At 31.0% G+C, this 221,765-nt stretch overlaps 3 protein-coding genes across 9 annotated transcripts; 1 reads left to right on the top strand and 2 right to left on the bottom strand.

Moving 5' to 3' along the window:
- Positions 1-3,539: 3,539 nt before the first annotated feature.
- LOC142319027 (putative fatty acyl-CoA reductase CG5065) lies at positions 3,540-53,318 on the bottom strand. Its single transcript, XM_075355842.1, has 10 exons — positions 53,182-53,318; positions 44,997-45,225; positions 40,102-40,209; positions 31,064-31,204; positions 25,832-25,983; positions 22,893-23,002; positions 21,069-21,267; positions 17,566-17,808; positions 5,024-5,284; positions 3,540-4,077 (listed from the first exon to the last, which is right to left on the bottom strand). Exons 2-10 carry the CDS (start codon positions 45,186-45,188, stop codon positions 3,969-3,971), a joined length of 1,515 nt encoding a protein of 504 aa, XP_075211957.1. The 5' UTR covers positions 45,189-45,225; positions 53,182-53,318; the 3' UTR covers positions 3,540-3,968.
- On the top strand, positions 44,466-145,486 carry LOC142319028 (galactose mutarotase). Of its 7 annotated transcripts, none has more exons than XM_075355844.1 (9): positions 44,466-44,584; positions 68,128-68,224; positions 119,708-119,900; positions 126,662-126,819; positions 128,938-129,147; positions 130,576-130,663; positions 134,548-134,692; positions 140,210-140,384; positions 143,908-144,995. In XM_075355844.1, exons 3-9 carry the CDS (start codon positions 119,708-119,710, stop codon positions 143,980-143,982), a joined length of 1,044 nt encoding a protein of 347 aa, XP_075211959.1. In that variant the 5' UTR covers positions 44,466-44,584; positions 68,128-68,224; the 3' UTR covers positions 143,983-144,995. The 7 variants fall into 7 exon arrangements, 6 of the variants coding, with proteins under 6 accessions (XP_075211959.1, XP_075211963.1, XP_075211961.1 ...); XR_012755093.1 differs by lacking the exons at positions 44,466-44,584; positions 68,128-68,224 and adding exons at positions 115,682-115,840; positions 145,104-145,486 and having other exon boundaries at positions 143,908-144,104; XM_075355848.1 differs by lacking the exon at positions 68,128-68,224 and having other exon boundaries at positions 44,480-44,584.
- LOC142319917 (uncharacterized) lies at positions 69,819-89,363 on the bottom strand. Its single transcript, XM_075357591.1, has 3 exons — positions 86,415-89,363; positions 80,195-80,304; positions 69,819-71,479 (listed from the first exon to the last, which is right to left on the bottom strand). Exons 1-3 carry the CDS (start codon positions 89,116-89,118, stop codon positions 71,318-71,320), a joined length of 2,976 nt encoding a protein of 991 aa, XP_075213706.1. The 5' UTR covers positions 89,119-89,363; the 3' UTR covers positions 69,819-71,317.
- Positions 145,487-221,765: the final 76,279 nt, after the last annotated feature.

Below are 221,765 nucleotides of genomic sequence, written 5' to 3'. Positions count from 1 at the left end.
GGGTGGAATATATTGAAGAGTTATACGGAGGAAATGAATTAGAAAGTGGTGTTATAGAGGAAGAAGAGGAAGTTGAGGAGGATGAAATGGGAGAAACAATACTGAGATCTGAATTTAAGAGAGCATTAAAAGATTTAAATGGCAGAAAGGCTCCTTGAATAGACGGAATACCTGTAGAATTAGTGCGCAGTGCAGGTGAGGAAGCGATTGATAGATTATACAAACTGGTGTGTAATATTTATGCAAAAGGGAAATTTTCGTTAGACTTCAAAAAAAGTGTTATACTAATGATACCAAAGAAAGCAGGGGCAGATTAATGTGAAGAATACAGAACAATTAGTTTAACTAGTCATGCATCAAAAATTTTAACTAGAATTCTATACAGAAGAAATGAGAGGAGAGTGGAAGAAGTGTTAGGAGAAGACCAATTTGGTTTCAGGAAAAGTATAGGGACAAGGGAAGCAATTTTAGGCCTCAGATTAACAGTAGAAGGAAGATTAAAGAAAAATAAACCAACATGCTTGGCGTATATAGACCTAGAAAAGGCATTCGATAACGTAGACTGGAATAAAATGTTCAGCATTTTAAAAATTTTGTTATTTGGGAGGTAGAATTACTAAAGATGGATGAAGCAGGAGCGAGATAAAATGTCGAATAGCACAAGCTAAACGAGCTTTCAGTAAGAAATATAATTTGTTTACATCAAAAATTAATTAAATGTCAGGAAAAGATTTGAAAGTGTATGTTTGAGTGTGTCGCTTTATATGGAAGTGAAACTTGGATGATCGGAGTATTTGAGAAGAAAAGATTAGAAGCTTTTGAAATGTGGTGCTATAGGAGAATGTTAAAAATCAGATGGGTGGATAAAGTGACAAATGAAGAGGTATTGCGGCAAATAGATGAAGAAAGAAGCATTTGGAAAAATATAGTTAAAAGAAGAGACAGTCTTATAGGCCACATACTAAGGCATCCTGGAATAGTCGCTTTAATATTGGAAGGACAGGTAGAAGGGAAAAATTGTGTAGGCAGGCCACGTTTGGAATATGTAAAACAAATTGTTAGGGATGTAGGATGTAGAGGGTAAATGAAACGACTAGCACTAGATAGGGAATCTTGGAGAGCTGCATCAAACCAGTCAAATGACTGAAGACAAAAAAAAAAGAAGAAACTAATTCATTCATATATATCTACAATACAAAAAATAACTGGAGTATTGTGCATCCACTGTCAGAGTTGTATGTATTCATAATTATTCATAATGACATACGGTATAATCATTGATGATGTAGAAGTCACTTGCTGATGAAGTAAATTTTAAATGTCTTCAAATCTTGATTATGAATCACTATTTTTAAATTGATAAAACAGTAATAAGAACCTTAGCGATAAAAACTATTCATACCTGAGACTTCATGCACGATATATTATTTCAGAGATGTCCATAGTGTTTTGTATAGCAGAAAGGTTAGTGGTTTGCTCTTATACAAAAGCCTGTACATATCGTTTCTGCAAAAGATGATATAAATTATAAACTAGTAATGAGATGGAAACTGACTGGGTTTGTTCATGAGGCATCCATCCAGAATTTATCCATTCCAAATTGGAACCCACCGCTCGTTTCTCAACATTTTTCTACAACACATTTTGTTTTGTTCATATACTCGGCCATTTCTGCTATTATCTTTTCATCGGTGTACAGCTAGATATACTAAAAATATATTTTTAATTTCTTTCTAATTCCTGAACTTATGTTACTTGACATAACAATCTACAAATCCTTTAAATGACAGTGTCAGTGGCCACTGTTTAAATGACAGATGAATCTAAATTTATAACCCTATTCGATATACTTTCTATTTGACACTTTAATATAACCCAAACAACAATAAAAGGTTACATAAAAAATATAGTTCATCGATGCTTTATTGTACATTAAAGTGCGGTTCATTTCTCAACGGTTACATTTAAATTCTTATAAGAAGGCAGTTCTGGTTGAACTGTTGTCATTAGAAATCCCAGAAAATTTTTTTATAAATAATGGGGAAAACCTATTTTTCTCATTTAAATTACTCTCATAATACATTTTTGTGTACCTTCCATGGCAATAGTGGAATATCAGTTTAAATTAGAATTTTTGTGACAACAAAAATAATTTTGCCAATGTTATTTCCGATCGAAATATTCAGGGTCTTAAAAATAAAATTAAGGCATTGAAGTATTTCTCTTATTACTAGCTGACTTCATATAGTAACAGTCTTAGATCTGAAAAATTTGAAACTTGCAGAAAATTTATTATCATAGAACTAGATAGAAATCGGGAGTTAATTTTTGTTTAAAAAAAACAAAATTTGTTCTAAAATAACTTTCTTTTTTTATACAGTTAAATAAATATTAATATGTATTCACTGAAGAAATTAATTTTTCATTTTATGCACGTCCTAGTTTAAGTATTACGCTATTACAAAGTGAAAATACAAAAAAAAAAACATTAAGTCAATTTGTCAACTTGAATTCATAAGTCAATAAAGTAGCATTAGAGTCATGCTACAGTCAAACGTTAGGAATAGCAATCACTTGTGATATCCTGCAATATCTTATCTAACTAACTCTAAAATATACCAATAGATGAAGCACTAATATCTTCAGGCATTATGTTTGAAAGATTAACTACTCTTATAGAGAAGAAATACTACTTTATAGTTGTATAAAATCTCCCCTTAGTAAGCTTAAATGTATAACCATAAGTCTGATTTTCAAATATTTTTATAGTGGAAATGAAACTGAATAGTGCCCATTTAAAATTCTGAAAGTTTCATAGAGATCTTTACGATGTTGTTATGCCAATGTAGTTAGATCCAGGGAACGAAAGTAATCCTCATACGACATATGTTTGTTTCAAAGCAGGAATAAGTTTTGTTACATGCCTTTGAACGTTTTTCAAGCGGTCAATATTTCTCAAAAAACAAGGATTCCAGACCGCAGCAATGAATTCCAATTTGGAATGGATAAAACTAGTGAATAGTCTGTTAAATAAATTCTTCATCATTGGTTGAAAAGCCTTTGAGATCAGGCACAAAAGTTGGTTAGCTTGCTTAAGTTGGCATATGTAATATGACCATTTTAGGTCAACAGAAACAATAACACAAGATCTTCAGCCAGTCTGTCAAAGGCTAGAACCTTGCCATACAAATAGTAACCATGAGGATGATATTTTCAAACACTAGTAAAACTAAAAAACCACAACTTTTTTCCATTTTGATGCAAGAATTAGTAAATCTGAAGGAAAATGAGAATAAGTGTTTTACATAGAAATTATCATATTATTATTATTATTATTATTATTATTATTATTATTATTATTATTATTATTATTATTATTATTATACAATAATAATTAAAGCAATACAACATTTATTTTGTACAGTAACATAACATTATCACAAAAGTTTTTGTTAAAGTTATTATTATAATTAGTTTTACAGTATTATGTAATCGTAATTCAACTCCAAGATAATATACTATATAACTGTGATACTATATATACTGCTTATATATATGCTATATGTACTATGATTGCTATATATACTGCTTTCTTTTAAAAATTAAATCAATTTTTTAGTAATTATTTACAATTAACATGATTGTTTTAAGAATGTGACTTAAATATGTAAAGTATTATATACATGAAATTTTGAACATGTAAAGATAGTCAGAAAAGTTTTAGAATCATTTGTTTCTTTCTTTAAAGAAAATCACTATATTGTATTTTATTTAATTTTCAGTAATATAAAAATTGCTATGTTAACAATAAAAAAAGGCTTTACACTTTTTTGATGACAGTTACGATGAAATTTAATGAAAATAAAAGTCTCAAAGACCACAAATAACTAAAACAACTATTTAAATTTTGACTTAAAATGAAATAAAACATCACACAAATCAGCCCTCTGCAATATGAGCTAAAACTACTAAATATTTTGACTAGAGTACTGCAATATCATAATTGAAATGTTATATAAACTCCATATCAGAAGACAATAAATTATGATGCGAACAAAGACATCTGCCCAGTAAAGTCTGAAATCAAAAAACATTTACATATTTTAATGCAGATAGTTTTTGAGTATGGAATACATGTAATAAGTAATTTTATATTGAAATATTATTAATTTATGAAATTAAAAATTCAATAATTTAAAAAACAATGTATCATTTCAAACATAAGCATTTATATTAATTAAATTTTATTGTATAATGTGTCTATATATTTATATTTAAAATAATGAGCCTCACCATAATATATATAAAATACAATAATTTAAAAATATCAATGATAGTGAGTTATTCACCCGGAGTAAGATATTATATTTATTACATTTAAGTGCTGTATATGTGAATAAAATATGAAAATATATGAGCCATATAATTTCAAAATTGGAATAAACTTTTTTATAAAAAATGCTTCCATTTTTGTAGAATTTCCTGATGCTTACAAAGAGAAATGATAAAAAAATGAATGAGAAAATTGGATCTTGATTCATTGTTTAAATTAGTAATATTTTTAAAAATTGCCTTCTCCCAATTTTTTCTGGTAAAATTCATGATACGAAATGTAAATTACAACTGGTTTAATGTAAATTTGTACACATATATTTTACTTGTAAATCTAATAAAAATAAGATTATCTTATAAGATACCAAGAAAAAATTATGAATTTTCACCTTAGCTAACTCACAAAGACTGTAAATTAAAGATAAATCTTATTTATAATTTCTAAGAAGCTTATGTAGATAATACATAGTTCCTTTCCCTTACTGCTTATGGAATGTGGTAATTTCTGTAAAGAAATTTTATACTCGTTTTGACCCATTAGGGAATTAGTTTATAAAATCTTCTACTTAGTACGTGTTTATATCAAAAGAAAAAGTTTCCTATCTAGTTTAAATCTTTAGCTCTTAAAGCTACAGAGTATATGTATTCATTAATCATTAAAACTTTGACAAATGCAATTATAATTATGTACTTGTTCAGTCGTGATGTGTTCTTATGTAGGTTTTCTTCACCGTCATTGAAGAAAAACTTTTGCAAACCAAGGTGTGCTATTGCTATAATCCTTTTTATAGTCATGTCTTCTGGAGGATGCATGAAGAAAATTTTTTGGTCCTCTTTATTCATAGATTTCCAAAGCGATGAAAGATTTGTATTTCCAAATACAAAAGATTTTGAAGTAAATAGTTGTAGAGCATAAGATGCATTATAAATCTTCCTACTTAATTTTACAAGTCTGAAACAAATTTATTTAGATGACAATTCATAGCTCCAAAAAGAAAATTAAAAAGTAAATAGTAAAAGTAATAAAGTAAGTTAATAGTAAGTATTAAAAGTAAAAGAAAATTAGTGTTGAATATACTACTATCTTTTGCCTGTAATATTCTGTACTAATTTTGAATGCTTAGAAGAAGAACTTTGTACTTACTGAACCAGCCTGACAAAAAATAACATTTTTTAAAAACTAAATAAAAAAATTTGTCACTTCTACACACATAGAACTTTCTTCAACACATAGAAATATGCATCCAGAAGATCTCTCAGAACTATTAATTGCATTACCATTTACTTAAAAAGCGAGTGATAATAAAAATGTTTAATGATATTTAGCTTTATTCATGAACCTGTGGTAATATGAAAACTTAATTTTCCTCTGTTAAAAAAAAGGCTTCTGAATAATACTGTTCTCTTGCATTATAGTGTAAACCATTATAACTTCACATAACACCAGATACTTGTTTGGATTCAAGACTGGAAAAATCTACAATTAAATATAATCTAGAAATATTAACAATCTTCAACTTTTACAACATGCAAAAATCAAAATATCACAAGACATCAGATTACACTGAAACTTAAGTCATAATTCTTCATAATGAATCACAACTATCAGTTAATTATTATTTTATTATAAAGTACACAAATAAACATTTTATTCAGATCATTAGATAATTATAAACTAATGACGTAGTAGTCATGATTTAAGAGCTCAAGTGGACCTTGACCCTGCTTTGTCAACAGATCAAGTCCGTAGGATTCTTTTATCTAGAAGTAATGTAATGGTTTTATTGTTTAAGGATTATTTTTAAGAAAGACCATTTGCACTCTTTCTGATTGAGCAACATGCACTTCAACATAAGTAAACATCCTGCTAAATGTAGGATATTTAATTCATAAAATTTTGCTCTGAACATTTTTAAAATCCACAAAAATATTCAAGAAAAAATAATCTAATAAATATGGTAGTTATATAAAGATAAGTCAAAAGGTAAAGGACATCTTTTCCTCCCAATCAACCACATATCTTTGAATACTGATTGTTCTACAACAAATTATATCCTCACACAATCTCCTTACTGGAAGTATTATTTTGAGTGTTAGCTGTTTTCGCTTGTTAACGTAGTTGTATCAATAAGAAGAGGATTTCAGAGTGTAAACAAGATTTAGGAATGGATGGATACAACTCTTCAAAACAGCAGATTTCTACTGCTGGACTACCCACCGTACAGTCCTGACCTGGCTCCAAGCATTATCATTTTTTTTGGCTTACTGAAAGAAGAGCTGTGAGCAAATAAGTTTCATTCTAATGAAGAAGTCATGGAAGTTGTGCATGTGCAAGTCATGCAATTGACCATACACCATACCAAAAGGTTTTTTCAAGATTATTAAATGATGAACTAAGTGCACAGAAGTAGAGGAAGATTATGTTGAAAAATAAATATATTTCATTGATGTAAACACGAGTTGAAGTTTTTAACTGTAGATATAATTGTTTTCTTTTAAATTTCACTTTACTTTTTGACACCCTTTCCATAGTTCTAAGATAATACACCAGAAGAAATGTTCCAGAGAATGAGATCAAAACTGATCCACGAACTTGCAAATTTTAAGTTTTATTTAAGACAGCCAAACTTATAAAATACTTTTCCTTTCTTCTCTTTTAAATTTTTAATTTAGGAATTCCAATAAAGAATTTAAGTGTGGCTACACTTAAATTAAATAGGCTACATAAATACATATAACTATATATATATATATATATATATATATATTATTATTATTATTATTATTATTATTATGCTTTTACGGCCAACATGGGACCACTTAAGTCAATTTTAGTTGGATCTTTTCTGAGAAAAGCGTGTTATTTTACTCTTCCGAGCTGCCCAGTATTTCTTCATCCGTTCAGATCTTGCTTTCTTTTCTTCATCCGTAAACACCCTCTTCGTTGTATTTTGTCGTTTGTCTGTCTTTTGTTTAAATCTAATGCTTTTATCTTTTAGCTTTGTAATTTTTCCAGTTTTATTCTGTAGGTTAGTCAGGGAAATTCCCAATTCTTTCATATCTTCTCTAATTTCTTTGATCCATCCTACTTCTAGCTTTTGGAACCAGAGCTTTTCAATGATATTTCTTGACAGTCTTGTTTCCGGTGTCCTTATGAGATGACCAAAGAAAGAGATTCTTTTTTTCCGCATAGTATCAGTAACAGGCTCTATTTCTCGATACACCACCTCATTTGGCACAATCCACCATTGGCCTTCTTTTTGGTGTTTTTTATTGATACACGTTCTGACAATTCTCCTCTCTATTTTCAGAATTTTTTCAATTCGGTTTTTCTGAGTGATTTTGAAAAGGGTCTCGCTTCCGTAAGTGACTTCTGGCTGTACTACAGTTTTATAATGTTTAAGTTTTGTTTTAGCAGAAAGGCATTTTTTGTTATATGTTGACCAAGTTAATTTTTGGGATTTAATCATTTTATTTGTCCTGTTTTGCCATGTCACTTTTTCATTTAAATTATAAGTTATTATTTCCCCTAGATATTTAAATTGTTTTACTATTTTAATTTTCTGATTGTTTACCGTAATGTGCTCTATTAACAGAGGATCTATGGCCATTAGTTCAGTTTTTTCGAAAGAGATATGAAGCCCTATCTTTTGTGCTAGGTTTTGAACGCTCATGATTTGTGTTTTGGCTTCTTGAATATTATTTGCTAAAAGAGCGAGGTCATCTGCAAATCCTAGGCAATTTAGTGTGATGGAGTTTTTCTTAGTACCCATTTTTATATTTTTGGGATTTATTTCATACCATTTTCTCATGACAAATTCGAGGGCGCAGTTAAAAAGGAGTGGTGAGAGGCCGTCTCCTTGCCTCAACCCAGTTTTTATGTAGAAGGGTTGAGAGAGTTCAGCTCTGAATTTCACCCTGGACTGGGTTAAAGTTAATTTTGTCATGTTTACGAGTTTAGGGTGAAGGCCCAGGTTTCTCAGAATATTCAGCATGGATGGTCGGTGTATACAATCATAGGCCCTTTTAAAGTCGACGAAGGTGATTATTAGTTGTTTTTTCCGTCTTTTATATAAGTCCATCATAAGTTTTAGGGATATTATTTGCTCCGGGCAACCTCTCCATGGCCTAAATCCCCCTTGGTATTCCCCAAGTTCCAGTTCAAGTTGGTCTTTGCATATATATATATATATATATAAATAATTATATATGAAGTAATGGAGATTTGCAGGTTGAAGCACCCACTTTAATGAATTGAATTAATGAACAATGAGCCTCTATCAATGTGTGAGCTGGGTTTGAACTGAATGATTGGAATCAATCAAGTGAATAAAATTACAAAAATAATAGAATTAAATTTACATTAAATAAAATGAAATTAAATGAGTTTAATAAACTTCTATTTAATAGTAATGGAATTTCCATGGGGACTGCCTGTGAGAGTAGAGTAATGAGGTGATGTGAGCACCTCGTGTGAGACTAGACCAATCATTACCATCAATTGGTAATAAACAGGGTGTCCCTAGGGCACAGTTTTGAAAGATGCAATTGGGTGCTCTTATAATATCACTGCAAACAATCATCTGATTTTTAAAATTCAAACAAGTTTTTTGTTAGTAGGTTGATAACCTTTGTAAGCATCAGGTATAATCTTGATCTAACTGATCATGGTTATTCGGAATGTTATATCTTTGCGCCCAATCTTATGATTTTCACAATTCAAATGGGCTATTTGTTACAAGGCTGCCCAAAAAGGAGTGTAATTTATTTAGGATGTATGTATGTGTGTATATGTTTGTTTCACTAAAGCAGCTCAATGGCTGAACTATTTATATGTATGACCCTGCATTGGAATTTCTATGTTACCAAGAGTTATAGAGTATATATAAATGTATTATATATATATATATATATTTATATATATATATATATATATATATAGAGTGGAACTTATATAGGGAAGTGTATATATATACATATATACTGAAGTGTATATATATATATATATATACACTTCCTTTACTTCGTACAGGGAAATAAAAAGAGCAATGTTTGTCAGCAATGTGTTATTTCGTAATCGTGATTTTAATTTTTAATATTTACCTCTTGATTAATAATAGTAATATAATATCAGATTAGGTATGTGTTTTAGACTATTTGTAAATTCAGGCATTTTGATTCATGTCTGAAATTAGTCTGTAATTCAAAAGCAAGGTTGATTTGTTTCTGGATGTAATTTAACTTGAATTTTTTTTTTTTTGTCTTCAGTCATTTGACTGGTTTGATGCAGCTCTCAAAGATTCCCTATCTAGTGCTAGTCGTTTCATTTCAGTATACCCTCTACATCCTACATCCCTAACAATTTGTTTTACATATTCCAAACGTGGCCAGCCTACACAATTTTTCCCTTCTACCTGTCCTTCCAATATTAAAGCGACTATTCCAGGATGCCTTAGTATGTGGCCTATAAGTCTGTCTCTTCTTTTAATTATATTTTTCCAAATGCTTCTTTCTTCATCTATTTGCCGCAATACCTCTTCATTTGTCACTTTATCCACCCATCTGATTTTAACATTCTCCTATAGCACCACATTTCAAAAGCTTCTAATCTTTTCTTCTCAGATACTCCGATCATCCAAGTTTCACTTCCATATAAAGCGACACACTCAAACATACACTTTCAAATCTTTTCCTGACATTTAAATTAATTTTTGATGTAAACAAATTATATTTCTTACTGAAAGCTCGTTTAGCTTGTGCTATTCGACATTTTATATCGCTCCTGCTTCGTCCATCTTTAGAAATTCTACCTCCCAAATAACAAAATTCTTCTACCTCCATAATCTTTTTTTCCTATTTTCACATTCAGTGGTCCATCTTTGTTATTTTCATGTGTTAGTTCTTGTGTAGGACTTCATCTATGCCGTTCATTGTTTCTTCTAAATCCTTTTTACTCTCGGCTAGAATTACTATATCATCAGCAAATCGTAGCATCTTTATCTTTTCACCTTGTACTGTTACTCCGAATCTAAGTTGTTCTTCAAAATCATTAACTGCTAGTTCGATGTAAAGATTAAAAAGTAACGGAGATAGGGAACATCCTTGTTGGACTCCCTTTCTTATTACGGCTTCTTTCTTATGTTCTTCAATTGTTACTGTTGCTGTTTGGTTCCTGTACATGTTAGCAATTGTTCTTCTATCTCTGTATTTGAATCCTAATTTTTTTAAAATGCTGAACATTTTATTCCAGTCTACGTTATCGAATGCCTTTTCTAGGTATATAAACGCCAAGTATGTTGGTTTGTTTTTCTTTAATCTTCTTTCTACTATTAATCTGAGGCCTAAAATTGCTTCCCTTGTCCCTATACTTTTCCTGAAACCAAATTGGTCTTCTCCTAACACTTCTTCCACTCTCCTCTCAATTCTTCTGTATAGAATTCTAGTTAAAATTTTTGATGCATGACTAGTTAAACTAATTGTTCTGTATTCTTCACATTAATCTGCCCCTGCTTTCTTTGGTATCATTAGTATAACACTTTTTTTGAAGTCTAACGAAAATTTCCCTTTTGCATAAATATTACACACCAGTTTGTATAATCTATCAATTGCTTCCTCACCTGCACTGCGCACTAATTCTACAGGTATTCCGTCTATTCCAGGAGTCTTTCTGCCATTTAAATCTTTTATGCTCTCTTAAATTCAAATCTCAGTATTGTTTCTCCCATTTCATCCTCCTCAACTTCCTCTTCTTCCTCTATAACACCACTTTCTAATTCATTTCCTCCGTATAACTCTTCAATATATTCCACCCATCTATCGACTTTACCTTTCGTATTATATATTGGTGTACCATCTTTGTTTAACACATTATTAGATTTTAATTTATGTACCCCAAAATTTTCCTTAACTTTCCTGTATGCTCTGTCTATTTTACCAATGTTCATTTCTCTTTCCACTTCTGAACACTTTTCTTTAATCCACTCTTCTTTCGCCAGTTTGCACTTCCTGTTTATAGCATTTCTTAATTGCCGATAGTTCCTTTTACTTTCTTCATCACTAGCTTTCTTATATTTTCTACGTTCATCCATCAGCTGCAATATATTGTCTGAAACCCAAGGTTTTCTACCAGTTCTCTTTATTCCGCCTAAGTTTGCTTCTGCTGATTTAAGAATTTCCTTTTTAACATTCTCCCATTCTTCTTCTACATTTTCTACCTTATCTTTTTTACTCAGACCTCTTGCGATGTCCTCCTCAAAAATATTCTTTACCTCCTCTTCCTCAAGCTTCTCTAAATTCCACCGATTCATTAACTTGAATATATTCATAAATTTGTATAAAATAATATTTCCACTCAGGGGCATACACAAAGGGAGTTACTGGGTTTGAACCTCCTCTTGAAGGTTTAAGTACTTTTTTAATATTAGGCCTACATAAAATAAACATACTATAAATTTACACAAATATATTTGAGTATCTTTTTAAAAATCCATTGTATTCTCTTCTCTAATTTTTCAGTGTCAGAGTAACAAAATCTATCGACAAAAGAACCAGTCCGCCACCCTTCCTTCTTCAATAATTTAATCCCCGCACACAGAGCTGAGGCACATACACTGCATCACTCAAACGTGCAACACAGTAGCCATCATTCAGCATTCTGAGAGGCAGCAGTGCTCTTACTGGTGCAATGGGTGTCAAAGCATATACCCCTCCTCATCTACTGTAAGAAAGGAAAGAACATCAAAGCCATGCCACTTATTAAGAAGATATGATAATAATACCGACCTTGTAATAAAATAAGGCTGACACCATATAAATTTACTTGTGAAATATATTGTCAGGACAGTTCTATACTAGCAGCAGAGCTTATATGAAATATTGTACATTGTTGAATGGTATTGTTAGTCTGAGTTTAGATTTTGTTGTGAAACGTTTGTTTAACGTTTTGAGCATTTCGCAGTTCATATTTTTAAATAGAAACTTCACATTATCATTCCATGTTCTTTAATATGTCTAAGCGACCTCAAAATTCAATTTTACAATTTTTTAACAAATTGTCAGGTGCTGGTAGTGATTCTTGAAATGTTAGTGAAAATTTCACATTGCCAAATATTTCTTCACTGCTGCAACATGACAATCTTGTTGCAAACGTTCTTCCTGAAAATAATTTCATACCCTCCTGTAAAAAATCAGCTGGTATTGAATGTACATCAACATCACTCAATAATGTTGACATGCCTGCTGAATCATTTAGAAATAAGTGTATTGTTCTGGTTTTGGAAGATTCAACATCTTCAAGTTCCATCTAACTAGACGCTTATGATATTGGTGTTTATGTAGGAAAAGACTTGTCTAATGAAAAAAAAAAACTGGATGTCTTGAATAACATCTGGGAACCAAATAGGCTTGTTTTTCCAACAAAACGAAAGAGAAATCTGCAATTTCAGTTTAAATGGATTTACCACTGGAAGTGGCTTGCATATTCCAAATTTAAGGGAAGCAGTTTTTTGTAAATTTTGCTCCAAGAAATGGTGTTGGATCTGGCAAGCAACCCTTAGGTCAACTTTGTAGTTTGACAACTGGAAGGATGCCGTCAAGCGATTTTCAGAGCATGAGAAGTATCTTTATCACGAAGAAAGTTTGGAGGTAGCCGGTACTTTGACTGAAATTTCATTTGGGAAGAAAAAGTCTATAGATGTGCTAACAGATACAGCAACAACTCAAAAGAAACTGGAGAACAGGAAAAAACTTATTCCTATTATTGGGAGTATTTTGTTTTGCGGGAAACAATGTATCACTCTGCGAGGCCACATGGATTCGGGACAAATAGAGGTCGAGGTCGACCAAGAACCAGAAGAAAATGATGGCAGTTTCAGGGTACTTCTTCGCTTTTGAAGTAAGACTGATACTTTATTAAAAAATATGTTGACGTGTAGTTTTGGAAATGCGCAGTATACCAGCTTAGATTACAGAATGAAATAATTGAAGTGTGCAACGACCTGATTGTTCGAAATCTCGTGAAAGAATTTAATGTCTCCAGTTGCTTCTCTGTTCTCCCCAATGAGACGTCAGACATATCAAGCTTAGAACAATTATCATTGTGTATTCATTATGTCAATAGAGAAAATTTCACTGTGAAAGAAAATTTTTACAATTCGTACCATTATATGATGTGACTGGAAAAGAAATCGCAACAACGATATTGGACAAGTTGCAATCATTAAATATAAACAAATAAGATTTGTGGTCAAGGGTATGATGGAGCTATGTCCATGTCAGGAAAAGTAAACAGAATCCAGGCACATGTAAAGGAAATAATTCCGTCAGCTTTATATGTTCACTCCTGAGCACACAGCCTCAATTTAGCTGTAGCCAGTACTTGTGAAGTAACTGCCATTAGAAACTGTACGAGTACCATATCGAGTCTGTACAAATTTCTTAATACCCCTAAAAGGCAACATGTTTTAAAATCAGCGATAAGTGAAATGAAAACTAAAACTTCACATCGTGAAAACTCATTCAACTTGCGGAACACATTGGTTGGAAAGGTATAATTCTGTGGTTGCGGTGGTGGAATTGTATGACCCTATTATTGCACCCTTCAAAGCATATCAGAATGGAATGACAAAGACTCGTCCTCACAAGCAAATTCACTTTTATGTGCTTTGGCTGACTGTCAATTTGTGGTATCGCTGTTTTGTATTCAGAGACTGTTTTCTTTTAGTCTTCCATTGTGTAAATTCCTGCAGAATTCAACTATTGATCTTGTGGAAGCAGTAAACCTTGCTGAAGAAGATATTAACAGTGAAATGAAATGTATACGCAAAAATGTTGATGAAAAATTTTCTAAAATTTTCATTTGTGCTTCTAAAGTCTTCAATAGGTTGTGGTCCTCCATTCAAATCCCTCACATGGCAGCATGAGCAAAAAATCATGTAAACTTGGACTTATCATCAGTAAAGCCAGAACTTTACTTCCATGTCTCTACTTTTATCCCAACTAGATTTGTGTTTCTTGAAATACAAGGAAATATTGAAAGGCTTTCAGTCCTTTTATCTAAGAACCCAGACCTTCTGCCCTTGCTGTCTCAAGTTTATGCTTTTACTTTGCTCACAGAATTCTATGCCAGTGATATAAGAAGCGGTTGTCAGGAAGACCTGAATAATGGATTAAAATTATGGCACAGAAAAATTGCATATCTTGAGAAGGGGGACAAACTGAAAGTGGCCATAGATGGGTTAACTATGTGCAATCCCAACATAATGCCAAATATATTCATTTTGTTAGAAATACTAGCTGCACTCCCAGTGTCCACATGTACAAATGAACGATGTTTCTCAACATTACGCTGTCTAAAAACATATTTGCGTAATTCTACTGGAAATACAAGTTTGAATGGATTAGCACTCCTCAACATGTATAGAAACTACATTCCAACTGCAGAAGATGTGTTAAGTGAACTAATGAAAAAGAAACGTTGTTTGGAGATTGTATTGTGAATGCTGAAATTTCCGAATGTAGTAACATAATATACCGTGGGTTATGTAAATTATAAATACTATACTAATTTAACTACCAGCAATCTTCTTAAACAATGATTTTTCAAAACAATAATACACTATAGTAGAGTGCTGGTTTGAACGTTTGAGACAACTTCAATTCTTTATTCAAATTCCTTCATAGAATGTGGATTCATCAGTGCCAGATTCATTCTTCTACCTTGATGATTTCCATATTGACATGTGTTTAATTAAATTTATTTCATTATATTTGATTGCTTCCATGGATATTATATGTTATGTAAATTGTCTTACCTATCGTATACAAATAACCATTAACTAAAATATATGATTATTGTGTAGCGTAAGTGGAATAATGACATGTGGCACTGGCACAAGAATTTTTATTATACAAAATGAAGTAGGTGTTAAAAGTTATTAAAAAATTATATCCTAAGGCTGTGAAAAAAATACGTTATAGAAGATTTTATTAGGATATTTATGAATGTGTTATATTCGAACATTGTAAAATAAATATATCGTAACATGATATAATAATAATGATAATAATAATAAAATAAAACACAAAATTGAAAACACCAATGTCGTAAACAAGTTTAATAGTGACCCCCTTAACAAAATTCTGTGTATGCCACTGATTCCACTTACCACCAGTTTTTAATGTAAGTATCCGAGAGCTTCCAGAGTCACTTCTCCATCATCAGAGATTATTTGATGTTATTAATTTAATATTCATGAATACTTTTTTTGTGTATAATTAAATTGAAGTTAAAATTCTTACGTTCGTAATAGTCGATCGTCAATTAATAAAATAAGTTATATGTTAGTAAAAATGTAATGTCATGTCCATAAGATGTTTATGACTATTATCATCCATTACGACTATTATAGATGATAGTCGTAAACATCTTATGGACATGAAATTACATTTCTTATGAATGCAACAATTTTAACTTCAGTTTAATTATACATAAAAAATTATATACACAATTATTAAATTAATAACTTCAAATAATCCCTGATGATGGAGGAGTGACTCCAAAAGCGCTCGAATACTTACATTAATAATTATTGGTAAGTGGAAATATTGAATGAAGATGACAACTAACCTGCACTACCTACGTTGAATGCATATGCCACTCAAATTAGTGAATATATATTTCATGCTAGGAAACAGATGTCACTACGAATATTTTATAACATTATTCTAGAAGGGAATTTAATTCTCAAACATGTTAATAAATAACAAATAATCAGCAAAAATCAATGACCAGAAGTCTTGTGACACCTAAAACCTGCTTTGTGAACTACAACAAATATACATAAAAATATTTGACTGGAAAATATTTGAAACTATGGAATTATTACATTAGCAGTATTTAAACAATAGCAGTCATAGAATCTACATAACTGTAACATAAGCTGGATTAATTACTTATTAAAAATATTCAGTTATAAATATAATGAATGGGAAACAAAAAATACAAAATTAAACATCCATGTATTATGTATTACATTAATAATAACTACAGGATACTTATGTTTACATTTAAGAATAATCCAAAGTTAGTCAAAAAAATCAAACATGAACAACACAAAATTACGTGACATAAACAAGAACAAGGTACAGCATTAACAAGAAATTTTGCATTCATTAATGCAATTATCATTGGCTCAAAGTACAGTTGAAGTTGATAACATATATTAAACTGATCTATTTGCATATCAGAATAGTTAAAAGGTTTCTTAAGTACGCATTAGCAAAACATTATTTTTTAAATAATGTACTTTTGCCTTTCTTTTTAATTAACATTTTACAGTGTAACATGAAGTTGAGAAACTGCTGAAATCTAGTAACCTAGTTTTTATTACAACTTCAGGTATTTATTTATATGTAATCATATTTTATTGAGAAAGATGAGATCTGGCTTGTGTAGCACATTTTTAGAGCTGAGACCAACTGCACAGCCATTTGGCATAGTGGCATCTCTGTTTACAAGGCATTTGCCTTCATGAATTTACAAACTACCTACACTAGCTGCCAAAATTGACATTAATTTGAAAAGGAGTATAGAAGTCTCAAGCAAGACAACCCACCGGGTTGGTCTAGTGGTGAACACGTCTTCCCAAATCAGCTGATTTGGAAGTCGAGAGTTCGAGTGTTCAAGTCCTAATAAAGGAAGTTACTTTTAAATGTATTTGAATACTAGATAATGAATACTGGTGTTCTTTGGTGGTTGAGTTTCAATTAACCACACATCTCAGGAATGGTCGAACTAAAACTGTACAAGACTACACTTCATTTACACTCATACATATCATCTTCTGAAGTAATACCTGAATGGTAATTCCCGGAGAATAAACAGGAAAAAAGAAGAGAGAAGTCTCAAGCAAGACAATCAATGAGTATACATTAGAGCCCAAGACAGGAAGGTATCAAAATGTATACCTCATTTATTCCAGCGAAAAATATCTCTTTTTATTTAATTATTGGTAAGAGCAATCTTCATTAATAAGATTAATGAAGGGTTTGAAAAATTAAACAAAACAATATTTACATCAAACAATAGATCAAATAATACAAATCAAAAATTCTAACTTTGAAGATTAAATAACAAAAGGAGATCTTAAAAACTGAACTAGCCATTCAAAGTACCTAATTCAAAAACATTACCTAATAAGTACTTAACTTTTAAATATTAATGATTTTACATACATGGGATCAGATCCATTTATGTACAGAAAAGTGTCTACTATAATAGATGGTAAAAGTTGAAATAAGTAGAATGAAAGTGTGTACAGTGCAGAACTTGAAATTAGTTGAATCCTCGGATACCATAAAACATCTTTATGTGGATATTTTTTCGCTACGAACATACCATAAATTTTTACATCATGGAAGGTTGCTTTCCTGATATTTCCATATGCACAGTTAAACACGGTCAGTTCTTTATTTGTTCTGAAAGCACAAAAAGTTAAAAAAATAATCAATAATTTTTTAATTTGTCATTTTTATTCCAAATTAATTAAACTAAAGTGTGAACTAAACATCTTTTGTCTTTTTTTTAAGCACAATATAATTTAATTTATTTCCTCTGTAAATTTTTTTCCTTTCTATTTTAAGATGATTGAATAATTAGTTGCTTTTTATACAACTGCACATATAACTCTCAAATGAGGTTGAACCTTTCTACTAAAGTTGAAAGTTTCTATTTATCCACAAGAAACTAAATTTGAATGCCTTGCAATTCAATAACCCTAGTTTAAAATTGATAGTGATAGTAATTACAGGTCTTTTTCTAGTTCTTTTGAAACCTTTCTACATAAACTATTGGGAACTCTTTTTAAAATTTTGAATAATTTAATGTCATAATGTGCAATTTTATTATTAACTTTCTAGATAATTATAGCCTTGTGACGAATGAAATATTAAAAAAGTTTGAGTTAGTTTAAAATACTTAGTAGCTATGGTATCAGAGAAGCTGCTAACAATTGGTTAATTCTTATCTTACCAACTGTAACCAGGATGTTAAAATTTCATCTTTTGATAAGAATATATATGCAAAATATAGGTCCTCACTTCAACTAATAGAATGAGGAGTGCCATAAGCAAGTCTCCTTTTTGTTATTGAGTTTTAATAATCTGCCTCAAAATTTTGATCTACTGATTGTTAGCTTTTTTGCAGATGACATAGCTGTATATATATCTGAAAATAATTATTTAAAAGGATTTGAAAATTCTATTTCTACAGTTCAAGAAATTACTTATTGAATGGATTATAAACATCTAACTTTAAATACGGATTAAACTGTTGCAGTGTTTTCAGGTAGACATAATATTGTTATTCATATGGAGAGAATTACCATCAGTGATAATGATAATATTTCTGTTGTCCATAAAGCAGAATTCTGAATGTTATATTAGGTGACAAGTCTTCTTGGAATAATTAAACTGATTCTGTTTACAATAAAATCAATTGTTCTTTTTTGCTTTGAAGGACCTTAATAAAACATAAAACTTGTTATAATTATTTATACTCCCATCTGAAGTATTATAGCATCTCATAGGACTCTCTCAGAAGGTCATGTATTTGTTTTCAAGATGTAAAAATGGATTATCAGATCATCTTTTGGTGTTCATAAGTATGAATCATTTAAACAAATATTTAGAAAATTAAAATTTTAACCTAATCTTGTTTTTATGAATGAGCAATAATTGAAAACAAAATTGTCACTTATTCTTGTAATTCAAATATAATATCTATTTCTATCAAACCAGACAACAGAACCTTTTTTTGAATAACTCAATATGATAAATCAGCTTAAGAGAAAGGGTCTTATTTTGCTTTTGTTGCCATTTTTAATAAATTACTGATTAAAAGATCTCCCCACCAATATATTTGAAGTAAAATATTTTTACAGAAACAATATTACTCTGTTGATGAATTTGAAATAATACTTATTAAAAAATGTTAAAAACCGTACATTTTATGCATCTCCAAACAGCATGTACATAAATATGTGTTCAAGTAATTTTCATTAATTCCTTCTGAACTATGAATTATTTTTAAATTATTTTTCATATTTAGCATCTTAATGCATTTACTTTAATTGTGTTTATATTTTAAGTAATTAATGTGGACTTAAATAAATTTATTTTTTATGTTATGATTAACTGTGAATTCTGTGATGCTATTTGATCAAACTTTTATTATGATTTCCCTTGATTCACCCAGGAATTGCTGAGGTTCCTTTTTATATCCTTAGAGCATATCTTTCTTTTTCTGATGTAATCTGTATAACATAAAATTATATACCAATCAGAATAAAAAGATCCATTTATTTAAAAACATTAAAAAAAAATCATCTAGTATAGTCAATAGTTCACACTTATAGATAATATTTTATTTAAAGAACAGTACAAAACCAATGACAAACCTAGAAATAGAAAGTATGTAACATTGATCAACAGCATGCAAATTAACATATAAACATACTGTGTATGCAATAACATGTTACATGTTATAAACTTGTTCATGTGGGAACATGTTACCTTATCACAGTGTAAAACCAAGATTTCCACACACTTAAATACAACAAATTAGAAAAAAAACAACATATTGCTAAACTACATGGTAAAGAAGTTTAGTAACCTGTTTTTTGGTAGTCATCATTACTACTGTACTACTGGTTACTGAGAGGTAAGAATGATCTTCATAATTAGCCTCTACAATGTCTTCTAGAAGACAGTTTCATACAATTTTATAGTTTGTTTTAAATAATCTTCAGTATTTACTATATTATTTTGTATAGAGGTGGTATAGAGATAGTATCTACCACAGTGATAACTGAAGTAGGCAGTACTGATGGACAGATGTTAGTCACAATAAATTTAATTCATAGTCTAACAACATTTTAGAAAATAATTCATAATTATTTTTTTATAATATGAAGTTAATTTTTAATTATCATCTTAATTCTAGTTATACAACTTCATATTCATGAATCAAAAGGTTTTTAAATATTTTTTTTCACATCAGTAAATCAGTTTTATAAATCAGAAAAATTATTACCTACCCTTATTGGTTGTACCAGCACATGCCATTTTTTAGTAATTTATTTAACAAAAAAAAAAAAAAAAGATAGGGACACTTCTCAATTCGACAATGAGTATAAGTATGTATTTTTTTATGCACATGAAGTTTTACTTTTTACTAAATTCACAAATTTCAACTATTCTTTATTTATTTCACAAAGGAAGTTCCTCTGGTAATTCCTCATGTTACTTCCAAATAACTTAAGTGGAAGATGATATTTGAAACAAAAACATCACATAGTCTACTACAGCCTAAAACTGCTCAGTCTATTCAGACAATTCAATGATAATTTTTATTTGTGTGCCATTAACATTGCTTAGTACATCTTTGTAAGATAATGCAAAATCACTCTGATATTTGAAGTGTTTTTTGTATAAAAAATTGATTGGAAAACTTACATTAACATGCCCTAAATATAAAAAGTAGATTTACAAATGACTTTAAAACATTTTTTGACTTTATATTCAGTATAATATATGTGTTAAAGACAAAATAAAACAAAGCACAGTCTCATATTCCAGTCAGTTTCATGTTTGATGCCACCTTTACCAGAGTTCAATATAATTAATACTATCATTAAAATAGAGTAAAACAAAAAGAAAAGTATCACACTATTACTTACTTCTCCTTTAAAATTGATTTATGCCATGCTGCTGCAATAAGACTATTGATCACATAATCTACAGCAACATAATCTAATGAGCATGATTCTTTAGCTAAAAAAACTCTAAGTACTCCTTTGGATATCCCAGCGATGATACTTAAAAGTCCATTAAGGTTATCTACCCAGCCAGACATAGGCTCATGAATGGAATTTATAACTGAAATCAAAAATTTGATTTTCAAGCACTATTAATTAATGTATAATAAAAAATAATACAGCTATAAACATTACTGAGTATAATGGATATGAACACTGGTGTTAATATTCTTCAGTGTTGAAGTTCATCAAAGTCACTGTGTAATGGCCAGTGGCCCAGAAACTGGACCAGGACTAACTGCCGAACTGTAATTAAATTTACAGTATGTTGTGAAGCAGTAATTTTGAATAACAAGAGAACTAGAGAGTACATCATATGTTCTTTATAAACATATTACATAACATAATTTTTTGGTGTCAAGTGTAATTAAGGTTTTTCAAACCATATTTTATAAATATTAGATGAGACAGACTAATATTATTCCCATGTCCATGTTCCAAGAATATGGAAAGCAAGTAAGATATTGGCAGAACAAGACTGGCTGGCTATTTTTATGTATAATGGGATTGTCTATATTTACTTAAAACTCTAATATAACTAGGCACCTGAATGACTGTTTTACCAATGTTTCTGATAAAATCTTAGGATGGTTTAGACAGAAATTTACTAGATATTTCAATTTTTAGATGAAAATGAAGCTTTAAAAGAAATCATGATCAGGATGACCAGAAAATGATAATTTTTGTAATGAGGTCATTTTCATAAAAGAAGTTGGATAAAAAATAAATATTGAAAGTAGATCTTTAAATGATGCATTTTCAAAATTTTATATATTTAATAAATTCAAGAATTTAATTTTATTTCTAAAATTATAAACTGTAATTAATAAAATAATTATAATATTAAAAAAAACTTTGTAACTGGTATATGCAACTCATATTACCAGTGATATATTTCATTGGATGAATATGTAGAACGGGATGAATGGAAACAGTTTTGAACATTTCAAGTTGTAAAACACCAATAGTTTTTGAGATATAACATTGAAATTTGTTTTTAATAAGTGTCTTGCACTTTTTGATATACCTGTAATTTAAAAAATATAATTCCATAGATTTTTATTGTCTTTTAATGCTCATTTTACATATATTCATCCCACAAAGTGGGTAAATAGAAATAACCACATAATTCATGTTTTTTTTTCTTTTTCTCAATTTGTGGAGTTGTTAGAAACAGTTATTAATGTCTGAGTAGAATATCAGACACAAGAGTGGCAATTGATCAAAAACTTAAGCAAAAAGAAATGAAAAAGATCTTAAAAAAGTACAAAATTATCATAAAAATCATATAAATTTCTAGTAGAAATAAAAATAGTGTGAATAGAAACACGGGCATTACAATCAATTACACATTAAATCATTGTTAAAATGTTAAATTCCAGTCAATAGATGTTAAATAAAAAATTGCAGATACTTAAAAAATCTGGGGCAATGGAGATAAAATAGAAACCACTCAATAAAACATTATTAATAAAATATTAATTTAAAAAGATAGATTAAAAAACTACAAAAAAATAAAATCAATAAAATATCAATAAAAATTTAGAAAATTAAAAACCTCGCAAATTAGATAAGTAGAAATCAAAATTCATTTTCATGTTTATCTAATCTTAATTAATCCATTTCTCATACTTTGTTTAACTGACACCAAATATTTTATATATATTACATTTTTTTTTGACTGACCAACAGATGGACGAACAATGACAACTGGAAGTTCCTTGCAATTGTCCAAAATAATTTGCTCTGCTAAACTTTTTGTGAATGTATAAGTATTTGGATGTTTTCCAAGAATTCTGAAACAAAATTGTGCTTATGAAAATTTGCAGTGGTATTATTAAACTAATTTTATGTAAGTTAGACGACCAATATGCACATTTATTGTAATATAAACTTATCAGTAAAACTGAATAAATTATGTTTACTTCACAGAAAAAGACATTTATTTCTAATACAGGTAGAGTATCTGGTATTTTACTTATTATAACGTGCAAAATCAAACACCACCTTGACACAGACACTCAATGCAATAATTAGTTGTTTTTACTTTCTTCTATATTCTAGCTATATTCCTACTACTGCTACTGTTGCTGCTGCTTCCTCCAGTTCAGTTAGATACATTTATACATTAAAAGCTTCCAGTGATGAGTGAGGATGGTCCTTCAGAACCCTGAACCAATTGTTTCAATCTGATAAGCAAACAAACTCCAGCTACCTTTTCCTTCCCTTTTGCTGCCAAAACACTCTAGGCCCCTTATCTCCCTTTGATTTGCAAACACTGAATCATTTTATTATTTGAATCATTCTTTTTTTAAGATGTGTTCTGCTTTCAGAGGAAAGTAAAAAATTCAAAAGTGTTAAATTGTCCCACGCCTCCTTTAATATGAAAATGAAGGACTTCAAGATTAACACCAAACAACATAAACATTAATAATATATTGAATGATTTACTTTTAACATGCAAGGATATTTTCTTCTATATAGCCTTTTGGAATTAATTTGGAGAAATTTCTTTTGTGGAATTGAATGATTACATAACACTCAAAATTTGAATTATAAAAAACTCATAATTACATTAGCCTAGTATTGATAGATCTTGCAGATCCATGACCTGTGACTAAAGCCTTCTCCACCTCACCATATTTTGTGCCCCTTCCATCACATGATCTCTGTGTAGGTCTTCCTCTTCCTCGTTTCTTCTCTTCTTTATACCTTATCACCCCTAAAATTATCCTGTCCTCCTCCACTCTGCATAACCTGCCCATCTTGCCTTATTCATCCTCATCACTCTAATAATTTCATCAGAATTTTGCATTTCATCCAACTCCTTATTTCTCCTCATCCACTTCCCCTGTTATCTGATCCTTCACAGATCCAAAAATTCTTCTTACCAATCTATTCTCAAATACTATTAGTTTATTTTCCTGTTTTTTAGTAAATGCTCACACTTCACATCTGTAAGTAACAATCAGACATTACACTCTCCAGTATATTCTCAATTTAAAGGTTCTAGAAACTACCTTTGATCTCAACACCACCTTTAATGCATACATAGCTCTTTTCTCCTTGCTTAATTGCTCCCTTATTTCTTGCTCACCTCCATTCATATCATTGATGGTCACTCCAAGATAATTAATTTCATTTATCCCTTTGTATTGTTTCTGACCAAACATAATCATTTTCTCTCCAATTCCTCTTCCACCCGTGACCACCATGTACACCTATCTTGTGCTTATTTACCTTCAGACCCACTGCTTTTACATTTTCCTCAATAGGTACATCTCCTCCTCCAACTCAATTTTGTTTTCACCATTCATCAGCATATGCCAACAAATCTCCTTTGCATAATAGAATAATTATAATAAGTAATATAAGTAATAAGTAATATATACATAAAAGATATATTATTCATTTATATATTTAAGGATTTTCCCAATATTTTTTTTTTTTAAATCAGTTCTGTTAACAATAGTATTCTACTGAAGAACAAGCTACTAATTAGCTCCAAAAGGTACTATGGAAGTAAAGGTTCCAATATTTTGAAGTGAATCATTTATTATGATTAGTTCTCAAAATTTCAATGATTTTTAAATATTGTCGTGTGTTCATGGCTCGACCAGGATGTTGAGTGACTAACAAAGTTAAAATTTCAAATAAATACAATTTATTACTCTGCTGTTTACAATAGAACTATTCTACACATTATTAATGAATTTAATTCTGTCACTTTCATTGCTGTCTACCTTTAACACACTGAATAACTTCCTGCATTTAACCACTGTCCAGTTTGGAATGCTTGTGATGTACTCTTCCCTTGTTGTTACCAAACGCTTACTGATAACGCCATCACACAATCACCTCAAACATGGCCTTGCAGAAATACTCATTGTTATCATGACTATGCTGAACATGGCCCTGCAGAACTATTTGCTTCATTACTCCATTCCTGTTGATACTGGCAGTATTTATATCCCCTGGCCTGCAGAACCAGTACCCGCCTCATTCCTTAATTGTTGAAGTGTAATAATTTCATCATCTGCTACCATGTTCTTACATTTTGCCAAAAATTTCTATTCCGGTCCGGTAACCCTTCTTGTTGTACAACAGCTGTTGGAGGTGCCATTGTCTGTACTAAAAGAAACAGATTGTTAACCAGACCTGTCAGCCTGAGAAAAGGATCCCTTTTAGTTCCTTCTAAATTCCTTTCATTATTATTTTCTCATACTTTCTTCTTAATTGGAAGGAATCCATTACTATGGTCCGTTATACTGGCCCTCTTACAATATTAAGATTAATCATCTATTTTACCTTAAAAAAAAGTAATACTTAACAAATTTATCTACATGATGCATGTATAAAACTGATACATTTATGTTTAAATTATTTTTTAGACTATATATTACTTAAGATACAACCTTCACTTAATAAAACTGTATTTATTAATATTAATATTTGCTAATCATGTGACAACACCAAAAGTAGTTTTACCAAAACATAATATTTTCAGTAAACAATTATTAATTATATTTAATTAATTAAATATAATGAATAAGTTTTTTTTTAATTTTATTTTATTTTAATTATACCAATAATATGAAATAATACAGTATCATTTTAATACTTACTTAGATGTGAGTAGAGCTAGGTGATCTGGGTTCTCAGTCTCACATAAGTGAATTAATGTTTTGTAACTTTGAGTTGGTGGATAAATTTTTTCTTCAATTATAGGGACATCAAGATGTGAATTAGAATATGTTGTTGACACATAAAGAAAACACTGCAATGAGTTTTTAATAAATTTTCTGTTATAAATTATTATAGTTTATTAAAGATGTAATAAAATAAAATTAGTTGCTAATATTACCAAAAAATATAGCTAATTATATATTTGCAAGTTAATAATTCTTAAGAATTTAACTGTTAGTAAATAAGCCTTAACTTTATTATAAATTTATTATATAAACTCTATTTTTTTATTCATTTAAACTTTCCAATAAATGCCGACCTACACAGTAAAAGTTATTGGTACTTACGTATTAGCCACCGACCAAAAAGTTGCAAACTTTTGGGTTATTATTAATATCACCCGATACAACCATTTATATTTATTTGCTGTCATGCTTATTAGTCAAGGTTAGCGAGCGTAGGTTAAGTTTGGTTAAATTATATTTATAATTTATATCTATAATTAAAAGCAATAATGCTTATATTTATATATGTAAAATATGTTAACGGTCCTGCAACATTGAAGTATTTTTAAAGTTTTGGGATCATTATGGTTATGTCGAAAGGCTAATACATAAGTACCAAGTTATCTTACTCCTAATTTTTTGTGATAAGAAATAAATCTTCTACCATATGAAGAGTACTAAGCTTGAGTGAGATTTGACACACATACTGTATATAATATAAGGTACCTACTTCTTTGCTGGTAACGTAGGAATAATTTATTAACAGACCAACTTAAAGATTAAATAATTAAATAAAAACTAATTTGTAAATGAATAATTGTTAATAAAAAAATAAAGCTTAAATCAATCACTAGTTATGAAGGTTATTAGTTATTAGTTTTGTTATGAAGGTTTTCAACAATAAGAGTCCTTAAGAAATAATAAATGAAACCCATTTTTTTTACCTTAATAAAATAAAAGTATTGGTTTTTAAATTATTTGTTCAAAATGATTCCCATTTTCCTGAAAACAATAATAAAGTCTTTGTTGAAATTCACATCTTACTTTTATTAAAGTTTCTTTAGTTACATCCCTATATGTTCTTACAATTTTATTTTTCAACTCTTGTATGTTAGCATGAATTTCTTTATAAGTTATTGATTTTAAATGATTCCACGAAAAAAAGTCCAGTGGTTTATGATCAACAGATCTTGCTGGCCACTCAACTGTTTCTTTTCTACCTATCCAATGCCCAGGAAACATTCAGTTCAACCATTGTTAAACTGGAAAACTGGAAGTGAACAACGAGCAGGTGCTCCATCTTGGTAAAAGTGAAACATGTTTTCATTAAGTAACATGTTTCCATTGTCATCTGACTGATTTTGTAAGGCATGGACCATTAGTGGGTAAATAACTACATTCAGCAACTGCAAAACTGAAAATACTTTTCACCTGTCAAATTCCCATTGATAAATACTGGATCACGCATTTACTTTTTCAGGATGCTGTGTGTTTTCAACATTGAAAACATGAGTATTTACATCACTCCAGTATCGACCAGTTATGTTTATTAACAAAAACTATATAAAGAGAGTGAATTTATCAGAAAAACAAATATTTTTTGTAAACATTGGATTGACATTTATTAACTGAATCATTTCTTTACAGAATTCAATCCTTCTGTCCAGCATCATCCTAATTCAGTTCTTGAAGGAGTTGAATTTTATATGGAAAATATTTATTCAATTTTAATGTAGTGAAAACAAAAAAATAAGAAACCCCAGTTTCACAGGATATTTTACAAATTGAGCTCTAAGGATTTGCTATTACATTTCCCAAGATTTCAACCAAACTTAATTTGTCTAATATCTTTTGCCCGGTACGTTTCTTATTCATGACAGATCCTATTTCTTTAGCGAGAACTGACGAAGACCGTGAATGAAGACCCTTGGGGGCTGGGTTACATTACAAGATAGTAAGCGACTGGGGATCTCGCGGTCACCATCTCCACTAGATGAGGCTAAAGCGGAGCACGTCGTTAAGACGTTGTTCTTGACCCATTTGGTTCGTGCCGAGCGGAACTTTGGTGACTTGGCTGACTCTCCGTTCTTCTCTATGGAAGAGCTGGAGGGAGACCAACATTCGCTGAAAGTCAGAAAAACTCCAGGACCTCCCCGGCATACCGGGCGAGGTCCTCAAGCTGGTGGGACGCTGCAAGCCTCGTCTGCTTCTAGACATGTTCAAGGCATTTCTGGGGGCTGGAGCCTTCAGCATCAGATGGAAGACCGAGCGTCTTGTGCTGATCCTCAAGGGAAAAGGAGACCCGGAATCGTCGTCCTCCTACCGCTCATTGTGTATGCTTGACACAGCTGAGAAGGTATTGGAGAAGCTCTTAATAGAGAGAGACTGGTTGCGGCGATTGTTCAGACAGGTAGCTTGTCGCCCAACCATTACGGTTTCCGACAGGGTCGATCGACCCTAGATGGAGTTAAAGAGCTTGTTGAGACAGTGCAGTAACCAGTACCAGAGTACTGCAATCTTTTTTCACGCCGTGTGGTCCTTCTCGTTACGTTGGACGTGAAAAACGTGTTCAACTCTGCACGGTGGAGCGATATGATTCGAGCTCTGAAGCATTCGATCCACGTGCCTCGATACCTCCTCAGAATGGTAGATGCATACCTGAGGAACCGCGGTTTCATCTATGACGATCTAGGTCCCGACTTTTAGAACTCTGTCTATAACGGTTTGCTGAGACTGGGAATGCCGGAAGAGTCGAGCTTGGCTGGGTATACTGACGATGTTGCGCTAACCGCGTCCTGTATTCCGTCCTGTTATATGGAGCGGAAGTGTGATCCCAGAAATTTAAGAAGACTCGGAAGCGGTTTGCCCAAGTGCAATGCACTGCTGTCTTCCGAGTCGCTTCCGCGTATCGGACGGTTTCCGAGCCTGCCGTTCTGGTGGTCGCCGACATTATGCCTGTTTTTTTGGCAAGGGAGCACCAGTGAGCCTACAGGAGGCGACGGGCAGGCGAAGACCGGGAGATAATCGCAGGGGAGGAATGGACTCGCACGTTCCTCACCTGGCAAGAGACCAGGGAGTGCGAGACCAAAGGGCAGTGGACCGCAAGGTTTATCTCTTTGGTAAGATCGTGGACAGAGCGGTGGCATGGAGAGGTGGAGTACTGCGTGACCCATTTTTTAACGGGTTACGAGTACTTCCGTGCTTATCTCCATGCTGCAGGGAAACCGTCCTCCGACTTCCTCTATTACCTCGGTATAAGGGACGACGCTGAGCATACTTTTTCAAATGTGCTCGGTGGGCGAGAGATCGAGGGACACTAGAACCGTATCTAAGAGCACTGAGCCCCTACAACGTGGTTGCGATGATGCTCCTTGACCTGAACAGCTGGGAGAGTTGTCAGCATTCTCAGGGCCAAGGAGAATGATCTGGATAGTCCTGAATCAGGTGAAAAGTAAATAGCAACCTTCTTATGCTAGGATAGCAGGACTCTGTCTGAAGTAATGTGTAAAATTGTTCCAGGCTGAGTCCAGGTAGAAAGAAGGGTGGTTTTAGCCAGTAGTCTAGTGATGGCGATTTGATAAGACCACCAGTAGTGGGATCCCAGCACTCCATGCATAAATTCATTTCCACCTCCATCTTAAAAACCAAAATTATTATTATTATTAACATATTGTTTCTGATTAAAGAATTCTGCATCATAATTACTTGTATTTTTATTTTTAGTTTTTATTAAATTATAGATTTTGGTTTCATGAGTCTTTTTTATGTTATATTTATGTTTTTTTATTTTAATTTCAATTAAATTTCATATGTAATAAAAAATGAGTAGCCCTAATAAACAGTTCACTTTTAATGTTGGTTAATTATTTTCTGTAAAAAATAATAATCATTTTTTTATTTTTTGGCTAACCATTACTATACAAGTAGATGGGATTCAATTAACAGTTTCTAGATTGTTAAATTTTTTAGAATGGGGGTAGGTTTGAAAATTGAAGTTTGAAGATTATGAAATATTCACACATTTGTCTTTCTGCCTGTTAGCAAGGAACTTAACTGCAAAATTTCATGAACATCAGAAACATTTAGATTAACTGCACTATGGAATAAGGTCGAGTTAAAACACAATCTCACTTCAATGGTTCAACAGTTAGATAATAGTATTTCTGTTGCTTTATAGTAGTAAGCTTCATGTCAGTGTTTTTTAAATTACAATTTTACTCTTTTGCTTGTTTTTTATTCTACACATTACATGAGAGATTTTATACTATGATTACATTTATTTTGTGGAATAAATAATTGACAAATTTATAAACTGTCCAAGAATACTAAAACAAGTGTGGATTTGTTCTAATGAACGAATAGTTTTATTGAATTTTACATTACAAAGAACTTATGACAATGATATGTAACTATGGTCTGAGTAAAAATATTAGTAAATTAATAGGCACAACTGGATCATATCTGTCACAGAGTAAGTATTATATGATAAAAATGACAGCTAAATTTTTTTATTTAAAAATATTATTGCTTAATTAAAGTTTAATTCAGGTAAATAAAAACAGCAACTGTCATTCATATATTATACTAAATATATAATCAAAAATTATTTTGTCATTATTTTAGTCTAAAATTTATGATTAAGAAAAAACTGTACAAAATTTGCACAGGAAACAAAAGTAGTTGAAAATTATAGATAAGTGTTTGCATCACTAGTTTACTCATATATCAAAATTTAAACATTAATAAATTAGTTTCATTAATGAAATCTGAAGTACTGGAACAATATTTAGATGCTTATAATTAATGAGCAAAGAAGTAAGGAGAAATAGAAGATTGAAAAATGATGATTCAACAAAAAGTTGAAAAACAATGTTTCAAAAAACTTTTGATAAAGGAGGTTAATTCTACATAAAATATTTTTATAGAAGTATTTTTCTAATATAGCACTCCTTTAAAAATTGACTTTATCTCTGCTTAGAACTCGGTATAAGGTAACATAGTTGCAGTTTTGAACCTCTGTGTAAATTATTTTTATACATTTTGTCGCTTTTTTAGTGACTTAATAATGCATTAAGTCCCTTAAACTTAGTTATTTAGTGACATATTGAATTGTTAAGTTTGCATCAGTTTTTTAAATATTTAAATATATTAAATATTTTTATTTACCAAAAGATTTTTTATATTTTTAGCTAACTTTATCATCTCCCATGTCCCTCTGGTGTTAAGAAATACAGCAAACGTCAAGGGGTCATTAAACCTTACTGAGGCAGCTGAATGAAATACTAACTCTACTTCTTCTTCAAGAATCTATTAAAAAAAGGAAAAAACACATATATAAAATAAAAACATACCTAATCAATGGCATTGTATGTTAAAACAAAATGTTGTCATAAAATCAGCAATCTTATAAACAAAAAGTAGGTTCAGTAGCTTCCTTCAGAACATAATTTAGACTATCATTTAATAACATCAGTGGGTAATGTAATAGGTAATATCAAACAGCCTTTGATGAAAAGTCCAGAGGTAAATCTTCACAACCAATTTTTTTTTATAGTTCTATCAACAATTAAAGTCATTAGCGATTCATCAATATCTGTATGAATATAGCAGTAAACCATGTAGTCTTGAACAGACACAGGCTGACCAATTCTGAGATATTCAGTTAATTGAAACCCAACTACCAAAGAACACTATTATCCACGATCTAATACTCAAATCTGAATAAAAGCAACTACTTTTACTAGGATTTGAACCTTAGAACTCTCTAAGATTCAGAATCAACTGATTTATGATGACCAGTTTTATCATTAGACCGGTTTAGTGGGTTAATCAGATTTTTAAATTCACTTACAATGAGCAAGTATAAAGAGTTGTCTGCTTCAAAGTAAAATGTGGTTTCTGAATCTCTGAGAGTCATAACACTTCAAAATATTTCAATAACACAATTTTTTTAATTATATCATACTATTCTATATAACTTACTGTACTGCTCAGTGAATATTTATTAATTATTCTAACATTTATTAATTAATATTTATAATCTATTCTAATAAAATTAAATTTTTCACAAAATAATTTATGTGCATAGTTTCTAATTGTAAAATCTGTGTTTTTTAGAATGGCTGATCATTAAAGATACAGAATTACCTCTTAGGCACCTTCTATTGAAAACTAACTGGATTTCTAGATTGAAGACAAACTTCAAAATTTAATCACAACACTTTTTAAAAAAAATTAACTTTAAAATAATAAAGATTAGAGTAGTATTGCCCCCAATTTTGAAACAGAAAATTTCATGAAAAATCACTATATCACTCTGCATTCCTCAGAATTTCAAAAAGAATTTAAAAAGTGTAATTGGGTAACTCCATCACAAACAGATGAAATGCCTAAGGTCAACTAAAAACAGAACTTCACACTAAGAACTGCAATATTCACATTAATGGTATGGGTATAAGCAAACAGGAAGTTAAGGGATTTCCTGGAATATACTGTAATCTAGCTTAATCTCCATATTAAAGTATACGTGTAAGCATATCAAGTATGTACTAAAATAAATACGAGTATAAATATAGAAAAAATTAAGAATTATGATCTTGTACTCTTTTTAAAATAAACCTGACTTTTTTTCCAAAAGTAAAGTAAATATCAAACTTTAACAAAGAATACCAGGAAATAACATTCAGGAATTTTCTTGATTTAATCAAATTCAAAACATTGGTGATTTAATATTTTATTCCATTTCAATAAAGTTCAGGTTTTCAAGGTGAAAATTTTGTTTCAAACAGGAACACCCTTCCAGAAAGAAAGGGCTGGTTACATCCTTCATTGATGGATGATGGCATCTACCATACATAAATTATTGAGATTCATATTGCTAAGGCATACAGCTCCATCTTTTCCTTATGATAGCTTTATGTCATTTTGTTTAAATAAGTACATGATTTGGATTCTTGATGATATGACAACTAACATTATGAAAGTTTTATATTAGTATATTTAAAAGAGGCTTAACATATTGTTATTCTATACACTTCTGTATAAATCAAGAATGAGTTAGTGTGCTGCTTCATAGATAACACTGGTTAACATGATTTTTGTCTCATGAGTACCAACAGGTGTACTTAATACAGTTTTTTATACTGTTTTCAAATATGTATTCAGAATTTCTCCATCACCCACAGCTTTTTTCTTATTTTAATTTTTTTAAATATTTAAAAACATTTTTTCGTCCATTTGTCCACTGTCAAGTAAAAGCTCCTAGAGCATTGTAAATATGATGGAACCAAATAAGCCAACTCAAAGGGTAGTGTTGCTACTGTTATGCAGGTTCAGACATGTATAGACATGTACAAACATGATCTAGTGTAGCATACATTCATCAGAATGATGCCAGTTGTGAGATAATAGTGAACCAGTAAATATGTCATTATGAGCGCTTTGTATGTCTGAATTATTGTATGTTACATATTTACAACTTTATTTCTTTTAATTAGTCGTTAGTTACAAAATGCCTAGAGTTTGTTTAAATCATCCTAACAATTTTTGTTATGTATGTGGTGAAGTGATACTCAAGTCCCAAAGGCAAACCTTACTCCATTAGTAAAAAATTGTTATGAACTGTATTTCGGGTGTAAAGTCAGGGACCAAACAAGGGCCTGGGCCTCACATATCTGTTGTTTTATCGTGTTCTAGGCTTCTCACTGCATGGAAAAATGGCACATGCCACATGCAATTTGCTATCCCTATGATTTGGAGGGAACCCAAAGATCATGCTTCTGACTATTGTTTCTGCTTAACAAACATTAAAAGGACTACATCAAAATCACAACATACAGTGGTGTATCCTAACTTGCAATCTGCAATGAAACCAGTTTCACACTGTGAAGAATTGTCCATACCAAAGCCTCCAGAACGTGGGACATTAGATGAAGAGAGCTCAGAGTCTGATGGAAGTAAGGAAGAAAAAGAAATAGATTCTGATACAACTTTTAAACAAATCAGTTCGTTCATCTGAGCCTCATTTTCTGACTCAAGCAAATCTTAACGATCTCATACGAGATTTAAATTTGTCCAAAAAACAGTCTGAAATGCTTGCTTCCTGGTTAAAAGGATGGAATCTTCATTAAGGAATACAAAGATATGTACTTATCATAATTGTCTTTCTGAATTTAAAGACTATTTTTCTGAAGAAAATGGCTTAGTGTTTTGTAATCACATTTCTTCTTTTATGGAGACACTTTGTAATGAAGATAACCCAATAGAATAGGGCTTGTTCACTGATTCCTCTAAAGTTAGTTTAAAAGCTGTTCTTCTGCATAATGGCAATAAATTCCTAACCTGTGGCTAACTCTGCTAATATGAAAGAAACATATGAAAACTTTAAATTTATAATGGAAAAGCTTCAATATGCAGTGTATGAATGGAATATTTATGATGATTTGAAGGTAAATGCAGTTATTCGGTCTGCAGCTTGGTTACACAAAGTACTGTTGTTTCTTGTGTGAATCAGATAGTAGGGACAGAAAATACCATTTCGTTAGAAATGAATGGCCTAAACGCGAATCACTCATTCCTGAACAGAGAAATATAAAAGATAACCCATTGTGTAATCCTAAAAATGTGTATCTACTTCTGTAGGATTAATGAAGAATTTTGTAAAGACCATGGACAATACTGTTGGTTTCATGTATTTAAAACAGAAGTTTCCTAAAATTAGTGATACATAAATTAAAGAAGGAATATTTGTGGGTCCACAAATATGATCATTAATGAATGATGAAAAGTTTGAGGAACTATTGAATCCACTGGAGAAAGCAGCTTGGCAGGCATTCAATAATGTTATACAGAGTTTTTTGGGAATAAAAATGTTATAAAAATTTTGACCATAATATGTTCTTAAAAGCACACTTCCTGCAGCCGCACCTAGATTTCTTCCCAGAAAATCTTGGTGCAGTGAGCAATGAGCACAGGGAACACTTTCATCGGTTGATTTCAGCTATGGAAAAGCGGTATCAAGGTAAATGGAATCCTAATATGCATGCTGACTGATACTGGTCCATCAAGAGGGATGCCACAGCCGAAATATAGCAGAAAATCGTCATTTCTTACTTTCTAGGTGAGTCAAATGTTTGAATATTGTGTTAAGAATGCAGGAAGTATAAAAATGTTTTAAATTATAAATGCCTGTCTCTCAGAAACCTTGTGTGATGGGGGATAAACGATAACATATTTGAATTGAGGAGAAAAAATACTATCAGAATTATATATTTTTATCCCTGAGACAAAAAAAATTCTTTTTTGTTCCCCAGTGTAATTAAAGGAACTTTTTGCTCCAACATTTGCTTAAATAAGTGTTTCTCAACCTGGAAGTCGCGGTGATATGAAAGGGGGATCGCAAAATTAGCCTACAACTTCACACGTAAAAAATAATGAAATCATTTTATGAGAAAAATTTATTTTTTATTAACATTTTACATACATTTACACATGTAAAGAAAATAAATTAATGTTATGGGTGCATTTGTTTTTCATTTAAAAGTTTCTCCATATGTGGATTGTTAGGAACGCAAAAGCAAATTGTTTTCAAGTGATAAAAGACGAATTCTATATTTAGTTTGAGCGCAACTGTAGAGGATAAACCACAGGTAAGACGTGGGGAAAGGGACTAATATTTTTAATGCTTCTGTGGCTAAGTTTCATATTCGCTTCGACGAGCAAGCCAAAACCTATTTAAATTTTTAGATGTGAATTGTAATCGTAACGTTTTATCGGCAGACATTTCGATGAGCCGGTCGTTAACATTAACTAGTAACTTAGCAGCTGCAATAACGTTTTTACTAAATGGTTTCAGTAAAAATCTCTTCAAGAAATCATTTATCTTTCGGGTAACACTCCGCCGACTGAATTTTTAGCTCACACAAATGCATCTTCATGCTATCCTCACTCTGGTGAATAATAGTCCTCTTCATCCAAGTTTTTCTCAACATAATCGGAAGTGAATGAAACATATCAAAAGTTTTGCTTTGAAGGCAAATAATCCAGATATCAAGCTTCTTAATGAAAGCATGAACTTTGTCTATCATTAATAAAATGTTTTTATCATGTCCTTGTAATTAAAATTCAAATCGTCTAAATGCTAAAATAAATCAGCTGAATAACAGCAACATTTACTAATTATTCTATAAAAAACATTGAGAATGGCGTTTGTTTATCCTAGAAAAATATCATTAATTCATCTCGCGATTCCAATAATCGGGTTTAACACTTTCCCTCGCGATAACTTCTGTATGGAAAAAGATACTTTTTTCTTTTTGCCCATTTCATCGCATAATTTAGCATACAGCCTATTCTTTAATGGTCATCTTCTAATAAAATTAACCATTTTTACAACTTTACAAAGAATCTTTTTGAGATTTTCCGGCATATTTTTTGTGGCGAGTGCATGTCTGTGAAGGAAACAGTGAGTCCATTCCGCCTTTGGTATAAGACGATCTTTTAATTTTTTTCAGAAATCCACTACTCAATCCTGTCATCGCCTTTGTACAATCAGTACATACTGCAATAAATTTGTCCAGTCTATGTTACAGATTTTAATAGTTTCATAAAAAAACATCAAAAAGACATATTCTGTTCCATGACCAGTTATTGATTTGCAAACCAACATATTCTCTTTGATTGATCTGTCCCTTTTTCTTTTTCCTGTTTAGCCTCCGGGAATTACCGTTCAGGTATTACTTCAGAGGATGAATGAGGATGATATGTATGAGTGTAAATGAACTGTAGTCTTGTACAGTGTCAGTTCGACCATTCCTGAGATGTGGTTAATTGAAACTCAAACACCAAACTCAAACTCAAACACCGGTATCCACGATCTAGTATTCTTATCCGTATAAAAATAGTTGCTTTTACTACGACTAGAACGCTGCAACTCTCGACTTTGAAATCAGCTGATTTGGGAAGACGCGTTCATCACTAGACCAACCCGGAGGGTTGATTGATCTGTTCCTATCGCATTCATATTTCACAAAACATATGAACTGAGAAATGTTTTGTCACATCTGTTGATTCATCAATTTGTGTATTAAAAAATTCACTTGAACTCACTTGCTGAATTATTTTATCGTGAACAACGGCAGCCATGTCATTGATTCGTCTTGATACTATGTCTTTAGAAAGCCGAATTTTTTTCAATTTTTTCTCCTGTTAAAACACTGACCAAATCAATTGCAGCAGGCAATATGAGATTTTCTGCAATTGCATGGGATTTATCTTAGCTATTCTTAATGTAACCAGATTAGATACTTCAACTGTAATTTTATCAATATGATTTGATTTACAGACAGAAGCTTGTTGATTTCTCAAAGTATGTAATTTTCTTTCAAAAAACTGTTTGGGTTTGCTTTCATGATTCCGATGTTTAGTTAGTTGAATTAATTTTGATGGCTTCATGCTTTCATTGGAGATGACTTGAAAGCAAACAACGCATTGTGGCTTTCCATCCAGTGGGGTAAAACCATATAAATAACTGTCATGTACAGTCTTGTGTTTTTACCAATCGATTCATTGGATTTAGTTGGCTTACTTCGTTTTCACAAATTCATCCACAGCAACAAATTATGCAAGTAGACCAAATTACTAGGAGCATGTACACATCGATCTGGAACCTGTAAATTGCTCATGTTTGTACACTTCATACATGCATGTTCATCACTATTAAATACACAGCTAAATAGTTTTAACTAGGTTTCATTGGATTGGGGTTGGGGGAGTTGTGAAATATTCATTATATATTTTTTTTATTTTTTGGAGTCATGGAGCTAAAAAGGTTGAGAATCATTGGGCTAGATGAATCAAGGGAAACTGAACAGGGCAGTATCAAAAATTACAATTAATTATTAAAATATAGAAGAGATTTTAGTATATAATAACATTAAAAAATAACAAAATGTGTAAATGTCAAATCAAACATGTGAAGGTATAAAATAAATAATACAAATTCAAAAAAACAAATTTTTAAACTGTTTTTTTCTATTCCAAACGTGTACATTGCAATTTATTCAACTTTTGTCAATAAGCAATCCTGTGGCCCAATGAGATGAGAATGATAAATATGACATGTAAAGGAGGTCTCTTGTACAGATTCAGGCTGACCATTCCTGAGATATGTGGTTAATTGAACCACAACCATCAAAATACACTAGTATCCATTGTTTGTATTCAAGTCCATATAAAAGTAATTTACCTTTTGTTCTATTTGAATTTCATAACCTTCAACTTCGAAAATCAGGTGTTTGCAATGATGATTTTTATCACTAGACAAACTTAGTGGGTTTATTAAACGTTAAAGAAAATTATCTGAACATAAATTATTTGTGTACAAAAGACCAGGATGTGAAAAGCAATGGGAGTTTTATTTTTATTAGTAACATTTTAAAATATACTAAGCAAATAAATTTTGTGTAAAAGAGTATGTTTCAGTTTTTCTTTAAATAAACCGATGATAAATTATTTTAAATGTTTCCATAATTTATGTCAGCAGAAGTGTAATAAGGCCTTTTCTGATATGCTGAAATATATTGTGCTTATTGTAAAAACAGTTCTGATGTCTGGTTTGATAAGGTTGACAAAGGATTTATGTTTTTTTAGAAATAAGTGACCGTAAATGTCATGTTTATTTTTATTTTTATCAATACATGTTTATTTTTATTAATATCCAGACAATGATCTGAGAGCCCATCTTTTTATCTTAAAAACTCATCATGACTTTTGAAGGAGTCCTGAGTTAATAATATGGAATACTAGTAGATGCAATATATATTTTATACAGATAACCAGCTTAGTATTTTATTAAGGTGATTTAAAGCACAACAGTATGACTTGATTTTGTTGTAGATGAAATCAATATGATCATCTTACAAGGCAATGAGAAAATTTGTACAACTAAGAGGATAGTAATGAATAAGTTGAGATTTTGAAACAGATCATTGATAAATAATAAAATAAGCAAAGGATTGAGGATATTTCCAAAGGCGTCCTCCTCATTACATCATAGAATGCGAATCTACATTTCCCATAAGTGTACTCACGAAAAGATGAAATTTTAGCAGCCTATTTTTGGTACCATTTTAAGCAGTTCCTCTGTGTAACCAGCTTTTCAGAGCAGCTCATACAAAGATTATCTTGAAGAAGTAACTTCAAAAAACTTTATAAAGTAGTCTTGTTTTTACGTAAATGTCGTTTTATAAACTGTGTAATTCCTGTATCATCCAATTGTTGTACTGGTAGTAGTGAAATTTTTGTCACATTTTATTTATTTTTTATTCTTTTATCAAAATAAAATAAAAAATAAAACATAAAATTTATCAAAACATTGCAACAATTACTAAACAATTTTAATTTATAGTTTTTGATTACAAAGTAATCTAATAATAAAATAAATTAAATCATTCACTAATAATAGTTGTATGTTAAATCATGACATAAATAGATTATGTATTTCGGCATTTGAAGTTAAGATCAGTATTACTGTAAGATATCCTCTTTGAATTAAATCTCTTTAACCAAACAGTTTTAAATAAGGCAATTCATTTTTAATGATAAACTGATCAAATATATTTTAGTAGAACAATTTTTAAACTTCCATAATTACTCTTTTAGTATTATCCATCTTCAGTGATCAGTAAAGCTGATTTCTTCTCAGGTATAAGTTGATGATACTGGTGGTATAATTTTTTTAGTTAGGAAAGAAATTATGTATTTAGGATGCTGTCAGAAACTATTAACATACTTTCAGATCTTAACGATTTGAATTAAAATTGATTTTTATGTTTAATGTAAATTGCTTTTTTTTTAAATTTAATATTTTAAGAACTGCAAATGGGTACCATCAAATTGAACTCACTGTTCCAAATTTTAGTGACTAAAAGGAACCAGTTCCTTGAACTTGACTTAATAGATCATTGACATTTTACTTACTTCACACCCTTCAGTTTTCAGAATCATTCTCCTTGAGAGACTAGATGTTGCAGAACTATCTGTTTTTAAGGATAAAGTTTACAGTCTTATACAGAACTAAGAGTAAATTTAAAAAAATGTTTATTTAAATAAATTTGGTTAGATGGTTATTAAAAATTATCAATTTTATATAATTTTCATCACTATCATGGAAAAAATATAAAATGTTAGATACTAAATAATTTTACCTTCCTGTCAGATTCTGAGAGCCCTATACCCTTTGTCATTAAATCCCCATTTATAACTGTAACTTTATTCAGTGTGTCAGGACATTCTTCTTTAACTCTGCTAAATATCTGAAAAGAATAATAAATAAATTTTTTTTAGGAATATACTTGTTAATTAAATTATATAAATTTTTACTTTTAGTAGTGCAAAAATAAAAATTCTTGAAAAATGATTAAACTTCTATGACTAATTATTTACTTTTGCACCTCTCACAGTTATGGCATAATTACTTTTTTAGCTCCATGAGAAGCTATATAAAACTTAACAAGGTACAATATTAAAAAAAAAAAAGTAATTAAGGAATCGAGGGGCATCGCTAGCACCTCCTCTGGCGAGTATGACAATTTGACAGAGAGACAACAACATTACCTCTATAAACTTTAAAAAAGGATTTTTTGACATCTTCCATTCTTTCATATTTATTTATTTTTAAGAATGATTTTGGATATATGATTGTTTAAGAATCCTGAATGAAAATTTAATCTTATGGGCAAAATAGTTTTTTGATTAGCATTCTTGTTTTTTTAACAGAACACATCAAAGTTCCACAGTAACTAAACATATTCAGACTTCAGACTTGTGAGTGGTCTGATCGATCAGCTAATCATATAATATATAAATTACACATGGCAGAGAAAAAAAAAGAAAAAGTTTATACCTTTCAACCGCTAATATAACATAAACAGGCAAATATAGGTGTTAGCTGTATTTATAGCTATATTAATAGCTGTATTTGCATAGAATTTATGAAATAAAATGTCCATACAACATCATATGGTATTCAGCCATGTTTCTGAGGTCAACTATGTTTTACCTCAAACTAAACATGATATAAACTGTATAAAGTTGAAGATGGAATTGTCCATAGAGTTCCATGTAGAATTAATAAAAATGTCTTATATTGAAATAAAAAAGAAACTTTAATGTAATTTGCACACAAAAGTTTGTATTTTGTTAAAGTATTTGAACATAAGTGTGATTTTGTTTTCATTGTACATTTTAATATCATTGAAATAAATTTTACACTAGTGAATAAGATGCAAATTTGATTAATAATGGAAAGATACAATTCACTGAAATAAAATTCTGATGAATTATTCAAAATATAGAATGGTTTTTTATTTATTTAAGTGTCCAGTTTATATATTTTTATTTCATTAACTAAAAAGTTTCAAAAAAGTTTCCTACAATTTTCAAGTAAGGAATTTACTGGAAGGTTATAATCTTATTTCCTTCATTATTTATCTAACATCCCAATCATGTCTTACATTTATTTGTCTTATGATAACTTTGTTTATAAAACTTAAGTTTTGTTGACATTAAAAATAATTTTTTTTTATGAAAACAAAAACAGATGATACCATTTTATAAATCATGTGATAAGAGATAAGGTATTTTAAGATATTTTAACATATTATATTTTAAGATATTAACATTGAGATCAAATACAACAGCAAACAAATTAAACTACCTGAGAAGGTAACAGACAGGTCAGTCATGATGACCAGAAATTATTCAATATCATAGGTTAATATCATTTAAATTTTTATCATTTTCTCATCATTGCTCATTGTATAATTCAGTCTATAAATATCATCATATTTGTTTTGTTATTATATCTATAATTAGACTTAAAACCGTTATCAATTACAGGAAATTAACATTGCAGGAAGAAGCTATTACATTAACTTTACAAAATAAACCACAAATTAGGGTGATAATATCAACGTTTATTTACCTTAACCACAATAACAGACAAATCAAAAATTTTTTGTAAAGGATATAAACCTTTTAATGATAATTTTGTGGTTTGCTGTGTTCAATAAACTGTAGTAACAACAAAAGAGGTCATTAGATTTCTTATTACTAACTTATAATATTTATTGGATAATATTCTTAATTAAGAATGCAATTTATAAATTCTTCATTGGTGGAGTAATTTCTATCAACAATCATTGTATAGTTAAAATCAAAATTTAATTCATAATTAACAGCAGTTTTTACTGTGATTATACTTTTAATTATTGCTATTACTGTGCATTAAATCTAAAATGTTGACTCAAGTTTTATAGAAGTTTCATCTGAATTCTTTAGTGTTTTTTATTCAGATTTTGTTTATTTTTTCAGTCAAATTTATTTTTTGTTCTACCACATAATCCTTTGTTTTATTTAAGTTATTAGTAGTATATTTGCAACAACTAAATAAAAAATTTCTAATTAAAAATATAATAGGTTAATATCTTTTAATTAATAAGTCTCTATAAAAGTATGCTGATACAACTGCAAATTATAGTTTGTGATTATGAAAAAGGTACTCTTCCTTTCAAATAATAATTTTTACATCCTTATATTTTTTATTAGTAAATAGAGATGAGGCATTTTTTTGCTTGGGCTACCCACTTTGATTGCGACTGAATGATCAAAAGTAATTACATGAACTAATTATTTAACAATAATTTTTATTATGTGTAATAACTTATCATTTCTTGGTATGTGTATAAACAATCTCTGAATGCAAATACAATCTGCTTATTCATGGCTGTTAGCGACACAAAAAAATTATTCCACATCAAGGACGGATTAGTAAAACTATTCCTACTTTTCATCAAGATCAGTATTCCTCTCATTTCCATTTCATAAAAAAATTATTGGAAACAAATAGAGGTGTACACACACATTCAATTTGGTATGAACATTTAATAGGGGTATTCCATTCTAGTTCAACAAATTTTCAAAAGTGTTATTGCATTACTATTTTTGATTTTGATGGTATTTGGTGTATGACAACTACCTACCTTGTAGTGGCCAAAAAATATTTTTTTTATATTTTTAAACAAAATTTTTCTTCAGTAATAGACTATTTTTTAACTTGCCAACATGTAAAAAACAGCCATTTTCATCACTTTTTCCATGAGCTGTAGGATTCTTATTTTACATTGCACAGATGGTCAAAAAGGGCTTTTTAGGAAGAATAAAGATGGAACTTCATCTTAGTGTACTCAGAATTCACTCTGTTGCATAACCAAATCTTGTAATGTTTACTAAAATTACATTTACAAATTGTTTTTTTTTTTTTCAAATTTTGGGCCTAATGAAGGACGTAAGGTAACAGGCTTGTTTTTTACCTTTCAACTCTTAGATGTAGTACTTATAAAAAAAGAAATTGGACTGTTATCGAGTGTCCATTAAAAAAAATGGCCACCAAATAGTAAGATTTTGAAAATGTCTCATTTTTGGGGCCCAAAAACCACATGTGGGACAGGTGAAAAAAATCTGAAATGTTTACAGCAGTAAGTACTTTTTATGTACTTTAAAACCATATAAAATTTATTTTGTAACTCAAAGGTGTTGACAAGTAATGAAGCCATCAAAACTGCTACAAATACCATTCCTTCTAACCATGAACAATGTATCCAACAAATTTACAGCATGTATTTTTTCAGATAATAATGTAGGCCTACTATACAAAATATTTTGGTATGTCTATAATGAGATAGCTTACATTATAGATAGTTTGTTATTTAATGTATATAACTCATACACACAAACTCATGTTTAAACACGAAAGTGAATAGACATGCATGGACATGAATGTTTGTGTAATCCTGAATGTAAACATTATAAAAGGCTCAGTTACTGTTTTGATTTCAATGTGATGTCTTGTATTGTTGCTAGTGTTAATACTGTGGTTATGTAATGTACCCCTCAAACTATTGAATGTGATGAAGAATATAATGAAAGAACTGTAAAAGCCATCATTGGAAGGCTTGTTACTAGGGAAGCAGTTCAAACATTTTTGAGGGGCTATTTCATGTTATTATTCAGGTACTCTAAGGGATTAAGAAAAGAAAAATTCTTTTATATAGAAATATTTTTTTATATACATTCTTTGTATATATTAATAATTCTTATAAAACATTAATATTAATAATTATGTATTATTAATGTAAATTGCAGTAAATATTTTCAGTGTTCCTGATACAATGTTGATTAATACAAAGGTGATATTGTATGCTTGATATATTAATTAATTATGCTGTAGTACATAAAATGGTAAGAAACCATCCAGGGGACTGTGTTGCGTTCTAATAAACAACCGCGGTCTCGGTCAACAAAGCTGAATAAAAATGTCGTCATCTTTCGTACAAAACATGCAAATCATATTATATAACAATAAAAATTACTATATTTTATGTTTTTAAATTTTCCTCAAAAACACTGCTTTTATTTATTCATTAATTAATAATTTTGTAATGTAAACACCCATTGCTCCAGGCTATAAATAAACTCGCCGCAAAAAAATCATCTGACTTCTGGTAACTGACCGGTAGTAAATGTCGATCAAAGGAACATGTAATCAGTTGCCGTTTAAAAATGAAATGTTTTATAAATAACTTATAGAACATTTTGTTTCGGTAAGAGTTAATGTTGTCAGCACTTTAGGTACGCTTTATTTATAAGAATATTACTGTTAAATTATTATTTTTTTGCACATGAAGAATGTTTTAGTTTCATAAGTCTGCTTGGGAAAAGTTTTATAAAAATAAAATTTGCTTCTCAAACTGACCGAGCAGGTTATGTTGATTATTTTTTTAAATTGCATTTTGAAGTTAAGTGTTAATCACTACGTTTTAAAATGTTTGGAAATTGTTTTATACAAAAATAAATGTTTCTTCCGAAGATATTTTAGTATTAACTTTTAAGTTATAATTTTAGTAGGCTCCAGATATTGTAACTTAGTGTTTAGGTTACATTACGATTACTAGTAATTTCACATTATCTTTTAAGTAATTTATATTTAGATTGGCTTATGAAATATATTTTTTAATTAGCTTTCTGTAAAAAATTTACTTACGGTCTGTTGTGTAATGAATTCCCATCTTTCTGCAGCTGTTTTTCTATTTTTACTTCGTATTATTAGGTAAATATGAGACAGCAAAGGACAACAACGCAGTAGTTTTTCAACAAGAACTTTACCAATAAATCCAGTAGCACCTGTAATCAGTACTTTCTTACCTGCGAATAGTTCTGTTATAGTCTGTGTCATTTTAATCGGTGTTAACAACTCTTTTGTATGAAGACATCTGTTAAAAAAATTACTAAAGTTTAATTTTGTGAAATTTTAATTTTATGCCCAGCTTATATTTGCTGGTGTGTTGGGAGTTAATTGTTGGTTAATATTATCCTGCTAGTTTTTTTTTTACCTTACAACACAAATCCAGTAAAAGGTAATAGTATTACAATCAAAATTATTTGTATCTCAAGCGTGAGAAAAGAGTAGTTGATCATTGAGCTACTAAATTCCAAATAAGTCTCTCAAAGTATTTGGAAGATTATGTCTTAAAATAAATGTTTGAGGGTTAGTGTATCGAAGCACATGCAGGTTAAATGGCTGATATCCACTGTTAATACTCACTGTCTACTCACTGTCTACTCAGCTAAGCTGCATTTTTGAAACTTTTTGACCTGATAATTGTTTCTTACCAATTTATACTACTTTATTTATTAAAATTGCAAAACAAGAACAACATAAACTGTGACTCTGACAGTTTTAATATACTACTGGTTGAAATTAGTTAACCATTGAATCAGCACAATAGAGTGGTGGTGGATGATGTAGCTTGTATAATGATTTGTTTAGGCTTCCAGATGATTTAAAAGGCTTTTGACACCAACTTATTGTTCACCATGACATCAAATATGATAGGTAAACAGGTATTTGTTATTTAGTGGCGATAGGCAGCTTTATATAAAGATTTCATGCTGAATATCAGATTTCATTGACATTTATAACTTGGAATAGAAGTCAAAAGTCGACTTGAGTTTTAGATATATATTTCTGATCTTCCAGGCAGTTCCTGACTATTTTCGTAACATTATTCAAAATGAATTGGTTTTAAAAGAGCTTAAGTGTAACGAAAAGAAGTTTGCAGTATTTTTATAATCCTATTGTTCTGACAATCCCCTAGATCTTTACCAGAATTTGTCCAAACCAGATTAGCATCTCCATAATATGATCTATGTTTTATAAAGTTATTTCTGATCTTATCGTCTACTTTTGTTCTTTTGATCATGTGTCTTAATTTTACCACCTAAATAACAATATTCTGCAACTTCTGATGTATTAATTGCGCTTTGTATTTTTCTAAATTATTATTTTTTTGTTGCAATTTTAATAAAAATAATAATAGGTATAAATGTCATAACCATAATAGTTGTTTGCAACCTGAAGTAATTATTCTAAAGAATAAAAAGGATCACACGCCATACTTAAAACTGAGAAATGAAATGTTTTTCTATCACCATCTTCAGTAAGTTAAAACTCATTACATATCAGGATGTCAAGTCCATTAAAATGCAGTTGATGTTTACTAAGTGACACCTTCCCTGTGTTTATCACAGTTTAATGAACATCATTACTCTTAGAGAAAGTTATTCTAATGGTGCCTTGTATTCCTTACTTACTGGTACTTCATGTTAGTCAAACCATTAAGAAAGACAGAGTAATACGAAAACAATAACATATGTATTGTGAATGAACGATACACATGTTGTATTGTGGATTTACTTTTGGTGACCATAATTTCTTCATTAAATATCTGAACGAGTCATATCAAAATCTACGTGGTGGTGGGATGGTCTACTTGCCATTCTCCTCATTTGCAGGTATTAATTCCATTAAAAAAAAAAAAAATAATAATTACCAACTTTAGAACTTTTAAACTAGTTTAAAGTTTAAAATTAATGAATCTTAGTGACTCAAAATGAAATCATAATATCTAGTGTTTTTCACTAGGCAAGTTCAATGACTGAAAAACAGGCATCAATTCCCTCAAAAACTTTAAATCACAGTAAATTAACTTATCCATACATTTTAGAACTCTTTATGAATAAATTATAGGACTTTATTAAAGTAGATTATTATTTATACTGCTACTTCTTGATAAAAATTAAAGACACAACCCTAAAATTCAGGACTGTTCCAAAGAATTTCAGTTGTGATTATTATGTACACTTCTAACTCAGGAAGGTAAAAAAATAGTAAATAATTATTACATTTCTCTGTCAAAGTATTTATTTGATTAACCTTTTTCTTATCTCATTTATACTTATTTTTTTCTTATGTATTTTCAACTGAAGTTGTTTCGGAGTAAACATTATTTATATTTGGTCATTCTTCTTAATCATGTCTGATTTCCATCTAAAGAATGACAAAAAAGTGTAATATCTATATTTTCTGTCATTGTATTTGTTATTTTATTGTGAAATTTTCCTTAAATCATTTTTTACTTTTATTATATGCCTTTAATTTTTATTATTTGGAAAATTATATTTAAAAAAAGAAACATTTTGTATATACAGCTTGAAAAGCAATGGGAACAGACAACATCTTTCTCGCGTTCATTGTATATTGAAGGTTGCCTTTTTTACCCATATTGTGACTGTGATTGCAATCTCAAGTTGAATGAAACAATAGTTACTAATACTTAGAAAAAAAATCTGCCTTTGTCAAACTAGTATTTGCATTAGAATTGTATTTGCATAACAACAACACAGTACTTTTCTTTTGGGAACTGGCTTAATTATGATTCTGTTGCCATTTTTAATAAATTATCCGAGTACTTACAAGTTCTCCCCACCAATTTATTTAAAATAAAATACCTTTTTTTTATGTAAGCAACATTACTATTTCAGTAAGTTCTTAAATAATACTAATTAAAAAAAAATAATAAAAAAACCTAAATTTTCTGCATATCCGTTTAACTGTGTTCTTATATCTGCTAAAATAGTGTTGATTTACATCTTTAGATTTGCAGTTTATTTTTGTACATTTAGTATCATCATATGTGTGCTTTTAATATTATTTCACATATTTTTATTTTAAAGTATTAGTACAATTTTTTTAATTTATAAATAATTATGAAGTTGTTACGCTGCTCTGATCAAGGTTTTACCACGGTTTTCACTTTGCTGGACATTTCTTTTTTTATCCGTGGAGTATCATATCTACCTGTTCCTAATGTATAATGTATTATTATGTACTGATCAGAATAAAAAAAATTATTTATTTCAACTACTTGATTTGGTAGGTTGTAAATAATTCTTGTTTAATATTTAAACCAGTTTTCCATAAAATTGTGAGTATATTTTATTCTATTCCCCATTATTAGATGATTTATTGAGATGTACAAATGCTAGAACAGCCTCCTTTATACCCAGGCTGGCTTTGATATTGAATGCCCTTCATCCTTATGTTTACTTTATAAACATCCTAGTATTTTATATAGAAAGTATTGACTGATAGTGGTTGTTTTACATTTACCTACCTCAATGTATTTCAGTGCATAGCAATGGTACAATGGTTTTTTTTTTAGTACTTCATTTTCTGTATGTTATTAATGTGTACGCACATCTATTTGGTTCTGCTCTTGCTAAATAAGGTAGTAATTCTGGGGTTGTATATCGTATCCTCTTACTGATTTATTAATGAGTATAGTTTTTAGAGCTCTATTAAATTTTGGTAAGATTGAGTGAGATATTATAAATTGTTTTTCCTCCTTCAAAACGTCATTAGACAATTTTATTAAACAAACTTTTGCTCTGAAGTATGACTGAAGATATCATTACTGATATAAATGTTGCTAAATGTAATTTCTTTTCGGCTTTTTTTATTTTGCATGTTTATCCAAAATCTCCAAATATTTCTTGTTATTAGCGGTTACCTAACTTCTGACTTATGTAATGCCTGCTCGGTTGCAAAAATTATTTCATCCTTTCCAAGAATCTGTTCATCTTTTTATGATATCATCTGGTATTAAATTCATTTTTAGGTCTTTTCATATAATTTTTAATTATATGAAGTTTAATTAAACTGAAATTTCAATCGTTAGAACCATTGTGGTCAGCTGTAAAGCATCTTGTTTGCTCAGCTCCTTAAATGGTTAACCTTAACATGGTTCCCATAGACAGGAAATGTGAACAGTCAGGAAAAATTGCAAACAATTTCAGAGAATTGCATTTTTGTTACCGAATTAAGATTATGTTATTAGTAAGTATTTTTTAAGTAATTCCAAATTATATTTGATATACTTTCCTGGCATTGGGAAGTGGCGACCCCATGGCCCAGCACATTGCAACTATGTGCATCAAGCAGCCATTAGCATGCCCTGTTCTTACATTCCTAATTATTAATTTATATTAAAGGAGGAATATTTCAAATTGTAGTTAATTTTTTCACCGGTGAATTTTAACAGAAAGTTACCATTGAAAAATTTAAAGGTGGTTAAGTGTTTTCTTGGATTTTTTCCGAAACCGCCATGAATTTTTTGTATTTTAGGTAATTAATTGCTTTTAAATGGCATCTAAAATGACTTTTTAATCACCAGTGCTTAGATCCAGAACTTACATCCAGAATTAAGTCGGTTGAGAAGAACTAGACATGTGTATCATGCTTTGCCTGGATCTTCCATTCAGAGTAACAGGATTTTCGCAGCAAATGATACACTTGAATCCTTGACTTCATTTACGCAAAATGACAACAAAATTATTTCTTATTGTTATAAAGATAATGTTTCTAAGATTGAGATTAATGGAGATGATGTTTCTAAGATGGAGATAATTTCTAAGATGTAGGTTCTCAATGTTGTACAAAATAAGTTATCCTTAAGTTCACGTGAAGATATTGTGCAACTTTTAAAATTATGTTTCCTGATAATTTTACTGAGTCAAAATTCCAGCTTGGAGCTACTAAATAATGCCCTTGTCATTAATTATGGCCGTGCACCATATTTTGCTGGCATTCTACAAATATGTTAGAATAATAATGACAAAATATTTTTCAAGTAAATATTAATAAAGTATGTTTTCTGTACAAAATGTCTATTTTTCTTATCTGTATTATTTTTAGTCACACTGATTTTAGTTTCCCTTTAAGTTGTGATCATATATTCTTTATTAAATTTAAATCTGTGTTTCTTAGCATTTTTATGCAGACCAAGTTATTAAATATTGCTTTTTAATTGCTTTGCAAAATAATGTAGGTTAGTTTTTGTGAAAAACTTTTAGCAATCTTAGGTGCGAGCCAATTATTTAAAAAATCGCGCTTTAGTTAGTTTTTATTTCTTATATGTGTTACTTTTAGTTACCATGATGTTCATTTTTATGCAAAAAACTTATTAGTGTTGTTTTTTTTTGTACTTTGCGGTGCAGTTTACTGAAACAACTTATCACAAAAAAATAGCTTAATCTTAAATGTATATTGTAAAAAAAATCATTAAAAAATAAACTTTAAAAATGAATATAATAAAAAAAGCGAGTTGGGCAGTTATGGGGATGTTAGAGGCTGCAAAGAAATAAATTATGTATATATTGTGCAGGTTAAACGGCAATAGAATAAAATTATGAGAGTCATTTTTACTCGGTTGTTGAGGAAAAAGGAATCTTAAAATTTTGTGGGAATCCTGTTGAAGGCTGTGATCTGATGATCAGACTAGGCCTTTTGATCAAATCTCCAAAGACGACAAAATTAATCGTTGTTAAGTAGTTCAAAGATTATAAGGCTCACGGTACAACCGTTTAAAAAGTTTAACCCGTCTTTTAACTTTTAGATTGCTTGTGAAATATTTCAGATCGCAGTCAAATATTTTGGACAAAATGTTATTCAGAAGTACTTATAATAATGATTTTTACGCTGTTATTTTAAATTATACGTTATAACTGGAAACGTATAGCAAAGTAATGAAACTTATAATCGCTGGGATAATAGGATAATACGAGGTGTGTGAGAAAAGTAATGAGGCTGACGTTTTACTTACCAAAGTTTTTATTTTTTTTCGAACAACAACGTTATCCCCTTCAAAGTAGTTCTCTTAGGCAGCTTCACACCGGCGGAGTCGTTCCCACCTGGTAGCAGCGCTGGAAGGCTTCAACTGGTAGGGCTTTGTGACCCGTCGGTCACAGTCTTTTGAATGTTCTCCAGAGTTCCAAAATGACGTCTTTTTAAGACGCCTTTCAATTTCGGGAAAAGGAAAAAGTCACAAGGACTCAAATCAGGTGAATAGGAGGGTTGAGGAACCGTAGGAATGCGTTTTGAGGTCATTCCCTGATGGAAATGGCCGTGTGACACGGGGCATTGTCATGATGAAGCATCCACTTGTCTGCGATGTCTGGTCTCACGCGAATCACTCTTTTCCTGAGCCTTTCAAGGACACCTTTGTAAAACTCTCGGTTGACAGTTTGTCTGGGAGGGTCAAATTCTTTATGCACGATAGCCCTTCTGTCAGTAAAGCAAATCAGCACGGTTTGGATCTTTGATTTGCTCATTCGACATTTCTTCGGTCGAGGAGATGACGGAAAGTGCCATTCTTCGCTTTGTTTCAGGATCGTACTCGAATATCCAGGATTCATCACCTGTGATCACACCTGTTTTGCACACGTTTCTTCGATTGTCCTTCTGTTCCGTTGTGAGGTTTTCGGCACCAATTTTGCATGTCCAAATCGTCTGTCAAAATTTGATGTACGGTGAAAGCGTTTAAATTTAACCGTTCACTCATCATCCTTATTGTTAAACGACGGTCTGATCTCACAAGAACCCTCAGACGCTCAACGTTTTCGTCAGATTTTGAAGTTCTCCCTGAGCGAGGTTGATCTTCAACGTGTTCTCGGCCTTCCAAAAATGATTTTTGCCGGCGGAAAACTTGTGCTCTTGGTAAGTAATGTTCCCCGTAGGCTTGTTTCAACTTTTCAAAGGTCACACTCGCGGATTCTCCAAGTTTAACACAAAACTTGATCGCACAACGTCCCTCTAAATTCCGATGCTCCATTTTTGTAACACAACAAAAACACAAATTCACTGATGGCGCTGTCGAAAATAACGTGTTGGCTGAACTGAGTTGAACTCGTTCTGAGCATGTGGAAGGGATGAACAAACCGGTCTAGCACAGACCGCCGGCAGACACAGCGTTGCCAGATCGCTCGCAGTGTTACCAATCTCATTACTTTTACTCACACACCTCGTATGTTATAAATTTGTTTTATAACATTTTGGAATTAGATTTTTTTAAAAACTTTAAACTATACAAAATAGTAATCTCAAAATCTAAAACTTTACGTTTTGATGAATATGTTGGATAATTTAATCGCATAATTACTCTGTTTGTTGAAATTATGTTATTCTTTTTTTTAAGTTCGATATAATATATTTTGATTATTCAAACACGTTTAATTGTGAAAGGTAATTTATACGAACAAATAGTTTAAACCTAATTGCATTTGGTTTTTTGCGATCGTGTTTATAAAACGGTCCTTTTTAAATAGAAAACATAACAAAACAGAAAGGTTTTTCACGTCCCAGAGATGTCTGTTTTAGAAAGGTTTACTGTATACGGAAATGCGCTTCCTGAAAATCATTTCAGATCTATTACGTAACTTAATATTTGATAGCGTCGGTGACTGTTATTAAGGTAATGTTGTATTATTCTAGGTTACCCTAAACATTCTAAAGTAACAGAATCTCGGTGTGGTTTTTATTACTACAAGTTCAATATTAAAATATATTTTATTATTAGCTGTACACATCTTGTTTTATACAACTATATAATTTATGTTTTAAAATTATAATTAACTATTCTTTTGAAAGATTTGTACACAAAATTTTAAATCCCTTTATAAAATGTCTAATTAGCACAGGTGAGACGATTTTTCAAAATCTTGTTATTTTTGTTAGGTTCTGTATTTATTATTCTACAGTAAAAAGATATCGGGGTAGGATTTCAGTTGATGCTGAAGTCCTACCCCGAGTTGTATTTATCATTATAAAAATTAAATAGTGATATTTAGAAACAGTTTTACATGTAGGTCACATGAATTATTTACTAAATTTTTTTAACGTTAAAGAAATTCATTAATTAATACCGTTTTCTGTTTCTCACTTTTTTAAGTTATCGATAAATTAAAATCTTTAGTATAATGCCCTATCAGCAATTTAAAAAAAAAATGCTTATCTTTTTTGGTTATATAATATTTTAGAAAAAAGAATTTACCTGTTTCTTGGCTACAAAGTGAAGAAAAGTTATTTTGTTGTTGCCTTCACTAAGAAACTGATTGTTTAATCAGATAATTAAAAAAAAAAGAAGCCGAAAGTGTGAGTATTTCTTTTACGACTAACTTTGTTAACCCTATCTATTTTGCATTATCATATTGTATCACGAATAACCTTAATTGTATGTTAATAAGTAACCTCTTCATTTTTTAGTAACAAATAATAGAATATTAAAAACTGTTGCCCGCATTGACTTTACATTAATAATAAAGATAAATTAATGTTTTACAGAATGAAAGTTTTTCTATTTTAAAAAGTTTTTTTTTTTTATTGCACTCAAATAAAGGATTACACAGAGATCAATCTCGTGTTAAATCCCTAGTATAAAATTAATTACAAACTATGAGTAATATATTTAAAAAATTTACATTTTTGTATCTGTTGACCGAAATAAAATTATATATATAATAGTGCTGGCATCCCCCGTGCTATTTGGATATTTGCTTTTCCGTCACGGTCAGGGGATATTTAGCCGGTCATGGCTCGCTTCGCTCGCTCTTCCCGAGTAGCCTGGGGGCTCTGTTCCCTGGAACCTCCTGCGTTCATTAAACTCATGGTTGTAAACATAATAATGATAAATAAAAATTAAAGCCTGTTCAATTTATAAAAAAGCATCGGTCCATTGTAATTTCTTCAGTGCAACAATTTGGTAAGTACAGAACCCGAAACTTTCAGCGAACTAAAGAATGCGGGTTTCAAAATAGTCTGTTTCCATCTTAAAAATGTTAGCTTCTGTTATAGCCTGTTAGTCCTTCGAACGGGTAAATATGTACGTCGGCTGGTTCTTGGCGTTACCCGACAAAGAACAGTAGGAGGTAACCGTGCTTTGTTTCTCATTCTTTTAAAATTTTTTAGTCAAGTAACCGGAGACAGGTGCAGCCAGTCGTATTGGACGTACATGGCAGTGGCTGTGTCGGTTGAGCCGCCGCGCTGTACATCGTTGCACTCTTGAAAAATCGAAATTCAAAAAACCCGAAGATGGTTTTTAGATATTTATCTGAAGCGTATTTACATACCCCAATGCAGTGAATATCTTGTTTAATATAGCGGAAATGGGGAAAATTTGCAATAGCTGTTCAATTTTTTTACCTTTCTTCACCCCTTTCTAGATCGAATTTCGAATAATTTAGAGATTTGTTTTTTGATATTTACATGCAAATTATACACACAAAGAATCATAGTTATATCTTTCTTCATTTGTTACCGAGAAATTGAAAAAAATAGCCGGGTTTCAAAATTCAACTGAAGTTGTAGTAAGCTTATTTTGATAAATCGATATGCACACCCTTTTCATTCTCTTAGAGATGAGTGAAAAAAATCCTTTCTCTGCGGTAGTTTAATATCTTGGGGGAGCATCTCTGTAGGGTTTCAAGTTATCAGCACTCCTTTTTTATTAAATTTCTTTGGGTTAACTAGAATAATTTTTTCTTCCTTTTCCTAAAGATTATATTTGAAATTGCGTTAACTTTTAATTTCGTAATACTTTCAGACAGTCGAGATCAGTTAGGGGCAAGTCACCGAGGTCTTTCCATTTACATATTTCTGATATTTACGTATAAGAAAGAACTGCATTTAAAGATTCTATCAAATCCCATCTTTTTATCCAAAAAAAAAGAAAGAACTGGCATTAAAAAAGCCCATGTTGTGTATTAATAGCCGACTTCGGCCCCGCTGGACATTAATAACGATTCGATTTTTTACTTAGTTTTTTCTTTCGTCAAAGTTAGTTATGAACCTATAAATATGTTTTATTAATTGATTTATATAAAAGTAAATTTACGAGGACGAAAATTAAAGCTTAAAAAATTTTCTCAGGGTTCTGTACGCATTTTCTGATAATTTTATAGAAAGATATTCCCATTGTAGATCAGAACTAGTTGCATATCGCCGATTACTTCGAATGAAATTCAAGATTCTGCTTGATGTGTGACATCGCAACGCAGTTTCTGATGAATACTAAAACCGTGGTAGTTTTGCAGCGAGCGCCTAGTGACAGAGTTCGCGGGTCTGTCGGTTTGTGCTTTCATTACAAACATGACTTCCAGCATATCGACTTGTCGAGAAGGTCGATCGCAGTGTGTTCTGGAATAATAAAGATTTAGCAACATACTCGTATGTAATGAATAATCTTGTTTGTGCGTCTGACATTTTTGATTTTGAAAGTAATGTAAATTATTCTTGTAATTTCACAGATTTCCTCGATTCGAGGTTTGTGAAAAATAACGGAAGCGGATTTTTACGCCTTAATAATACATTTACGACATCTCTAATCTCAATTTCCAATTTTACCAGTTCATTTTTTATTTTTTTTCTACATGTGTAGTGTAAACCACGGGTAACAAACCTATTGGCTTTTGTTTTCGGATGTTTGAAACATAATAAAGCAAACATTTGATGATTTAAAAAACTGCACAACGTTTTCTATTTAGATAATTCATCAGGATGAACTGTTTGTCAACAGATGTTTACATATGTTTCTTTGCTTTTTGGAGTTTCGTAAAAACGTTTTAACATTTCTTCGTAATATTTTATGTTAAGTGAAAAAGGAGGTTTTTAGGCGATTACCGGTCATCCCCGTAGTGTTTAAAAAAGGATAATAAAAGCTCTACGTAGAAGCTGTTCAGTTTACTTTGATAAAAAAAAGAGATAAGTAAATTCTACTAATCTTTATTAGTAGAATTTACTTATCTAGGACGCCGCTATGGTTCTCAGAGACTGTTTACGGCAGGAAGTATTGATGCAAACCTATTTCTTACTTCCGATGCATTCTCTTTCATAATTATTTTTTCCTTTTACCACTTTCTGTTCGTTATCTCATTTCCTTTTCATTAAATCATTTGTAGTCGACGTTATATTGTATTATGATGAAAAAATTGTTACAGTGGGAAAAAGCAAATTGAAAATTCAATTACGAGGATAAAAAAAGAAATAATGAATATATATATATATATATATATATATATATATATATATATATATATATATATATATATATTTGAGCGCGCGCGCTTGTGTGTTGTAGAAAAATATTTGATTTTATTGTTGAATTATAGATTATTTCTCTTATATATTTACAAAGATAATAATTTTTAAAATTTATTCATACTATGTTTGTACTTTTAACCAAAGGTTTTTATTTACAAAGCTTTAGCTAATCTGTTTCTGTTGTTTTGAATAGTTTTAGAAAGTAAATTCTACTCCCTCTACCCACCCATCCCCATAGGCTAGTTGTGTCTAGCCTATAGGGATGGGTGGGTAGAGGGAGTAGAAGTTTTAATCGACGACAGTTCGGCTGTATTCATATAATAGCGAGTCATTTTATTATTTCCACAAGTAGCGGATGTCCATGTTAATTTCTTTTAGTGTTGAGTTGAAATGTAGCAGAAATAACAAAGATGGACTACTGCATGTGAAAATAGGAGGAGAAAAGATTATGGAGGTAGAAGAATTTTGTTATTTGGGAAGTAGAATTACTAAAGATGGACGGAGCGATATAAAATGCTGAATAGCACAGGCGAAACGAGCCTTTAGTCAGAAATATAATTTTTTTACATCAAAAATGACTTTAAATATCAGGAAAAGATTTTTGAAAGTATATGTTTGGAATGTCGCTTTATATGTTAGTGAAACTTGGACGATCAGAGTATCTGAGAAGAAAAGATTAGAAGCTTTTGAAAGGTGGTGATATAAGAAAATGTTAAAAATCAGATGGATGGATGGATAAAGTGACAAATGAGAGGTGTTACGGCAAATTGATGAAGAAAGAAGCATTTGGAAAAATATAGTTAAAAGAAGAGACAGACTTATAGGCCACATACTAAGGCATCCTGGAATAGTCGCTTTAATATTGGAAGGACAGGTAGAAGGAGAAAATTGTGTAGGCAGGCCAAGTTTGGAATATGTAAAACAAATTGTTAGGGATGTAGGATGTAGGGGGTATACCGAAATGAAACGACTAGCACTAGATAGGGAATCTTTGAGAGCTGCATTAAACCAGTCAAATGACTGAAGACAAAAAATATATATATATATATTTTACAAATATATATATAATATATATATAAAATATATATGTAAAATATATATTTGTAAAAAAAGAAGTGTTGAGTGTTGATAATCTAAATTGTTTATTTTCTATTTGTTTATGAAGTATTTCATGTTACAGTATCTATTTTATGGCAGGAAAATATTCTACAAGGAAAATTCAGGCTTGCATGCACTCGCAAATGCACACATAAAATATTTAAATATATCAAGTATATGTACCTTTGTTATTATTACTATTTGAAGTACAGCCAGTAAAAGTTTAATGATTATTTTATTTATTATGTTTTATATATATATATAATGCAATTATAGTGTAATTATATTATACTATAAATAATATATAGGATGCACAAATAAGAATAACAGGGATTTAAAGCTGTTTAGTATCTCGTAATTTTGATTTATAGTAATGAATCTGAAATAAAATGTAAGAGTAACTTTTCCCTAATGTGTTAAATGTGAGCACCTCTTGGTTGGTACATATTCAACCGATAGGAGAGCTCGTCCCATACTTTAGCCAGCGTGTCTGGAGTAATGGAACCGATAGCCACTTTAATCCTGTGACTCAAATCTGGTAGATCGGTAGGTAGTGGAGGTTTATACAAAAGATCTTCTATAAAACACCACGGGGAAAAATCACATGGGGTGACTTTGGAAACTACCACAAACAAGCTCTGTCATCGGGTCCGTGCCGACCGATACAGCAGTTGTGAAAAATATTGGTCCTTCTTGCAGTCAAGGAAAGAGCCGTGTACGCAGCCTATCAAAATAAGTAAATTCTGTTATGATAGCTTCAGTGAAATATAAAGGGCCATAAATTTGCCACCAGTATAATGTAGAGAAAATATTCAACTTAGGGGAGTCCCTTTCTCATTGTAAGAATACATGAGGGTTATCTGACTCCCAGATTTAGAAAATGTAAGAGTTAACTTTCCCAATATGATGAAATGTGTTGATCAACATTTCTGCACAACACTATAAAGAAATTGTTTGTGTTGCAACATTTTGATTGTGAAGTCACCACGCATAGCTTAGTCTGTAATCTTCAAAGCCTGTAAGGGTGTAAACTATATTGACGTGTATTGGTGTAATATTTTCTCTACATTATACTGGTGGCAAATTTATGGCCCTTTATGTTTCACTGAAGCTATCATAACAGGATTTACTTATTTTGATGTGCTGTGTACAAGACTCTTTCCTCGACTGCAAGAAGGACAAAAGAATTATTTGGCAACAAGATAATGGTAGGATGGATAATGGTAGGATGGCTGGCCTTCCTACCAGATTTTTTAGGACTAGATAGGAAGGACTTCCTTATATGTTCAACATTCTCTTCAGACACTCTTAGTCTTCCAAGTACTCTTCCCTTTACGCAGACATCTGGTCGTTTCAAACATTGACGAATGTTATGTCACTTGGAAGATCATATTAAACATTCTACTCAGCGAAAATTGAGTTGTAACTACATATTCATACTTAGCATACTGCAAAATACAGAAGGCTTTCCATTCAGGAGTTGTTATCTTGACACTGTCAAACAGAAAAATAGGTCAATCTATGGCCATGCGCGTGACTAGAACTTACTTTTTTGGTATTTGATCTTTGATTCTAGCTTTAAATCAGGACTTTTCACATTATAACAAATTAAAACCCCAATATTCTTTTTCATACACCTGGTATGTATATATATATATATATATATATATATATATATACCAGTATATGTATGTATATAACATATGTATGTTTTAGCAGATGATGCTAGCTTGTTGAAACTCATATTTTAAATAGTACATAATAAGAAATGGGTGTCTTTTAAAGATGTATCTTGTTAAGACAAGAATCATTCTTAATATTTAATGTTAACATGTGCACTTATTAGATTCTTAATATTTAATGTAGTGTACAATTTTTAATATTTTATGTTAACATGTGTTCTTATTAGACCCAACGTTTATAATGTTTAGAACTCAGTGTTGTCATAGACCACAATCAGTGTTCTGCTTTGGCTTATTATACATTTGTACAAGGCACAATGTGTTACGTGTAACTCGGCGTAATACTTCGCCATGCAAAAATAATCCTACGCTTTCGTTAATGATATTAATAAATTAGAAACAGATCTAGCAATCTATTTATCTTTTGATGATCTTCTAAATAACTGTTACTAACTTGATAACCAGAATTTTCTTACTGCTTTTACCATGCGTTTAAATATCTATTCATTGTTTTTTCCAATTAATGCTGCTTTCAGAGTCTCAAAAATTATTTTATTTTATTTTTTTACATGTTATAGCGCTCTTAATTCATGGAACTGTTATTTTTCTTAATTCATAGGACTGTTATTTTTAAATATAGATGTAATGGATCTTCTACTATTTTACTTGACTCTTCCAAGGAAATAGTGGAACGATTATTTTTTTATTACTGAAAAAAAATAGCACCTTACCATTTCTGGTGTGATCTATATGATGCGTAGATGTCTTGAATACCCTAATAACATTATTACATCAACGATAGAACAATTTGAATATTAATTATAAAAAAACTTACAACGCCATTACAGTTAATATATCTAATGGGCTAAGTTTGTAAAATTAATATCAAGTGTAAAATTTGAGATTTGTACTAAACAATGGATTTCTACATAGACACATTGGAGGGCATAAATTATTGGCAAAAATTAGTGGTGGCACTCCACCATGTTGCTATGTCATACAAAAATGCCTCACTTATTTTTTTATTTATTTTGTCTTCTATTATTTGTCTATCCATTCAGAGTACAGCAAACATGGACTTGTTTTGTTTTTTCATCTTGTAATACTATTGCTGATTGTTTTCAATATTTCAACATAACATGTTCTAATCCGCTATTAAAGTATTGAGGTAATCTGTTTGGAATTGTTGAAAGTTTTGAGGACAAATTATCTCTAAAAAACGGCTCTGAATTAAACAAATAACATAAACTCTGTCCTTCAAAATAAAATCAACCAGATCTTACACTTAAATATTGTCCACTATCTTTGAAATGATACAGCTAACAAATTCTTTAATTTATTCAATAATTTGTGATGGCACAAGAATCATTTCAGTGAATGAACAAGTAAGCATTTGTGGTTATTCATTTAATACTAACCTAAACCTTCAGGAAGGCTTTATGGAATAAAATAACATAAATTAAATATTTTAGTTTCATAATTTCACCCCCCCCCCCATAATTAGATATTGGCGACACACATGAATATAAAAAAATTACGTTTTGATTCTTATAAATTATTTAACTTTCATATAATCATTAGGTCTTATCGAAACTTTAATTGTTGTTTTTTACACTTCAGAAAAAGTTATTTATTGTTAAAACACTGGATGAACTTGGCATGTGGTTTCCATGTGAGAAAATGATGATCGCTAATTCTCACCACTAATTTCAGTTGTTTTCACCCCTTTTGCAGAATTAAGCTGTTTAGTTGCTATACAGAACTACTAATTAAACTTCCAGTGATAGTTTGAGGCATTCAAACTTATTGTGATGTTCTATGTTATATAATTATTGAGATGATCTAATTCACTTAAATATAATTCTACTTTGATTTGAAGTAAAATTATATTTAATTGATTACATTACAACCATTAAACAGGAGACCAATAATAGTGCTCTCCAAAAAGTTCGGTTTATCCTGTTTCTTCTTTCCTGTTTTTATTGTTGATAATGAAAAATGTGTATACAAATGGATTGTGAACAAATACTTTACAAAGCTCTGTTTGTTGGAAGTATGCTTCTGGGAAAGTATGATTAAGGTCAATTTGATATAAGCTATATTTGCTGTTACAAATCAGATTTATTCTGTGGTTTGGAATATCTATGCGGCTATTGTAATCAGAATTTATCATAATTTTTTTTAAATTATACTGATTAAAATAAACAAACCACATTTGTGATAATTGATGTTTTTAGTTACATGATGACATGTTTAGTTTTTAAAAAAATTAAGTTTATCATGTTCATTCATTAATCTCATTGCATAAATAAAATAATTAAACACTTTTTGCATTACATTTGTGTTTAACTGCTTATTACTTATATTACAGCATCTTAGATGAAACTGTCATCATAAAGATTTTATTTCATTCCTCAGTCCTGAGATAAATAGCATTTTTGTTACTTATTTTATGTTTTATTAACCCTTAATTTACTTTTTAAAAAGTAAATTTTTAATAAAATGTTTTTATTAAAAAAATGTTTTTCTAAAATCGTTTTTTTATAAAATTTTTGTAAATATATATATATATATATATATATATATATAATAATTTGATCCAGATGTATTTTAATTTTTTTAGGCTTCATGTATGTAACACTTTATTAGAATGTCACCAACTAGATGCAGATTCTGCAACGTAGGAGTTATTTATGGTAAACAAAAGCGCATAATTTACAAACATTGTGAATTTTATTTTCATTTCCATTGCTGTAATGTTGCTGAGGAGGACCTTGATTTTTTAGTTGTGAATGGCACATTGCAATTTAAGTGCAACCCATGCACCAGAAAAGTAAATAATCATGATGGTACACCAGTCAGTCCTATGCCTAGATGTACAAGAACTAATGCCAACCAGGTTACTAAAAATAAAAAAAGAGAACCAGGCAAACCTGGTAACTGGCCGTTCCTTTTTAATCATCACTCCCCTTTTTACTGGAGGCTTAAAACTGATACTGCTAAGTCATGAGTAAAAAAAGATTCTTTGAACTTTGCTCATGAAAGAAGGTGGTCTGAAAGACGATTACACAGCCGATGGCATTGCAATCTGAATAAAAATCTCTTTTCAGAAGGTGTTAGTTTGTGGACGAAGACTGAAACATTTTTGTCTTCCACTTCCTTGTATCATCAAGTGATTTTGGAATTTTTGAAGATTAATAATGAGGTGGTTGATGTGTTCATGATAGTTGATTTATAGTACAAATATAAGCATAATGTGTCAGAATGTTTGGGGCATAAAGGCAAAGGGAGACAAATTCTTTATATGTTACTGCTGCTCTTGAAACAGTCTTCTACGAGGATTCTTTAACTTCAGAGTGTTTTCGTAACAGCTGGGGGTTGTATATAGGGCTGATAGAAATTCAGATGAGTCTGGCAAAAGATCTGGAGGTGGCTCTTTAATAGCTGTTAGTAACCAGCTACAGAGGATTGACTTGAAGTATGCTGCTGAATGTGTTTGGGTTGAAATTAGAATGGAAGACCGGATTAGTCTTGTTGCTTGGTAATCAATATTTTAGTCCGATACCAAACCTAAAACTATGATCAATTATTTTACAGCATTGGCAGTAAGTTGAAAATGAATTGCCTGTTACTTACTTACTATTGATTGATAATTTTAGTGGCTGGAGTTAATTAGGCTGACCACTACTTAGAACAGCAAAGCTCACTTTTATTCAAGGTAGAAAGCCTCTGTGGTTTTTAATTTTATGGATCATTTATGCCTAAATAGATTTAGTAGTTTCATCTTGAGAGTAGTAGTTTCATTTTGGATTTTGTTCTATCAAATATTCGTGTGGTTGACAGTGAAACTGACCATCTCTTTGTCCCTGGTCATGATAACATGATCCCTTTGTTATATTTGTTGCTGTTAACAAGGTTATCATGTCACCTCTGTGATTCAACCGTGGGGCTGTACATTGTTGTTAAGGAGACTGATTGGAGTGTTGTCTATGCCCCTTTAAGTGCAGGTGAGGTGGCTTGCATTTTTAATGGAAGTTTGCCTTTCTCCTTCTCGATACATACCTTAAAAATGATGACAAAGAGTAAATATCTTTACTGGTTTTCTCCTGAGCTAATTAGATGCTTTAAGCAAAAAATTTAAAAAATCGGGATTGCCTACTCAGTATGAGAGGTTTTTGGAGCTAAGAAGAAAAGCTAAGTTGCTTCTCCACAGAGATAAGATTAGGAGGGCAATTAGTATTGAGGATGAAGTGTTGGCTAAGCCATTGAACATTTTCAAATATGTAAAATCCTTGAACAGTTCCAACAGCGTACAACCTACTACTTTAGGAAGTATTGTTGTTATGGACACTGAAGACTTCTGTGAGGAATTTGTTAAATATTTCCAGTCTGTCTATCACCCATTCAGTTCTGCAGTAGGTAATAATGATGTATTGCATAATACTATGTACTGGTAAAACAGGCATTTCTTTTGTCATAAAAGGTGACTTCGTCAAATCTATTGCTGCGCTTAGGCTGTGTTCTACAGCTGACATTTAATGGAATCCATTCATTTACATTGAAAGGAACTGCAGAGATCATTTCACCTTACTGTTTTCACATATAATCTCGGTTTAAAATCTTGTATTTTCCCAGATTGTTGGAAAACTAGTATCACCAATTCTGAAAAAAGCGACTTACATGATAAAAAATTACAGACCAATCTGTATGTTGAATTAGGTTGCGAAGGTCTCTGAGAAAATTGTTTACATGAATCTGAGATACTACATGATGAAGATACTACACAATGCTATTGATCCATGCCAGCATGGTTTAGACTTTAAATCAAAGCATACAATGCCTGTTTCTTCTACTTCTACTGCTACTGCTACTCAAAATCTCAGTCATTCTAATTATTTTCTATGGCTTGACCAACTACACACCATTTGTCGTAAGTCTTCAGAAGGCTGCTTTATATCAACTGGCAGTGTAGTATTTAAAATATTTGTTAAAATATATCAAAGTATATTAAATTTATTTCTTATTTTAAGAAAGCATTTGACAGTGCCTCACAACACACTATTGAATAAGTTGGCCATGTATGGAATTACTGATCCTATGCTAATATTACATTTCTACGTAACCAATAGGTCTTTACAAGTTAAGATCGCAGGAAAAGTTTCTAAATGATATGTGGCATCATCTGTGTTCCGTAAGGCTTACATTTTGCGCCATTGTAATTTGAATGTTTTTGTTAATGATGTCAGGAAAGGTATTCAGTCCAGCACCTTGCAGTTTGCTGACAAATAAGTTTTGCTCAAATGTTTTGCAAAATAAGTGACTATGGTGATTTTGTTTCGCTACAAATAAATATAGACAAGATACATGGTCGGTGTTCTGCAAATCTTATGCCATTAAATTTAGATAAGACCGAGTTAATGTTTTCATGAAAAACCACGGTAGTTAACTATGAATATAAAGTCTCTAATAAAAGCAAACGTCACAAAGAAGTAGTATATGTGACTTGGGTGTATATTTTGTAAGAAGTTACTTTTTACAAGTCACATTGACAAGATTGTTGCCAGATCAAAAAGACAACTTGGATTATTGCTTTGGGTTGGTTGCTACTTCCAATCGCTAAACACTATCTTATGCTTATATTTCACCATTATTCAACTGATGCTCGAGTAAGCATTGATCGATATAAGATATATATATATACACTTACACACACACACACACACACACACACACACACACACACACACACACACACACACACACACACATATATGTAAAACAAGACATAAGATAACGTGACATTAACAAGATATAAATATATACAACATGCACATATCCACTTGTACAGCATTGTGCCCAATTTTTTTTTTATAGTGGGCAAGTGAATGAATATATTTCCACATAGACAGTGGGATCAGAGCTATTATTCGAAATTAAAAAAATTCTTTAAAAAAGTTGTAGAACATTTGTGGACTTTTTAACTTTTATCTTTATTATTATTATTTTTTTAATTTTAAAATGGTTGAAAAAATGCTCAAAAATATTTTTTTTGAGTGATAGAATTAGATTATTAATATTTCAGTTGGATTATTTTAAATTTCATAATCCTAAAGGGTTAGAACTGAACGAGACATAAGTTACTTCTTAGAAACAAGTCATTTTCAAGAATATCAAACATACCGTGACGTTCTTAAGAGATACCGTGGATCCAAAATCCAGAAAGTATGAAGCGAAATACTTTCTTTTCATCTCCTTTGTTGAACCTAATGTGATTTCGCATAATAGTACATAATCTTTCATAAAACTTCTGAAAAGTTACTATTATTCAACTCTACAATTGACACCTTCATTCCCACCTCTAACAGACTGAGATATGTTAATTAACATATTCCATTCTGTTGTGAAAGTGTGTTGTGTACATACTTTACAGTCGGTAAGGGACTATTTTAAGTTAAAATTTAAAAAAATAATAGCTTATATTTTATCAGGATTATAAAAGCTTGGAATTTAATAACTTTTACGAGTACAGTTGTTTTATAGATAATTAATTTTGAGCTTCATGAAAATGTTGTAGTATCTTTGTCACTTATTCGTGATTCACCAATTTTTGTAATATATATATATTTTGTAATATATGTGTATATTCACCTTTCCTTGCATATATATTAGATGAAATTGACTACTACTCGTGCATAACATTAATATGCACACACATACACACACACAGATCTAATACAAAATTTTGCCCTGTCTTTTTTCTTATTTATGGATTCATATGATCTCATTTAGAAATGATAAAAAAAAACACAGGGCACCCAAAATTACCCATTACAGTTCTTCCCTTATTCTGTTCTATATTAGCTGAAAAAATAAGAATTCAGGATTTTATAATTAAATAATAACTTGAAATTGGTGTAAGAAAAAGGAATTATCTAATATTATTTGTACGTATATTAATTTATTGCTTTTAATAAATATGGCAGAAGGACACACACAATAATTGTTTGTTGTTTATGGTACAGTATTTTTGCATATCAAGTTTTAATTTAAACATTAAAGTTGCTGATAATTATTAATTAATTTTAAGTTAAAAAATATTTTGTTTTAACTATATATATAATATAATATGCATAAAACTATATTATTTATAAATATTTATCTATATATACACAAACACGTAAATTCTTCTAATAGCACAAGAATTGTATAACATTACAAACACTTCACAAGAACTAATAATGTTATCACTGAAATAGGTGGTATTATAACATTACAAGTGCTTCACTGTTTACATAAGAAATTTTTTTTGCAGTTATACTGTTTTATAATTTTGTATGGAACTAATCGATATATAATTTTAATGACTGTTCTTTATCTTACTCTAACAGACAATTTTTGTGATTACATTTACTGAATTCTTTCCTAGGCGATAAAAATTGCATTATTTATTACAGTCACTTTATGATACTTAAAAAAATTTAGTTTGTTTATTTTATAATGAGATAACACAATACTTAATGATTCTTAATCGTATTCTGGAAAACAAGTAGGTACACTTAAAGTACTTTTGAAAACTACTTGAAAAAAGTATTTGAAGTACTTTTTTTTTATATTTTTTCTTTATTGTTTTCAATATATATATATATATATATATAAATAAACAATATGCAGAATTTACATTATTTGACATTATTGAATTTACTTACTTTTGACAGACAACCTTAGAGAAAACAAAATAACCTTTTAATGAATATTTAACTTTTTCTTAGGCTTTAATTTATTTTATAAACAACATTGTTATATATATGTGTCGCAAAACAAAACTTAATAATTTATTACGCAAGTAATAAATTATTAAGTTTATGTATATTTCCGTGAAAATTGCATATTTTTATTTTTATTGTTGTTTAATGCATCGTTCATAAATATTCATCGACGTATTTAACAAATAATTGTTATTTGTTGCACTACTAACTTTTAAAATCTGTTTATGAACTTTAAGAATTTACCATATTGCTTAGCATTGTCGTGGTTTATGCAAAAAGAGTTGTGGTTTCTCTGCGATGACCGTTTTAAAAAGTTTTTACCTAGAAATGTTTTTCGTTTTAAAGTCTTAACTTTTATTTGATCGTTATGTACGTGTATTTAACCGTACAGTTTTGTCTTCAACTGCGTAATATAATTTTATATTTAAATAAAGAACGCAGATTTTATTAACGAGTTATAAATACAACTAGAGTTGAATTATTTTGTTGAACTGTTTGTCCAGCAGTTGTCCTTGCACTATTAACGGACAGATTTTTGTTTATTAGAATATTAGCTTTTTTTATGTTTACGATAACGGATTTATTACGTTCTACTATTATTTGAGGTACAAACAAATAACAAATATAACCGTTTTTAAAATTAATAAATTTCTTTTTGACTCTTGAAGTAATTAAGGTTACTGGACACCATAATTGCTATAAATTTTGAAAATTCATAGCGCTATAAAAATTCACGGTTTTGCTTATTTGTAAAACAATTGTATTAATATAACTATAGTAATACTTAATTCTATTTCTACTAACTGCAAAACGTATAGCTAAATATTAGCTACTTTTTTATAATAAAAAACAATTGTTTTCTCGACGATACTAATTATAATGTAATAATAATTGTTATTATAAGTTAACTACCGTAAATATTTTTTTAATAATTACTTATATCTAGATAAGAATATATACAGAAAAAAATACTGTGAGGGAAATGGCGTTGTAACTCTATGGTGTTAACTTATAAATAATAGTATTTAAATTTCTAATTTATTCTAATATTAAATATAACTTATAATGTACTTAGCTTCTAAACGTGAAGATTGAATGTTTACTTTTGCTATTAATTAAAACTACGTTTATTTATTTGGCTTTTTTTAGACTATTGTGTTTACAGTCGAGTCGGTCAAGAAATAAATTTCATTTCTGTGTAATTATGAAGCAAAATATCGCTTATAATTGACACAGTCCTTTAAATGTTTTAATATTTTTAATTTTGAAAGGCTATCGATAAAATTATTTATCTATTATTAGTATTTCATCAGCTGTTTTCGCATAATGATTATTTTGTAATTTTTATTTTTACAGGTTCAACGGGCCATTAAAGGACAAATATTCACTCGCCGTTTCCGTTTCCTTTAACCGGCAAATTTCACTACACAGCATTCTATCTAACCGGAACGTTGTAAGAAACGTATACATTTCATATTAGTCAATATAATATAAATTTATCGACCGTGCAAATAGTTACGGGAATGCAAAGTCTATCGATTATCGATCAGGGTTTAATTATTAAGAGGTAATTGTGAGACTGAACGTTCTCAACCTTAATCTTTTTCAAATTGAAGTACGTTGAAAATATGTTATATAATTAATAAAAATACAAGTTTCAAAAGTCGGAACGGTGAAATTACCTCATTATTCTTCCTCAGAATCTGTAATGGCAGTAGCGTTGTTAACCCCCTACTGAAATCCAATTTGCGTATATAAAAATAAAATCACCTATACGAATAACTTAGTGTATATAATTTTTATTTTTAACGTTAATTAGACGAAGATAGCGAGGTTATGTTCGATTAGATTACGTTGATTCCGTGTAATGACGTATCGCGCACTATATCAATATAACCTAACCAAACATAACCTACGCCCGCTATCTTCGTCTAATTAACGTTAAATATACAAATTATATATATACGTCCGTAGACAGCTTCATTGTATCCTGACTATATGATGGAGCTGATAACAACGCTACTGACATTACAGATTCTGAGTCAGAATGCCAAGGTAATTTCATTGTTCCGACGTTTGAAACTTGTATTTTTATTAATTATGTAACATATTTTTCAACTTACTTCAATTTGAAAAAGATTAAGGTTGAGGACGTTCAGGCTCTCAGTTGCCTATTAAGATTTTACTGAATATTGTGATCGGTTTTTTATATACGGAATATTGTACACTGTGTACAATAGTTTTCATATTTTAGGCTTTGTCTTTTGAAAACGCTTTGGTGGCGTCGAGTTAAATTACGTGCAGAGTAAGAAAAAATAACCGTAGCAGAATAACTTTGTGATTGTTATATCGATTTATTTGAAACTACCGACCTTTTAATTGACAAATCAAATCAAATTTGATAAGTAAAAATTAATATCGTATTGTAATGCGTTTTCACTCGCTCCTGTATTTGAAAATTGAAAAACAATCTGCGGTGACTTTCTGTCGGCGTGATGGTTGCGTGAAAAATTTTTATATTTATTAAAGTCGTTTGGGTTTGTTGTTTAAAACGCGGATAGTTTTAAATACTTTTCACCGGTCTCTGTCGAAGATAAAAATGACTTTGCACTAAAATTAGTGTAATTTTAAAAGCAGCGTTACGGTTATAAGCATCAGGTACGACCGAATTGAAAAAAATTAACCGACCCGATGATTTTCTAATATGAACGACTTCATATATTGTCGTTTTGAAAGTACTCGAAACGGTAAGTAAAATATAAATAAAAAAAAATGATTTAAAAACTACGAAATACATGTAATTTGTTTAAAGCTAATCCCGAATAAATAAGAAATAATCTCTAAATTATGTACTTAGTATTAAGCTTTAATAACTTACTTCATAACCTATAAAAATTGAAAATTAATTTACGGTATCGTATATGATAGTCTAGACATTACAGTATAACACTTTTACAAACTAGCAATATATAAATTCCTTACACTAATACAATATAATAAATAGAGTAATAATTATTTATTGCCGGTTGAAAAATGTAAAAGAACCACCTCGAGCAACGTAATAGTTTTATTTTTAAATCTTATTCTTTTTAAATCGCGCTACTTTAAATGATTTCAGTTTTAGGGCTTTGAAATTAATTTATATCTTTATCAGTCGTTTTCATTTGTATTGTATAAATAATTAATTTCAAATAATTTCTTTGTTTTCTTATTATTTAAACTTTTCTTACTTAAAACTACAGATGTCGCTTCTCTAATACGCTATAATATTTCACACCGCATTCCATCTTTTCGATTGTCATCGAGTAGGATATTTTCCCAATTGAAGTCCTCCAGAATTTCTTTCATCTTAGCTCAGAAAAATTGAGAAGATTTCAAATAGATTCAGTTTTTTTATGTTTACGATGAAATTTGCTAATTAATTTTGACGATATAATAGAATCATGTTATAAAATTATGTTTTGCTTTCTTTAATAGTGCCGTAACTCTGTTACGGGTCACTTACGGGACCTTTGATGCGGATAAAAAAAATATTAGTGTATTTTCATAGGAAAATAAAAAGGACCGCCTTCCTCACAAAAGGAAATCAATTTATCTGGTAATTTTTATTTGTTTTCGAAATTAAAATCTTGTATACGAGCGTGTTATTTGTTCGAGTTCACGTTTGATTAATATAATCGGAATATTCTTGTGTTTGTATATTTTACAGATGTCGGCTTAAATTTCAAGAATGCCGAAGCCGATCTATGAGGAAGGTTTTTTTTTGTGTAAATGCGGGTAGAACAGCCGACACAGTAAAGTACACGACTAATGAACTATCTATCTACCGTGTCGTTCGCTACATTAATACGCGTTTAACTGAACATTATAGCAATACGTGTGACAACATTGTTTGCCCGTAAGACTCGTGATTTTTTCTAAGCTTTGCAGTGTGGGATACTAAAAAGAACAGAATCGTGATTAGAAATAATCGGCTAATCAGTGTATTTACTGTAAACGATTGACGTAAAATAATATCGTCTTGGTGTTGGTTTTTATAACTTTGCTCTGTACACAAAATATTCTATAAAGAAATACTTTTCTTTCTCTCTTTTTTTTTTTTTTTTAAAAAATGCCGTGCTTAAACAAACCTCTGACGCCCATTAAATTCTTCTTTTGTTGAATAAGTGCTAACAAGTAATTTTATTTATATATTTTTTTAAATGTTTAATTTTCTATATAAGTTCAGTAAAAACCGACGTTTGCTTAGGAATAGCTTCTAATTTTCAGTCTATGATGGTAATATATATGTGTGAGTTTTTTTGCTAGATCGTTAATTTACCTTATAAGCTGAAAGCTTGTGCGCGGGAATATTTTTTTAACATATGCTAGGATTTGAACCGCAAAATTTCCTGATGAAAGACAAATATTCTATCGCTCTGCTACAGGTCCCCTTTTTATCGTAGGCTTTAAAAAAAATTACATTGAACGAGGTGGTTCTGTACTTTCATAGTTTTAATACTTAATCAGAAGATAATGAAGTATAAGTTAATTTATTTCTTATAACTCAAGTTGAACCTTCTTTCTTCAGCTCAAACGCAACTCTTCTTATTTGTTCGATATCTCCATCTTCTAAATAATCACTTGCTTTTAATAATTCTGGAAAGAATCGGAAATAACCTTTGTTATCTTGATATCGTCTGAGCCGGTTGTTTTTACCATCAGGTATCTGAAAAAAAATTTTATTTTTTTTAAAATTATTTTTTCATCTTAAATTTAATGTAAAATGCAGCATTGAATAATGAGTAAAATATCTGAAATGTAGGTGTCTGTTCTATTTATCATCATTATTTCTAATTATTGTTAAGTTTTACATCTAAAACAAATTATTCTATATTTATTTTTCATTTATTCCTGAGTAATTCAGGAGAAGATTGATGTGTGTGTACGTGTTTTAGGTACATTTCATAAGAAAGTTACCTATTGTAACGGGTACCGTGATTCGACTTCCGGAAAATTTCGACATATCTTCGCGTTTTACATCCCCCAGACCCCAAAACCACCGTCATTTTAAAAGTTTATATACATATTTCACTTTCTTATGGACACGATAACTGCCATAATTTTGCGTCAATCACTTTCAAATTGATACGTAAAATATAACCACCAAAAATCTCGATCGAGTTCATTAGTGGACAAAATTGGGAGTGGAAATGGGACGTCTTTTTCGAAAAAAACAACAAAATATCGTTGAAACTTTCTTATTAAGTAAAATATCGAATTCGTTTAAAGTTCCTATTGTTATTTGAATAAGAGCCTAAAACTTATGTAAGTAAAGTTTTTTAATATCACCAACCGTTGGCCCAGGGAGTGGAAAAATGGGGGTTTCGATCGAAGTCAAAAAATCATACCTTCCTTAATAGGCACAGTATCGAATTGGTTTATAGTGGCCATTAGTCCTCTAAACATTACTTTTGTCTGAAACAATTTTTGATATGACCGATCCTTACGGCAAGGGATGATCAAAATGTTGCTGGAATTGTAAGGTGGGGCTTGTAGTATGCTAAACATGTGAAACTTTTTTCACATGCAACCATTGTCGTATCGAGTAAATTTGAAGTTTTAAAAAAGAAAAAACATTTTGAAGAATGTCGGATTTGATCGCCGGTTTTTGTTCGCATCTGGGCGTTATATTAAGTCCTTTTCTATATAAGGAATCTTTTGTACAAATGTTAACATTTTTTTCCCTACAAGAGTACAATAAAAGAAGAAAAATGTTTTCTGGAAATCTGCGCTAATAATTTTTTTATCGAAGTCTGTAGAACAACTGTTAAACTTAATACATCGAATTTAAAAATAATGTTTGATCAGCTGTTACTCTTGAAATTTTATTTATTTTCATATATTTAAAAAAAATATTATGTATGCCTTTGAGAAAAAAAGTTTGCAATAAAGGTCAAAATTGTATATTTATTCGTCGCTTTTTTTGAGCGATTTTCATTTGTAAAAAAAAATTCATTCATGTTTATATATTACAACGTTTTTAATTCATATGTGGTGAAAGTTTGTACTCGTTTCGTCAGGCTGTTTGTTAAAATGAATAAAGATGTTAAATTTCTATTTATATTCGTTTCCTGTTTTATTTTTGTTCTTTTGTTGATTTTCTGTATAACATTTGTTTTAAACAAAATTCTCTGTCGGAAATAAATAAATTTTGAAAACTGTTGTAATCTATAAGAAAGATTGCAAACTATTGCACGACTCCCAGCTATGCCAGTCATTTAATGATTACCAAAATAATAAGATTTAAGCATCAAAATTCCCAAATTTAAAGTAAATATCTTTTTGATTTTAGGGGAGTTCCTTACACTGCGGGAGAAATTTAGGAAAAATTATTTATAAAGGAGTGATCCCTAACAATAAAATAAAAAATTTAAAAGAGAATTGTTAAACATTTTGAAAAATAAAATATAACTTTATGAAAGTTATGAAAAAAATTGCTTCTCATTTTGGATACGGAAAATAATATAGATGCCAAAGCTATTCTAATTTAAATAACCCTTTTAGTGATGAAGAAAAATACGAAAAGAAATATTTTCTAATAATAAAAATTAAACAGTTTAGAGCCAAAAAAAATAAAATATATATATATATATATATATATATATATATATATCCTGTAGAGACTCTTGGGAGGGCCAGAGACCAGGCCACCCGGGAACTTAGAGGTCAAGGGGAAAATTGGCCACTCACAAGCGGCGAATCAATGTGGCGAGAGCCGCGAGCCGTGTGGGAGTTCCTAGATGCGGTTGCTTTGTTCAGCTGGCATCCGTAGTTTACGTAAGGGAAAGATTCTTACCGCATTGCTGTGAGAAGCCAACCCTGAGTATGGCTGACCACCAGCCAACTATTATCGCTCCAAGCGCTATAAAATGGTGGATAGGTACTTGATGGCATTCAGCTACCTAGGCGTGGCAGCGAATTGCTGCTTAGTCGAAATAAATTTTGTTATGGGTGTCATATATATTTCAAGTAGTTGGCGGGGTGCGCCTACCCATTTTAGTAAATATATGACAAGAGAGCGGTTGGGATACGTAAGCCGGTGGTGTATGTCACCGCGCTTGGTCCGCTCACGCTGTTAGGCAAGCTCTAGGAGCTATTTAGGACACTGGTCGCTAAACTGTTTCTAGGCTCAGTAGCCTCGAATGAGGCTACTGAGTAGACCGAATGACGTGGTGACGGAAGAAATGCTAAGCAAACCAAAATCATGTAGAGATGTGGAATAAATTTCAAGAAAGGTTTTATAAAAATATTCGTGTATAGGTTAAGCTTAACATATTTGTTTGTAAAATTTTCTCTAGATCTAACGCTCCCTTCGATAGAGGTTAAGGTAAGAGTAAAAGAATTTTGAAAAAACTTTTCTGCATTATTGGTCCAGGGTCTGTATTAAAAAAAAAAAAATGGTAACATTTCATGATAACTGTATATATGAAGTATAAAATTTCAAAACAATTTTGAAAAGTATTTAAACCGAAGGGACATAAAGCAAAAAAACAAATAACATTTATATTTCAATTTTAACGGTTGATTTTTTGAAAAAAAAAATTAGTTATATTTGTAGGTAACAAATTTTCTTTAATTACGTTTTCTCTAAGATGCCTCTGAAAAAAATCGAAATTGTTTTTTTCGCGATATCCTCCCACCTCCTTAACGAATTTTGAAAAAAGACTAATACGATCAACGCCCCATAAAATAAGTATTTGAGGCAAATGTGAATCGATACGTACATTTGATTGTTTTTTTTTTGTGGTCACTCGCAGAGCGACCGGTGCAACCTTAAAGCAATATCTCGATCGCTCCGGAGTGTCGTGGCAGCAGTTGCCCCCCCCCCCCCAGAGGCTCCCATCGGGGTCTCCCCTGGATTATAGGAACAGCCAAACTTGCGCTTCTGGATAGCCGAGATGCCTCTCTTCAGGAGACCCTCTTTCTTTTTCCTGTTTAGCCTCCGATAATTACCGTTCAGATAATACTTCAGAGGATAAGTGAAGATGATATGAGTGTAAATGACGTGTAGTCTTGTACAGTCTCTGTTCGACAGTTCCTGATATGTGTGGTTAATTGAAACCCAACCACCAAAGAACACCGGTATCCACGATCTAGTATTCAAATCCGTGTAAAAATAACTGTCTTTACTAGGACTTGGACGCTGGAACTCTCGACTTCCAAATCAGCTGATTTGAGAAGACGCGTTCACCATTAGACCAACCCGGTGGGTTCTCCCCAGGAGAGGTCCTTCCCGGCCCTAACCTATAAGGTTTCTGATATGTATTTCGCATGCTCTTCCCCTCAACACGACCACTCATACCATCAGGGTTCTCCGTGTCATCATCGGAAGCACCCCGACTTCCCCGCTCTTGTGTGCGGGGTGTCTTAGGCAAGGAGGCTGCCTACCTGGCTTTAGATGTCGCCACGTTTCGTCCCGACTTTCTTCATTTTTTGAAGTCATACTCATTTGTTTCTTTGGTTTAGATGAACTAGTTGGATTCTAAATTGTAAAAATTTGGAAAAATAACCCGGTACTCCATTATTGATATGATACTGTACTTTTCCCTTTAATGCAGCTGTTCGCCGGGAAAATAAAAAATATTGTAAAAATTATTATAAATAAAAATAAGAATTTTATTGTTATTTTTTGTTTTATTCGACTTTTGTTGAAATAATCGTGTTAGATTATATACTGTTGTTTTTTTAATCTTTTACCGTTAAATAAATTTGAGATTGTATAAGATAATAAATATATTTGAATTTTACTGCAATTAAGGTATGCTTTAATGATAGTATCACTTGAAATGTGTTTTTTTTCTTATGAAAATGTGACGATTGTTATGTTCTTATCTAAAATTGTGTATCACGAATTGAACCATAATCATCTGTTTCAGTCGATTCACCTATATTCTTTTCATAATAAAAAAGAATCGGTTCTGTTATCTTGACTTTCTAAAATCTTGAGCTTTTAACGCCATTTACATATCATACGTCATCATCAAATAAATTATTATATACCTTACGTAAAAATACAACAGTTTTTTATAATCTTAAGAAATTATCGTGCGAAATTCTTTTTACCTATTTTTACATTTTATATATTATTTAAGCTAATTTTCCTGACTTTTTGTGCAGTTTCATGTTGACGTTTATTTTTTTATATCTTTGTTTTTTCTGTGTTAGATTCCTAACTCGGTCGTAAAAATATCTCACAGTAATCTAATACGTATATATGCATACAAGTTTCATTTAAAACTTCCATCGTTTAAATTCTCGAACAAGCAGACACTTCTATAATAGATGTTTTTGCTGTAAGTAATTATACTCGTAAGTTTTGTTTCAAGTTTCTGAAAAAACCCATTACGTATAGTATATTACGGTACTAATATTTTTTTAACTTGATAGTTGCAATTCGTTCAGATTTCACTGTAAAATGAATCGCTGATTTTTCAGTTCGAAGGTAAAACGTTCTTTCAACTAACTTATATTTTTAAACAAAAATTTTCCTTACATCGATCTTTTGTGCGCTTCATTACATTTACCCCTACGTTAAATAATAAATTTGCTTGAGGTGGTTTCTCATTATTATCTCAAAAATTGAAGGAACGATTTTACTGAAATAAAGTGCATTCCTTTTGAGTAACTACAAAAAATTTAATTCCATTCAAGATACTATTTTTGTTCTTTTTTCAAAGACATTACATTTCTTTTGAAATCGACTGAAAACGGAGATATAAAGCTGTATCATTTCTCAGGTTTTACTTACCTTAGAGTTTTACTTCCTTGTACGAATTGAAGAAGTATTGTGATCCCGAGAAATTTCGGTTCTCAGATTCACCGGAAATATCCATTTTGATCATCCCTGAATCCATATTGACTAGATTCGGCGTGACGTCTGTACGTACCTTGTATAACTCAAAAAACGATTAGCCGTAGAATGTTGAAATTTTGAATTTAGGACTGTTGTAATATCTAGTTGTGCATCTCCCCTTTTGATTGCAATCGATTGGACCAAAAACATCCAAAATAGCCTTTTCTTAATATGCAGTAATAAGCCCTCATTGAGAGCTTTTCAACGATTATTTTTTTATCATTTTTTTTTCTTCAGTCATGGTTTGATGCAGCTCTCCAAGATTCCCTATATAGTGCTAGTCGTTTCATTTCGGTGTACCCCCTACATCCTACATCCCTAATAATTTGTTTTACATACTCCAAACGTTGTCTGCCTTTCTTTTTCCTGTTTAGCCTCCGGTAACTACCGTTTAGATAATTCTTCAGAGGATGAATGAGGATGATATGTATGTAAATGAAGTGTAGTCTTGTACATTGTCTGCCTGGACAATTTTTTCCTTCTACCTGACCCTCCAATATTAAGCGACTGTTCCAGGATGCCTTAATATGTGGCCTATAAATCTGTCTCTTCTTTTAACTAGATTTTTCCAAACGCTTCTTTCTTCATCGATTTGCCACAATACCTCTCATTTGTCACTTTATCCATCCATCTGATTTTTAACATTCTCCTATAGCACCACATCTCAAAAGCTTCTAATCTTTTCTTCTCAGGTACCCCAATCGTCCAAGTTTCACTTCCATATAAAGCGACAACTATTTTCATGTTGCATAGCATGATTCTCTACAAGAAAATACCTAAATATGATTTTTAATATGTAACTTTAATACCTTAATTTGTTTAAAATTAAATTAAAATATTTTCTTTCATATTAATGGTATCAAGTTGTTAAGTTTTTAAATAATACCACAAATTACATATCCGAAGAACTTTTTGCTCACTTTAAATATATATCAATCATTTAATATTTAATAACTTTTAAGTTATTTTATTGTTTATTACTTTATCTTTGCATAGTTACACTATTATTATTTCATAAAATAATGATTAATATATCTGTTAAAGTTGATTATAATCATTTTTTTCTTATTTTCATAATATTACATAATGCTGCTCTGATCAAGGTTTTTAAATTGTTTGCTTTAATTCTTTCTGGAAAACACTGGATCATATCCTTTTTGTTATCCATGAAATAGCAAACCTGATAATCCTGACAAGATCTATATTATGTGTATATATAAAATATAATGATAAAAAGCTTTTTATTTATTTTTATTATTTCTTTATAATAATCTCTTTTTCAGTTCATATATCATAATCGTTTCTTTTAAAGTTTAAGTACACTTCGTATTTTCTAGTGGATTATTTGTTTTTTTTGTGAGATATACTAAGCCAGTTATTTAATGTTTGCTTCATCTTTAATAAAGTAAAGTGTGTAATTCTGAATAAGTTATGAAATTTAACAAAACTTTCCATTACTTTATTTACAAGGATTGTGAGTACTTTATTTACAATTACAGTGAGTCCCCAAGATTGATCAGTTGCAGTAAATAAATCATTACATTATTATTTAAATGGTAATACAACTATTGATCACTTCATTCATAATGACAGAACTACTAAAATAAAAATTATATGAATGACAGAAGCACTAATTCTGATTCTTGAAAAAGTTATAGTAAAAAACCCAAAATATACTAAAGAAGGTTTTTTTAGAGTGATAAGAACTTTGAATTGAAATAAAACACATAAAAAAGTAAGTTTGAAGCCAATTTTGTTTATTTGAAAGATAACTTTCTGACATTTAATTTTTGAAAATAATTTCAGGCATATGTCACCACGCCTAGATTTGAGGAACCGAATTCGATCAGTCCAATTTTGAACCATCTTATCAAGTAATTGGGAATGTATTTCATTAATAACACAAGTTATGTTGGCTTGCGCTTTGGAAGCATTGCTCCCAAAGCATAAATTGCTTCCACTTTGGAAGCAATTGTGCCTTATCAATTGTTGTTGGTTTATCAGCATAAACCGGAGAATTTACATATCCCTAAAGAAAATAATCCAGTGGCGTCAGGTCATATGATCTTGGAGACCGATTCACTGGACCATTTCATGAAATAATTTTGTCGCTAAATTGTTCTTTCAGTAAATCTATTGTTTCGGTAGCAGTATGAGGTGTGGCATCATCTTGTTGAAACCAAAACTGTTACAGTTAGATGTCATGCAAATTTGGAAACAAATAATCACTAATCATTGATCTGTAATCACCATTAACAGCAACACGTGATCCAGCCTCATTTTTAAAGAAATAAGGACCGACGATGACTCCAGCATGTAACCCACACCTCGCATTACGCGAGAATCAACCGACCGATTTTTTTCAAATTTGTAGGATACATTCGTCTTTGCCACGCAAGGTTTTAATCATAGAGCGAGGGTCTAGCTCCCTGGAATATTAAGATATTAAAAATATTCATTATTTCTTCAGAAATTGTGAATTAAAGATATTCATTTCCTTTTACTTCATTATTATAGTTCTGTCATCACGACAAAGAAATAAGATATGAATTTTTCGTCGTCAAAGGTTACCGTAGTTACTATTATTCTATCTTTTTAATTTAGTTTCTTTTTCAGGTTTCTATAAAGCCGGAATACTTTAATTATTTATTTATTAGTACTATTCTCACAACCATGTGGGTAACGAACACTGAGGAGGTCCAGGGGGCGGAGCCCTCTGCGTAGACGGGAACGACGACCGAAGCGAGTTTGGCGGGTTTCCAGGACGCCGGTCCCCCTGGCAATACGGAATGGTAAGCGTAGCGAGCTCTGCGGCTTTGGGGTAGGCCCCGTGGCTTCGGGAGACCCTGAGTCGACTCCGGGGTTCCTCTGGACCAACCCGGGTCCCAAGGATCTGGGTTCCGGCTAGTAAAGCATAAAATATATTTAATTATAAACGGATTGAGAGACTATATATCAATTTTTAACGCCTATATTAATTTATTAAAGATTCGGATGGATTATACAACATTGCAAAAAAAGATCAGACCGCTAATTTTGCCTGTTAATAATGATTTTATTATACCTTCGTTTTACCGAATTTCATTCTATTAGAAAATTTCCTTTGCTATAACTCGAAAACAAAAAGTTTCCGGACTCGTGTTTATACGAACGTTTCTTTTTTTTTTTGTTATTTAATTCACCTCTAAAGTTCAGCAGTTGCCTTTTGGAACGCTTTTTGTAAAATAGAAAACCGACAACGGAAGATGCAGTAAATAGTTCAGGTAGCCTGTATTATATTTAGAGTTACGTACATAAATGCATGACGACAGAAAGAGATGGACATTAAATCGGTGAAGTAAAATTGCAGAAATTTATTTATTTACTTCTTTGTCCTATATACGGAGCTGCTAGATAGTTGCTTTTTAAGTAAAATTAAAAACGTAAGGTTTTATTTTGGGAGGTAGCCGGTCTTTTTTTTATCGGATTTGGATGATACGTATATAATGTTCGGTTACTACTTAGTATAAATTGAATACAAATACAAACCAGTTTGATTCCAAATCTGCTGTTGTCGTCTATCGGGTTAATATTTTCCATCGAGTCTTTTAAGGTTGGTTTCGAAACCGTCGGTACCGCTTTATTCGCTACTTTAATATCTGTAACATATATAAAAAAAAATTAAGAAAAAAAGTAATGTACGCTTTCAACATTCCATGATGTTAGCGATAACCGATGATAGATTATCACTACCTTTAGAAAACGAAGGATTTTATTATAAAATATTAATATATTTATCATCTTATGTTGATATTTTTTATAACATATTTTCTTGTCGTTACTCGAACTGAATTTTGGCCTTTTGATACGAGTGAAAGCCTTTTCACTTCGCTATCAATTCTGCAAATATACAAATACATGGGTGTTTTCTTTCGCAGAACATCGTACGTGTTGTTCGTTTTTCTGTTGGCAAATATTAATATTTATAATTAATCAGAATTATAGGGAGAAATGATGTTACAATCATTTGAGAAATGATGTTATGTAATATCAGTATTTATTTCTTTAAGTATTCTGATAAGAACGGACCCAAACGGCCGATTTATATTTTGTAGTTTATACTTGCGATGATAGTGTGAACAGTCGAAAGCTCTCGATAGTTTTCTTTATTATATGTTTTGATAAGAGATCAGTGGCGGCTCTTAGCTAAAATTTGTGGTGGTACTGCCCCAGAATTATTTTTTTTGGGCCTTTTCAAGACCACGGTTAAAGTTTTCTGTAAAATGAAAGAACCGACACGAATGAATGAAATAGAACAGCTGGAAGCAGAATAATAATCTAATTCTACACTTTATTACATTCAAGAATGTGGTACACGGTTTTTAAGCACATCGATTTAACCGAATAAATAGTAAAATGTCAACACAGATAATATTTTTTAGTATTATTAGATAATAACTTAATAAAATGTCCGCTTAAAATACTATAGTCCAATGGTGCTTAATTTAAATTTCTATGTAAATAGAAACACAAACATAATTTTTACTCATTACCTTCTCTTTCGATCTTCCAGCGTGTTTTTTGGCAGATTTGGCAATCAAAGAACCCTTGCTTTCCGCCATCTTCTGATCGCTAGTGGAAAAACAACTAAACCGTTTTCATATTCCTTCCACCGACTAAACTAGAAAAGGGAACGAACAAGGAACGTTCCATACACTCGCGGAGTAAAAAAAAAAATACCTTCCACTAGCACACCAGCGTCGGCACTGCGGGAACGACAGTGCTCTCTATCTCCCTCGCAGCCTCACGTGCAGTTTCCTATTTGCGCAAGCGCACAACAGCCAAACACCACGCCGATGGAACTGTGAAGCGCACAGTTCCGTACAAAGATTTCTGTATCTTTTTCATAAACTGAAGGATGGCTACTGACATTAAACTTAAGGATTGTTTATTGTACAAGTATAGAGAAAGAATTAAAGAAAAAAGAACTCATTATATTAAATGTTATCGATAATATCAAGTGGAAATAGGGGGTGCTGCAGGCCACATTGCCTGTACGCGAGCCGCTACTGTAAAAGATGGTTTTTAATAGTTGTAAATTAATTATACCAAGCGATTGCAGCTATGTTTGCTGTAAGCAAAAGTATTATTATAACCAATCCAGGTAAATCTGATCCGATCGTTTCATCATCTAAAAATGATTAGTACCAAATAAATTTGAAATCTTCATTATAATTTTTTTTTTTTACAAATCGTACATTATTTTTTAATTAAGAAAATTTTTATTGGATTTTATATTATATTCTGGTAACGATTCTTTCAAACAGGGATGAGAACTACTTCCTTAAATTCAATTAAAAATTTTATTCGTAGGCTGTTTGATAGATGTAAGGTTCACGCGTCTTTATTTCTTGTGATAAGTTTTATCTACTTGATCTATGGAAGAGGCCCTTTGTACAGTTTTATTTTGGGATCTTGTAGACCGTATTGTAACAATAAAGAATAAATAAAAAATAAATTGATCTTTATGGGAGGAACGTTGTGAGTGAATTTCTTATTTTTTTACCACAATAACTCGCTCTTGGACTATGTAGGTGGTTCATGGTACGATACCTTTCAGTCGAATTTTGAAGCACTTCCGCTTATCCATTCTCTCTGAAATTTTGCATACAGGTTTGTTCCTGATTGCAACACATTTTAAGTCGCTAGATACCCCTAAGTTGTTCAGTAAAACGATGCCCCTTGATCTTGTGCAACCTTATTTACATGCTTATTCTCTTAGTGAAATAATTATCCATGGTGGTGATATTCAATTTAGTCAATTGAACGAAAGTATTTTTTCTACGGCTGAGACAAAAATTAAAATTTCATGTAACCGTTACATTCAATATTTATATCTGATGATTCATGATACTTATGACCTAGTAAATAAAAGTCATTACTCCTCTTCGATCATAAGTGAGAAGTGGGCGCGTTTTACATTTTCCCCGCGTAGATTACAAACTAAGATCAAAATCTCCTTAAAATTGCAAAAAAAAAAAAAAACATGAAAAAGGTTCAAAAAACAAAAAAGTAATATTGCTGCCGACATAATCTGAACACCGACCGCATACACGGTGAAAAAAAAATTGCCCGCAACTTTTGTTAAATGGCTGTTGATTAATGGCTGTTGAAAATCCGGAATTTTCTTTATTGAGTGACATTACTGACTGGTTTATGTATGCATGAGAGCATACGATGCATAAATGCGTAAGCGATTTCAATATGTGAGATTAGAGACCTAAGATTTGTGATGTTTGAAGTCTATATGAGTATATACAGTAATATTTTAAGATATATGAACTTTTAAAGCTCCCTATACTCTTGACTGCGGTATTGGAAATTGGAGGCATGAAAACTTCGAAAGGTCGCTGAAACCTGTTCGCCAGTGCAGCTGTAAAGTATCAACTTATGAAGACTCGTAGAAAATAAAAAATGTGTAAAAAATGTTTATAAACTACTCTTATATTAACTGCACTAAAAAGTAGAAAAAAAATCTAAAAAAAATTTCATACGCCATTCTTAAATTAAACGCACTAAAAGGTAAAAAAATAATTTTAGGACGGTATCTCAGAATGATTTGACAACAAGATTTGATGATGTATGTAAGATTTGTGAAAGAATAAGAGTGAGGCGCTGCTACACCCCACTATTTAGGCCATTCATCACGCATATGAAAAAGTTGGCAAAAACATGAAATTTTTAATTTGAGGCTATAACTTTCACTTAATCTTACGTGTACCATCAAAGCTTGTTGTCAAATTACTTTTTTTGCGTTTAATTTAAGAGTGGTATTTTAACAAATTTTTTTACGTATTTTTTATTTACCGTTACACTAAGAGTTGCGGTAGACAGTCTGAATCGAGACTCGAGTAGTTGATATTTTTAAACTAAATTTACGCTTCCTATTGGGATCGTTTAAAATCGCAGTTATTATTTCTGCTTGTTTTTCTTTTATTATCGATTCATATTCTAAAATCTCTGCTCCGATGTTACCGAGTATCAAATGCGCAGAGTCGCATGTTTCACGGATAAGATTTCTTTACAAGTAAGGTTTAACTAATTTAAAATATGATGTGATATTTTATAACTGTAATTTTATCGTATTTGCAATTTATTTTTCGATTGTTTTGTTTTCTCTGACCGTTTTCGAGCTATTGCCGGGTCTGAGTGTGCATGTTTAAAAGCGAATTCGATTACCGCTACCGGGTTGCCAGGTCTAACGTAGCCTCAGGGTAGGTGTAAACGTACCGGTAATTATTTAGTCTTGAACAGACTCGTGTAGATCGCTCCTGATGTATGTGTTTAATTGAAATCTAACCGCCAAAGAACACAGGTATCCGCAGTCTAGTATTCAAATCCATAAAAAAGAGACTGCTTTTACGAGAATTCAAAGTTTAGAAATCGTATTTGTCAATTAATGTTGTTTATCATTTCTTTGCTAACTTTTAAATTTTATTTATTTCTTTTTTATATATTTTTCCGTAGAATATACCGATGATGATTTTTTAACAATTAAAATGGTTACCGTCTCCTTGGAGATGTACGACGTTGGAGTGAAAGACCGCATGGGTCGCTGGTCTACTGCCTAACGTAGAGCTGGCGGGCCAGGGCGGCTTTGAGCCTACCTCCACAAGTTCGGCATTGAGAGCGCGGATGCCTGTCTTGTGCGCGGAGATGAGGAAACCGCACACCATGTATTCTTCTAGTATCCACGATATGCGGACGCTCGAGCAGAATTATTAATCAATCTCAGCCGAGAAAACGTGTTCCAACCTGAGGAACCGCAAGACATCTTGGCGAGTACGGAGGATTCGTGGAGAGCCGTAGGAAGATTTGGAAGGGTAGTGATGGAAGATCTCAGGGCATGGGAAGAGACTCGTGCAACAGGGAGACGCCGGAGGGTGCGGGTTGGACAGGTCTGCGGATGAGTGCCTTGGGGGTCTCCGCAAGCGTGCGGGGGTCGCCTTGGTGCAGTGAGGCCGCGGACACTGCGCTCCCCTGTGTCTGACGGTACTGTACTGCTTCCCCTTCCGTAGCATGCCTGATGGCGGTTGAGGTAAATTGTTTTGTGTGGAAGTGTTTATGGGTTGGTGCGTGTAGTTGATTGTGGTCAGTGTGTTTGTGATAGTAAGTGTGCTTGCAGTGTGTGCCAGTTGTGCGCATTGTGAGTTGGTGCGATGCGATGTTCTGAATGGGGTGCTGTGTTTGTTATGATGCGTGTGTGTGCAGCGAGTGCGTGTGCGTGGTAGTAAGTGTGCATGATGTCTGTACCAGTCGTGTTAGTACGTGTGTTCTTGAGTTTGTTGTCCTGATATTGGTGCTGCGTTTAATCTAATGCGTGCGTGACCGTTGGTGTTCTTTTGATGACTGAATGAAAGCGAGGGCGTTACTCCCCCTTCCTGAAGTAATGCTTTATTAGCGGTTTTCATGAATGGGCGGTTTGCCAGGGGTGGAGGTTTAGTCGGTAGTGCGCAGGTATACATACGCACTTAATAACATCTTGCGGAACCTGTTAGCGAGCTCGACACTTCTTCGGCGCCCGAAAAATAGGGTTCCTTCACTTCTTACTTCGTAAACGTAATCAAAGGATTGGCTGATCAGAATGAGGATTTATTTTATTTGGTTATAACACTCTGTATGTAATGAATCTGACATGAATGACCTTTAAAAGGTAATTAGCCTTTTATATTTGTTTGTTTAACGTTCTTGTAAAGTTTAATTTATAAATTTCATATCGTTTAAGTCATATTATATGTTTTTAAAAATTTATCTTAGTTTTTAAAATTTTGTGATTTCAAAAATGTTGAAGAACTTCATTGTTTAAGTGAAATAAAGTAATAAATTTTAGCTATTGAATATATTTAGTTTTAAGGAACAATCATGTTTATTTCTCGGTTCATTAAATAAACTGTTTAAAATTTATATGAAAACTCTTATCTTTGAATTCTTCGTCCTCGGTCTAAAATTACTGAGTAAAGGAAATTATTTTCCAGAAAACGAGGATTGTGTCCCGTTAAAATTAAAAATAATAATGAGTGTTGGATGAATTTAGAAAGCGGTATTTTGAAACGATGAAGGAAAAGAATTTTCATAGATAGCTGAAGGAAATATTGGAAATTTTGCTCGTCTTTAACATTTAATTTTTCTCATGTCAAAGTTTGAAGTTACTGAGATTTTTAACATTTAACAACTTGATAAACAATTCTTTTTTTTTTCACCGTCCTTCTATAATTAACCTTTTCTTTTTTCTGTTTAGCTTCGGGTAAATACCGTTCAGATAATACTTAAGAGGATGAATCAGGATGATCTGTACGAGTGTAAATGAAGTGTAGTCTTGTACATTCTCAGTTCGACCGTTCCTGAGATGTGTGGTTAATTGAAACCCAACCGTCAAAGAACACCGGTATCCACGATCTAGTATTCAAATCCGTATAAAAATAACTGACTTTACTAGGACTTGAACGCTGGAAATCTCCGACTTTCAAATCAGCTGATTTGAGAAGACGCGTTCACCACTAGACCAACCCGGTGGGTTTATAATTAACCTTATCCATCTTTTACTTAACTTTTAATTCGGCTTAAAATCCTTTGTATAAATTAATCGTTTTGGTAAAATCTATACTTGTACGAGTATTTTATTTTAAGATTTTTCTTACTAAGCTAAATTATAACCGGATTATTACTAGTAATTTTTTGACTCTAAATGAAAATAATTACTGGGTATTACCTAATGATTTTGTAGAAGTGTAATTCCTCGTATTATTATTTTGAGAGCGCGGTTCCTTTTGTGCAGGTAAAGATTCGTGTAGGTAACGGGTAGTTCGTTTCGCCGTTTCAACGGAATAGGAACGGTCAACCCTGGTAGAGGTGATCGATGTCGGAACGTGTTCGTAAAATGTTAAAGGTGTGGTGACCTCTGAAGCAACCGGTTGAGGTGTAACGACGTAGACCTTTTCCTTAGTAAGAGGGGAAATGGATACTTGGAGCTGTTCCCACGCTTTTGATGTGGGTTGTGTTACTTCTACGCTTGCTGAGTCTGTAGATGTCGACGGTTTAGTTGTCGATGAAACGGTGGTCGTTTCAAGATCTGTCAGTGAAACTTCATTGACTGAATCCGCTGTGGTTCTTGGAGCGGATGTGACGCTAGGCTTGAGTTTGGTATCCAAAAGAGACCAACTTTCATAAACCTCAGATTCTTGTTCGTCGCTCGCTTTCGTGTGAACGTGAGAGGAAGTTCTCACCGGATGATTTTGACTTCCAGAAGTTTCGTAGTCGCCTAGATCACTCGTGATATTGTTGTTATTGCTATTGAAATTATTGTTACTCTTGTCGCGGTGACCGTTACTGTTGTTATCGTCGAATGCAGACGGAGTAGTAAAATATTCAACCGGGATATTCTTTGACGGAGAAAGATGCCCAAGAGTCGTAAGTGTGTGGAAATTTTCTGGTGGAGAGTTTGTTTTGTACCCTTCTGCTGTCCAATTATCAATATTTTTCTGAAGTCGTTGTAAATCCACGCTGTCCTCCTCGCCTCTTAGAAGAGCTTTCAAATTTGCCGCTAATACGTGGTGTACATCTCCGGGATGAACCACCGCTCGAATACTGTTCTGATTATTTCCCTCCTCAAAATTTAGAAGTTGAGAAACGAGTTCTGGAGTTACCCCTTCTTCTGGACTCGGAAGTTTGTAACTTTCTAATTGTTCAGAAGCCGTTGAGCTGAAAGGAATAGATTCTCCTAGATGGAGACCCGTTGGTATCGAATACGTTATATTATTCTGATGACCGTTTCCTATAGATTCCATCGGCACTTTTCTTGCTTGAGGGGGTACTGGTGTCCAACCTGGATTATCGATAGCGGTATTTTGTATGTGCTTTGTTGTGTACGGGACGATTATTTGATGAACGTGCTTGGGTTTCTTCGCCGATTGAGTGGACACAATATTTGGTCGTTGAGAGGGGAATCTCGGTTGATTTGTCGGCACATAGGAATACGTTAAAGGCACTGATGTTGTCTGTCCAGACCAATTATTAGAAGGTGTACCTTTTAGCGGCGGTGGATTTAAGTATATCATACTGGAAGGTACACCGCCTCGAATGAAAGTATTAGATTGCTGATCGAGAGACGATGTGTTAAATTCTCTATAAAATTGTTGTGGGGGATCAGGTAGCGGTGGCATAAATTGCGATATCGTCGAATAGTAGGACGGTTTCGAAGTGCTTGTGTACGGTTGTTTTGTCGTAGGAAAAGTGGAAACCGGTAATGAACTGCTGTATAAAGTGCTTTTTATCGGCTCCGAAATAGTAGTAGCAGCAGTAGTTGTCGACGATGCTCTTTCATTTTCCGGTAGCTTGTTCTGCAACGAACTTGCGGAGAGGATGTTATCAGACGGAAGCTTTGAAGAAGTTTCGACCTTTAATCCGTGGTTTACAAAAAGAGCATGTCCGCTGTGCTGAAGAAAACCGGGTCCGTTCTGCCCTGGGAACTGTAGATTAATATATTTTGGTAAATCTGCGACATCTACGATCGGAGCTTGTACGACTTGCAGCGGATATTCTACTGAAGACAGATATTCTGCGAGCGGTACACTTTTCATGACTTCGACCCCTTCGTGATTGTTCGTTACCGCCTGTAAATGAGATCCGGTTTCTTGGTGTTGTGCTTGAGCAGGCACCGAGTCGTTCGGAATAAGTTCTTCAGCACTGCATTTTCCGCAGTGTTGTTCTTCTTCTTCTTTCACGATACCGTGACCGTTTGATGGGGCTGGAGGTTGTAGGTAAGAACTTAAAGAACTGGTGTCAGCGAACTGTTGATATTGAAACAAAGGCGGTAACGGGCCTTGACTCATCGATGGAAACGGTATAGGTGTATGCACCAAAAGCGGTTGTACCTTTTGTTGAACAATAGACGACGGCGCAGAATGCTGGATGTTCGGAGGATAGTCGAGAGATCCCGTGTTAGAATAAGATAACGGGATTTTACCCAGATCAGAAGGAATACCGTACGATTGTGAAGGTTTGTGTACCGGAGGAGGAGGATTGTATTGAGGTTGATGGTGAGGAGGTTGAGACGGGGACGGTGGTGGTGGTTTTCCTCCGAAATCAGAACCGAACGATTGAATCGGTTTGTTATGATCGACCGGTGCTCCGTATACCGGTTTTGGATAATGTTTATTTCCGTTAGACGGTACTCCATATACCGACTGTGGAGAATTGTTATTTCCGCCGACAGGTGCTCCGTATTGTAAACTTACAGCCGGTATAGTGAGGGAAAATTGGTCACCGTTACTTGAAAGAATAGCCGGGACTGCAGGAAGAGCTCGAGGTACAGGCACCCACGGAAATTTATTGCAGGGATTACAGTTTTCTTCGGAGCGACCTCCGGTATGTCTGGAGTATTTGTTTTGGGTAGCGGGTGCTACCCAAAACGCCATCAGGTTTGTCGAACTGCCTTTTGGAACCGTTTCTTGTTTTCCTTGTTGCTGTTGGTGCTTATTTTGGGAATATTTCGATTCCGGGCCGTTTACTTTGTCGTCTGATGTCCAAAACCATCTCGCTATTCTCTGTGCAAAGGACACGTCGTGTGGAGTCTTCTGGTAAATGCCAGAAATTTTGTGCGGAGCTTGTAAATGATCCGGTAATGAATGCAGAGACGTCACACCGTCTACGGTGAAATATGTGAGCCATGTTCCTACCGCGAAGAACAGTACCTGCAACATAAGAAAATTATTTTTGTTATTTTAGGTTTGTGTAAAAAGGGGAAAAATACAAGTTACTCTGATATTTTTAAGTTTTGGATAATAATCTACAAAATTATTTTAACAAAGTAGAAAAATTATATTTCTTAAAATCTCTGATGATAAATTTACATTTACTCTACTGAAACCGTTTATTTTGCATCATATTTTATTATTTTTTATTGAAGTATAATCTCCACCAAACAGTCTTTTCCAAAATTCCTTTTAGTCCGGAAAATTAATCCAATATTAAAAACAACAAAAGATAACTATTAAAAACACAACTGCTGAAAAAAACTTTGCTGACAAACATTTTGTTTTGATTAGATTCCATCGTTATTTTGTGTTATACTATCAAATACACCGTTTGAATTTTGAAAACTGGACGATTATTTGCAGAGATGTTAAAGAGCATCCATTGAATCTTCCAAAACAGCACCCTAGAGACATCCCGTTTGTTACCAGTTGATGGTGATGATTGGTTTAACCTTACACGAGGTGCTTGCATCACCTCACCACTCTAGCCTCACACACAGTTAGTCCCCACAGGAAGCCCATTATTATTAAACAGAAATTATTTAGTAGTGTTTTATTTTATTTAATGTATAATAATTTTATTATTTTTGTAATAGTATTCAGTTTATTGATTCGATTCATTCACTTCAAGCCCAGTTCACTCAGTGATAGAGGTTCACAATGCATTAATTAATGTGCTTCAACTGGCAAATCTCCATTACTAAATATATTTTTATAAATATACATACACATATATGTATATATATAGGGCCTATGATACTCTCCGAAACATAAGAATTCCAACGCAGAGTCATTGATCTAAATCAGTTCTATCATTGAGCTGTTATTGTGGAACATTCATACATACACCCTAAAAACATTGCACTCCTTTTTGAGCAGTTGTGTAAATAAAAAAAAAAAAACAATTTTGTTTTAAACAACAATGTCAGTTAGTCATGAACAGTCGGACAGTTCGGTCATGTTGTGGAGAGAAAGCTTGTGCTATTATCTGAGTTTAAAATTTAACATTTACTTTAGTGATTATAAATAGAAATTTTATATTTGTAAATATGTGTTGCAGTGTATGTGCTAAATCTCTTAGAAGCCAGCTACCTCAAATTGTCTGCAGTGATTATTCTTCAATATATCATGCCTCATGTGTTAATATGAGCAAAGAGGATATTAAGTTTTTAAAAGAGGGAAACAAAACCTGGAGATGTGAAAAATGCTCGAAGAAAAAAAGGTTAAGTATGTTGCAAAATATGGAGGATAAAAACATTACACTGAAAGATACATTTAATTTAATTAAGGGTTTTAAAAGTGAAGTAAAAGAAATGGAGAGAAATTTGGGCGGTTCAATTGAATTTTGTCACGAACAAATAGGCACAATTATTCAGCAGTTAGATGATCAGGAAGCACAACTGAGAGAAAGTAACAAGAAGATTGAAGAGCTTACTACTGCAGTGTTGCCACTTAAAAAGAAAAATCTGGAGCTTGAGATTAAATGTGAAGATTTGGAGCCGTAGTCCAGAAGGAATGATATTGAAATATATGGAATACTGTAATCTAAAGGTGAAAATTTGTATTCAATTATTGAAGAGGTGGGTAGGGCTCTTCATTTTCCTATTGAGAATAATATGATTGATGTTTGTCATCGGGTGCAATGAAGAAATACTTCAGGAAGAGCACCTATTCTTGTGAGATTTGTTAGAGTTTCTGATAAGGATGAATCGATGAAGAAAAGAAAGATCAAGAGAAACCTTTCCACGGATCATAAGGATAGGCAGGATGACATTCTGGTATACATAAATGAGAGTCTTGGTATTGGAAGAAGAAGAGTTTTTGGTGCTGCCAAGGCTATAAAAAAATAACAAGTTTTACAAATATCTCAGGATAAAAGATGGAAAAGTACTGATTAGGAAAGACAAAGGAAACCCTGTAATAGTACTTAAGTCATTACAAGATGTTGAATTATTTAGTGAGGAGGGGAGTCATGTTGCATTTTTGTTCATATATTTTTCTGTCGGATGAGTTTGCGTTTTACAATGACTGTAAGTAGTGATAAACATTTTTATTTAATTCATCAAAATATTAGTAGTACAAGGAAAAATTTTGATTTATATGTAGAAGATTTAAGTAGAATGATAAGTATGCCTAAAATTATTCTATTGACAGAGGTTTGGGCGTACAATTATGAAATATGTAAATATAAGATTGAGGATTATTTTTCTTTTTATAATGTAATAATAACTGTAGAGCAAGTAGATTTTTTTTTACACTTAATCTTTCTGATTGTGTTTGTACGGCAACTACTCTTTTTCATGGCTCTAATAAATATAAAGGTTTTTGAAACCTTGGATAAATGTTAGTTTAGTTAGAAGAATAGAAAAAGGAATATTCTTTATAGGGAGGTAAGGAATGAACCTGGGAATAATAGGTTACTCCAGTTTATTAAATACACTAAATCTTTAGGTGACCAGTTGAAAACGTATAAACAGACATATTTTAATGAAATGCTAGATAGTTGTTCTAAGTCCCAGTGGAATGTAGTTATTAAGCTTATTAATAATAGTAATACAGATAAATGTAATGATATAGGGGATATAATATCTGAGGAGAGGAGTATTGTAAGTGATAATTTTTTGAAAGCCCATTGTTTTAATAATTTTCTAGAAATACCATACAAAATTAAAGCGGAGCTAGACAACATTAATAATTCTTGTGGAAGTGACTTTAGTACATTTTTTAAGGAGGAGTCTCCTAAGAATTCTATGTTTTTTATCCGACTGATGCCAACGAATTACTTGATGTCATAAGATCCATGAAAAATAATAAAACGGCTGGAATAGATGGGTTGACAGTAAATACAATAAAAAATGTGGCGGATATAATGACATCCTTTGGTCTATATATTTAATTTAAGTATGGAATAAGCAGTATTCCCTTCTCAAATGAAGAAAGCTATAGTAGTGCCTATTTTTAAAAGTAATGATAGGAAAATTTTAGGTAACTATTATCCCTATTGCGTTGTTGCCAGTCCTTTCAAAATTATTGAAGAAACTTATTAAAAAACGGTTAGTAAACTATTTAGAAAATATGCATTTTTTAGTGGGAATCAGTTTTGGTTTAGAAAGGGGAAAAGAACTGAAAATCCATTATTGATCTTTATATAAAAATTGATTACTAATAAAAACGATGGCTGCAGGACAGCAGGTTTATTGCTGGTTTTTAAAAAGGCATTTAATGTAGTTGAATGGGAAAGTTATTAGAAAAGCTTTGGGCGGTTGGAATTAGAGGCATGTGCAATAACTGGTTTAAGTCTTATTTGAGTAGTAAATACCAACAAGTTAAGAGTCAATAATGTACTTAGTAAAGGGGGCGAGATAATTTGTGGGGTTCCCCAAGGATCTGTATTTGGGTCGGTGTTTTTTCTAGTATATATTAATGAGTTATGTCGAGGCTCCTTTCGAGGGCACATGACCACCTTTGCAGATGATAAAGCACTTTGTTACGTGTCATCCTCTCAATCCGGAATTAAAAATGACTTGGAGGCTGACCTAAGGGTCATAAGATGGAGGCTTGTGATGAATGGAATTTCAGTAAATGTAAATAAGACAAATTACATGAACAACAATTTACAAAGTATGACAGAAAATGTTGGAAGAATTAAATATCACTCGTCGGGAAGTAAGGTGAATACTGGTTGTTCATGTGTGGACATTTCACATGCTACATCTTTGAAATACTTGGGCATTACTTTGGACAGTAGACTATCCTGGAATGTTCATATTACTAATCTCAAAAAGCAATTACGTGTTTGTATAAATAAATTCTATTATTTAAAAAAAATATTGCCGAGTTAGAGTTCTGAAATCACCGTATTATGCTTTTGTAGTGTCAAGGTTAAAAGTATGTGGTGATATGTTGCGGGTGAAGCTTACTACAGTGTATTTAGATCTGTTTATATTGCCCAGAAGCATGTAGTATGTATAATATTGGGTAAAAGTAGACGACATGAATCCTTCCATTATTCAGAGGCCTTAAGATCTTGCCACTGCGTCATATGTATTTCTGTAGAATACTAATAACGTATTATGAAGGCTGTAATCAGGATAGCATCCTTGGTACTATGGTTACGAGGCCTTTGCGGCAAGCGGATAGAGTAGTTCCTCCTAGGCCAAACATTGAGTTTTTATTCATACTTTGGCCCAAAAATATTTAATCATGTACCAAGGGAATTTAAATCCATAGAAGACTCTAAAAGGTTTTCGCTTTCAATTTATGGTTGGCTGTTGTCAATTGAAGATGTAGAGAATTTTTTTAATTGGTTGGCCTGTGATTCTGGGTGGAATCAATGACTCTAAAAGTTTCATATTTTTATTTATTTTTGTTATCATTATTTTCCTTTATTTTATCTAGGATTAATTTCATTTTCAATTTTATCACTGTATTCTTGTATTGTATTTATGGTTCTGAGTTGAAATTTTAGTACTACAAGACTTGTAACGTGTAATTAATTTTGAAATCCAACTTGGAAATCCACACTTATTCAATAAATGATTAGTTTATTATTCTACTCACTGAAAAATATTGGGTGGTAACCTCCAATACAGTTACTACTATAGGGGGTATCTAGTTCCACAAGATTATGTAATAATTGTTTATTTTTATTATTTTATATTGTTTGGTTGTATGTCTACTAAGCTTATGTATTAAGAATTTATAGCTGTAAATAATTTTATTTTCATTTGTAATCAGTTTATTTTGTGGAATAGAGATTATTATTATTAATTATAAAAATTAAATATAAGAAAGGGATTATTAGTTAATATTTAGCAGTGATAAGATGAAACAACACCAACAAATAAGAGCAAGAATAAAGATCATGATTACGTAATCGAACATACTGCCCGTCAAAAAATCAAATAGTTTTAAGTAATTGCGAAAAATTTCGGTTTTCAGATTTGAAAGGAAATATCCATTTTGATCATTCCTGAATCCATTTTGACTAGTTTCGGCGTGACCTCTGTACGTACCTATGTATGTACGTATCTCGCATAACTCGAAAACGATTAGTTGTAGAATGTTGAAATTTTGGACGTAGGACTGTTTTAACATCTACTTGTGCAGCTTCCCTTTTGATTACAATCAATTGGACCAAAAGTCTTCAAAAAAGCCCACAATTGGATATTTGGACGTTTTCTCAACTGCAGTAATAAGCCCTCATTGAGAGCTTTTCAACTATATATCATAAGTGGTACTTATTTTCATTGGTTCCAGAGTTATAGCCAGATAAAAGTTAAATTAATGAAATATTTGGATCTTACAAGGGGAAGACACATCGGTTTGAAAAAGACTTCATTTCCTTTTTTTTCAAATATATTGATTGATTTATTAATCAATATATTAACTAATAAATCAACATAAAATTAATTTCTGATTGTTAAAAAGGTTTTACAATAAATAATAATTCAACAAAAAAAAAGAAAAATGTAATAAAAAATATATGTAATTTAATAGGCGTAGAAGTAAGTCATTTGGTGTCCACATCAGATTTTTTCGTAAATGTTTATAAACAATAAATAACAACAGTAATAATAATTATAAAATAAATTAATAAATTTTACTACCGTAATTCATTCATTCAATATCATAGCAGATTTTAACCCTTAGAGCCAACGACATATCGTACATGAGTGCTTGTGCTAAAAGTCTCACCCGTACGATATATCGGTATGTAGTTTTTTTGTTCATATATTTCTTTACGTTACTGCTAGAGATCGCTCATGTTATCTTTTCTTAAAGCTTACAATTCGTAGATATCGATAGTGTAGGTTGTTTTCATTTTACGATACGTATTTTAGAGAATAATCGATTTCAAAATTCCGATAATCTCTGATGTAAACAGAAGTTTGTTCCGTGCATTCATGGTTATGTTTTGGTTACTCCGTGCGTTATAAGGGATTTTTTATAGGTATTATAATATTATTTTATGAAATTAGCGTTTCAATTATAGTGTTAGTTGTAGTTTTAGTTAGTGTGATTCGTAAAATATTCAGATTTATTATATTTTGGATTTATTAATTTAGTTCGGTGTTTTTTTTCCTACAATGTCCGGGCCTTCTTTCTTTCTTTACTGTTTAGCCTCTGGTAACTACCGTTTAGATAATTCTTCAGAGGGTGAATGAGGATGATGTGTATGAGTGTAAATGAAGTGTAGTATTGTACATTCTCAGTTCGACCATTCCTGAGATGTGTGGTTAATTGAAACCCAACCACCAAAGAACACCGGTATCCACGTCTAGAATTCAAATCCGTGTAAAAATAACTGGCTTTACTAGGACTTGAACGCTAAAACTCTCGACTTTCAAATCAGCTGATTTGGGAAGACGCGTTCACCACTAGACCAACCCAGTGGGATTTACAATGTCTGCGCCTAGTAGACGTCTTACCGATGCATAAAATTAATAACTTTAATAACATATGCCTAATCCAGGTTTCACACCTATAATTTATTTTTATTTATTATTTACACTTAATTTATTTGAACTGATGGTGAAAGAAACCAATAGATCAGCCAATCAATATTTAAATGCAAATAGAGATAGGCTGTCTGAACCATACCGAAAATGGAAAAATATTACAATTTCAGAAATGAAAGGTTTTATTGCTTGCATACTGAATATGGGGATAATTAGAAAGATTAGAGTTACTGGAGTAACTATAATTAAAATTAGAGTTACTGGAGTACAGTATCGTCACAGGCAACCCCTTGGTTTGGTAAAATGTTTTCAGCGCACCATTTTAGAATTATTTTAAAATTTCAAAGCATAAATTACAAAAAAATGGTAACACATAAATTTCCATAACTCTGTAAATAATATGAGTTTGTAAGTGAAATTTTTTTTATTTTGTTCACAAATAATTTTAGTTTTTATAAACAGAGATAGATTAGATATAAATAGCAAGGATTTTTTTCAAATAAAGAACATTTTCAGTATTTTTTTTTTAAATGAAAAAAGTTGAATTTTATTTTTTAAATAATTAATCAAGGGTGTAACACCATTTTGGATCGCAACACCACAATCTACATAGTTATTGAGTAATTACAATTTTTTTCATAATTTTATCGTGTATATTGTTATTTCTGTGGCATTTCTACCAAACATCTACTTTTTCTGAAAAACGTGCTTGAGGCTTTTAACTAGTACTTACAAAATAGGCTTGAGGCCGTAAGGGCTAAAATATAACTACTTTCGACACAAATAAATCTATACTGAAAATACTGTCGATTATTAATTTAGAATCGTATATATGATTTTTTTTTGGCCTTTTAGTTACAATTAAACATACAAATGTACATATTTATATAGTCTATGACAGTAACGTAAGGAATCCAACGCGGGGTCATACATCTAAATCGATTCGGCCGTTGAGCTGCTAGGGTGGAACAAACATACATACATAAATGCATACACCCTAAAAGCATTACACTTATTTTTGGATAGTCGTGTAATAATAAATAAGTCGATTTAAAACAGTGGTTACATCGTTTTAAATCCATGGGTTGTTTTTTTTTCTAGAACGCATAAAATTTCGTAAAAATAATAATTTTTATTAAAATCAGTCATAAAAATATTTCTTCTTTTTATTAAAATTTAGTTTTTAATGTTTCTTAATATTAAATTATCAATAAATAAATAAATTAACAAGCTTATAAAATCAATAATTATTTTAATCATAAATCACGTAAGATTAAAAAGAAATAAAAATTATAATACAGTGGTTCAAATGAGAGTAAAACATGATAATATTGAGAACGTGTTAAAGGCAAGGTTAAGATCAAAGGTGAATAACTTGGTTTGTGAAGGTTAACGTTTTCCTCCTTAAAACGATCTGTGTTGAAGCGTGACTTGATCGTACTATTTATTCATCATTTTCTCTCTGTTTACTACTTTCGTTTTTCTGTCGATGAATACCATTCAAGGATAACTCCACCGTTTGTAAAATTCTGCAGTTTACTACATTTTAATAGAAAGCTCAGATAACTTTAGTTCAATCCAGATTATTAGTTAGAATAACATTTTTAATAATAAAAAAAATAGTTAACGAATTTTTCTTCGATATGTGAAATTTTTAGTCCTTAGTTTGATACTTTAACGTCATTAGTGTACGTAAAAAATATCTGATGTGGACACCACATGACTTCCTTCTACGCCTATTGAATTACATACAAACGTTTTTAAAAGTCCATAAAATTTTATTTCAGTAATAACTGCAAATATTTTTTCTATTTTTTTTATGAATTATTAATCGTAAAAATGTTTTTTACAATCGGAAGTTAATAATTGTTAATAAATCAATATATTTAAATTAAGAAAAGGAGATTAAGATCAATAAAGATCAAAGATCAATAAATCTTATCCAATATTTATTGATAAAACAATAAATCTTGTAAAAATTCGAACCGATGTGCCTTCCCCTAAGATCCAAATATTTCATTAATTAAAATTTTATTTGGCTATAACTCTGAAACCAATGAAAATAAGTACCACTTATGATATATCGTTGAAAAGCTCTCTATGAAGGCTTATTACTGCAGTTGAGAAAACGTCCAAAATCCAATTGTGGGCTTTTTTGAACACTTTTGGTTCAGTCGCAATCAAAAAAGGAGGTGCACAACTAGATGCTAAAAGAGTCCTAAATTCAAAATTTCAACATTCTACGGCTTATCGTTTTTGAGTTATGCGAGATACTTACGTATGTATGTACAGTCGTCACGCCGAAACTAGTCAAAATGGATTTAGGAATGGTAAAAAATGGATATTTACCTTGAAATCTGAGATTTAAAATTTTTCACGATCACAATACTTCTATTACTTCGTTCAAGGAATTGGTTAACTGGCACTTCTCCCGCCACAACCCCATTCGGTCGCCCTAGAGCATATGACCAAATGTCCATGCCAAAAACTGCAACTGTGCCTCAAAAACAGTTTAGCGACCAATAATCTAATAGCTCCAAGTGAGCTTACCTAACAGCGTGAGCGGACTAAGCGAGTAAAACTAAACCGCAACACCCCGTTGTTATTATATTAAAAACACAGTAATTTCCCGTCACTCCTCGGTCGCTGAATGTCAGCTGGTATCTGTCCACCATTTAAAGCGCTTGGAACTTTATCTGGCTGGTGACCAGCCATTTTCTCTGGATTAGCTTCCCATAGCAGCACGGTAAGAGTCATTATACTTTACCTTTAACTAATCTAGCGATGTCGGTTGAACAACGCAACCTCATCGAGGAACTCCCACACGGTCCGGCAATGTGGCTCTCGTCACATTGACTCGCCGTTTATGAGCGGCCAATTTTGCCCTTGACCTCTCTATGTTCCAGGGTGGTCCGGTCTCTGCCACCCCAAGGGCAGGGACGTCAAACATCATATGCTCATTTTACTGGACCTCCCCGCAGACGCACAGCTCATCAGCTGTCAGGTGGAACCGAAACAAATATTGGTTTAAATTTATATGGTTGGAGAGCGGGCTCCCGTTGCCCTTAAAATCGGAGAGGCATACCTTCCCCCCAGATCCTGTATAAATCTATAAAAGGACCTTCGTACAAGGAAGTAAAAATTATAAAACTAAAATTGTGTGGAGTATAGCTTTTGTTTGAGGACAAATACATAGGAAAAGAATGTACGCCTTTTAACATGCAGGTTTGCAGGAGAATGTTGAACGGGTTTTAACAGTAGGTAAATTACAGGAATATTTTATCATTTATCGCAAGACAGATTGAAGAGGGTAGACATTTGCGACAGAATCTTGTAAAAACAGGAAATAATTACGACGGCTACATATCAAAACATTCAAGGTTTAGTTAGTTTTGTAACGGAGATATAGGTCAAGGAAGACAGAAGCCGGGTAACTGAAGATGAAACATCAAACCAGTCGTAAGACCGATGGGTAAAAAAATATTTTAGAGAAATTTCTGTACCCCTTAACTGATTTTTAAAATAAATGTCACGTTCAATACCTTTGAGGTAATACCAAATTTATTTTAGACATTTTTTGCCAAACTTCCTGAATCGTAAAGGGGAAGAGAACGTACACAACGATTTTTTTTTGCTTTTTACTCGTAACGATTCTTCCCGCTTTTTATAAACACTTTTGTATAATATTCTAATCCTTGTAATCATGTGATCGGTGCTGCTAATTAATACGAGGGTAAGTCAATTATTATCCGCAATGTAGTTATAAATTTTATTGCAATACAAATAGGCAACATACATGTACATCATTTTTCGACATAGTCCCCTTGCATTTCTACGCATTTGGTCCATCGTTGCACAAGCTTCCTGATGCTCTCATAAAAGAAGGTTTTCGGTTGAGCTGTGAGCTAGGAATGCACCGGTTCTTTCACAGTTTCGTTCGAGGTAAATCGACGGCCCCTTAATGCCTCTTTGAGTGGACCAAACAAGTGGTAGTCAGAAGGGGCAAAATCAGGACTATACGGAGGATGAGCCGGTACTTCAAAGTTGAGTTTCTGGAGCGTTTCGACAGTGAGGGCAGCAGTATGTAGACGGGAATTGTACAACAACACGACACCTTTCGACAGTAGTCCTCGGCGTTTGCTTCGAATTGCAGGCTTCAGCTTGGCAGTAAACATCTCGCTGTAACGCAAACTGTTTATTGTCGTACCCCTTTCCTCATAATGTTCCAGTACCGGGCCTTGTGAGCCCCAAAAAAACCTTAAGCATCAGTTTTCCTGCGGACGGTTGGGTTTTAAACGTTTTTTTGTAGGGCGAATTTGGATGTTTCCATTCCATACTCTGCCGTTTACTCTCCGGCTCGTAACGATGGATACATGTTTCGTCACCGGTAATGATTCTGTCTAAGAAGATGTTCCATTCGTTACCATAGCGATCCAAATGTCTTTGGCAGATGTCCAAGCGCGATTGTTTATGCGACTGTGTGAGTTGTTTTGGGACCTATCTTGCACAGACTTTATGAAGCCCAAGTCTGTTGTGGATGATTTCGTAGGCAGAACCGTGACTGATTTGTAGACGATGTGCCGCTTCATCGATAGTTACTCGTTTGTCTAAGAAAACCATGTCACGTGCGCGCTCATTTGTGATGGTAAACGGTCGTCCGGCTCCTTCGTCGTGCGTAACAGTTGTGCGACCGTTTTTGAATTTTTCAATCCGTTCGTAGACACTCCGTTGCGGCAACACACTGTTCCCGAACTATACCGAAAGTCTTCGATGAATTTCGGCCCCTGATACACCTTCCGACCTCAAAAACGGAGCGCTGAACGTTGCTCTTCTTTGGTGCAAACAGAAAGCGGAGCAGCCACGGTTAACGGCAGGGCAACGATAATGGAACTAACCTAGCAGCATCAAACCTTCACAGACATAACAATTAAACCACGCATGCGTCATCTACGCAACACGATAGTACTACCAACATAAAAATATAACTAAATTGCGGATAATAATTAACTTGCCCTCGTAAATATATTCATATTTCCGAGTTAATTTATATTGTCTAATGATAAATTTGCCTACGGAATTACATCTGGATTTTTTTGTGTAAAACTCTTATCATTATCGCAAAGGCATATTGAGTTTTTATTTTTATTATTGACTAACGTCTAAATTGAATATCCGGGGTTTATCCGTTTATGTGACCGTTTGCAAAATGTACGGCGAGTTAAATCTTTGGATGAACAAAATATTTGTAACAAAAATGATAAATATTTTTTGGGAATCTATTATTTATAAATTTGTTGATATCTAATTATTCGTAATATTACCGAATAAAACGGTATATTTTTCTTTTATAAAATTTCAGTTAAGTAAAAATTAATTGAAACGGGAGAAAATTGTTTTCTAATTTTATTTACTGTTAGGAAACTCGAAGAAATAATATTTAGCTTTAGAATGAACCAGAATAATATTAGCTGCGAGGTGAAAAAGTTGAAGATTTGGACGAAAATAGTTTTTTCGTCAAATCTTTCAAAGTCTGTAGTTTGTAGTAAAAATTAGCAGTGGGGAGTATTTTCTTTCCTTAGGTCAATTGAAACAATTTGTTGTATTTTTACGTTAATTTGATATTTCAAACGCAAATTTATTGTTCCGTTTGTTAAATCGATGGAATGTTTATGATTATTTAATCTATTTTGATTTATGAATAGATCCTAACTTGGATTTATGATTTTGTGTAATACTAACTTATGTCATCTATAAATTTCTACAAAAAGGGAAACATTTATAATAAAATAAATTTATGTTAAACATTTTTTTTTCTCGTACTTTAAGTGAATATAATATAAAATAAGCAGTTTATTTTAGGATCAGTCTTTTGCTGCGGTTGTTATATAGTAGTCTAACTATTTTAAAACTAAAATTTGACCATATATATATATATATTTACACACACACACACACACACACACATACACATATACATCGCTTTCCTAATTAACTTCAAAAGCTGTACTAAATTTGATTCTTATAAGATGTAGACGTACTCTTCGCCTAATGGGCCGATTTGATGATTTTTATTTTATTTTGTAGAGGAATTATTTTTAAGTCTTATCTACATAGACTATGAAAAATGTTTTAAATAGAAAATTAGGACACTCTTTACATGGAAAGGGCAGGGTTGTGTGACCTTTTAAATTGCATAGAAAAACATTTTAATATAGAAAATATTGGACTACGGCGATTCTAACCAAATTGATGACTACCATTAATATTTTTCACGTATAGTTTCAAAAGTGGTCTACAGTACAACTCCAAGTAAAAGAATAAACTTAATGTCTTCCCATACTGGAAAATATATATTTTTGATGTAGGGCGTTTGAAAAATTTTATTTTATTGTTTAGCCTTTATTTACAAGGCATTATGGACCATTTTTTAAAAACCTGTGAAAAACATTAAAATAGCCGCGGTTTTTGTTAGGGTTGTTGCTCGAAGTTTTTTTTTACATTGTTTTTGTCAGTGCCCTTTAAAATGATGTGTCACAATCCTAACCGTTTTATTTAAAATGTTCGAATTGTCTCTCCCCTCCAATTTGTGGTCACATCACATGCCTAAAAAATAATTCGTTTCGAGAAAGGAGCATTTGTTAAATTTCATTTTTGTATTTTTAACCTTTGAAAAGCTAAAAGAAAAAGGTTGTGTATATATATATATATACGTCTCATGTTCTGAGAAGTATTCTTCGAACTTTAGGTACTGATTTAGGACACCAATAACGAGCAAAAAATTATTTCTCAGGAACGGATAAATCTACTTTAATTAAATTTGGCAAATTTAACACTAGTGTCTTTTTCTACAAAATAAAAAATTTTGAAAACCTCACCTTCAAAGATTTTAAAATGGCTGCCATCTTAAACTTTTAATCTTCAATATTTTTGTAATTATTTGTTTATCAAATTTTTACTTATTAAATTTATTTTTTAACAGTACGCTTGCGCACCGTAATACGAGCTGATAATTTTTTGCCGGTTTTTTTTTCCTCCACCTGATATAATAAAAATTATCAATAAATAATAATAGTAGATTAATAAAAATTATCAATCATCAAAATTAATTGGCGGTGCGCAAGCGTATTGCTGGGTTAATTGTCTAACCCACCGGGTGGTGTACTGGTGAACGCGTCTTCCCAAATCAGCTGATTTGGAAGTCGAGTGTTCCAGCGTTCAAGTCCTTGTAAAGTCAGTTATTTTTATACGGATTTGAATACTAGATCGTGGATACCGAACTGAGACTGTACAGGACTACACTTCATTTACATTCATACATATCATCCTCATTCATCCTCTGAAGTAAAATACCTGAACGGTAATTCCTGGAGACTAAACAGGAAAAAAAAGAAAAGGTTAATTGTTTGTAATAACTCGATTGTTTCTCAACGGATTTTTACAAATGAGGTGTCATTTTGTTCAAAATAAAGTGCTTAACAAATTTCGTTATTACAAAGATATTTAAGATACAAAAATTAAGATGGCTGCCATTTTAAAATTTTTGATGGTGACGTTTTCAAATTTTTTTATTTTGTAGAAAAAGACACTAGTCTTACATTTTCCAAATTTAATTAAAGTAGGTTTACCCGTTTTTGAGAAATAATTTTTTCCTCGTTTTGGTGTCCTGAATACCTTCTTCTTTTCCAGTACCTTCTTCTTTTTTTTCCTGTTTAGCCTCCGGTAACTACCGTTTAGATAATTCTTCAGAGGATGATTGAGGATGATATATATGTATGAGTGTAAATGAAGTGTAGTCTTGTACATTCTCGGTTCGACCACTACTGAGATGTGTGGTTAATTGAAACCCAACCACCAAAGAACACCGGTATCCACGATCCGTGTAAAAATAACTGGCTTTACTAGGACTTGAACGCTGTAACTCTCGACTTCCAAATCAGCTGATTTGGGAAGACGCGTTAACTACTAGACCAACCCGGTGGGTTCCTGAATCAGTACCTGAAGTTGGGGAATACGTCCCGGATCGGTCTGTGTATATATATATATATATATATATATATATATATATATGTTACTCGCGTAAAGATCAATTTTCGCGGGTCGCCGCCATATTGGACAACGATATTAAAATAATAAAACAAACTTTCTGAAGAAGTCTATAATATTGAAATTCAATTTTTCTCAAACCAGCAAAATTTTGTTAGATGTGAAATAGTAGTCGTTCCCTTTAATTATATTGTCAAACTAATTTGTTTTTATGTATATTTTGATAATACAAATTTGTGTTTTATAGACGATGATATTAAATCTATTAAACGAGTTTTAGGTTATTTATTTATGATTTGTATAGTAGTGAGATTGGTGACATACAAACTGTGGTAAACATTATGGGAGTTACGAGAAAGCTACGTTACGTTATCGGGAGGAAATGAAAAACGTGTCTATATATATATATATCATGTTCTTTATATAAAAACGTAAAGTTTCGACTTTCTTCAAGTGTAATATTAAGGATTAGGAAATTGTTGGTAATCATTTATTTTTAATTTGGGCCCGAATTTTAAAAAAATCTTTTTTAAAAATATTAATATTAACTATTTATGCAGTTTAGTTTTATTTTATTAAATTTATTCTATTAATCATACTGACTGAATTAATTCATCTTTTCTAATAATATCTTTACAACTCTTTTTTGAACACATTATTATTATTATTATTATTATTATTATTATTATTATTATTATTATTATTATTATTATTATTATTATTATAACTACTGAAAAATGCAGTATTTTTCTAGTTTTAGTGAGAAAGCTGTAAAAAAAGCGTAATAATTGAAATTTGTATTTTTTTGTTTGTGTCTTTGTGTTTATGTATTTATTTTTTATTTTTTTTTTGTGAGTTAATTTATAAATATTCTTTGTTGGTTTTAAAATTTTACGCCGACTGTGTTACTTGAGGAGTGGTGGAAAAAATGTATTATTATACTTTGTGTTGCTACACTTTCCCGTTTCGTTACAATTATGTATGTGATACGGTCGTTTTGATAAATTACCAATTTCAACCGTGTTTGATCTCCACATATTACGATATATTCATTTTCGTTTGTACTCTTACTCTCACTGCTTACTTTCTTTAGCCGTAAGGTGTTGTTACTGTTTGTCTTGTTTAATGACGCTTTTGAAACTAGTGCTGTAAATTTATTTAACGTTTTTTGAAAGAAACAAAGTACTTTAAAACTATATTGGATCATTGCTAAAGAAATTAAATAATTGTTTCAGAAATTGGATTAAAATCACGTGCCGTTTCTTGTGTTAGATCTAATCTATATTTCGGTTTTAGTACTACAAAATGATTTTAGGTTTCCGCGCGAACTCACCGGATTGGTCTAGTGGTGAACGCGTCTTCTCAAATCAGCTGATTTGGCAAGTCGAGAGTTCCAGCGTTCAAGTCCTAGTAAAGTCAATTGTTTTTACACGGATTTGAATAATACATCGCGGATACCGGTGTTCTTTGGTGGTTGGGTTTCAATTAACCACACATCTCAGGAATGGTCGAACTGAGACTATACAAGACGACACTTCATTTACACGCATACGTATCATCCTCTGAACTATTATTCGAACGATAATTACCAGAAGCTAAACAGGAAAAAGAAAGAAACGGCTTACCGCGCGAGGATTTAAATTTGCAATAACGTTTATTAAAATTGTCTTTTAACGAAGAATTAAATTGTCATTCAATCTATTTAACGTGAAATTTTTCATTAACTCGCTTATCAATCGATATGTGTACTTAAGTGTTTTACACATTGAGATTCCTTCTTTCATGTCGTTTTAATATTATATTGTGTGTAATATTTTATGCGTTCAGATATTACGGCATTTAATTTAATGAGGGCTTTCCCAGTAATATTGAAAATCGAATGAACAAACTGAAAATTAAAATCTTACCTTACTAAAGGGCATTTGTGTCTGTGTCTCTGTCTGTCCCCCTTAGCTCAGATAACAGGCATCGAATATATCGTTCACTAGTGGAGAATCCCGATTCGTTAGTACGTGTCTTGTGGTGATCAGGTTTATAGTTGTTATATTATATATTTATTAATTGTACTTGTTATTATTTATATTTGTAATATGATCTACTTATTTCTTTAATCGACATACATGCGAAATGTATAAATAATATATTTTTTATTTATGCGATTGTTTTTCTTCATAAAATAATGAACTATAACCAAAAAATAATTACTCAAACTAACAACTGGAAAACTGTTTATCCTGACCGGCCTTCATCATCCTTTTTTTTGATGTCATTTAATTTTAATATTCATTATTCGTCGAATATTCATTTTAATTAAAAAATAGGAAAGGCTTTTTTATTATTAACATTAATGTTTTAATTCGCCTTATAAATTCATGTTTTCTGTTATTTAATATTGCATTTTTATCAATTTTAAATATATTTTTAAAGTTCTACTTGGAACCCGTTACAGAGTATTCTGACTGAATTACGTATAGATTTTTTAAGGAAATTGTTATTCTAATATCGCTAAATATCATCTTTTCATTAAGAAGTAATAATGTTTTTTTTTTGATATTTTGTTTTGAAGTTATTTTGGTTTTAGAAAGCGCGATGTTGGTAACACCCTAAAACTTATTTCCTACTGAAGGGTGCTTACTTGAATGATGATGAACCCGATGGTCCTCTTTAGAGCCGGTATTTTAAATGTAATAAAAGAGTTACTCAAGGTTTTTTGTTTGTATGTTTATTAATAAATTTCGTTGTGTTTTTGTTTGTCTGTTTGAGTTTTTATATTTATAAATAGATTTAAGTTATACTATATAATATAATTTTGTAACTTATTCTTTATCCTTAGTTTTCCTTTTTTCTCTGAATTGTTGAGAACGAAGTAGAGAGATAAGTAATTCGGCGAAGTAGTTGATACTCCGTTTGTAGTGGGCACGAGAAAAATTTCCGCCTTTGAAAATTTGCCGCCGTAGGCTATAGCCTAGCTAGCCTATTTAGAATAACCCAACGGGTTGGTCTAGTGGTGAACGCGTATTCCCAAATCGGCTGATTTGGAAGTTGAGAGTTCCAGCGTTCAAGTCCTAGTAAAGCCAGATATTTTTACACGGATTTGAATACTAGATCGTGGATACCGGTGTTCTTTGGTGGTTGGGTTTCAATTAACCACACATCTCAGAAATGGTCCAACTGAGAATGTACAAGACTACACTTCATTTACACTCATACATATCATCCTCATTCATCCTCTGAAGAATTATCTTAACGGTACTTACCGGAGGCTAAAACAGGAAAAAAGAAGCCTATTTAGAATGCCGCCACAAAGTGGACTGTTAAACAGAACTTCAGAAGCTATTACGAACTTTATACCGAAGAAATTAAGGAAAATACCCAACAAAAAGCATTAAAATGATAAAAGTTCAAGGTGAATGAAATTTTCCTCTTACTGAAATTATACTAATTATTCTGTTAGTAGTAGATCTGGCTCGTTTTTTACTTAATTGCATCTGATTGAGCTTTCATCGAAATTGAATGATCAAAGTGAAAATTAAAATAAATTACTGTCTGGAATAATCGATTGCAAAATTAATTTAGATAGTTGCAAACATAATCTTTCAGTGTTTTATACTCTGTTTTCAAGGATAACGGACCATCATTGACCGATAACTGTTCTTATTTTTTAAGTAGCGATGTTAGTGGTTTTATATATATATATATATATATATATATATAAATATGCAATAAGTTTACAACTAGTCAGTATTATGTAAAAATATTGTACGAACATTTTCAAACCGTACTGCTTACTATGAAACGCCTTAATAAAAGTCTAAGCTTACTAAATACCATTAAAATATCTAAATATCTATTATTCCTACATGTATTCCCATCTAGAATATAACGTTACCTCTTGGGGCTGTCCCAAAATTTAGAACGAGTATTTAAGGTAAAAAAAAATGGGCTGTCAGACCATTATTTGGTGGGGTCCACAATTATGAATCGTGTAGCCCGATATTTAGAAAATTAAGTTTTAACTTATCCTCCCGTTTAAATCTACGAAGACACAATCTTTGCTAAAAAGAATCTTGGTGTGTTCTTAAAAAATTCTAATACCCACCTCTATCAAACTGACAACGGAAATTTTCTCGTGTAAATGCATCGGCTTACGAGGAAGACCCTTATGCATTCGTTGTCGAACCGGTTAAAAAATTTTTTCCACCAAATTATTTAACGTACAGTTAAAGGATTATTTTTTACAAAAAATTTTAATTACTCTCAGTTTTTAAATAATACTAATTAATAACATTAGAAAAAACATTTTTTTTTGCGTCCCATTCAGCGTTTAGATAAATATATGATCAAATGACACATTTATTATACCTTCTGATTTTTTAATTATTCTGTACAATTACTATCTTCATATACAGAATGTCACACGAAGAAACTTTCAGGACATCTTCTACTGGTGAAAATAATGAAAAAAGTTCATATAAACATAGGTTCGGAAACGCTTTGTTTTTCAACGAAAGATTTCGCCTGGATTTCAGCTCTTCTAATAAAAAGAAGCTCTATTGTAATTTTTGGAACCCAGATTAAGGAGTAAAATTGCTGGTTTCTTATGTAGTTTGAGCTGAGAAATAGGATAAAACAGATCCCAGAACTGTAACTCCTCTAGTTTTTAAGATATCCGGCTTATTTAAGAAAATTCGGTATCGAAAAACAAGTTTTTGTAGCTTTATTAAGTGACTAACAAATGCGGAAGCTTTAGAAAAAACTTCCAGATAATTTAATTTTGAGAAAAGTAATGTAAGTAGAGCCAATAAAAAGTAAATAAAAACTTTTTAAATTCGATTTTTTATTGAAGCAAAACAAACGAAAAATAGACAGAAAATATTATTCTTTTTTTATCTAATAAATACTATTGTTAATACATCGAAACAAATAAATAAAGTACATGAAATGATAAACTCAGTTACAGAATAATAAGTCTCAGTTACAGTAATTGTCCGAAATTTCCTCCTTCACAAAATACGCAGCACTCGGCCTGACGTAAAATATACCCGTATCATCTCAGGATCGTTTCATGTAAATTCAATAGCATTCGTATTTTAATGAATAACTCTTCTTTTTTTGAGGATTTTGAGGATAACTTTAGTCAACCCAGGTTCGTCTTTTTTTCTTTTTTTTCTTTTTGATTGCTTCGCAATACTTCTTCATTCTGTCAGATCTTGCTTTTTTGAGTTGTTCTGAACAAACCCTTGTTGTTGTTTTCTTTTCTTTAATCGTAAATCTGGAGTTTGCTTCTTTTAGTATTTTTATATTTCGGTTTTGTTACGTAAATCTTCTATTGTGATTTCTAGTTCTTGGATATCTTGTTTAATTTCGGTTATCCAGGTCGGTGTTTTGGACATTTTCCAGTATATCTCTACCGGTTTGCTGACGAGCCTGTTCGGTTCTGTTCGTATTACGTGTCCAAAGAAGGAGATTCTTTTCTTTGTAAAGTAGTCTAGAGCTGGTTCTATGTCTTTATGTACCTCTTGGTTTGGTACGAGTCTCCATTCTCCCCCATCAGTAAGTCGTCTTTTATTTATGCATGTTCTTTGAATTCTTCTTTCTATTCTTTGCCTCTCTGCTGAGTAGGAAATGTTGGATTTTAGTTTGAAGAGTGTTTCGCTTCCATATGATATTATAGGTCTGATTACAGTTTTTTAATGACTGAGTTTGGTATCTATTGAAATGCATCTTTTGTTATGTGTTGTTTTGGTGGCATTTTTGCATAATTGAGCTTTTGTGATCTTTCTTTCCAGCTTATTTTTTCTTTGAGGTCATGTGTGATATTTTCTCCGAAGTTTTAACCGTTCAACTAGCTCGATTTTATGTCCGTTTATGTTTACGTGTTTCTATACCAGGGGATTTATGGCCATTATTCTAGTCTTTTCATATGATATTGTTAGGCCTATTTTTCCTGCTTGTTATTCCGTTGAAGTTACTTGGATTGTAGCTTCTGCGATGTTATCGGTTAGAAACGGTAGGTCATCTGCAAATCCTAGACGATTTACTTTGATATGGTTTACATATTTTCTTGCTTCAATTGTTAAGTGTGGTGGGTTATTTTTGTACCACTGTCTCATTACATGTTCTAGGGCGCAGTTGAAAAGTAGTGAGTAACTCTTCTTTAGCATTAACTTTTTGTCGGTGTACTATCGGTTTTCATGTGGCCCCAAATGAAGAAATAGTGGCGTTAAATCAGGTGTGATCGTGGTGGCTAATCGTTTGGTCGACCGCGTCCAATCCAGTTTAAGAAATTAGCGTTCAAGTGATTCCTAGCTACTAAAGAAAAATGTGGCGTTGCATTGTGGTGGAAAATCATTTGTAATCTAGTTTTTAAAGGTACATCCTCCAACGAGCCGGCAAACTATTTTTCAACAAATGAACGTATGCATCTTCCTTAAGGTTTTTATTGGAAACAAATGATCCCAGAATTTTTTTCATAAATAATACCACGCGAAACATTAATGTAAAATATGTGTTGGAAACTAGTTTCCACAGTACCGTGTGGATTGTCTTCGCACCAAAACTAATAATTTTTATAACTGAAGGTTCCGTTTCTCATAAAGTGGCTTCATCAGTAGATAATATTGAATTTATTCCTTATCAGCGTCATCTAGAAGCCGATGATACAAGTTTAACTGTTCGGGGCAATCTGTTGGTGTAAATGTTGAACCTTCTGCAGGCGGAACGGATAAAGATTTTCTTTCCGTAGGATGCGCTACATTTTGTTTTTTGACAAACCAGTGCGGTATGAAATTTGCCGTGTACTAGTGCCTGAGCTACGCTCAATATGTTGAATTACACGATGTTCATCATTAACCAGATGATTTACTTGGCGTTCAACAGAAAACGAACCCGTTGGGAATGACCTTCTTTCATTCGTAAATGTTGATACACCGAAGAGTGTTTATTAGCTATAGAAAGAATAATACGATTTTCTGTCTATTTTTCGTCTGTTTTGCTTCCATAAGAAAACAATTTTTTATTTACTTTTTATTGGTTGTATTTACATTAATTTTTTCAGAATTGAGTTCTCTACAAGTTTTGTTACTAAATTTTCCGCATTTATTAGCATTAAACAAAGTTATGATACTACAAACCTAAAAAACTGAATATTTTGTTTTACACGTCGGATATCTTAAAAACTACTGAAATTACAGTTCTGGGACTTGTTTTATCCTATTTCCAGCTCAAATTACATAAGAAACCATCAACTTTACTCCTTATTTTGGATCCCAAAATTTACAGTAGGGCTTCCTTTTTATTAGAAGAATTGAAATCCGGGGGAAATCTTTCGTTAGCCGTAACTCGAAAACAAAGCGTTTCCCAAACCTTTGTTTATATGAACATTTTTTATTATTTTCACCAGTAAAACATGTCCTTAAAGTTTCTCCTTTTCTTTGTGGGACACTCTATGAATATAAAATTATTCTGTCGTTTTATATATGTATTTTAAATAGTGTGGTTAAACTCGACATTTCAAAATCAGTTGATTTTCAAAATCAATCGAGGGTTCTAAGATTGAAGTCCTTGTAAAGTCAGTTTGCATTTACATGGATTTGAATGTTAAACTGTGGATACCGGTATTCTTTGGCGGTCGGGTTTCAATTAACAACATGTCTCAGGAGTGGTCGACTTGAATCTGTTCAAGACTACACGTTTACTGGTACATTTACATTTCAGCTACGTCAGCCTGGTAAGCCGGTAGCGGTAATCTCGTTTGGGTAGACACACACACACACACACACACACACACACACACACACACACACACACACACACACACACACACACACACATCCACACACACACATACATCCAGACCCGGCAGTAGCTGAAAACTGGTTGGAAAAAACAAAAAAACGTTACGAATTATTTCACGTAATATTTTGAAATATAATTGTTTTGTAATTTATGTATTTTGTAACGCTTCTTTGATAAAGTTTTTATCACGGTTTTCTTTGATTCTTCCAGGCAAATGCTAGAGTGGTACTATTTTTACGTCCTTGTACGAAGTAAGGCAAGTGTTGATTGCGAAAAATTTCAGTTTTCAGATTTCAACGGAAATATCTATTTTTACCACCCCTGAATCCATTTTGACTAGTTTCGGCATGACGTCTGTACGTGCGTATGTATGTAAGAATGTACGCACTTATGTATCTCGCATAACTCAAAAACGAGCCTAGGATGTTGAAATTTTGTATTTAGGACTGTTGTAACATCTAGTTGTGCACCTCCGCTTTTCATTGCAATCAAATGGACAAAAAGTGCCCAAAAAATCCCACAATTAGATTTTGGACTTTCTCATAACTGCGGTAATAAGCCCTCATTGAGAGTTTATCAACAATATATGATAAGTGGAACTTATTTTCAGTGGTTCCAGAGTTATAGCGAATTAAGATTTTAATAAATGAAATATTTGGATCTTAGAGGAAGGCACATCGGTTCGAATCAGACTTCATCTCCTTTTATTATTTCAAATATATTGATTTATTAATAATTATTAACCTCTCATTGTAAACAAATTTTTACGATGAATAATAATTAAATTATAACAAAAAAAAAAAAAATGAAATCGTCAGAAGTTTATATCGAAATAAAATTTTATCTACTTTTCATCTTAAAAAAAATGTGTATTATGTAATTTAATAGGCGTACAAGTTAGTATTTCATTCTATTCCTGAGCTATATCAGCCTATATAGAGCTGACGGTTGAAGCTTCTCTGTTAAAATATCTGATTGTAATTTATTATTCTCGTGTTGTAAGAAACTTTTCTGAAAAGTGTCATTAAAATTTGAATAAGCGTTTGACCGTAACCGCGTTATAAAATTACAAATAGACGAGAAATGCAAAAAGTTCGAATTAAAATAGAACCTCGCTTCGCTCAGCCAGTAACTTATAAAGTTTCAGATAATTTTACATCGCTAAAATTAACTTAAATTTAAAATGTACTTTACAAGAAGTCGAATCTTAAAAATCATCTGATTTTGTGATGTCGATTTTAACCACTAAAGTATGAAATTTAGAAATGCTAACTATAAAAAACTACATTATAGTCGCAATAAAATTTAAAGTGTAATAATCACGTGTTTTCTAATGCGGAAACTAATTTCAGTTTACTTTGTTTCGATTAACGTCGCTGTTTTCCGTAACTAAAAAGGACGTTAAACGAGGACTTAATGAAAAAAGAATAAACCGCTTTATGATTATCGAACGACTTCCTTAATGATGGTAATTATTACTTAATCGATGGAAAAGGAAATTAAATAATGCCGGATATTTGTCAACGATATTTTACAGATGTTAATCAGTTACATCAGAGTATTTATGAATCATCAGTTACACTTATAAGGGATAAGCGTCATTAAATATAAAAAGGAAATTTATTCTACTAATGTTGATCATAATGTACGCGTTAAAATATGAAATTATTAAAACTAAATGTATTATTAAAAAGTAGAATAAAATAGATTTTTTTAAACGGAACATCAAAACAATTTGTGTTTATCGTTCCCTAATAAATATTGGTATCCTATATAACGGAAGCGATATGTTCGTTTTTTCTTGTAGACGGTGGTCCCGTTTTAGAATGTTTTACAATTAATTTATTTGAGACTCAGTTTTTTAAGTTTTTCTGTAAAAAGAACCATAAATTAAAAAAAAGCCAACAATATTTAATAAATCATAATTTTGAAGTTATATTAAGTTCTGAAAATAAATGTAAAAAAAATAATAAGTTGAATATGTATTGGTTTGTGAGCGGGGAATGATCAGTGAAGCCAGGCACTTTTAGTACAGAATTATCGATTTTAAAAATAAAGTTTCAGCGTTTTTTGTGCAAAATAAAACGCTTCCAGTAAGTAATTATAAATTTTTCACCGTTTTATTACTAATGAAATTTTTTCTAATATAGCTCGAATCGTTTTAAAAAAATTATATTTGAATCGATCCCTTTGTTACGAGTTACAAGGGAACAACTAATAGAATAAACAAACATCGATTGCTCCTGATGAGCCGCTGTGGAAGATAAAAGAAATTAACTTTAAAAAAAAAATTGAATAAATTATAATTTTAGAATACCGTATTTATTTTTATTATTATTAACAAACTTCAGCGAAAGGAGAAGGTTTTATGTTGTAGAAACTTTACTTTTTTACTAAGCGGATTGATTTCGATGATTTTTTATTTTGTAGAGGCAGTTTTTCTACGATCTAGTTGGAATTTTTAACGTTAGCAATTTGTAACGTTAAATGAAACGCTTTTAAAAGGAAAAATTCAATTTTTATATAGAGTACAATTATCTATCTACACGTTTCTTAACTTCGTCATAATTAATCATATGTTGACGCGTTTCGTATGTATTCCGTTTTTAAAACTCGTTGTATGCTACCTACCTATACTATTACTATAGTGCGTACAGGGAGTTTTGAAAACGTAATATAACTGAAACGCATCAACATACGATTTAATTATGCGGAAGCTAAGAAAGGTAGAATATTGTACTCGATTTAAAAATATAATGATTTTAACAGAAAAAAAATTTAATAATAAAAATTAAATTGTCCGCGTACACGATTTGAAAGTTTTTTTTTGTCATCGTTGCTTAGTAGTGTACTAGCCACAGGGGGTGCCTATGGCACGCCTCCGCAGCTAGGACCTCTTGTTGGGCGGCGACTCGGAGTGTGATTATTTGGTGTCCAAAATTATGTAAAATTTTTAATGATGAAAATTGATATAACGAAAGTTAAATTAGAAATTTAATTATAGAAACAGATACTAACGAATCGGGATTCTCCGCTAGTTATCGGTACATTCCGGTACCTATTTTTTGGTTATAGTTCATTATTTTATGAAGAAAAACGAACACATAAACAGATGAAAAATATGTAAAAAAATTATTAAAACACACCACTCTCAAATTAAGCGCACTAAAAGGTAAAAGTAATTTTATGACGGTACCTCAGAATGGATCTGACAACAAGCTTTGATCTGATCTGTGTTGAAAATATCCTTATTTTTATGTTGGCTGTTTGTATCCTGGGCTTTTTGTTATGCTTTTCAGGGAAAAATCGGAAAATATTTGTCATAAAGCTAGGATTTTTTTTACTCTAATAATGTTTAATTTTTTCTTGGCGATTAATTTGATTAATACTACAACAACTTAGGTTATGTGATTTAATTACTAGATTCTATACAGTATTAATTCTACGAATGAACGCCGTGTAAATAATAAGCAAGTATATGAGTATAATGTTTTTTTTTTTTTTTTTTTTAATTTATTAAAAAATTAATATGTATTTGAAATCATGTTTTGAAAGGTTTATAAAAATTGTGCAAACGTATATATTTATGAAAAATGTTATAACGAGATTTTTTTTCACTCTAATTATTACAGTAGACAATAAGTTCTCAAAATAAATAAGTTAACGATGGATATTAATTTTAATAGATTTTTTCATTTGTTTTACATATCATACATCTCTAAAGGCTGTGGATTATCTATAGTAGATTTTTAATTAAATTGCTATTTCATAGTTCTTACTTTAAAGATAAAACACTAGTAAGTTGTGATTATTGAACTGAAGCTCCATTGTTATTTAACTCATCTCAAACGGCAACTGAAAGTGCATTCAAACTGATATTAAATAATTTTACTGAGTGTTGTCCTTGGATAATTTTTGTGGAGGGGAATGCGATAAGATAACTGTTACTATTATTTAAAATAATTATGCCCCACTCCAAATAATTGTTATTTAATTAGTACACTTAAAATATTCAAGTACCATTGTTGTTGAAGTACTTGATTAAAGAACAACTACTAAGAATACCGATACTGTATGTCACGGTAAGTTTTATGTGCTTTTCTTTAACTTTCCTTTGCATGTGTATGTAATTTAATAAGCTGAGGTGTATACCTTTTCCACTTATTTTTAATTATTTATTCTTTTATTAATCGGCTAAAATGTCATTAATTACTTTAATTTCTAGTAGAAATTTAAAAAAGCTGATTTTATAAGTAAAAAAGAAACTTTTTTGTTTTTTTTTTTTTAATTTTTTTTGTGCCTTTAATTATCATTTCAGCTTTTACATGTCGTGTCATTATTAGTTTTAACATTAATAAATATAGAAGTAATTTGTTCAAACAAATTTTTATCATATTTGTCATCCTTTTTTACTTTTTAACCTTTGAAAGATAATCACTGTTATGATCATTAGACTAGATATGGTTGGAGTGAGTGGAGTACAGCTAGAGCTTCTCTTATGCTGTAGGGGAGGTTCTTCCATTGCTGTTACAAATAGATTTGCAACAATAATACATTTCATTTTCCCTTCAACGATGGATTGGAAGTTGTAACTAATAGCAAACGTTAATTTACCATTTAATATTATGTTATTGGAAAGTTTTGTTTTCCAGCAATTTAGGTAATAAAAATTATACAAGATCTGTTTGAGTACTATAAACATAAAACCAAACCAAGTTAGATGTCATAAATGTTTTACTCTCGCATCAATATATTTTTTAGTTAAATGTAGGTACCTGTCAGTTGGATAACCTTTGGATAGAAATCATTTATGATTGAAAATACTTTGATTTTGTGGAATTTCCATTATATTTCAAATTTAGTTCAGAAACACACACATATATATATATATATATATATATATATATATATCTGTTATTATTTTATACAGTATGTATTTATTACAATTGTAACAAGTTCTCTTAATTACAGAAGTCAGGTGATGAATGACAATTTTCGTTAACAACAGTTTTAAATACACAATGTTTTGCATGAACGCATTATATGTAATAATTTATATATGATATACAAAATGTTACTCCAACATTTTGTACTAGTTTATAAAAAAATGTCTCTTTATTAGATATTTTAAGTAGTTATTAAAATTTCATTACACATTTCATTACATTTGTATAAATATAAATATGTACATACATACATACATGCATATGTGCATGTAAAGAGGGAGAGAGAAACTTGAACATATGTTCAGGTTTCTCTCTTCCTAGTTTATAAGAAACTATATAGTTTCTTATAAATTATTCAGTTCAACAATTACATGTTGCTGTAGTTTTATCTATTTCATAGAGTTTTATCGATTTCTATCTCTGAAAATAAGTAAATATTGTGTAAAAAAGGAAGAGGTGAACTAAATTTGAATGTAATTTTGACATTTATAAATAGTATTAAAACTTTTATTGTATCATCAGCTATGGATAATGACCTTTCTGCATGTACTCTAATGTAGAAAACATAAAAGGCAATTGACATTTTATATTATATTAAAATTTATGCAGTCGACTAATCGTAACAAATAAGTGTAAGTAGTTAACGTACTGCCAAACAAAATTTACTGATTTTCTTTTTGTAATTAAATATTATTATACAGCATGTAAATTATAAATAGATTAAATAATTTCAGTTTATCTACTTATATGTTCTTTAAATAATACTTTTTTTTGTTCACTAAGATAATTACTTCATTACTTGAATGTCTACAAAGTTTCATAACATTATTAACCGTAGCTTCAAAATTTTCATCTATTTTCTAAAACTCTCTAATAAGTTAATTTCATAATAGCACTAAAAATTCTGGTTACTTCAATTTTCTAGTTGAAATAATTCTGATCCATCAGTCCCTGTATTTGCCTATAGACTTTTAAGTCTCTACAAAAAAAAAAAAATACTGTAACCCTGTTTTATTTATATTAGAGTAAATTATCTTAATTTTTTCATTTAAACTGGACATAAATCTCTTGGGAAGTAGAATTTTATTTACATTGTTTCTTAGTTTTAATAAAATCTTTTTCCCCCATGATTATCAAAATAATAAGTAGGTATCTGTAATTTAATCACTTGTCTGATTGTTTCACAAATACAGGTTTTGACTAGGTCATTCTGTTATATTGATATTTTCATTTACACCCATTAGTTTTTTTTTTATTAAACTTCATTGGATATGATTTTTAATAATTATAAAAAAGAAAACTCTGTCGATAGAAAGCTAAAATCATGTAAGTCTTAAATCACTTTAGGTAAGGGAATGAATCATTAATTGTTGTTACTTTTATACACAGTGATTCAGGAGGAAAGAGAAATAATTTGAGAACTGATTCTAGAGTTTGAAGTAAGGAAAAAAGTTCATACATACAAACGTCCAGAAACGCTTTACTTTGTTATCGAGTTACATCTAGTGAAAAATTTCACCCAGAATTCAGTTCCCTGATGAAATGAGGTCATACAGAAATTTGTAATACATTGTATAAGATAAGGTTCAAAGGTCTAAATTTATTGTACTAAAAACAGCTTTTTTTAATTTTTATAAATTAATAACACTTTTCTGTTAAGTTTTGTTGTGTTCTGTTTTTTTGATAATAAAGTTAATTTGTTTTTTCATAGACTTTATACATGGATTTTTTTTAAATTAAATTCTCTATTTTTTATTTTTGATAACATTTACTCATTGATTAATCATTTAACAAAGTTATTTTACTTCAAACCTAGTAAAACTTGTTTTTTTTTCACCATATTTTTCTGTTTTACATTGGTTATCATAAAAAGTAATGGAGATATGGTCAATAAACATAAAGAACTATCAAGTTTACCCGTTATATAATACCTTAAAAATTTAATTATTACCTCATTTCACTGGGAGAACTGAAATCCTGGCAAAAGTTTTCTCTGGCTGTAATTCTATAATAAAGCGTTTGCAGGCAAATGTTTTTATGAACTTTTTAACTTATTTCAAGCTTTAGAATCAGTTACCAAATTATTTCCCTTAACTCCTGAATCACTCTGTATAAATCTTTTTAATATAATTCATTTTTTTATTGATTGTTCAAAGTTATCTGGTAGTTAATGTTATGATTTTACACCTATTTTACCATCATAATGAAGTTTAACTTAAGTTATGCATACACTTTTTCAATTCTTCTTTAAATTTTGATTTTTAGAGATCAACAACAAACAATTTACTTATCCAACATTTGGAACCAACTTATGACATTTTTAGAGCTTTTTTTAAATACATTTTTGAATAAATATTTTGTATGTTTTTCTTTTTTATCTTACTTGTAATTTGCCTAAAATCACTGCTTGTAAACATGCCATTTCCAAGAATCTCAAAAGTGAGAAACCTGTCGTTATAAAAAAAAATAAGAAGAGGAATGCAGATAATTTATATAAAGAGGGTTATTTAGAATGATCTAAGGATCATGTGGCATACTCATTATTATTTTTGTCTATTTTATTTTTTTAACATATATTTTTTTAATTTTTGCATGAAAATATTTTGAATAAATGATTTATATCAGACATGTACAATATTATCAAATAATAATTATAATACAATGGCAATCAATGACTAGAAAAAAAATGAAAACTGTAAAAGAAAATATAAAACATTTATTAGATCACCAAAAAAATGTCTAAATTGAAAAAAGTCTTTCATTGAAGAATAAGGTGTGAATATAAAAAAAGTGGGTTGAATTGAAAATCCTCCATATTTTTAAGTATGTTAAAGAAATTATTACATTTTGATGATGTAAATTTTGTATTTAAATGAAGCTTTATGAGTACTAATGAGACAAATTATTTCACTCATTTGCAAATAAGTTTTAGAATTTACCGGAAAGTATTATTTTTCTGAAGTTTTATAACCTATAGCTTTTTAATGTTATTTGTTATTACAGATGGCTTGCGCTATAACTGAAGTATGTTTTGGAGTTAATGCTGAAGGAAAACCAGTCAAACAATTTACTTTAAGGAATAATAATGGGTTCACTGTTAAAGTTATTGATTATGGAGCAACAGTGACATCAATTTGTTTACCAGTAAAGAATGGTTCAACAGTTGACGTTGTTCTTGGTTTCGATAATATGCAAGGTATGTTTAAATTGTGTTTTATAAATACACCTATCCTTACTGATATAAATACTTAAAACGGTATTTATGTATTATTAAAAATTAACGAAAAATTCCTTTTTTTGCATGAGACATCTGGTATAATCATTAGGTAATAAATAGATTTCTAGTAGTTGAGCTTATTGTTAATTTTAAATTTTTTACCTGTTTTGTGTCATTTTTTCTTAGCAGAAAAAAAAAATAAAAGCTTTTTTTTTTGTAAATTTGTATGCATGTATGTGTTCATATATGTACATATAACAGTAACCAAAGTAGTTCTATGTTGAATACATTCATTGCTTATCATTTAGTTAAAGTAACCATGAGAGTATTTAGAAAATATTAACTTAAGTTTAATCCTTATTTCATAAATTAATGAATATGGAAATTAATTTGAAGATATAATTAAATGCAATTTTGAATCACTGAAAATACATTAAAAGTGTAGTACAAAATTGGTGCTCAGGTAAAAGCAAAAGAAAGCATATTTTTTTATAAAATTAAGTTATAAATTCATATAATTTTGTGAGTATATTGATTGTTTAAGGTATGAAAGTTTTTCAAACTCTAATAAGTGACACGCGTAACTTTTTTTTAAGTGCGGGCAATACTTGAGTTCATTTGGATTAAACAGATATGAAAAACTTTCAAATAGTGTTTAGTATTCTGGCACCGTTAAGTACCAGAGTTTAGATTAGTACTGTTTAGTAGACTAATAAAATTGCCCCTGTTGTCTTTACCATTAAGAAAATCATACAAACAGAAAAATTAGTTGCATTGGGCCTTGTAACTATTGGGTTACATCAGACCTTACAAGATTGTGTTTCTCCTAAACAAAATCACATAAGACCCATAGTGCATATCAGATCTATTTTTTCAAATAGTGCAAAAGATGGAAAAATGAACCGGCGTGCTCAAGGTGTGCAGGTTCACATTTTACCTAAGATTTTTACCAACAACACATCATTAGATGTATAAATTGCATATATTCCACAAAAAATATTGAAAAAATCTAAAATAGATCATATAGTTATAGATACACATGACTGTGACTTTGAAGTATAGAATAGCAGAAGAATATTATATATTGATTACTGTCTACTAGCTGTTATACCGAGATACTTAGGATACAACAGATCTGTATCTTACCATCAGTATAATACTAATAGTAAGGAACCTTCTATATGAGAATTCTTGACATCAACAGCATCGGGATTTACAAGTAAATAACAAGTTTCATAATGGAGGAAATAAATTTTGAAAATATGGTGATGTCAGATTAGTATTAAGTTATATCGAGACACTCAATAAAAGTTTGAATCTGATAAATTTAATAAAATATTCTTGAACATTAGAAGTTTAAATAAACATAAAACTTTATACTGACGGTGAAAATTATGGTTTTTGCTTTGACAATCTTTTTGTCAAGACAGAAATTAATGAACTAGAAACTTTCTAATTGTTATATCCTATCACACCATTATTCACTTTTAGTTACTTTTAAACATGATAAAAGAGTAGTGACCGAAAATCAATTTGTAACGTATATAAATTTCAGCAGATTCAAACAATTCTGCAACAATCATGATTGGAATTGTATATTGGGTCTTAAAAATATGAATGATGGCGTAGATGTACTCTTAGGAAAAATAAAAAATGCTATGTTTCATTCAACCGTAGAATTTATGGCAAAAAAAATAATAAAAAGAAAATCTTGGATAATAAATGCAATAATGAACACTTGTAAAAGGCAAAATTGTACAAAGAAATGAAACAAAGTCTAGAAAGTATTAACTACAAAATAGAATATGAAACCTCTGCTAAACTACTAGACAAAACAATAAATATTGAAAAAATTATTCAACATGAAAAATCGGAAATACAACAAAGATAAAAAAACAGTAGAAAGTTATGGTGCAGTATTTGCAAAATAAAACAAAAAAAGCGATCAAAAAATAGAGTACTTAAGTTTTAAGTACAGTTAAAAATATAAAATTAGAAAATAATATTGAAATTGCAAATCATTTTAATTATTAACTAATTATTTAACTATTTTTGTGAGGTGGTGCGTAATTGGGAGGGGAAATTTGAAAGCAAGTTATTATGACACAACCATTATCAATAAAAAATAATGGAAAATCTATTTTCTTAACTGCCAACTTATCAGTCTGAAATAGTAAAAATTATAGCTAATATGTCTTAAAAGCTGGTGATGTTGATTGTATCCAAATGTATTGTATCCAAATGATTGTATCCAAATGTGTTGAAAGCCATAATATAAGTACTTAACAAAACCTCTTAAATATATTTTTAATACGTGCATTGCCACTTCTTTATGGCCAAAGTCATTAAAAATTGCTGAAGTAAAACCAATACAAAAAGCGAGCAACAAACATTTGGTGACTAATTATTGTCAGATATCATTCATATCCACGTAGCAAAAGTTTTTGAAAATATTGTCAGAAAATATATAAATGTCAGATTTCTCAACTTCCTTAATGACTGTAATTTATTGCATAAAAATCAATATGATTTTAGAAAGAATTTAAATACTGAGGTTGTTTTTATTATAAATTTTATTTATAAAAACTTGATAAACATAAGCCAATTTTAGCTATATTCCTTGACTTATCCAAAGCATTTGGTACGGTTAACCACCAGCTTTTATTTGCTAAATTGTATAAATGCAAAATAAGAGGCATAGCCTTAGATTATATTAAAAATTATCTTGTTGAGTTGCATATGAATTTGTTGTTAAAAATAATTTTCTATGGGCTAATAATAAATGAACTATCTTTAAACCTATACAAAACCGTTTTTATGGCTTTTGGTTTTTATCCAGTTTGCATACCTAGAAATAAATTTATTTTTATTAATTGTGTAATAAAAATAAATGATTATGTAGGAGTCGCTCACTAAATATCTAGACATAGTTATTGATACAAACCTAAAAGGGGTTAAACAAATCAATTATGTTATAAAGAGAATCAGATACTTGTTGTTTGTCTTTGTTAAGCTATCAGAAATTATGAATAAAAATCATCAAATGTGATGTACCATTAGTTATTTCATAATGTTACGAATTATGGATGGAGCCATAATGGATGAAAATCTTCTTAATCAGTTGCAGCAAATTCAGACAAGAGTTTTAAAAATCATAGACAAAAACAGAACATATAGTCCAGTGTTTGATGGTTTATTGCTCAGAATTCTTTTGGACATAACCGATTGACATGAAATTTTGACAGTAATTAAGGAATTGCTCAAGGAACAAAAGTTATACAAGTTATAAAGTTATGTGTGCTTTTACCCTGGGGGTGGTGCCACCCCTTTTTGAGGGTGGAAATTATTACATTAAAAATAATCAAAGAAATCGATGGAGGAATAAATTCTAAGCAAAAAATGTTCTATAAAAATTTTTTGTACAGTCAATACTTTTGGGTTATTCGTGATTGAAAATGCTGATTTTTCATCCAACCATTGAACAATTTTTCACGAATAACTCAAAAACTTTACGTTTTATCAAAAACATTATCAAAAATAAAGCTTATAAAATAACAAAGGGATTTTTAATTTTTTTATTTCTGTAGATGCAATACAAACAGAGTTATGCCTCATTGAAGGTAACTTTTTGTTCACCGAAAACTGAACTCAAACCTTTCAATGTTAAATAAAACGGAAATGTTTTCGAAGAAAACTTTTCCGTTTTAAGTTACTTTTAAAGTAACTTTTAAAAGTTTAAAGTTACTTTTCAAAGTACTTGAAAAGAACTTTAAAATTAGCATTTATAAAAGTCATTAGCGTGAAAACTAACTGAGTTATGATGAAAATAAAATGGTTATCTTGCACTGTCAGAGAAAAAAATCAGCAATGAAAGAAATGAGTTTTCTGCAAGAATTGAAATTGAACGTAATCCTTTTACAGTTTACTTTATTTAAGTACTAACAGTATGTTGTAGAAGTTTGACCGTTTGGAATGTCTAGATTTTGAAAAATGGTTGATTCAGATTTAGAAATGTTTTGAAATTCCTTAAAAATTTTTATTTTTTTCACAATAATTCAAAAACTAAATAAAAGACATAAAAAATGATAGAGTAAAACAATTTAGTTTTTCTTTTACTGGAAATTTTTTTTAGTTTTTTATTTCTGTAGAATAAAAATTGATTGAGATGTCACCGTTAGAAGTTCGTATTTGAGTGTGAGGATCACCTTCCCCAGGCCCTTTAAAATCAAAAATTTCAAAAACAAAGGACTCAAGGAATTTGAACAATACTTGCCTTTTAGCCCTTAAAATTCCCTGCAAAATGGTTTTTTGAGCTATTGGATAGCGTAAATATTAAGGAAGTTATTTTTGAAAAACAATTACATTTTTTCAATGAAATTTTCAGAGCATGTAAATTTTAATCATGAGGCTGGTGTGTAAGGTTTGGGACGTTGCAATACATTATAAATTACATTAAAAACTGTAAATTTTTTTAAAATTTCATCATAAGGGGTTTCGTCTAAGGGATGAAATGTAGTAAAACATTGTAAATTATATTCCACAACATAAAAGAATTTTATTCCACATATTTAAACATGATTTCAATCCACGAAATGTTAAAATCTATGTGGTTTTTTAATTTTTTTAACACGGGGTAGTTTTCACCCACTAAATACAAAAAGCACAATCAGGAACATATAACTTATGAAGCAGAGGGCTAGATAAGCTTAATTACAAATTTTCATGAAAATCGATGTCTGAAAGAATTGTGAGGTAATACTCTTATTTTTACCTTCAAACACTGGACTAATATCACAACCCACCTTATAACATTAAATCTTGTTTTGCTATATAATTATTAGTCTACCTTATAAGTATATACAAGCCATTTACATGAGTAATCCTGTAAGAATTAGAAATAAATTTATTGCTTTACCTCAAATCAATAAGAGAGTTATGTTTAAGAGTAGAGATTGTGGCTATCAAATATTACAACCAAAAGAAATTTAAAATTTTCACATGCATAATAGGAAACTGTTAAAAAATAAAATGTGGAATTGATTTAGACAAAATGTAAATTTTAGTTCAACATAAGCTATAGTTTGAAGTAAAAAATATAGGAATAATACTTTATTAAAAGTATTTTGATGTTTCATTTCCAAGATGCTCACTGAATGCTTTATGTAAGCTGCATAGCTTGCAAAGTAATATTTAGTTTGTAACATATTTATAATTTTGCCAGTTCTCTGTACTGTTAGTGTTTTAAATGATTGCCTCTATAGGATTCAGTTTTGTATGCTATTTTTAGCATGACTGTACTGGATGAATAAATAAGTAAATAATTATTATGGAAATCATGGTATATATCTTTGTTTACCCAGAGCTATACTTTCAATATCAATTTTTATTTCATCATTGTTATTATAAAAATTTTAGATGTTCATTTACTCCTATTTTAATAAAAAAGGTTAAATGATTGGTGAAAAGATTTTTGCTATATAAGCAGTTTTAGTAAAGTTAACATTTTATGAAGAAAGTAAGGAAGCAATTCTTCCCGTGGCATTAAAATATACAGATGTTCATTTTAACTGTGCCAAAATTAGGATATCTGAAGTTGAAGGAGCGATAAAAGACTTTAAAAGGGGATTTTCATTATTTTCCCTAAAAAAAAAAAGTTTTTTTTTTTTAGTCTCTGGGACCACTGTTAGGTTTTGCTTCAGGGATGAGATAGAATGGAAATTTTATAGCAGTCAAAATACCATGCCTGACCGGGATTTGAACCCATGATCTCTGAATGAAAGGTCGAGATGCAACTATTGGACCATAGAGGCTGGCATTTTTCCCTAAGTACAAGTAAAAAGTACTCGTATTAAAAGCAACATTTTTTAATTCACTTCCTAGGGTTTTTTTTAAATAACAACTGTATTTTTTTATCCTTTTTTTAATAGGAAATATCATTTTATACTTTTATATTTTTCCCTAGGGATATTTTTCCCTAAATGCAGCTATTCAGGAGCTATAAACTCTTAAGATACCTTGGGATACCTTGGCAGTTAGCATAATTTTTCCCACTATACTCATATTAACTTAGTTTTCTAATTTTCTAATAGGAAATATCATTTTATTGAGAATCATTCCGTAAGTATGACTGGTCAGACGCTATAATTGATCTCAAATTGGACAAATGTGTGTATATGTTGAACCTTCAACAGTATTGTAATTACTCTACTGTTATTGTTTTAATGTATTGTTTATTTATAATATTTCATAATTTTAGGAAACTTTCATAAAGTGTAATCCTTTTTCTTTTTACAGTTTGTCACTTTAAATGTGGAACTGATACAAATAAGCAATTCCTCTAAAAAAAAAGAACAAAAAGAATAATGTAAAGGTTGGGAGTTTTAGATTTAGGTTCACTTTATAAATAGTAAGGGCCAACTGAAGATTATGTATAGTTTCTGAGAATGGTTGCATTTTAAGGAAGTATACCCAAATATAAAAAGTCTTATTATGAGTTTTCTTTTGAAAACTGGGGAAAAAATAGGAAGGCATTTAAAAAAATCAAGATAGGGAATATTAAAAAGATAAGTGAAATTCCTAATTTAAAGTTTTTTTTTTGTAGCTCTTATAGTTTCTGAGATCCTAATGTCAAGAGAATCAATCAGGTTCAAGACAAAATCAGTCTAAGAGTTCATTAAGAGTAGGTTAATTTTAAACCAAATAAATGAGTTTTTATTGAACGTATTTAATTTTCAATTTAGGTTACTTATCTGGGCTTAACCCATATTTTGGAGCAACTGTTGGTCGAGTTGCTAATCGAACCAAGCCAACTAACTTTACACTTGATGGAAAATGTGTTAGCATTACTCAAAATCAGGGAGATTTCCAGTTACATGGTGGCAACAAAGGATTTGATAAGGTATTTAACTTTTTATTTCTAGATATATTTGTGGCATTCGTATTTGTATTGATGAAGGATTTTTTGAATTTATGATTTCACTAATAAATATTACTGTTGCGTTCTGTTATTCTAACTAGAATTATTGATTGTTTATCAGAAAACTTAATTTTAGTGTTGTAATTTCTTTCTGTAAAATGAACTTTTAATGTATTACTGGGGTTCATGATAAGTATTGAAATCTATAACTTAACTAATATTAGTTTTTGGTAAATAATTATAGTAAATTTGACATAACATTGTCTATGAAATCAATTAAGATTTTTTTTGCATTCTCCAGCTGTGTGATTAGAAACAATTATTTATTTGAAAGAATCAGTATATGATAAAGGGGGGGGGGTACCATATATGCTTACTAATTACTGTTTTTGTGTAAGCAAAATTGTTATTAATTTCTGTAATCTTTATTTTAAAGCCTTTTAAAAAAAAAACAAAAGTAATCATTTGACAAATAATAAATATTTGAAGCCTAATTTTTACAATATAAAAATACTGCTAATTAGTTTATGTAAGTGAGACATTTCTCTGGCAGTGGCTCAACTTTAACTAATTTAACTTCATCTTTATGTTAATTTAAGCAAAGTGTGCTTCACTGACACTATTAGCTAAACCACATTTCCTGATTGTAGATTGCTATTACTCCTTGTTAAAGTAAAATAATTTATTTCTTTTCAATGTTTTTTTTTAAATTCCAAATGTTCACAGAATATAATTTGATGCTTAAAAATGTTTACATTAGCTACTAAGCGAGAGATTAACAACAAAATTGAAGGTAACATGGGCAGGAAAAGAGATTCTGTTCTGTTGTAAACTATGGAAGAATATCTTTGTCATAAAATTTGTAGCGTAACAGATATACTTTGTTTACAATAACATAGAAAAATGAAAAAAAGAAAATATTATTGAGGTTAAAAGAAATACTCATATTTATAATCAGAAAAAAAGGTTGTGCCCCTATACCTGTCTTCTAAATAAGTATCAAATGTATTGAGCTGTATGTGAAAATAAGTGTTAAATTAATGAAAATTGCTTTACAAAAAAGTCAGAAAAATATTTGGTTTGTAATAGTTATTCTTAATGGTATATGTAATTAATTTTAATATCGAGCAATGGTGGCTTGTGTATAGGCACTGTGGAACTGCAGCATCACCTATTTCCACTTGATATTATCAATACCATTTAATATAATGAGTCCATTTTTCTTTAATTCTTTCTTTATATTTGTACAATATATAATCCTTAAGCTTAATGTCAGTAGCGATCCTCCAGTTTATGAAAAAGATACAAAAGTCTTTGTATGGAACTGTGCACTTCACAGTTCCAGCAGCATAGTGTGTGTTTGGCTGATGTGCTGCGTGCACACGTAGGAAGTTGCACATGTGGCTGTGAGAGTGAGAGAGCACTGTCGCTTCTCCAATGCCGACCCTGGCATGCTGGTGGAAGGTAGTTTTTTTTTTTACTCCTCGTGTGTTTTGCTTAAAAACTGTACCATATTCTTGAATGTGATAAAATGTAAAATTTGATTATTATCCTACTTCCAGCTATTCTATTTGATTCATTTTTTTTTCGTTTCATTTATTTTACAGAAAACTTTAACCGTGGCCTTGAAAAGGCCCAGAAAAAAATTTTCTGGAGCAGCATCCCCACTAATTTTAGTTATGAGTCGCCACTGATATCATGTATAAAATGTTAAAAGTATTGTTTACATGGAAAAACCTTTAGGCGATCTTAGATTGAAAATTAGACTGTGTCAAAATTAGATCTTTGACATCAATAAAGTTACAGCGATTTGAATCAGATGATTGACTGCCCTACTCTAACTTAAGTGGATTTTTAAATTTTAATGGATGGAAAAACCTTTATATATTGCAATATCTCAGATTGTTACATGAAGAAAACTTCAATTTATTTTTTGATTGGGAAAAATGGATATAAGAATTCAAAATATAATAAGAATTAAGTTTGAATAAACTTCCTTTTTATTTAATGTTATGTAATTTATTTAATCCTTTGTTTTTGAATTGTAAGTTGTGTTGTTGTAAGAACTACTTCTTTAGTTACTAACTTTTTTCTGTTTAGGTGATGTGGAATACTTCAATAGAAGGAGACTGTTTGATAATGACATATAATAGTCCAGATGGTGAGGAGGGATATCCTGGGAATTTATTAGTGAAAACAATTTTCAAAGTTACTCCCGATAATTGTTTATATATCAGTTTTAGTGCGACAACAGATCAAACCACTGTTGTAAATCTCACCAATCATTCATATTTCAATCTTGCTGGTCATGTAAGTAAAAAAAGAAATTAACTTTACCTTTTTGTCAGCATACAACTTTTAATGTTGTTATAATTACATTATTTCTCATATAAGAGCTCTTTTCGAAAGGTGTCCCTTATCTTATGTTATTATAACAAATGTATTTAGTTGTAGCCTTTATCTCGCCTGAATATGATCCTTGTGATTCATAACACATTAATTCCTACCCATTAACATTACTTAAAGTATTTATGGAAGTCTTGTTTCAGAATGACATTTAGCTGTATCATTAGGTTTTGCCTTTATCCTAATGGTTCTCAAATCATAACCTTTAAGCACTGTTTTCAGCTTTCTTTAACCAGAAATGATAAAAATATGTATAATGCTCATATAATTAAGGTACTTGGTTAAAGTTACCCATTTAATTAAACATTTTTGAACCAGCTGTAAAGAACAAGAGGGGGTGATCCTATATTGGTTTTCGCAACCATCATGCATCCTGATCGTGTCAAAATTATCTGTTGTTAAAACTATATATTAATCTTCATTAAGTCTGACAAAAACATTTCGTGGATGGTCAGCTGGCCTTCAACAACTTTTGATTATTAGATTTCAAAGCTATTTCAACATTATTGGCTTGTTAACAGTCTACTAGAATGTTTGTCTGGCCTTATCAATATATACAAATAAGATCTAATACTCTCTAAGCAGACTTACTTTATTTGATAATTATATCATAATCTCTACATCATATAAAATCAGTACATTTATTGGTATAAATGTATTCCATATCGGTAATCAGTGGGTGTAATACTGATATACAGTGTCTTTCCTACCCATCTCTAATGATTGCAGTTAATTAGCCTATTCTATTCTATTGTATTTCATTTTAATTGATATTATATCTATCTTTCATGCCTACAATGGAAATGTGTTGTATGAAATTTGGAGAGTTAAAAAAAAATCTTTTTATTTATAAGTGCGTAGCCATCAATTTAACATGTACATTTTAAATTAGTGTATTTTCTTCTTCTTTAATTTGGATTTATATCAGTGTATACATATATGTGTGTGCATGCATGTATGTGTGTGTATGTATAAGATGTATTTAAATAATTAAATTATATTATTATTATAAGTGTATTTTTTGTTACTAATTAAGTGTTGAAAAGAAAATTGACTTACATTTTTTAAGTATGTATTTTTTTAAACTTCTATACCATAATTATCGGTGGTAATATCTATATATAAGACTTTCCAAAAAAAGTTAACAGTTTCTAAAAAAATGCTGATCTCCATGGCAGAGTGGTAACATCTCTGCCTTTCATCCAGAGATCCTGGGTTTGAATCCCAGTCAGGCATGACACTTTTCACACGCTACAAAATTCATTTTTTAACTGAAGAGGGTGTAAGCCTGTGGTTACTATGTAAATAAATACATAAATAAATCATTTTCAGAATGCTGGAGCAGAAGAGTTACTTAAGCATAATGTAAAAATTGAAGCCGATTCATACACGAAGTTGTCTTCTGAACTAGTTGCTACAGGTATGGGAATTGCAAGAAGGTACAAAATAAAATATCTATTAAAAATATTTATAAAAAATTCATTTTTTACACAGTTAATAAACATAATTCCTTATATTTATATAAATGTTCCTTATATTATAGCTTACATTAAAAGGACCATTATCACTAATAAATTTGTTATATAAGATTTGTTAATGAATTCGTTATATTATTGATTTTTATTTGGTTATAAAACATTAACAAACTAGAACCTAAATAAAAAAAAGTCTCTGCACTGTAATTACACGCTTTAGAGGTAATACTGAAAATTACAAACATTACTGAACATTTGAAGAACTGAAATATTTTAGGATGCTTTATAGTTTGATACATTCATTGTGAAAAGAAGTTAATTTTAATATACATTACAGAGTAATTGTAATATTTCCTAATTTTTTGTACAAAAGATTAGTAATTTTAATCTGAGAAATAAATGATACATTTTGTTCATGACAAAGTAAATGTCTTCAATCGCTATGGAAAGAAGAACAGAATTTGAAGATGCAGTATTTAAGATGCAACTCTGGTAAATTGAAAAATCCTTATATTTAACATAACGGTAAATGTTATGAAACAATATATTAATAATAAATAAAATATATTTTATTTTAATGATTTTAATGTAATATTTGCCGATCACAGTTTTTCATTACAAAATAACAAAGGTTTTTTGGATCTCTCTCCCTTTAAATTAAGGACATTCATAAACAGAAAGATTTTGTCTAATGTCAAAACTTTATACTGGTGGAGTTTTTATTACTTTTTATAAAAAATAATAATTTAAAAATGAATTTCTTTAACGTATGGTTCATACAATTTTGATACAATTGCGTAAATACATTTATTTCTGTATAAAACATTGCATTGTTGCAGTTATATTTCACATATGCAAGCAATTTAAAAAAAAATCAAGGTAAAGTTCCTTTTTTTCAGTTGAAAGCACTACAGATTTTAGGCTACGGTTTTAGAGATATTGATTTCAAGAACAGAATACTGTGTTCTTACTGCAACTGATTTTAAAAAAATTATCCATATTAGTCTTAAAAAATTTCTTTAAAATTTTTTGTATACGTGCATTCATTCATATGGATTCTCCATAGAGTAACCAAGGGAGATTACAGATGTTGCATTAAAATATGCAACATCTGAACCACTTCAAGAACCAAGAACCACTTTTGGTGATATTAAAATTATAAAAGATTATTTTTGCCAAAAAATGATAAATTTTTAATGCGAATAAAACATACATTTAGATCGTTACTTGAACTTACCTGTTTTAGAAAATATATCATAATTGCAGTTAAATACGTTGGGTAAAATGGATGTAATACAGAAAAAAAAAGAAAGATTTTAACATTTTAATGGCTGTAAAAGTTGTGAATTGCAAATTTCCAATGTAGGTATTCAATACCTGTATTCAATAAGAGAAAAAATAAGGAATATTAATTCATAGATAATAAGGACAATTAGGACAATTAAGGACAATAAGGACAATTAATTCATAGAAAACATTTAGTATTCAAACATAATAATTACAGGAGAGAAAATATATGTATTAAAGATTAATTATTCATATATGAGGTCTGTAAATAAAGTAATTAGACTGGTTCAGAAAACTCTTTTATTTACAATCCAATTAATTATACATGGACTCTTTATCACCTTTGAAATAGTTCCCTTGGGAAGCCACACAACGTTTCAAACAATTTTCCCACTCTTCATAGCAGTGTTGGAACTCAGAACCCGGAATATCCTTCAGATGGTCGGTTACATTTTTAAAAATATTTTCTACTGTTCCAAAATGGTATCCTTTGAGGAGACCATTATTTTAAAGTCTTGAACAGGAAAAAGTCGCAGGGACTCAAGTCAAGTGAATAAGGTGGTTGAGGAACTACAGGAATGTTTTACTTTGCCAAAAACTCATTAATTGAGAGTGCAAAGTGACAAGGTGCATTGTCATGATGTAGCATTCAGTTGTCTTTGTTAATGGTCTTCCAGAGAGTGGATCGTCCGCAACTGATTCCCGGCCATCTGAAAATGCTCTAAACCACCTAAAAACTTGGGCTCATGACAGAGCATCACCTCCATACGCCCTTTTCAATTTTGAAAAAGTTTCATTAGCACTCTCACAGAGTTTAACGCAAAACTTGATAGCATAACGTTGCTCATAATTAGTACCACTCATTTTTATAATGCATAACAAAAACTCGTTTCACAAAATGTGTGTTTACATCTCACATGGCAACAATAAACTAAAAATATTAATACCTAATATAAATCAGCCGTTCATATAACCATATGTTTACTAGTAACTTTACAATTTTTCCACTTTGGTTGCCAAAAAAAAAACTAGTCTCATTACTTTATTTACAAACCTTATATGTATGAATATGATTTAAATAATTAATTAAGCAAATCATTGTACTATGATAATAAAATACAAGAAATGTATTTTAATTGATATACTAGTAAATTTTAGTTAACGTCATCACAAAAAGTTTTTGTAAAGTTAGACAATAAAAAATCTTGTAGCCTGTAACTTTTTTAATTTAAAACAATATGATTTCTGATTCTTATTCTTGTTTTTTCAAACCTACTTCTGTATTATTTTTTTAATTAATATATTTTTCCTGGTTATTATTTGCTTAATTTTTTTTGTAGTCTTCACTAGCTACTGTAATTACAATTACATTGTAATTGTATTTACATTTATAATGTAATTTTAAACAGGACTAAGGTTTAGGACTAAGGTAATAAAAATAATTTTTTTAATTTAATTTTTATTTGTAAGGTCCTTTCGATTGCTTAAGTTTATCCATCACGTACTACATTTGGCTTTAATTCATTATTTCTATATAGATAACGATGATCAATAAATTACAGTTGAGACTAAGTTTGAATTTAAAAAATAATTTTCATGTGGGTGTGTGTGTGTGTGTGTGCACGCGCGCATGTGCACATGCTAGCACACAAAACATACAGTTGTGTATGTTTTGTCATAAGTCTATTAAGTATACTTGTATTGTAGAAAGGCTGTTATGTAACTTAAGGAAGAAAAGCTATTATTGTTTTTTTATCTTGTATGTTATATCTTATTATGGAGTTTATCTTTCAGAGTTTTTCATTTATTCACTTTATAAAATTTATTAAGCAGAATATATCTTAAGTATGTCATACTTGTCACTTCTTACTATTACAATTAATTTATGAGATCATATTGCTTATTTCCTAATTTTTATTTCAAATTATTTACTTTTAAATACAAAAATTGAGATTTCTTTTGCTTTTACTATATCTCATTGTTGTACTATCATCTTGGTTGTTAAATGCCTTTATTTATATTTTTTTTTAGATAAAAGATTTGAATATTTCTGTATCTATTCTATTTCTTTAACTTATTTCTATAACCTATGATTTTTCGTTAATTTTTATCAAAATCCATTTCTATTTGTAGAAGAGGAACTTTTAACAAATTCCTTTGGTTTTGTTTTTTTTTACTGGTTGAATTGTAAAATTCAATAATTTTAGTAAGGATAATTTTTATTGATTTTTTATTTATTTACTTACTACTACCTATAATAAAAATTGTGAAGTTTTTCAGGCATCAACTAGATGTTAAAAAAAATAAAAATAAATATATCCATCATCCAATTATGCTAAATAGTTATGAATATACAATAAGTATAGATTTACACTTTTATCTTTAATACCTACAATATAAAATATCAAGTCACAATCAACTTGTAAGTTGATAATAGAGTATTATTAAGTAAACATATTTTGTTAGAAGTAAGTTGAGTACATCTTTTTTTCTATAATAAAGTTTGATAGATTTTTTTATTTAATTTTTTTCCACTTAATAGGTGAAATAGTACCAGTTGATGGAACAGGTTATGATTTGCGTTCGTTGGTTGTATTAGGAGAAGCTATGAAAAAGATTAAAGAAGATGGTTTTGATATTAATTTCTGCCTTAAACCACCAACAAATGTTCAAAAACTAGCTGCAGTGTAAGTAATAGTTTTAAAAGAAATTTTAGCAGCATTAAGATCATATCTTAAGGTGAATCTAAGAATTATTTTATGAGAGTTTGTATTTAAATAAGTAATATTTATTAATACTAGAAAAAAGGCAGGCCTACAGCCTGCCGTGAAAACAAATGATTTTGTTAAATCTTTTTTCCAATTTTAACTAAATAACGTTCATGAATTTAGCTCATTAACAACAACAAAAAGCTTCAAAATTCTGAAAATTTTTAGCCATTTCTTGAGTTTTGTTTTTTTAACGCAGCTCTAATCCCAGTCTTTTCTTTTTCATCCCCAAAACATAAATATATTTTTAGATAAATCTTTTATATCAAGAAGTATAAATCATTTGAATGAATGAATTTTTTGAGAAGTATAAATCGTTTGAACAAATGAATCGTTTGTGCTCTTCATTCAAAATAAAAATATGAGCACATGCAGCAAACAAATAAACTAACACACTATGCTTTTTTATTGGAGAGAATTAACTACGTTTTAAAATTATTAGCCTAAAAAAAAAACTAACAACACAGTTGTAGGACTTTCCCGTCATGCAGCTTTTTTCTGATGCATGGCTTACACACACAATTTAAAATTTTTAACATTATATTTAAATATAATATATTTTGTTTTTTCAATTCAATGATTATAACAAAAGCATGTGCGCATACCATGTTTCATTTGCACAGGTGTGGTGGTACTAACGGCCACTTTAAATACTTTTTTACACTTTAAATGTTATTCATTTTTTTAATTCTATCATTCTGTGTTGTGATGCCACAACACAGCAGATGACATACTACAGCTGTACATCAGTGCTACACTAACACTCCTTGTGGTAAGAAAGGTACTATTGATGTAGTATACCCACTTAGCCAATTGTTTATTTAGGACATTTTTTGGGGTGGAGGTGCAATTTTGCAAAAAAAATGTTTTTGCAAATATTATTTTTTAATTCTTAACAAACGTGCCTAAGAAAAATATGACCTTAATTAGTCAAAATCTCAAAATACTGAGGGTAACCTTTCTCTACAGCCTCACCACCTTGACCTTTTAAGTTGCAAATTTAATGGCATCATTGCCCCATATGTAGAAATAATCTAACCAAGTTTGGTCAAAATCGATCAATGGTTCTGGAGATATTAAGGTAATTTAGAGTGTGACACCAAACACACACACGTACATATGAACATCTGGAAAATTTCCATATAGTTTTTTTGGTTCCTTAGGTATCAAAATGTCAACAAGATCCAGTGAAAACCACATATGCGTAGATTGAACCAATTACAATTCTTTCCCTTCTACTGCTATAGCATTAGAAAGTAAAAGTAGAATTGAAAATGGAGATTTTGTGGAATAAAGTTTTTATTGTTGAAGTGAGTCATAAACAATCAAAACTTTACATCGTCTTAAATACTCCTAAAAAGTATTTGGGACTTCACACCTTAATTCTTTCCCAAAGAAGTGATTTTCAAATATTTTGAAAACTATTGATTTTAGTGAAAAAAACAACTGTACAAACTTGAATTCTTTAACATTTCTGGTAATTTGATATGTGTTGAGCTCAGTTTCATTCAGAATTGAACAGGATAGAATTTTTTTTAAATCTTATTTTTCACCTTTTTTACAACATTTTGCACACTATTTTTACAGTTTACTTAAAAACTACAAGTTCCATAAAAATAAGCTTAACTACAAAAGTGAAAGCAGCTTATTTAAATCCCTTTAATTCTGTGACATATGGAACTTATTTATTTAATAATTTATTTATAGATATTTAAAAAAAACTGTGTGCTTTGAATGTCAAAATCGGTGACTAGTTTAGTTATATGTACATAAAGAAAAAACTGTTAAGGTCAGTTTTTCATGTAAAATAGTTTTTTCCATAATTCATTTTTAATAATTTAAAAAAATTCATCACATTTTTATTATATATTCAATTTACTTTCAAATGCTACCTGTTTCATTCATTTATTATTGTTATTTTTATTATTTCTCTAAAGTAGTCACTTTTATAGAATAAATTTATTTATCATTTATTGTTACCCAAATTGATTCTCATTGCAGATGAGAATCAAACAGAAATTGTCTGCTTTGAAGTACCTTCAGTTCTGTTTTCCAGTATAGCAGTTTACTAAACCTAAATTTAGTAAAATTTACCTTCTTGACCTCAAAGTCAACTAACTTTATTGCTCTAAAGAAAAGAAGAATTTGATAAAATATATTTTTAACAAATCCTAATTTTTTTTTATTCTAAAATAAATAAGTTAGAGATTGTTAAAATTGTTAGTGTTATAAATTGTTTTATTTATATTTTGGTTAAGTAAGAAAATAATTTATTAAAATGAATTATGGAAAATATTTAAATATCTTTGAAAAGGACAGTAATTTTAATTTTTACTTTGTTTACTTAAGCAAACATATCCACACACATATATATATATATATATATATTGTGCTTTAGTAAAAAAATGAACCAAACCCATATAGCTTGATAAACTTAAGCTAGCAGATGAGCATGGGTTTCAATTAACTACATTTATTTTTGTTACAATAATTTACTTTCAGTATGTAACTCCCAGAAGTGATTATATTATATTTGAGATATTAAAATTTGTCTTTAAATATTAAAAATATCTGAATAATTTGGTTTTTACATTATATTAGGTCTGTTCAGAAAATAACCGAACTTTATTTTTTAAACTTTATTATTAATTTTACAGATTATTGGTCCTTGTCACCTTCAAAAAAGTACACCCCTCCCTATTGAAACACTTTTCCCAGCAATGTTTCCACTTCATTAAGCACTCTTGGATAGCTTTATTTGAAATAGCCTTTAAGGTCTGTGATGAATTTGCAAAATGTCAACAACAGTCTGAAAACGGCGTCCTTTTCTCACTGATTTTAATTTTGGAAATAAGAAAAAATCACAAGGAATCAGGTCTGGTAAGCAGAGCAGCAGAGGAAGAACAGTATCTGATTTTTGGCACAAAACTGTGTGCGAGCGCGTTGTCATGGTGAAGGAACCATGAGTTGTTTCGCCACAACTCTGGTCTTGATTGTTTTATTTAACCATTGTAAAATGTCTTGATAGTGCACACAAGTCAACTGTTTCACCTTGAGGCAAGAATTGAAAAAAACAGAGATCATCACTTTGATATTGGACCAAGGCTGACGTGCTTTCTTGGAACATGGAGATCCTTTGCCAGTCCATTGTGATGATTGAACTTCTGTCTCAATGTTGACAGTCAAAATCTCCCGTTGTGATCGTTTGCTTTTTTCATCATCATTGGCTTGTTCAGAAGTTGCTGATAAACATTCACTCAATGTTCTTTCTGCTGTTCAGTCATCAAACAAGGAACAAACTTTGCTGCGACTTGATGCATATCCAATTTTTTAGTCAAAATGTCATGGTATGATCCAATTGAAATGCTAACCTCTTCTGCAAGTTCTCTGATAGTAAATCAGCAATTCGCATGCGTCAGATCATTGATTTTCAGAACATGGGTGTCATCAGTTGAAGTCAAAAGCTTTCCTGGTCAACAGTCATCTTTGATCGACTGATGACTGCTTTTAAATCATGAAAACCATTTGTAACATTTTGTACAATACAGAACATCATCTCTATAATCTTGTTTCAAAAGATGAAAATTTCTGTAAAAGTTTTCCCTGGTTTCACACAGATTTTATGTTTTATCGTTGCTCCTGAAAATTATACATTACAAAACACATTGCGCTCAAATAACAATAACACAAAACATAAACGAGATATAAACAATCCAAGAACATGTCGTTACAGAGGAGGTTATGCGGAACACAGTTCTGCTAACTGTATGTCACTAAATATCTTCATTGATGCATAATTAAAAATGTTCAGTTATTTTCTGACAGACCTCGTATAATGCCAGTAATTAAAAATAAAGTGACTTTTTGCAAGTAAATATTTCTGAGTCATGCTGTACGTGTTATATGTTTATAAAAATTGTCCCTGATTGATTGTACAAAATTCTAGATATTTGAGGAATAAATAACTCTCTCAAAATATAGAAATAACTCCCTCATATGTGTTAAACATAATTGATTGCTCCATCATTTCATGATCGATCATTTTATTCATACCAGTGAAGGAATAACTCAAATTCAAATTTATCCACACAACACCAAATGTGTACCAGATACATATAAAGTATCTTTAAGAGTATAACTTTCATGAATTTTTTTAAGTAGCTACTGTTTTTTTAATTGCATTTTTTTACATTTTCTCATTCAGTTCACAAAATTAATTTTTTTTTACAAGAAAATGTTTTCTTCCAAAATAAATAACTTAACTTCTCATGGAAATAATCTATGTGCAGATTTTAAAATATCTTTCTCTCTCTCTCTCTCTCTCTCTCCCTCTCCCTATATATATATATATATATATATATATATATATATATAAAGCAGAGCACATTATAGTGAAAATTACTGAATTTTAACCAACCTATAGAAAAGGAAGGGACATGATATTAGCAACCATAACTGCACTTTCTTTTTCTTTCCATGATCCTGAATATTGCTAATATGTGTAGACATGTTAGCACACAAACTAAAAGTAATTGTGCAAAAAGAAAAATTATGGATACTTAATGAGACAACTGGTCTTATTTAGTAGTACAAATCAAGTTTTCATTTTAGTAAAGATTTTTCAACAGATTTCAGTTTTTGTTATTTTTTATTACCCTGAATGTGGCATCAATAAATAACTTTTATATAGAATTATTCTGTAATACATCAAATTGCAAAAAAATTGAAAAAATGTAAATGTATGAAAAGTTATAAAATGCTACCTTCTTTTCAGATCATATTTCGGTCAAAAATCCATTCATCCATTTTTTCTTCATCAAAACTATTAAAAATATTTTTTTCAAATTTTTGATTGCAAATTGGAGGAGAGGAAAATTATTCGTAAATTCTAATTAAAAGAGTTAGTCAATTTTTTCCCAATGTCTGTGAATATTTAGTTATAAAAAAGTGGGTTAAAATATATTGATCTTGAGTGTGGATATAAAAAGTAATCAAAACCATACCCACAGTTCTTTACCTGAAAAGAGTATATAAAAATGTATGTGCATCTGCCCACTTAAGTGGACAGATGAGTAACATTGCATAAATTCTGAGATAGTAAATGGAAGTCTTTTTATTAATCCTGGGAATTTATTTATATTGTTGGTCTTTACAATATAAAAAATTATGCACTAAATTCTAAATTTATGCACCAATTACAATTTATATATTAATTATAGTTAGTGCATAATTATCTTTAGTATTATAATTTAAATTTTTTATGTAATTTGGGAGCATTGTTATCCATGATATTTGTTAAATCAGTTTTAAGTGTCATCCTACCACCATCAAAGCAGAAAGCAGAAAAAAAGGAAGACAGATCGTGGAGATGAAGAATCCTGCATTTGCATTGTCTTATTCCCATAGAAATAAATTACTTTTTTTTGTCTGTTTTAGGGTCTGCTATAAACCATTAGGTACATCAATGGAAGTTTACACTAATGTACCCGGTGTCCAGTTTTATACAAGCAATGCTATAGACTCAATTCCTGGTGGAAAGTGTGGAGCTACTTATACAAAACATGCTGCACTTTGCCTTGAAACAAATCATTACCCTAATTCTGCAAACATTGTGAGTATATAATTCAGACAGTCTACTGTAGCGAAAGTAAATTTAAAATAACACTTCATGAGAATTTAAAATACAGTGCGTTTGGAAAGTCACTGTGCAATATGCTATTATGTGGTACATTTTGTTCTTTCGGTATTAGTTGGTTCCCCTGTGGGTTCATTGGACATTGTTTGGTAATAAACCAAGATGTCAGTTGTTGAGTTGTGATTGAATGTGTTTATTTTCATTTTGCGCTGTTTCATTTAGCAGATCAATAGTTGTGAGAAATGTAATGGTTTTTTCAACAGCGGAATGCATTTCTCTCGTTGAACATATCTTTCATGAAGGTGGCAAGTATACTGATTTAATGAAGCACAAGTTTTCTGAAAAGTTTCCAAACACTCCTGTTCCTCATCGCAATGCAGTTTGAACTCCTGTTGAAAAATTTTGGGTTACAGGCTCTGTTGAAGACGCTGATTGAAGTGTAAAACCACCTAAACAAAACAAGCAGAAGCTGCTTGATATTTTAGATCCTATGGCCAAAAGTCCATCAAAGTCAATGTGTAAGTTAACACAGCAGCAAGATATTGGACTTGCTACTGCATATAAAGCTGTAAGAAAAGAACTGAAACTTTTCTCTACAAAGTAATGTACATTCAAAAACTAAAACATATAGATCATGCCAAAGATTAAATTTATCAATGATTTAAACATTTTATTGACCAAAATTCCTTGGGTATCCTCAACATTATATTTTTTACAGATGAAGCATGGTTTCATCTGGGACAGTATATTTATAAACAAAATACAAGACTGTGGTTGACAACTAACTGTCGTGAATTATATGAACACTCTCTAAACGAAGCAAAAATTGGAGTTTGGGATGGTGTGAGTAGAATGCGCCTTGTGGGTCCAATCTTTTTTTGGAAATACAGTTAATAGTGATCATTACTGTACTGTTTTAACAAACTTCATTAGTCAGTTGATAGAAGTGGAAGTCAACCACAGTTGGTTCCAACAAGATGGTGCCACCGCACTTACATCTAACAGGTCATGACTTTTTTAAAAAATGTCTTTGGTAAATGAATCATTTTGAGGAGTTTGTGGCCTGCATGATCGCCTGATATGACTCCCCAGATTACTTTCTATGGGGGGGGGGGGCAGCGAAACAAACAGTGTATCACAACAGACCTTGAAAAACCAAAAACCTTAAAGTAATGAAAAATATAATCAGTTCATGAACTAAAAACCACAATAACGGCATACATATGAGACATTCCAGTAAATCAGCTGGTTAGTGACAAAAACAAACTGAAACCTGTGCATTGTTGTATTGAATAAACTATTCTAGTTATTGTAATATCCATTTCTATAAAATAAAGAAACAAAAATACAAAGTAATAATTAAGAAAATTTCATCTTTACACTTCCATAATTCCAGTACACGACAAATTTCCAAATGCACTGTACTAATGTTTTCTATTAATAATCTGTTTTCTTTTATAACCAAAATTAAAACATATGCGCGCACACACACACACACACACATACATACACACACACACACACATATATACACACACACACACACACACACACACACACACACAGAGAGAGAGAGAGAGAGAGAGAGAGAGAGAGAGAGAGAGAGAGAGAGTGAGAGAGTGAGAGAGAGAGAGAGTGAGAGAGAGAGAGAGAGAGAGAGAGAGAGAGAGAGAGAGAGTGAGAGAGTGAGAGAGAGAGAGAGTGAGAGAGAGAGAGAGAGAGAGTGAGAGAGAGATTCTTCCCAGTAAACCAATAAAGCTGCACTAGGATTATAGAAACATATTAAAATTTGTCATTTTTTATAGTTTTATTACTCAAATGTTATTATATACTTTGTAAACATGCACTTTCATTAGGAGTACTGTGTAAAAAAAGATTCTTTCAGTTTAATAACAGCTTAACTAAATTATACTGCATGGATAAAAATAAAAAATAAAAAATGTTTTTCTAAATACGACATTTTCATCTTCACAGAGTGCAGAGAGTACTGGTTGCATCTCTGGAAGTCATTCTTATTTTTTTATAGTCACAATCTTTGCACTTTTGATATTTTGTTAAAATAGTTATAAAGTAATAAATAATGGTTATAAATTTTTTTTAAATTTTATTCCAAGTTCTACAATAATGGAAAATATAGTTTTTATTAATAAGCAAGTTTTTCTCTGAAGTTTACATTTTTTAGTTTTTACCTAATTAATTTTTTCCTCATTAGAATTACTTCTAAGGATTTTCTCATTATAAAAACTTAAACTTTTTGTTTTCAGGAATACCAAAACCACACACATCTTTGTAACATATACAAAAATATATACCTATAAATCATTCTCTTCATTTTTAAGAAAAGCTACTTTAATTACAGAAAGAAGTCTTCTTGTTTCTGTACATCCCTGTTTCAACAGAGGTGTAGTATGTTCTCCCACTGTTTTGTAATCTCTTATTGGTGAAGCGATAAAGTAAATTAAAGTAACAAAATTTTGCTGAGGAAAAACAATCCAAAATAGATAAAATGTTAAGATTTGTAGATTACATTGTTCTTTGGCTTTGAAAGAATGGTTTAGAAAAGTGATCTACTGTAAGGGAACATCATAAAATAAGTTTAAAAAAATGTATAAAAAAAAGGTAAAAAAAAATGATGAATTAAATATAAAGATAAAGAATTTAATATACCAAAGTTGCTGAATTCTGTTATTTTGTTCATAAAATTTTAAAGGAAGGGTTAAATGAGGATAATATCAAAGCAGACTAGGAAGCTTGAGTTAATGCATGCTGCAGAAAAGAAATCTGCTAGTATCCAACACCATTCAAGAAGTTAAATAGAGATTCTTAAAAAAAAAAATTGTATGGAATTTTGAATTTAAGGCAGTAAAATAAAGACCGTATGAAAACACAGAAGTAAAGAATTTCAGCTTTTAAAATCTAGTCTCATAGAAGAATGTTAAAAATTTAATGGGCTGACAAGTTTAATAAAGTTTGAAGTTAAGTAGTTTAAAAGTTTAGCAAAGAAGTTTGTTGGAGAATTTTGTAAAAAGAATAACAAGATGTTTTTTTTTTATAATTAGTACATTTTTTATTAAATCATTAATAGTTAATTAATTTGTATATAGAAGAAAGAATTGAGGTAAAAAAAAAAATGATCAATAAAGGTTGCTGAACGTAGACAATATGTGGAGATTAAAATATTTAGGAAGTGAAAATGCATCAGTTCAGTCAAATTATGAAAAAAAATAAATAAATGGATAAAATTGAACTAAAAAAAAAAACTTTACAAAGTTTTGCAGTACTGAAGATGTATATTTATTTTGTATCTCATCTCAGGTTGCCAACAACTAACAGTATCAAGTCTATGCAGTATATGGCATATATACATACACATGCATCCTTATTATTATTATGGTGCATTATTTAACATTAACATATTCAATTTTTATATCCTATTATTAATGTATAAAATTTATTTTCACATTATTTTATTTTATTTTGTTTTGTTTTTTTTTTTTAGAAATCTTTTCCTTCTATAGAACTTCGCCCAGGGGAAGAATACAAACATGATGTTATGTATAAATTTGGCTTTTAACCAGATTAATTTTATGGCCATTAAATGAATTTTGACTGATTTTATATACATAGAAAAAGATAATGTATAATTTTTGAGAAAATTGTTATTTTATAAAAGCATCCATTATATATATATATTAGGTAATTTTTTGTTGAGAAATTGATGAAAACATTAATTTTCAAAATATTTAGGTTATATTAATTTTAAATTATCTGTAATACAATATATGTATTCATCAGTATTGTATATTTTATTCTTTATATAATTTTATAATATTTAAGAGCATTTATTTTATGCTTTTTGTAATTAATTATCTGTTTAATTAAATTACTGCAAAAATGTTTACATTTTTTATTATTTCAGTTATGCTACTTAATATACTAATATAATGAAAAAAAAACTTTATTAATGTTATTAATATAGTTTTAGGAAATTATAATTGATATATTAATTGTATTGGACCGCAATATATCATTACTGTATTGACTGATTGAGTTTAGTGCGAGAATAACTATAGTTTTATATGACTAGTTTCCTGTGTCTAATTCTAATTGTAAATACTACAATAGAAAATATTCATTCATACTGTTCACTGAAAAGAGAAACTGATCTGAAGATCCAATTCCTCGCACTCAAAATAAATTTGGCTTTTTGTCCACGTTATTAAGCAGTGATAATTGTTTGTGATATTTCACTCTCTCTGTTAAATTTTTACCACTTTCTCTGTTGATAATGAAGATATTAATAATGTATTATTTAGTTACATTGGATAACACAGGACTGTAATAACAGTCGTGAAAATTAGGCGCTAAATCATAGTGAATGTATTATGTAATTTTAAAAAAAAAATTTTTTTATAATAATCGATGACTTTGTTTATAATTAACAGGATATTTACAGAAACTATTAACTTTCATAAAAGAAAAGTTGAAATTTTATTTAAAATCTAAATAGTTACTTTAATCTGATTATCATTATAATTTTATTATAGAGTATTTTGTACGTATAATAAACAAAAAGTGTGTATTTCATTTCCCCTTTATAATTTATTTATAAATATGCTTCATGATTATTTTGTACAAAAACTAATTTTATCATCATCATTTCCATAACATGGTATCGGTTATGACCTGTTCCAGCATTCCAGTGCTTCCTTAGTTGCCAAGCTGCCGCAAGCCAGCCTCAAGTCCAGGTTTATAACGCAAGAATGGGTAAGTATGGAGGTGTACAAGATAAAGCAGTAAAAAATCCTGAATATCTGGTTCCAGATGGTAACACTCAGTTAAACAGCCTCCACCAGGAGTTACAGGTAAAGTTACTGAGTACAGGTGGAGTTGCAGGTCAACATTTTTTATTGTGAAGGACAGTTCCCAACATCATAGAACTAGAAGATCGTAGGAGGTGGGTCTCAAATGAAATCCACAGTAAGTATAAGTGCTATAAAGTACCAGCCCTGCTGCTGATTTTACCCTGCACTATGCCCATAACTCAGTCAGGGAAACGTCGATTACTGAAAAACATAAAGTGAGCCTCAGAAGGTTAGGGATAAATAGCAGTTGTACTGTAAATAAATTATTGTGAAATATATCTTTAAATAAAAGACTTTTTTAAATTTATTTACCCCATGTACTCTGCTGAAGTATAATACTAATTACACACCCAACCATTTCCAGAAATAATTGAAATAATGTTGGAAATAAGGAAGACAACAGTCTGCTTCCATCTTGATGAAGAATCATCTTCATCAGAAGCTATATATGAAATGCATACCGGCTCTTCACAGTTTGACTATAACAAGTTCTATAGTACTTATTTTCATAATTGTGTAGAATGTGGTATCCATCTGAATGAAACTTTTTAAATATTTATAATATACCTTAATTGCATGCTCAGTGATACATATTAGCCAATTTTTTGTTGTTCTTTTTCACTGCTCATGGATTTATAATGAGATGTTAGCATTATATCAATTCATTCATATAATTGCATTATATGTGACAGTTACATGCATTCTATTGTTTAAAAAGCTTTTAATTATACCTAATTATACAAATAATGGTTTTAACCATTCATTAATACTGCAATACACTATACAACTATTTGTCAAAAGCATGGAAACTTATTTAAATTTTAATTGTTTATGTTACATAAACAATGTTATATAACATAAACAATAATGTTAACATAAACAATAATGTTAACATAAACAATAATGTAACATAAACAATTGTTTATGTTACATTTGATTACATTACATTACATTACATCATTTTGTGAAAACTGATCTGAGATTTTGTGGTAAGATTTTCAAGAGGTGCTATTTATTGTTGAAGTAATTTATATATCAAATATTTACTTCTTTGCAGCCTTATACCTAATTATGTCTATCTACTTTCGCTTTTTTTTTAATAAGAAATTAATGTAGCATGTGAAAAATAGCAGTCCTGACCAGGATTTGTGAACCCTGAACTTTATGGGTGAAAGGCATAGATGCTTGTACTCTGCCATAGAAATTGGCAAAAATACCATTAATTGATAGGTTGAAATAATTATGTTAACTTTGTTTTTTTTTTATTTCATTTAGAAATTTTCAATTAGCCTAAAGTGGATATGCTCTTTTTTTATATAATTTTAGTAGTATTTTTTTTTATTAGTGTTATTTTAAGTGCATTAGATTAAAAATATATTTAAATGTAACTTTTTTGGGGTTTGTATTTAATTTTTAACACTAATTGGAATTAGTAAATTTTAAAATTTTTATTTTGAATTTGGCAAAAAATATTTCCTTTGTTTTTTTATCATATCTCATTGATTTTTTAAACGAAAAATTTATGTCACCTATGTAAGATAAGAAATTAAGTATGGTAGGTAAATTTTTATTAAAATTATTACCTCAATAGTTTCACTGTCTTCTATAGCTAAATTTAATGTTAGTATAGGTTACTGTACTGTTGTTTGATATCAGCAATGTAAGTAACATACTCTAATAAAGAGAAAATTTACAATAATACTGTTCATTATTGAGTAATGTCTTGGAAAATGCAGAACCACAAATTGATAAAACACCCTGAAATCTAGCAAAATAACTTTGGACAATTTAGTACGAATATTTACTGATCTTAATAAATTTACTGAACTATGAATAGAATTTTTTTTTGTTGAAAATAAACATCTTAAGGATGTTATGTCTTAAGGACTGCATCCTTATCATGTTCAGAAAGTTCAACGCCTCCAGCTTGGTGACCATGCCAGACGACTGCAGTTTTATCAGTGAGTTAATAGTAATTACCCATTCATTCCATTAATACTATTTTCAGATGAAGGTACTTATACCTGTAATGGCATAAATAACACAAAATTCATATCAGTAGTCTGAAGAAAACCCACATGCTGTAGTCAAATCAAATTTCCAACAACGATTGATGACATGATTGACAACCAATTAATAGGCCCTTTCATTAGAACAACGTGACACTAGTAGATATTATCCTCATGGGTGAAAAAAATTGAAATTTATTGTTAACTTGATAGAAGTCCATCATATTTCACCAATGGTGTAAGACAGTTCTTAGATGAAAAATTTACTAGTAAATGGATTGGATGTAAAGAGCTGATAAATTGACCACCTAGATCACGATCTTACTTCCTTAGATAACTGTTTACGGGCATGTATGAAATGCGAGGTATACATGCAAAAAGTGGACACATGCTTGCATTCTCAGTGTTGCTGTCCTCATCAAAGAACACAAAGATACCATTAGATTGGGGACGGAAAATGTAAGGAAATGAGTTGAAAAGTGCATCAATTTCAGCGGTGGAATTTTGAAACATTATTGTAAATTAATGCAAAAACTAGTGTCTATTTTTTTTTAAAGTAAATTAAAAAAGGATTTTAATTTGACAAAGGTTTAAATTTGTTGTGTTAAAAACAATTGTTTTTTACAAAATTCATAATCCATTTTTAAATTCATTTGTAAAAGGTTTTTACAAATTCACATAACATTTAGACTTTTTGAACTATAGAACTTTTGTTCTATTTTGTTTAAACTTTATTACATCAATTTTCTCAGAATTAAGTCTCTATGAGTTTGATTATAAAATTAATGCATTTATTAATCATTTAACCAAGTTATTGTACTTCAAATGTAAGAAATTGTGTTTTTCATCACTGAATTTGTCCGTATTACTTTGGATATCGTGACAACTACAGGAACTACAGTTCTGGGACCTGTTTTATTTGATTTTTGTGGTCAGAAACGTTTTTTTTGTTTTTTTTTTCTGTTTAGCCTCCGGTAACTACCGTTTAGATAATACTTCAGAGGATGATATGTATGAGTGTAAATGAAGTATAGTCTTGTACATTCTCAGTTCGACCATTCCCGAGTTGTGTGGTTAATTGAAACCCAACCACCAAAGAACACCGGTATCCATGATCTAGTATTCAAATCCGAGTAAAAATAAATGGCTTTACTAGGACTTGAACGCTGGAACTCTCGGCTTCCAAATCAGCTGATTTGGGAAGACATGTTCACCACTAGACCAACCCGGTGGGTTGTGGTCAGAAACTTTAGAAACTGTCAAGTTTACTACATAAATAAGGCCTTAAAAATTTCAGTAAGATTTCACTAGGAAACTTAAATTCAAGTGAAATTTTTTGCCTGCCGTAACTTGGCAAGAAAGCTTTTTCAGACATTTGTTTATATGAATTTTTTCCCTTATTTCAAGGTCTAGAATCAGTTCCTAAATTATTTCCCTTTCCTTTTGAATCAACATATATAACTAGTATGACTGGACTTAAAAGCATCTTATCTTCTATATGGAAAATTCAAGAGCTAATCTATTTTGACACTATATTTCAAATTGAAGTAGCTACTTCAGCTTTTATGATTACAATATACCTGTCAATAATGTCTGGTTCTATTGATTGTAATAGAGATGTGCTTCTAGTACAAACATTGAGCAAACAAATGAGATATGATAAAATATCTGTTAATATTACAGCTCAGTCTCACTGTAATATATGAATAGTTTCTTAGAAACCAATGGTTTATAAAATAACAAGACATATCATTTAAAAAAAAATGCTTTAGGTTTTAACCAATGAATCCTATGATGCTACCGCTATGCCAACCTCTATGGTGGAACAGTTGCATCTTTATCTTTCATATAGAAGGTTCTGTGCTTGAATCCCAGACAGTCTTGAAATTTTTCACACACCTCTCATCAGTATTATAATCATAACTAGTTTCTACCTATAGATACTAAAAAAAAAAATTATTTTTTTAAATTTATATCTTAGGAGATATTATGATTTTATAATTTGTTATTTTGAGATATAGAAATGCCAGATAATGAAATTTAAGTTTAAACATAACAATTTTTTATAAAATATATGAATTTATATTGGAGAAATGATTTTTAAAATTCATTTCTCATAACACAAAGAGATTGAAAGCTATGATTTTTTTTCTTTTATTGATGAAAGAAATTCATTATACTGTTAGTTATGTATTATCTATTGTTTAAAATAGGTGTTATTCTCATGAACTATTTTTATTTGCCAACTTCAGATAGATTAAGCATGTACTGTTGTTTTTCTACAGGACAGTCTTCAACCTTAAAATTTTTATTGTAGCATTTGTTTGAAGTTTTGATTTTTCTTTTAGTTATATCAATTGTTTTTAATGTTGAGCTTTATTGTTAGCTGTTGAAAGATTTTAGGTTTTTAAAAAAAAATAGAATAATGATTTCACCTAAATTGCTTTTTTTAAGGCTTCTGTTTTTTGGTTTCCATAAAATCTAGATTCACTGTAAAATCTTTTAATTATGGTTTTGATCAAACAAATGCACACTGTAAAATCCTACAATAATTTCTGTTTTAATTAATAGGATGTATGAAAAAGGAGATTGTAACATGAAATTTTTATTACCTGAGTTGTAACCATGAAAAATTAAGTGTGAAAAGAAAACTGAATGATAGTAAGTTTTTACAAAAAACAAGAAGCAAACCAGTAAGATAAGATATTACTGTACATTAATTTTTACTGTGTTTCTTATCCACTCATCAGAATGAGAATGATAAATGTTTCAGTTATATGGTCATATAACAATATAATATATATATATATATATATATATGCACACACAATTAATTATGTAATAAAATGGAACAAGGAACTTTTATTGTCACTGGCTGACATTGAAATTACTACAAATCACTTATCATAATGTAACATTTTTGTATTAGATGCCTTTTTTATGATTTAATGAGCTCATTGATGAATTTTGTGATTTTCATACATTAGTAAATACTTTTTAAATTTAAGTGATTAATTAATTATATTACTTTATTATATGTAAACCATTAACTGATTATCATTATGTATATAAGATGCATCAAGATGCTTCCTATACTGCAGTTGAACTTTTTTCTAAAAAAAAGTATGTTTGCTTTATTAGATTGTTTTATATTTTGATGTAATAATGCGTATTTGTTTTAATAGTCTTTGGCTCTTCTTATGTTTTTTTTTTTTAAAAAAAAAGCCTAGGATTTTCTATAAATATATATATATATATATATATATATATTTTTAAATAAGTTGTGGAAGAAAAAAATTTCAACTTTTTCAGTGGTAAAGAAGAGATAAATTTGAGTTACATGGGCCAGCCTCCGTGGCGTGAGTGGTAGCATCTCGGCCTTTCATCCTGAGGTCCCGGGTTTGAATCCCGGTCAGGCATGGCATTTTAACACACGCTACAAATCATTCATCTCATCCTCTGAAGCAATGCCTAACAGTGGCGCCGGAGGTTAAACAAAAAAATAAAAATAAAAAATAAGTTACTTGTAACTGGTGAAAAACATTTGTATCATTGTTGCTGTTAGCTTTTTAAATTAAAAAAATTTATGAAATGGATAATTTATAACTTAAAACAGCGCAACTACCATTCCTTTAACTTGATGTTGATAAATCCTATGAGTTCAAAAAATAGTGTTTTAATAGAAAAATCTGCAAAACAATTTGATAATACATAAAAGTGTTAAAACATTTACCTCAAACAATACAGGTAATAAAAATTATTCTCATAATCACTTTATTCTTAATTTTGCTTATGTTTGTTCATAATGTGTATGCTAATTGTGGTGAAGTATTTTGAAATATTTTACTCAAATGACTGAATTTTAAGTTTGGAAATAAAGTCTCCCCCTGATTCAGTAACTAGTTTTAAGGCGTAAAGCATAGGAAACAAAAGATTTTCTGTATGGTGACCAGGTTAGTAAATAAAACAAAAAAAAAATTGATATCATATTCATAAATCTTTTTCAGCACAAAAACAATAAATAGAAAATAAAAGTTTTTTGGAGAAACTTTTGGTTTAAACTTTATTTGAATATTATTTTACTGTTTGAATGATGAGAGACATTCATCTTACTCTTCTTTATTTTATAATAATTTATAGCTATAGTGTATATATTCTGAGCTGTATATATTATTAATTGTAAATATCGAGTATAAATGTGTTATGTAAATATTGATGTGAATGAGAAGTGTGCCTGTGATGCTGATGTTATTCCTTTACATCAATTCTAGCACCACCCTGCATGGGAGTGGGTTTTTAGTGGGTCCCACCGCATAGGCAGTGAACCCCCACACACCCAGTATGTGCTGGCTGCTGGGCCTTTGCTTCAGGCAAATTTTCCCACTTACTACGGAAAACAAAAAAAAAGAAGATACTCCTCAGTTAACCCACCGGGTTGGTCTAGTGGTGAACGAATCTTCCCAAATCAGCTGATTTGGAAGTCGAGAGTTCCAGCGTTCAAGTCCTAGTAAAGGCAGTTACTTTTATACGGATTTGAATACTAGATCGTGGATACCGGTATTCTTTGGTGGTTGGGTTTCAATTAACTACACATCTCTCAGGAACGGTCGTACTGAGACTGTACAAGATTACACTTCATTTACACTCATACATTTTCATCCTGTGAAGTAATACCTGGACGGTAATTACCGTTGGTTAAACGAGAAAAAGAAAGAATGTAACTCCTCGGTTCAAGTTTTACACGTAATATATTTATTTTTCAATTACTATTGTAATCTTTACACTGAAATATATTCTATAATTCCTGGCCTTAAAAAAATGTTCCAAATTTTTTCTCCAAAATAGTATATTTTCGAGAATATATATTTTCGTCTACGCTACCATTATTATTAATATTATTACTATAAACTTAGTTTGATAACTATAGCTATTAAAATCATTGAAGTGAATACACATAATGATTATTATTATCATTAACTTTTACAGTAATTATTACGGAATTAGTTTACATTTGTGAATATTATATTTATTTATAACAGAACGCGGAAGAAGGGAAAAGTTCGCATATGAGCCTTGACCTAGTGTGGATGGGCCAGTTCCCAGAGTTTCACAGGTTCACAAGTACATCCTGAGAATAATATTCAAGCATATACTAGTGTTAACTGCCCGACAAATGTCTCTTTCTTTACTTTATTAATCTTATAATAAAACAAAAGTAAATATTTCATTCTTTTAAAAAATCATAAAAAAGGTATTCCGATTGACCCTTAAATGTATTAATAAACTATTATTACATGTGTGTATATATATAAAATTATAATTTTAGAAAGCATTTACATTTACAATTAAGAGAAATTTAAATGAAATTAGTGTAAGAAAAAATTGAGAAACTCTATTTTTATTATTTATCCGAATAATTAAGATGTTCCTATTTTAGATTGGTCAAGTGACCATAAATGATGACGTTTATGTGTTATTAATATACGTAAATTTCTTTAAAAATAGTTATGAATTTTTAACGTTTTTGTTTAGCCTAAATTAAGCCGTCTTTTGTTGTGCAGTAATTATTTAAAAACTCCTTAAATTTATTATTAATGTTTTTTAATCTGCTACTAATAATGTTTAACTTTTTGATGCTGTATAAGCCATTGAATTTTCATCTTTTTTTCAACTGACACACTGACTCTTTACGATTTACTATTTGAATGTCTTTTGTTTGATATTTCTTAAAACGTTATAATAGTACTTACAGGCAACGAGCCTATAATGGCAGCCATTAATGCAGGAGTGGGAAGTAAGAGCCTTAGCGAGTCGTAAACTTCGCAAGAGTGCATTAATCACATTGTAGAGAGTTGTATAACGTATTTTTTGTACAGCTGAGAAAATATTGTGATTATTAGATTTAAATGAACGGTAGAATACGTTATTTACTGAATATATATTTTTTAATTTTTCAAAAAATAAATCTGTGGAAGTAGGTTATTAGTAATAAGTTCTGCCTTTTTTTTAATATCATCGATATTAAAGACATTTCTTCCTCAGAATCCGACTAATTAACCAAAGGATAAACAGTGTAATATAGAAAATTAGTTATCTATCGATGTACTTTCAAATTAATATCTATTTGCAAACTACTAAATCGGATTAAAATCAAAGTAACAGAACAGCTGATACCTACTTCTGGTCGGTCAGTGGTTGAGAAGAGTAGTAGATCTGTTGAACCGGAAGAAGGATACTTCTTGCTTCGGTTGCATGTTCGGTCTGCCTGTACGGAATACCGGTTTGGGCTAGGGCTCTTAGTATTAGGCGGGCCAGGGAGCTTCTGGACGGCTTGCAGTGGGTGCTGGCTTTGCGGATCGCATGTGCCTATAGGACGGTTTCCAGTGAGGCCGTATTTGTCATCGCCGGGGTGCCGCCCATGAGTCTCATGGTGGAGGAGAGGGCGGTGTGATAATGGGGTGCTTTGCCAAATGTCGCTCGCGATTGGCTTATCGGACAGTGTCAAGAGAGGAATCTGGGTCCGGATGGCTGGTCTTCCCAATCGGTACGTTACGGATCAAAAATACCTGGGTGTTATCCTTGATGAGAATTTTCGGTTCAAGGAACATCTTCAGTATGAAGCAAAAAAGGCCGCCGATTCTATTTATGAAATCCGTAGAGTCATTCATCGCGATTGGGAATTGAATTACCGTACCGTGCGTATCCTTTACAAAGGTGTCAGCGAAGCTATTACGCTGTATGCTGCGCCTGCCTGGGCTCACCGCATGGCTGTTAGATATTACGTGGACATTTTGCTGCGGGCCCAGCGACTCGACTTGCCGGCTGTTATAGGCGGTTATACAACAGTCTCGCGGGAGGCAGTCTGTGTTATAGCTGGAGTCAAACCGATAGATATCTTGGCTAATGAGCGTAAGGAACGCTACATTTCCAAGGTAAGTAACCTATTGACGTCAGAACGAAAGCAGGAAATTGAAGACCGGGGCCTTGCGTCTTGGCAGGTCAGGTGGGATGAATCCCCCACAGGTCGGATGGTATATTTTCTATAGTGTCTGATTTAGTTGTGATTGGATGGGTCTTTCCAATCGGTATATCACACAGTTTCTCTCCGGGCATGGTGCTTTTCAGGCGAGTTTGGCTAGGTTTCGTTTGGTGGATTCGAGTCAATGCCTGGATTGTGGGACTGATGATACAGTGAACCACGCCCTCTACGTCTGTTCCCGATACGAGGTCGAACGTTCACGAGCTGTTAGGGAACTTGAGAGAATACATTCCTTTCTGGATCTCCGTATTAACTGGATGATCCGTGAGGAATGGTCTATAGTGGCTGGTTTTCTTGGCGCCCTTGCGGTGTGTAGGTCTGCAAAGGGAGTTTAACCGTTTAATTGAGGTATTCGATCGGTGGCTAGGGTTCTGGCTTAGTAGTTTTAGTTGTTTGTGATTAGCTTTGGGGCTTCCGCTGGTAGGGGTTGCCGCGCCGCCGGGGTATATTAACCCTGTCAGTGGCAAGAGAGGTAGCAGGCGTCGCAGACAGGTGGATGGACAAGATCCCTCACCCCAGAAATCAAGACCTGGATAGGGAGGAAGCCCGGAAACCTGTTGTACGAACTCAGTCGGTTTCTTAGTGGCCACGGTTGCTTTGGCGCTTACCTGCATAGGATTGGGAAAAGAGCCTCCCCCCTATGTAGGTATGGTGCAGTCGTTGACCCCCCCCCCCCCCGGAACACGTGGTGTTCTGGTGTGGGCGCTGGTATAATGTACGGCGCCCAGTAGTCGAGGAGTTCGGGGAGTTGGTGGCTGAAAGCGTGATCACCGAGATGCTCGAGTCGGAGGCTGCGTGGAAAGCCTTAGCTGCCATGGTGTATGGCATTATTTGCAGTAGGAAGGCGGACGAGGGTCAGTAGAGGTTGTCTGATCCCTGTTCGTCCCCGTAAATGTTTACTTGTGGATCTTAAGTGCTCCTCTACTTAAACTGATGGAATCGACTTAAGCGTGTTGTCATTTGATTAAATTTTCTGCTTCTCGTTCTTCATTATTCCAAGAAAAGGAGAAAAAAGCGTGGAACATAACATTGTTCAGTATATGAAAATTGTACTGAACAACTATTTGCCATTGTGTGGCCGAAAATTATTCGGGGTGACTGTTTGTTGCAGAGCTGGTGACCTTTTGCAGGGTGGGGACCGAGTTAAACTTAAAAAGCAGGTCCGATGTCCACCTGGTACAATTGCAAAAAAAAAAAATATCGGTTGAACACTTGTATCATAATGAAAATCTGTTCCAGAATTATATTCTTTTTTTTGCTTGATATCGCCTCATAAGCTTCAAGCTTATGTTGCAATATCAAGCAAAAAAAAGGTCATCGTGGCGCGAACCTGTGTCATTACGACACCGGTTCCTGTCGCGTAATTCGAACGTTGTAATACAGCCGTACAAAAATAACATTATTTGCGTTTTTAAGAAACACTCTTAAACCGAGGCTGATGTACTAAGCAAATAAAAAAATTAGAGTAGTATTTCAGGACTTATACGACTTGCTGTTTAAAACCATTGTTATCAGTCGCTCGTGATTTTAAATTCCATTGAATTATTACGTATAAAATGTAATTATTATCGTATGTGTTTCTCGCACGATTTATTTTTCTGGATATAGTAATGGGAAGCCGGCTTTCTATTTTTATACGCTTGCGTACATCTACTGGTTGCTACTCTTCCTCGTGTAATGCGATCTTACTTTAGTAAATAAGTGGCCTTATAACACCCTTTAGCCTTCTAGTCACGACTGTTTGTTGGTAGCAGGTGTTCAACTTTTGTTTACTTTTACTATGTTTCGCGTTGAATCATAATTTAAATACAAGTTTAGCATCCTGTCAGTTGTTTTTTATTAGGGGTAACAATTAAAAAAAATATTGTACTTTTAACATCGGCAAAATTACATCGTTTGCATACTAAGGAATTACACAAATTTTAAATTATTTTGTTGTCTGCCGATTGCCGTTAAAATATATATTTTTTTAAACTATTTGATAATTACTGTTTATAATATTTGTTCATGATTAAAGAATTGTAATTGAAGCGGCCAATGTATGAACAGTGATCGGGAATTTACGCATTACGGATGCATTAGTTATAAAATAATATATATACAATAAAAAATATTTTTAATAATTTTAATTTATAAGTTTTTCCCTTTTGGAAGGTTACATATCAGAAATCGTTTACTTCTTTTCTTTAACCCAAATACTTTTTACGAATACGTTTCACGCTAGCGTCATAATTAGATGTAAGTTTTTTTTCTAGTTTTTTACTTTCTTGTACGAATTAAAGGAAGTATTGTGATCGCGAAAAATTTCGGTTTTCAGATTTCAAAGGAAATTTCCATTTTCACTACTTTCGGCGTGACGTTTGTACGTATGTATCTCGCATAACTCAAAAACGATTATCCGTGAAATGTTGAAATTTTGGATTTAGGACTGTTGTAACATCTAGTTGTGCACCTCCTCTTTTGATTGCAGTCGACTGGACCAGAAATGTCAAAAAAATTGGATATTGAACCTTTTCTCAACTGCAATAATAAGCCCTCATTGGGAGCTTTTCAACGATGTATAATAAGTGGTACTTATTTTCATTGATTCCAGAGTTATAGCCACATAAAATTTTAATTAATGTAATATCTGGATCTTACAAAGGGGGAGGCAAATCGGTTCGAATCCGACTTCATTTCCTTTTTTTTTTTTATTTATTATAATATATTGAATTATTAGCCTAATAATTAATTCTTAAACTGTGATTGTAAAAAAATTTTTACAATAAATAATGATTCAATAATAATAAAAAAAATATGAAAAAATAAATAAAAAAAATTTTTATTAAAGAATCGGAGGACCATATCAAATGAAATAAGTTTAAATGAAATACAGCAAAAAATTTTTATAATATGTAATTTAATTGGCGTATAAGGAAGTCATGCGGTGACCACATCAGATTTTTTATAAATGTTTTATTATATTTACCATTTTAAATATTTTAAGCTAATACTGGAATCAACGAATTAATGATTACTGCTTGAATAGAACACTCCATCATTTATTTTTAAGATAATTAAAATAACTACTATTTTTTTTAATATTACCGATTTTGCTGTTTAATACTTTATTAAATTGTATTTTTTTATATTTTCATTTTATATTTTATTTAATGAAAGATATGTCTCAGAATTCACGTTATTATATATAATATAAATAAAATAATATCAGCTGTCAATAATTAGCTATCACAATTATAAAAAATTTAAAATCCACAAAAACCGCTTTCGCTGAAAGTAATGATGACCGACTGATGCAGAACATCATTATAAATTTACAGCGTTAACTGAGTAGCTGTTAAATCATAAAAACCAACAATGATTTTTGAAGTTTGAACCGTAAATAATGATCATTGTATACATGATAAATGATGTAACATATCGCTGAAAATAATGATAACCTACATCATCATCATCATCATCATAAATTTAAAATTAATCGTGCTGTTTGCAGTTAAAACATATGTTTTATTATGAATTTTTCACTAAATCAACTGTTTCAACATGTAAATTTAACGTGAACACACGTTCATCATTGAAAGTAGCCGTTCTTTAATGCATTCGAATAAACCCGTGAAAAGAGAACCTCAGGTTTGAACGTCATTTGATTGTTGTTTATTTGCTGTAATTTTAGAGGCATCTCGAACCCGTGTTTTACTACTATGTATTTTGGAGTAAATCCACTTTTTCAGCTTGTAAATTTAACTTGAAACACATGTTCATCCTAGAAAAGATGACTCAGTTTCGAACGCCAAATTTTTGTCCGGGGTCAAAGGTCAAAATGACGTTCGATTCTGAAGTTTTCATACTACGTGGATAAAAATGTAAAAAAATGTCCATCGAAGAAACAGAGAAACTTCCAGGACATGTTCTACTGTAGAAAATAATGAAAAGAGTTCATATAAATATAGGTTTAAAAACGCTATGTTTTCGAGCTATGGCTAGCGAGAGATTTCGCCCGGATTCCAGCTCTTCTAATAAAAAGAAGTACTACTGTAATTTTTAAGACCTAAATTAAGGAGTAAAGTTGGTCGTTTCTTATGTAATGTGAACTGGAAAAAAGGAATTGTAACTTCACTAGTTTTTAAGATATCCGACGTAAAACACAAAATTCAGTGTCGAAAGACAAGTTCTTCTAGATTTGTAATAAAATAGCTTTATTAAATTCCATAAATGCTGAAGATTTAGTAACATAACTTGTAGAAAATTTAATTTTGAGAAAATTAATAATGTAAATACGCCAATGAAAAGTAAATAAAAACTTTTAAAAATCGCTCTTTTATTGAAGCAAAACAGACAGCAAATCGTATTATTCTTTCTGTACCAATAAACATTCTTTTTAGATATTCTTCGGTGTATCAACATTTACGAACGAAAGGGGGTCATTCCCAAGGGGTTCGTTTTCTGTTAAATCCCGAGTAACTATCGTGTGATTGAGCATACTCAACGTAGCCCAGGGACTAGTAAAGCTGAATTTTATGCCGCACTGGTTTGTCAAAAAAAAAAGTGTGGCGCATCCTACGGAAAGAAAATATTTATCCGTTCCGCCTGTAAAAGGTTCAAAATTTGCACCAACAGATTGCCTCCAGCAGTTAAACTTGTGTCATCGGCTTCTAGACGACGCTGATAAGGTAAATTCAATAATATTTACTGATGAAGACACTTTATGAGAAACGGAGCCTTCAGTTCTGAAAATTGTCAGTTATGGCACGAAGACAGTCCACACGGTACTACGGAAACTAATTTCCAACATGGATTTCAAATAAATGTTTGGCATTATTAACGACAAAATTTCGGGACCATTTTTTCCAATAAAAACCTTAAGGAAGATGCATACGTTCATTTGTTGAAAAATAGTTTGCCGGCTCGTTGGAGGATGTACCCTTTAAAAACTAGACTGCAAATGATTTTCCAGCATAATGCAAAGCCACATTTTTCTTTAGTAGCTAAAAATCACTTGAACACTAATTTCTTAAAATGAATTTTTTTCTCTCTTTTTCTTCTTCTCCTCCGGGCTGGATCCTGCAGCTAAGTATTACATAACCCAGGGAAGTGTCCTTTACTTTAACGGGCCTCCATATCTCGGCCCGCCGGTCGGATCTCACTTTGTGCCCTCCTCAAACCCACAGAGTAGGATCCACCAAGCCCGGCTATGCCGTCCCTGGGTCCCCACTCCGGGAGCCGGAGTCTTTATGCCAATGCCTCTAACGGGGACACCCCGAGTGGGACATCTCCCCGCCGGGACTCGGTCTTTTTCGCTCTGGGGTGCGAGAGTCCCGGTGCCTCATCGCTACTGTCCACTCGTGCAAGCACGTGCGAACGGTAGCTCCGAAGAAGACTATCCCTCATTCCCGAGCCCCCGATCCTTCTCCTGAAGAACCCTCCCCAGAACTCTGCACTGGTATCAAAACTCTTTGGGCTCCGCAAGATGGTGGCGAAGATGTTCTCCACGCTGAGCGATCCGGTAATCGCCGAGCAAGCTAGGCGGTATTCATCCCTACTGCGGGTACCAGAACACCACATATTCTGGAGTATCCGGGTCCCCGCAGTAAGGGCAGTAGGGTTCATCAGCCCTCCTTTTACCACACAGGTAGGCGCAGAAGATTCTTAAACTGGATTGGATGCGGTCGACCAAATGATTGGCCACTACGATTACCTGATTTAATGCCACTAATTATTTAATTTGGGGCCATATGAAAATGATATTATACGACAAAAAGTTAATACTAAAGAAGAGAAGTTAATACTCATTAAAATACGAAATGCTATTGTATTTATATGAAACAATCCTGAGATAAAACGGTATATTTTACGTCAGGCAGAGTGCTGTGTACACTGTGAAGGAGGGAATTTCGGACAGTTACTGTAACTGAGATTTGTTATTCTGTTACCGTTTATCATTTCGTGTATTTTATTTATTTGTATTGCTGTATTAAAAATAGTATTTGTTAAATATAAAAATAGTAATACGATTTTTTTCTCTACTTTTAGTCTGTTTTGCTTCAATAAAAAACCGGCTTTTAAAAGATTTCATTGGCTGTATTTACATTAATTTTCCCAGAATTAAATTCTCTACAAGTTTTAACGATAAATTTTAAGTTTTTTCTAGTCATTTTACAAAGTTTTTGTATTGCAAAGTAAAAAAGTTTTTTAAGACGAACAAATTGTTCTGGTTTACGTAGGATATTTCAAAATCTACTGGAGATATAGTTCTGGAACCTATTTTATTCAATTTTGAGAGGAATACATTTTTACTATTTATTCTGATAATTAGATCTATTTGTTAAAATTTCCTAATAACAGTTATATACCTGCGTTGAGTTAATCACACACTCTTTCTTGTTTTACTTAGTTAGATTTTACCTACTAATCTTAGCTTAGTCGGACAGAATTTGGCGTGATTATTATGGCTCTTCTTGGATTCTAATTCTTAGAATACTCGGCTGTAAATTATTTATTTTTTTATTTTTTAATAGAGTCTGCATATTTTACCATTTTAACTCTGTGAATTAACACAATTTCAGTAACTTTAATTAAATAGTTAAATTCTAGGAAAATTGCGAGATTTTTATCTAAGGGGAGTAAAAATCATTTAAGAGCAATATTTAATTAATTATTAATCTTTTCCATCGATAAATCAGTAACATTATCACGGGTAGTTAGAGACCGACTATCCGTTTTTTTTTCTTATCTTCCATGTAGACTTACATTTTGTTACAAAACTAGCATAAAAATAAAAAAATTGGATTTTTACTTATGATTTTAAAGTAATACACACAAATTTTAAACCTTAAAGTTACAAAAGAACAAAAAAAAAATGGTTTTTTTCTTCCATGATGAATTAATTTACCACAGAAGTTTAGAATGCTTGTACGTGGAAATATGGGAATGGAATTTTGTAGCGTTTGAAAATTGCCATTCCTAACCGGTATTCGAACCCGGCGACCTCTGGGATTTCTGTTCGTATATCTATCTAAGAGTTTCTTTTTTTGGCGGTAGAACGCGTTACTTTGTTTTTTTAATTTTTTATGGTATCTTCATTTTTTATAAAAAATCTGATGTGGACACCACATGACTTCCTTGTACGCCTATTAATTTACATATATACATTTTTTTTTAAATGAAAAGTACATAAAATTTTATTTCATTAATAACTTCTGATTTTTTTTTATTGTTATTGTTTATTGTGAAGATTTTTTTACAATCAGAGTTAATAATTATTATTAATAAATAAATATATTTAAATTAAAAAAAAAAAACTTAAAAAAGGAGATGACGTATGATTTCAACCGATGTGTCCCCCCCCTTGTAAGATAAATATTTCATTAATTAAAATTTTATTTGGCTATAACTTTGGAACCAATGAAAGTAAGTTCCAGTTATGATATATCATTGAAAAACTCTCAATGAGAGCTTATTACTGCAGCTAAGAAAAAGTCCAAAATCCAATTTTCAATAAATAATAATTCAATAATAACAATAAAAAAAAGAAAAATATTAGAAGTTATTAATTTTATGTACTTTTCGTTTAAAAAAAAAATGTGTCTATGTAATTTAACAGGCGTACAAGGAAGTCATGTTTTGTCGACATCAGATTTTTTATATCCTTATTTATCAGATGGATAGGTCTTTATAATTCAATTGCAAAAGTAAACATTTAACGGGAAAGAAATTAGATAAATTAATGTAAGAAAATTCTTCAAGGACTGTCGAAAGTAGTAATATTTTAAACAAAAAAATGTGAATTGTTGAAAAACATCTGTAATCATAATACGTGTATAATTCTAACTTCTAATCTTTGTATTCTTTTACAGAATTCTAATTTTAAATAAATAATCTAAATATTGAATTCTATCGTTTTGAAAACGGGAAAAATGTATATATAGTAGAAAGTCGCCCGTTCATTATAGCTCATCACAATGTCGTGACATTAAGAATATTAGATAAATAAACACTGACTGTTTCATCTGTTAAAGAATTGGGTATTGTTACCGTGACATACACAGTAAGTGTGTTTGTTCATCATAACGAAATATTAGAAATATTTCACGCAACTTTCCAATGCACACATAATAACAACTGGAAAATATTATTTTCGTTGAATCGGTAGAGTATTCCTCTTTTAACGTAAAATGTTGTAATATGTAACAAACAATTTCATTTTTTTTTCTTCAGGGGCGTCAAAGAATAAATAAATAAATGAAAATTTTGAAGTTGTATTTTAATATTGTTGAATGAAATTTTAAGATTTCTAATGAGATTTTTACGAAGTAATTTTTAGTTTATCTTGATATGACATATAACATATTATGAATTATTTTAACCGTTAATATGTTGTACCTATTTTAACAGCTTTGTTTTATTTAACCAGCAAATTTAATTACTATTCAATGAATTGTTATTTTTCTTTTATAGGAATAAATTATCTCCTTGGCAATGCTCTTTCTTAAATTTGTTTCCCAGAATCATAAAGAAAAATTCCAAAATATTGTCGTGTTTGAACTATTACTTTTTTGTGTCCTTACTGAATGGCACTGAAATTCTCAAATGGTGCTAGTCTGATAAGTTATTAACTATAAATCGGTGCACTAAGCGATTGTAATTGATGGAGTTAAATCAAATTTGTGGACTTGTACGCAATTATCTCTAATTAATGAAATCTCATTGAACAAAGTAACAGCATCAAGGAACTCCCAAAAGTTCCGATAATGCGGCTCACGCCACATTGGCTCGTTGCTTACGAGTGGTCAATTTTCTACTAGACTTCTAAGTTCCAGGGTGGCCTGAGTTCCGGCTCCCCCAAGAGCTGGGCAGTCGAACAACATCTGTTCGTTCGACTGGACCTCCCCGCAGACTCACAGCTCATAAGCTGCCACTATGATGATATGTATGAATGTAAATGGAGTGTAATCTTGCACAGTCTCAGGTCGACCATTCCTAAGATGTGTGGTTAATTGAAATCCAACCACTAAAGAACACCGCTATCCACGATCTAGTATTCAAATCCGAATAAAAGTAACTGCCTTACTAGGATGTGAACCTTAGAACTCTCGAGTTCGAAATCAAATAAATAAATTTAAATTTAATACGAATTTAAATAAATACGAGGGTAAGTCAATTATTATCTCCAATTTAGTTATATTTTTGTTTATGTTGGTAGAACTGTCGTGTTGCATAGATGACGCATGCTTAGTTTAATTGTTATTATGTCTGTACAGGTTTAATGCTGCTAGGTTAGTTCCATTACCGCTGCCCTGCCGTTAACCGTGGCTGCTCCGCTTTCTGTTTGCACCAGAGAAGAGCGACGTTCAGCGATCTGTTTTTTGTGGTCGGAAGGTGTATCAGGGGCCGAAATTCATCGAAGACTTTCGGTACAGTACGGGAACAGTGTGTTGCCGCAACGAAGTGTCTACGAACGGATTGAAAAATTCAAAAACGGCCGCACAAGTGTTACGCACGACGAAGGAGCCGGACGACCGTTTACCGCCACAAATGAGGAAAACGTTGAGCGTGCATGCGACATGGTTTTCTTACACAGACGAGTAACTATCGATGAAGTAGCACATCGTCTGCAAATTAGTCACGGTTCTGCCTACGAAATCATCCACAACAGACTTGGGTTTCATAAAGTCTGTGCAAGACGGGTCCCAAAACAACTCACATAGTCGCATAAAGAAATGCGCTTGGTCTCTGCCAAAAACATTTGGATCGCTATGGTAACGAACGGAACATCTTCTTAGACAGAATCATTACCGGTGACGAAACACGGATTCATCGTTACGAGCCGGAGAGTAAACGGCAGAGTATGGAATGGAAACATCCATATTCGCCCTGCAAAAAAAAGTTCAAGGCCCAACTGTCCGCAGGAAAACTGATGTTTACGGTTTTTTGGGACTCACAAGGTTCAGTACTGGAAAATTATGAGGAAAGGGGCAGGACAATAAACAGTGCGCGTTACTGTTTATTGCTTACTGCTTATTGTGAGATGCTTACTGCCAAGCTGAAGCCTGCAATTCGAGGACTGCTTTGGAAAGGTGTTGTGTTGCACGACAATACCCGTCCACATACTGCTGCTCACACTGCTGAAACGCTCCAGAAACTCAACTTTGAAGTACCGGCTCATCTTCCGTATATCCTGATCTTGCTCTTTATGACTACCGCTTGTTTGGTCCACTCAAACAGGCATTAAGGGACCGTCGATTTACCTCGGACGAAACAGTGAAAGAAGCGGTGCATTCCTGGCTCGCAGCTCGACCGAAAACCTTCTTTTATGAAAGCATCAGGAAGCTTGCGCAAGGATGGACCAAGTGCGTTGAAATGCAAGGATACTATGTTGAAAAATGATGTACATGTAAGTTTCTTCTTTGAATTGCAATAAAAGTTATAACTACATTGCGGATAATAATTGACTTACCCTCGTATATTACGGTGAGGGAAAACGATTTACTTTTTTGACGTACGCCTTGAATCAATTACATTCACGAGCGAAAGGATTTAAAAATTCTTGTTTAAAAAGTTTATTTAAAAATAAATACTCTCCTTTGTGTATATATTTTAGAAGAGAACTTATTTTAAATGCGATGCGAAATCAACAGTGTTTATTTTTCCAACAACAGGAAAAATAAACGTAAATCAATCGTGGAATTCTGGGAATGCAATCAAGAACTAACCATTTCAAGAGAAAAAACCTTAAAAAAGTTTAAATTCATGCCTATGGACTTCAAAACTGCGACGGTGCCGATTAGTAAGTTATTAAGCGTTTTTAATTTAATGTGAATTTTCTTTTCTATCCCTACAAGTTTTGTAGTTTTGATCCTATAGCCAGTCATTTATTCTGTACTTGATGCCTTTGGAGGAATAAAGTTATCCTTCTTTAAACTCTAGAGATCACTTAACCGGTATCGATAAGGCTTTTTATAATAGCTGACAATTTGGTAAGTAGCAGATTAGCCTTCCTTTCGATTATTTTATTTTTGGATAGTTTTATTGAGGTATGACATTCAATCTCCCCACCATCTCGGTGAATATTTAAAAAAGTACTAATGGCCTCTTGCTGCTTCTCAGCGTTGTTATTACAAAGTATTGTTATATACTGAGTTATCGAAAAAGGTTGCAGCAATTTAGAAAAATTGAATCTCAGAAAATATTAGAGATAATCAAACGATTAATTTTTTTTTTAAATTCATCAACTCAAAAAGTTTTTTTACATAACTTAGAATGTTTCCGTATGAGCTCCTTTGAGCGCTCAAAAATTTAGGTTTTTATTTATAAAACATAAAAATATATTTTTAATTAGAGAATTTAAATTAAGAAATTATTATTATGTATTAATAAATAATTCAGAATACGTATTTTGATTACGATAAAAATAAAAAAGCATCGATGCGTTATATGAATAAAATTTTTAGTCTTCTAATTTCAATTCATATCGTACAATGGAGAGTTTTACGCTGCATTCGACTTCGGATTTAGCTTTGACTAGGCCATTCGGATACAGGAGCCTCCAGCAGAATGCAATTAACCTGGACGAAAGTTCGATACGATACTCGATGCCAACTATATTAATACTTGCACACGCGTTCGCACAAACACACCTGCACGAACGGGGAGAAAACGATTTCACATCGCCTTATAGCTTCGAAAATTTTCAAAGAAGACAAAACGTTTACCGATAAAAAATTAATAGCACGTACAAAGAAATGAAATATATTACCGACTTGAATTGTCGTAACTTTCTTTCAACTTTATTCGTCGCAGTAATGACCTTATTTAATTACTTTTATTAAGGTTTACAGCCTGTACGTAATTTAATACACGTATTGGTAAAGCGTTTTAATGCGTATGTGTTTTTATTTCGCTATATATAATTTCTATTGAAATGAAATAATGTGTCATCCAAATAGTGCGATTTCTACAAATCGAAACTAACCGATAAAATAATTCTAGTCTGTACATTTTAATGTGACCTTCTACTTTCGGTTCCGCGACAGTCTTGTCGATTTTCGTTGTACTACATTCATTACTTTATGAGACTTATATTTTAATCTGGCAAATCCGTAGATTCCGGCCGATTAAAAATCCTTTTAACTTACGATCATCGGCAGTACGAAATTTTAAAACGCCTTTCACTTCTTTAACTGGTATTTGCCGTAGTAAGAAACCATATTTGAGTGCTAAAATAATAAATAAAAATCCTAAGGAACTTCAAAGGTTTGTATATAGATATAAATTAGAAAAACAAAATTTCTGTATAAAAAAATCTGTTGTGGACACTACATGACTTCCTTGTACGCCTATTAAATTCCATATAAACATTTTTGTTAAAATGAGAAGTACATAAAATTTTATTTCATTAATAACTTCTGATATTTTTTCATAATATTTTTTATTGCTATGTTGAATTATTATTTATCGTAACTTTTTACAATCAGAGATTAATAATTATTAATAAATCAATATACGAGTATTTAACTTAGGAAAATCTAAATAAGCAATTTTTTTTTTGATTTTGGGCTTTTTTGGATACTTCTGGTCCAGTCGATTGCAATCAAAAGGGGAGGTGCACAACTAGATGTTACAACAGTCGTAAAATCAAAATTTCAACATCCTACGGCTAATCGTTTTTGAGTTATACGAGATGCATACGTACGTGTCAGACGTCATGCCGAAACTAATCAAAATGGATTCAGGGATGGTCAAAATTAATATTTCCGTTGAAATCTGAAAACCGAAATTTTTCGCGATCACAATACTTCCTTTACTTTGTAGAAGGAAGTAAAAATTATTAAAAAATAATTTTAATTTTAACGTAATTAATACTTATTCAATAATCTAATAATCTAATATTATTATATTGAATAATATTATTCAATATTATTATTATTTAATTTGTGTCATATTTAAATTAAATATGATACAAATAAATGAAATATTGATGATATTTTAATTACAATATAAACCAGTTATCAATTGAAAGTCTAGTAATACTTTCTGGAATGAACATTCTTATTATTATTACTGTTTTCTTCATTTCTAACAAAGTTATTATCTCCAACTTCTACTCAATTCAAATTATTACATATTATATGTTCAGTAAAATAAATTTCAGTTATTCTTTAATTTAATAAAATTACAATTAATAGATTTTATATGTATGTAAAATGTATCTATATATGTATGTATATATATATATATATATATATATATATATATATATATATATATATATATGTATATAATTATAATAATTTATAATACTGTGTAGGTCATTATAATATAATTAGTTGAATATTGTCATTATTGTATATTAAGGTTACATAAGTCTTTAAGGGATCATTTTTATACGAAGTAAAGGAAGTATTGTGATCGCGAAAAATTTCGGTTTTCAGATTTTGAACGGAAATATCCTTTTTGACCATCCCTGAATCCATTTTGATTAGTTTCAGCGTGACATCTGTACGCACGTACTTATGTGCGTATGTATCTCGCATAACTCAAAAATGGTTAGCCGTAGGATGTTTAAATTTTGGACTGTTGTAACATCTAGTTGTGCACCTACCCTTTTGATTGCAATCGACTGGACCAAAAATGTTCAAAAAAGCTAAAAATAAAAAAAAAAAACATTGGATTTTGGACTTTTTCTTAACTGCAATAATAAGCTCTCATTGAAAGCTTTTCAACAATCTATCATAAGTGATAGTTATTTCCATTGGTTCCAGAGTTATAGCCAAATAAATTGTTAATTTATGAAATATTTTGATCTTACAAGGGGAAAGCACATCGGTTTGAATTCGACTTCATTTCCTTCTTTTTTTTTAAATTTAAATATATTGATTTATTAAAAATTATTAACCTATGTTTGTAAAAAAATTTACAATAAATAATTCCATAATAACGATAAAAAAATAACGTGGAAATAATCAGAAGTTATTAGTAAAATAAAATTTTATGTACTTTTAAAAATGTGTATATGTCATTTAATAAGCGTACAAGGAAGTCATGTAGTGTCCACATCAGATTTTTATGTTTTAAAGTTCCCTTAGACCACATAACCATTATTTGGTGGCCGATCAAATCAGTACTCACGTATTATGTTAATCGTAATTTATAGTCTTATGACGTTATTTCCTTTTTATTATCTGTTAAAATTTAAAAGTTACACGTTTTTCTAATTTTAATTAAACTTTTTTATTTTTTAATCTTCAGGTGGCGGAAATAGATTTGTTATGGTTTTAATAAATTTCTATTGAGCTATTATTTCATTTGTTCCACCTGAATATTTAAAAAAAAAAAAAATGTTTAATCTAAAAACAGAAAACATGCAACTTTTTAATTTTAACAGATAATAAAAAGGAACCAACGTCATAAGAATATAGATTACGATTAAAATAATATGTGACTAGATCGTGGATACCGGTGTACTTTGGTGGTTGGATTTCAATTAACCACACATCTCAGAAATGGTCGAACTGAGACTGTACAAGACTACACTTCATTTACACTCATACATATCATCCTCATTCATCCTTTGAAGTAATACCTTATGGTGGTTCCGAAGGCTAAACAGAAAAAAAAATTCTATTGCACTCCTACGTACGCTAAGTTTATAATTCATTTATCTCATGTTTTGGCGATTTTATGGCAGTTTTTTTTCAATTATTAAAAATTCGTTTTTCCATCATTTTGGAGTCTTACACTTGATTTTCCGTGGCTGTTGCTGGATCAGCTATCCGGTGCCATCCCTGGCAATGGGGTACGCTCGCCAAATATGTTTGGCCCCATTTATGGGGAAATAAAATACTCAGAGTGGACAAAAATCAGTGAAGATGCATAACGGCCCTGAAGGGGGAAGAGGAAGACATTCCCAACCGAAGAGAGGGCGGATGAGGCTAGGGAGATAACCCGAATAAAATTCGGGGTACATAGATCTTTGTAAGCTGGAGAGAAAACGATCTATCTAGTAGAAGGGAACTCTTATAGGAAAATCCCCAGGTCCTCCAGGTTGTTGGTTGGGAATGGGATTAACACCCCTACCCCGTGAAATGTATCTTGTTACGAAACCCAACGAAAAGCCTCGGATTGATAGGACTGTTGGAATAAATAAAATATAAGAGATGTTTGGAGGCATATCGCACAGGAAGCCAAGGATCACATTGGACTGTAGCGCCGGTGAAAGAAGAAGATAATTGATTTACATAATTGATACTTATATTTTTTATGAATTTTAATAAACCTTACATTAATGCATTTCAATCAATTTCATTGGTTACACGCTTACACCGATATTGCGTTATTTTACAAAAGCATTTACAAAATTTTAATTTTGGCCGCCATTTTGAGGTAAAACCGACCGATTGCGGCCATTCGTGTATTTTTGTAATCTTCTAACGATACTTAGTCCGAATCAGAGTCAAAAAACTGTTCGCCTATTAGAAAAAACACGCCTATTAGATTGAATAACGGAACTGTTGGTTCGTTGAATTGCTTATACTAGTAACATTTCCTCTAACGCACAAGCTTCGGTAACATGTCAGAGTTTTCATTATTTATTATCATTTTCAGTTGTGTATTTTATGATGCTGAATTCGAAGAGGCGGTTGAATCCGGTTATAAATTTAATGTTATGCGGGAGTTTCAAAGATTAATTAATGTTTGCATTTAATTATTCTTAATTAAATCCTACCCTACTAAAGAGCATTTGCATGTGTGTCTATCTGTGTATGCTTTCCTCTTAGCTTAGCACCGGAATGTACCGATCACTAGCGGAAAATCCCGATTCGTCAGTACATGTTTCGTGGTGGTCAGGTGCATACTTGTTATATTATTATATATCGGATATATATGCAAAATATTTATTAATAATATATTTTTTTATTTATGTGATTGTTTTTCTTCATAAAATAATGAACTACAAACAAAAAGTAGGCACCGCAATGTACCAGTCAATAGCGGAGATCCCGATTTGTTAGTATCAATTTCTAGAGTTAAATTTCTGATTTAACTTTCGTTATATCAGTTTTCATCATTCAAAGAAAAATATTTTTACACGAGGTAATCAATTTATCCGCCAGGGCAACCCGCCCGGAGATCCTAGCTGCGGAGGGCGTACTTACGGCACGCCTCTGCAGCTTAAATTATTTTAATTTCTTTTGTTTTGATTTAATAAGTATTTCAAGTTTGTTTAACTAAAGTTTTTGTAAATTAAAATCTTTGTAAATTATTATTTAAATCTTAGCTTTTATGAATTATTATTTTTAATTAATGTCCTACATACGGGGTCTGTTCAGAAAATAACCGAACATTTTTAATTACGCGCCAACGTATATATTTAGTGACGTTTGGTTGCCAGCATTGTATTCAACATAACCTTCTCTTTAACCACGCGTCTTGGATTGTTGATATCTCGTTTAGTTTTCGTGTTATTGTTATTTGAGCGCAACGCGTGTAAGTGTTAGTAGCGATTTTTGTAATGTCCTATTTTCGGGAGTAACGATACAACATAAAATTTTGCGTGAAAGTGGGGAAAACTTTCGCAGAAACGTTTACACTTTTGAAACAAGCTTACGGAGACAATGCTCTGGGTCGTATGCTATGTTACGAATGGTTTTCACGATTTAAAAGCGGTCTTCAGTCGATCGGAGATGACCCACGACCAGCAAGATGTTTGACTTTAACTATGACACCCGTATTCAGAAAATCAACTCTCTGGTCCTCACTGCGAAGAATTACCCGTACAAAAGGCTCCAGAACATGTGACATTAGATGAAGTGACTCAGAGTTTGATGGAAGTAAGGATGAAACAGAAACTGATTCTGGTGATACAACTTTTGAATAAAGCAGTTCATCTGAGCCTCATTTACTGACTCAAGAAAATCTTCACGATCTCTTACGAGATTTAAAGTTCGTCATTCTGAATTTAAAGATTGTTTTTCTGAAGAAAGTGGCTTAATGTTTTGTAATGACATTTCTTCTCTGACGGAGTCACTTTGTAATGAACATAACTCAACAGATTGACGCTTGTTGTATGATTTCTCTAAAGTTAGTTCAAAAGCTGTGCTTCTGCATAATAGCAATAAATTCCGATCAGTACCTGGGTTCACTCTGCTAGTATGAAAGAAAAATATGGAAACTTTAAATTTATATTGGAAAAGCTTCAATATGCAGTGAATAAATGGAATGTTTGTGGTGATTACAAGGTAATTACACTTATTCTTGGTCTTATTACACTTATTACACTTATTCTTGGTCAGCTTGATTACACAAAGTACTGTTGTTTTTTTGCGTGAATGGGATAGTAGGAACAGGATAAAACATTTCATTAGAAACGATTGGTCTAAACGCAAATTACTCATTCCTGAACAGAGAAATATGAAACATGACCCATTGTGTAATCCCAAAAATGTGCATCTACTTCCGTTATATATCAAACTAGGATTAATGAAGAATTTCGTTAAGACCATGAACAATACTACTGGTTTCATTTACTTAAAACAGACGTTTCCTAAAATTAGCGACGCATAAATTAAATAAGAAATATTTGTGAGTCCAGAAATACGATCACTAATGCATGATGAAAAGTTTGAGGAACTATCGAATCCACTGGAGAAAGCAGCTTGTCAACCATTCAAAAATGTTGCTCAGAGGTTTTTGGGAAATCGAAAGGCGGAAAATTACCGTGATATTGTCAACAATGTTATAACATCTTATAAAAATTTGGATTGTAATATGTCCATAAAAGTACACTTCCTGCAAAATTTCTTCAAGATTTCTTCCCGGAAAATCTTGGCGCAGTGAGTGATGAGCACGGGGATTACTTTCATCAGGAGATTTCAGCTATGGAAAATAGGTATCAAGGCAAATGGAATCCTAATATGCTGGCCGATAATTGTTGGACCATCAAGAAGGATGCTCAACATGCGAAATGTAGCAGAAGATCCTCATTTCTTACTTTCTAGGTAAGTCAGATGTTTGAATATTGTGTAGTTAAGAATGCAGAAAGTATTAAAATGTTTGAAATTATAAATGCCTGTCTCTCGGAAACCTTGTGTGATGGGGAAAACCCGATATCATATTTGAATTAAGGAGAAAAAAAAATTCTATCAGAATCACTTATTTTTCTTCCTTAGACAAAAAAAAAGATTCTTTTTTTGTTCCCCAGTGCTATCAGAAGAGGTTAGCATCTCGATTAAATCATGCCGTAACATTCCGACTGAAAAATTAAAAACTCATCGAGACGCAGCAAAGTTTTTACCTCATTTGATGACCGAATAGCAGAAAGTACATCGAGTGGACGTTTGTCGGCAACTTCTTGAACGAGCCGATGACGATGAAACATTCAGGCAAAGGATCATAACGGGAGACGAAAGCCGGATTAACGGCTACGACATCGAGACAAAAGTTCAATCGTCACAATGGATCGACAAAGGATATTCAGGCCCCAAGAAAGCATGTCATTCTCGATTCGACGTCAAAGTAATAGAATAAATCGATCCTCGATAATTATCAATTAATCGATATTTATTATATCGATGATATAATAAATCGATGCTCGATTTTAATAGAATTGTGCGTTTTGAATTCTTGCCTCGAGGTGAAAAAGTGAACCGCGCTACTTTCAAGACGTTTTACAACGGTTACGTGAAAAAATCCGCAAAAAGAGACCGAAGTTGTGGCTAGAGGACTCACATGATTCCTTCCCCACGATGATGCGCCCGCACACTCAAGTTTGTCAATTCGTCAGTTTTGTGCCAAAAATCAAATGGCTGCCCTCCCTCAGCCCCCCGTACCTGACTCCTTGCGATTTTTTCTTATTTCCGAGATTAAAATCAGTGATGATAGGACGCCGTTTTGAGACTGTTGATGACATTAAAGGAAATTCGTCATGGACCTTAAAGGCCATTTTAAACGATTCTGTCCAGACTCCAGGACTGCTTCGCGAAGTGGAAATCCCGCTAGGAAAAGCGTGTGAATTGTGGAGAGGAGTACTTTGAAGGGGACAAGGACCATTAAAGTGTACAATTAGTAATAAAGATTAATAAAATAAAGTCCGTTTATTTTCTGAAGAGACCTCGTATACACAGACTGTACGCACGGCGTTTGTTCGTTTTACTGGGTGCAGAATCGTGTTGTTTTTATTTTGTTACATTTTACATAAAATAAAAGATGTAAATATTTTTGATAACGTTAACCGAAATAAATTTCACAGAATTGGACCTACTATTTACACAACTTCTAATTAATTGTACAATTCAACAATAATAAAATTAATTTTTTATCAGACTCATTTAATTAATAAAATTAGAAAGTTATCGTTAAAATCATAGATTCTTCCCGGTGCGTTCAGTTATTTTTTATAGCTAGCTAAATTAAAAGCGATAGAAAATTGAAATATGGAAAAACAGCCGTAAGAACAATAAAACCATAGAGGTTTCTTCAATATACAACAAGAGGCAGAATTAAAATACTCTGATGTAATTATTGTACATTACAATATATAAGTAGGATATTATATCACGCAAAAAAAGGAATTAGGTAATGCGTTTTCTTAAAGAGTGTACTACAACTAACATGTACGATCCATTCACATCGTTGATCGATTGCTTTTTCTTAGAGGCGAAAGTAATTTCATCAGAAAAATGTTTTACGTCCCGAAGAATCGAACACTACAACAACCTATGACGTTTAAACGGGGAAGGAGCAATTATTTATGTAGTACACAAGTAACCGACCGTTGGAAGCGTCGCTATGTCGCTTCCTGGAGACTACATTTTCCTTTTGAATGAAACCGAAAGTATTCTTCCTGATCAACAGTCTGTTGTATTCGTAATGCGACCAGGTATTCGTTGTTAGTACAAATCGCATTATACCGTGACACTATGTACACATTTACTCGAGGTTCATATATGTAAACAAATAGAATAAGAAAACAAAGCAGACGTTACACAACAATAAACAGGAAATATATTACTTTGAACTAAAATAAGAAATATATAAAATAGAAGAAATATAATAAAAACTAGAGATTTTGTTTATTAAAATATGTGTTGTTGTTCACCTTTTGTATAATTTAATTATTTGATTTTTATCGTTCACGACCGCTTTGAATCCATCTGCATTATACCTATTACAAAAATAAGAATTTCCCACCGTGAGAAAAGTATATATCTAATATTCAGAATCTCAAAAATATTGTAGTAAATTTTATGAAATTTAATTTAACGAAAAAATGAAAAATAAATAAATTTTTAAATAAAATCTTCTAAATTTTTTTAAAATTTTTTAATCTTTTTAATTTTTAAATAAATTACAAAATCTTTTGTTTCATATAACAGGTGTAGCAGATAAAAAAACTTTTCCTTTAATGATTTTTATACATTAAACGTTTCATTTTCCTGCTTAGGAAAAAATCTGCAGTATGGTATCTATAAGATGTTAAGTTTTGCTATTATAATGACGCATAACTTCTTTCTTTTTCCTATTTAGCCTCCGGGAATTACCTTTCAGATAATACTTTAGAGGATGAATGAGGATGATATGAATGAGTGTAAATGAAGTGTAGTCTTGTACAGTCTCAGGTCGACCATTCCTGAGATGTGGCTAATTGAAACCCAACCGTCAAAGAACACCGGTATCCACGATCTAGTATTGAAATCCGTATAAAAGTAACTTTATTAGGACTTTATTAGGCCTTTATTAGGACTTGAACGCTGGAACTCTCGACTTCCAAATCAGCTGATTTGGGAAGACGTGTGCACCACTAGACCAACCCGGTGGGTTTATATATTTATTAAAAGTTACCTTTAGTAAACTTTCTTTTAAATTAATTTAAGCTTAAAATAATTCATTTTTATTACTGAAATCTGTTTCATATAACTTTATAAATTAATGTCATATTTATTTAATTAATTTTTATTTACTTTTGTTATAATTTCTGACGCCACCTTTATAAAGTATTTGATAAAATTTTAACTATTTACTAAGGATAAAAGCATATTTTTTATCGTGAAATAACTTGTATTTAAAATGTGTTAAAACGGGTACCTGCTGATAAGACTTAAGTCTTAGCGGGACCCTATTCTGAACAACTTTATAAATAAAAAGAATCCCTTTTTAAATTATTATTAAACATATAAGTATAATCTATTTCGTTTATGTTTAGAACTGCCTAAACAAACCGTTCCAACGAAAGATTGGATTAGTAAAATCACTGATTCCGCGGCCGGGATACGTCTTTATGTATTTATCATCTTGTATTTCGATATAACCAGGAGTCAGCAGCAATAAGAAGAACAAAGATAACCAACCGACTTATAAAATAAACAGTATAATTACAAACAATTTAATTTTATGTTATGTTGGCAGTTTAATGATAACGGGATGTGCATGGTAAGAATTTCATCGAGCTCAAGGACATAGCCCATCGATAACCAAATAGAGGATTTTTGTTATTAACGTCAGTTCCAAATATAAGTTTATATTCATAGATTATACCGTTTGATTACATTAATCAAAAGTCTAGTCTCGTATATAATTGAATTAATTTTATGTATACTTAATCCATTGTTATTATTATTTTTTTTTTTGTAAATAATAAACAAATAAACGATTTTTGTACATTCTGTTCACAGAACACCGTATGACATTATTTTCGTAAATCTTTCTTAACTAGACTATTATGTAATCGAGTTAATATACTAGTCGAGTATTACATTACAAAACAAAATTACGCAATTTGATTTATGTTTTTTTATTAACGTTGTTGAAAAAAAAACGGTGCCAAACATGTAAAAATCTCTTAACTTTTTACTATTTCCTTTTAATTTATTTACGTTTAGAAAGGTTTTTAATGTAAATAATACATGTATAGAAAATAAAATACATAACATTTTATTTCAAACGTGTATGGAAACAATTTGTCGTTTAATGTTTATTACTTGAATCTTTTATCCTGTATTAATCACATTTTTTTCATTGTTACATTATGATGAAAATTTATAATAATTTTCTTTTTAAATATGTAATTATTTTTATAAATTTTACAGATCAAACTATTGTTAAAAATTACAGCATTTAAATGCGATTTTGTACTTTTAGAATCATTAGCAACTCGTACCTAAAATTAGTGGGGGTGCTGCTCCAGAAAAACTTTTTCGGAGTCTTTTCAAGCCCATGGTTAAAATTTTTTGTAAAATAAAAGAACCGAAAAAAATGAATCAAATAGAATAGCTGGAAGCAGGATAATAATTTAATTCTATACTTTATCACATTCAAGAATATCGTACACGGTTTTTAAGCACATTGCATTTAAAAACCCTATTCGGTTTAACCGAATAGATAATAAAATGACAGATAACATTTTTTAGTATTATCAGATAATAACTTAATAAAATATCCGCTTAAAAACACTATAGTCCAACGACACTTAATTAAAATTTGTATTTACACAGAAATAAATACATAATTAGCTTTTACTAATTACCTTCTCTTTCGCCCTTTCATCGTGTTTTTGGATAGATTTAGCAATCAAAGAACCCTTGCTTTCCGCCATCTTCTGATCGCTACTGAAAAAATAATTAAACGCTTTCATATTCCTTCCACCGACTAAACTAGAAAAGCGAACGAACAAGGAACGTTCCATACACACGCGGAGTAAAAAAAAAACTACCTTCCACCAGTACGCCAGGGTCAGCACTGCGAGAGCGACAGTGCTCTCTGTCCCTCACAGCCTCGTGTGCAGCTTCCTATGTGCGCATGCGCACAAAAGTCAAACACTACGCCGCTGGAGCTGTGAAGCGCACAGTTAGATACAAAGACTTTTGTATCTTTTTCATAAACTGGAGGATGGCTACTGACATTAAGCTTAAGGATTATATATTGTACAAGTATAAAGAAAGAATTACAGAAAAAAGGAATCATTATATTAAATTTTATCGATATCAAGTGGAAATAAGATTTACTACAATTCCACAGTGCTTATATGCGAGCTGCCACTGTTTAGAATAATCTTTTTCAGTTAAAATTCTGAAATTTAAGAAAAAAAAGATGAAAAGAGATTAAAATAATATTAATTTTTTTTCTCTTCTTTTTAATATTTGATTATTTCAAATCATACTAAGCCCACCACCGGGCTGGTCTGTGGTTAACACGTCTTCGCATATCAGTTAACAACTGATTATTGTGAGGTGTACTAAGTCGAAGATTGTGAGGTTCAAATCCTAGTAAAAGTAAGTTACTTGTATATGGATTTGAATACTCGACAGCAGATACCGGTGTACTTTGATGGTTGGAGGTTGCGGTTGGTACTTTGGTGGTTGAAATTAACCACACCTCTGGTTGACAAGCAATTATATGTCATAGATATCATTTTCATCTCATTGGCCTTTGTTGCTAATTGTTTATCACTTGAACAGATTGCAACGTACAAATTACGAAAAAAATCATACTAAATTGCATTTGTATGGTTTCCTTTCACTATTCCTCCACGCTGTTTTCAGTAAAACTGTTACCTCGATTACATGTATGTTTTACTAATAGTATATAAAGTCAATCTCAGCGTTACAAAGGTATCCTAGGCCTACAGTATTCGGATTATTTAATTGTTAATTAAAAAAAAAATTCAGTTAGACCAGATTTATTCGTAACAATAGGTAAAACTATTATGTAACAATAGGTAAAACTTTTCTTTACACTAAATGCATTATTATTTAGTGTAAGATGTAGTGATCGATTCTCTAGTCTTATCTAGTCTATATTTTATCTAGTCTTAGATAAAATATTTTTAGAGAAACTTTCATATAAAACACTTTAAAGTTTAAAAGCTTTTTCAAAATCAATGAATTTAGATTATGAAAACTAGTTAAAGAGGATAGCTTTATTGTTGATAATTATCTTAAGCATATATTTAAAACATGATTGCTGTAAAAGAGTAAGCAGATTTTTTTGCAATTAAGGCTAAATCAATAACAAAACCTAAATGTAAACACGGAAGTGATCATAATTTCTTTATTAAGGTATAATTTATTAGTGAATATAACTGTAGCAGGCAAAATTTAAACGTATTCTCATTTACTGGCATATCCAATCTGCACCCTAAACCGAAAGAATCGGAAATTTGAAACTCGTTGCAGTATTATATTTAACTTATAATTTACCAAAGGGGGGTGAAAAGGGATTTTTTTAAATAACTGTTCATCTTTTACACATAATTGAGGTATAAATCTGCAATTTGAAAATACTTCAATCTTATCAAAAATATATTTAAGGATTTAATATAAAGAAAAGGTTCATTTTTGTCCTTTACCTTTTCTTTTATTAAAGTGTGTATCCTAAGTGAACGCAAAAATTTATTTTCGTCAGAAAGGGGGTTGTTCATCGGTAATATTTCTGGTGAACAAATAGCTAAATTTGACGGAACCATTTTTTGGCTATTGTTTTTGGTAACGTATCTTGCCCATAAACAGCAGAAATCTCTTTACTGGCCTGCGCAGCATTTACGCGTTTATCGAAATAAAATTGTAAAATGTAACGCAGTTTTGAGTAAGTTCACTCATCTTCAGGGCACAGTACCTTACGTCTAAGAATTCCAACACTTTTTACACATCTACTAGCTTCAACTGACAGCTGTCAAATGACCTTCGGCCTGACCCACTGCGACTCATATACCCTGAGATTTGGGACGCTAACTCTATCTCGTGCGCAAAAGGCTCACTACTTTTTAGACTACTTATTAAATAGCTTTCTCTATCAAAGTAATTTTATTAGCGACTCAAAATATTACTGAACAAAACATGAAAATATAAAATATGGAACGCTGTCGTTTTATGACTTACTGTTCACCGAATAAGCGATTATTTAAAAAGAATATGCGCTTCAAATCTTCTATAAAATTCAATAAATACAGCAAAATAATCATTTATAATGGCCCAACAGTTCCTAAGTTTTAAGCGTAGAAATAAAAATAAACACAAGGAAATTCGCTCGCGCTCTCACACAGAAAAAAAGAATATATATGTATATAATTCCCCTATATCCTTAATTCTATAAATACATTGACTATCAAATGAAATTAACGTGTAATATTCTAATTGCTTTAATCGTTTTTTTATTTTTTAAACCTAAAAATGAAATTATAAAATAGTGGTAAAAATATAAAATAAATTGGTAAATTGGTTACTAGTCGTCGTATTTGTGGTCGAAGTAATGATTTGACAATAGTGTGAATGCGTAGTTCACTAGATACGAATCCATTTAGTATAAAATGTTTACTTCAGCTAATAAAATAGAGAGTTAAAGTAGGGAGATGGTTCTTCAACGAATTGTAGTCACGCTTTTGTAATCTGGGTTATTATTTAGACGAAAACAAAGAATTTACGTATAAAAAATGACGTTTCATTGTTGATCCTTTTTGGCGAAAACGATATACAGAGTTCTCATTGTAATGTATTAAATAGGGCTAAATTTTAATTAAAATCGTAAAAATAATGATTTAGTTAAATTAAAAATCCGAAATATATTCTCAGGAAGATAGTATAAGAACTATAGGAAGATAATCCTACTCTAGTAAAGGACATTTCCGTCCCCTTAGATGAGTACCGGAATGTACCGATCACTAGCGGAAAATCCCGATTCGTTAGTACATGTTGTGGTGGTCAGGTGTATACGTGTTATATTATTATATATCGATATATATGCCAAATGTATATTAATAATATATTTTTTTATTATTGACTGTTTTTCTTCATAAAATAATGAACTATAACCAAAAAGTAGGCACCGGAATGTACCGATCAGTAGCAGAAAATCCCGATTCGTTAGTATCAATTTCTACAGTTAAATTTTTAATTTAACTTTCGTTATATCAGTTTTCATCATTCAAAAAAAAAAATTTTACACAAGAGGTAATCAATTTTCTCGCCAGGGCAGCCCGCCCAGAGGGCCAAGCTGCTGAGGGCGTGCAGTCTACGGCACGCCTCTACGGCAAGTAGTGCTTGGTTAGTATTTCGTAGCGTATATCCCAGTTTCAAAAATAATACTCTTATCGATTTGTGTTTATGAAACTGATCTTTTTTATTATTTAAATAATTTATACCGGTGCTGTTTTTATTTTATTTTTTTGTTTATCTTAATTATTTATGTATATCAGGTTACAGAGTAATTATGTATACCAGTGACATGATATCAACAATACTTTGCGTAGATGCCAAGGCATATGTGCGCAATCTGGCGTGTAAGTGTAAATGTACCGGTAAAATACTCTACTTTCAGTAGAGTATTTCACCCAATTCGCAATCGCACTTTGATTGCGAATTGGGTGAAATCTGTTATCTCATTTATAATGATGCGATCGATAGTATTTCCTTAAAGGGTTAAGTTGACTTTATTTTATCACCTTATAACTTTTCCAACACATTATTTTGGTGATCTGTATCGCTGTAAGATTTTTTGATTGACCGGTATAATATACGGGAAGTCTCCAAACAACTACAGGTTTCTTGATTCAAGATTCATAAGCAGCTGCGTCCTTCGTTTGCGTAATGTGTGTACCTTTAGTTTAAAACATTCATGGATCGCCAGGTCGGGAATTAATTAGAACACAACAGTATGACGGCCGGGGATAATTTATTTTTTTAACCTCCGGGATCACCGTTAGGTATTGCTTCAGAGGAAGAGATGAATGACAAATTTTGTAGCGTGTGGAAAATGGCATGCCCGATCGAGATTCAAACCCGGGTATAGTACTGAGAATCGTTAACGTTAAAATATAGCTGTTTCGGCCGGGCTTCCAACTGTCAACCTTCTGTACCAGAAGGTTAGCACTAGGCATCCCTGTAGATGACAAGTTAAGTTGCAAAAACTGTTTAGATAGCCGATTTATCCTGCTCCTATTTGTCTAAAGAATTTGATTGAATATAATTGATTTTAATTGATAAATGTGGTAAGGTCTGTTTGAGGACGACGGCTGCGTTATTTAAATAGTCCAAGTTATTTTAATTTGGAATAAAATGCAATGCTGTAAACAATTTATTTAAAATGTTATTTCTTTCCCATAAAAAAGGATGGTATGTGAGTTTGTTGGATGTGTTCACATTTTTATTTTAGCTGCTATTGGCGCAGAGCGGACCAATGGTAGTGCGCCGGGCGGTGTCTCTCTTTTGAGCGTTTATTGATTTTAATATATCTTACTCTTTCCTTGATCCCTTCATTTTATTAATCATTCCGTTAAATTTATCTGCTTATATAACTTATTTCCCTAATATTTTGTCATCTATATTAAGAGCACATCTTTCCAGATGATCTACTAAAACATTAATTAGCTAACTGCTCTATTTTTTTTTTTTTTTCGCTTGTCACGCGAAACTATCATCACCGTTAATTAAGTCATTACATTTTTGTCGTGTTCACAGCAGATGTGATCCATGATTGTACGGTTTCTCTAAATCTCTTCTATATGTTGTTTTGCGTCTGTCTAACTTTACAGCATTTTAAAAAAAATATTTGTTTTCACAGTAAATTGAGAGCGATTACGGTTCATATTCATTAAAAAAATTCGGTAAACTTATTATTTATTGAATTTATAATAATTTAACAAATTATTTGTTAATTTATATAAGTTAATCTATACTTTTTTGATTAAGAAAGTGCAGGTGAAACAATATTAATTATGTTATACAGGTTGTCCGTTACGGAAATTGTCGATAAGCTCTGGTGTTACGTATTAAATAAACTATAAATATAAGGCCAAAAGAAACGAATGACCTCGTTCTACGTCATTTATTCGTTGAACCGTTCGTTTTTTTTATCAATCTTTTGCCAATATTTTTAGAATTACATTAAAACACTTTGCAGAAAACGTCTTTAAAAAATATTGAGTATAATTTTTGAGTGTTTCATTACCCATTGGCTAACGTAAATCCTGTATATTTGCTAGATATCAGATCCCCTAAAACCTAATGGTTTTCCGATTTGACCTGACACAAGTCATTCCTAAATAAAAGGCGCAGTCATTTTCAAGATACCAGGCTACTCGGTCAATAACGGAAAGTCCTTTCCCGTTGCTTTCTTTATCAGACCGATATGCTTATTTTTTTCCTGTTTAACATCCGGGAATCACCGTCAGGTACTTCAGACGATGAATGAGGATGATATGTATGAGTGTAAGTGAAATGTAGTCTTGTAAAGTCTCAGGTCGACCATTTCTGAGATGTGTGGTTTATTGAAACCCAACCATCAAAGAACACCGGTATCCACGATCTAATATTCAAATCCGTATAACAGTAACTGGCCTTACTAGGATTTGAACGCTGAAACTCTTAACTTCGAAATCACCTGATTTGCGAAGATGCGTTCACCACTAGACCAACCCGGTGGGTTCAGGCCGATATACTGGGGTACATTATTAGTACACCAAGTCCCTTGAAATGGTGGTGATAATAAACTCTAAACAAGTGATATATTAACACTTTCAGGTTATTCATTTCATAGACTGGTTGTGTAATGAACATTATTACTCTCAGAAAAAGTAATTCTGATCAGTTCCTCTTATCTCAGCTGCTTTATATTGTTATTACAGCTGTAAAAAAATCTTATTAAATAGCGTAAAGGAACAAAATTGGACTCAAAAAATTAATTATTATATACACTATTACTACAACGAAGGGAAATCATGATACGGTGGATAAATTTAATACAGAGGATTAAAAAGATGTATTTTTTGGTTAATATGAACAATGATTTTATCTCTAATTCTTTTTATTTAAATTTCATACAAACTGTAATCATGATTTAAAAGAAATATTCGTTGCAAATTTGAACATTATCGTGCATGTAATACGAAAAGGTGGGTCTGTAGTACGCTATAGCATTCCCTCCACTGCTCTTAACATCACTCGGCGACTTCTCCTTATTACACCAGCAGCCAAAGTAGTGTATTTCAAAAGTCACATCAATTAATTTGCAATGACTCACCGTATATAATTATGTTGTCACTGTTATTAGTAACGAACTATGTTCTGGTAATTTATTATTACAAATAAAATTATTATTTTATTCAAGATGTATATGAAATTATTTATTTATTTCTTGAAAGCATACGTTTTTCCCAAGCATGTTAAACTAAGGTTTTGCTATAAATAAACAGTAACAATCACGTACTACAAAAATATATGAATGAATTGTTTGTTTATTACAGGCTATAATGTTATGATTTTCTTTGAATTGGCGTAGTTATTTACGAAAATTATTTCTAAATAGCACGTACGCACCAATAACTAATATTCTTTTGAGCTTTGTAGACCTACAAAACTATAAAATAAAAATATTAAATTGTACAAAAAAAAAAACATAAATAAATAAAGTGTTAAAAACCGTGAGTAAAAGTAATATAATTATAATCATTATTAAATTTATTATTAAAAAAATTATGAATACTACAAAGATATTCATACTATAATAAACGTAAAATTAATTTAATTTATTAAAATGTATTAATTCGTTCTATATTGAATAAACGTAAAACATAAAATGATTTCATAGAAAATAATTTATATTATTGTAAATAAATAAATTACAGATGAAATAAATAATTTAACAAAATAAATGATGATTGAAATAAATAATAGCAAAAAAAAATGAATACGGTAGAATAAACAATTATAAAAAAATAAATACAATTCTGTATTATTTGGACGTACTACTTTTGTAGCAAGTGTTCAGCATGCCGGGTTATAGTAGTGCTGTAGAAGAGACAAGAAGAGGCAGCTTGTAGGGAGGACCCGCCTTTAGATTTTACATACACTATAACTATAACTTCATTTATTTAACTCTATATGCACTTTATATACGAGTAATTTGTATTTGCTTACTTACTACACAATTTATGTTAGTGATAAAATATCGTAAGGTATTGTAAGATAATATTATTTTATATATATATTATATTGTAATATATTATGAAATATTATAATAAAGCCTCTCCCCCTCGCCATCAACATGCCGGACCGTGAGAGGGGCAGAAGTTTTAGTTTGTGGAAGCTCGACATTCCCGTCTGTACGGACGGACGAAGGCTGGGAGAGCTTTCCCCTCCACCGACGAAAAAAAGTAAATTATTTCGAGTGGACAGCAAAACGCATGCTTATCTGTACTGAATAAATAAGTCCGTGTGCCTAGAAAACAGATCGTCCGGGGTACAGCCCACAATTTTTGTTTCTTGCAATACTTTTGTAGCTTTTACCAATTTTCTTCTTTTTTTTTTTTACTGCGCAATAAATTACTTGTACATTTCAACTGATCAGGCAAAACTTGAAGTAAAACATTTCATCCAGGAGGATCTTAACGTATAACCTAGGGTGATTTGCTAACAATGTAGGAAAGATATAAGGTGATTCTTGTGTCCTATATATTGTAATCCTATAGAACTTGAATTTGATCTAAAAGTCCGTTTCTTTTATTTTTAGTTTACGATTTTTAGTTTACTTTAATTAATAATATTTTACTAATATAATATATTTTATTTTTTCTTATAAAGATGTCTGTTTTAAAACTAGTGGTGACGTGAACGTTTTTTACTGTATTTATTAATTTTATCCATGTTTATGGAAAATTAATTCAAAAAATAATGACCAAAAAAACATGAATCTGTGCAATTTTAGTTAAGAATTGCTAAGAAGTAGATTCCAATACTAAAAAAGATGTTATAACCAAAATCTCAATTTATTTTGTGTACCGCAAAGAGCTTTTAAAAATCAGGAAGACTTGTGATCAAGTGTGGGTACAGACAATAAGAGTTCAGGACAGAACTCTTGAAGAAATTAAAATAAAATTCATATCCTTTATAGTAACTACCCTCTATTCTAATTTATATGATTAATTCTTTTATTTTTCTTTAATTAGACACAATAAAAAAATCGCTAATGTTAATGCTACATCCATTGTTCCTATTTCCAAACATAATGTACTAAAACTGAAGGAAAGACTTACTATAAGTGTAGACGAAAAACTTTGCTACGTTTTATCTGATCATTTCAGCTGATCAGGTAAAATGTAAAGTAACAGTAGATGGGCCTTTCGAAATTTTTACTGTTCTTTTTATTATTATTTAAAGAAAAATTAATAATATACGCTTGCAAATAATCGTGCGCGCGCACACACGCACACACACAAATAGAGAAAAGAGAAAATAAGAAATACTTTTTACATTACCAGTCCAAAAATTTCTGATGAAACGAGAATAAAGTCAAAACATAATAACGCAAAAAAATGATAGCCTAATGATTTATTTTTATCAAGGTACGAATTAAAAATACCATTATAAAATATTATTAATTTATGTAATAATAAAATTAATGATTGTAATTTGTATCCGACTGATTTGTTCTCATTCGTACTTGCGCTTTCATACAGCTTTTGTTATTACACGAATAATAATCAATAAAATATTTGCCCATAGGATAAGATTAAACGATAGTGAAAGCTTTTTATCTAAAAAAGAAAAGTAATTTTTGTTTACGGTCTGTTTTTATTTGTATTCTATTTTTCATTATTATTATTACTATTGATTTGATAGTTGTAACTAGTACGGTATAATTATTATTTTCATATCATAATCGGATGATTTACTTTTAAGAAGATGAGTGTTAGAGTAACTTGGCGAGTCGTATAAGTTTTCAAATCATCAATTATAAACTTTGGAATGTTTGCTTGAAGCTAATGATTGCACTTGATCCCAAGTGTTGAGAAAGTAGTAAATGCACAGGGAGATCACGGTAACTGAAACTCAATAAAATGGTCAGCGGTTTAATAAATTAATCATGTTATTTCTCGCTTTCAAAAATGTTAATAATAATAATAAACCCACAATAATCCTATTGAAACAGATCTCGATAACTCAACGAAGTTATTATTTTTTAATTTTGATTACATTATTTGAAAATTAAATACCTAATTTAAGCTATTTATACTATGGAAAGTGCTTATTATTATTATTATTATTATTATTATTATTATTATTATTATTATTATTATTATTATTATTATTATTATTATTATTATTATTATTATTATTATTATTATTATTATTATTATTATTATTATTATTATTATTAATAGTAATTGGATATCGACTTCCTCAGCTACTCTGGTCAAGTCATGATAACCAAAATAAGTTTTAACTATCAGAATTCCCATATTTCAAATAGAAAAGTTTTTGATTTTAGGAACTTCCTCATTCTGCGAGAAAAATTTATTTATAAAAAAGTAATCCCTACAAAAAAAAATAATTTAAAAATGAATTGTTTAAAAATATAAAAAAAGTATAACTTTTACGAAAATAATAAAAAAAATGCTTCTCAGTTTGGGTACGGAATATAATATAGGTGGTAAAGCTATTTCAATTTTTAACAACCCTTTAACTGAAACAGAAAAATATTAAAAAAATTTAATAATAAAAATAAAGTTAGAAAAAAAACAGAAATATATTTTTTAGAGGCGGGAAATAAATTTTAAGAAAAAAATTTGTAAAAATATTCATACTTATAGCTTAACAAATTTATTAAAATTTTCTCTAAATTTGACTCCTTCAATAGGTGCTAAAATAAGAAAAAGAAAAATTTTCAAAAAACCATTCTGCATTTTAGGTCCGGGTTCTGTAATTTAAAAAAAAGTAGATATTTCTTGATAGCTCTACATCGAAATTATTTTTTTCGCTATAACCCCACCTCCCTTAATGAATTCTGAAAAAATTAATATGATCAATACGCTGTATGTAAAAATATTTGAGCCAAATTCGAAGAAAATCGATTCGGTCAATCCTGAGAAGGCAAAAAGCAGTGCGACACACATGCATTCATTTTTATGGTTTTGGTTCTGATGAACTAGCTGAATACTAGATAGTGGTTACCGGGTGTTCTTTGTGGTCGGGTTTCAAATAACCACACGTCTCAGGAATGTGTCAATCTGAGACTGTACAAGACCACTTCATTTACATTCATACATATTATCCTCCGAAGTAATACTTTACGGTTGTTCCGGAAGCTAAACAGACAAATGAAAGAGATAGTACCTGGACCTTTAATGTAAAAATTAAATTTGAAAAAACCCCGATACACCAATTTGACATGATTACCGTACTTTCCCAGTTAAAATAGCTATTCTAGCTATCTTCATTCGGAAAAAAATGATTTTTTTATTTAAATGCAATGATATAGAAAATTGATTAAAAAACAAAGACCAAAATGGGATTATTCTGTGTGTGAAATCAAAAGTAAAGTGTCAATTTTTTGAAAAATATCTGATGTGGACACCACACGACTTCCTTGTACGCCGATGCACATATTTCATTAATTAAATTTTTATTTGGTTACAACTCTGGAACCAAATAAGTACTACTTATGATACATGGTTGAAAAGCTCTCAGTTAGGGCTTGTTACTGCAGTTATGAAAAAGTCCAAAAAATCCAATTATTGTTTTGGGTTTTGGGCTTTTTTGAACACTTTTGGTTCAGTCGATTGCAGTCAAAAGGGAAGGTGCACAACTAGTTGTTACAACAGTCCTAAACCCAAAATTTCAACATCCTACATTTTTGAGTTATGCGAGATACATACGTACGTACATACGTCACGCCGAAACTAGTCAAAATGGATTCAGAGATAGTCAAAATGGATATTTCCGTTGAAATCTGAAAACCGAGATTTTTCGCGATCATAATACTTCCATTACTTCGTACAAGGAAGTAAAAAATAACTGTAAAATGAATTCTGAGTGCCATCGAAACTTTAAGACGCTTAAAATTAAATAAATGGTACTTAAGAATACTCAGCTAAAGTTGAGGATATTTTAGGACGACTGTAACAGTTTGTAACACGTGGGTTGTAATAAATAAAAGTTGACTCCTAACCCACGAGTATTAGCAACGATTTTTTTTAAACATTCCTTCAGCCAATATAGTTCACTATTTTACTTCGGTTTGTTTTTCTAATTAAAATTATGTTGTAGAACGACTTTTAATAACTATTTTTTAACCTACTGTTGAAATTTTTAATTACAAAAGTAATAATTAAGGTATGATATTCTTTCTTATGTGACTAAACAGATTTGTTATGACATTTTGTAGCGATATGACTATGGTTTATAATGTATACATAACTCCAAATTTTATTACTGTATTTTAACGACGTTAATTGTTAATTTTTAAAACGATATTATATATGTTCATTGCCTGCAATATTTTCCGAGGTTTATGAGTGGCCAATTTTCCCCTTGATCTCTAAGTTCCAGGGTGGCCTGAGTTTTGGCCCCTCCCAAGAGCTGGGCAGTCGAATATCATATGTTCGTTAGACTGGACCTCCCCGTAGACGCACAGCTCATCAGCTGCCAGGCGGAACCAAAACAAATATTGATTCAAACTCGCGTGGTTGGAGAGAACCTGGGCCCCCGTTGCCCTTAAAAACGAAGGAGAAGCATATCATTCCTCCAGATCCTGTATAAATCTATACAAGGACCTCCCCTTAGTCGTGTTGTGCCATTCATCCAACGCGAGGCTGTATAGCCTCCTCCACAGGCGGGAGATGGGCAACTGAACGAAATTTAGAACCGGTGCATTGTGATCACCGTTCCGCTCCGGTACAGGTCCGGAAGTAATAACGAAAAAGTAGTTCCTCAGAACATAATGAAATTCAACGTTTTTAATTGTAAAAAGTTGCGACAGAAAAAAATTTAAAGCTCAGAATGATAGCAAAGAGTGATGGAAAAAAGGAATTGCTGAAGAAGAAATACATGAAAGATTTTATAAGATTGCTAATTCAATTAGAAGCGGTATACGTATGGTATCAACAAAAAAAAAAGATGATATACGAGGTCTGTAAATAGAGTAATGAGACTGGTTCAGAAAAAATTTTTATTTACAATCCAGTTATACATGGACTCTATCACCTTCGAAATAGTTCCCTTGAAAAGCCACGTAATGCTTCAAACGGTTTTCCCACTCTTCATAGTAGTATAAGAACTCAAAAACCAGAATAGCTTTCAGATGGTTACATTTTATTTTATATTTTCTACTGTTCCAAAATGTTATCCCTTGAGGTGTTTTTTTAAAGTCAGGAACAAGAAATAGTTGCAGGGACTCAAGTCAGGTGATAAGGTGGTTGAGAAACTAAAAGAATGTTTTTCTTTGCCAAAAACTTATTAATTGAGAGTGCAGTGTGACAAGGTGCATTGTCATGATGCAGCATCCAGTTGTCTTTGACGGCTGGTCTCACGCAGGCAACTCTTTTCCACAGTCTTTCAAGAATTTCTCGGTAGATATATTGATTTGCAGTCTGACTTGTAGGCAAAATCTCCTAATGGACAATGCCATTGCTATCGAAAAAACAAATTAGTATGGTTTTGATTTCTGATTGGCTCATTTTTGCTTTAGTTAGAAGTGTGCCACTCCTTGCTGTGGCGTTTTGTTTCTGGGTCGCACTCAAATATCCATGATTCATCACCAATAATAACAATTTTTAGAAAATCAGGATCAGTTTCAATTCGCTCTAGAAGATCGCAGCACACTTCCACCCTGTTGTTTTTCTGTTCAACAGTGAAGTTTTTTGGAACTAATTTTGCACAAATCTTTTTCATGTCCAATTCGTTTGTCAAAATTTGATGGATTGTGGTACGATTCAAATTAAATTTTTGTACAATCACTGACAGTTAATCGCTGGTCGTACCGTATCTAGTCTCTGATTCGTTCAACATTGTTGTCACTTTTTGACGTTAACGGTCTTCAAGAGATGGATCGTCTGCAACTGATTCCCGGCCAACTGAAAATGCTTTAAACCACCTAAAAACTTGGGTTCAGGACAGAGCGTCATCTCCATACGCTCTTTTCAGTTTTTAAAAGTTTCAATAGCATTCTCACCGAGTTGAACACAAAACTTGATTGTACAACGTTGCTCATAATTAGTATCACTCATTTTTGTAACGCACTACAAAAAATCGTTTCACGAAAAGTTTGTTTATGTCTCACGTTGCAACAATAGACTAAAAATATGAGTACCTAATATAAATCAGCTGTTCATATAACTACATGTTTACTAGTAACTTTACAGTGTTGCCAGTTTGGCTGCCAAAAAAAACTAGTCTCTTACTTTATTTACAAACCTCGTAAGTAGAAACTGAGGATAGATGGTAAAGGTTGTAGAAAATTTGAAACCGCAAGAAGGGGAAAACATGCGTTATATTTACTCAACTGATTGGTTTCTGAAACCTGTTTAGTCTTCTGTTAGATCTATATACTTTAATATTCCACGGATCCATAGATCTACTAATAGATCCACGCATTAATACTTATGGTCTTACAAACTAATATTACGACTTATAACCTGTGATCTTAGTGAATAGTTTATTAAATAGTCGTATTACTCCTAGACTTCGTAAAGAAGACTAGTATTCTGGTCGTATATTACACAGAATTAGAAATTAGATTCAAATAAAATTTGAATAATTTATTTTACTTTACCGCCTAGTGCTGTAGCAGAGCTATAACTTTAGAAGGAAAAGTAGTGTAATCAGTTTGATTTGGGCAATACGTTTTTCACCGGATCTTTACGTTTTGACACTTAAGGAACCCAAAAAACACAAAAACCGGATGAAAATGTTTGCATGCACATATGCGTGTTCGGTGTTTCACACCTTATATCTCCAGAACTAGTCGGCCAATTTTGACCAAAATTAGTCAGATTATTTCCATATATGGGGCTATTCCATATATTGATGCTATTATATTTTCAACTTAAAAAGATCATGGGAGTGGGGCTGTAGAGCAAGGTCACCCTCAGTAACTCGAGATTTCACCTAATTAAGGACTTATTTTTCTCAGACACATTTTATTAACATTTAAAAAATAACATTTCCAAAAAAAGTTTTTTGCAAAATCGCACCCCCACCTCAAAATATGCTCTAAATAAACTAGTGGTTAAGTGGGTATAGTGCGTCATTAGTACACCCTCGTCATTAGTCTTACAGTCGGTTATATTGGAAGACAGCCGTATACGTAGCATGCTGTCGGAAACGATAGGCATGGTTTCATTAATCCAACCTTGAGCTGCAACGATTTGTTTACATCAATTCTTAACATAAGTGAAATGGATTATAGGCAATACGTTATAAGTCAATCGAATTTAAATTATCCAGACGATGATTTTCATTAATTGTTTTTATTCAATAATAAACTTTTACTTTCCCGCTTAGCTCTATAGCAGAACTACAGTTTTAAAAGGGAAAGTATTGTAATCGGTCCAATTTGGGCATATGCGGTTTTCACCGGATCCTTACGTTTTGGAAATTTTCCGGATCTTCATATATGTGTGTGAGTTCGATTTTCGGTGTTTGCCTCTATATCACTTTATATTTCCAGAACTACCCGAACGATTTTGACCAAACTTAGATTATCTCTATATATGGAGCATTGATGCCATTAAATTTTCAACTTAAAAGGTCAAGAGAGTGAGGCTATAGAGCAAGGTCAGCCTCAATATCTCGAAATTTCGCCTAATTAAGGTCTTATATTTCTTAGGCACATTTATTAATTAAAAAATATTTAAAAAAAATTTTTTTTTTCAAAATTCCATCCCCACTCCAAAAAAATATTCTAAATAAAGGATTGGCTAAGTGGGTACAGTTATCATTAGTATCCCTTCTTGCACATGGAGCGCTAGTGTAGCACTGACGTACAGCTGCTGTAGTCGTTTTACTTTCTTTCTTTTTCTGTTAGCCTCCCGCAGCAACTATGTTGTAACGTCACAGGTGGGGGCGGTACAATTAAATAAATTAATAATATTTAAAGTAGTCGCTAGTACCGCCACACCCGCGCAAATGAAATACAGTATGCGCGAGCGCTTTAGTTAGAATCACTGAATTAAATAAACAAAAAAAATATTATATTTGTGTGTAAGCCATGCATCAGAAAAAACCTTCGTGATGGGAAAGTCCTACGACTGTTTTATCACCTTTTTTTTTTAAATTAATAAAATTTTTGACTTAAAATGAAGATTAATTATCATACATATTTTTCCCTTTTTGATTTCTTTTTAAACAATTTTAAGCGAAAGCTACTAAAAAAAAAAAAAGTTTGAAAAGTTAAAAATTCATTTATATATATTCAAAAAAGTAATAAAATGACAACTAGAATCTTCCATGTGCGCGCATCACGTAAAAAAAAAAATTGATGCGTGCACAGGGAAGACACTAGTTATCATTTTACTATACTTATTGATAATTTAAATTGTACATAATGGAACAAAAAATTTAAAAAAAAGAAGAATAATTATTTATTTCCCTTTTGGATTTCTTTATCAACAATTTTAAGCGACTAAAAAAAATACAATGTTTGATAAGTAAAAAATTCATTTATATATATTTGTTTCTTTTTTTTTATTGCGTTTTTACTATTATTTATGTTACCGTAATCTGAAGAATTACTTAAAAACCTAACAACACAATATATAATTAAGTGGCCGAGTTCGTTACAATAATTTCAATAATAATTTATACCTTCATAATAAAGGGAAAGAAGTTAAAGAAAAAACCTTGAAAGAGAAAGAGTAAAATGTAAAAAAAAGAAATCTAAAAAAGGGGTACACTATTAATAACAAAATTATCTTGACAAAACTATGTGATTCCATATAATTTACGTTAAGAACAAATTCCTATGTATGTTGTATTACTGAAGAAATTTCCGTGCAAAAGAAGAATCAAAATATTATTTAGTTGTACAAGCTTGACTGAGCACTGGATATTCGAATATCGGTTTTTTCTTAATCTGACTGTGTGTGTGTGTGTGTGTGTGTGTGTGTGTGTGTGTGTGTGTGTGTGTGTGTGTGTGTGTGTGTGTGTGTGTGTGTGTGTGTGTGTGTGTGTGTGTGTGTGTGTGTGTGTGTGTGTGTGTGTGTGTGTGTGTGTGTGTGTGTGTGTGTGTGTGTGTGTGTGTGTGTGTGTGTGTGTGTGTGTGTGTGTGTGTGTGTGTGTGTGTGTGTGTATAAAAGAGAAGAGTTTAGTAGTTTGACTACGCTGATCCCAAACATTAATTGATGAACAAATATCTTTCTTAAGTTACTTTTCATTATGTTACAGCGGCAAAAGCCTCTGAATATTCAATCTATATTTATAAGAGAAGTCGGAAAACTAAACGTCTGAGATATACTTCAACAAAATTAAAACTTATCACTTCTACTTGAAAATCCGTGAAAACATATAATTATTTTTAAAAGGTAATCTAGCAGATTTGTATTTTAAGGATTTCTAATAAATAACAACAGTAAACTTTGAAAGAGTTGAGAAATAAGTGTTTATTATTTTTTGTTTTGTTTTTTTTTCACCCTACCCCCCTGGGCCGGATCCACAACAAAGCAAAGCACAGCCCAGGGAGTTGTCTACTCAAACTCAAACGGGTCGTCTCCCCGTCCACCGGCCACAAGTCTAGTCCGACAGGTCAGCTCGCCGGTTACATCTTTTCATTGCCTGCTTCTAACCCGTAGGAAGGGGTATCGTATCCAAGCCCGACTACGTCGTTCCTGGACTCCACCTCAGAAGGCGAGACTCGGTCTTGACGCCAATGCCTTTAGTGAGAGCACCCTATGCAGGGCACTCACACCGGATCTCGGTTTTTTTCGCGAAGGGATGAGAGAGTCCAAGTGCCTCATCACCGCCGCCCATCTGTGCAAGCACAGACGAACGGCAGCTCCGCAGGGGGCTGTCCCTCAAGAACAGTTTTTTGTTCTTAATTTACTTTATAGATCACGAGCTAGAAATAAATAATTTATTTTAAAACAAGGCTCCTGGATTGGACTAAATAACTCATAACATGCTATTAATGTTGCCATTTAGAGCCATTGAATACATATCAAGCCTCTTCAATGGCATCCTTCGACGACGCACTTCTCATCAAAATGGAAACCGTCACAAATAACGATGCTCCTAAAACCGAGGAAACTTATAAAAAATTTATCTTCTTATAAATGTATCAGCCTTTTGCCGAATCTCTTTAATTTTGAGAAGCTTTTCCTCGGACAAATTAGGTCTATTTTAGTAGAAGGGGGTCGTTATTTTTAACCACCAAATCGGTTTCCGAAGTGAGCCCTCCAGCATTGAAGAAATTCATAGAATTGTTTATGTTATGAATGGTTGTTTAGAAAAGGAGGATTACTATTCGGCAGTTATTTTTCAAAGAGTAGACTTTCTTGATACCAAATGGGGGGTTTCGTAGGGTTAAGTCTTGGGCCCGGTTTTGTATTCAATCTACACTGCTGGTCTTCCTAGCACGGAAATTATCAATTTTACATCTTTTACTAATGATATGGCGATTATGGCAGTTGAAGTTGACCTAACAGTAGCGTCGGATAAATTGGAATTACAGTTAAACCTTTTCAGTGAATGGAAGGAACATGTTAATACTGCAAAGTCAGTCATGTGACGTTTGTGATGAAGAAGGGAGTCTGCCCACGAATCTGCCTAGATGGAATTCATATTTCTCATTCGAACGATGTACGATACCTAGACTTCATTTGAACACATGGAAAAGTCACGTGGGAGAGAAGAGAAGGCAATTAAATGTTAAGCTTAGACGGTTGAACTGGTTACTAGGAAGAAGGTTCGTGTTAAGTAACAAACCATTTGTTGTATAAAGCGTTTTTAAAACCGGGATGAGCCTACGGGATATAACTTTGGGGTATGACAAGCAATAAAATATCGACATCGTGCAAAGGTTCCAGGACCAAGTGTTGAGAAATCTATCGCTATGGTTTGTGAAGAACAAGGAGATCCACGATTACCTGGAGTTTCTGTCTATTCGTGAAGAAATTCACCGGTTAAGCTCAAAATACATATGAAACATAACATATAAAAACATATTTAAACATAACGTGCATGATAATCATCTTGTAACAACCTACTGGATAACGGTGAAGATGTAGGACGACTGAAAAGGTTGCAGATATCGATCGTATCTTGAGACTGATGTACGTTGAAAATTGCACTTTCTTTGTTTTATTGACAGTTTAACTTTTGTGTTGAAAATTTATCCATTTTGATCTGTTTCATTATTTGTTGATTTATGTGTACTTTGTGTGCATTGTTAGTTATTTTATTCGTTGTATTTTTAATTGTATTATGTTTTATCAGATTTTTATTTATTGTCTTGGGAAGTATCACTCTTTCAGGCCATTACTTCTTTATACGAGCTACTTATAGTTTCGTTATTTAAGAGTATAAAAAAATATCGAACAGCTGAGAGTGTATTAATATTTATTCCTTCAATCTTTTCAGTTTTTATTAATTTTTTGTTATGATATGAAAATCCTGAACCAGGTAACTTGATTCGACATCAGATCTAAAAAACACAGTATCCTGTTATGGTATCTAATATAATGTTCAAATGTGATGAAATCTGACGTATGTAATGTCTATTTATAAAAAAAAAGTATTTTTATTGTAATTATTTTCTTCGGATGGTTTAAATGAACGGATCATATATTAGTAATATACTTCATCTCTGGTTTCTATTTCTTAAATAGAATGACATAATAAAACATTAGTGAAATATTATTATTATTTTATTTTACATAAATAGATTTTTTTAATAATAGAAAGCGTTATTACTTTTTTTTTTGCCAAAGTAAATAGCGATATACGACAACGATAAAACAATGAAATAATTTAGTAATAATAAAAAGCTAACGCAGAGAGGAAAGTAGGTTTCATATCCGGCAATGTTAGGTAAATATCCTTATTAACATATTTTGTTTTGTCGTCCCAAAAGACAAAAGATGAGACGATAGGATATACAAAATGCGCCGGAATTTAAATTTACAGATTAGTACCCTGGAAAATTATGAATATTACCCTCGTGTGAAAATACTTAATTATGTAGGGTAAGAAAATAGTCATTTCATTTTTAAAAAAAATTAACTTTGAACGCTTTTACATTAACTCGTTTATTCTCCGTCATGTCAATAAACTGTTTACACTTTCTCACATAAAAATAGATTGAATAACTATATTAACTGACTGTAAAAATAATGTTCATACATATACTTGTAGTTTAGCTATTTAGTTACCGAGAGTTAAGTTTTGTAGTTTTTAAATAAATATTTTTCATATTTAAAAGTAAAAGGAAATCTTTTTTTTCTTTTTTTTTTTAAATCAATATTACTCTTAGTTTTTTAACTTGAATTTTGTTTAGTTTTTAGTAATTCCATTTAAAAAAAATAGATTATGAATTCTACAAGGTTTTTATGCTTTAACTCCGTCGAGCAACAACTTTCAAACACTTATATTTTCTATATTCTTGACAATTACGCACAGCTTAATCACAAATCACTCCGTAAATACCCAGCAATTCTTAGCAGACTTATTTCTTTTTTCTCTGTACAGGAATTTTTTGTTATTATTTTTACATAATTTATATTATACTTTACATTTATAAAAATAATATATTTAATTTTTAACTCTATAATAACCTCAAACGTATGTTTTGATATATTTTAATCACGAAGATGAGATGGATGGAATGCCTGATAAAAAAAATGCCAGGTCCATGTCGGCAATCGAATCTGATAGTAATAATTATCTATATTTAGATGTAATTTTTGTTTCTTTATTTTGCTTTATGAATTAATTCACAACAGAAGGTTATAGAGAAGCTTGTACGTGGAAATATGGAAATAGAATTTTTTAGCGTATGAAAAATGTCATGCCTGACCGAGATTCGAACCCGGGACCACTAGATGAAAGGCCGAGACACTATTACTCCGCCACGGAGATCGGCATATTATATTACCGTTATATAATTACAACATAATTAATCAATATTTAGATTTTATTCTATTATTTAAATGAGACTGAGCAAGGTCAAATCTCTTTTATGTTTGTGTATTCTCTAATGTGTTGTACGTTGTGGCGTAATCAATTTTTACCATTAGTTTTCAAGATGTTTTTTCATAAAATTATACAAAAAATATATATATATATATATATATATTTATACATATACAAATGAACTCGCGCGCGCGCACACACACACACATCACAACACATGCATATATACACTCGCACTTAGAGCTGTTAATGAATTATGGAATAACTTTTCCGTCGTTAAATATAAAAAATTAAATTTATCAAATGCTTTTATCTGGAAACGATCTATTTTTCGATATGAGACCACATCACACCGGAAGACCCCAATAAGCGGTCAACTCAAAATTTGAAATGGAATCCATAGGGTTGTAATATATTATTTTAAAGATAAAAACAATTTTTTTTACGTAAAATCTTCAGGTTATGACAACCCTTATTAAAATAATCAATTATAAGGTATTCAACCATATTGAATAGTCAATATTTTTTACAACTAGTTTCAGAAGCGGTCGATATTATCTCTTAAATAGCTATTCTACAATAAAAAAAATTAAATAATACAATTTATCAAATTCTCCTGCCTCAAAATGACCTGTTTTTCAGTATTATGAGGTCACTCTTGAGTTGTACTCCAATCGAATTTTTAAATTAGCTGTAAATGACTGCAATTTTGGCCAGGATTGTCACAGCCTGAAGTTTTTTAATCCAAAGGGTTTGTTTTTCAATGTACTTTAAAATTAAAAGTCACAATTTTTCTCCAGTCCTTTAAAATTTTTAGTTGACTCCATGGGGTCCCGTGTGAGCTTGGGCTGTGGTGGTCTCTTCCCGAAAAATATACTTTCGAGTTAGGAACATTTGATAAATTTAATTTTTCTATATTTAACTCTTGAAAAGCTATTTAAGTGTTCACATAAATTATTAACTCTATTTTTTTCGAACAGCCCTGCAGAGGACCTCAAAAATATCATTTTAATTCCTTCTGTTCTGATTTTCCTTCTTTCTTCTCCAGAAATATTTCATTCTTTCACTATGCTGTGTTTTTCGTTCTTCTGTTCAACATATTTTCTCTCTTTTCCTTTTGCGTTTACAAGAACTTCTATTCTGCGAATTTTTTCTTGACACTTTTATTTCTACATTTACTTTATTTGTATCTTCCTTTACTTGTTTTATATTTCCAAAATTTATCGAAAAATGTTTTTGTTCAGTCTATCTGAATCTATTCGAATCATAGTCACAAATTTTTATCTTCTCTTTCGGATTGTGGTCTTTAAATCTTCAAACGTTTTATCTTTTTTTTCTTCCTATTTTTCTCTTTAATTTTATAAATTTCTTTGACTTCATTTTATGTCTTCGTTTTTCTTGGGCTATGGATCGTTCTTAAAATTTTCCTTTCTGTTTTTACAAGTGATTCTAGATTTGTTATAGATCGCATCTATAGGTAAATCTTTCTTGTTGTACAAATTTTTAGTTCAATATTTCAACCTTTCAGAGATTATTCTTCTGCTTTAAAACGCCTTCTTATCCGAACCATCTAAGGTTCTTATTTTGTTTAGATATTTAAATTTATCTGTGTTCCAGTTATTTAACACCGAACAAAAACTATAAACTACTTTCGATTATAATATCTAATCGCATTAAATAATTTAATTTAACATAAAAAAACACTCTCTTTTTACATCCTGATATAAATTAATTAGTTTTAACAAAATTTTAATAATTTTCTATTTTGGGAGGGAAACTCGCTTGTGAGAGAAACTTAGTACATATTACCTAAAATAAAAGAGAAATAAGTTTATTTCTTACTGCGGGTTTTTTAACGAACTCATTTTTGTTTCCTGAAATTTTATAAAAAAAAGAAAGAAATTTTTATAATTTGCTCTTTAACAATATTATTATTATTATATTATTATTATTATTATTAATATTATTTATTATTTTTTATATCTTAATTTATGATCGCATCAACATTTAAGGTCATTTAACGACTTATCAGTAAAATGTAACTAACTGTACTGGTAAACGTGTAGTCTTGAAGAAACACAAGCCGACTACTCCTTAGTTGTGGGATAATTGAAACCCAACCACCAAAGAACACCGGTATCCATAATCTAGTACTCAAATCCGAATAAAAGCAAATACCTTTATTTAAGTTTTGAACCTGAGAACTTTCGACTTCGAAATCACCTGATTTACAACGACAAGTATACAACTAATAACCGGTGGGTTACTTTCAATAATAATAATTTTTAATATAATTATTTTATAGTACGAAATTTTATCTTATAACTCGCATAAAATAAATCTTTTTTAAATTTAATTTATTTATATTATAATTCTGTTTTATAAAGACCCTATTCATTTACGTTATAATGCAAAAAGTGAGTGTATAAAATATTAATCCTAAAACCTATTTTTATTTTTGCCTCGTGCTGTTATAATAAAAATAGAACTTTCTTCAATTATTTTTCTTATAGCAGTCGTTTGAGACCTTATGATTATTTTAATATAAATATATCGTAATTTTGATTTCTTATAACGTAATCACTTATTTAATACGAACTTGTTTCTCGGCGGAAAAGTTGCGTAATTTTTTTTCATTCGCTAGAAATAGTTTTTGTGTGTTCTGTTTCAGGAATATTGAAATTATAATACTTTTCTACTGAAGAATTTAATTTAAAGTTTAATAGATTCATTAAAAGAAAAATGTATAAATTGTATATCAATGACAATACATTAATATACTCGTACTTCCCCCCCTACATCACAGGGCCGAATCCGCATCTAAGTATAAACAAGGCCCTGGGAGGTGCCATCTCTTCTAACCACAGAAAAGGAACAGCGTCAGGGGCCCGGTTTTGCCGTTCTCAGCAGCCCCAACCCAGTAGCCGGCACTCGGTCCTTCCATGTTTGGCTTCTAACGGGGGCTCCCCTGGGGTACCCCCGCTGGGACTCGATATTTTCAGCTTGGGGACCAGGAATCCCCCTTCTTCCTCACCACCACCCTACCGAGCAAGCCCAGACGAACGACGACTCCACAGAGAGCTGTCCCTCATCCACTCGCTCCTCGAACTTTCTAATGAATCACCACTGCTACGTATTGCCAGATCAGCGTGTACCAACGCTCGCTCGTCAGCATCTTGCCTATCATATTCTCCATACTCAGCGGCCCCACCAGGAGTTCACATACCTGATGGTCATGATTCAATTTTTTTCCTCCGGGAATCACCGTCAGGTATTACTTCAGAGGATGAGTGAGGATGATATGTATGAGTGTAAGTGAATTGTAGTCTTGTACAATCTCAGGTCGGCCATTTCTGAGATGTGTGGTTAATTGAAACCCAACCACCAAAGAACACCGGTATCCACCATCTAGTATTCAAATCCGTATAAAAGTAACTCCCTTTACTAGGACTTGAACGTTGGAACTCTCAACTTGGAAATCAGCTGATTTGCAAAGAGGCAATCACCACTAGACCAACCCGGTGGGTTGTCATGACCACCTGCCGCACTCGAAAACCATGTGCTCAGGAGTATTCCTGCCTCCGCAGTATGGGCAGTCCTCATCGTCTTCCCTCCTCCTCCAAAACAGGTGTGCCTTAAAAGCCCCGTGGCCGGTCAGGAATTGCGTGAGCCAATAGCTCAGCTCACCAAACCCCTTGCCGAACCACGATCTTATGTCACTGATTAGTCGGTGGGCCCATCGCCCTTTACCGGCAGTGTCTCACCGAGCCTTCCATCTAACAATCATCGCCTCAAACGAGTCCTTCCGATCGCCTCCCTCGTAGATTCTCACTCTGTGTCGGGACAACTGCTACATTGTTATGACTCCCGCAACAACCATGACTGCCTCTGTGGACACGGAACTATACGCAGCCGCCACCCGGAGCGCGATTCGACGCTGAAGCCCCTTATACTCGTACAACCTCCGAGTTCACCGTTATGTATTGCTTCAAAGGATGAGATGAATGAATTGTAGCGTGTCTGAAAATGCCATGCCTGATCGGGATTCGAACCCGGGACCTCCGGATGAAAGGCCTAGACGCTACCACTCGCGCCATGGAGGCCGACCTTATACTCGTACTTAATTTTATATTTGCGCACGCTTATGTTTATTTAACAAAAGCAGTACTATAATAAATAATTTATTATTAAAACATATTTATTAAAGTTATAAATTTGTTATTTTAATTAACGAATATCATGGCAATTTATTATTTATGATATAAAAAAAAGTAGATCGCAAAGAAGGAAGGATTTAAGCATACACAGTAAAAAGAATAGTAAAAGCCTTATAAATAATCAGTATGTATCACAGCTGTGGGATATTTAAATAAGTAAAAGTTTTCCCCTCATTTCCTGGACTTCACCGCCTTAAGTATTGGACTAGTAGATATCTTGAGGTATTATATATATAGTATTTACTCACTCGATTGCTTGTCTGCACGAATGAAAAAGCAAGCGTTATAGATTCCGTGGGATTTCACAAGATAATAATCTGTGACTTTCATTGTAAATTGTCTGAGAACAAGCAATTTTTTCTTCCCCCCTGCTACGAATGGTATTTTTTTAAATTCATATAAGTACAGTTTATTATTATTATTAGACCCTCGAAACATCTTGTTAAACAATTGATGATATCTTTAATAAAAATAAGAATTATATTTTTTATTATTATTTTAACTACTATTCTGATCATTTATTTGGTACGATACCGGCTTTATGAACTTGATTCTAGTATATACAACTATATACACATTTAACGGTTTCCTTTCTAATATAATAAATTAATTTCATACGGAATAAGTATAAATAACAATGTGTTAATACGTATATATATTACTTAAATATTTATTCATATAACTTTATATAGGCATAATTAAAAATATCCTTAAAGCTAGAAATAAATGAAGAGCTATTCTAAAGGGTTATTAAATATTTAAATAGATTAAAAAAAAAGAACGATCAAAAATAGTTTAGAAAAATTGTATTTAAAACGTAAGATTAGATAGTTATTTCGTTTGTTAAAAAAGTCATCAGTAAACATAGAGAAAAGGCGTATGTAAAATAATTAATAAATTAATAAATTTAAAAAAATTAAATAATAATTACTAATAAAAAAAGATTTAATTGTCAATTTAAGAGTACTTATCACACTAAAAAAACGATATTTTTTTAACGAGACAATAATTAGAATTGAGAGAAAAATATTAAATATTTAGGTAATCGATTTTGTTCTTTTTTTACTCAGTGTAAAAATACAGTTAATGATACTCGATTTATAATGGTTCATAAGTACTGGTTAATTGTAAATTAACATTTTTCATTATTTTTTTTTCATTTATTTGTTTAAAAGTTTTCTGATGGACATTATTTTATAAAAGTCTATAGATGATGATTATTTAGCTATGTAAATAAAATTATTTAATCCATTTTCAGCTTCCTTCTAACGTCCTTAAGTTGTTTTTATTTTTTTTTAATAGAATAATTTCAATCGATAACGCTTACTAATTTTAAAACCTGAAGAGTTGGTCTGGCCGTAAAACTCATTGTGTGGTAAATCAACTGTTTTCAAAATCGAGAATTCTCGGGTGTGAATTCTAATAAAGGTTTTTCCTTTATTTGGATTTGAAAACTAGATGGTGGCTACCGGTGTTCTTTGGTGGTCGGGTTTTAATTAACCATACATCTTAGGAACGGTCGACCTGAGACTGTACTAGACTACACCTCATTCGTACGTCATGAATAAGGGACGCGGCGGCCTATTGGCCGGGAATCCAGAAAGCTGCACGGGATATTTAGGAGATATCCGGAATATTCATACCAGAAAAATAATAATAAATTTAAAATACAAATATAATTAATTAAGACGATATTTAAATTTACGATCAGAATTCTTTCTTCGTATCATGTTTCTAGGTATTATAATCCACATTTAATTTTGTCAGGTAAAATTTTATCTAGCTTTACGTAGCAGTTAATACTCCTTACCAGATTATAATTATAATTCTTATCAGAAAGGAACTAGCTCTATACCCAGCAACACTTTCCATTCATCATCTCGCTTTTGCTGAATCAGATGCTACTGTTAAATTCAGATTGACTTCCGAAGCAATAATTTTTATATTAATGTTATTAAACAATTTATATTCAGAAATTAATACCGATTATAATACAATACAGTAATACAAGAACTACTGTAGTTCTTCAGGTGTTTTTTATCTTTTAATTTTTTCGGCTGGTTATAAAGATATTTTTAATTTTTATGAAAAAAATTAATACTCATATTTTAAGTATAATCATCCTTAATTTTCCCAAGTAATTTATGATAATCTTTAGCTTTTCTATAGGGAATATTGTATTCTAATGTGAAATCATTATGACTAGTTAGGCTTTTATAAATTTTAAAGTCGGGAATAAGAGATTCAGATCTTCGATGTAACAGCTTAGCACGCTATATCTCCTGTCCCACTAAAGTTCGATCAATACTTATTTTAATTGATTAAATCCATCTTATTTTAAATGAAAATAAATTTAAAAAAGTATTTATTATTATTATCTTAAAGAAAAAAGTCAAATCACTACTATTGATATGAGCAGAAAGTTAAAAAGTATTTTCATGAAAAAAATTTACTTTTTGATAAATGTATAAATTTTAACTTTTTATATCCTTGTTTTAGCTGCATATTTTCATAAATAAAATATAGTATGTATAGTAATTAATTGTAAAATATATATATATATATATATATATATATATATATATATAATTTTTTTTTTATGGTCCCATCAACAATTCCCATTCATCAAAAGCCATTCATCAAATTAAAATTGTGTAAATTTACCGGTAAATGTGTAATCTTGAACAGACTCAAGCCGACCGCTCCTGAGACATGTGTTTAATTGAACCCCAACCACCAAAGAACTCCGAAATTCTTGATATAGTATTCAAATCTGGATAAAAGCAACTACCTTTATTTGAATTTGAATCTGAGAACTCTCGACTTCCAAATCAGCTGACTTGGGAAGTCGCGTTCACCACTAGACCAACCTGGTGGGTTAGAACTAAAAAAAAACTCATTATAATCAGCTTTCCTAATTCTTTTTTCAGAAAAATGGGGTATTTTCAGAGTAAATATAATAATTATTCTGTTAAGATGAATTTTTTGGTACAATAATTTATATATATATATATATATAAACTTTTTTCCAATTTATTGAGAAAAGAAAAGTTTTAACATTTTTTTAGCGATAAAAAAATAAACATTTTGTGAATACGTATAATAACCGTGAAACGTTACGTAAAATAAAGAAGAAAAAAAGAAAAATTACAATAAAAACTTTAAAGCGTTTTATATTAAAAATTTATTTTTTTTAGAACAAAATAAACATGTAAAACGAATTTTTAACTATCTTTTTAACTTGAAGTAAACAGTTCAGCTTGAGTAAATTCTGAAATTTAATCTAATTATTATATTAGTAAATTTAAAATAGTTCTTTTTTGTGAGATAATGGGCATCGACTGCTTAAGTCATTTTTCCCTATATGAATGGAAACTGGTAGCGTATGAAAAATGTCATGCCTGACCGCGGGATTCGAACCCAAGAGTTCCGGACGAAAGGCTGAGACGCTACATTCCGCCACGGAGATCGGAGATTTTTTTTTGACATTCAATATGATAGTATTAACAATTTTACCTAAATCTTTCCTTATTCTAAGTTTTTTCGTATTTTTGTTTTACCCGAATTCTTTTTTATTTTTAAACAGAATTGTTTAGGTTGAATTTAAAAAAAAACTTGATATTAATTTTTGTTCGTTTTGTAATCCAATTAAATGATTCAAAGTACAAGAATATTAGCTTAAAAATACCTAATATATATATTTATATATAAAATTAATTTTCAGGCTTAGAGTATAAGTTACATTAAAAAAAAATACCTTGTTAACCACTGACATAATAATATTTATGATTTATTAGCAATTATAGGTTGAAGCTCAATTATTATTATTATTTATTATTATTATTATTACAAAAAAGTAAGAAATTAAAAATGTTTGCTCCAAATAAATTCTTGAAATCAGAATCAAACTACATTTGTAACCTAAATAAATAGTCATTTACGAAAACTTACGAATATTATTTTAAATTGATGGTTAATTTTCAGAAAGATTAAAAAGGAAATGAAAATTTTATAAAAGAGACTAGATAAAGCGCCTTCTTTTTTTTTTTTTAATAACAGTTTTTATACATAATTAAAATTGGTAAACTTTTCGTCGCAAATCGTTTGTTGAACAGCTGATTTTCGAATCCAAGGTTCTGAGATTGAAATCCTAATAAAAATTAGTTACTTTTAAACGGATTTTGAATAATATATAGTGAATACTTATGTAATTTTGTGGTTGGGGTTCAATTAACCACGCATCTCAGGAATGGTTGGCCTGAATCTGTACAAGGTTTGACTTCATTTACATGTCATATATATCATCCTCATCTCATTTGACTACGGGGGAGATTGCTTATTGTTCACTAATTGAACAGATTGCAACGTACACATTAGGAATACATATATATTTTTTTTTAAATGTAATGAAAGAAAAAATAAAGATATATTGAATAAATTAATACATTAATTAATTACGTTACATTTCTATTAATGTAATAAATACATTAAAAAAATTGCATAATATTTAAATATAAATTTCTGATTAAACAATTAAAGAGACGAAGTTTAAGATTAAAAGTTTAAAGTCCTTTATATATACTTAAAAATTAATTCACTGATAAAGTACAATTTTTCCCCTTTTCTTAACATTTATTTATATTATTTGTATATATTTCGTACGGGTGAGTATGTCTACGGTTTCATTTATAATCACTTATCAATTAAATAGAGAATGGTTTAATGAATTTGAAAGTAATTAATTTATTCTTAATTTAAATAGTTTAATGCAGATTGTTCAATAATAATGAATTATTTATTGAAGTACATTTACTCGAATAGCAGAAAAAAAGACAAAAAAAACAAACATTTCAAAAAAAATTAAACCTAAAAATATAATAATGTACTTACATAGATATCCATATTCAAAAATAGATTTTTCACACAGAATCACTTAGTCAGACAATTTATTTAAACGCGTCATATAAATAGTATATAATATGCACTTTTAGTTTTGTTTAGTACATAAATGTAAATAGTACGCACTGCACTCACACACGATGGTAAATAACACAACGTTGCGGCTGTTAGTATCACGTTTAAAGACGAGTCACTCTCGCTGCATCGGTCGGACTAAACGAGACCTGTTACTCTCTCACCTTTATATCGCCGACCCCATTATACTCATATATGCATCCCTCCTGAATGAAACAGACCTTTCAAAAAACTTACCTATTCTGTTTCCAAACTACATATTCTTTTATTCTGTTTTATTATTGTTTTACGTGCAACCTATGTTTTTTTTTTCATTTATTGTATATTTTTCTATGTCCTGCTACTGATCAAAATAAAAAATAAAAAATCTTCAAGAATAATTACTGGATCTCTGTATATTCTTTTGGTTTGCAATGATTTTTCGTCTATAATTTATTTCATGTTGTTTTTACATTTATTTTAAAACGTAGAATGAATTGGTGAAAATTTAACTTCGGTCTCCAATAAAACTTCATTTAAAACAAAGATGATACAAATTGCAGTTTATTATATTTAGTTATTCGTGGAATTAGAATAATGATTGATATATTAAACAATTTTTTTTCAGTGTTTTACAGCTAAGTATGTTTTTTACTGAATTCCAAATCCTCTATCCTGTCATTCATCCATCCCTAAGCTGTTGCTTAGAGATTTCTTCATTTCCCTTTCTTCATCATTGCATCAGTGATATCCACACATCTTTTAGATGGTCTACCCTGTCGTCTCCTCAGCACTCGGTATTCTCTGATGTTTGCGCATGTACAGCACATGCTAATTCTTTCATTCTGAACGGCTCCAATAGACACACACACACACACACACACACACACACACACACACACACACACATATATATAAATATATATATATATATAGAGAGAGAGAGAGTGAGAGAGAAACACTATAACTTCGCCGTAGAAAAACCATCTCGACTACCATATCCGGACCTTACTGGATCTTTTAAATTAAGCGGTTGCCCGTAAATTTTAAAATTATTTCATTTTCTTTTAATAAAGATAATCCATTTCTAATATCAGAATTTCAGTGTTCTGCAAATATTATTTTTTAGAAAGTCCCTTTCAGTGATTCTAGGCTTCTTTTACACAGATTTATTATTAAAAAGAAATTTAATATGACAGACTTTATTTCTGCATAGCTAATAAGATCCAGTGTGATAAATAGCTAAAAAAATGAACACAAACTGGGAATCGAACCGAAAAACCGGTCTCCAACCCTGTGTTTAAATTACTTACTTTTTTAATTTATAACTCCTGCGCAAGTGTTTACTTACGCGTAGTTATTTAGATTAATTATGGGTTGTAGAGGAAAGGCAATCCCATAACCGGAATCGAACCGAGTACCTTTATTCCATACCTTTATTCGTACCTTTATTCGTTTGTTCCAGTAACTGAACTACCATTGTAATCGTCCTTTTCGCTTAGAATTTTTTTAAGGGAAAAAATCGTTTTTAGTAATAAAAAATTAAGGATATAAGATTTTATCTAAAAAGTACGAGTACACCGTTAAATTACAATGCTTAAATTAAAAAAAAATTTCAGTGCTCCTTTGGTCAGCCAAAGAAACATAGTTTTTTGTAATTTCTTTATTTAGCGTGTTTATCATTGTACGTAATGAATGAGATGAAATGATAGTCGTATAAAAATGCCGAATCCAAGTTCAGAATCGAACACAGGACCTTCAATACATCAGTCGATCGTTATAGAACCCAACTACCAATGTGATTTTTTCCCTGTTAGATCCGTTTAAGAAATCATAATGAACAATGTATAATTAAAAATGTTTCAGTCTACATATTAATTGTTGGATCTTTATTTAATTTACACCATTATAAGAAGGCACAATTAGTTTGTCCTGGATAATCTCAGGATCTAACGGGCCGATCTTACAGAATCCTTCACTGTTTAAAAATGTTTTCCTGAGTGACAAACCAGTGAGAATTTCGTCACACTACCTGTTCGCCTTAAATTACTATTGTTCTGCTAGTTTGTCTACAAACTCTAATAACGCGCTCGGAATGTCTCAAAATATGAAACAATTTTTTCATATATATTTGTGATGCATAATTCCTTCTTAAACACATAATTAATTAGGTGAATCACGGTTGATAAGAATTGCTGAACCCGTGCCTGGAGTCAAACCAGAACCTTCGACATGTTAGTAGGTTGTTTGATCCAGTCAACCTACCGAAGCGATTTTTTTGTCGTTTATAATACACTTTAAAAGAAAAATTCAATTAAAAAAATTACAGGTAAATATTTTTTAAATGTTACGAAAAAAATTTGAAATACTTTAACGCTCGCTCCGAATGTTTTCAAGGAAAAATTAATCTTCGTGTAATTTATGAGTAATTTCTGTTTACATCTTTACTTATATGTAGTTAATGAAATGAACTGTGACTGATAAGGAATGCCGAATGATGCCGGGATTCGAATCCAGGATTATCGGTATATCAGTCGGTTAATTTACCAACTGATCGATCTAAGGAAGATTATTAAATCTCTCTTAAAAATCGGTTTTCTCTAAAAGAATGATCCACTATACATTTTCAACAATTTTAAGATTTCATTTTAATTTAAAAAAAATAATTAAATATGGAAAATGTTAAATATAAAAACTCATAATGATTTATTTGTTGTATATATCTCATTGTTCTGTTTATGAATAATTCTGCTTTAAATATTATGTAGGCCCAATTATTAAGATGCTATATGATAATACCGAGACCTTACGGGAGTCGAACTCAGGAACCTTACGTAAATTATAAAGTTTTGGTTGCTCTTCTATAAATTCACTACCGATGCTTTTTCCTCTCTTACAATTATTTTTTATTAAATATATATGTTAAATAAAAACTACAGCCAGTAAATTTATAAAAATATTTTTAAATGTTTTATTTGTTGCTTTCTTTTCTAGCAAAATTTAGTTTTTTCAAATTTTTTTGTGTTATTCCTGAGTACACATTCATTTATGAATATTTAACGGCACTAACTGAGAGCAAATGGTAAACTATTTGGAAGACGAACCCAGGAGCTGCAGTAAATCATTGTATTTCTGATAACGATACCGATGCAATTTTTTTTCTTTCTTAGCACGCTTTATTCTCATTACCCGACTTAAAACTTGTTAATATAACTAAAATTAAATATCTTAAATACCATGTTTAAAAACTCTTTCTTTTTACTCATGAAATACACTTTGCTTATATCAGCAGTTAAATTTGATGTACAATATATTTTACTTCCCGTACTAATTAATGGCCAAATAACCTAAAATATAACCAAACATATAACTTGTTTCGTTTTATCCGTTTATTTTTTCAATACTATTTCACTACAATTTAGATACATTATTAAGATTAATACAGTAAATAATTATTTATTAAATTTTTTTTAAAATAAATGAGTGTAAACTGGGTTCTAACATTTTTAATCTAATAAATAATTTGAGTAATACAATAAGGAATAAAACAACTACAATTTATTGTTTCAAAGATTGTAAAAAAAAAAAAAAAAATGAAAAAATAGAAATTGTAATAAAAACTCACCTTAATCAGTAATAACGAACACCTCAATAAAAAGATGTAAATTGGATGACGTTACAAATGGATTAGGTTAGGTTAAAAAACAGTGTTCACTCGAGGCATTAATTGTATTTCGTATTGAATAACAAAAAAAAAATTTTTTTAATGTTTCTCTTAGTGTGATACCATTTCTTGAATTGCTTTATTGAAGGATATTTTTTGGAATCAAAGGATATTTGTTACCATTGTGAAGAAGAACCACTTTTAAACTATACTTGGACGAATCTATGAAAAGGCGCCAGAACAACCTAAATAATGTTTGAGTAATAGGAAATTCTTTTTAACTTAATATATTTGTGATTCAATGTTTGTTTTTTTCATTATATATTGGTTGAACAAATAAAATAAATGACAAACGAAATGTATAAATAAAAATAAAACTATAAAAGTAATAAATAAATTGAATCGATATTGAATCGGATTGGGAAATAGAGATAAGTTAATTTTTGTAATACAAACCGCATTCTTTGCTTAAAATTTCATTCAAGTTTTGTAAAACATATTTCATTTCTTAACTAGTTTTTATTTAATTTAATAATAAATTTATTACAAGTTACTTTGATTAGAATTATAATTTAATTGAAATAATATTGATCGATAGCATAATAATGTAGAAATGCTTATGTTGCAATTTTTAAAAAAATATTTAATTCTTCAACTTTTACTTTTAGAAATAGGTTAGAATATAAATATGATTCCCATTAAAATAAGATGTATTACGTTTTAATAAAATACAATAAATTTTATTTATATAATCAATAATACATCCATGAACTAAGAACTAAAATATGGATGTTTGAACGCAAATCAAATTATTCAAAAGTTCATATATGTAATCTAATATTTTGTTATTATTCCTCTAGCGGTTGCTACTAATTTTCTACAGAGATGTTTCTAATTTTCTGACTCATTCCACGACTAATCTATAATATTAAATGTGTTTACTTTCGCTGAATTTTTTAGCTTTAAGGCCTGACGTTTGTTATATATACGTATATAATTAAATGTTCTGTTATGTGGTCGTTACAATTTGATGTCGTTTTCTCTTTAATAAAATTTTAGCGAGATCGTTTACTATACCTACCATTCTTTAAATTGTATGTTTGTTCTTCTGTATAAAAGCATTAACCAAAACATAATTTTTCTTTTATTATTTTTTATTGATTATTTATATTTTATCAAAACAGATTTTTTTCTAATTTTTAATGACTTTTTATTAAATCATTAATTTTTTATTTTTATAAAACAGATTGCTCTTTAAAAAATTATATATAAAGCCGAAAGTTTGTTGTCTGTTTGTTTCTTCTCGCGTTACGACAGATTGCTTTCAAATTTGCAGAATACATTCGTGTATCCTTGGTATTAAGCCATAGGTAGAGGCCCTAGCTCCTTTGGAAGTGACGTTATAAAATAAAAATATTCAATAAAGAAAAAAAAATTAATTCATTTAATTCCTTATTTTATTTTTCTCACCGTGGCGAGTGATAGAGGTTGTGGAGTTTTCCTCGTCAAAGGTTTTATGTACTTTAGTTAGCAGTTACTACTCTTCTGTCTTTTATAATTAAGTTCCTCTTTCGGATTTCTATAAAGTCTGAATACCTTAATTTTTATTTATCAGTATTATTCTCACAGCCATGAGGGTAACGCACAATGCTGGAGTCCAGTGGACGGAGCTCTACGACTAGATGGGAACGGCTAGCGAAGCGAGCTCCGCTGGGTTCGGCTTCGTGACCCCCTAGAGGCCGCGGGGAGTCATGGATCGGGCCCGGGACTCGCCTAGGTCGATGTAGGTCCCAAGGGTCCTGGGCGCAGAGTTCTACGACTAAACGGGAACGGCGAGCGAAGCGAGCTCTGCTGGGTTCGGTTCCGTGACCCCCAAGAAGCCCTGGGGATCCCCTGGACCGGGCCCGGATTCACCTATAATAGGTCGACATAGGCTCCGAGAGTCCAGGTCGTGGAGCCCCGACCGGCTAGTATGATGTATAATAGCTAGAGACAGCCAGGTAATCTACTGTTTTTTTTTTAAAATACGACATTTCAAATTAAACGTGAACTGCTTTTTTTTTAACAATAGATCTATCTCGATCAGTATTTCGTTTAATTTATTTTTTTGTTTTTGCTTGAAGAATAATGTAATCAGTGAACTTTAACAATATTATTTTGTTTCCTCGGTTAATGCCATTTTAAAATTTTTGTTCCTTTTCCTAATTCTAAAACTTCTATTCCTATGTTGATGTTATGTATAAATTTAAAAACAAGAAGGAGAGATTATATCTATACCTTACTCTTTTCTCAATCAGTACCCCCTTTTGTTCATTTTCTAATTTTATAACTGCAGTTGAATTTTTATACAATTTGTAAATAAATTTTCTTTTTTAAGTATTCTTAAATTTTCTATTTGTAATGTTTACGCTGCAAGTTTTTCAGTCTTGTGACCGGTGAGTTTCCCCGTAGCCCAACGAGATAAGAATGAGATCTATCCCGTGTAAATAAGGTATAATCTTGTAGAGGTTCATGTCGACCATTTCTGAGGCGTGCGGTTAATCGAACCCCGACCGCCAAAATTCACTGGTATCCACTACCTAGTATTCAAATTTTTATAAAATTAATTTAACTTTATTAGGATTTGACCTCAGAACTTTGGACTTCGAAAATTAGTTGTTAAATAGCTGATTTGTACGTAGTTGACAACACAGCATATAACATTCGACTAAACCGAATCCGTGGGCAAACCCTATGTTTGAGTCCGATTTTATTTCTTAAAATTTCAAATATTTACTTAATTTTAGATTAAAATAATTGTAATTATAAAAGGTTGGATGCAGTTTTACTAATTACAACTTACTTATATTATAAAATTCCTGATACAAATTATTAGATTATAAAAAATCCAATAATGTACATTAAAATTACTACATGAAGAAAAATTAAAGTTTTACCTAATTTCAATTTCGCTACGTTTTTTAAACAAACGATTTGCTGAATGATTAAATTCATTTCAAAGTTTTATTGCTGAGTAACTGTTAACAAGTTTAACAACAAAGAGATTAATTTCATATAAAAAAGTTAAAATAGGCTGTATTTTTCCTCGTACTGACAAAAATATTAAAATGTTTTATTGTGGGATAGAAAATGGAATTGACAAACTGGATTGAACAAATTTTGATATGTAATTTGTATAACTCAATCAAGCTCTTTAGAGATATTTCGTCGGTTGAAGACTAGCTGAGGACGCCAAGTCAAAGTCTTTCTCCGACCTCCAAGCGCATCAACGTGCTAAATGGAATAAGCATTTTAAGGGGTCCAACATAATTTAGTTTACAGTAAAGAAAATGAAATCGATCGCTGCGAAACAATTTTTACACTAATAAGTGTAAAATGTGTACACACTACTTTACACTAATAGTGTAAATTACACTAATAAGTGTATACATTAATAAGTATTCGAGTACAACGTGTGCAAATTTCAGACCTTAATATTACCAAATAAGGTCGTAGAAATGTTTTGATAAAAACGAATTGGCTCCAGTAGATCGTACAGCAAAAGTAGCCAAATTCAAATAAAAGAGTTATTTGAATTTTAAGAAAACCTCTTTTTTCAAAAAACTCAATTTTTGCAAAAACTATTGAATATTTTGTAAAAGTCAAAAAGATACTTATTCTACTTTCCAAGGACTACGTATTCTGGAAGTTTCGTCAAAAAAATATTTTTTTTATTTTAAAGATATTGTAACAAGACCGGTTTAGCGGACCTGAGTAACGGATTCCTACCAATTATTATGAAAGTAAAAATTGGGAGAATCCAGAAAAGGACAAAAAGGAAAACCTTTTTGTAAAGAATAGGTCCGTTTTACAACTGTCTTTTTTATACTGCCCGATAACACATAATGAACACCAGTTGTACGGTGAGAAGAGACCAGGCCTGGAGTTCATGGGAAGAAAGCCTCGGTCGTTTCTTCTCACGCTTCGACTTGGGTCCGATCCTACAGGTAAAGAGGCTACAGTATAAATAGCCCGGTAAGACCAGCTAAAAAGTCGGCGGAGTTTCTCGAACCAGTTTGCGAGGCGTTACAGCGTCGGTCCTGCAAGGGCACTTCTGCGAGGAGAGGCTGAGAGTTGTGTGGGTTCGGTGGAGTTCTGCGAACCAATCCAGCGAGAGTTATAACTTCGGTCCAGCGTGGAGAGTCACAGGTGTACCTGCGAGACGTCAGTCCAGCGAGGAGAGTGTCCAGTTCGATACGATTAAGGTGACGCCACGAGTAATTCAATAACCAAGAAAGTACTATCGGTGAGTTACATTAAAACTATAAGTGTAAATTGAAATAAATAATGCAATAGACTTCATTCATAAACTGTTAAGATAGACAACAAAAAGGGATTTGTAAGTGAATTTTATAAGATTGTTTGTTAATATAAGACTAGCAGTTAAAAGGGTTAAAATTACAGTTTCTTTCGTTAATGGGTCTGAACATTAGTTTTTTGTTTAAATACCTGGAATAAATTCCGAAAGATTATTTATTTTGAACTCTGTATTTTTAATGTTTACTATGTTTAATCTATACTTATTACTTACTATTAACATTGCTATCACTATTTGATGTGTAATAATTTTGATTCTTATCTTTGTTGATTACGTTATGTATTTTTGTCTACTTTTAGTCATGCTTACTGTTTTCATTATCTTATGTTTTATGTCATGTAATTATCGTTTACTACTACTATCCTGACTATTATTGTGGTTATAATTACTACATTAATATCTGTGTTCATTAATTGTTTTACTATTGTCACTTATTATTGTATTATCATAATTGTTTTATCACCATTGTTTTATTATTAATTTGCCTGGTTGTAATTTGAACATTTTATGCCAATAAACTATAATTATATAAACATTATAAATTGTCAACAACCTCTCAATATTCTGATCGAGCTGCGTGGAACCACACCACGCGACAATATTAGTAACTGAAGAAAACGTTATTTTAGCGGTCTTTTTGCAAAACTAATTTATTTGTTGATCAAATGATATCAGACAAGGCTTATTATTTATTTTTAAACAATTTTTATTTAAAACTTATTTTTGTAAAACGTCTAGTTTTTCTTTAAAAAGAAAAAATTGTTTTTCGCCAACTTTGGACGCCATTTTGAAAATTATGCGGAAAAATGCAAGGGTGTAAAAGTAGTTAATTCAATTCTACGGAATTTTCCTATTTTTTACATGTCTTACCTAAGGGAAGTTAATTTTGGCAGGTAAAAATATAATTTAATTGTTCTGTTAGACGATCAAATCAAGCGGCGGAAGAAATACCATTAAAAAAAATTAGTAATTAAAAATTCAACAGCATAATATTCTTACTTACAAGCTTTAAGTTTATGCAGTGAATTACATAAATTAAAAAAAAAAAAATTACTGTTTATCTCAAAAGTGATACATTTGATTCTACTTGTAGAAGTACGGAACTACCGGCGTAGGAAGTAAATGTTAAACAGAAAATTATAATTAAACCTTTTTTAATACGTACCATATTGACCTAACTGTAATCGATTGTGTAAACATAGGTAATTGATGCAGCATTCTCATTCGGTTTTCTTAACAAACAGTGTTATGTCAATACTGTACCGGCTGTATCGAAACGTCATCGCTATTATTGCAAAGCCTAGATATTTTTACAAAATACCTAAGCTTTCACTATTAATATTTTCTCGATTGATTATCATATAATTAATCTTGGTTTTTAAAGTACTGATCGCTTAATAATTTTTAATTTTTATCTAATAATTATTATTGTCGAAGATTTATTCAATTAATATTGAAAAATAAAGTTATATTTATAAACTTATAAAAGAATTCCAAGACGAAGCTTTACAAAATGTTATTTTACAACTGAATAGGGCCGTTTGTTTTAGTGGTAAATAGGACCATTTTGTTTTTTCCGGATCAGTTCCACCCAAAAATAAAAATTATATCTTCTAGGTAAACAAAACTGATAACGTAGTCAAATATTAGGGGAGAAAGATATTAAATTACACGAATAAATAGTATAGTCTACGATGAATTTCCAGCTACAAAATCTTTATACTATTAAAATATTTTATTCTATTTTGTGGTTTATACGAGTAATTTTTAGTTTTTTGGGGATCATTTTAAATGTAAGTTTTTTATTTTATTTTTTACTTCATTTTCTCTCCCACTTCGTCCTTTCAGTCGCGTCTAAGGCGTCCTCTTTACTTTTTACTCACGTGTCCTTCGAAAACCCTCTTAGAAAACCTTGATCCATCCTTCCTCCCTCACATAGTCAAACCACCATAACTGCTTCGGCTTAGACATCTTCCATAATGCCTCTCTCCATTAGCATACCTCTGTATCTTGATTCTCAAGTCTGTCCGATATTGTCTTCCCGTATTTTCCCTTCATACATCCATCTTCGTTGCCAGTAACTTCGATTTTGTTCATGTTTGTGTCCTTTTTCATGTTTTGTCCACGTTTGTTTGTTCATATACTGTGTTTCCGCTCTATACACAATCAGACACTGAACAACGGTGCGATAAATTCTTTTCATCGTTCCTCTGATGATTTTTTTATCCCAACAAATAAAATCTAAAGCTCTAATAATCATCCTTCTTTTAATTATGAGATTTGTAACTTCATCATGACTGTTCCCTTTTTAATTATTAAACATCACTCTTAAATACTTAGATTTATTCACACCTGATATAATCTTCTTTCCCAGATTCAAATCAACCACGTCTCTCACCCCAATACATAAATATTCACATTTACTAAAATGTATATTTATATTGAAATTTATTTCATACCCGACCTCTCATACTCTTCATGAAGTTTCCGCACCGTATAATTAAATCGTGTTCATCCTCCGCCAGCACAATATGGTTATCAGTGAAAAAAATCATCCTCACAAATTTCTGATGCCATCAACTCAGATGGTAATACTGCCTCAAGATCATACTATAAAAAATTTTCCTCCTTTAGATATTTTTGGTGTGCAGTTTGTGAGTATAGTGATTCGGTATGGATGATGTTTGCTTGTGGAAATCGAATGTGTGTGTGGGCGCTTATCCCTCTCCTGAAGTAATGCTTTATTAGCGGTTTCCCAGGACGTGGATTCGCCTAGTTTGGTCGGTAGTGCGCAGGAGTACATACGTATTTTCTCAACAGCTTGCGGAACTTGTTAGCGAGTCCGACACTGCTTCGGCGCCCGAAAATGGGATCCTTCCACCTAAAGAAAAAAAAAGGATTCGCTCTGTAGACCACTTCTAGGTCTCCCATTTCTTAAGTCAGGATATACAAGTTTTATAATTTAAATATAAATCGGTTCTAAAATAAATTAAAAAAAAGATTTAACCTTTCTTTTATACGAACGTTTGTACTCTAATCTTAAACATAAAGGTTTTTAAAATTTAATACTACTCTCTTTCTTGGAAGGAAGTAGCTGAGAAATGTGACATACCCGTAAAATAGTAACGTGAAACTAAAATGTAATTTCCGGTACGAGAGAATTGTTTTTAACAAGAATGAAAGTGTAAGAACGTTGTTTTTTTTATTTTTGTAAGCGATCCCAACATTGTTTTACTTTAATGAGTGTAATGTACTTTTTCATTCCTATACATTTTTTACATAAAACATAATTTACGTGTTTAAAACGGCACGTATTTTACATAGTTTTTCATATAATCTAAATATATATTTACATATACCTGATATCGTAATTGAAATAACTCAACAAAATTAGGTAAAGAGTAATAAATATATGATAAAATCGTTTACCCCATAAAAATCATTGCAAACCAGTTTTTTATTAAATGCGATATTTAAACTATTGTGAATGTTTATATTCTGGATATTTTCCTCTGTGTTAGATATCTAACAGAAAGGTTTTAAGTTCCTAAGTTATGCGTCATTAACCCACATTAGGATTGGTCTAATGGTGAACGCGTCTTCCCAAAAATCAGCTGAATTGGAAGTCTAGAGTTCCAGCTTTCAAGTCCTAGTAAAGGCAGCTATTTTTATACGGATTTGTATACTAGATCGTGGATACCGGTGTTCTTTGGTGGTTGGGTTTCAATTAACCACATCTCAGGAATGGTTGACCTGAGACTGTACAAGACTACACTTCATTTACACTCATACATATCATCCTCATTCATCCTCTAAAGTATTATCTGAAAGGTAATTCCCGGAGGCTAAATAGGAAAAAGAAAGAAGTTATGCGTCATTATAAAAGCAAAACTTAACATCTTATAGATACCATACTGCAGATTTTTTCTTGTTTAACCTCCAGGAATTACCGTTCAGGTATTACTTCAGAGGATGAATGAGGATGATATGTATGATTTTAACTGTAGTTTAGTCTTGTACAGTCTCAGTTCGACCATTTCTGAGATGTATGGTTAATTGAAACCCAACCACCAAAGAATACCGGTGTCCACGATCTAGTATTCAAATCCGTATAAAAGTAACTGCCTTTACTAGGATTTGAACCTTTCAACTCTCGACTTTTCGAAATCAGCTGATTTGCGCAGACATGTTCACCACTAAAACAACCCGATGGGTTATACTGTAGATTTACAACAAAAAAAAACCTATTTCTTACTTTGATGGTAAAAAAAAATATTGATGTTATTTAATAGACTGACATTGTCATTAATCATTTCACTTATCTTATTTAATAAATTGCTTGCTTTCCTCTGAAAAATTTTTAAATACCGGCCTACTGTACGGTTAATAATTAATCCCTTTTATTATTTTATTTAATTTATAAATAATAATATAGAAGGTATATCATTTAGAGACCTTAGTTTCATAAAATAATATCGGGGGAAATTTATTGTACTGTAAATTTAATGTAATTATTTTGAAGTTTGTATTTTTAAATCGTAAGATAAATTTTAATGAAAAAACGTATTGCTAAGTTATTGTCTTTTATACAGAATTAGGAATGTGTTATGGTTATATATATTACTGAGTGTTTAATAAACTATTACTATTTTTATTTCCCCGTTCTAGCAAACACGAGTGCGCGCGCGCATACACACACACCCACAAACAAATGCTCATGCACACATTTGAAGGAAATATAAAATGTTAATTTTTATTTTATTTGCCAATAATACATATATGTTAATAAACATTAGATGATATTGACATGTAGGTTCCCGCATTTACCTGTATATCTTGGGTGCGGGTAACCGAATTTTAAATCTATATTTTAGAAAATGATATTTAAAAAAAATTACAAAACGCATAAAAAGTAAAACTTAGTTCTAAGAAACAGAATTAAAAAAAGGATATACAAATATTTCATGAATGCTATTATTTATTTAATGTAGAAATTCCACAAGGAAATAAAAATAAATAGAAAAAAGATTGATCAAAAAAATAAAAATGTAGTGATTTGAATTTTAACTACTAGATCAACATTAATAAAATGTATAAAGCAATAGCCATCCACATTTTTTAATATATTTGTATTAGGCATATATAATTAAAGTAACAATTAACAAAATACAGTGTATATCAAAACTATTGGAATTTTTCTAATACATGTAACAAATAATAGCTGATAGAAATTATATTCTTTAGAACGTAATATTGTAGGCGTACTTACACATAGCATATTACAATATGCCGCACTCTATCTCCGGTAAATCGATAAGGTTTAGAGCAGTGTTGCGTTCACTAAATTAAGTAGCCGATCGACCATATTTCTTTCTACACTATAAATGGTCAGAAATTTGACACTCTTAGCAATTCTCTATCGTTGTTAAATCCTAGAATAGATCGTATGAACAAGGTGCTGTAACATGGAATTACACTGGATAATTTATTATTATGAATCCAAATGGACCCAGACTATCTCATATTATATCTGTGCTGGTCATCTAAAAATAAAAATAAAATAAATTTATTAGATCAAAATTTATATATTAAGTTAGTTAGTTAACTAGTTAGTTAAGTACTTAGTTAGTTAGTTATATTAAGTTATATCAAAAAATTGATAATGATACTGATTCCGCAGAAACACTAGTACCAGACGATGTACAGAACACAGAATAATAAGTTTAATAGCCCGTACCGCTAAAATACGTTAAGAGTGCTAAACCAGAGGTAGGTAAGAATAGTGGAAGAAAATGCAGGAAAGGAACAGTCAGGCTTCAGGAAAGATAAAGGAACCAGAGATGTTGTAGGATGACAAGGGTACTAAAAGAGAGATATTTAGAAAGAAGTAGAGGAATGACACTGTTTCGTAGATTTAGAGAAAGGTATTTGATAAGAGACAAACGGGAAAAAATGAAGCACATCCTTAGACAGAAAAAAGGAGAATGGAAAGAAAAAAGGTCAATTAAAGAATTATACAAAAGAAAGACAGCAGGAATGAAAGTACTATATAAATATTTACTTTCGAAAAATACTCGTAAGATGCATAAGGTTTGTGGATAGCCACCGATCCTAACTGATGACACATATGCGATTCAAAGATTGTTAACGGTCTTGGAGGAAGGAGTGAAAATAAAATAGGAAAACTAAAGTAAATAATAAAGAGGATTAACGGTTAGGAAGAGTGAAGAAACAATAGAAAAAAATTTACAGGTATTTGGTAGTAAAGGGCTGGAAGAGAACAGTGGAAAAAAGAGAACGCGAAGTAATGGCAAGGGGAAACCTTCAACAAGAAAAGGGAAATAACATGTAGTAAAGGTCTGGACATAGTATTAAGGAAGAAGTTATCCAAACGTTACTTACGGAGCATTTTGTATAGAAGTGAACCGTGGATGATGAAGAAGAGGAACTGGATTGAGGTTTTGAGATTGGTCTGCTTGGCATTTCTCCCGCCACCACCCCATTCGATCGCCCTAAAGCATAAGACTGAATGTCTGTGCCACAAACGGCTACTTAGCCTCGAAATAGTTTAGCGACCAGTGTCCTAAATAACACCTAGAGCATACCTAACAGCGCGGTGCCATACTCCACCGGTTTTCGTGTCCCAACCGCTCACTTGTCATATATTTACTAAAATGGGTAGGCGCACCCCTCAACTACTAAAAACATACATGACTTCAATAAATAAATTTATATCGTCAAGACAGGAATTCGCTGCCACGCCTAAGTTGCTTAATACCAGCAAATACCTGTCCACCATTTTATAGCGCTTGGAGACATAATAATTGGCTGGTGGTCAGCCATACTCAGGGTTAGCTTCTCACGGCAATGCGGTAAGAGTCTTTCCTTTAAATAAATTACGGATGCCGGTTGAACAAAGCAACCGTATCTAGGAACTCCCACACGGTACGACAATGCAACTCTCGCCACATTGACTCGCCGCTTGTGAGTGGCCAATTTTCCCCTTGACCTCCAATTCCAGGTGGCCCGTTCTCTAGCCCCCCCCCCTCCTTCAAAGAGCAGGGCAGTCAAACTCAGGTGTTCGTTTGACTGGACCTCCCCGTAGACGCACAGCACATCAGCTGCCAGGCGGAACCAAAACAGATATTAATTCAAATTAACATGGTTGGTGAACACCCGGGCTCTTAAAAACGAAATTGAGGTATACCATCTCCCTAGATCCTGTATAAACGTATACAAGGATCTTCCTTTAGTCGTGGTATCCCATTCCAGCTGCCATGCTTCCATTCCGAGGCTTTGCAGCCTCTTCCGCAGGCGGGAGATGGGTAACTGAACGAAATTTAGATCCGGTGCATTGTGATCACCGTTCCGT

Source organism: Lycorma delicatula, chromosome 2 (genome assembly GCF_047948215.1).
Source record: "Lycorma delicatula isolate Av1 chromosome 2, ASM4794821v1, whole genome shotgun sequence".
Lineage (NCBI taxonomy): Eukaryota > Metazoa > Arthropoda > Insecta > Hemiptera > Fulgoridae > Lycorma > Lycorma delicatula.
Note: the sequence above shows the minus strand (reverse complement) of the source record. Positions and strands in the feature narration are given on the sequence as shown.

Bases quoted from the DNA above. Each gene is read 5' to 3' on its own strand.
- LOC142319027 (XM_075355842.1), bottom strand. From the start codon at position 45,188: ATGACACAGACTATAACAGAACTATTCGCAGGTAAGAAAGTACTGATT. The intron at 23,003-25,831 runs GTAAGTATTAAA...ATTTTGTTTCAG, and splicing joins CTAGCTCTACTCACATCTAA to AATTCTTGGAAAACATCCAA. The intron at 21,268-22,892 runs GTCAGTCAAAAA...TTTTGATTTCAG, and splicing joins CATTGTTCGTCCATCTGTTG to TTATAAATTCCATTCATGAG.
- LOC142319917 (XM_075357591.1), bottom strand. From the start codon at position 89,118: ATGGCGTTTTGGGTAGCACCCGCTACCCAAAACAAATACTCCAGACAT. The intron at 80,305-86,414 runs GTAATACCCAGT...TATATGTTACAG, and splicing joins CACTTCTACAAAATCATTAG to ATATTAAAGTAGCGAATAAA. The intron at 71,480-80,194 runs GTTTGTATTTGT...ATTTTTTTTCAG, and splicing joins GCAGATTTGGAATCAAACTG to ATACCTGATGGTAAAAACAA.
- LOC142319028 (XM_075355844.1), top strand. From the start codon at position 119,708: ATGGCTTGCGCTATAACTGAAGTATGTTTTGGAGTTAATGCTGAAGGA. The intron at 129,148-130,575 runs GTAAGTAAAAAA...AATCATTTTCAG, and splicing joins ATTTCAATCTTGCTGGTCAT to AATGCTGGAGCAGAAGAGTT. The intron at 140,385-143,907 runs GTGAGTATATAA...TTTTTTTTTTAG, and splicing joins ACCCTAATTCTGCAAACATT to AAATCTTTTCCTTCTATAGA.